We start from the raw sequence: 284,398 nt of genomic DNA on the forward strand, positions 1-284,398 counted from the left end.
CCAGGGAACATACTAACCAATTGTGTGCGAGTTACGCCACCCACGTGACACTACTTAGCCAATCACATCTGCGCATTCAAGGCGATCGCAACGCTGAGTGCAGACACAGACAGACAGAGGAAAGACATGGTGAGAGGTGAATGACAAGCGAGACGATTAACGATACAGTGAGACAAGACGTGAGCGGGAGTCACAAGAGGTAAAACAACTATGGCGCTTTCAAAAAAGAGAAAAGTAGACACCGAAAATAGAACTTTCAAGACTGAATGGACTGACGCATATATGTTCATTCTTCCGGCCGCAAGCAGCAAACCAGTGTGTCTCATATGTTCAGAAACCGTGGCACTGATTAAAAGTGGCAATGTCAAACGCCACTATGAGACAAAGCACAAAGCTTTTGAACAATCATACCCACCCAAGTCTGAACTCAGGTCCCAGAAAATTAGCAGTCTCAGAGCCCAATATGATCAGTCCACAAGGATCTTAACCAGTTCTTTCACCGCCCAACAACGTGCTCATGAATGTTCCCTCAGAGTTGCTTGGATTTTAGGTCAACACAAAAAGCCCTTTGCAGATGCAGGTGTTGTCAAAGAGTGCATGAGTGCAGTAGCAGAAACATTACTTGAGGGTAAACAAAAAGAAGAGCTTCATGACAAAATAAAGCAAATACCTATGTCAGCATCAACAGCCACAAAGAGAAGTGAATTATTAGCTCAGGATGTGCTATCCCAGCTGGAAGAAGCTATTCATAAGACACCATGTGTAGGCTTGGCTGTAGATGAGTCCACTGATGTGTCTGACAATGCTCAGCTGTTAGTTTATGTAAGGTTCTTCAACAATGATAAGAAAGAGTTCTGTGAAGACCTGCTAGGTGTAACTTCCCTTCACAGCACTACAAGAGGAGAGGATATTTACCTGGCCATTAAGGAAATGTTAACAAAGCGAGGAATAGAGCCAAACCAAGTGGTTTCAATAACCACAGATGGAGCCCCTGCTATGATGGGGAGAGAGAAAGGAGCTGTAGCAAGAATGAAAGAGGACAATCCCGAGCTAATCTCTTATCATTGCATTATTCATCAGTCAGTGTTATGCTCCACCCTGTCAGACGAGTATGCTGAGGTGATGAAAACAATGATGAAAATGATTAATTTTCTCAGGGCATCTTCTTCTTGTCAGCATCGCATGCTCAGGGAATTTCTCAGAGAAGTTGATGCACACGCTGATGATCTTCTGCTTCACAACAATGTGAGATGGCTTAGCAAAGGCAGGGCATTGGAGCGATTTTGGTCCATCAGAAGTGAAGTAGCAGCTTTCTTGGAAGAGCTGGAAAGTCAAAAAGCAACAAACTTTTCTCTCTTTTTAAATGATGGGAAAAACATGGATATTGTGGCCTTTTTGGTTGATATCACTTCACACCTGAATGAACTGAATTTGAAGCTGCAGGGCAAGGACAATTCAATTTGTGAACTGATGACAGCTGTCCACTGCTTTCAGAGGAAACTTGAAGTGTTCAAAGAAGACCTGCAAGGAGACTATGCACACTTCCCAACAGTGAAGGAACAGGCTCAGGGACAGAGAGATGTGTCCTCTTTTGTTGACTTTGTTGATAAGCTGATTGAAAACTTCAGCAAACGTTTTGATAGCTTCAGCTTTGGACAGCAGCTCACCATGTTCATAAAGAACCCATTTGCCATCACTGATGTCAGAGGGTTCTCAAAGGAAGTCACACAGCACTTCAAGTGGGCAAATGCTGGGCCTCTTCAAATGCAACTAATTGATCTCCAAGCAGATGTGGCCCTGAAAGAGCAGTTTGGAAGAACTGAACCTGCCATGTTTGGCTCCACATACAGCTGTGAGGCAGCTTTCTCCACAATGAACATAATAAAAACTAAATATCGTTCCAGGATCACCAATGAGCACCTACACATGTGTATGAGAATGGCCCTGACACCATTCCAGCCCAGATTTAAAATCCTAGTAGAGCGAACTAAAGCTCAGTTCTCTCACTGAACAACAGAAAGTTGGGACGTGGAATATAAGGGGGAAAGAAAGAGAAACTGTAAAATTGTTAAAATGTTTTGATGTTATCTGTTGAAAATGTATTGAGACTGTTTAGTCGAGATGTAAAATGTAAAGAAAAAGGGAAACTTTTTTTTTCTGAAATTAATCACTTTGTTTTAAGATGCACAATTTAGCCATTTTATTTATTTTCTCTAATTCATTTTAAACAGCAGCCCTATTTCTAATGTAGGCCTACTGTGTGTTTCAGTGTTAACAATAAATTTTGTTGAAATGTTTTAACTTGTATTTTCATTGATTTGACAATCTATTGTTCATACGTTCAGATATAAATTAAAAAAAAAAAAAAAAAAAAAGGTTGCTTCTCTATCACAATCATAACATAAGTTAGACATTATGATGTCCCGGACCTCTGCTTGAGAAGATTTTCTCCAACTGGACCTCCTCAAATTTTAGTTTAATACCCCTGCTCTAAACGCTATTCCGTTTATTTCAATCATTAATGCTTAAACATGCAAATCATGCTTTAAACTTCTCACTGGTTCTCTAAAAAAGTCTGGGAACTTTTGGGTCATTACAAGCTTAAGTTTTACCATACCTAAATTATTAAACACACAAATAAAGTCATAGAATATTCATAAAACCATTGTTTGATGTTAAAACTCATCTTCCCCCTTTTTGACACACTCCCATGTGTCAATTCACCTGGAGCTAGAAATTAAAAGAAAAGGTTAGTGACATCATATCTCAGAAAGTATCAGAAATTCTCCTCTCGAGTATCGTTGCCCCAGTCTTGTCATCCTGTGTTAGGAAATGAAATCAGTGTAGTTATTATGTTAAATCTGTTAAACTCCTGGCTCCGCCCAGAGCCTGCATCTGCACAATTGCCTAGAAACAAAACCTGTATTAATATGAACTTCACATTTGAAACGTCGTGTTTTTTTTCGCCACTGTTTTTCCCTCACTGACCACAGCAGGGGAACCTATGTCTTGATTCAGCCATGAATCCAGCTCACCTGATTCATCACTGAGCCCAACCGTCACTGGCATCTGATAGTGCTGCACTGCATGTTTTTCCCTTGATGTCACTATTTTCAATGTGTTAAGGAGTGAATAGTGAACTTCTTTTAATGGTGTGTTTAATTAATTTGATTTAATAACTTGTGACCTTTGAGTCCCTTCCTTGCAAGAATTATGGCCAATGACGGAAATGTATGTATTACATTTAAGATTGGAAAACAATGTCAATGCCACAAACGTGAGTTGTCATATACATCTGTGAGTTAATCTGCACAACCGTGTGCACATGTGCTCTGTGCATGTACACACACAAAGAATTGACCTTCGTTCCTTAAATTTGTAGCATTGCCTCTGTGCTGCCTGATGGTGCTCAGTGGCTTTTGCTTCTTGCTTTTAAATCAGATGTCACTCTCAACATAAACACAAGCTACAGCAGCCAAGCAGTCTTAGCTGAGGAAACAAAGATACATTTCCTCATTTAATGTAAAATATTGTGGTGATGTTATGTTATATTAGGCAGGCAGCTGCCCAAATAACACTGTGACAATCAAAAGTACAGGGAGTGCAGAATTATTAGGCAAATGAGTATTTTGTCCACATCATCCTCTTCATGCATGTTGTCTTACTCCAAGCTGTATAGGCTCGAAAGCCTACTACCAATTAAGCATATTAGGTGATGTGCATCTCTGTAATGAGAAGGGGTGTGGTCTAATGACATCAACACCCTATATCAGGTGTGCATAATTATTAGGCAACGTCCTTTCCTTTGGCAAAATGGGTCAAAAGAAGGACTTGACAGGCTGAAAGTGGCATTGGTTTTGGTGCCATAAATAGTCAAAAATAGTGAGATATCTTGCAGAGGGATGCAGCAGTCTCAAAATTGCAAAGCTTCTGAAGCGTGATCATCGAACAATCAAGCGTTTCATTCAAAATAGTCAACAGGGTCGCAAGAAGCGCGTGGAAAAACCAAGGCACAAAATAACTGCCCATGAACTGAGAAAAGTCAAGCGTGCAGCTGCCAAGATGCCACTTGCCACCAGTTTGGCCATATTTCAGAGCTGCAACATCACTGGAGTGCCCAAAAGCACAAGGTGTGCAATACTCAGAGACATGGCCAAGGTAAGAAAGGCTGAAAGACGACCACCACTGAACAAGACACACAAGCTGAAACGTCAAGACTGGGCCAAGAAATATCTCAAGACTGGTTTTTCTAAGGTTTTATGGACTGATGAAATGAGAGTGAGTCTTGATGGGCCAGATGGATGGGCCCGTGGCTGGATTGGTAAAGGGCAGAGAGCTCCAGTCTGACTCAGACACCAGCAAGGTGGAGGTGGAGTACTGGTTTGGGCTGGTATCATCAAAGATGAGCTTGTGGGGCCTTTTCGGGTTGAGGATGGAGTCAAGCTCAACTCCCAGTCCTACTGCCAGTTCCTGGAAGACACCTTCTTCAAGCAGTGGTACAGGAAGAAGTCTGCATCCTTCAAGAAAAACATGATTTTCATGCAGGACAATGCTCCATCACACGCGTCCAAGTACTCCACAGCGTGGCTGGCAAGAAAGGGTATAAAAGAAGAAAAACAAATGACATGGCCACCTTGTTCACCTGATCTGGACCCCATTGAGAACCTGTGGTCCATCATCAAATGTGAGATTTACAAGGAGGGAAAACAGTACACCTCTCTGAACAGTGTCTGGGAGGCTGTGGTTGCTGCTGCACGCAATGTTGATGGTGAACAGATCCAAACACTGACAGAATCCATGGATGGCAGGCTTTTGAGTGTCCTTGCAAAGAAAGGTGGCTATATTGGTCGCTGATTTGTTTTTGTTTTGTTTTTGAATGTCAGAAATGTATATTTGTGAATGTGGAGATGTTATATTGGTTTCACTGGTAAAAATAAATAATTGAAATGGGTATATATTTGTTTTTTGTTAAGTTGCCTAATAATTATGCACAGTAATAGTCACCTGCACACACAGATATCCCCCTAAAATAGCTAAAAGTAAAAACAAACTAAAAACTACTTCCAAAAACATTCAGCTTTGATATTAATGAGTTTTTTGGGTTCATTGAGAACATGGTTGTTGTTCAATAATAACATTATTCCTCAAAAATACAACTTGCCTAATAATTCTGCACTCCCTGTATATCTATTTTGAACGCCTCAGCTGGAAAAAATTCAAAATGGTTTATAAAGTTGGCCACAGGTCTGTATGTAAATGGCAGTTAAAACATTGCTTCATATTTGGATATGTATGATGTTAGTTTCTAAAATACTAAAAAATGTGTTTATTAACAAAGTAAACTAAAAATAGACATTATTAAATTTTATACTTTTAACTACTGAATTGAACATAATATGAAATAATGTGTTTCCACTGTGGGAATGATGGATCCAATGACAAATAACTTTCAGATTAGTAAAGCTATATTTTTAATTTTTCTAGTTTTCCATTTCTATTTAGATGATTTATATTTATATTTAAAATGAACAGGATCATAACAAAATAACACCACTGCAAGTGTAACAAAAATATGTTGAAATCAAATGGTATGTTATTTGAAATCAATATGAAACAATGACACATGCATTTTATCCAATTTTTTTATTTATTTAATTTTTCCCAATTGTCCAAATTAGTCTATGATTTGTCTTATTGTCCAACAAATCATATTTATATACAAATATATGTGACTCTTTAAATGGATCATTCCTCACTTGATGACGAATTATCCATTTAAATATTTGCAGAGTCCTAAACTTGATGCCAGTGAACTTATCAGCGGTTGGTTTTTAAAAAAAAAAGCCCAAAAAATCCCCTATGAGCAAGCACTTGGCGACGGTGGGGAGGAAAAACTCCCTTTTAAAGGGGAGAAACCTCCGACAGAACCAGGCTCAGGAAGGGGTGGCCATCTGTCGCTGCCGAGTGGGCTTAAAATGTTCACTGTCCATCCTCCTTCTGACAGGAGCTTCCTACAGACCAGGTATGAAGGATGCCTGAGTGGACATACAAAACTCACAAGTTCCTGGCTCTCACGGCTCCTATGCAGAGGGTTAGTCGAAGACGGAGGGGCATCGCGAGGGGCGTCGGGGGACGGGGGACTGTGCCTCACTGCCCTCCCCTTCTCCAAGAAACCCGTCTTCAACAGAGTCGAGAGAGCCAGGAACTTGTGAGGTGTGCATGTCCTGATGAGCCTCCACCTTTTATAGGTGGGTGCAGCCTCGACTGTACAGAGACAGACCAGACCAGCTGCACCACACAGACACTTCAAACCTAATCTGAGTACAAAACACACACACACACACACACACACACACACACACACACACACACACACACACACACACACACACACACACACACACACATCTTACCATTAAAAAAAAAATAGGGTTCCTTTACAATGTCAGAAGGAGGAAGGCACTAAGGCACCGCCTTCCGCCCCTCGACGCCCTCGCGGTGCCCCCTCCTTCTGACAGGAACTTCCTACAGACCAGGTATGAAGGATGCCTGAGTGGACATACAAAACTCACAAGTTCCTGGCTCTCACGGCTCCTATGCAGAGGGTTAGTCGAAGACGGAGGGGCATCGCGAGGGGCGTCGGGGGACGGGGGACTGTGCCTCACTGCCCTCCCCTTCTCCAAGAAACCCGTCTTCAACAGAGTCGAGAGAGCCGGGAACTTGTGAGGTGTGCATGTCCTGGCGAGCCTCCACCTTTTATAGGTGGGTGCAGCCTCGACTGTACAGAGACAGACCAGACCAGCTGCACCACACAGACACTTCAAACCTAATATGAGGACAAAAAACACATACATACATACATACATACACACAGACACAGACACAGACACACACACACACACACAGACACAAACATCTTACCATTAAAAAAATAGGGTTCCTTTACAATGTCAGAAGGAGGAAGGCACTAAGGCACCGCCTTCCGCCCCTCGACGCCCTCGCGGTGCCCCCTCCTTCTGACAGGAACTTCCTACAGACCAGGTATGAAGGATGCCTGAGTGGACATACAAAACTCACAAGTTCCTGGCTCTCACGGCTCCTATGCAGAGGGTTAGTCGAAGACGGAGGGGCATCGCGAGGGGCGTCGGGGGACGGGGGACTGTGCCTCACTGCCCTCCCCTTCTCCAAGAAACCCGTCTTCAACAGAGTCGAGAGAGCCGGGAACTTGTGAGGTGTGCATGTCCTGGCGAGCCTCCACCTTTTATAGGTGGGTGCAGCCTCGACTGTACAGAGACAGACCAGACCAGCTGCACCACACAGACACTTCAAACCTAATATGAGGACAAAAAACACATACATACATACATACATACACACAGACACAGACACAGACACACACACAGACACAAACATCTTACCATTAAAAAAATAGGGTTCCTTTACAATGTCAGAAGGAGGAAGGCACTAAGGCACCGCCTTCCGCCCCTCGACGCCCTCGCGGTGCCCCCTCCTTCTGACAGGAACTTCCTACAGACCAGGTATGAAGGATGCCTGAGTGGACATACAAAACTCACAAGTTCCTGGCTCTCACGGCTCCTATGCAGAGGGTTAGTCGAAGACGGAGGGGCATCGCGAGGGGCGTCGGGGGACGGGGGACTGTGCCTCACTGCCCTCCCCTTCTCCAAGAAACCCGTCTTCAACAGAGTCGAGAGAGCCGGGAACTTGTGAGGTGTGCATGTCCTGGTGAGCCTCCACCTTTTATAGGTGGGTGCAGCCTCGACTGTACAGAGACAGACCAGACCAGCTGCACCACACAGACACTTCAAACCTAATCTGAGTACAAAACACACACACACACACACACACACACACACACACACACACACACACACACACCTTACCATTAAAAAAATAGGGTTCCTTTACAATGTCAGAAGGAGGAAGGCACTAAGGCACCGCCTTCCGCCCCTCGACGCCCTCGCGGTGCCCCCTCCTTCTGACAGGAACTTCCTACAGACCAGGTATGAAGGATGCCTGAGTGGACATACAAAACTCACAAGTTCCTGGCTCTCACGGCTCCTATGCAGAGGGTTAGTCGAAGACGGAGGGGCATCGCGAGGGGCGTCGGGGGACGGGGGACTGTGCCTCACTGCCCTCCCCTTCTCCAAGAAACCCGTCTTCAACAGAGTCGAGAGAGCCGGGAACTTGTGAGGTGTGCATGTCCTGGTGAGCCTCCACCTTTTATAGGTGGGTGCAGCCTCGACTGTACAGAGACAGACCAGACCAGCTGCACCACACAGACACTTCAAACCTAATCTGAGTACAAAACACACACACACACACACACACACACACACACACACACACCTTACCATTAAAAAAATAGGGTTCCTTTACAATGTCAGAAGGAGGAAGGCACTAAGGCACCGCCTTCCGCCCCTCGACGCCCTCGCGGTGCCCCCTCCTTCTGACAGGAACTTCCTACAGACCAGGTATGAAGGATGCCTGAGTGGACATACAAAACTCACAAGTTCCTGGCTCTCACGGCTCCTATGCAGAGGGTTAGTCGAAGACGGAGGGGCATCGCGAGGGGCGTCGGGGGACGGGGGACTGTGCCTCACTGCCCTCCCCTTCTCCAAGAAACCCGTCTTCAACAGAGTCGAGAGAGCCGGGAACTTGTGAGGTGTGCATGTCCTGGTGAGCCTCCACCTTTTATAGGTGGGTGCAGCCTCGACTGTACAGAGACAGACCAGACCAGCTGCACCACACAGACACTTCAAACCTAATCTGAGTACAAAACACACACACACACACACACACACACACACACACACACACACACACACACACACACACACACACACACCTTACCATTAAAAAAATAGGGTTCCTTTACAATGTCAGAAGGAGGAAGGCACTAAGGCACCGCCTTCCGCCCCTCGACGCCCTCGCGGTGCCCCCTCCTTCTGACAGGAACTTCCTACAGACCAGGTATGAAGGATGCCTGAGTGGACATACAAAACTCACAAGTTCCTGGCTCTCACGGCTCCTATGCAGAGGGTTAGTCGAAGACGGAGGGGCATCGCGAGGGGCGTCGGGGGACGGGGGACTGTGCCTCACTGCCCTCCCCTTCTCCAAGAAATCCGTCTTCAACAGAGTCGAGAGAGCCGGGAACTTGTGAGGTGTGCATGTCCTGGTGAGCCTCCACCTTTTATAGGTGGGTGCAGCCTCGACTGTACAGAGACAGACCAGACCAGCTGCACCACACAGACACTTCAAACCTAATCTGAGGACAAAAAACACATACATACATACACACAGACACACACACAGACACACACACAGACACACACACACACACACACACACACACACACACACACACACACACACACACACACACACACAGACACAAACATCTTACCATTAAAAAAATAGGGTTCCTTTACAATGTCAGAAGGAGGAAGGCACTAAGGCACCGCCTTCCGCCCCTCGACGCCCTCGCGGTGCCCCCTCCTTCTGACAGGAACTTCCTACAGACCAGGTATGAAGGATGCCTGAGTGGACATACAAAACTCACAAGTTCCTGGCTCTCACGGCTCCTATGCAGAGGGTTAGTCGAAGACGGAGGGGCATCGCGAGGGGCGTCGGGGGACGGGGGACTGTGCCTCACTGCCCTCCCCTTCTCCAAGAAACCCGTCTTCAACAGAGTCGAGAGAGCCGGGAACTTGTGAGGTGTGCATGTCCTGGTGAGCCTCCACCTTTTATAGGTGGGTGCAGCCTCGACTGTACAGAGACAGACCAGACCAGCTGCACCACACAGACACTTCAAACCTAATCTGAGGACAAAAAACACATACATACATACATACATACACACAGACACAGACACACACACACACACAGACACAAACATCTTACCATTAAAAAAATAGGGTTCCTTTACAATGTCAGAAGGAGGAAGGCACTAAGGCACCGCCTTCCGCCCCTCGACGCCCTCGCGGTGCCCCCTCCTTCTGACAGGAACTTCCTACAGACCAGGTATGAAGGATGCCTGAGTGGACATACAAAACTCACAAGTTCCTGGCTCTCACGGCTCCTATGCAGAGGGTTAGTCGAAGACGGAGGGGCATCGCGAGGGGCGTCGGGGGACGGGGGACTGTGCCTCACTGCCCTCCCCTTCTCCAAGAAACCCGTCTTCAACAGAGTCGAGAGAGCCGGGAACTTGTGAGGTGTGCATGTCCTGGTGAGCCTCCACCTTTTATAGGTGGGTGCAGCCTCGACTGTACAGAGACAGACCAGACCAGCTGCACCACACAGACACTTCAAACCTAATATGAGGACAAAAAACACATACATACATACATACACACAGACACAGACACACACACACACACACACAGACACAAACATCTTACCATTAAAAAAAATAGGGTTCCTTTACAATGTCAGAAGGAGGAAGGCACTAAGGCACCGCCTTCCGCCCCTCGACGCCCTCGCGGTGCCCCCTCCTTCTGACAGGAACTTCCTACAGACCAGGTATGAAGGATGCCTGAGTGGACATACAAAACTCACAAGTTCCTGGCTCTCACGGCTCCTATGCAGAGGGTTAGTCGAAGACGGAGGGGCATCGCGAGGGGCGTCGGGGGACGGGGGACTGTGCCTCACTGCCCTCCCCTTCTCCAAGAAACCCGTCTTCAACAGAGTCGAGAGAGCCGGGAACTTGTGAGGTGTGCATGTCCTGGTGAGCCTCCACCTTTTATAGGTGGGTGCAGCCTCGACTGTACAGAGACAGACCAGACCAGCTGCACCACACAGACACTTCAAACCTAATCTGAGTACAAAACACACACACACACACACACACACACCTTACCATTAAAAAAATAGGGTTCCTTTACAATGTCAGAAGGAGGAAGGCACTAAGGCACCGCCTTCCGCCCCTCGACGCCCTCGCGGTGCCCCCTCCTTCTGACAGGAAATTCCTACAGACCAGGTATGAAGGATGCCTGAGTGGACATACAAAACTCACAAGTTCCTGGCTCTCACGGCTCCTATGCAGAGGGTTAGTCGAAGACGGAGGGGCATCGCGAGGGGCGTCGGGGGACGGGGGACTGTGCCTCACTGCCCTCCCCTTCTCCAAGAAATCCGTCTTCAACAGAGTCGAGAGAGCCGGGAACTTGTGAGGTGTGCATGTCCTGGTGAGCCTCCACCTTTTATAGGTGGGTGCAGCCTCGACTGTACAGAGACAGACCAGACCAGCTGCACCACACAGACACTTCAAACCTAATCTGAGGACAAAAAACACATACATACATACATACATACATACATACACACAGACACACACACACACACACACACATACATCTCACCATTAAAAAAAATAGGGTTCCTTTACAATGTCAGAAGGAGGAAGGCACTAAGGCACCGCCTTCCGCCCCTCGACGCCCTCGCGGTGCCCCCTCCTTCTGACAGGAACTTCCTACAGACCAGGTATGAAGGATGCCTGAGTGGACATACAAAACTCACAAGTTCCTGGCTCTCACGGCTCCTATGCAGAGGGTTAGTCGAAGACGGAGGGGCATCGCGAGGGGCGTCGGGGGACGGGGGACTGTGCCTCACTGCCCTCCCCTTCTCCAAGAAACCCGTCTTCAACAGAGTCGAGAGAGCCGGGAACTTGTGAGGTGTGCATGTCCTGGTGAGCCTCCACCTTTTATAGGTGGGTGCAGCCTCGACTGTACAGAGACAGACCAGACCAGCTGCACCACACAGACACTTCAAACCTAATCTGAGTACAAAACACACACACACACACACACACACACACACACACACACACACACACACACACACACACACCTTACCATTAAAAAAATAGGGTTCCTTTACAATGTCAGAAGGAGGAAGGCACTAAGGCACCGCCTTCCGCCCCTCGACGCCCTCGCGGTGCCCCCTCCTTCTGACAGGAACTTCCTACAGACCAGGTATGAAGGATGCCTGAGTGGACATACAAAACTCACAAGTTCCTGGCTCTCACGGCTCCTATGCAGAGGGTTAGTCGAAGACGGAGGGGCATCGCGAGGGGCGTCGGGGGACGGGGGACTGTGCCTCACTGCCCTCCCCTTCTCCAAGAAATCCGTCTTCAACAGAGTCGAGAGAGCCGGGAACTTGTGAGGTGTGCATGTCCTGGTGAGCCTCCACCTTTTATAGGTGGGTGCAGCCTCGACTGTACAGAGACAGACCAGACCAGCTGCACCACACAGACACTTCAAACCTAATCTGAGGACAAAAAACACATACATACATACATACATACATACATACATACATACATACATACATACACACAGACACACACACACACACACACACAGACACAAACATCTTACCATTAAAAAAACTGGGTTCCTTTACAATGTCAGAAGGAGGAAGGCACTAAGGCACCGCCTTCCGCCCCTCGACGCCCTCGCGGTGCCCCCTCCTTCTGACAGGAACTTCCTACAGACCAGGTATGAAGGATGCCTGAGTGGACATACAAAACTCACAAGTTCCTGGCTCTCACGGCTCCTATGCAGAGGGTTAGTCGAAGACGGAGGGGCATCGCGAGGGGCGTCGGGGGACGGGGGACTGTGCCTCACTGCCCTCCCCTTCTCCAAGAAACCCGTCTTCAACAGAGTCGAGAGAGCCGGGAACTTGTGAGGTGTGCATGTCCTGGTGAGCCTCCACCTTTTATAGGTGGGTGCAGCCTCGACTGTACAGAGACAGACCAGACCAGCTGCACCACACAGACACTTCAAACCTAATCTGAGTACAAAAAACACATACATACATACATACATACATACATACATACATACATACATACATACATACATACATACATACATACATACATACAGACACAGACACACACACACACAGACACAAACATACATCTCACCATTAAAAAAAGAATAGGGTTCCTTTACAATGTCAGAAGGAGGAAGGCACTAAGGCACCGCCTTCCGCCCCTCGACGCCCTCGCGGTGCCCCCTCCTTCTGACAGGAACTTCCTACAGACCAGGTATGAAGGATGCCTGAGTGGACATACAAAACTCACAAGTTCCTGGCTCTCACGGCTCCTATGCAGAGGGTTAGTCGAAGACGGAGGGGCATCGCGAGGGGCGTCGGGGGACGGGGGACTGTGCCTCACTGCCCTCCCCTTCTCCAAGAAACCCGTCTTCAACAGAGTCGAGAGAGCCGGGAACTTGTGAGGTGTGCATGTCCTGGTGAGCCTCCACCTTTTATAGGTGGGTGCAGCCTCGACTGTACAGAGACAGACCAGACCAGCTGCACCACACAGACACTTCAAACCTAATCTGAGTACAAAACACACACACACACACACACACACACACACACACACACACACCTTACCATTAAAAAAATAGGGTTCCTTTACAATGTCAGAAGGAGGAAGGCACTAAGGCACCGCCTTCCGCCCCTCGACGCCCTCGCGGTGCCCCCTCCTTCTGACAGGAACTTCCTACAGACCAGGTATGAAGGATGCCTGAGTGGACATACAAAACTCACAAGTTCCTGGCTCTCACGGCTCCTATGCAGAGGGTTAGTCGAAGACGGAGGGGCATCGCGAGGGGCGTCGGGGGACGGGGGACTGTGCCTCACTGCCCTCCCCTTCTCCAAGAAACCCGTCTTCAACAGAGTCGAGAGAGCCGGGAACTTGTGAGGTGTGCATGTCCTGGTGAGCCTCCACCTTTTATAGGTGGGTGCAGCCTCGACTGTACAGAGACAGACCAGACCAGCTGCACCACACAGACACTTCAAACCTAATCTGAGTACAAAACACACACACACACACACACACACACACACACACACACACACACACACACCTTACCATTAAAAAAATAGGGTTCCTTTACAATGTCAGAAGGAGGAAGGCACTAAGGCACCGCCTTCCGCCCCTCGACGCCCTCGCGGTGCCCCCTCCTTCTGACAGGAACTTCCTACAGACCAGGTATGAAGGATGCCTGAGTGGACATACAAAACTCACAAGTTCCTGGCTCTCACGGCTCCTATGCAGAGGGTTAGTCGAAGACGGAGGGGCATCGCGAGGGGCGTCGGGGGACGGGGGACTGTGCCTCACTGCCCTCCCCTTCTCCAAGAAACCCGTCTTCAACAGAGTCGAGAGAGCCGGGAACTTGTGAGGTGTGCATGTCCTGGCGAGCCTCCACCTTTTATAGGTGGGTGCAGCCTCGACTGTACAGAGACAGACCAGACCAGCTGCACCACACAGACACTTCAAACCTAATCTGAGGACAAAAAACACATACATACATACATACATACATACACACACACACACACACACACACACACACACACACACACACACACACACACACACACACACACACACACACACACACACACACACACACAGCGCTGCCTGAGGAAAGCGGGGAGGATCATCAAGGACTCCAGTCACCCCAGCCATAAACTGTTCCGACTACTTCCCACAGGAAGGAGGTTCTGCAGCATCCGGTCCCGTACCAGCAGACTGAGAGACAGATTTTTCCATCAGGCCATCAGACTGCTGAACACTTCATAGACACCTCAGCTTCACAACTGGAACTTCAACATTAATTTCACTCACATGTACTGTACCAATGTACCTGCACATGTGATGTGACAATAAAAGTGATTTGATTTGATTTGACATGTATATTCAAACCTCAAGGACAAAAACCAGAGGACAAAAACTACAAGAACAATATAAATATGGAGAAAACTAACCTTAGAAACATGCAGGGTGACCGGAGACAGCAGCACTGCAGACATGAGGACAGGCAGACAGTTAAGGCTGTGTGAGAGTCAAGTTCACTCCTATATATGACCTCCTATCGCAGAATGCGTTACTGTGACAACGCAGGCTTTGTGCTTTGAAGTGTGGTGATTGGTGACGTCATTGGAACGGCCTGTGATCTTACGTCACACTAGCCCGGATCAATTTGAAAAAGGCGTTTTTGTCTGAAAATGCTCGTGTCCAAACTACCGTTTTCACAGAGTTGTGTGTCCACATTGAAACGGCCGAAAACGCTTACGTTCCAGTACTGCGCATGCGTGAAACGCAAGGTGACTGGACCTGCCTCATTTCTGTCTGCCGTTTATTTACTTTCCGGCTCTTTGAAACGTGCAGGAAAATGAAAAGGAAAAGCGACGAGTTTTTTAAATGGACTAACAATGAGGTGGAGTTGTTGCTGCAAGTAATACAAAAGTACAAAGTTGCAAAAGCGATTGAGAATTAAAGAATTTGAAGAAAAGCTATCTGCTATCTTTGTTTTTTGCAGCAGAGAAAAAATATAGTTTATGTCAATAAAGCCTTTGATCCGGAGAAGAAAAGGATGTCAGGAGGGGACCTGGATCTGTGTGTTTACGCCTGCGTGTTCTGACGCCATGACATCTTGAAGATGCCGTTACCACAGAAACTGATTTTTGGGCATTTTACAAATTTTAGTCCATTAAGCTATTTTTAACCATTTCATTTTAAAGAAAAGTGTCAAATTTGAAGCCTTCAAATCAAAGTAACACCTTTTTTCATATTCATACACCAGTCGTTAATAATTTCTACACCTCTCCCGGAAAATTTAAAACATACAAACAATTTACGGGAAACAATCTTGGAATACACATATTTGATCACGTTAGAACTTGATATTCACACTGGAACTTGTTAAATTATTACAGTAATTTACATTTAAAGAAATTTTCAAACGTACCTGCAGCGAAGTCCAGGTGACAGTCGGGGAGTCCGGGTCCACCCATACGGTAAAAAAATATATTTTAAAATACATTTTGAAATATATTTCAAAATATACAAAAAATGGCCAAAAAATATATGTGCTAAAATACATTTTAAAATATATTTATATATTTAAAATGTAAGCCTCCACGTTGTGAGTACGCCGTCATTCAAGCAAAGGTAAGTCAGCTTGAGTACTGCGAGTAAAATGCGTTTGATTCCCCCCAACATTCAAATTAGTGCTAGTAAAAATTCATTCGTGAGGGGGAAATTACAGTGAGAACATGTAGAGGCTCTGTTAGAGGGATAACATAGTGAGTTCAGTGCATTGATGTGACATTGTCCTGAAGGATTTAGTTATTCTTTATGGTTAAAGAAATTTCCCTAATTAATTCATATTTATTATAAATAATCCTAATTACACATCTTGCACACAAGAATTTCACTCACATGTGCTGTACCAATGTACCTGCACATGTGATGTGACAATAAAAAGTGATTTGATTTGTGATTTGATTTGATTTGCTTCCTTGTTTGTGTCCTGTGTCACTAAAAATACATTCATTACATACTTTAGGTTCATTTTTTGCTGATAGGTTTCTAAAAAGAAACATGCAGATTTAGAATATAACATGCAGCATTCTATAGATGGATACATAAAAACACTTTATTTGTTACATTTATGATAAATGGATTTGAAAGTAAATAAAACACATTTGTGTCGGACTTGGCTTATTAAAGTTCTTGTCTTTAAATGAACTTTGTCTGTGTGTGTTTTAGGTCCTGCACTCTTAAAGACTGAATTGCAGCATTGCAGCCACAGGTCATTGTGAGCATCACAGGGAAGGTTGAAGCCGCCCACTGCAGCTGTATGACTAGAGTCGTGGAGACTTGCAGCCATGTCACTGCTCTTCTGTTTAATGTAGAAGCAACAGTGAGGATCTGTGGCACAAGGACTGTTACAGATGAACCTGCATACTGGGTTTTGCTGGGTAATATGACCAAGATACAGCCAGAGGTTGGCCATAAGATAGACTTCTCCTCTTCAGCTGCCCAAAAAAAGGTTCTTGATCAAAACATAAACAGACCATTCGTTGTGACAGGTAAAAGAAGCCATCCTCAAAAAAGAAAAGTTCCACCTGCTACTGTGGAGGAGTTGGATCAACTGATGGGACAATATTTTTCCAAGCATAGTTCTGTTCTGAATAACCCATAATGTTTTAATTTAGGGGGCCATGTAAATACTTTGCATTTACTGAATATGTACTTACTAAATACCACTGTTCAAAAGTTGAATAAAGAAACAAAGAAATGTTTGCCTATTTTTAATTAAAAGCACTTTGTCGAACATCACATCAGTTACAATGTAGAAAAAATGTTATGTATAGTTTACAAATGACAAAATGTTCACATAAAATCATGACAGCATTTGTATAATATCACCCACTACTAGCATTCTGTAATTTACTGTCTCTTTTGAAAACTTATCACTACATAAACAGCACAAGACTTAAAAGTATTTAACAAGAGCATTTTTCCCTGGTTTTACTACCACACTGGGGCACATGTTCACCAAAACGCAGCAAACCTTTGCCATCTTATCCAGGAAGGTCACCTTTTTACCCACACATGGAAGAAGTAATCTGATTGGCATGGTGGTATGTAGCATGTAGTTTGAAGCAGGGATTTCGTAGTGCCCCATGTGTAGTGTTGGAACCCAGTCAGGATTTGTTTCATTCATTTCATAGGCTGGTTTGTTGCAATAATGCCAAATAATTAGCAACTCTATAAATAGAAGGTAGTTCTGCATGTTTGTTCTAAGTTTGTGCTATTGAAAATAAAATTAACAGGCTATAAATAATAATATGAACTTATTTAGAACTTACCTGAATGAAAATACTGGAGCACACCAACAGATATCTGTGGCTGGTAGAGAACTGAATATCAGCTCGTCTCGCAGCTGCTATCCAGGCTAGACGCCTTCTTTTGGTAACATCCAACACATAAGCTCCCTCATGATGTTTCCAGGTGAGGAAACAATGAAAAGAGAGCCTGTTTTCAAGCTTATTCCTTTGTCGGTAGTGCAATCTAACATTACAACCGACCACACAGCAAGCATTTGTTTGGCCTGCTAATATGGCGCCTTGACCAAAAATCGTGGCTACGCCCCATCCCGTAAGATCACGCTCCAGAGCCCTATTAACGTACGGATCTAGAAAGAAGACGCTGCATTTTTAACTCTGAGGGAGATGGAGAATGAGCCTATTTCCAAAACAGTGGAGTGTGTTCCTTTAAATACTAAATTGTATATATTGTCAAAAACTAAAGTGTACATAGCAGTTGTTGTATCTTGTTTACTGTATCACTGACAGATAATTTCAAAGTCAATGAACGCTACATTATAGTGAGATATTGTGTAATGTGAAATACTGTAAGCAAATGAATAAACAACCTAATTCGTGATAGACCTTTGACTCTGTTTTGTTTGAATCCAACTGTTTTTTGCAGATGTGCATAAAACATGTTACTTTTAGTATTGTTATCATTATCATCATTATTGCACTAAATATATTTTAAATAAAGGATACTTTGATATACATTCTACTGTAAGGTTGGAAATGTATTTTCTTCACCCTAAAATATGTTTTGAAATGTATTTTGGTTTGAAAGAAATACATTTTCAATTTCAAAAATATATTTTTTTGGAGCATCACAAATACAAAATATATTTACCATATATTTGAAATATATTTTGGCCAGGAAAAATGTATTTTTTTACCGTATGGGCACGGCGAGCCATCTTCAAACTTGAAAAACAAAAACAAGTACAAACGATCCACAGATGAAGTACTTGTTGTGCTCTCAAATTAAATCCGCTTTTAGTAAAATGTTTTGCAAAACTTAGCTTTCCACAGGCTGAGGTTGGAGCAGGTCGAAACAAGTCCACGAGCAAGTGTAAACGGACGTTTGGAACCTTGTGCAGCATTTAAATACCCTCGGCGACCATGGTTACGGTTGTCAACGTGTACACGTGCACGTGATAGAACTATCCGATTGTTCAGTCTGACGTCACTAGCCGTGTCTGGGTCTAAACTCCGCTGCAGGTCCATATATCAAACGATCACTATGGCATTACTGAGAGTTGAAAAACTGTCTAAAGTCTTTCATCTTTAATAAAATGATCAGCGTTCTGCTCTACCAGGTGTAACAATTGAGTTTAACATCCAGGCATCCATGAAAACGGAATTTATGACATTTAACGGAGTTAGAAGTTAGCAGGGAGTTAGCTCGCTAGCTTCTATCTAAATACAATATAACATGTCCTGACTGCGGGGTTTTGGAAACAAGTTAAAACGTACAGCTCTGCTATCACTTCCAACATAAATGAAGACAGAAAACTAAACAGCAGTGACGTTTGTCGCGCGGGAGCCTGGGATTGTTTAGCTAAACGGCCTAAACCGTTTCCCATTCATTCTCTATGGTAGTGCTAAACCACTACGGATGTAATATATTTTTGGCCACTACGGTCTTCCGGCGCTGTAACGAGTTTGAGATGCGGCGGCACTTTTAAAAAATCTCCTCTTTTACGTTTCGGGAGAGAAAACAAGTAACTCAACGCTCGCAACACATCCCAACGCTCCTCATTCATTGATCAAAGGTAAGAAACGTCGTTTGAAATAACAGTAAACCAAACAGAATACATTTACAGGTGTATATTACAGGTAATAGGCGTGTTGCGATTGCATTTACGAAGCATCCATCGCTCAGTTAAAGACGGTGGGAGTTTATCTGCTGTTGTAAAGTGGCACGGTAAAAAATGAATGAACGTGATCCTTAAATAAATTACGTGTTTCATTGACGTGTTTTGCCATTAAATAAACTTTGTAGGTTTCCGACTGCTGTGACACTGACATTACTATAATGTGGTACAATTAAATAACCAATAAGTGTCTTGTTATGAGATGACATGCTAAATGACTGAACCTGCTTTAAAAGAAAATGTATTGCTTTCATGTTGTAATGGTCAGTCACCTTATCAATGCGAAAATCTGTTTTGATATCTCTAACATGAGCAATGCCCACTCGTGTATGAATAAACACGATAGCTTAAATACATATATGTTGTTAATCTACCAGCAATTCTTATGTGCCATGACTACTAAGCAGTTACCACAAATTTTGCAGATATGCCAATAATCATTCAACCATGAAAGGTTTTTATTTACAGACAGAACAGTTTGTTATACCTGGAGGAAAAAACACTTTTATCCCAAATGTTGTCAATGTTCTTTCAAATTGAGTCTCGTTATTGTTCTCCTGCATCCTGCTGTGTAAACCCAGCAGCAAGATTATAACCTGAAATGTCTTTGTTTGTGTTTGGAATCAATTTTGTTTAATATAATTGTTTATTTTTTCACTGCTTGTCAAGATGCAGAAGAAAGTTGCGCCATATCCAGGGAAAATCTCTGTGGTTGTTCCGCAAGGGGCCACTTGGATACCTTCTCCAGGACCCGTCAAAAGAAGCTCGACGGATTAAAAATGACCCCAAACTGCAGGACAAGTCTGCACCTGTGAGGGATGATGTTGTACATCAGAATGCTCTGACTGTCATCTATCAGAGAGGAGGGGATGAGTCTGACATGAAGGAAGTGCAGGGAGAGTACATTCTGCAGTTTGGAAAGTATAAAGGGAAATCTTTCCGGTGGCTTCTGGGGAATGATGTCGGGTACACCATGTACCTGATCAAAGATCTCCAGAAGGAAGAGGCTGCAGGGACCTCTGTGGAAGAAGGGCATGGCAAGGAGAGCTTGCATTCATTTGTACAGTATGCCCTCAGCTTTACAGAGATAAAGACTCTTCTGAACTGCAAGACCAGCAGAGTGAGTGTTGCTGCAGAAGCCTCTGAGGATGATCAGCTGGTTGGCTTTGGCTCACGAGCCAAGAGCACCTGGAAGGAGATTCAGGAGTCTCCTTTCTACGAGGCAGAGAGACAAAGATGGGTGGAAGAAAAGAGGAAATAGGGGAGAAACTGTTGATATTGTACATAAGATAGTTTTGTTCTACTTTTGTAATGTTTATTTTGTTTATATAAATAAAAACTGATTGTAAATATAAAAATGTGAATAAATTGTGTTCTGTAAAAATAGCAGCACAGCTCTCTTCTTTATAACCTCTTAGAGTTCACCTGTATGTTTATATACCTGTGTGTGCTCACCATCAGGTAATCAGTTTTAAAAAGCTATGAGTGCAGCCCTGAAAGCTTACATATTATTTCTAAATCACTTCATGTAATGATAACAAGCCATCCTTTCTCTAGTGGGGTCTCACAGCTTTTATCTTTATAATCTTTCTGGTTGATTTGTAATATTAGAAACATGACTGCTGTCTTTTATCTGTGTGACTATACAGCCTGTTTCAGACATGACAACCAGACAGTGTCTGAAGTTATCTTTAATACATGCAACACAGCTGGAGATAGTCCAGACACTTTCTCACTTCTGATGATAATATTTTTGGTTTAGGTATTGTTGCTTTCTGGCTTGAAGCTTATCTACCAAAGCAGTTCAATAAGGAGAGATCATGTGGAAAAACCGAACATGATTTATTGAGATACAGAAATAAATGTAACTGTTAGGCAGTTAGACTCCAATGACCCATCATAGCAGAAGAAATCTCAGCAGTGACAGGATTTTGCATAAGCCACACCCCAGAGTCAAAATGCTGGTAGTGATGAAGATGGAGGCTGGGACAGGGTTCTGAGTGACCACGGTGAGGAGGAGAAAGGAGAGGAGGCGGGCTGCATAGCTGAGGATCTGAAACACAGAATGGTAGAAGCAGAAGAGCAACAGATTTAAAGCATGCAGAGTGGAGGCTGGCAAGAGCATGACTGGAATAAAGTAATGATGTCAGTACTGAGTTTGTGCTGGAAAATGAATAGATATAAACTAACAGCCACCAGGAAGCAGACAGATGACTTATTACAGACATGCCTTGTTTAAATTATGTATAAGCATCATTTTCTATGTCATCAGAATGTATCTGTATTATAGTTTTAGCTTTAGTCTTTTTATTAAAAGTTGGATGTCTGCATAATTGTAGACTATATGTCTGGTATGTATCATCTCAAGACTGTCATGATACAGTCTGAGTTATGACAGTATAGGTACGTAATGCAGAAAAATTGCTCCACAGGCCATAACACTATATAATCTAAATAAAATGATAATGAAATAAAAATTAAAAGCAAAGTGAAAAATAAATGTTATCCACAATAAGTAAATTGAAAATGGTGTTTAACTTTTGATAATGTAACACAACCTTTGTCCCAACCAGGACTCGAACCCGCGCTCAGACAGTTCAGTGTAAAAAAAACCCCATTTTTTTCCAATGCCCGAAAAGCTGCGATTTGATTGGCTGTTTCTCCGTTACACCTATACGCGAGGAGAACAACTGAGATAATCCATCCAAAATACGAGGTTAGTCATTCATATACTGCTGCATGGGCTGGGCTGTAGTTACATCCTAAGGTTTTAAAAACTGAGCTTAAATAAATGATTAGCGGTAATAAAAGCCGAGGGAGGTCAACAGGGATCACTGACAGTCAGTGATCCCTGTTGACCTCCCTTTCTTTTGAGATCAAATAGAAGAAAATACATAACATTAAACATGTTAACAACACAAAAGCCATATTAAACGCAGACTACTTTAGACCCGGAAGTAGGATTCGTGGCGTCATCACTGAACAACCGGATTGGCCTGATATAGGTCTATCATAGTGACGTGGGTTTTAATCAGTAGGGTTATATGTTTCCCAATATGATATTTTTTTTTAAAGAACATAATGTGGATTGTTTTTATTTGTTAGCTGTATGGGCAGCATTTTTGTGTATGTGATCCCTTTCCTTAAATTACATTTGCTATATACACATATTTTGCTCTCTTAGTATTTTTAGAACCTGACTAATACTGAAAACTTTAGGGTGATACTGATAAAAAGGACTTAAAAATTTAGATACTGATACATTGGTCGATACTCTTTTTACAGATAGTATACAGATTACAGAACTTGGAATGTATACAGAAATTCATGTTTTTCGCAATGATCGTTCAAAATTGGTTTACATTTGTAAATAAATACAGCAATATATCTGCAAGATTTGACCAAATTCACCACTCTTTTATACTATGCTAAACAATCAAAGATTAGCTCATGTCTAGTTGAATGATGTTTTAAAAATGTTTTCCTGTAGTGTTAATCACAGTGATGTTATGAAGTAATGTATGAACCTGACGTATGATAATATTTATCTCTACAGAGGAAACATCCATCGAAGATTGAGCAGTACAATATCACTGTGGCATCAACATCTCGTCAGCGAAAGGCCACAGCCACACCAAACAAGCTCTCAGCAAATACACAAGCCAAGTTACCAGACCTGATGTTGAGAGCTGCAAACAAACATGTTCCACAAGCAACTGTTGACATGCTTGTCATCAATTTCATATGTGAGGGTCTACAGCCATTTGCAGTGGTAGAACAGCCATCTTTCAAAGAATTGGTTACCACATTACAACCTCAAGCCAAAGTCCTCTCCAGACCCACTGTCCGTGCCAGAATCTGTGAAGCTGCTGATCACATGAAGATGACTTTGGTTGCAGCATTGGATAAAGTCAAATTTGTTGCTACCACTACTGATTGTTGGTCAGCTCATCAGAAAAGTTACCTTGGAGTCACATGCCATTGGAGGAAGAGTCCCTGGAAAGAAGATCTGTAGCACCAGCATGCAAAAGATTGAGAGGGTCTCACACATTTGACATGCTTGCTGGTGCGCTTGATGATATCCATTGCCAATACAAGATTAGAGGCAAAGTTGTAAGAACCACAACTGATATGTGGAAGGCCTTGACAAAGTTGGATCCACTGTTTGGGGCACAAAATGATGCAGATGAAGCTGAAGATGAAACAGACCCAGAAACTATTGACCTGACTGACCATATTGACTACCATGAGGCAAGTGCAATTCTTGATGAAGACTCTGGTTTGGAGTATCAACTCCCGTCTCATCAGCGATGTGCATGTCACCTGCTAAACCTTGTGGCAACATCTGATGCTGCCCTAGCAGAGAGCATGAATGAAACCTACGAGAGGCTCTCCCGTGCATGCTTTGCAAAATGCCAGGCCATTTGGAACAAAACTGGCCGATCTCATTTGGCTAATGAAGTGGTAGAGGACAAGTGTGAGCTACAGATCATTCGTCCCAATGCAACACAATGGAATTCAACCTACCTTGCCATTGAAAGGATAATACGCATCATTGATGAGAAGGGGGAAAATGCCATCAGGAGCATTTGTGAGGAGTTCAAGGTGAAAATGTGAGTAAAATTGGACACCTACCAATATGGTTGCAAATCTTGTGAATTTTCCTTAATGGATGGTTAAAAACGTGAGCAGACTCTTAATATTAAATCAGAAGATCCCTGTTATAGTCATGGTGGGTTTTGTTGTTGTGTCTTACAGGTTGAGTCCTGCAGAAGTTGCATTCCTTAGGGAGTACTGTACCACCATGAAGCCACTGGTGAAAGCTTCAAACATTCTTCAGTCTGAGTCCACTTCCTTTATGGGATGGCTCCTGCCAGTAATCCAACAACTACTGTTCAAACTTAGCAGGCTGGAGACATCAAGCAAGACATGCGTGCCACTCATCAGAGTCCTGCAAAATGGCCTTCAAAAGCGTTTTGGAGCGATGATGGAGGATCCAGAGTTGGCTGCAGCTGCAGTCCTCTTACCCAAGTTCAAGACTTCCTGGACTGACAGAGCAGATGTAACAGAGGCTGGTAAGGATTCATGTGATCCCATTTTTGTGTATTTTTACATTTGAACACATGCTTAAGTGAGTATTTCACCTAATACATTGTAAGTTATTGATGGTCTGTCCCGAATACTAAACAATCCTTTTTGAGAATTTGCCGTTTTTAAATTTGTGTTCAGGAATAATCACTGAAATTTAAATAACAAAATTGTGTTATCTACTTGCAATTACAGCCTTGACATACATCAAACAACATCTTGAAACGACAGAGCATGAGAGTGAGGATCAGCAAAGAGAGTCATCTGATGAAGATGAATTCTTCTCCAGACCAATCTCCAGAAGGCTGCAAAGTGCAGTTGAGCTTGATGGTTACCTTGCTTGTGCCACAGACACCATGGAGCTGCTGCACTCCTTCTCAGGTATCAAAAACCTCTCTCTTAAACTGAAGACAGCTCTGCCTGCTTCTGCTGCGTGTGAACGACTTTTTAGCTGTGCTGGTCTACTCTTCACAGCCAAACGAAGTCGGATTGCCTCTGTTAATTTAGAAAACCAGCTCTTGCTGAAACTGAACAAAAGGTTCAGAAAGTAAAGTGTGCTTGAATGTCCAGCTTGAATGAAAAAAAAATACACAAAGCTGGAGTTCTTCTGTGTCTTTACGTGGCCAGCTGCCTCTTCTTCTCCCATTCTCTCTCCCTCTCTCTCCTGTTGCTACTTAAATGATGAAACTGATCAATGATCAGCTGATCGCTTTTCTCTCTTGTTTGTTTATCGCGCATTTCGAGCCAGAAAGAGGAAACCAGCGGTGGTCGCTCTAAACAACAGCAGCAGGTTAAAACTTGATCAGCTGCTATTAGAATTTATTTAATATTACTTTCTAGTATCAGCTGATGTTGGCTGGAGCCACAGCTGTAACAGCTGCTGGTCATGATATCGGTTTGGATATATGGTGAGAGGGAAACGTGAAGATGAAACCAGGAGATGTCCTTACTGAATCATCAGAGCTGAACAGGTGATGGAGAAACAGGTTTACCTTTTAGGTGACATGAATAAGTTGAAGGGAAGTTATGAACTGTTTCTGAGAGACAAATAACATCAGGATCCTTTTTTACTGACAGCTGGTAACTGTGCAGGGACGGGTCTAGCAAAGTTTTGCAAGGGGGCAGGTAACCATATACATGCACTGTTTATAAGATTGGGGAAACCTGCAGTCAGCTGAGACTGAAGAAGTCAATTGGATGAGTGACGAAACGTTTTTCCCACAAAACGTAAAGTCCAGATGAACAGAATCAACTTTTGGAGATACTATATAGCTCATGCTAATATCACATCTTCACATTTTTCTTTTTAGAGGTAACAATAACTTTGCATTCTCGCTACTCACCATGCTCTAAAACAGGTATATGTTAGCAATGACATCATTTAACAAATGTTTTTAAAATTCTAGCCGTGCTAATTAGCCTTAGGATTGGTTGAGGTCTGTGCAAGCCTTTGGAACAAAATCAGTCTTTTAAAGCTCACTATTTTCCAGGTGAGCCTATAGCACATTTGTTAAAGTCAGTCTGGATTGTACAGCTTCTAATCAGAAACAATTAAAGTTTGTTTCTTTTTTTCTGCTCATCAATCTTTTTCTGTAAGTAGTTACCGAAATACAGTCAACCTTTCTTCATTTTCCTAAGTGTGTGTGTGTGTATATATATATGTATGTGTATATATATGTATGTGTATATATATGTATGTGTATATATATGTATATATATGTATATATATATATATATATATATATATATATATATATATATATATATATATATATATATATATATATATATAAGAAAAGACAGACGGAGTCAGACTCCTGCAGTATCTGAAGTGCTATATATATATATATATATATATATATATATATATATATATATATATATATATATATATATATATATATATATATATATATATATATATATATATATATATATATATATATATATATATATGAACAAACAAACCACAACGCCCCCCAGTCCCACACAGATCAACACAACCATCAAACATATTAGAGGAATATAACAGTAACAAAAGTAGATTTAAACAGGCAATACCTCTAGACTAGCAAAATAAGAGATAAAGGGTTGCCACTTGTGAAAAAATTTGGCTGTGCAACCTCTCAACGTATATTTAATTTTTTCAAGTTTTAAAAAAAACATGACATCTTCAAGCCACCGGGAAACAGTAGGATACTTAACAGACTTCCAATGCAACAATATTAGACGTCTCGCTAATAGGGATGTGAAGGCTATAATATCCTTTTGTGTGGAATCAAGTGTAAGTGAGCGAACAGGAATCCCAAATACAGCAATCAGAGGACAAGGATGAAGAGTTACCCCAAGAACAGTTGACATAATAGCAAAATACCCTGTCCAGAAACCTTGTAGCTCAGGACACAGAAAAAACATGTGGCTAAGGTACGACCAGTACTTTTAACATTTTATCAATTATTTACCAAATTAAAAAACAACATGTGGTAACTTATTTTTAATTTTGCTGCATACAAGTTGAATGAATGCTTACTGGATCTAGAACACCATTTAGATCATAACAGCTCCTGATCAGGATGAATTTCATTTTCAAATCAAATTTCATGTCGCAGTTTCACACTTTTGTAACATATTATTTCAAAGCTTGCTTGGGCATCTTTCTTTGCCTTTAGACAACAATTCTGATGGCAAAAGAGCCAAACGGGACAGGCAAAAAAAAAAGAAAAAAAGAAAAAAAGAAGTGGCTTTAGATCTGACTCTTACAGACAGGCATGCATGTCTCAGGGTGATTACACACTAACACATTGTGATTAATCACACACATTTGTATACATTTTATTAACAAGATTAAAAAAAAACACTATACAAAATGTGTTTTTGTGACAGGCCGCTAGTAACAAAGTGCTTAAAGATTTCAAATTGGTTCTTTCCCAAGTTTTCTGTTATGTGTACACATATTCCTTGAATTAGGTGCTTTTTAATTCTCCAATAATGGTCAGTGCAAAGTGTTTACACAAACAAACAAACAAACAAACAAACAAGTGTTTACACAAACAAACAAACAAAAAACATTACTCAGAAAATGGTCAGGTACAAGAACTGGATTAAAAAGGATTGGAAAAAACAGATAATGTCCAATGAAATACTTCAGCGTGTGGCTCATGACTTTTGCACAGTACTGTAAATGTTATTAATAATGAAAGATATAAAGATGTAGCTTTCCCATTTTTAAAAAATTCCCATACACATTATTCTTTTCTTCTAGTGAAGGTGCCTCCTCCTTCAGACCTTAGGATAACTAATTTCTCAGACAGTGACATCACGGTGCGCTGGGAAGCTGCAGATGATGATGATGTTTCTTACCTCATTAAGTGGATCTCCCTAAGTGGAGGCGACCTGAGGCAGGTGGGGAAGAACTATTGAGTTGTTGGAGTACATATTATGAAATAAAAAATACAATATCTCAATAAACTGTTGTCCTGTGTCTTAAGGAGTATCAGATATCACTGTCTGCACTCTATGGAGATGGAGCTCAGAGTGAAGCTGTGGCCGTACGCTATAGCACCTGTGAGTCACACATTTTAACTATATCAGCTGCTGGTGGGAGCAGGCTCTCATGGATCTTTCTGGATATTTGCAGCGGGGACATGCTGGGGTCATTTTGGAGCAGGTTAATTTGTGTGCGCCACGTGTCATAATCAGTTTTGTTGTTAGGTCTGGGAACCTTACCGGAGAAGGTACGGAGTCTAACCTGGGACTGGATGTGTTTGACATCTTGCCTTCGTACGATATGCTCTACCACGACCTTCTGAATGTCAGGTGGATTCAAATCACTTACTGAAAGGGACGCACAGGCTTAAGCAGACAAAGAAGGAAATCGGGTAAACCCTCCAGCACTCATTTCTGTGTCCATTCTGGGCTAAAAACAAAAACACCTCATAACTACCTGTGGATGCTGGCTGAGCCTCTGAAGGTTGAGTGATATGTCATTAAGCAGGTAGTCAGAGTTCTCATTGATCAGTTCCTTGAGGGAAGTGTATCCACAGGCCTTACTGATGTCCTACATGGAGCTCAGCGCCGCCTGGCTCACCAGCAGTGTCTCCTCACCAGCTTTCTCCAGCACAGGATACAGCGAGGCCATCAACAAGGCACAGAAATTGCGGCCCACTGGCTGAGCACAGCAGGCGATTCCCCCGAGTTGGATGCACAGCTGACAGATGTTGCTGTTGAGCTAATGGATCATGGATGCAGATGTTGATGATGAAGGAATCACTTGGAGAGAGCTTGTATTTGAGTTGCTGGCATCACTGTTGTATATCGAGGGGAGTCTGGATGGACCGAGCAGCTACGCAAAGAGACAAAACCTGTGTTAAAGCACTGCTTTCTAACCACTTTTACACATGCACTGCAGCTCTGAAGTTTTCAAGATATTGTCCATGCACGTGAGAACGCAAATGTCTGACACAGTTAGATCAAACATTAAACAGCCTTTAGCCTTCCTGCTCCTGAGTGAAAGCCTGTATTATATCTGACTGTGCTCATGTGGGGATAAGACAGATTAGCCTTTTCTCAAAGTGAAGAGTGGGGGCCAATTTAGGATCTTCACTCAAATTTAAAATACAAGGGAAACTGATGTATTTCCTTAAATAAACAAAAACCACACAAGCGCTTATAAAATGCTCATCCTACCCAGTCATATGCAAAGTGTTAGAATCAACGTGTGATCCACCTGCCACTAAGAGATATTATTTCTCTTTGGTAGATGGAAAAAATGGAATCAAACTCACTGTCAGTAGCTACAACAGCACATTTGTTATAATATGATGAATCAAGCATTTAGATATTAAATAGTATTGAGGGAGACAGGATCAAATACAGTGGGGCAAAAAAGTATTTAGTCAGCCACCAATTGTGCAAGTTCTCCCACTTAAAAATATGAGAGAGGCCTGTCATTTTCATCATAGGTATACCTCTAACTTGTCCGAGTTTTAAAGAACTGATTTGCAAATTATGGTGGAAAAGAAGTATTTGGTCACCTCATTTTTTGCCCCACTGCGTAATATACAAAGATATTTGTGGCAACTCGATGTGCTTTGTCCACTTTTATTATCGGATTGCTCTGTTAACCAAAGGGAATACCTCAGTTTATTGTATGTTTGACTATAATTTACAAAAAGACTAAAGCATCATTTCTTATCTTTTCTACAATAACTATCAAATGAACAAATGGAGAGTGCTCGCTCAAGTCATGGATCAAGTGACTTAAAGGGCCGTTTTCAAAGAAAACTAAAAGTGTATAAGCAACCAAGGAAGTGAGTCCTACCTGGCCACTGGACAACATTCAGTGACAGTGCACTTGCTGGCATCTCCGGTGGGCAGAGCCCTGATTCAGTAGGGTGAATAAGGGATCTTGTCTCCTCCGTACTTAATGAGAGTGGTGTATCTGTCAGTCATGTCTGGCACATAAAACACCAGGTAGGTCCCATCATGGCTGTCACAGATATCTGCTTCTTGGGCTTCCCCTCTGGGTCCTTCAGGAGAAAACAAAAACTGTTACCTAAATATCAATGCTTTGAATACATTATTGTGTGGTCCACGTTCATGCACTCACAGTGATCTGCACTGCCAGCAGTCCCTCACCTGCATCTTTGGCATCAATGGTGACCTTCACTGGCAGAGAGGTGGGCGCTCCAGTGGTGTTAAGGCCGGATCCACTTGCACGCACCTTGCTGGTATCATGGGTGGGCAGCACCTTCACCTTGTAAGGGCGGACCAAAGGGGAGAGAAGACAACTGGCTGTGGAATACAGTCTCACAAATGAAAGGAGCCTTATTTACAGAACCGAGTAAACCACGCAAAGAGTTTTCCATTTTCAAAGCTGGCCAGAGTGGAACACTGTAACATGTAACACCTAGAAGGTTCAGATGGCTGCAGTACTTTGCTAATTTGGATCAAAAGTTTGGGGGGGAAATGTAATTAAATCAAGTGATTGTAATGCTGTTACTTCCGTTGTGTAGTTAACCATCTATCATTTTAGATGTTTCATTAGCAGCCTGATGAAATTAGCTGTGTAGTTAGCCGACTTCTGCCATCCAAACAGATGAGGTGAATTATGCAGATCACTAGCACAGTACACAGATTACCACTTCTTATTCCAGCCAGACTTCAGGTACTTCATTCGAATCATGCAGTAACAACAAAGGTTTATTACTACTGGCTTTTTAAATTGTGCTTCTTCTGTTCTAGAAAAACAGAAACATGTGATCACAGGGTTTTGTTTTTTTCAATGACATTTGTGTTGGTTGTGTCGGTTGCAGGCAAACATTGATCATAATGGTTAGATATTAGGAAATAGCTTAAAATGTGTGCATATTTAACTTGTTGCACTGCCGTAGTGTTACCTGCGTGGGATCTCCTCATGAGCATATGACTGTACCCTGGATGATGATATGTGAGGAGCTTGAACTTGATTCGCTAACAGAAACTAATTTGGCTAGCTTAGCGCACATGTCTTGTGGCAAGATATATGCACTTAAATGTTTTAAGTCATTGGCTGTTCTGCCAAATTGCCACCAACCTGCAACTTTGTGAGCTGACTGTTTCGCGATTTTTGTGTTTTAGACAACAAAAATAAAAGAAAAAGATGTACAGATCCAGGCTTTTCCTTTACTGTGGTAGTCGCATAGAATGACGTCACTGACACTGGTTTAATATGAAAACAAACTTTGCAAAAAAAAGAAAGAAGAAGAAGTGAGTCGGCGTGTCATCTTTATCGAGCACCATACATGTTTTGCCTCACATTAAAATTATTAGTTTTCCTTTTCAAAAATAATTTATATTCAGAGAAGTCAAATATAGCAAATTTGCACGGCTTCCACGGCCGGCAGGTGGCGCAGAACACTTGCCGGCCCCTGGCAACTTGAAGCACAGACAGGCCCTGGTTCGAGCCTCGGCTCGAACACACTCACTGAGTTCAGGTCCTATCTGTGTCTTCAGTCTGCTAGGGGGATTCCTGGTCTGCGCAGGGAATCCCAATCCTTTTCTTTTCTTTTTTGGGGTGTTGGGGCCTGTATTTACAAAGCTGGGACTATCTCCGTTGTCATGGCTACCAAGAACAACGCCAGCTTGGGGGAGAGCGGAGAGCCGATAAGCAAACACTCATTCATCCTTTCTCCTCTTTCGTTTCACAGCTGCTGCGGTGGGAAACGCTGGGACTTGTGTGGCTATGCAGTTTTTGCATTGTTGGGAACTTTTAAGGACCAGCCTTGAATTTTACAGATTTGATAAGTGAAGCCTGGATATATAGTGAAGAGAGCTGGGATAATCTGGACAGAATCTGCAGGCTGCATCTCCAAATCACAAGTGGCTTTAGATCTGACTCTTACAGACAGGCATGCATGTCTCAGGGTGATTACACACTAACACATTGTGATTAATCACACACATTTGTATACATTTTATTAACAAGATAATAAAAAAAACACTATACAAAATGTGTTTTTGTGACAGGCCGCTAGTAACAAAGTGCTCTCAAGGTTAAATACACATACCGGTAGACATTGAGGGCTAGCAGGAGGGACCATGCGCTTACCTGCTGCTCTCTGGCAGGTAGCTCCATGCCCTCCTGGGTTTTAAATGCACCTTAGAACACACATGCATCAACACTACAATGAGCGGGTGGAGGGAGGTTTGGAGTCTTCTCTCACCCCCATTCTCTGCGACCTGCTGGAGCGGGGGGGGGGGGGGGGGGGGGGGGGCTAGGAGGAGGAGTTGGCCGTCCGACTGCGGTCTGGGGTGTGGGGCCTCCCTGCTGCTGCGGAGTCGGGGCGGTCTGCCTCCCCCCACCGCAGGGAAAAGGGTAATACCACCTGGGTCTGGGTGCAGTTCCCCCTCCAGGGGCAAGGGTACCTAGACCCGGTTTGTAGGGTACGCTTGGGGAGTGTGATCGTGTGTACAGCGTCTCTTTATGTCTGTCTCCACGTTGGTTGAGTGTGGAGTAAGTGCATATGAGAGCATGAGGGTGGGAATGGATGTTTGTATATGTGTGTGCCTGTATTTCTGTGTCTATATGTCAGGTTGGGTGTCAGGCGCCACCTCTCTGGGGACATCTCAGGCCCTCCAAGGTTTGGAGGCCTATCTCCCCCTACCACCACTTCCCCTGCCAGTGGCGGACTCCCTCAGACATCGGTGCGTTGGTGGTTCTTTGTGTCCGGGGATGGGCGTCCAGGTACACACCGGCTCACTCCTTGGCGGCCGCTTATCGGGGCCTGGAGCCTGGGGCTCGCTCGGGCCACTTCGGAGGTGGGGTGCCCCCGGCCTCTCGGCCTGGGGCTCGGTCACTCAGGCACGGCTGGCTGCCGGCGGAGCTCACGGGCGCGTCACTGCAACTCCCCCTGGCTTCTGCTCCGCGGCTGCTGAGTGAGCCCTCATCTGGGACTCTCCTCAGCTCTTTCTGGGACAGTGGCGCGGCTGCCCCTCTGTTGGTCTTCCTTGGTCTCTTGTGTTCTGGGGGCCTCTGGATGTCTGGAGTTTTGATCTCCTCCATACCTGCTTCATGCCCTGGAGGACGGGGCTGTGGCCCCCCCACACCCTCTAGCAGATCATTACATGAAGGAACCTTTTTAAAAAAAACAAGCGCATCCATGCTCACAGGTGTACACATGGGTGATCACACCCACAAACTACACCCTTTTTGGCTCCTACCTCAAAGCACACTGTGTTCTGTTGATCTTATGTGCTGCACAATAATGTTTAATATTTAGTATTTACTGTCATATTCCCATATATCATTGTGATGCTGTTTATTCTATTACTCTTGTTCTCTTCTGCTTGTTTTCTTTTTTTCTTTCTCAGCAGGTGATCCAGGTGATCGATATATGCATTTTTTATTTCTTTTTTTTTTCTGCTCATTCTGTTGGTTTTTGTTTTTTGCCCTTCTCCCCCGTCCCTCTTCTCAGCTGTTTCTCTTTCCCTCTTTCTTTCTCCCCTTCTTTCCCCCAAAATAAAATAAACAATAAAAGGTGAATCAAATGGACCATTACGGCAAGGCTGGGATGGTCAATTTGGTAAAGTAAATCCGTTGGGCATCTTTCTTTGCCTTTAGACAACAATTCTGATGGCAAAAGAGCCAAACGGGACAGGCAAAAAAAAAAGAAAAAAAGAAAAAAAGAAGTGGCTTTAGATCTGACTCTTACAGACAGGCATGCATGTCTCAGGGTGATTACACACTAACACATTGTGATTAATCACACACATTTGTATACATTTTATTAACAAGATTAAAAAAAAACACTATACATGTGGTGGGGCGTGGTCTGCGGGGCCGTGCGGACGCACCTGCACGGCATCCGCAATCACGCCCGCCGTGTTAAAACACGGGGACTCAGGGGTTGGTGGTGGTGTGGTGTGACGTGAATCAAATAAAGTTGGCTCTGAACGTGGCTCCGTGGTCCCGCCGTGCCTTATTCATGCCACATTGGTGCCGAAACCCAGGAGGCGGCATGGCGGGTACCTACCAGAGCCAGGAAAGGAAAGAGCTGGCCGAGAGGGTGGCCGAAATAGCGGCCACCCAGCGGAAGCAGGCGGCGGAGGTGCGTCGCCAACAGGAAGAGCTGCGGAAGGAGAGCGAACGCCACCTGGGGAAGATGGCAGAGCTGGCAGCGCTGCTCTGGGCCTGGGCGCCACCCCCACAAGTGTGTCCCGAGGACAGTGAAGCGGTGGAGGAGCCGTGTGGGTCACCTCGGCAGCCGGAGGTGGTGGACGAGCCACGCGGGGGTCCGAGCCTGCCGGAGGAGGAGGAGCAGCCGGGTGAAGGGCTGCTCCTGCCGGGAGCGGTGGAGGAGCCGCTCCAATCGGAGGCCGAGGACGAGGCGGGCGAGGGTCTACACCTGCCGGAGGCAGAGGAGTCGCTCCACCCAGAGGTGGGCGAGGGGCTGTGCCTGCTGGGGGCGGAGGCGCAGTGCGGGGAGCCGCTCCAAACGGGAGTGGCGGAGGCGGTGGCGGAGCAGCTGTGCGGGGAGACGGAGGTCCCTGCTCCAGGGCAGCCTGTGCAGCCGGAGTTGGAGGCAGAGGAGCGGGACAGCCCCGCTAGGCCGGGGATCGGCGGGCTGGCTAGTCCAGCCTCGCTGCCACCAGTCGATTCTGCGCGCCTGACGTCTGCCCAGCCGCCTGTGTGCAGGAGCTCACGGCCATGCCTGTGGGGCCGTGTCCGCTTGCTACGCGGCCGACCTCCGGACCAGCTTCGCCGTTGCCGCTGGATGCGCGGGCGGCCACCAGAACGGACGCTTCCCCGTCGCTTGGTCAGGGGCTGGGGCGCCGATGTTTAGGGGCCGAGTCTCGCCCCAGTTCGCGGGGGGGGGGGGAGGAGGTTCGGCCAGATTGCTCCCCGGCCTCAATCGGGCGATGGGGGTATGTGGTGGGGCGTGGTCTGCGGGGCCGTGCGGACGCACCTGCACGGCATCCGCAATCACGCCCGCCGTGTTAAAACACGGGGACTCAGGGGTTGGTGGTGGTGTGGTGTGACGTGAATCAAATAAAGTTGGCTCTGAACGTCGCTCCGTGGTCCCGCCGTGCCTTATTCATGCCACAATACAAAATGTGTTTTTGTGACAGGCCGCTAGTAACAAAGTGCTTAAAGATTTCAAATTGGTTCTTTCCCAAGTTTTCTGTTATGTGTACACATATTCCTTGAATTAGGTGCTTTTTAATTCTCCAATAATGGTCAGTGCAAAGTGTTTACACAAACAAACAAACAAACAAAAAACATTACTCAGAAAATGGTCAGGTACAAGAACTGGATTAAAAAGGATTGGAAAAAAACAGATAATGTCCAATGAAATACTTCAGCGTGTGGCTCATGACTTTTGCACAGTACTGTAAATGTTATTAATAATGAAAGATATAAAGATGTAGCTTTCCCATTTTTAAAAAATTCCCATACACATTCTTTTCTTCTAGTGAAGGTGCCTCCTCCTTCAGACCTTAGGATAACTAATTTCTCAGACAGTGACATCACGGTGCGCTGGGAAGCTGCAGATGATGATGATGATGTTTCTTACCTCATTAAGTGGATCTCCCTAAGTGGAGGCGACCTGAGGCAGGTGGGGAAGAACTATTGAGTTGTTGGAGTACATATTATGAAATAAAAAATACAATATCTCAATAAACTGTTGTCCTGTGTCTTAAGGAGTATCAGATATCACTGTCTGCACTCTATGGAGATGGAGCTCAGAGTGAAGCTGTGGCCGTACGCTATAGCACCTGTGAGTCACACATTTTAACTATATCAGCTGCTGGTGGGAGCAGGCTCTCATGGATCTTTCTGGATATTTGCAGCGGGGACATGCTGGGGTCATTTTGGAGCAGGTTAATTTGTGTGCGCCACGTGTCATAATCAGTTTTGTTGTTAGGTCTGGGAACCTTACCGGAGAAGGTACGGAGTCTAACCTGGGACTGGATGTGTTTGACATCTTGCCTTCGTACGATATGCTCTACCACGACCTTCTGAATGTCAGGTGGATTCAAATCACTTACTGAAAGGGACGCACAGGCTTAAGCAGACAAAGAAGGAAATCGGGTAAACCCTCCAGCACTCATTTCTGTGTCCATTCTGGGCTAAAAACAAAAACACCTCATAACTACCTGTGGATGCTGGCTGAGCCTCTGAAGGTTGAGTGATATGTCATTAAGCAGGTAGTCAGAGTTCTCATTGATCAGTTCCTTGAGGGAAGTGTATCCACAGGCCTTACTGATGTCCTACATGGAGCTCAGCGCCGCCTGGCTCACCAGCAGTGTCTCCTCACCAGCTTTCTCCAGCACAGGATACAGCGAGGCCATCAACAAGGCACAGAAATTGCGGCCCACTGGCTGAGCACAGCAGGCGATTCCCCCGAGTTGGATGCACAGCTGACAGATGTTGCTGTTGAGCTAATGGATCATGGATGCAGATGTTGATGATGAAGGAATCACTTGGAGAGAGCTTGTATTTGAGTTGCTGGCATCACTGTTGTATATCGAGGGGAGTCTGGATGGACCGAGCAGCTACGCAAAGAGACAAAACCTGTGTTAAAGCACTGCTTTCTAACCACTTTTACACATGCACTGCAGCTCTGAAGTTTTCAAGATATTGTCCATGCACGTGAGAACGCAAATGTCTGACACAGTTAGATCAAACATTAAACAGCCTTTAGCCTTCCTGCTCCTGAGTGAAAGCCTGTATTATATCTGACTGTGCTCATGTGGGGATAAGACAGATTAGCCTTTTCTCAAAGTGAAGAGTGGGGGCCAATTTAGGATCTTCACTCAAATTTAAAATACAAGGGAAACTGATGTATTTCCTTAAATAAACAAAAACCACACAAGCGCTTATAAAATGCTCATCCTACCCAGTCATATGCAAAGTGTTAGAATCAACGTGTGATCCACCTGCCACTAAGAGATATTATTTCTCTTTGGTAGATGGAAAAAATGGAATCAAACTCACTGTCAGTAGCTACAACAGCACATTTGTTATAATATGATGAATCAAGCATTTAGATATTAAATAGTATTGAGGGAGACAGGATCAAATACAGTGGGGCAAAAAAGTATTTAGTCAGCCACCAATTGTGCAAGTTCTCCCACTTAAAAATATGAGAGAGGCCTGTCATTTTCATCATAGGTATACCTCTAACTTGTCCGAGTTTTAAAGAACTGATTTGCAAATTATGGTGGAAAAGAAGTATTTGGTCACCTCATTTTTTGCCCCACTGCGTAATATACAAAGATATTTGTGGCAACTCGATGTGCTTTGTCCACTTTTATTATCGGATTGCTCTGTTAACCAAAGGGAATACCTCAGTTTATTGTATGTTTGACTATAATTTACAAAAAGACTAAAGCATCATTTCTTATCTTTTCTACAATAACTATCAAATGAACAAATGGAGAGTGCTCGCTCAAGTCATGGATCAAGTGACTTAAAGGGCCCTTTTCAAAGAAAACTAAAAGTGTATAAGCAACCAAGGAAGTGAGTCCTACCTGGCCACTGGACAACATTCAGTGACAGTGCACTTGCTGGCATCTCCGGTGGGCAGAGCCCTGATTCAGTAGGGTGAATAAGGGATCTTGTCTCCTCCGTACTTAATGAGAGTGGTGTATCTGTCAGTCATGTCTGGCACATAAAACACCAGGTAGGTCCCATCATGGCTGTCACAGATATCTGCTTCTTGGGCTTCCCCTCTGGGTCCTTCAGGAGAAAACAAAAACTGTTACCTAAATATCAATGCTTTGAATACATTATTGTGTGGTCCACGTTCATGCACTCACAGTGATCTGCACTGCCAGCAGTCCCTCACCTGCATCTTTGGCATCAATGGTGACCTTCACTGGCAGAGAGGTGGGCGCTCCAGTGGTGTTAAGGCCGGATCCACTTGCACGCACCTTGCTGGTATCATGGGTGGGCAGCACCTTCACCTTGTAAGGGCGGACCAAAGGGGAGAGAAGACAACTGGCTGTGGAATACAGTCTCACAAATGAAAGGAGCCTTATTTACAGAACCGAGTAAACCACGCAAAGAGTTTTCCATTTTCAAAGCTGGCCAGAGTGGAACACTGTAACATGTAACACCTAGAAGGTTCAGATGGCTGCAGTACTTTGCTAATTTGGATCAAAAGTTTGGGGGGGAAATGTAATTAAATCAAGTGATTGTAATGCTGTTACTTCCGTTGTGTAGTTAACCATCTGTCATTTTAGATGTTTCATTAGCAGCCTGATGAAATTAGCTGTGTAGTTAGCCGACTTAGCTTAGCGCACATGTCTTGTGGCAAGATATATGCACTTAAATGTTTTAAGTCATTGGCTGTTCTGCCAAATTGCCACCAACCTGCAACTTTGTGAGCTGACTGTTTCGCGATTTTTGTGTTTTAGACAACAAAAATAAAAGAAAAAGATGTACAGATCCAGGCTTTTCCTTTACTGTGGTAGTCGCATAGAATGACGTCACTGACACTGGTTTAATATGAAAACAAACTTTGCAAAAAAAAGAAAGAAGAAGAAGTGAGTCGGCGTGTCATCTTTATCGAGCACCATACATGTTTTGCCTCACATTAAAATTATTAGTTTTCCTTTTCAAAAATAATTTATATTCAGAGAAGTCAAATATAGCAAATTTGCACGGCTTCCACGGCCGGCAGGTGGCGCAGAACACTTGCCGGCCCCTGGCAACTTGAAGCACAGACAAGCCCTGGTTCGAGCCTCGGCTCGAACACACTCACTGAGTTCAGGTCCTATCTGTGTCTTCAGTCTGCTAGGGGGATTCCTGGTCTGCGCAGGGAATCCCAATCCTTTTTTTTTCTTTTCTTTTTTGGGGTGTTGGGGCCTGTATTTACAAAGCTGGGACTATCTCCGTTGTCATGGCTACCAAGAACAACGCCAGCTTGGGGGAGAGCGGAGAGCCGATAAGCAAACACTCATTCATCCTTTCTCCTCTTTCGTTTCACAGCTGCTGCGGTGGGAAACGCTGGGACTTGTGTGGCTATGCAGTTTTTGCATTGTTGGGAACTTTTAAGGACCAGCCTTGAATTTTACAGATTTGATAAGTGAAGCCTGGATATATAGTGAAGAGAGCTGGGATAATCTGGACAGAATCTGCAGGCTGCATCTCCAAATCACAAGTGGCTTTAGATCTGACTCTTACAGACAGGCATGCATGTCTCAGGGTGATTACACACTAACACATTGTGATTAATCACACACATTTGTATACATTTTATTAACAAGATAATAAAAAAACACTATACAAAATGTGTTTTTGTGACAGGCCGCTAGTAACAAAGTGCTCTCAAGGTTAAATACACATACCGGTAGACATTGAGGGCTAGCAGGAGGGACCATGCGCTTACCTGCTGCTCTCTGGCAGGTAGCTCCATGCCCTCCTGGGTTTTAAATGCACCTTAGAACACACATGCATCAACACTACAATGAGCGGGTGGAGGGAGGTTTGGAGTCTTCCCTCACCCCCATTCTCTGCGACCTGCTCCGCGTCTTTTTGTTCTTCCAAACTGCTCCCGGTACTCCGGCCGGTGCCGTAATTAACCGTTGATCATGCTTGAGAATATTTTAATTGTTATAGGAGGATGAACTCTGATGATGAAAGCCCACGCCTCAGAGAAACCCGGAATGGAGTTTCTTACAGTTTCCAAACCAAAGAAGATAAGATGAAGCATAATCACAAGCAAATCATAATTCACGTCGGCAGTAATGACACCCGGTTACGCCAATCGGAGGTCACTAAAATCAATATTGAATCGGTGTGCAACTTTGCTAAAACAATGTCGGACTCTGTAGTTTTCTCTGGTCCCCTCCCCAATCAGACCAGGAGTGACATGTTTAGCCGCATGTTCTCCTTAAATTGCTGGCTGTCTGAGTGGTGTCCCAGAAACGATGTGGGCTTCATAGATAATTGGCAAACCTTCTGGAGGAAACCTGGTCTTGTTAGGAGAGACGGCATCCATCCCACTTTGGATGGAGCAGCTCTCATTTCTAGAAATATGGACAAATTTATTAAACCCCCCAAAATATGACTATCCAGAGTTGGGACCAGGAAGCAGAGTTGCAGTCTTACACGCCTCTCTGCAGCTTCTCTCCTCCTGCTACCCCCCCAAAAACCCATTTCCATAGAGACTGTGTCAGCTTCCAAAAAGACAAAAAACAAACTAAAAACCAGCAACAAACAACTTAAACATAAACAATTACAAAGAAAGAACAATACAGTATCCACATCTGAACCAAAGAGTAAAACAGTGAAATGTGGATTATTAAATATTAGGTCTCTCTCCTCCAAGTCTCTGTTAGTACATGACTTAATAATTGATCAACAAATTGATTTACTCTGCCTTACAGAAACCTGGTTGCAGCAGGATGATTATGTTAGTTTAAATGAATCAACACCCCCGAGTCATTCTAACTACCAGAAATCTCGAAGCACAGGCCGAGGGGGCGGTGTGGCAGCAATTTTTCACACCAGCCTATTAATTAATGAAAGACCAAGACAGACTTTTAATTCATTTGAAAGCCTGATGCTTAACCTTGTCCACCCCAGCTGTGAAACTCAGAAACCAGTCTTACTTGTTATCATCTATCGTCCACCTGGGCCTTACGCAGAGTTTCTGTCTGATTTCTCAGACTTTATATCTAATTTAGTTCTGAGCTCAGATAAAATAATTATTGTGGGTGATTTTAACATCCATGTAGATGCTAAAAATGACAGCCTCAACATGGCATTTAATCTGTTATTAGACTCAATTGGCTTCTCTCAAAATGTAAAAGAACCCACCCACCACTTTAATCACACTCTAGATCTTGTTTTAACATATGGCATAGAAACTGAACATTTAACAGTGTTTCCTGAAAACCCTCTCCTGTCTGATCATTTCCTGATAACATTTACATTTACAATAATTGATTACACAGCGGTGGAGAGTAGACTTTATCAAAGTAGATGTCTTTCTGAAAGCGCTGTAACTAAGTTTAAGAATATAATCCACCCACTGTTATCATCTTCAATGCCCTGTACCAACACAGAGCAGAGCAGCTATCTGAACGCTACCCCAACAGAGGTCGATTATCTTGTTAATAATTTCACCTCCTCACTACGTACGACTCTGGATACTGTAGCTCCTGTGAAAACTAAGGTCTCTAATCAGAAGTATTTGACTCCGTGGTATAATTCTCAAACACGTAGCCTAAAGCAGATGACTCGTAATCTGGAGAGGAAATGGCGTGTCACAAATTGAGAGGATCATCATTTAGCCTGGAGAAATAGTTTGCTGCTTTATAAGAAAGCCCTCCGCAAAGCCAGAACATCTTACTATTCATCACTGATTGAAGAAAATAAGAACAACCCCAGGTTTCTCTTCAGCACTGTAGCCAGGCTGACAAAAAGTCAGAGCTCTTGTGAGCCAACCATCCCTTTAACGTTAACTAGTAATGACTTCATGAACTTCTTCACAAATAAAATTTTTATCATTAGAGAAAAAATTACCAGTAATCATCCCACAGATGTAATATTATCTACAGCTACTCTTAGTACCATTGATGTTAAGTTAGACTCTTTTTCTCTAATTGATCTTTCTGAGTTAACTTCAATAATTACTTCCTCCAAACCATCAACGTGTCTTTTAGACCCCATTCCTACAAAACTGCTCAAAGAAGTCCTGCCATTAATTAATTCTTCGATCTTAAATATGATCAACCTATCTCTAATGATCGGCTATGTACCACAGGCCTTCAAGCTGGCTGTAGTTAAACCTTTACTCAAAAAGCCATCTCTAGACCCAGCAGTCTTAGCTAATTATAGGCCAATCTCCAACCTTCCTGTCATATCAAAAATCCTTGAAAGAGTAGTTGTCAAACAGCTAACAGATCATCTGCAGAGGAATGGTTTATTTGAAGAGTTTCAGTCAGGTTTCAGAGCTCAGCACAGCACAGAAACAGCTTTAGTGAAGGTTACAAATGATCTTCTTATGGCCTCTGACAGTGGACTCATCTCTGTGCTTGTCCTGCTAGACCTGAGTGCAGCATTCGATACTGTTGACCATAATATCCTATTAGAGCGATTAGAACATGCTGTAGGTATTACAGATACTGCACTGCAGTGGTTTGTATCATATCTATCTAATAGACTCCAATTTGTGCATGTAAATGGAGAGTCCTCTTCACACACTGAGGTTAATGATGGAGTTCCACAGGGTTCAGTGCTAGGACCAATTCTGTTTACATTATACATGCTTCCCTTAGGCAGCATCATTAGAAGACATAGCATACATTTTCACTGCTATGCCGATGACACCCAGCTCTATCTGTCCATGAAGCCAGATAACACACACCAATTAGTTAAACTGCAGGAATGTCTTAAAGACATAAAGACCTGGATGGCCGCTAACTTTCTGCTTCTTAATTCAGATAAAACTGAGGTTATTGTACTCCGCCCTGAAAATCTTAGAAATATGGTATCTAACCAGATTCTTACTCTGGATGGCATTACCTTGGCCTCCAGTAACACTGTGAGGAACCTTGGAGTCATTTTTGACCAGGACATGTCCTTCAAAGCACATATTAAACAAATATGTAAGACTGCTTTCTTCCATTTGCGCAACATCTCTAAAATTAGAAATATCCTGTCTCAGAGTGACGCTGAAAAACTAGTTCATGCATTTATTACTTCCAGGCTGGACTACTGTAATTCATTATTATCAGGATGTCCAAAAAACTCACTGAAAAGCCTTCAGCTAATCCAAAATGCTGCAGCAAGAGTACTGACAGGGACTAGAAAGAGAGAGCATATTTCTCCTGTTTTGGCTTCCCTTCATTGGCTTCCTGTTAAATCCAGAATTGAATTCAAAATCCTGCTCCTCACATACAAGGTCTTAAATAATCAGGTCCCATCTTATCTTAATGACCTTGTAGTACCATATCACCCTATTAGAGCGCTCCGCTCTCGCTCTGCAGGCCTACTTGTTGTTCCTAGAGTATTTAAAAGTAGAATGGGAGGCAGAGCCTTCAGTTTTCAGGCCCCTCTTCTGTGGAACCAGCTTCCAGTTTGGATTCGGGAGACAGACACTATCTCTACTTTCAAGATTAGGCTTAAAACTTTCCTTTTTGCTAAAGCATATAGTTAGGGCTGGACCAGGTGATCCTGAATCCTCCCTTAGTTATGCTGCAATAGACGTAGGCTGCCGGGGGATTCCCATGATGCATTGAGTTTTTCCTTTCCAGTCACCTTTCTCACTCACTATGTATTAACAGACCTCTCTGCATTGAATCATATCTGTTATTAACCTCTGTCTCTCTTCCACAGCATGTCTTTTATCCTGTCTTCCTTCTCTCACCCCAACCGGTCGCAGCAGATGGCCGCCCCTCCCTGAGCCTGGTTCTGCTGGAGGTTTCTTCCTGTTAAAAGGGAGTTTTTCCTTCCCACTGTCGCCAAAGTGCTTGCTCATAGGGGGTCATATGATTGTTGGGTTTTTCTCTGTATCTATGAAGCGCCTTGAGGCGACTTTTGTTGTGATTTGGCGCTATATAAATAAAATTGAATTGAATTGAAGCATACCTGCGCAGCGGTGGGTGATGAGGAGAGGCCGCAGCGTGTCTGTCTTAAAGTGCAAGTTTGTGACAGTTTAAAGCTTAACAAGCTAAGACGCCAAACATCCAGAGCACAAAGACAAGTCAGAGGGCTTTTTCAGACACACACTTCTAAACCGTCGTGCTCAACAGTGTCTCTGCTAAAACTGCGTCTGTGCTCTACCCCTGTAAAGTTGCCTATCGAGTGCTTAATGATAAGGTGCATGGTAGCTGCTTTCCTCTGCAGGTGGATGAAGCCACTGATAGTGACAAAGGAATGACTTCTCTGGTGTATGCCTTATACCAGGGGTGTCAAACTCAAATACACAGTGGGCCAAAATTCAAAACTGGAACAAGGTCGCGGGCTAACATTAATATTTATTGAAAAAAAAAATCTTCCTCCAGATTTAAGAATGAATCTCTTCTTATGGACTCAAACAAGTTTTGCTGAAAAACTGAATATGGAACAAGCAAAGTTTAATACTAAACAATATGTATATTAGTTGTATAATACCAGTAGGCCAGCTCTAATAATAATTTGGTACAATTACATTTGGCCCGCGGGCCAGAGTTTGACACCTATGCCTTATACTGTCATCACTGCCACCCTGCTGCAACTGACTGAAGAATCCTGATGCCAGGCTGAGCATGCATGACGCATGATCCCGCGTGATCCCTTGCATGACCATCTGTGTTAGATTTGTATTGTTGATTGTCATTTATGCTTAGAAATATTTACTTATATATGCTTAGAGTTTTGTAATTAGTTGTAGATTGGTAGAGGTTTTGATCCTTGATAGTCTGCAAACTTTGTGTGTATTAGACAGCACTTTGGGAGCATGAGAGGTCATACCGTGTCTTATTGTTTTATGGTAGGATTAACGTAGTTGCGTCTGTTCTAGTCTAAGTGCTCTTTGTTTAGATGAACTGCAGGACTTCCTCACCGTGTTATCTAGGATGAACCATCTAGGGTGAGGGGGAGGCTACCCTCTTCCTGACCAAGGATGTTTGACCCTTTGATCAGCAGTCCACACACACACACACACACACACACACACACACACACACACACACACGTTTCTTGGGTTAGAGGGACAATTTCTGAAATTTTTGGCAAATCAGACTGGACATAGGGCTATGGGGACACCGGGTTCCAGAGGTGCTAGAGCTACAATATGCATATCAAAAATCATGAAAAAAATCAGCAAACCTATACACAACTTAAAATTTAAACATTTTCTTTGCTCGACTGAGATATAAAAAAAGGCTATTTTTTCAGACATTCTGGTGGTTTGTAGAGACTTTTCTGTAGCTCGGTCTATAAGGACAGTCTGGTGTACAAGGTCAGTGATGTCATCATACATATACACAAAGTATAGTCTGTTCTGAAGGGACACATGGTGTGTAAAGCCAGTCTACTGTACACACACACACTGATTAAATCTGGTTTAAAAGGACACATGGTGTGTAAAGCCAGTTCACTGTACATATACTCACACATGCACTAAGTATAACCTTCTTAGAAAAGAAGGTGTATTATAAGACTGTGACTGATACATCATTATAGTAAAATTGAATAAATTTGCTTACGCTGCTGCCCCTGCGACCCGGCCTCGGATAAGCAGTTGAAGATGGATGGATGGATGAATAAATTAAAAAATAATAAAAAGACTATATTTTGGTTTTCTCTGATGAGCATTACAATCTGACATACAAGCTTACATAAAACACCACAGATCATATCTGTTGTGATCTACTAACAGGTGGTCAAAGTGTCATTAAAACAACTAGAAGCATAACACAACAGTGCTTGCATCAACTAGAACAAACTATGTATTATAGAGTTTTTCATTGTCCTGAAGAAACTGGCACTGAGTGGCTGACCAATAAAACAGCACCTTTTTTGCACACCAGGGGTGAGTCGGGCTGACACCATGACTTATACATAAGACTTATATCAACACACAACACATTTGTTGAATTACTGAATTATATTTAATATAACCAACTCAATAATCAATTCCTTAAAAGGACAGCATTGTAACAATTATTGAAGGAAAATAAAAGTGAATCCTGGCATTAAAAGACTCAGGCTAACCACACATCAAAACAAAACACTGCCTGTGAGCACAGTGAAGTCAACTACATACTTTTTGAATGGAGAACACTAACCTTGAAATCAGGCCCAGAAAGGTAAAGGCTCAGACTGTCAAAAAGTGCATTTAGTGTTTAACATTTTTTTTTTTTTTTTTAAAGGCCAGTCCTCTGTTGCGCACAAAATCTCAAATGTTTTGAATAGATCTCGTCTCCAAGATAGGTTGTTCCTTTTCTTTGCACTTCAGACACTGCTGGTTGGTGACAGTGATACCGTTTTCAATAAAAGGCTTCATATGTTTCATCACCGCTCCCATCTCCTCCTCAGACCATGGTCTCTTCACACACCGCCTTGATGAAACACGTAAACCTGTTCAATAAAACAAAACAAATTTGAAGTTTAAAAAGATCATGTGAGATGCACTTGTACACTGTAAAAAAAATCCGTAAAAATACTGTACAATCTACCGTTTTTCTATGAAGGAATTTTCCGTTTTGATTTTTCACAGGTTTTTTTCCGTATTTCTTTAATTATGCATTGCATTCTGGGAGTAAGAATCGACAAGAAGCGGGAAAATTTACAATCAAGGCAGCCATCTTCATGCGCAGGGATTTGGAGACAATTTTGCATCTTTCTCAGGTAAATATCCAATATGTATTTCACATTTTAAAATGTATATCTTAAAAGACTTAATTTTACGTGTTTTTTGTTGAAAATTGTCCTAATAATGGTCAGTTCGTGTCTGCCACATCGAAGAATTTGCTGAGTAATCTTGAAGTAACAATAATTTATATTTAATTCTATTGGTGTATGGCGCTTGTTTGGCTGTTAGGCAGAGTTTCGCTATATAATCACCAGTTTTTATTTGACAGATATTCGTATAAATAAATGCTTATGGTATGAGTAAGTTTATTCCCTGTATCGTATGGTTTATGCTTTGCTAAATGTAGGCCTTCTAGCTAACTAATGAGTTAATGGGAGTTTGATATGCTTGGTTAGTTGGAGATTACAGTTGGTGCAAACAATATTCCCAAGATGAGGAATAATTTGTTATCCGCTTGGTGATGAATTTAAAGACTCTGCGGGGGAAAAAGCAGAAAATAGACTGTGCTTAAAAGGCCAATCACAATGTTTGCTAGCTCCGTCAACTGACATGTTTCTGGGGAAATGCACCTTGCATTAAGGTGTGTCAGGGGTCTCAAACTCGCAGCTCGCGTCACCTTTACTTACGGCCCATATTGGCGTGACGTTTAAATATTTTTTTTAAAAAAAACATTATTCAAAAAATTATTTAACATGAAGACAATATTAGCAGAGTGTTACAAGCATAGCCCTTTAAGAACATAGCCCGATGGGGGGTGTAGTCCGTGCTTGAATGTGTGGGACTGCCCCTCCCGTTGTGTGTGTGCGCGCGTCAGTGAGCGCGAGGAAGGGAGAAAGAGGAGAGTCGATAAGTACTAGTTGTTACCGACGAGAAACAGAAGATGAAAGCATATAATTACAATAATAACCACTGCAGCCAAAAACGAGCCCAGTTGTAAGTAGGCTGTGAAGACTCGACTGTACACTGTGTTCGCCGCCTCCGAAACAAGAAAGTTCCGTTGTAGCAGCTCTTCAGCGCCTCTCTCTGTCTAGCTAGCAAAGTTGACCCAGACAATAAAGGTAATTACCAGCTACGAGCCCGACACGGAACCGACGTTTTAGCCAGAGGTCTCTTTACCACGGTTCAGAGCCGCGGACCTGGCCGAGGTAACAATAGAGTACAAACATGCTGGGGGATTAGCTGTGTTAGTTCAGTGAGAGATTTATTTGGAAAGAAAACAGTTTTCACTAGCAGTGGGAAAGCTAATATTGTACACTTATTTCTGCATTTTATTTTGTTAAATAGAACAAATGTTTTGTTTTTTGTAACCCATGCTTTTTCTTAATGACACAATTTTAGCTTAACAGATGTTTTTAAGAGAAAAGGGAAAATAGTATATTCCTTAATGTATAAAGAAATTAAAAAATGAAATCTGATACTTGTCCAAAACTGATATAACCACAATAGTCACATGTCATATAACCAGAGTACAGCAATGACTGTGCAGGACTTTTATTGTGAAAAGTAGGAAGAGTAAATATCCATTTTTTAATGCATAGATTTTTTTTTATTTTATTTTTTTACTTACAGATTGCACTGGGTTTTTTTTTTTTTTGTGTGTGTGTCTTTTTTGGTTGGTTGGTTGGTTTTTAGCCCATATGAAGCTTGGTTTTATATTGACTGACTGCATTTATTAATGACACCATTTAATTAACTTTGGTATGCTTTTTAACTTGGTGCTTATCTAGTTAATTTGGTAAAAAATTTAAACTGAGGATATTAATAATTGAATAAAAAGGTAAAGTTCCTTTTAAGTAAAAACATGCTCTTTCAAGATCTTGAATTTTTTTTTTCTCCATAGGACAGCTGTGATCTGTGGAGTGGGTGCCTTAAATGATTTTTGCAACAACAAACATTGGCAGAACTGGAACAAGGCCATGTGAGCTTGTTACCTTTGGAAACTGAAAAGGAAGCTATCATTTTGAGCTCCGGTGTAAGTGAGAGCGGGGAGGAGGGAAACTCGCACTAGCTGCCACTGAAATGTGGCAAGTTAAACACTGAAACAGGCTTGAATTAAATGTATTGGCTTGTAGTTTGACATATTACAATGACTATTTGTTCCATCTCTTAGTGTTTGGATCAGAATGATATCTGATTGGTGCATCCTTATTCAGTTATGTTGACTTGCAATGTTTGTGGATTTAAGTGCATCTCTTTGACTGAATACCTGAAACACTGCAGATCACACAGACACATTAACAATGTATTTTTTTCGTGTGGCCATAAAGATTGTGGCAGAAGATTTTCCTCATACAGCTGCCTTGCTGTTCATATGTCACGGACACACAAAGATACAAGTACCAGACAAACCTGGAACAGAAATGTGTCTGTGCAGCTAAAGTGTTTGTTGAATTTTTGCAACAGAGAATATGCAGATGTTAAAAGGCTTGTGACTCACTTAAGTGGTCACATACAAGAGGGTTTAAGTGTAACTTGCCCTTTTGGTAATTGTGCAAAAACTTTTAATGTAAAGACATCCTTTTCATCTCACATTTCCAGGTGTCATAGAGGGTGGACTGTCACCCAGATAGCACCTGCACATATATGTGAAGTTGGACAGCCCTTACTAGGTGAAGGAGCACATGTAACAGAAAATGTTACTGAAAACACTGATGTGACTGATGCAGCCCAAAGCACTGATGTTGCGAATCATAACATTCAAGATGCCTATACAACAAATCTAGCTTTGTTTTTCTTGAGATTGCAGGCAAAGTGTTTAGTTCCAGCATCTACAATTACAGGGATTGCAAATGAAATGAAAACCCTTCAGGATATTCAGCAGGAGTACACAATGGATGTTTTGTCTCAAGAACTTGAACAGTATGGTGTTCCAGCTGAGACATTAAGATGTCTTAAGCAAACTGTTTACAAGCAGAGTCCTATGTACGAAACCTTGAATGAAAATGGTTCATTATCTACACACCATAGAAGGGTGCAGTATTACAAGGCACACTATAACTATGTTCACCCTGTGGAAGTCAAGCTTGGGTACAATGATAATGGGCAGAAGAGGCATTATCATTACATTCCAGTTCTGGAAAGCCTCACTGCATTGCTGAAAGAGGGAAATGCAGTTCAACAGAGTTTTAATTCTGTTTCTGCTGCTGATGGTGCAATCTGTGATATTACAGATGGGCATGTCATTAAATCTAATGCCATGTTTTCTTCAGATCCAGATTCTTTAAAGGTGATGCTTTTTCAAGATTCCTTTGAGGTGGCCAACCCTCTTGGATCTGCCAAACGAAAGCACAAAATTTTAGCTGTCTACTTAACCTTGGGAAATTTATGTACACACCACAGATCAGCTATTGACCAAATACAGTTGGTACTGCTCTGTTTAGAGGAAGACTGCAAATATTTTGGTGTGGATAAAGTTTTCAGTAAACTTGTGTCAGACTTGTGTGAGCTGGAGTTAAAAGGCATATCTTTTGAGGGCAAGCTGTATACTGGTACTGTTGCATGCATAATGGGAGATAACCTGGGCTCCCACATGATTGGTGGGTTTACAGAAAATTTCAGCTCTTGTGAGTATTTCTGTAGATATTGTCTTGTTACAAAAGATGACTTTAGGTCTAACTCACTCACAGTTGCCATGCATAGAGATCCTGTTGGATATAACGAGTCTCTGGATTTTTTGGAGAGTCACCCTGATGTAACAATGCATCATGGAATTAAAGGCAACAGTGTTTTCAACAGATTATCTAACTTTCATGTTTGTCAGCCTGGACTGCCACCATGTCTGGCACATGACCTTTTTGAAGGTGTTGTTGACTATGACATAGCACTATGTTTGCAGTTCCTAATAAAAACAAAAAAGTGGTTCAGCTATGAGTCACTAAATGACAGACTTGGATCTTTTTCTGGTGAAAGTGGTGACAAACCAAATGCCATTTCCAACAAGGGAATAAAGCTTGGAGGCCATGCAGCCCAGAACAGGTGGCTGTTGAGGTTTTTACCCATTTTGGTGCATGACAGAATTAAAGATGCTGACAATGCTGTATGGCTGCTTATACTTCTTCTGAGGGAGCTGGTTGAATTTGTCTGTGCACCTATGCTATCAGAGTCGCAGATTGCATACATGAAGGTACTCGTCGAAGAGTATGTGGAAATGAGGCAGGAGTTATTCCCACATGTAAATCTCAGACCAAAACACCACTATCTGCTTCACTATGCTGATTTGAGTTTACAGTTTGGTCCACTCATACATACGTGGACTATGCGCTTTGAAAGCAAGCATAGTTATTTCAAAAGGTGCATCAGGTCAAGTAAAAACTTCAAAAATGTGACCAAGTCTCTTGCTGATAGACATCAGTTGTACCAGGCTTATCAGAGTCATGGTGGCCTGTTCAGTCCACAGGTTCAGGTTTTCAACTCAACTACATTTTATCCAGATCTGTATGACGGTGGCATAAGAGCGGCAGTTGCAGACTTTGAAGTTACCTCAAGTAACTCAGTTGTGACAGATAAAGTTAAAGTCAGGGGTACTTCATATGAGAATGGTTTCCTTGTCCTAATGAGATACACCAAGAGACAGCTACAGTTAGGACAAATAGTAAGCATTGTTATTAAAAATGAAACAACTGTCCTTCTTTTGCTGAGGGAGAAAAATGCCAGCTGGGTGCCTGAGCTTGGGGTCTATGAACTTGAGAAAATTTGTTCTGATAAGCTCATTTGCAAAAATATTGACCAGCTTGGTGATTTTTCTCCCCTTTCCTTTTATCAGAAAGGTGCAAGGTCCCTCCTCCCGCTTAAGCATATGCCACTATGGAGCTAGTAAAAGAGTTGGTTAAAAAAGCTATGCCATTGCTCAGCAATGATCTCATGGATTTACTCATGGCTCGACTGGAAGTGATTGGAGTAAACAGTGTAGATGACCTTAACTTTGTCAGGATTGAGGACGTCGATGGAATTCTACCACCCATTCAGTGTCGAAGACTGATTCAGGCCTTCAGTGTCGGTAAGTCTTGGGGTGTGTGTGCAATTCTTTTTCCAAAGGAAATGCTGCTACCAAAGCAAAGTTATGAATAGATTTGTGTATACCTTCCCCAGATTGTTGAGACTAAAATTATGTGTGTGAGTAACTTTAAAAACTGAGCTAATATTAATTTGTGTATTTCATAGAGCAACAAGTTGGATTGGTCTCCATTTCAAGACCTTTGCCACAGAGTGACAAACTTCCCCAAACATCATCTCTAACTCCTGGTCCCATGGATTATTCCTTACCCTGTGAGCCATATGCTGTACCATGGCACAAAATGCCTCCCAACCTCATGCTTGCGTTGAGGGAAAAGAAGAGACCAAAGCCTAAGGAGAGAAGAGAACTTGTTCGTGTTATTATTGATGATGTCCTCTGTAAAGAAAACATACGACCAGGAAGAGCAAAGCTGCGAGAGATTGCAAGGCAGATTGTGCAGGAATATCCCTTCTCTTTTCAAGACAGAGAGCTCAGTGGAACTAAAGTCATTGGAACAGGATATGAGTCTTTGTTTATACAGCTAGAAAACAGAGTTGAAAATGTTAGGAGGCCATTAACGGTCTGCTCAGCAAAGAAAATGGCAGATGATGAAGCCAGAAAGAAGAAGCCTACATGTTCAGATTGGTATGGATGTGTTGAGTGGCAGCCTGCAGTTGAGGACACAGAAGAACTAGAAATTAGGCAAGATGAGTTAAAAAGAGCCTTCAACACTGACCGTCTTCAGGAATCATCTGTTCGAAAACTGATGGCTGAAACATATTGCATCCAACGTGCAACTATAAACAAAGGAACTGCTGTAAACAAAATAGTGGATGAGTGGCCCTTCCTTTTTGAGGCAGTCCACCTTTTTGAGCACACACAGACTCTCCTTGGCTTTGCAGTTCAAACAAGGCTATCAGAAGAACTAACAATCAAAGAAAAGCCCATAAAAGACTTTCTTAACTTAAAAGGCATCGAAATACTGGAAGGTCCATTATCACTGATAGCTGGAATTGCAAAGTACTTCAAGGAAAACCCTCACCATCTTATGTACCAAAATGAGGTGGGTTTAGCCCCCCCCCGGCTTAATGTACTCAAACATAAAATGTGCTTTTGCATGAAATGCCTTAAACTAAATGCAGACCAATCAATTGCATTGCCCAAGTAATGCTCACAATGACATTCCCTATGTTTCTGTGTTTTATTTTACAGCAACAGATTTGCACAGCTGATGGACTGAGCATCCCATGCACCCCCTGCATACTTGCTATGGGTTTGTAGTCTATATTACACACTTTCCAGTTAAAAATCCGGGAATATTACCATCCAATGCATTAGCAGCATTAGATTTGAGAGGGTTGGTTGTCTTCAGACAGTATATAGACAACCAAATTAGTATAATTTTAAATAATTTAGAAGAACTAAAGACGAATATTACCAAATGTGTCAAAATGAACAAACTGGAGTTAAACATTGTCAAAACCATATGCACTGAGTTGGGTAACAGGAATGGTCTATAGATGAGATCTCAATTGAGCAGGTTGTTCAAATATCGTTATTAGGTTTTTTTCATTTTGTGTTGGTTTTTTATCTTCATCTTGGTCTAGTCATATCTATATGGTATACGTTTTCATCTCTGTTGTGATTGATGTCATCTGCTCACCTATTCATACATTTGGTCCTGTGCTGCTGAAAAGCATGTAAACCAAAAAATGTATTACTTTATTATTGTTGCTATTATTTTAATTAACTAAGTTATAGGCATGTCTTGTTATTCATACACATAGCTATTGTAAAAACTATGCCACATTTCCTTTAAGTACTGGTTTTAGTCATGGTCATATGCATATGACATAGCAATTGACATGTGGCTGTTATGAAGACCACTTTTTTTATACAGATTGGGCATGAAATGCTATATTATTAAAGCTAATTTACATTACAGATACCAACTCTAAAAAATAATGGCAATACTATCCGTGAAGTTGGATTTTAAAAAATATGTTTAAAGGTTTTAGAGCAGGTCACCTAAGAGACACTTGTGGAATTTAACCTGGTTGTCATTGTTTTTATGATATTAGTATACGGCTAATGTTGTTTTGATGTATATTTTTAACATGAACTCCCAAGAAGACGCTGTTTTAGGTCGCAACTAATGGCATCCTAATAAGCAAACGTATATGGGCATTTGTGATTGTCTTTAGTAATACTGATGTCTTATGCTTTAAGGTGACCAGCACTTCAAGGTAGCTGTTGACCAAGAAATTGTAAACGACCACATCAACTCCCCTATTGTGGCTCTGGCGTACACTTTTGCTTTGTTTTATGTCTTGAACATAAAATACCCAAAAGAGATGTCACTTACCCTGGAGTTCATTCAAAGGTAAGCACTTTGATTTTTCACTGGTTGAGCAGCATCGTATATGATACAGTCTTGGAGATTCTGAACAAACTGTTAGAAATGTAATCCTTGAGGATAGCACAAGGGTCTGATGTCTTTATAGAACAACATACCTGGCAGGTACACCACAGTTTCATGTGCTCAGGTTCACACAGAGTATATGTGACAGACTAGGGTTGTTGGATATATCGGATGACAATACAAAAACATCTGTTGTTTCCTATTACTCTATCGTTTGTTTTGTGGTGTCATAAAATAAACTGTTTACAGCAATATTTTTTCATCGTTTTGATGGTCACTGTAGCGGAGATATTAATTTCTTAAAGTTTTCTCTTATATTTAATATAACCACACCATGGACGGACAAACGCCTGTTTTTACGTGTTGTCGTTAGCAACAATGACGGTAAAACCACTGTGTGGCTCTGCTGTCCATTTGTTTGTTTTCCACGTAAACCTTCCACAATAAAGCTCAAGATCCTGTTGAGACTTTTCAAAATAAACCGAATCACGTGAAGTGTAAGCAGAGAGTTTACAGATGAGAAGAAAAAAAAAAAAAAAGAGCCGTCAGGTGCTAAAAAATAAACCTTAGACTCAAACTTTGAAAGAAAATGGTGGCCGTTACAACTTGTCTAAAAATGTATAGTTTCATGCAACGGTTAAAACACTCGACTCCAGGTAAAGGACGCCCAGCTGGAAACACTTCACGCAAGTCGAGTTGCCCGAGATTCACAGAATTTACATAAAATATTACATTTTTGTGATTTATATCGTTGACAGGACGATAAATGTCTTATATCGGGATATGAGATTGTTGTCATGTCGCAGAACCCTATGACAGACAAGTCAGGGGCTGCGTCTGTGACCCAGCATTTTGAGTTTATTTTTGTATTTGTGATTTCTTATGTTGCAAAAGTGTCAAGTTCTTTTCAAGTTACGAAAAATTCCCATATGGGTTCTTGCTCCACCTGTTTTATCGAGCATGCATCGGTGGTGACTTGTGTGCACTTCGTACAGCTAAATATCCCAGAATGCATTTGGTCCAAAACCCAAACGCAGCAATGGTGGAGGAGAATGGCTAAAAACTTAATCTTTCTGGGTCACAAAACAAACTTTCAAGTTATTTTCAAGCGAGAATGTAGCTGTGTAAGCTTCAAATATCTGCTCGATTTATCAAGATACCAGATTTCCAAATATTCTCCGATGTTTTCGGAGACATCTGTTTCCCACCAGCTGGGAGGTCGAGGATTACTAGAGCCAGCAAGAACAGCAGACTCCCAGCCACACACACCCCTTCCCCCTCCTCCCCCCGCAGTCTTTAACTACTCAGGTTAAAAATGGTATAGAAGTCTCTTAGATAACTTCGAAATGTTAATGTTTGGTTTATTTCAGTGTTTTATTTGTTCCTGAGTAAATCGGTTTGGCTGAGATTAAAATTAAGCTTCATAACATATTAATCACAGTTAAATTAAGAGGGGACGGCAGTAAAAACTCTGTACCTGTGACATCATCAAGTATGCTGGTGTTCCAAGTTTGAAGCCTGATCTTAAAAGTAGAGATAGTGTCTGTCTCCTGAATCCAAACTGGAAGCTGGTTCCACAGAAGAGGGGCCTGAAAACTGAAGGCTCTCCCTCCCATTCTACTTTTAAATACTCTAGGAACAACAAGTAGGCCTGCAGAGTGAGAGCGGAGCGCTCTAATAGGGTGATATGGTACTACAAGGTCATTAAGATAAGATGGGGCCTGATTATTTAAGACCTTGTATGTGAGGAGCAGGATTTTGGATTCAGTTCTGGATTATTAATATTGTTTCCACTTCCCCTGATCACCTCCTGTGGGTATTTAGTCTGTGTTTTCATTCAGTCTTTGTCAGGTTGTCTGTGTTCCTTCCTCCATTTCGAGTCACAGTTGTCATAGTTTAGTTTCTTCCAGTTTAGGTTTTTGTTTAGTTTCCATGGCATGACCATTTTCACAGTGCGTCTGGGGAGGCTTGTCTTTTGGGAATTGTCTTCTAAGTCTTCAGATTGTATGGCATCCAGGTTTATATGCCCATCAAACTTGACTGCAGAGATCAAGAGTTTCTGCTGAACTGTCTTGACAACATTAAGTTCTGTGGAGGATCAGTTTCTTTCATCTTAATGAAAAGAAGACTGGAGTTAGCTGCTTTGGTAATTTTGACCCCTCAAGCAATTCTTGCAATCAGTAATTTGACTCTTCCTTCTCACGCTGTCACGCATGTATGAAATTTGGGTATGATTTTTGATAGGTTTTAAAATGGATAAACAAATAATCCTGTGGGCGTTTTTTTTTTTTTTTTTTTTTTTTTTTGTATGGCAAACTTAAACTGACACAGAGCACGGCGGTGATTAAAGTTACTATCTTCCCTAAGTATGTAGTTCCTAAGTATGTAGCTTAGCCTATACATTAGCCTGTAGTTTTCATTCATATTTTATGAGTGTGTAATCAAAAACTATTTTCTATTTCCTAAAGAGTGTTCCTGGGAATAAATCCAGAACGAGGGTCAAAGGCTGAGATGAAGGGAATGAAGCAACTACACGTTCCACCGAGACTGCTCAAGTTCCTGTCTGAACTCAACAACTTTGAAAATCCCTGGAAAATTTGAAATGAAACTGGAAATCAAACTGGAACTTTTTGGGCTGCTTTTAGTAGGTTATTCAAATGGACAAAGGTACTGAGAGGATGCACTCACGTACACATGGAACTCGGTCTTCTCTCCTTCATGCTTGCTATCTCCCTAAACTGTACATCATATATTTGAAGTTTCATATTGAATAGCAAGCAAGAATTAAACAGCTTTTTGAAATGGACAAAAAAATGCAATTTTATAAACAATGCTAGATGAAATTCCCATGTTTTGCATTGGTAAAACATAGCATAAGAGATCTGTTTGTAGTAAATGTTCACAATGAAACCACTATAGCATTTGTATTGGTTTAGAGCTACTGGTGGTTATTTCTTGAAATTTGTACCTTGTATTAAAACATTCACATAACATTTCTTTTATTGTTTAAAGTGCATCTTTGTAAAACATTGTTTTGCACATTGTTGATTGTTTCAGATTATTGGTCTTCATTGACTTGTTTAAATAGGTTTAATTACATTTTTACCAATGGCAGGGGCTTGATTTTCTTCTACTGAAGTAATTTGCCATTTACAGCTGTTATTTATGTATCCATGTTATTCAGAAACATCAGACTGAAACTGAATTTGTGATATAAATGTCCATAGCGGTGCTATTTTGAAGCTCTGTTCATTATGTAATATTTATGTATCTTAATGTATTGTCGTTTTAAGCACCCCATGGAAATTATTAAATCCTTGGAATATGATTTTGTTTTTTTTGTTTGTTTGGTTTTGGAGGGGGAGGGGTGTAAGGGTTTTGGAGAACTCTCCATACTTTAAATTTACGGAATTGTCTGTATTAGAAATAACAAAACTGTCCGTGAATGGTACGGAGAATATACTGTGAATTTACGGAATTATCCGTATTAGAAATAACAAAACTGTCCGTGAATGGTACGGAGAATATACTGTGAATTTACGGAATTATCCGTATTAGAAATAACAAAACTGTCCGTGAATGGTACGGAGAATATACTGTGAATTTACGGAATTATCCGTATTAGAAATAACAAAACTGTCCGTGAATGGTACGGAGAATATACTGTGAATTTACGGAATTATCCGTATTAGAAATAACAAAACTGTCCGTGAATGGTACGGAGAATATACTGTGAATTTACGGAATCATCCGTGTTGTGGGTTGAAGGAAATTACTGTAAATAGTCCGTAGAAAAACAGAAAATGTACTGGCAGAAAATTACCAGGACATTTCCCGTATTTTGACGGAGGATTTTCTAACAGTGTAGGTAGAGATGGTGTTCAAAACTGTGAAAACAAGCTGGTACTTGTCTAAACAAATTGTGTGTGATAATAAATAGACTGTAGACCTGATAAAATTTAAAGTTTGATTGTTTTCATTAACATGATAGTTCATCACACTGCTTGGTAAACACAAAATACATTCAGCTTCTTTATATGTTATATAATGTCTAACCACATGATGTTGGTGTTAACTGCACATAGTGCCTAGTGATGGACATGGCATCTGATTTATATCATACCTTTAGTAACTGAGTCAGGGACAGGAGGTGAACCAGAAGTCACACAGGCATCATTCCCCTGGTCATCTAAAAAATATTGCACAGTATAAATGTATGGGCTTAAAGAGGCTTTCTGCCTACCAATCAAACACCATGAGCACAGAGGGGACAATGACAGCCAGTTCTATTATACTAACTATACACATGGCAATGCTGCTGAACTGGATGAAGTCAACAATACCTTGGGTAATAAGTTTACTGGGAAATGATGTAGATTTTGCACAGGCCAAATCTTGCTTGGCCAAAACTGATGAAGCATCAAAATACTAGTCATAAAGCATTAGTGTCACAATTAGGAATGGAACAACTAACAATCGACCATGTAAAAATGTACTGATGGTTAGTAATATTGTTCTATACACAATCCCAGGTTATCGTAATCAGCATAGTAGTGTTAATAGTAAAGTCTGATTTCATTTTTAATGCAATGAAAAACAGAGATGCAAGTGGCATTAATGAAACAAGAGAGCATCGTTATCATACGTGATGTGCGCTGTTAAAATACGTTACTGCATATTTCACTGGATTTGTCTCTGAACAAGACTAACTCACAGATCCCAGCTCATTACATAAGATATGTTGGGCAAACTTTGAGTACAGCATTGAAAATGTACCTTGAGCTGCAGACTCGGAGAAGTGAGGCAAATCAGAAGTAATATTTTATATATATATATATATATATATATATATATATATATATATATATATATATATATATATATATATATATATATATATATATATATATATATATATATATAGCGAGTTCTCACACTTAGAAATCATGGAGGGCTCTGAAATTTTCATCATAGGTACATGTCCACTGTGAGAGACATAATCTAAAAGAAAATTCCGGCAATCACAATGTATGATTTTATAACAAGTTTTTTGTATATTTCTTTGTAAAATAAGTATTTGAACACTTGAGTCAAACTATATTAATATTGCCTTTGTTAACAATTGCAGCGGCCAAACAGTTCCTGTAGTTCTTCACCAGGTTTGCACACATTGCAGAAGGTCTTTTGACCCACTCCTCCACACAGATCTTCTGTAGATCTGTCATGTTTTGGGCCAACACAGACTTTTAACTCCATCCACAGATTTTCTATTGGACTGAGGTCTGGAGACTAGTGAGGCCACTCCAGAACCTTGAAATGCCTCTTACGGAGCCACTCTTTGGTTTTCCTGGCTGAGTGCTTCAGGTCTTTGTCTTGTTGAAAGACCCAGCCAGAACCCATCTTCAATGCTCTGACTGAGGGAAGGACGTTTTGGCCCAAAATCTCACAATCCATGTCCCCGTTTATCTTCTCCTTAATACAGTGCAGTCGTCCTGTCCCCTGTGCAGAAGAACAGCCCAGAGCATGATGTTTCCACCCTCATGCTTCACTGTAGGATGGTATTATTGGGATGAGACTCATCCTTCTTCTTCCTCCAAACCCCAACAATGGAGTTTAGACCAAAAAGTTTTATTTTGGTCTCATCTGACCACAGGACTTTCTCCCATGACTCTGGATCATCCAGATGGTCCCTGGCAAACTTCAGACGGGCCTGGACATGGGTTGGCTTAAGAAGGGGAACCTTCAGTGTGATGAATGATTTTAAACCATGACGTCTCAGTGTATTACTGATAGTAGCCTTGCCAACGGTGGTCCCAGCTCTCTTCAGGTCATTGACCAGCTCGTCCCGTGTAGTTCTGGGCTGATTCTTCACCTTTCTTAGCATCACTGACACCCCACGAGCTGAGATCTTACGTGGGGCTCCAGTCCGAGGAAGACATTAGCCTCTTCCATTCAGGGGCGCCTGCAGGAGTCTTGCAGAGGGTACGCACAGTCACCTGCACGCGCTCCATCGCGCACACGCACATGCGTGCACGCGCACTGTCGCGCACCGAGCTGCTTGGCAGTGGCTCTGGAGCCCTTTCCAGCTTTGTGAAGGTCTAAAGTTTTGTCTCTTGTGTCGTTGGAAAGCTCTTTGGTTTTACTCATGTTGCTGCAACACTTTTGACAGATTGTGGGGTGCACATGTGTCTTTATAAAAGCTAACGGCATCAAACAGGTGCTGCTAAATTAGAATCATGAGCAGAGTGTAGTTGGACTGTTTAAAAGCAGAATAACAGGTATTTGAGGGTCAGAAATCTGCATGATAAGCAAGTGTTCAAATACTTATTTTAAGCAGTAATATACAAAAATATTTTAATAAAATCATACATTATCATTTCCGGAATTTTCTTTTAGATTCTGTCTCTCACAGTGGACATGTACCAACGCTGAAAATTTCAGATCCCTCCATGATTTCTAAGTGGGAGAACTTGCAAAATAGCAAATACTTACTTTCCTCACTGTAAATGGTATTAACTACACAGCAAAGTACAAACAGAACTGCAATAACAACCAGAAGGGATGCTTGCGATCTTTAGCTGGGTATGACAAGTAGAACAAATATTGCAAACATCTGGCAGCTACAGTGGAAATGTATTTAATCCACTACGAGTGGTCTTTTCTAACCAGTGTCCCCTCAACCCATGTGTTTTTCTGAGTATGCCAAACACTAGAGATGAAACAGTGAAAGACTCAGTTTGAGCTCAGATGTCAGGACAGTGTTCTCACATACCTTGAGTTTGTCTGTGTCAGACACACACACATAGTTAAGCATTTTCTGTTTCACCTTCAGTTAAATACAGTTCTAACTCTCACCCTAACTGCAAGGAAACAGAGTGATTAACCCTTACCTAGTTAAGTGAAGCCAAAGTAAGACAATACTAAGAAGCTAAAGTGACTGTGAGTAAAAGGTGCATGTATATGCCTGACACAGAAAAACCCAAGGTTTTCAAGGACACTGTCCATCAGCCTCATAATGACATCTGAGCTCAAACTGATGCTTTCACTGTTTCACCTCCAGTGTGTGGCCACTCAGTAAAACACACTTGTGGAGGGGACACAAAACAGATAAGCTTGCAATCATCACTTGGGAAAGTCATACAAATTCAAGATTTAGTTAAACCAGATTGAATACCACCAAGAGGACATTTAAATATTGTGACTAGGGCTGAAACAACTAATCGATTAATCGACAACTAATCGATTATTGAAATAATCGTTAGTTGCAGCCCTAATTGTGACATCTAGATATGTATGTTTTAAACAACAATTCATAGGGGGAAAATTTTTTTTAAATGACCCACCTTTTTCCGCCAGGGCCATTCTTTCCCACCACAGTCATAAGTAATTTCACTTCCTGCCGCAATTTCCTTCAGTGCAAAAAGGCAGAGATGTGGCTTCCCTTCTGCTTCAATCAACTTCATTCTGCAATTTGGTGTCCTGTGTTCATCGTTTACTAGTCGCCCAAATGACCCATCTTCAAGTGCTCCATCAATACTGCAAATTTGGAAACATACATTAAACAAACATTTATAGTGACATGCCTATGAACTATACTATAATTTTTAAGCACCAACACAAACACAACATCCAATACAAGTTTAGTTGTTAAATGCATAGTTGATAAGTTAAAGAGGGTCCATCAGTCAAGGACGCATTGCTTTCTGACTGAGATAAGTGTTTGCGCTTCTACTTGTGCTTAGAGCTTAAACGTGGTTTTGTTGTACTGTTGCGCTGACCTAGTAGGTGTGGCTGTTACTAGTGATGGGACGTTCTGTATCGAGGCTTCGGAGCGTGTGTCGAGTAATGGAGGGGGCGTTTCCGCGAAGCGCGTATCGAGGCTTGCTTCATTTATGGGAGGAGCTGAAAATGATGACGTCCGAAGCCTCGCTGCCCGGCTGTACCACGTGACTGGTTCATGAAGTGGTTCGAACTTTGCCGCGAGATATGACAGCGATATAAACCCCTCAGACTTCATTCACAATGTGGGTGTTTGATGGAGAGTTGCGGTTAGTGAGAGTTTGGAGACAGTTTGGAGGTTTATGAGAGTGAGGAGAGAAAGTCAGGAGAGAATGGAGCCAGCTAAGAAGAGGAGGATGTCCTCCCGTGTGGGAACATTTTGATCTTATTCCTCCCAACAAGGTATTTCTACAGAAGATGTATTTTCATGATACTGATGGTGCAATACAATTTATGTTGAGCTGTCTTGACTTTTGTACAAGGTGAAGTGTTTGCTATGTGCCAGGGAGCTGGGATATAACAGCAACACCTCATCCATGCTTAGGCACTACAGAGCTTTGCATGAGAATAAGGGGGACACCGATCGTGGAGCAAGACCAGGTGAGCCATCAAATGCAATGATAATATAGGATGCAGTAATGTTACTAAATGATATAACAATATTATACAACTGTTATAAGTTACGTGTGTGATATTTATATTTGTGCTTTATCTTTATTGTCTTTCCTCAGGAGAACAATCTCAAATAGATGAAGACCTGGTCAGCATGGTGATTGAGGACTCCCAGCCATTTAGCATTGTGGAGGACAAAGGATTCAAAAGATTTGTTAAATCATTAAATCCCAGCTATGTTCTCCCCACTAAAAAGGTCATAAAAGCAGTGAAAATTTAGTTTTTACAGAATAAAATGTGAACAGGCAGGACTGAGGCTCAAAGCCTCAGTGTGTAGCTGTCCATACCTCAACGTTACAAAAGCACAACCACTGTCCACACCCCAACCACACCTCACCTCACAGTAAATGATCATTTCCATTTCAAGCATTTCCAAATAATCATTTCCCATACTGCCACTATAAATATACACAGTATACTGCCATCACTACAATATACATGTTTTACACACTCCTTTTGTTGTTGACATTTACAGGCTGTGTGCAAAATGCCACACTCTTCAAATTCATGCCAACTATTATTTTTACGTCCAGTAGGTGTCCTGCTAGAGCAAATGAAGCTTCATGAAGCTTCGCGTTGGGGTGAACCAACTGGATGAAAAGCTTCAGTGCTTCATGGGGCTTCATCTGCCCATCACTAGCTGTTACTCTTCTCTTCTCTTCCTCCTCTTGCCCACTACCTGCTCTGTGCTGCAGTTACAAAATACATTATTCAAATTCCAAAATACTTTTGTGATGTCAGATATAAATCACAAAACTTAAATCTTACATAAAACATTTTGTAATTATAAGGATAATTACAAAATGTATATTAGGTCATACCTAAAACAGTTGTGTTTTGTTTTAACTTTAACATATCATAATTTGATTGGTAGCAACTTTCACAACTACAGTGAGCCAATCACTCATAATTCCTAAACATGTCAATCAGGTAGGAATGAAGTGAGACATTAATAGAAATAAAGAGTTGTGTGTTGACATGTAGCCCTTTCCTTACTTAAATCATTAATATTTTTGAAAAATTAATCTGTGATAAGACAGCTTATCAAGATAGAACCATGTAACTAGAGATGAACCAAACTGTTCACAGTTTTATCTAACTCTGTTTTAATAAAGGCTGGTGACCCCTGCTATAGAGTCTGACAGCTGCAGGGATTATATACAAATATTCAACTATCCCAGAATTAAACCAGGTCTAAATAAAAAGGAGTGAGTATCACTACAAAGGTTAACTCAGTGGTCCTAATGCTACAGTTTGATATCAGTGTTGCCCTATCATATATGTATGTGCTCTTAACCTGAAAGGTATAAATACGGAAGTGTGTGTGCAATAAATGATGGCGCAGAGGAAGGTGTGTCCCTCTGATGTAAAACTCTAAACAACGTGTGTATGGTTTATTCCTCCGTGAGATATGCGAGTAACCCCGGTATTTCTGCCCTAAAAAATGGAACCTCCAACAGGTTATGGGCCCAGAAGGGATGTGGGAAGCCGGTGGAACCGTCTATGCTTCGACGGAGACAAGAGAAACTATGAACTGTGGGAAACAAAGTTCCTGGGATACCTGCGGCTACTTGGGCTAAAGGCTGCCATTCTGAACGAGCCCGGCGAGTCGGAGGAAGAAGACAAGGACTTGGATGAAAAGAATGAAGTAGCTTATGCAGAGCTAATCCAAGTATTGGATGATAGAAGTCTTTCACTCGTGATGAGAGATGCCAAGGATGACGGACGAAAAGCGTTGGAGATTCTGAGAGAGCACTACGCCGGTAAGGGGACACCACGTGTGATTAGCCTGTACACGGAGCTAACGTCGCTACAGAAAACTCCCAGTGAGAGCGTCACAGACTATATGATAAGGGCTGAGACTGCCATTACAGCTCTGAGGAATGCAGAAGAGACATTAAGTGATGGACTGCTTATTGCAATGGTGCTAAAAGGGTTGCCTGAATCTTTCAAGCCGTTTGCCATACATGTAACCCACAGTGACAAAGCAATGACATTTAGTGAATTCAAAGCTAAATTAAGAAGCTACGAGAGCACCGAAAAGGCCACATGTTCTGAAGACAATGTGATGAAGGCAAATAACTGGAAGAAAGAGAGAGACAATGCAGAAATAATATGTTACAGCTGTGGAAAAGAGGGTCATATAGCACGTGAGTGTTACACAAAGACCGAAAGGAAAGAACAAAAAGTGAAGCAGTGGTGCGGTTACTGTAAAAGCTCAACGCATAAGGACAGCGACTGTCGCCGACGAAAGAAGATTACTGCTAAACACGTAACTGATGCAGAAGATCATAGTTTCGCGTTCAAAGCCAAAGACTGTGGAAATCAAGGGCTGAAACAGAGAGGCCTAATGGTTGATACAGGGGCCACTTCTCACATTATTACGGACATTCAGAGATTTAAGAGTTTTGATGAGACATTCACACCTGGAAGACACTTCATGGAATTAGCTGACGGAACGAGGACGAGTGGGGTCGCACTGAAGAGGGGAGATGTGGAGGTCTATCTACAAGACAGCGAGGGACGAAAGGTGAAGGCGACACTGGAGGGAGCACTTTACATTCCCTCTTACCCGCAAGATATCTTCTCGGTTCAGGCGGCAACGGCCAAAGGAGCCTCAGTAACCTTCAAGAAGGGCTGCAACCAGCTTATCCATAAGAACGGGACAAGGTTTAAGATAAGTGAATATGAACGCCTATACTATTTGAACAGTGTTACATCTGATCATTATGTTGACAACGACGAATGCAATGGCTGTCATGATGTAGAAACTTGGCACAAAATCCTCGGCCATTGCAACTATGAAGACTTGGTTAAACTAGAGGACATTACCGAGGGTATGAAAATAAAAGGTAAAGCTAAACATTACCAAGACTGTGAAGTGTGTACAAAAGGCAAATTTATCCAAACCAGGAATAGAGAGCCTGATGAAAGAGCAGAAGAAGCATTAGAGCTAGTGCACACTGACTTAGCTGGACCGATAGAACCAGAAGCTAAAGACGGGTTCAGGTACACGTTAGCATTTACTGATGATTACTCAGGCACAATGTTTGTGTACTTTCTAAAGGCTAAAAGTGACACTGTAAAAGCAACTGAAAAGTTTTTGGCAGACGTCGCCCCCTATGGGCAAGTAAAGAGAATCAGATCAGACAATGGAACTGAATTTACATCTAAAGAGTTTCAGACATTGTTAAATAAAAACACGATAAGGCATGAGACATCAGCGCCGTATTCACCTCATCAGAATGGGACTGCCGAGAGACAATGGCGAACACTTTTTGAAATGGCACGGTGTATGTTGATCGAAAGTAACCTGCCAAAAAGATTATGGACTTATGCTGTTATGACTGCCGCAGTAATTCGTAATAGGTGTTACAACAGACGCACAAAGCAAACCCCTTATTACATGCTGACAGGAAAGAAGCCAGACATGTCGAGGATGGGGATTTTTGGATCAGTTTGCTATGGTTACGGGCACAACAAAAAAAAGTTAGACGCAAGATGTGACGAAGGAGTTTTTGTGGGTTACGATAAAAACAGTCCGTCGTATCTAATCTACTACCCTAAAACAGGACGAGTTCTTAGACATAGGTTGGTCAAGTTCCTCACTAAAAGTGTAGTTGAGCACCAAACCCAGACCACTCAGGTTGATGACAATGGAGATGATGATTTGACTCCAGGGGACATCTTGAAGTACCCCGCTAGAAAGGACAAAACAGGGAATGACCAGAGATCAGATGAAAGTATGATCCTGGAACCTGAAAGTGACATTCAGGACAATGGCATAAATGATGCACAAAACTCAGACAAACAGAGTGATAGAACAGAGTCTGAACGATATCCCAAACGAAACAGGAGAAGGCCAGATTACCTGAAAGACTATGTCCAAACTGCAGAAGACGACCAAACATCACTGACTGTAGATTACTGTTACAGGGTGATGTACGACATACCAAAGACTTTTGAAGAAGCTATGCAGTCATCGAACTCTAAGTGTTGGTCAGATGCTATGGAAGATGAAATAAGATCCTTGAAAGACAATAATACGTTTACTTTAACCACGCTGCCAGAAGGTAAAAATGCAGTGGGGGGGAGATGGGTGTATGTGATAAAAGAGAACCCAAATCAGACTAAAACATTTAAAGCAAGATATGTTGCTAAAGGCTATAGCCAAGTTCAAGGCATTGATTACAAAGAAACCTTTTCGCCGACTGCAGATATGACGTCAGTGCGTACGCTGATGCAATTAGCAGTACAGCACAACTTTAAACTCCATCAAATGGACGTGAAGACTGCTTATTTGCACGCCCCAATCGATTGTGAGGTGTATATGCAGCAACCAGAAGGTTTTGAAGTAAAGTCAGACACAGGTGAAAAACTGGTCTGTAAACTAAACAAATCACTATATGGTTTGAAACAATCTGGCAGGAACTGGAATAAGATGTTACATGACCATTTATGTGAAAAAGGTTACAAACAAAATCCTGTAGACCATTGTGTATATTCCAGACAGACAGCGAGTGAGACAGTGATTCTTATCATCTGGGTTGATGATGTAATCATAGCTGCCAACGGTGAGGACGCTATCAGAAACGTGAAACAAATGTTGGATGAGAAATTTAAAATGAAGGATCTTGGTGAGCTCAAACATTTCTTGGGTATTGACTGTATACAAGAGAACCATGAGATAAGACTAAATCAGACACGGTACATCACAAAAATCCTGGAAAAGTTCAAAATGTCTGACTGTAAGCCACGTTCTACTCCTTGTGAACTCAAAAATGATTTTGGTGCACATGGTGAATCAGTTGATTCAGGAAAATATAGAGAATTAGTGGGCAGTTTGATTTACTTAATGACATGTACAAGACCAGATTTGAGTTGGATAGTGAGCAAACTGTCACAATCCCTGTCTGAGCCAAAAGAGCATCATTGGACAGCAGCAAAACATGTATTACGTTACCTTAAGGGGACACTAAACAAAGAGCTGTGCTATAAAAGGATAGAAGGAAACCTAAATCTTATAGCATACAGCGATGCAGATTGGGCCACAGACTTGAGTGACAGGAGAAGTACAACGGGTTATTGTTTTGTACTATCCAAAAATGGGCCAGTGATCTGCTGGAAAACCAGGAAGCAAGCTACAGTAGCTTTGTCAACGTGCGAGGCAGAGTACATGGCGATGGCCGCCACAGTACAAGAAAGCTTATACCTCTCACAGCTACTTAATGGCATGGACATTAAAAGGCAATATTCACCAGTTACCATTCTTGCAGACAATCAAGGTGCAATTGCATTGTCCAAAAATCCTATAAACCGTCAAAGATGTAAACACATCGATATCAAGTATCACTTTATTAGGTCTGCTATAACTGAGAAGGAAGTACAAGTTAAGTATTGTGCAACAGAAGACATGGTAGCAGACATCATGACTAAGTCTGTAAGTAAAGTGAAAATAGATAAATTTACGCATATTTTGTTTGGAACATAAAACGTTGATATGTGAATATCATGTAAATATGTAATGTATAGTGTTAAGAGCAAGTGGGGGTGTTGCCCTATCATATATGTATGTGCTCTTAACCTGAAAGGTATAAATACGGAAGTGTGTGTGCAATAAATGATGGCGCAGAGGAAGGTGTGTCCCTCTGATGTAAAACTCTAAACAACGTGTGTATGGTTTATTCCTCCGTGAGATATGCGAGTAACCCCGGTATTTCTGCCCTAAAAAATGGAACCTCCAACAATCAGCAAACACCGAGCGCATACATTGATGTGACACCACAGCCATGCTATCATGCAAACACTGATAACAGCATAAATCGAATTAAATCGGGACTTGATGAGACCTTCTGAGTATCACTAGAAATATTATAAAGAGTCGTCTCTGTACCACAGTTTGCTTTCAGTAAACACCGACAGCATTCACTGTTAGCATAGCACATCCATGTTAGCAGTGTATAACTGGATGGATTAGCATATTAGCACAGATATCAATAAAGGACTACCGTATTAAATAGTTTTACTAACCTCAGGCAGACGGACAGGCGCTCTGCAGGTGGGATTGAGCGTCTGTAGTTGGTGTTTAAGCGGGCGATGCTGGGACCGACGAGGGAAAGCAGGTCCTCAAACTGGCCGACGGTGATAGCGCTGGAATCGGCCGTCATCCAGGCGCAGCTCCTGGAGCAAGTGGTGAAACTCACCAAACTGCTCATGCCTCTGGAGGACCTGATGGACCCAGGTACGGCGAGGACGTCTTTTACGCTGCTGCTCTGCTCTCCACAGTACATAGAGAAGGGAGACTCTCTCTTCAAGCGCTAGCTCGATAGCTGCCATCTTGCAAAGATACCAGTCTGGCACAACTCCCTCCCACATTCCTCCCACATTTCCGGTTCACGCGCGTCAAAATATCATATTTTGAGGCGCGATGGATTTTTCTTGGACACGCGTTGAGACGCGAATGTACACGCGTCAAATTAGGGGCGTTTGGGGCGTTTTATTCGCGTCCATCGCGTTCGGTGTGAACACACCGTAAATCATTGATGTAAATATCAATGGTCTAAATGGGTAATGTTAAAATGCGCATGCGCAGCTTCCAATTTCGCGCCATGTGTATAATGTCCCGCGCTCGTGTATAATTTCCCGCGCTTGTGTGTGCGGCATGCAGGGACAACTCGAACCGACAGGGGGCAGTGGCGGACACACAAATATACAACATATGTCAAGTTTTTGGTTTACAAAGACTTTTGAGAAAAACACTTTTTGGGTATTAAAACATGCCCAGAAACCATTTTAAAAGGTCAATTTTATGAGGAGATGGACACATGACAACTCTCACCTAAGAGAGACAGATCCAGCAGGCCCAAAATCAGGACTATGCATGACGAGAAGGAGTGCCTGAGAGGATCGTCCACAGGATGGGAGCTGAGGCCAGGAGAGAGGCTTCAGGAGGATCAGAGATCATCTTCAGCACAGCAGACATCACACAGAGAGCTGTGCTACTGAGCTTCCAGGAGATCAAGAGGAGACTTCCCACAGCAAGATGTTAAATAAAATGAAACATTCAATATTGACGCTGAGAAAGACAATTAAGGTGTACGACGTGCTCTGCCTTAAATCTTCAGCAGCGTTGGGATATGAAAACTCGAGGGATGAGGGGAGCGTGCCAAGCTCCATCGACAGCGCAGAAGGAGTTCGAGGATGACGTCATGATTCTGTGAAAAGCACAGGAACCAGAAGCTATGGTGGTGATAACAGCAGTTTCCTATGAACATCACCTAACGCTGTGCCACTGTACTGTGCATACGATGACACTCTGAAGGCTGCTGGGATCATAACAGCAGTAAGATGACGGAACCCAGCACCCTTTCCACAGAGAGCTTTTTCTGCAGAGCGTGGACAATTAAGGAGTCATAAATATCCCCCTCACAAGACGAAGGTCTGAAGTCAGGTGATGGGGGCTGGTAAGAGGCCATAAAACTAGAGTGCTGAGAAGTCTGCAGCTTGGAAATAGCTGAGACCCATGTTGACGAACAACAAAACCAACTGGTATGTTTGAATGTCTATTCTACATACATTTGGACTCTGGTCCTATGGACAGTGATGGAAACAACTGGAAGAGACATTCATGACGCCCTGCAGAGCTTAAACCACTCTGCAGAGAGACATGTGATGTGCACACCCGGAGGAAGCACCACCAAGCTGAGATGTTTTTGGAAATGTTATCTTCTTATTTTCACTATTAAATTAACAATTTGTTTGTTTGTGGGATGCAGTTTGCCATGAGATGAGATCAATGAGGAATGGGATAACTGCTAATACATTTGTTAAACTGTGTACCTTTTCAGTAATTTAGGGTGATTTGACATATGCTGAGTATAAAAAGGTTTGCATTGAAACTGTCAGACATGAGGTATTCATACCTGGGAACTTTTCAAGCATAAAGGTCAAAAAGGGGGGAAATGTTAGATTTGTATTGTTGATTGTCATTTATGCTTAGAAATATTTACTTATATATGCTTAGTTTTGTAATTAGTTGTAGATTGGTAGAGGTTTTGATCCTTGATAGTCTGCAAACTTTGTGTGTATTAGACAGCACTTTGGGAGCATGAGAGGTCATACCGTGTCTTATTGTTTTATGGTAGGATTAACGTAGTTGCATCTGTTCTAGTCTAAGTGCTCTTTGTTTAGATGAACTGCAGGACTTCCTCACCGTGTTATCTAGGATGAACCATCTAGGGTGAGGGGGAGGCTACCCTCTTCCTGACCAAGGATGTTTGACCCTTTGATCAGCAGTCCACACACACACACACACACACACACACACACACACACACACACACACACACACACACACACACACACACACACACACACACACAGGCAAGGTACTCTTTGTGTGTATGTAGACGTCATATGTTAATGAACTTATGCATATTCATGTAACCTCAATAAAAGAACAGTGGTACGGGAGAACGGACGAGAGCAACTGGGGTCAAGCGAAGGAACGGTGCCTGTCCGGTTCTCTCCCGTGCACGAGAAACATGAAGAAGCTTGCCTACTTGTGTCTTGCTTTGCAGTGTAATTATATTGTCTTCAACGTTCCAGCGGATGGGTTCAAGCTACAAACCTATCAATCTGACTGTTCTTGGTGGAAGTGACTTGACAGAGCTATCGAGATGAAGTTCTCTAACCTGTACAACAACCTGGCCTGTGGCAGTTTGCGTGTCGCCTCCACATTGCCAGAGATCACTAGCATATCCAGACACTTCCTTGGCCAGCATTTAGTGTTGATGTCTTTCCCACTGAATATGCCTGGGTAATTTTGGGCTGGCATGTTCATTAGAGGCAACCAGAACCCATTGCAGCTGGATGCTGCATTTATCTATGAATGGAAAGAAATTGCTCAACAACAGATCTGCAGTCTGTGCTCAGACAGGTGACTGCTTGCACCTGTCTGAGGTAATACTGTCAAGCACCGTCATTATAACAGTCTTGTACTATACATACAGTGTATATATGTGTTTTGTTTCTTTCTTTCTTACTACTATTGTACATCAGTAAAGTGCAGGAGCCCATTTTTCCAACTAGATAAAAGTCTAATACAACCCAAGAAAACAGCTTAGCCATGAATCACACTTTGTAATATCTGTTTGGATATTACAAAGTGATTTTATTAAACAAAATGGCCTATTAAGGTTAAATATGAGCTAAATATGATATTGTAGTCCATTCGTAAGAGTGTTTTGAAGTGCTTATTTTACTAGGTGACCTCTGTGAGGCAAACATACAAAATGCTGTATGCTATCTGTGAGGCTCATATGCAATTTCTTAAATCCAAATCAAATCAAAACAAAGCTTTTTTTTATGCAATGAAAGGTTCATTAAAACAATGTAAATATACATTTCAAAACAATTCATGGCAACAGTTGCCAAGTCATGATGATGTCATGGGCTCCATTCCCCAAATTCCTCAGTTAGGTTTGATTTTGTGATCTGAACACTTCAAGACAAACTGCAGACAAAAAAAACTAAGAAAAGCAGTCACAAAACTCAAGATGAGTGAAGAAGGCCAGCTGCCATACAAGTCGAGCTCAGTGTATAATGAACTCCGTTTGGAGGGACAATTTTGTGATGCAATCATCAAAGTGGAGGATGTTGAATTTCCGGTCCACAGGATCATCCTATGTAACTGTACGCCGTACTTCAGGTGAGTTGCTTACCTGATAATGTGAAGGACAGTTGACTGATTTATACCTGTGAAAAATGTAATTCATGGTCTTAGTTGGTGAAACAGTGCCAACCAAAAGGAACAGGTTGAATCATAAAACTTTTCTGATAGAAAGACTTTGTCACGGTCAACTGACAGATACACCCAAAACATAATGCAAACATTTGCAGATTTCATCATTACCTTCACAGAGCTCCAGATTCCACTTCAGTAAATGTGCCATTTAAAAAGCACTGTGAATCACTTGGTGATTGTGTGAAGTCTAATTGAAGTGTTTTATTAAGTTACATTAATATCTTCCCCACTGTTATTGAGACAGTAAGACACACCAGACTTCCTGATACTAAAAAGGTTGAACTGTGTTATACAGTTATACGCTGAGCAAAAGTTTTGAGTTGCCTCTCATTTTTTTATATTTTGCTTTGAAACAGATGATTTTTTAAAAGTCTACTTGAGCAATAGTGTTTTTTTGAAGACTTATAAAGGTTTCGTTTGGACGATTTTCACACTTTTTAGTCCAGTGCTTGTACCCGATCATTTTCAGAGGAATGGTTTCCTCATCCTCATCAGAAATGGTTTCATGGTTCATGTAAAACCTGTTAAAACCAATAAATAAATGTTAAGAAAAAAGAAAAGAAAAGAAATGGTTGTGGAAGGGAAACCGAGACTGTAATTAAGCAACATGCACTGGAACTTCCATAAGGAAAGGAAACAGACTGAGGTATGCCAAATTACGCAATAACTAGACTAAATATCAGGGTAAACTGGCCCTATGGAGTTGATTTCAATATTTGTCATAGAGGTACAACAGTGAGTGTTTAGAGTTAACTTTAAAGCACGGTGGAGGCTCTGTCATGGTGTGGGACTGCATTGTGTTTGGCAATAGCTTCATAAACATGCTGCCAATGTAATAAAGACATTGAAAACCCAACAATCAAGTGCACTAAACATGTACAAACTCTGTTTTGGAGTTACTTGGAGTACTTGTGCATGACATAGTTTATTATCTTGTTGCCTCCACACCTTTTAATATTCTCTACTCTGTCTCCATCTCTACCCTCAGGGCTCTTTTCACCCACTGCAGCGACCCAGACAAACAGGTCTTCAACATACCTGGCTTGTCTTCTGAGATGATGGCACTCATCATTAACTTTGCATACACCGGCTCAGTTTCCATAACGGGGGAAAATGTAGTGGAACTTCTCATGGCAGCTGATCAATTCAATGCAATGGACATTGTGAAACTCTGCTCTGACTTCCTCGGGGAGCAACTGTGCCCAGAGAACTGCGTTGGCATTTGGCAGTTCACAAAAGTATGCTTATCACCCGAACTACGCACCAAGGCCTACCACTACATCATCAGTAACTTTGAGCAGGTTGTTCTTGAGGAGGAGTTCCTGCAGCTAACTGTGGAGGAACTTGCTGACATCCTTGATAGAGAGGACCTCAATGTGCAGTTGGAGACCACTGTGTATGAAGCGCTTACAAAGTGGATTAGCCATGTACCTGTACAACGGAAACAACACCTCACCGCTCTGTTGTCCAAGGTCTATAAACTTTCATTACTACATTTAGTTTGGACTTAAATCTTCAGCATTTAAGTCATAGATTGAGTCGATCCATCTGGGTATAAGGATGCTTTAATATCTTGAGATGTTGCTCTTTTCAGGTGTAGCCAAACCACATTTAAGAAATTCTCTTCAAGAGCATTAAAACCGTATCAGATCTCTACACACATACTATAGAATAAATTATATTTATTAAGTATAGTTGCTAGGGCTATGACTAAAAACTGTCCCTGTTGACGAAAGGGCTAATGGTGTCTGACTTTGGTCGCTCTCTTGCTAGCAATAAGAAAATTAAACAACATTAGGAGCATTATCCTAAAGAAGCTTGAGTTTACTAAAACTGATGTAGTTGAAATTCATAGTCACATTCTCTTCTGTCATCTCTCTATAGGTCCGACTGGGATTGATGACGTCAGACTACCTAAAGGACAATGTGCTGTCTAGTGAGCTGGTGGAGGCCAATTCTGAGTGCCTGTCCATGATAAGTAATGCCATCTTAGACATACATGATCTAGGAAGCAGACCCTTCATGTCTGCCTTGTATCACCCTCTTGCTCGTCCCCGCCTGCCTCATTCCATCCTGCTGGCCATTGGGGGGTGGAGTGGTGGTGAGCCAACTAACGGCATCGAGGCCTACGATTGCCGGGCTAACCGCTGGGTCAACGTAACGAACAACCTCGAGTGTCCTCGTGCTTATCATGGAGCCGCCTTCCTCAACGGGTACGTCTACTCCGTTGGTGGCTTCGACGGGGTGGAGCATTTCAACAGCGTCCGTAGGTTTGACCTGACCACTCACGCCTGGAATGAGGTGGCGCCCATGCACTCCCGCCGCTGCTATGTGAGCGTGACTGTGTTGAACGGGTTCATCTATGCCCTGGGAGGCCACGACGGGCATGTACGACTCAGCAGTGCAGAGCGCTATCAACCTGAAATCAACCAGTGGAGTCTTATTGCACCGATGCACGAACAGAGGAGCCACGCCAGCTGCACAACACTTAACAACCGGGTGGGTGAAGTAAAACAGTAGCAGAGAAATAGAGTAGGGTCTAAGGCACACAGGCCTAGAGACCTGTCAGAAACCTTTGGTAACAACCAGTTGCTAGGGGAAAATGTGTACTCCTCAGCTGGTTAGGCAGTGGTTGTATGAAAGACTCTACAGATTTCTACAGCAAATAGTTTGAGTATTTGCAGTAAGTCAGAGTACTCCATGCAAACCTCAACAGTCTGCTTACGACCAAAGGAAACACAAGGAGGCTTGTGGTGCAAAACCTTCCTGGTTACAATTTCACAGTAGTGACAGCCATCAACCTCCAGCAACCACTTGCCAACCAGTCAGGGAATACACATTTTTACAGTGAAGCGAGGTGCAAGATAGGTCACAAACTGGTTTCTATGTTCATGTTTTCAAATTTAAAAGTATAGTTTAAAAAGTTGAAAAATATACTAATATATATCTATTTTGTTTCTAACTGATCACAAGTGCATCTTTGCATTTATGTACAGTACTTTAGTTGAGTTGACTTGTCAACTAAAATATAACAGATATTAAAAAAATTGTAAAACACACACATTTGTTAATTGTCATATTTTTCAGTTGGACACTTGGGTACTGAGTATCGGTCTTACTTCACAAATGATGTGGAAACATTTCACTTACAGGTAACATTGTTTCCAACTGAAATCTAAGAAATGTAAAAATTTTTAATGTCCCTTTTTTGTTTTCAGATTTACATTTGTGGTGGACTCAATGGCAACGAGTGTCTGCAGACAGCTGAATATTACAACCCAGAGAGCAACCAGTGGACGATGATCAGTCCCATGAACAGCCGCCGCAGCGGGATAGGTGTCATTGCATATGCGGATCATGTCTTTGCAGTAAGACCACAAAGTAGTGCTGACACTCACGTAACATACAAATCAAATCTGTAATGTGCTTTGATCAGCAAGGTTTAACACAGATTTGGCTGACACAGAATTTGGCTAACTTTGTTTTGTATTTATCAATGATCAGATTCCTATCCTGACCACAGGTTCAGAGAAGGCATTCTTACTCATTCTATGTATTAATTTAACTGATTAGTGATGTCTCTGCCTCTCTTTTTTTTTTTCATGTGCCTCATTCCCAAAATGTTGTGTCTTTGATGATTTCACATTTCACTCAGTACAACAGAAATACTTATTCAAAACCAACATTGTCATCCTCATCGTTCCATAGAGGACATATGTTAGAGACAATTTCAAACTTATCCTGCAATACCTTTAGAAAAATGAGGGAATAAGCCAAGTGATTAGAACTCATCCTCTGGGGACGGTAGGCATTTTAGCTGTAAATTTATCTTGCTATTTGCCTTAAAACCACTTATTTAGTTGTTTTGCAGCTGCACCCTTTGGTAAAAAGCAAAGATTTTAGTCTCACCTTCTGAGACACACTTCTTTATTTAGCTAGCTACCGTTTAGTATTTATTTTCTATTCAGACTAAGTCTCTATTCAAAAAAAGGAAAAGTTATCATCAGCAGAATGCAGTGACCTTACCCTGGTGCTGACCTCAGGGTCTTTGATCAGGCTTATAGGCACCAAGGCCTGTCAGGGCTATTTTAATCTGTTATAGGAAGAAAGGACTGGAACTCAATGTTCCTTTTTGGACTAAAGGCAAAAGAGCTGTGAAGACATTTATACTGAAAACACAAATACTTTTTGTCGAGGGCTATTCATCTTTGTTGATAATAGCGTGGTGTAATAGACAACAGCACTTTAATAGCTGTAGTTGAGGCTTGAGTGAAAAAAGGTCTCATACAGACTTCCACAAGAGCTGGCTTCTACTTTATTTTACTTTCTCCTTTTAATTCAGAAGTCATTTTCACACACCACTGCACCCTGATCTTTTCTAGACATTCCCAACAAATGCGGGCCTGTGAAAATGCAAATACTGGGACGTTAATGGGCCTTTTTTAAACAACTTTTATGTGTAAACTCCATATAACAGCATGAGAATATGTCAGGTAGCTGTTCGCTTTATCCAGGTAAAACCCTAAACCAATCAGAGTATTTCCAGTAGTCAGATCACACCTAAGGTAAACAATTTCCTTGTATCTGCTACATATTAAGGGCAACTTTGGACAATATTGCAACTTAATTCTTCCGTCACTTTCTGGAGTATCTGTGCAAAAGCAGCTAAAGACATATAGCAGGTGCATTTTCTTACAGGGGTACGGTGAAGCTGGTTACACTTACATTCAATCATTTGAGCCACGTATTTACTTTTAGGTTGGTGGCTTCGATGGAAACAACTATCTGCGCACCGCTGAGGCTTACAACCCGCATACCAACACGTGGAACCTCGTGTTCTCTATGCTGACCCCCCGCAGCAACTTTGGCATTGAGGTAATTGATGATCGCCTCTTTGTCGTCGGGGGTTTCAACGGCTTCACCACCACTTCGGACGTCGAGTACTACACCGCTTTAACCAATGAGTGGTATGAGGCGTGCGACATGGATATTTTCCGCACAGACTTGAGCTGCTGTGTGATGTCCGGACTTTCCAACCTGACTGAGTACACCTTTCCTCGTGACTTCCTGCCAGTTGAAAACGTTCTACAATTAGCAATGGAGTCAGCAGAGTCCACGTAAAATCTTTAAAGTGCAGTACTGCCATGTGTCAACATGTGAGTCTCCAACATGAAGGACTGAAATAAATCTTTAGAGCATTAAACTGCTGGTGAACTGGACATTTTATGTATGTATCTCAAAAACTTTCAGTAGGAGAGCCTGCACTGTAGATACTGGGTTTTATTAAGAGAATGCAATTGCAACAATAACAAATTGAAAAGATTTTTTCATTCCCTGTAATGTATGGCTGCTGAGCAGCCATACCAGACATGCACACAGGGTGACCAGATCACAATAAGCCGCATGTCGGACTTTTCAACTCTTGCTAGGTAAACACCATAAGAATAAAGGGAAGTTTTCACTCTCCCTTGTTATTTCAGCTGCGGTTCTGTCTGGTAACAGTCTATAGGTTTGAGTAAGGATGTATCCAATATTTTACAGTTGTACTAGCCAATACCCAATAAAGCAATTCTTACTTTTATACTAAACTAGTCAGTCTCAGCTTAGTCAATTTACTCTTTCACAGTAGAGCCTATTTTCTGAATAGTCTTCTGTCTAAACTCAAGATTAAAAAAAAAAAAAAATCTTAAAATTAACTAAAAGCGAGGCTGTCTCTGCACTGCACAAACCAAACACAAAATGTCGGCATGTTAGCCAATATTATCGTGCACCCTTAATTATAACACTGGGCTAACCTGGCCAAATTACAAACAAAAATCAATCACAACCAACATGGACTGTAGTAGCCGTGGAACGAGAGAGGAAGTCCTTTCCTATAGTCCATCTGACCATATTGGCTTTACTGGCCAATAAAAGCAGTCCACTCAGCCATGCTCTTCTTGTAAGATGATGTGAGATCTCTCTCATGGATTTTGTCCAAGAGAACCTCCGTCTGTATGACGGAAAGCAGAGTGGCTACACACTTTGGGTATGTAAAGTGAAGGGTGTAATAGTAGGCCATAAGGTATAAAGCACCCTCTGTAACCAAGTCTTTTGGAAATGTGGTTATTGGCACATCTCCTACCGCTAGGATGCAGTTGGATGGACTCACAATCAGGACTGGGCAGGAGAGAGGACGTTTCATCAGATAGGTATTAGGGTCTTCTTGGTCCTTTAACACATAACACAGACATACTTTTGTAAGGATGATGCACTTTTGTTTCAAACACATAACTAAAGCTAAATTACAACAAAAGTTGAGGTTCTGAGAAAACACATCTGAAATTGCTACTTTTAATTATTCTCGATGGAATTACTGTTCACATCTGTCTAGCCTTCCTGAAAAACAGAAAACCAAGGCTACATTTAATTAGGTATCATTGAGGTGATAAAAATGTGCTACCACGTAATGCATCCATTTTTGTATTTACTGGTCACAGAGATCTAACCTGTGAGAACCCTCATTCCAAAAATGTGTTTTAGGTGCCTTTTGAAGGCTTAGAACATATAATATGTGAATATAAAATACTTTGGCACTCATCAGAAGCATTTTTTAATACTGTTGTCCCAAAAAGAACAAAAACAAAAAACAACTACTACATTTTACACAACTCACCTCAAGGACATGCACCAGAGCCTCACTCGCATCCCGTGCCCTCTTTGGAGGAGCAGAGGTGGATGGGAACAGTGATGGCAGCACATGTAGGATCTCAAGAGCCTGTTCAGCTATACAGAAAAAAGAATCATCATCTCATTACCACACTTAAACAAAATCCTCAAGATCACAAAAAACAAAACAACAACAACAAATATTTGGCCAGTGACAACCATCGTGGATTGAAAAGGTGAACAACAAGACACTAGCACATGAAAGTTAAAGCTGTAATCCATAGTTTAAGCTTGTCACAGTAACCTAAAAAAAATGCTAAATGGTGTAGATAATTGTTGTATACTGTGTTTACAGTAGGCTAATATGACTTGTGCTTTCTGGTGCCGAAACCAGTTTGAGGAGGGACTAATGGGGTTTGGCTGAGGTCTAGTGGTATCAAACAGACGGACAGCCAGGAGGTCGACTGAGTGATGGGCCCCGAAATAGGAGGTAAGCACCACCTGTTGATTTAAAATAATGTCCAAAGGTGCTAAATTGGAATGTAAGGTAAATTAAATGTTCACTCAGATGAGCTTCTGGTTTGTGTCCGTGGGGATTTTGGGGTGTTTATGTTAAGATGTTATGTGTTTAAATTGATGTTATATTCGTTGACTGTGATGCCAGTCAGGCAAGTTTTAGTTTAGGGTATTTGGTCAGATTGACCAGCAGAACGCGGTTCGGGCATCAGGTAATAACTAGAGGGCTGAGAGCCCACAGTGATGCTTTTAAAACATGTAAACATATTGATTTAGGACCGGAGCGCGGCTCCGAGGAATGCAGTTTTGTTCAGCGTTTGGCACCGACCAATAGCCGCGGACGCGTGGTTATTTTTTAGCCCGGAGTGGCCTTCCGCGGGGATTCGGACTCCCGTTAACAGGCTAGGCAATCTAGCGTTGGTTGCCTTTATACTGCATTGTTTGACCGACAGGGTGCGACCCGACCGTGACCATTCAACATGACTGGCTTGTGAGTATGGGGCGCCGTTTGTAAAGTGAAACATGCTGAAATTAACGGCAACATTTTTCCACATTTAGCTCAAAACAAGTCATTTTTTACAACATTTAGTAAAATATTTGTAACTTTCATATTTAAAACAGAATTTTAAATGTTAAATCTAAATGTCAAATGTTCAATCTAAATATTATATTTAAATCTAAATGTTAAATCTAAATGTTTAGGCTAACATGCAAATTTATTGCATGGATCAGCGGAAATACCAAAATAAAAGCTTTCCGAAAACCTCCGGTGCAAAAGTGTGCGGGTAGTGGTCAGACACGTTCTCACTCCCAAAGCGTAATGATTTTCGCTAGGTGACAAATTGTCAACATTTTGTGCTTTCGGGTACCCAACACGTTCCTAAATTACGGCATCGGAAAAAGGAGAGCACATGAGAACCGTTTGGACTCAATCTACACATGTTTGTTCATTTTCTAAAAATTGCTTTGGAAAACACTATTTTACGTCATTTAACTGCTAGTAAAAGTTAGGAATAAGGTTATAGTTAGGGATAAGGTTAGGTTTAGTGCTGGAACACATGGCTGGAACGTCTATTATGGCGGGACCGTCATTCCACTGGAATTCAGCCATAACCCGGCACGGACCAATGACTGTATAAAAGTCATTTATACATGTATAAATTATTATACATCAACAGGTGGTGCTTACCTCCTATTTCGGGGCCCATCACTCAGTCGACCTCCTGGCTGTCCGTCTGTTTGATACCACTAGACCCACTAACCGCAGACAGAGTGTCAGAGTGGGTAAGAACACCTCTTCCACCCTTGTGGTCAACACCGGTGCCCCTCAGGGGTGTGTTCTGAGCCCTCTGCTATACACTCTCTTCACCCATGACTGTATTTCCTCCTGCGCGTCCAATCTCATTGTTAAGTTCGCCGATGACACCACAGTGCTCGGACTTATATCCAACAACGATGAGACAAACTACAGGACAGAGGTGCAACAACTAGAGTCATGGTGCCACGACAATAACTTGGTCTTAAACACCAAAAAGACCAAGGAGATCATTGTAGATTTCCGGAGGAAGGGTCATAACAACCATCTGCCTCTCTTCATTGGCAGTGAGGCGGTGGAGAGGGTGAGCAGTTTTAAATTCTTGGGGGTAACTGTGACTGAGGACCTGTCCTGGGGCAACCATATCACCTTAGTTGCACGGAAGGCCCAACAGCGCCTCTACTACCTGAGGAGACTGCGGAGCGCACACATTCCCAGATCTCTGATGCTGAACTTCTACAACTGTGCCATCAGCAGCGTTCTGACGTATGGATTTCTAGTGTGGTTCCCCAGCTGCACCAAGGCCGATCAGCAAGCACTCCAGCGGGTGGTGAAAGAAGCTGGCAGAATTATTGGAACAAGTCTGCCAGAGATCAGTAATATCTTCCCCACTCGCTGTCTGAGGAGGGTGCACAGTATCCTGCGGGACCAACATCACCCTGCGCGCCACCTTTTCCATCTGCTGCCCTCAGGGAGAAGGTACAGGTCTATACAGGCCAGAACATCCAGACTGGCCAACAGCCTGTATCCACAGGCTGTGAGGCTCCTGAACTCTCTGCCCCCCTCTCCCGGACAATAACCATATCCAACTTCTTAATAGCAATGAACTGGTCTGCATTGGTGCATCATATCTTTATTCTCTTCCCCCTCCTGCCCCCCCCCCCCCCCCCCCTTTCTTAAATAGATAACTATCATATCTGATATCATATCTCACAGTACAATAATATTGAATGGGTTGCATTGTTGTATTTTGTCATGTTTCTCAGGTCTTTGTCTGAATTTCTACGAACATTATTGCTAAGGATTGTCTTATTGCATTGGAGTCACACTGGGTTAAATATGTACACTTGGGTTTTAAGGGGTATTTATTATTTTCTTCTTTTTTTGGGGGTTGTATGGAAGCCCCAAACGCAATTTCATTGTTCTTGACAATGACAATAAATAAATAAATAAATAAATAAATAAATAAATAAATAAATAAATAAAAATAAATAAATAAATAAGTACATCTGCATCTCCTACCGTTTTTGGGAAAAAAAAAAAAAAAAAGAGTTAGGAGGAGAGTGATGTGATATCCTAAAGGATAACGGGACTTTCAGTGCTTTAAAATAAAATGTTCATTTATTTGATTTTCAGTGTTTAAAGACTCATTTCGAAGTCAGAGATTTTATTGTAATTCTTTTCTTCATTTTTGTTGGAGCCAAGTCCAGGCCAATATTTTACTCAGTTACATCATGCCATATTTAAGTATTTGTCATGATCTTTAAGTTTTTATTATAATCTTGATCATTTTATGTTATAATGTAATATGCTGTGCTCCATAAATTAATCCTGCTTTATTAGTCTGTTGTTGTTGTAAAGTGTTGGTAGATGTCGTAAAGGGGTGTGTATTTGGCCCGCATGCGGAGGGGTGTGGGTTAAAGGTTAGGTAAGCAAGCAGGACGTGGAGCAACAGTTTTCTGACCGTCGCCGTTTTAATGTTATTTTTTGTTGTAACATAAAGGGAATATAAACGGAGCTCCCACCAGAGGCATTTGTTTTGTACCTTTCGATTTGTATGGAAAATAAATGTTTTGCCCCTTTTTTTCCTTCGCCTCGTTTTTTGCTACCGGAAGGCATCCAAGCGACTTAACAAGAGCACGAGTCAGAAACTTTACGTTCTGCAGAAGCGTCAAAGAAGGACCGAAGGTTGCCGCTGTAATAGTCAGAAAACTGCTCCGAAAGTGAGAGGATTACGCACGCGTCACCGGCGCTCAGAGGTAATCGGCCCGCTGCGCGGCAAGGGAAAACTGGAAAACGGGACGTGAAAGAGGATGCGCTTCAGTCTTCCCGTGTTTTCCGGATCCTTTCGGCAGTAAGAAAACCCTGCATCTGAAAAGTAAGAGGCTGTGCCTGCTTTACGGTTTGTGAAAATTCCTGTATGGTTAAGTGGTACATGGCCTGTGTAAAGGATTAATTGCATTGAAAGGTTTATGGCAGCGCAATTAATATGGAGCAGCAGGAAAAAAAGAGTTTCCAAGCCAACCTTTAAAGCACAAGAGGAAAAGCTTCAGCATCTTAAAGTGACAAGGAAAACCAAGTTGGGTTATCTTACTAGAAAGATAAAAGAGATTGAGGAGCTTATGGAAGATGATGGCAATTTTGAGGAAGTGTCTGTTAAATTAGCCACTGACTTCTCAAAAATATATATCGAGTTTTGTGAAAACAACGATGCAGTTAAAAATCACTTGACTGAGTCGGAACTTCTTCATGATCAGACACAGTGGTATGAGCCAAAGGCTAGCTATTTGAAAAGTTTTGTGGAGAAAGTTGAGAGATGGTTAAAAGGAGTGTGTAGTGGCAATTCCTTTACTTTTGTAAGATCAAACGTCCCACAACTTAAAGTCCACAAGCCACTGCTGCACTGAGGTAATATTTCGTACGCAGGCAAAAGAAGTCCATTGTCCAAACCTTTTAGTTGAGAGTTTTGGTTTATTTATCCATTTGGCAAGCAATAACAAGATCCTTCCTACTGCTTCTCCTGCTCTGGTAAAAAAAACCATAGGCCCACCCCAATGCATGCTGGTCCTATACCAGTCTCTTTATTTATAGAAACAAAATGGCCCTACAGCTCTTACTGACTAATTTAACAAAATAACAACAAACAAAACAAATCATTTAAAACAAAATATTAACCGACAAATAAACCCCAAAATATAAGTAAACTAACAACAAACTTTAACTAATTTCAAAAATAAGAACAAAAACAAAAATAAAGAACAAATAGCTCCAACACTCCGGCCCCTAATTGTGCATACAATCACAATTACTTTAAAGTCCCAAAAGGAGGAGCTATTCCCTTAAACAAATCCTTAATTTTCATTGAGGATTTTCTTCACGATGAGGCTTCCAGTAGCAAAATAAGTTTTGTCACTGGCCTTTCCAAAACACTGGTCCTTGTTTGTAGTCTCACAGAACGCACCAAGCCTTTTGCATCCTGGTTTACATTTAAGACTTTCGCCATCATCCATGATCCTCTTGGAGCTGTAGCGTCTGCAATTAAAACAACATCTCCAGGTATAAGACATCTTTTAGTCCTCATCCATTTTTGTCTTTCTTGCATCAAAGGTAGGTACTCAGAAAGCCATCTCTTCCAGAACAACTCTGCCATGTACTGTACCTGTTTCCACCTTTTCCTGACATGCAAATCACTTGGATGAAACAGTCCTGGTGGAAAAACTGGTTTATTTTTCAGCAACAACAAGTGATTGGGTGTCAGTGCTTCAAGATCATTTGAGTCATCTGAAACTTTAGTAATGGGTCTGTCGTTCATTATAGCTTCAACCTCACAGAAGACTGTGTGGAGTCCTTCATCATCCAGAACTTGCTCCTTAAGAACTGAGGCTAAAATATTCTTTATTGAACGAATGAGACGCTCCCACACACCACCTTGGTGAGAGGCTGCTGGAATGTTGAAGTTCCATTTCATGCCATCCTGAACAAAAGCCTTTTGAATTTTGGCATGGTCCAGCTCAGTCAAACTTTCTTTCAACTCTCGATTCGCCCCAACAAAATTTGTAGCATTATCAGATCTGATGGTCGAAACTGGGCCTCGTCTACAGATGAACCTCCTCACAGCATTTATACAAGAGTCTGTATCAAGTGTACATGCAATCTCCAGATGTACTGCACGACTGGTGAAACAAGTAAAAAGAACTCCATACCTTTTAAGGAGACTTCGTCCTCTTTTAACACTTATAGGTCCAAAATAGTCCACTCCAACATTTGTGAATGGGGCTATGTCTGGCAGGACTCTCTCTTCAGGCAGATCCGCCATCTTTTGTTCAACAAACTTTCCTCTGTTGCGTCTACACGTGACACAACGAGAGATGATTTTCCTGGCAGCAGAATTTGCATTTAGTATCCAGTAATTTTGTCTTAGTTTTGACAGCATGTGTGCTCTTCCTGCATGTCCCAACCTTTGATGGATATGGCGTAAAATCAGTGTTGACACATGCATATCTTTTGTCAAAATTACAGGATGCTTTAATTCCATAGGCATGGCTGCTTTATTCAATCGGCCACCCACTCTGAGGATTCCTGCATCCAACACTGGATCAAGTTTATAGAGACAATTTCCCTTAGAGACTCCTTTGAGGCCATTGTGGATTAAAGCCATTTCAGTCGTAAATTTCTGTTGTTGTGCATATTGAAGAATAGCTTGTTCTGCCTTTGCCAAGTCTTCTGGAGTGAGATTTCCTTTCTTCAAAGTGGTCTTAAATCTTTCCATTCTTATCGCCACTTCTTTCTGACCTTCCGGATCATTCTTATTCAAACCTGCAGCAAGCAACTCTTTCCTCTTCTGTGCCAACAACACCAAGACCTCTTTCATCTTTAAAAGCCAGGCTACAGAGATTTTAAGTTTTGCCCAAGACGAGAAGTAGAGGATAAAATAGCTGGTAGGATTTTGTAATTCTCTCACAATGGCATTCATTGTCAGGTCCCTTTTGACCTCTGGGTCATCTGCAGAAATTACACTGTACTCCACATCCAGTTTAGGCCATTCCTTTTCTGACTCATAGAGAAATTCTGGCCCTTTTATCCATCTCCTACATTTGAGGAGATCCCCAGCTCTCATACCTCTGGATGCGTCATCTGCAGGATTCTCCTTAGAAGAAACGTATCTCCACTGATTCACATCTGTTGCTTCCTGAATAACAGCAATTCTGTTTGCAACAAAAGTATTGAATCTTCTGGTTTCATTGGAGATGTATTTCAGTACTGTTGTGCTATCAGTCCAAAAAACTGATTTTTCCAACCTGACTTGCAGCTCCTTTTGCAGAAGCCTATTCACCCGAACTGCAAGAACTGCAGCCGTCAATTCCAACCTGGGAATTGTAGTTTGCTTGAGAGGAGCAACTCTAGCCTTTCCCAGGATAAAAGCAACATGCGTGACGTTATTCTTTTCCAACTTTAAATATGACACCGTTCCATACCCATCTTGACTTGCATCAGAAAAATGATGAAGTTGTGCCCTATCTGGTCTTCCAAAGCAATTTGGTTTAATGCAACGTTCCACTTTAAACTTTGAAATCAGCTGGAGATCCTCCAGCCAATCACGCCACCGCTGGGAAAGAGAGTGGGGAATAACTTCATCCCACTTCAAATTTTGTCGGCAAAGCTCTTGTAGCAACAGTTTAGCTGGCATACTGAAGGGAGACAAGATTCCCAAAGGATCATACAGTGAGCTGACCACAGACAAAATGCCCCTTCTGGTTGTTGGACGGTCCTGCAGGGAGGTTCTGAACTGGAACTTGTCTGTTGCTATGCACCACTGTAAACCCAGTGCTCTCTCAACTGGAAGTTGATCTGTGTCCAAATCCAGATCCTTAATTTCCTTTGCTCTTCTTTCCTCTGGGATTGACATGAGCACTGTGCGACTGTTGCTGATCCATTTTGAAAGCTTAAATCCTCCTTTAGCGCAGATATCTGTCAGCCTCTTCACCATGTGCACTGCCTCCTCTTCTGAAGCAACAGATTTCAAACAATCATCCACATAAAAGTTTCTTTTGACTGTATCAACCACTTCAGCTGGAAACTGTTGTGCATTATCATCTGCAGTTCTCTGTAGAGCATAATTTGCACAACTTGGCGAAGATACAGCTCCAAACAAATGCACTTTCATCCTGCATTCCTGTGCAGACCTTGAAGTGTTGCCATGTTGCCACCACAGGAAACGGAGAAAGTTGACATGTTTTTCTGAGACGTGAACTTGGTGAAACATGGAATCAATGTCCGCCATTAATGCAACAGGCTCTTGTCTAAATCTGATCAGAACCCCAACCAGCGAGTTTGTGAGATCAGGTCCCTGTAGAAGCTGACTGTTCAATGATGCTCCTTTATAAGTTGTTCCACAGTCAAATACAACTCTTAATTTGCCCTTTGTGGGATGATACACTCCATGATGAGGGATGTACCACACCTTTCCATCATCTTTGTGCAACTCATCTACAGGCACAAACTCGGCATATCCTCGTTCAAGCATGTTGTTTACACATTTAGTGTATTCATCCTTATAATGAGTATCCTTTTCAAATCTCCGTCTGAGACTCTGGAGACGCTGCTCCGCGACACAGAGGTTATTTGGCAAACTGGAACCTTCTCTCCTGAAAGGCAAATCAATGTGATAATGATTTCCAATAAGCTTTATTGAACTACTAACAATATCCATGAAACACAGATCCTCTCTAGACATTTCAGTCTGCTCCTCTGATGATCTTTCATTAAAATCATGATTGTACTGTTTAATCAACATGTCTTCAAGACGCTCAACAGAAATCCTATTGGCTGTTACAGCAGTGCAGTTGGTTTTATTTCCACTGTTACTTCCAGTGCGCAGGGGACCATTTATGACCCAGCCAACTTTTGTTTTTACAGCATAAGGTCCACCTCCCACACTGTTTATCACCTTCCATGGCTCCAAAACATTGGAAGCATCAGTGCCTATCAGTAGCTCCACATCTGCATTAACGTTGTACAGTTTAACAGGTTTAAGATGAGGCCACTGATCGATGTCGCTTTGCTGGGGAATATTAACTGTAGAAACTGGCATAGTCTTTTGAGTCAAAACATCTGGCAATGGCATGAAATCATTTGCTTCCAAACCAGACACTTCCAAACCAGACAGAACTTGTGTACTAACAATCCTATCTTGACTCATTGTTCTCAAAAAGATATTGGTCTTTTTACCTTTTACATTCAGCCTTTTTGCCAAAGTTTCTGTACAGAATGTACCTGAACTTCCAGGATCCAAAAACGCATAAGTTTGCACAATTTTATTACTCTTTTGGCTCTTAACTTGAACTGGAACTATAGAAAAAATTGCATCAACTTCATGACCAGCCCCAATATACCCACATGTCTGAGTGGTTGCAGTTGAAAAGTTGACATTAGAGTTTGTCCTCTGTTGAGTTTGTTCCGAAGACGCACCTGGATCCTTTCGCTCTATATGAAGAACCCCTGGGTGCCTTTGGTGACACACGTCGCAATCCAAACGACTCCTACAGTCTTTGCTTGTGTGACCAACTTTTAAACAACCAAAACAAATTCCCCTTTCCTTGATAAAAGTCAACTTATCCTGATGCGTTTTAGCTTTAAACTGCTTACAATTCTCTAGTAAATGGTTGCTGTGTGAACAAAACAAACAACTATGCAGAACGGCGGAAGTTGTTCTGCTTCCAGTTGATTGAGTTTTGATTCCTGGCACTGTACTGACATTAGTGGCAAAACTACTTCCCTTTTTTCTTTGCTTGGTAGAACTTGAAGCTTTAAAGCTGCTTCCAGATTGTGAGTCTTGTATGTTGCCAAACACTGGATCTGATGCTACTTTTACCTGTTTTATTATAAAGGTAACCAGATCAGTGAATACTGCTCTGTAACCATTTTGTTCCTGCAGTTCATAGGCAACAACTCTCCATTTTTCCCTCAATTTGTATGGAAGTTTCATAACAACCATTCTCATATTTGAGGGCAAATCCAACTCCTTCATATAAACAACTTGCTGCATTAGATTCGAACATCCTTGAAGAAAAAGAGAGAATGACTGTAGACCTTTCACATCCTCACTTTTAATAGGTACCCAACTCACAATCCTCTCCATATATGCAGAGGCAATTTTATTTTCGTTCCCAAAATGTTCTTCAAGAAGATCTTTGGCTGTGGAATAGCTCTGCTCAGGTGGTAAGTGCTGACAACTATGCACCAAATCCCTAGGCTGCCCCCTAGTGAACTGCTCTAAAAAATGCAAACAGTCGCTCCAGTTATCAGTTTTAGCTTCCACTCCATTTTCAAAGGCATTCATAAATGATCTGTACTGTAAAGGGTCTCCATCAAACACAGGGATGTTTCTGACGGGGAGGACAGAAGATAAGTTTTGTTTTACAAGCAAAGTAGTGATGTCATTTTGTTTTTGCATAATATTTACAATCTCCTTCGTGCAGTTCCCAGTCAAAGTAGGAGACTGAGGCTGTGTTTGCTGCGTCACTTGAGCTGAATCATCAACCTGATGTTGGGTTTGACTTTGTCTAGGTACGATTACTTGTGATTCAGATGCAGAATTTATACCAGAGTAATCTCTTGATGTTGGAACAAATGTATCGGCACAAGGATTTAAACTAGGCGCTTCTTGTACGTGCCCTCTTTCAAAATAAGAGTTCATTCCATCAGAATGCTCAGAGCTACAAACTGAATTTATTTTTAAGACACGAAGCTTTGCATTAGTGGCTGCCAGCTCTGTTTCCAAGGATAATGTCTCCTTTTCTTTTCTCAGTTTCTCCTTTTCTTTTCTCAGTTTTTCCTCTTGCGCTTCGATAGAATGTTTTTTCTTTAATGCAGCGAGTCGCTCCATGAGCGCTGCCTTGTCAGCCGCAGCTTTAATGCATGCGGAAGATGTTGATGAAATTCGACTTTGCTGTGACAAGGTTTTTGAAGGTGGTTTTACACTTGAGATATTAGAGACACTGTCTTCAGGTTTTATTTCATCCAAACTTTCAACAGTTTTATCATTGCGAACAGTATTGTTTTGTTCAGTATACGGCTCGCCCGCCTCCTGCAACCAAACCTTTACTTTGTCCATAAAAACAGAGAATGCTGTCACCTTCGACTGAAAATGTGCAACTTGCCTTTTCACTTCATCTTCTGGCAGTGGCAAACTTAAAAAGGATTCTTGCAAAGCGTTTGCATCTTGATAGCATTTAATAAACTTCCCAAATTCAGAAGACACTTCCTTAACGTTTTCATGTGAGGTCATTAAAGCGGAAATTTTCCCCATGTACTTAGATGCTTGCTTACACATTGAACTGCGCTTTTCTTGGCATGTCTTTATATACAAATCCAAACCTTTTGGCGTAAATTTAACGCTTCTTTTCTCTGCTTGCATCTCAGTGTCATCCTCTCGTTTACTCTTAATATCCGACATTTTTATTGTCCTCTTGGATTATTTCAAACTTTATAAAGATGCACAGCACACTGAGAGTCCATAGCCTAAAGTACAAACATGACATCCATTTACCTGCCTTTTGCAGCGGACAAACATTTCCACAGAGGGCGTTGGCATGTTTCAATTAGCGATCCAATTATGCACCAATTTAGTACGTCAAAACTCAGTTCATCAGTCTTTGTAGTGAAATTATGTCTTTAAACTCCAATAGTTTCACCGTTTTCCTTTACGGCTTAAACAATATTATCACTCACCAGCTTTGATGAACGAGTGACATGTTGATCCAGGCTTCAACATCAAATCCGTCTGGATTACTCACCAGACGATCCAATACCTTTTATTCGAGTTCGACGGTGATCCTTGAAATCCTTATATCCATTAATGAAGGATTATTCCTTTGTCCACGGGAAGGTTTTTTACTTTGTGTAGTGGCAATTCCTTTACTTTTGTAAGATCAAACGTCCCACAACTTAAAGTCCACAAGCCACTGCTGCACTGAGGTAATATTTCGTACGCAGGCAAAAGAAGTCCATTGTCCAAACCTTTTAGTTGAGAGTTTTGGTTTATTTATCCATTTGGCAAGCAATAACAAGATCCTTCCTACTGCTTCTCCTGCTCTGGTAAAAAACCATAGGCCCACCCCAATGCATGCTGGTCCTATACCAGTCTCTTTATTTATAGAAACAAAATGGCCCTACAGCTCTTACTGACTAATTTAACAAAATAACAACAAACAAAACAAATCATTTAAAACAAAATATTAACCGACAAATAAACCCCAAAATATAAGTAAACTAACAACAAACTTTAACTAATTTCAAAAATAAGAACAAAAACAAAAATAAAGAACAAATAGCTCCAACAGAGTGGAAATGCAAGCAGATGAAGCAAGAATGGTTGATGCTGAAGTTGAGCCTGCAGACAGTGCTTCAGCAATATCGTCCAGACGCAGTAAAGCACATCGAAGCAGTCGAACCTCTTCTGTTGTGTCTTTGACCACATATTCTGCCAGGCTAAAGATTGAGGCAGAGAGGGCTGCTCTGGTAGCGCGTGCTGAGGCATTAAAGAAAAAGATGAAGATTGACAGACAAGAAGCTGTTCTTAAGGCAAAAAGGGAGGAATGGGAGTTGCAAACAGCTATTGCTGCAGCTAACGCAAAGCTTGAGGTGCTGACTGTGAAGGAGCCAGCCCATAACACTTCTGCTGACTTGGTCAACAAAATGGCTACCTGCCAAAGAGCTCCGGGCCAAAGTATTGGGGCCAGTTTTGGTTTGGTTCAGCCAGAACATGGAGATGTCGGTCGAGAATGTGAGTCGGAGGTAATGCAGGGCTCAGAAAGGAGTAGCAGGCTTCCTCATCCATTGAATAAGAAGGATAATAGCCAGTCTATTACTAGTCAAGGCAGGATGGCTGATGTTAAAGACTTGTTGGATGTCATGAAGCGACAAAACGAGATTACAGAGCTCCTAGTAAAACAACAGAAAGCATCCACTCTCCCTCCTTTGGATGTTCCAGTATTCAGTGGGGATCCACTGGAGTTTGGGTTTTTTATGAAAGCGTTCGAGCATGGGATTGAGGAAAGGACGGACAGCAATAGAGATAGGTTGCGCTTCCTGGAGCAGTTCACCCAAGGGAGACCCAGAGAATGCTCTGAAATTCAAGGAGAGGGAAAGCATCTTTGCTACTAATACAGCACCTATGTCAAACAGTGCAGAGCAGACAAAGAGGGAAAGGGAAAATGTAGGCTCTACAGGTGGAAGACGGTGTCTTTTCTGTCATAAGGGAGGGCATAACCTCAGTACCTGCAGACTCCTCAAGCAAAAGCCTCACAGAGAAAGGCTTGATTTCCTCAAATCAAAGAGCTTGTGTTTTGGTTGCCTGTCACAGGGGCATCTGAGCAAAGGCTGCCAGCAAAGACACACGTGTGAGACTTGTTCTCAGAAACATCCCATCATTCTGCATAAGGAGCAGTACTCTTCTCCTGATAGTGACAGTAAAAGTATCAGAGAACCAGCAGCAAGTTTTTCTCCAGCAGCAGGCAGTGAAACATGCGGTTGCACTGGGGCTGGCGAAGCAGTCTGTGCACTCTCAATTGTGCCTGTGAAGGTCAGATGTTCAAAGAGCAACACAACAGTTGAATCATACGCGTTCTTAGACCCAGGAAGCACTGGAACCTTTTGTACAAACGAGCTGATGAGGGATTTACAGGTCACAGGAAAAAAGTCCAACATTCTGCTCCGCACCATGGGAAAGGAAGCGACAATCAGTACTCATGTCGTTAAGGGTCTCGAGGTCAGTGGTTTGGATGAGGACAAATTTTTGAAGATTCCCCAGGTTTTCACACAGGCAGAGATTCCAGTAACAAAGGAGAACATTCCACAACAAAGCGATGTGGACAGATGGCCTTATTTGAAGGAGGTTCAGCTCAAGCAGATTGATGGAAAAATTGGAATGTTAATAGGGACGAATGTACCAAAGGCGCTTGAGCCCTGGAAGGTTATCAACAGTGAGGGCAACGGCCCATATGCTGTAAAAACTGCACTAGGCTGGACGATTAATGGACCTCTGCTAAGAGAAGAGGAGCTGTTGAGTGGTCACCGGTGATGGTGAACAGGATATCGGTGACAAAGCTAGAGGAGCTCTCGCAGCAGCAAATGAAGTATGACTTCCCTGAGCATGAGTTATCTGAAAAAATGGAAATGTCAGCCAGAGACAGACAATTTATGGAGTCTGTGTCACTGTCAGTGAAGCAGGTTCACGGTCACTACACCATTGGCCTTCCTTTAAAGAACAAGGGGGCTGCATTTCCAAACAACCGTGTTGTGGCGGTACAAAGAGCAGAAGGCCTGAAACGGAGGCTGTTAAGAGACAGTGAGTTTCATCAGGAGTACACAAAGTTTATGACAGAGACACTGGAAAGGGGCTATGCCGAAGAAGTTCCTGTGGCAGAAACTTGTAAAAGTGGTAGCAGAATATGGTATCTCCCGCATCATGGGGTCTACCACCCAACCAAGCACAAGTTGAGAGTGGTATTTGACTGTGCATCCACGTATCAAGGCATGTCACTGAACTCACAGCTGTTGCAGGGGCCAGACTTAACCAATTCCCTCATAGGTGTTTTGATGAGGTTCAGGCAGGAACCAGTTGCCTTCATGTCTGATATTGAAGGCATGTTTCATCAAGTCAGGGTTCCCGCTGAAGATGCTGATCTGTTGAGATTCTTGTGGTGGCCACAGGGAGATCTTGGTAAAGGCCTCAAGGAATACAGAATGGTAGTTCACTTGTTCGGTGCAACTTCTTCACCAAGCTGTGCATGCTACGCGCTGAAAAGGTGTGCTGAGGACAATCAGGAGAGGTTCAACCATATTGCAACGAACACTGTTCTAAGGAACTTTTATGTGGATGATTGCCTGAAGTCTGTCAGCACTGAAGAGCAGGCAATCTCATTGATTCGGGACCTCAGGACTTTGTGCGCTGCAGGAGGTTTCAAGCTCACTAAGTGGATTTCCAACAGCAGAGCGGTGCTTGCGTCTATACCTGAGGATGACAGGGCCAAAGAAGTCAAGGAGCTTGATCTTGAAAGGGACTGCCTCCCTATTGAAAGAGCTTTAGGGGTTCAGTGGTGCGTGGGATGATTTCATGCCAGAAGCTCTGTCTCTGCAGTGGCAACAATGGGTCGGCAGTTTGCACCACTTAGCTAGGTTTGAGGTAGACAGGTGTGTGAGACCAGTCAACCTTGGCAAGATCTCTTCAGCTCGACTTCATCACTTTGCCGATGCAAGTGAAAGGGGGTATGGCATAGCCACATACCTGGTTTCAAAAAAACAATCTGAACCAGCCACATAGTGCTTTCATTATTGGTAAAGCCAGGGTTACACCATTGAAGCCAGTTACCATACCACGACTCGAGCTTACTGCTGCAGTGGTGGCAGCAAAGATGGACAGGATGGTAAGAGCCGAACTGGAGTTGGAGTTGGAGGAGTCTGTCTTTTGGACGGACAGCACGTCGGTGATTAAGTACCTCAAGAATTAAACAGCAAGGTTTCGTACGTTTGTTGCCAATCAAGTTGCTGCCATTAAGGATAGATCAGCTGTCTCTCAGTGGAGATATGTGAACACCTCGGCCAATCCTGCAGACTTTGCTTCCAGAGGGCTCGGTGTTGGTGCCTTTCTCAAGGCAAAGACATGGATCATGGGTCCAGATTTCATTTTGAAACCAGAAATGGAGTGGCCAGAAATGCCAGACAGTGTATGCCAGCCAATCTGTAATGACCCAGAAGTCAAAGAAGCATCAGTATATGCTCTCGTGGTTGAAGAAGCTGCAGACGCCACCTCTCAGCTCATTCATCATTACTCAAGCTGGCGTCGGGTTAAAAGAGCCGTTGCATGGGTCCTGAGATTAAAAGGTGTGCTGAAGCATCTTGCTCGAAAGAGGAAAGATTTAAAAGCGAATCTCTATGATGGAAGGTTGGAGCAGGAGAAGCAAATGACACACTTCAAGGCTAACCTTCCCATCTTGCCACTTTCTGTGAGTGACATAGCTGAGGTGGAAGTGGAGATAGTGCGCTTCAGTCAAGGGCAGCGGTTTGGCAAAGAGATTGCCAAGCTGCAACAAGTAAAGACAGTGTCTAAGGATAGCCCTCTTTGTCAGTTGTCGCCAGTTGTACAGGATGGCATTCTGAGAGTGGGTGGCAGATTGAGCAGATCTAGCATGCAAGAGGAGTTAAAACACCCTGCAATCTTGGCTAAGGATCAGCATATAGCCACTCTCATTCTCAGATCTACTCACGAGGATCTTGGGCATTGTGGCAGGAATCATGTCCTATCAAAGGTACGGCAGAAGTACTGGATACTAAGATCTCATGCCGCTGTCCGGAAGATTTTGTCCCGGTGCGTCGCCTGCAGACGGCATCATGGGAAAGCAGCAAGTCAGATCATGGCAGATCTTCCTACTGAAAGGCTCACGCCCGATGAGCCACCATTCACAAGTGTCGGTGTGGACTACTTTGGTCCCTTCGAAATCAAAAGGGGTAGGTCCATGATCAAACGGTATGGCGTAGTTTTTACCTGCTTGACAGTGAGGGCTGTGCATATTCAGCTGGCAAATTCGTTGGACACGGACTCTTGTATTCATGCATTGCGGAGGTTCGTTGCTAGGAGGGGACAGGTTCAGTTGATGCGTTCTGACAATGGAACAAACTTTGTAAGTGCAGAGAGGGAGCTGCGGGAAGCAGTGCGTGCTTTGGATAATGCAAAGATTCAAGAAGCCTTGTTGGTTAAAGGCATCACATGGATATTCAACCCCCCCAGCTGCCTCGCATTTTGGAGGAGTTTGGGAGCGGCAGATACGGTCCATACGCAAAGTGCTCAGCTCCGTTGTGGAGCAGCAGATCCTTGATGAGGAGGGTCTGCACACACTGCTGTGTGAGGTAGGGCGGCTATTGATAATCGCCTCTATCTCAAGAGTCTCTACCGATCCGAACGACCTGGAGGCCTTGACGCCAAACCATTTGCTTTTGATGAAAGCCAAAACTCCGCTACCTCCTGGAGTATTCAGCAGGAGCGACTTGTACTCGAGGCGTAGATGGCGTCAAGTCCAGTACTTGGCGGATTTGTTTTGGACACGGTGGATCAAGGAGTATCTGCCAGACTTGCAAAGGCGACAAAAGTGGGCCCAGCCACAAAGAAATATCAGTCAAGGTGATATTGTCCTCATCGTGGATGATTCCGGTCCAAGAAATTCATGGCTAATGGGTCGAGTGATTCAGACGTTTGAGGATGCCAAAGGTAGGGTTCGTCAAGCCAAGGTGAAAACCAGCAAAAACATTCTCCTACGACCTGTGGCGAAGCTTTGTGTGCTGCTAGAGTGTGATATGTAGCGCCCCTTCTACATATTACTGAAGAGACAGCGGTAAAGGCTGGTCTCCTACGGTGAATCATGTGCTTGAACCTCTGACTCCATTCCCTAATCTCCCCAACATACACACATACACGCATCCGCGAAGACATGTTCCAGCTTAAGAAGAGTTCCTGCTGTGTTGAAATCTCCCAATTCTTTGAATCTTTGGGCTGAAGGAGGGACAATACTCGGTGTATCAATGCTCAATCAACAATCATTTATTTCCATACAATTCAACAGTCAGAGCATTACAACGTCCGGACGGGAGAGATGCTTCCAGAGGGTCAGGCACATGTCTCAAAATGGTGACGGGTTGCTCAGCTTTTTATAGTCTCTAGTGGCCCCCAGCTAGTCGTAAAAGCCAAAACATCACATTCTTTCTCTGTTACAGCGCCTAAGTTATGACCTCGGCAGTTGTTTCTCTGCTTTCTGTAAGGTGGGGGTATGGAATGTGGTCTGTCTATCTCCCCTGTCTTAGACACAGAGTCTCCTGCTTACAATCTTCTCTTCATGATTCAACAATTAAGCATGTCAAGAAAACATTGTAACACATTCCCAGCAGATCAAGGGGTTCTCTGTTAACTCAAAAGTATAACGAGAACTAAACTACATACAGCTCACACACTCTATATTAAAGAGTATAATGTGATCTACAGCAGTATTCTAATTCAACTATTTTGATTACATATATAAGGTAACATATAATAACAGAATAATCTAACAATTCCCCCTTTTGATCTCTGAAAGAGATCACTTATAACATACACTCCAGGGTCACAAGGTCCAGGTCTTCTTGATCCTGAGGCCCTCTGTCCCCTTTAACGGGTGGACCATATGTGGGATGACCTCTGTGTTCACGCAGTTCAGATGCAAGCAAAGTTAGATTTACAACCATAACAGCAGTTACAGATGACACTCCCATCATTCCCAATTTTCCCACAGCTTTATTTTGGTGCTCCAGTTTTCCACCCCCTTTTTAATGCCCCCTTATACCTTTCAAATGTACTTAGACTAGAACCTCTGTCTAAGGAGCTTTTAACCTTTATTTTTTATGGCTGCAGCTACCAGTGTCTTCCAGTTGGGTGATTCTCAGCTTCTTTCTTCGACCTCCGGGGTTAGACCACCCTTTAGTCATTGCACAGTTCTGGGGATTATTCGGCCCTGAGTTCAAACAAAGATCTGTGTGTTTTGGGTTCACCGGCGTGTCCCCCTTTTTGCCAAGAGCCTCTTGAACCTCGTTGGTCTGGTGTTCCTGGTTTTCGCCAACCCCTTCATGGTTATTGCTGTGTTTGTGGGATCCATGTTCTCCAGGAGCCCAAACGCCATGACACTTGACCCCAGTTGCTGTCTCGGCAGTCCCTACATCTGTCCCTGCTGTGAAGGGTCCTCATATCTCCGGGTCCCCGTCTGGTGTCTGTTCCTTTCTCTGCAAGAAAACCAAAACACCTCTCTCCCTAGCCTTGATAATCTAATATTGTTATCCATTGTTCTTCTAATGATTCAAATTTGGTTCAAAATATTATGTTCAGGACTTATTCTAATCATAATCTATGTGTGTGTAAAAGAAATCAAAAATTAATGAATCCTCTCTAAGTCTAACCCATTATATGCTTAAGTTTTACCATACCTAAATTATTAAACACAAAAATAAAGTCATCAGATGTTCATAAAACCATTGTTTGATATTTGGACTCAACCCCCCTTTTTGACACACTCCCATGTGTCAATTCATTGGAGCTAGACAATTAAAAGAGAAGGTTAGTGACATCATATCTCAGAAAGTATCAGAAATTCTTCTCTCGAGTACCGTTGCTCCAGCCTTGTCATCTCAGAGGATCTTCAATCCCGAAAATTTCCCTTCTCCTCATGTAATAAAGTCTGTCATCCTTGCATGCCCTGGTAACTGGTCCATCCAGAGCCATATGATCTCAAATATACATACAACAAGCCAAACCACACCCTGGTCACACCAACCCTTTTCCGCCCCGAAGATGTCCAATGCCATCCTAGTATGGACTGTCAAAAGTGGCTTTAACGCTGACTATCCTGACAATCCATTTTATAACGTTTCCTGGTCAGATTTGCCAATCTCTGCACCAGGGTTTTAAACTTTTCGCCATTTCCATTAGTTGTTATTTTTATTTAGTTTCGACTCCAGATTTTCAATTTTTACCAGTTGTAATTAGTTTTTACCAATTCTTTGCTAGTTTAGTGTAGTTTTTATTTTCTGAAAATCCTTAGTTTCAATTTAGTTTTATTTGTGTTTTGCAAAAATTAAGTGTAACAAAATCCCAGTTCCATCATATCAGTCATGCTCTTCTGGTTGTCCTTGGGTGTTGAGACTAATAACTATTAACTCTTGCCGCACCGTGTGGTCCTAATTTTGGTTGGAGTGAATTGATAACCTTTTGAAGGCGATTGTTTCACACCTTTATTTAGATGTCCCAGTCCTGTTGTCTCGGGATACATCACGCTGCCTTATCTGGGGTTAGCTGTTTTCTGGGGATGCGGGTTGAGTGGGTGAGCTCTTCAAGGAGGGGGAGTGTGCTCCCCCTGATGAGGTCTTCTAGGTAAGCTAGGTTAACCTTCTTGTGTGAGCTTTTCAAGTGCACTTTAAGGTTAGTGGGACTTTTAGTTTTATAAATGTCCCTCATGACCCCCTGATGACCCAGTATTTCATTTTTTGCACACTGTAGTACACATTTTAGTTTTTGCTTGTAGCTCGCATACTCTACTTGCCACTCCTCTAAGTCCTGATGTTTCTTAGAGAGGGCAACAGTACCTTTAAAATTATATCACATGTGTGGGGGTGTGGCCTTGCCAATTGTTTTGCCCACCTTTTCAAAATGGCTGGCGTGCCCACAAGCACATTTCATGGAAAAAGAAAGGTAAGCTTGATATTTACATTTAAAATGTTTTGTTAAACTCAGATTTTTATTTTATTCTTTTTGCAAGTACCCCTCCTCGGTGGCGAGAAACTGTTGGTGTGGTCAAGTGGGTGCTCTAGAAACAAACGCTCAGGACAGAACAGTTATCAGTCATGTACTTCCTACAAATTTTGCATATGTTTTATTCCATATTGATCCTCTGAGTGTAATGGTACATTTTAATTTGAATTTATCCAAACTAAACACAATATTTTCTTTATTTACTTTGCTCTTGTTCTTTTGCAGTACCACATCCTATCAAATGTCCCTGTCAATTATATTCTACATCTAATAACTTACTATTTCAAATGAGAACCTAAATCACGTGGACCAATGTTTGTTAGTGCATATCTCTATTCTGAATGTGGCAAGCCATTCATAGGTATTGTTAAGGTTTTGGCGATTTTCCTCTATAAAATTTAATTGACTTTTTACAGTGGCCTGCTGTGGTTAATAGTAACATATTCCAGTCATGAGTGATATCAATAGTTATCTCCACTGTAGCATTTGGCATTCCCAATAATATAACATGATACCTTAATCAAAACACAGCTAATATAGCACAGTTTTCTTAATGCAAACATCAGTAACTCAAAATCAGCAACCACAGTGTTAAGTCTGCAGTTCATACTTATGTGAAGCTAGAGTCTCCTCCTCCAGTCTCTCTTATCCTCCTGCTCCTGAAAAAACAAAACAAAACAAAGCGAAGCATCCACCCTTCTCTTGTCGGCTGGGTGAATTGTTTATGAATTGTTTATTGGCATTTACTAATCCTAAAGTTGGTGCAGTCATTGTCTCAGTATCAAGTCAGTCAAAACTTTTAGTCGTCAGTCCATCACAGTCCATTCACATGCATACCTCCATACACATTCATACCAGATGTTGCTGATAATGGAGTCTCACGCGCAACATATTCGAGCATCCATCACCAGCAAGATGACGTCATCATTTTAAAGGAAAACAATTCCTTGTTGTTTTTTGGGCCGGATTGACTCGGTGCAATCCTTTTAGACTCAGAACTTCTCAGTGTTCCCTATAAGTGAATTTCTCCCAAGCCAATTACAATCATGGAGAAGCACACTTTGCAACTGTTTACAGTAATAATATTTTATAGCGCTTTAAATTTCAATCTTTCAGGCCTGGTTTAAAGAGCTGATTGTTAAATCATGAACTCACAAAATATCAACATATCACCATATCACCATATCACCACCGGTGGATCACACCTCTCAGATTTTCTTATCTCAGTGCACTGTAACAAAAACGAAAACAGACATAACCAACAAAATACTACTAAAATAACACAAACTAGGGCCCGTTGCAGACATGTCCAAGCATAAAACTATCCCTCTCTCGCTTACGAGAAAGAACACAAGCCAAAGCTCACTGATAACATCAAACTAGCGCTAAACAAAACCAAACAATCAACCAGAAATTCACAGGAACATTTTGCTTCCTGCCGGGACAATATTGTGTGGGAATGAGAACCTCAGGTGCCGTAACACCTTTTGTTCCTCCTTGAATTAAAACTCAATCACAGAAAATGCCGTACTCCGACCTAAAACTTACACTATTAATTCATCATTTTCACTCTGTGCCACTGTTCCTCATCAGGGCTGTGTGAAGCACAGCAAAGAATTCAGTCAAGGCCTTGAGCCATAAACAGACATCACGCACAGACATTGTTTTCATAACCAAACTTTTTTAGACCTTATTCCTAAAATCTACATAAATGCCCTCTGGGTGACATATAACACATTCTAAGTAATCAATGGCTCCTCATAAAAATTATGCATTGGGATGTTTGTGTGCAGCATTTTGCATATCAGCATAAGCAAAGCATTCTTCATTGCATCAGCGTGTGTGTGTGTGTGTGTGTATGTGGATCACTTCTCAGTGAATCAGCATTCCAATGTGTGTGTGTGTGTATATGTGTGTGTGTGTCATTTCTCACTCACTCAACGAGTGCACGTGTTCATGTGTGTATTTCACTTCATTCTGAATCTGTGTGTTTGGAGACGTGTGTGTGTGTGTGTGTGTGTGTGTGTGTGTATGTGTGTGTGTGTGTTTGTTCATCACTTTCCTGTTCTGGTGTTCTGGGTAAACCACTGCCTGAAGCGTGCCCTGGGGTCCTGCCCCCCTCCTTTTCAGTTTGTTTGCGACCATTGCTGCTGCTGCTGCCCAAAGTTCTGTCCGTCCTGGTTCTGACCCCAATTGGGGCAGTCCTTTCTCCAGTGTCGATGTTCACCGCAGGTGAAACCTGCATCTTCTTCTGTGTTTTTTGTCCATTCTGAGGTGCCTTCTGACCTCAGTTACTCCTCCTGTCTCGGTCACGCCCTTTTTGCCGCCCGATCATCCGTGTTGGTCCATCACTGTCCTGCACAGTGTGAATGCAAAGTTATCAAGGTCAGCATTCTTTCGCTCGGCCTTACTTTTCATTCGGGCTTGGCGGGCGTCTCGTCACAGCTGAGCTCTGTCAGCTGACGCAGTCTGGGAATTTTCCCCCGTGTAGTGAAACGGGCCTTAGGTTTAGTGCTCTCCGTCTCGGCTGCATGAGATCACATTCCTGCAGGTCTGTTGACATTCTCAGGTCGTTGTTGTGGGTCCAGCTGTTGCAGCATTTGGTCAGTGTCACGTATGGGGGAGAGCAGGAGTCCAGTCAGCCTCGGCTTTCAGGGCCGGCAAAGCAGCCTGTAATTAAATATATATAGAAAAAACAAAAACAAAACAAAAACAAACAAAAACAAAAACAAACGAACAGGAAAATGATGTTGTGTTGGCTGTGTTATTCAGAGGGGAGACAACGGGGCCAGGCCCTGTGTCAGCCTTCTCTTCCCCTTTTTTTTGTTTTTTGTCTCCCGATATAATCAACTCCTAACCCACCAAGTTGACAGGACAACATGCACCTGTTAAAATTCTTAAGATCATGTTTAAAAGCCCAAAAGGAAATTTTCTTTCATTCAGTAATCACTTGTCTCAATCAATCAGCAGAAAACATGTCACAATTTGAATCTTTTAACCCCTAAATTTGTCATGTCTTCACTGGTTGGTCAGACCAGTGTCTTTTTTTTTTAAGTTAAATTGTTGTCCTGCAACCCAGAGAGTTTATTTGTCAGTAATGTATTTATCCTTTAACACCAGATGTATGTTAAGTTTCGCTGCTGTAGCCTTGCTGGAAAATCTTCACGTGTTCATGAGTGTAAGCTGTTTCTTCATTGCGTGTATGTGCATTTGTATAAAAGCAGGTTAATTTTATCTTTTCTCAAACTAGGCGAGAGAGTTAATCCCATACAGCTTATGACAAAATTTGATCCGAAGTGATTGATGGCCCTAATCACGACCTTTTGACCCCCCGCCCCTCCCCTCCGTGGGAAACCCCCAGCGTGACGAATCGTATCCGGAGAAAGGGGGGTGGGAAACCCCCCGCGTGACGAATCGTATCCTGAGAAAGGGGGGCGGACCCCGGAAGCGCGCCATCTGTTGCTAACCGTAACGAATTGCACCCCGAGAAAGGAGGGGTGAACCCCCGGAAGCGCGCCATCTGTTGCTAACCGTGTCGAATCGCATCCTGAAAAAGGAGGGGTGAACCCCCGGAAGAGCGCCATCTGTTGATGTGAAAAAAAGTTTTTAGTGGGAGGGACTGCAGCGAGGGAGGAGAATAAAAACCAGAGAGAGGAGTCCCGTCACAATTTCTAAGTCTCTCACACACAAGATGGATTCTTTCCTTCTGCAGCCCTCCAGCGGTCCTGTTTACTTGGACGGTGAAGAAATCTGTTCTCCCGCAGAACCCTCCTCGAGCATGGGCGGCAGCAGCAGCGAGTGGGCCTCGTCGATTATCAGCGATACGCCGGTCTCTATCTACAGTACCAGACCCGAAGCAACCGACACTCCGCGGAAAGAAGGAAGAAGTAAGAACGTCTTCATGTTCCGCAGCCAAATTCCAGCACCGAGAAACTTGCGAGGAGAATGGACTCTGCCTGCTGAGGGTTGTGGAAAGTGGGGCTACATATTCAAATATGAGTCGGGGGAGGTCTGGTTTTATCAGTTGAACGAAGGAGAAAGCTTGACGGAATCGAGCACCATTGTGAAGCTGACTCCCAGTGACTGGGCCGTGCTGAAGCTGCTTGTTGCGATGGCTATCGGAGAGGCAAATGAGGATTTTCCCATTCCTGAAGAGGAAGATGTTGCCGCTAAAAGACCCCGGAGAGAGGTAGATTCTCCTCCCCCTCCTCCTCCTTCTCCTTCCGGCTCCAATGATGAAGAAGAGCATGATGCTGCTGTTGATGAAAAAGATCCTCCTTCCCCTCCTTCTGTCTCCTCTGATGAAAAAGCGGATACTGCTGTTGTGAATGATGAGGATAAAGAAAAGACCCCCTCTGTAGAGGATGCTTCCTCCCCTGATGAATCAGCTGATGATGATGATGATGATGATGATGATCATCCTCTCGACACAGAAGAAGAAGAAGAAGATGATGAGCCCCTGGCTGAAAAACTTCTAGAAGAAGATGATGAGCCCCCAGCTCCAGAAACAAAAGAGGAGAAAGCAGCTCCTGAGAATAAAGAAAACATTCCCCCAGCTCCAGAAATAAAAGAGGAGAAAGCAGCCGCTGAGAATAAAGAAAACATTCCCCCGGCTCCAGAAAAAGCTACGGAAGAAGAAGCTATTCCCCCTCCCCCGCCGCGGAACGGAGGCATACGCTTCAACGATGAGCAACTGATCAAGACTAAAACAATCTTGTCAACCGTCTGGTCTTCAGGAACCACAGCCACGGGGAGATGGAGAATGAGAGCGAGTCTGCGTTCGACTGACGAGTCTGATGCCCCTGACATTTTTGTCTTGGAAAAATTCAGCTCCGACTGCGGATTATTTCGCAGCTTGATGGTTATACCAGCCAAAGAGTGGGTCGTAAGAATGCTGCAAGTGAGGAAGGATATTACAATTCTTTTTCAAACTTGCCGCTGCTGGAGGGATGCCGTAGGAGTAAGGAAATGTCTCAACTTCTGAAAATCCCCGCCCCTCCCGGACCACGCCCCCCTTCCTTCTGTTTTAAAAGTCCGATCAAAAAAGCCTTTTTTAGCTCAGAGAGAGAGAGATGGACTCTGCACCCCTGCTTCGCGATGAGGAGACCGGCTCCACCGATTGTTTTTCTGACGAGGGCGAGCTGGTACCCGATACTCCCGGTTACTGGCCTCTGAAGCGCCAGAGGCGGCAGCGGCAGCAGCAGCATACCGACGAGATGGACGGCTGGGCGTCTTCTTTATTCATCGACACTGTGAAAACAGCCGTGTATCATCTGGTCAACTTGGTGATAAACAAGCACCGCACCGACGAATGTAATGGATGTAAGATAGACCATCCCAGCCAGAGACAACACGAGTGCCTGCAAATTCTGGAGGATGATTTTTATTCCGACAATTATTATAACATCAGAAAGAAACTGCTCACTCCTCGCTTTGTGCCTTCAATTCAACGTCTGCTGATTGCTCGCAACATCAAGACTGAGGATGTTAAAGTAGGGATGGTTGCGGAGACCTTGCTTCATGAGCTGAAATCGGTGAGGAAAGTCTTTGACGCCATCACAGACGCTTATGACAATTTGGTGGGGCAAGATGTGGTTAAAATCGGGGAACTCCGTTTGGTTACGGAGTTTTACAAAGGTTGCTGATTCTTATCCTGCATGCTTCCTATAGTTAACCTTGTTTTTTAAACCATGTATTCTGTTTCTTTTTAAAAAAAACTACCTCGTTTTTAATCGTGTATTCTGTTTTTTTAAAATCCTACCTCATTTTTTAATCGTGTATGCTTTAAAAAAAAAAAGTATCCTGTTTGTTTGTAACCTTTTAACATGTTTACCTCATGTTTTTAAAAAAAAAAAGAGTTTTTGTAACCGTTTGACTCTATAACTGTGTTTTATCTCAGGGTTTTGAATAAAAGTGTATTCTGTTTCTTTTTAAAAAAACTACCTCGTTTTTTAATTCTGCTTTATTTTAATCATGTATTCTGTTTCTTTTTAAAAAAAAAAAAAAAAAACTACCTCGTTTTTTAATCGTGTATGCTTTAAAAAAAAAAATATCCTGTTTGTAACCTTTTATCATGTTTACCTCATGTTTTTTTTAAAAAAAAAAAAAAGAGTTTTTTGTAACCGTTTGACTCTATAAGTGTGTTTTATCTCAGGGTTTTGAATAAAAATGTATTCCTGTTTTTTTTCGCATGTTAAACCTTCTGGTTTTGAATAAAAGTGTATTCCTGTTTTTTTGTAACTTACTTGTATTCTATAACTGTGTTTTATCTCAGGGTTTTTGAATAAAAATGTATTCCTGTTTTTTTTTTTTGCATGTTTAAACCCTCTGGTTTTGAATAAAAAATATTTAAAAAGCATTCATCTCTGGTTTTTTGAATATTGTATTCCTGTTTTCTACACATTAAGCCCTCTGGTTTCAAAAAAATAAAAAATAAATAAATAAAAAAAACATTCATCTCTGGTTTTTGAATAAAATAATAAAAGCCGACTCCTGCGACGTTATAACGCAGACGAGCTTTTTATCAGAAGACGAGATGGCCGAGAAAAGTGAGATGAAAAAAGTGTATTATGACCCGCATCACCCAGGTAGTTTCGGAGGAGTAAATAGACTTCGACGCGCTTTAGAAGATGAAACTGGTAAAAAAGTTGATATCCGCAAGGTGCAGAATTTTTTATCCGAGCAGGACGCCTATACTCTGCACAAGCCGGCGCGAGTAAGATTTAAGAGAAATAGAGTGTTTGTGACCAAACCCCTGAAGCAGCTTCAGGCCGACCTGTGCGACATGAGACAGCTGTCTGAATACAACGACGGATTCAATTATTTATTAACCGTCATAGACGTATTTTCAAAAAAGGCTTACGCCCGCCCCCTGAAAAAGAAGACGGGTTCTGAAGTGACTGAAGCTTTCGAATCTGTGTTGAGAGAGAGCGAAATACCGGAAAATTTACAGACCGATGCGGGAAAAGAGTTTTTCAACAAGAGTTTTCAAGCTCTGATGAAAAATCACAGCATCTCCCATTTTGCTACCGCCAGCGACCTAAAGGCCTCGGTGGTGGAGAGATTTAACCGCACTCTGAAAACGAGGATGTGGAGATATTTCACCGCGCACAATACCAGACGCTATCTGGAGGTGTTGCCCGACCTGTTAGAAGGATATAACCGCAGTTATCACAGCAGCATTAAAATGGCACCTGCCGAGGTGCGCCCCGAGAACGCGGATCAGGTGTTTCGCAACTTGTATGGAAACACAGCCGCCCGTCCTAAAATAAAGTTGAAATTTAAGAAGGCGGATCTGGTGAGGATATCCAAATTGAGAGGAGTATTTGATAAAAAATACGAACAGAGTTTCACGGACGAAATCTTTACTGTGATCAGGGTCCTTCACCGATCGCCACCGGTGTATAAATTACAAGATTATGACGGGGACCCCATTGATGGGTCGTTTTATGAGCCCGAGCTGCAGAAAGTGAAACTGACCGAGGACAAAGCGTTTCATGTGGAGAAGATTTTAAAGCGGCGCACAGTCAGAGGGGAAAAACAGGTTTTTGTCAAGTGGAAAAACTGGCCGGATAAATTCAACAGCTGGGTGAAAGCCTCGGAAGTGGTAGGAGTATAAAAAAAGAGACCCCTCGCATCATTCGGCTCATTTTTTAAAATTCATCATGCAGTCCGAAGGGTTTTACGTGACCCTGCCTTCCAACGCCAGCAAGGGCTTATTTAAAGATAACGCCAGCGGCTGCTACACGGTGGATCTGGCCAAACCCCTCGAGCTGACCGGAGAATGGAGCGTGGGCTTATGCGAATTCATTTATCCGCGCACATGGTACAATCTACCGCCGGACGCCTCCTACTTGGAGCTGATGCGGACGACGGAGGAAGATCAGCCCCTGGTGATTTTAAAATTCGGCAGGGGAGGTCATTACGGACGCGTTAAAGATCTATTGGATCACCTGGTGCCAGCGATCCAAAAGTACGACCCGTCCTTCGAGGCTTCATTCAACAACGTCACCAAACGTCTGGATATCAAAGGAGTCGGGAGCCATAAAATAAAGGTCTTCCCTCCTCTGGCTTACATGCTGGGATTGAAAACGAACGAGTGGTGGACTCTGTCAAAGCGCTCTACTCCGTATCCGTGCGATATGAACGCGGGCGTATATAACCTGTTTCTCTACACCGACATCGTTCAGTACCAGCCGGTCGGTGACAGTTACTCACCGTTGCTCAGCGTCCTTAACGTGAAAGGCGATTACGGAGACGTGATCAGCATCAGACATAATACGGTCCATTACTTACGCGTTTCTAAAAAATACATTAAAACCATACGCGTAGAAATTAAAACGGACCGCGACAGATTCGTGGATTTTGTTTACGGGAAAACGATAGTCAAGCTGCACTTTAAACCGGCTTGACAATGGCTGCGCGTCTTCCGCAGGACCCCCACCGTTTTGTGAGGTATTATGAGGGGCAGGTGGGAGGTTCCCTTCCGGGTTTTTACGGAGCGCCCGTGATGTACGGCAGAGGGATAGGATCCATCTTCTCCAGACTGTTTCGTTTCGTGTCTCCTCTCTTCAAATCCGGGTTCGCCGTAGCTAAACCTCACCTGAAAACGGCCGCAACCAATATCGCTACAGACGCTGTGAAAAGAGTGATGGGTAAGCTGACAGAGCCTCGCCAGGAGGGGGCGGGGGGTATGATGGTCCTCTCCCGCAGGAAGAGGAAACGCCCTCCGGGCGAGCGGATTAAAAATAAAAGCGTCGGAGTAAAAAGTAAATCAGTTAAGGCTGGCAGCGGGAAGAGAAGGAAGCCCCAGAGGAGCTCTGACATATTTTAGAAGAAAATAAATAAATAAATAAAAAATGTCTCTCTTACACAAGAAATCTGCCGAATGCACCCTTGCCGAACTGGATCTATTTTCGGCTCCCATGACCCAGCTATCCATAGAGGATAAAAAATATCAAGAATGTCAGCCCCTCTCTGCTTTGAACGACAACTCACCCATTGAATTTTTCATCCCCGGAGACGGGGAAAAGTATCTCGATCTGAACGACACCATGCTCCATCTGAGAGTGAAAATTACGGAAAGGGACGGGAGCAACATCCCACCCGACGCGGGGGTAGCCCTCATCAATTATCCTCTCAACACAATTTTCAGTCAGTGCGACGTTATTCTGGGGGATCGATTGATTTCGCAGTCCAGCGCCACCCATCCTTACAGGGCCATGATCGAGACGCTGCTCAACTTTTCAGAAGACACTCTAAAGAGTCAATTCAGCGCCGGTCTGTTTTACAAAGACACTGCCGGAGACATGGATTCTATAGTTATAAGCAACGGGCCGAACAGAGGGATAAAACAGAGAGCCGTTTTCACGGCCGAGTCGCGAGAAGTGGACCTGCTGGGTCCCCTCCACGCAGATATTTTCTTCTGCGAGAGGCTCCTGCTGAACTCTGTGGATTTGAGAATTAAATTGATACGCAACAGCGATGCCTTCAGTCTGATGGGAACTCGGGATTCGCAGTTTGCTCTGAAAATAACTTCGGCCTCTCTGTTTGTTAAAAAGGTCACTGTCTCGCCGGCCGTCAGGCTGGGGCACGCCGCGGCCCTGATGAAAGGAAACGCCCTCTATCCTCTTTCGCGCGTTTCTGTGAAAACCTACTCCATCCCTGAAAATTCCAGGATCTGCAACCAAGAGAATCTCTTTCTGGGAGCCATGCCAAAATACGTGGTCCTGGGCATGGTTCATCACGACGCCTTCACCGGGAGGAGGGATCTGTCGCCTTTCAACTTTAGACACAACGATGTAGAGTATCTGGCGTTGTGTCAGGACGGCAGGCAGGTGCCCGCCAAAGCTTTCCAGCCACAGTTTGACCGCGGAAATTCGGTCAGGGAGTTTTATCACATGTTTTCCGCCACGGGGAGACACCTCAAAGATTTACCTCTGAGCATCGATCGCCGGGAATTTAACGAAGGGTACGCCCTTTTTGCCTTTAATCTGGAACCCAGCGAGGATGCTGACGCCCTGTCTCCCGTCTCCAACGGGAATTTGAGGCTGGAGATGAGATTCAGAGTTCCTCTACCTCAAACCACAACTCTCATAGTGTACGCCTGCTACGATTCAATTCTGGAGATTGACTCTAAAAGACAGGTGCTGGTGGATTATTACTAAAATATACACACATGGATAACCTTCAGCTGGAGCACATTCTACATCGCGCCTTGGGAGACGTTTTCTGCGGTGTTTGGGCCTCGGACCAGCTGGCCTTTTTGAGGCGCGACTTTAAACCCCCCGCCTACTTTATAGTAAACACTCACCCCTCGCACTTGAGGGGAGAACACTGGCTGGCTCTGACTCTGGAAAAGGACGGCTCCTCCACTTTTTTTGACTCTTACGGATTCCCTCCCGACTTTGCTCACTATCCCTCGGTCATCTCAGAGTTTCTGGAAGACCGCTCTGACAAAATACTCTATCACGATCGTCAACTTCAGCACCCTATGTCTGTCGTTTGCGGGCAACATTGCATTTTTTATCTATGTCACAAGGCTCAGGGGTTATCCGTCGGTAAAATACTTTCTCTGTACTATAACGATGTGTTTAAAAATGATGATATGGTGTCTGACTTTCTGAAAGGACGCTGCCCCGCTCGCTCTCGCAGAGGTCATCACGTGGCGTGCTCCTTACAAAAGTTTAAAGATGTGTGTATCGAATAAAGAAACGTAAACAAAAAAAAGTTTGTTGCAGCGTTTTTTTTTTTATTTCATTTGTAAACAAAAAAAAACAATTGATTTTTACATAGAGGTCCAGGTCGGGGAAAGCGTTATTTTGACCCGAGAAGGTTTTCTCCCCCTTCGCGCAGGTGTCTGTCCTCCCTCCTCCTCCTCCACAGATTTAAGACGCGCATACTGGTCGCGAGCTCTACGGTTATGTATTGAGGATGAGGGTATGTTTGTTTCGACCAAAGTAGTTAAAAACGCGTTCCATCCTTTCGGTCGCGTTTGGTTTTTACTTTTAAAAGAGAGGGAGAGGTTTTTAAATAGATCGATCATGTGCGAACCCCGCACCGCATCCCCCTTGTAAACAAATTCACCCCTCTTTGTCCATCCTCCTCCACCCTCAGGTAATTTCTGCATAATGTAGCGGGCGTTTTTGCGATCTCGAGGGGGTAAGGATTTTAATACTTCTTCCATCATTTCATCATCCTCCTCTCTGGACCGCTGCACTTGTTGCTGCACCTGCTGATGCACCTGCTGGTGTTGCACCTGCTGCTGTTGCACCTGCTGCTGTTGCACCTGCTGCTGTTGCACCTGCTGCTGTTGCACCTGCTGCTGCGCCTCCTCTGGCGGGAGGTGGAAAGTCACCCTACTCTCCTCGTCCCGGTCCTGTTTAGAGAGTGTGAGATATCTCCGCAGCAGAGACTCGTATCTTTTGATTTTTTCATACGAATTTAGCCGCGGATCCTCCAGTATGGCTTTCATCTTTTCGTCCAAATCGTCTTTGGCAGTTTCTCTGACGGTAGGCCGGGTCAGTTTTTTCAACTCGTGAGAGGGAACGAGAATCATTTTTTTAAACATCTCAGCGTTTTTGAAATATTCCTCCCAGCAGGTTCCCCAGAATAGGTACGGCTGCGGACAGCAGAGGGAAAAGAAACCCGCCCGTTTGTTTCTTTAAAACTTGACGCTTACGGTTTAAACTCGTTTTCTTGTCGGCCAGCAGCCTGATGATCTTTTTCTGGCGTTTCAGTTTTTGGTATTGAGGAGCGGAAAGAGGTATGTTTCCCTTTAAAAGATTTAAAGCTATCTCGCACAGCGCTTGGAGGAAATCCGGGGAGCTGTGAGCGAGAATGTCTTTGCGTTTCTGCGGCGACGCGTGGTACAGAGCTTGCAGTAAGACTGCGTTTCTTTTTATACGCTGAGACATGGCTACTTGGGTTTAGGCAGGTAAATGACGGGGTACTGCCCCGGAAGCAGACCGGCGCGCACTCTGTAGCGTTCTGGGCACGAAGGAGTGAGATCGAGGATTAAATACCCGTGGGGCTCCTCGGTGGCGTCTTTGAAACTGTCTGAGAAAAATGTTTTTTGCGAAGGGAAAATCTGACGGGCCAAAATCTCAATCTGCAGCTTGTCTCTGGGGTTTTTAAACAACACCATATAATTGGAGTTTAAGCTGATGGTGCGGCTGTATTTACCCTGATGAAAAACGTTCTGGGTCAGCATCATAACCGAGACGTTTTTATGGTGGCGGTATTGAGTGAAAATTTTAACCACTTCCTGGTGATCCGAGGCCTGAAAGATGACGTCATCCAGCACCACCAGAACGTCTCGGAAATCTTCAAAAGAATCAGGCAGCCCTTCGATAAATTTAATGTTTTTATTGGTCTTTGAAAGCTCCTCATACATGGGTTGAAAAGAAGTATAAATCCACACAATATTCGCGGGCACAGTATCCATGACGCGTTCACAGTTTTCCAAAACACACTTTACAAAATGAGTTTTCCCACACCCGCTAGGACCCACAACTAGACAGGAAAAAGGCACTTTCAGTCTGTGATCAAAATCAGTTTCCTCCATTCTTTTTTAGAAGAAAACAAAAACACTAGTACCCGAAAGGCAGAGTTGTACCGTCTGGAAAGAGACGTCTCTTGTCGTAAACCACGCGAAACTTTTTCTGAAATGTTCTGTTTTTGAGCACAAAGCCTCTCTTATCCCTCTGAATTCCGTTCTGAGGGGTCTGGAGCTCCGCCTCTTTCATACCAGAAAGGTAACTTTCCACCAACCCGCTCATACTGTCGAAATTGACGCGTTCGCAACATTCTCTCGTCTGCGTTATTCCTTTCATTTTTACCACCATTTTCTTTTTGTTTCTGGTCCGGTAGGCGTAACTCTTTGGACCCGCGGAGACAAATTCCTGGATGGTGTCCCCGTCTAATTCGTCCGTGAGATCCCCTAGATAGTTACCCAGCTCTAAAGGTTCCTCCCCCTCTTTCACTACGTAGATCAGAGAGTCGGTGTCGGTGTACAGAACGCTGCGCTGCAATTTTTCTAAATACTCGTAGAGTTTTAGGCGGGCGTAGGCTGTAGTGAAAGCGGCGATAAAAACGTTATTGGTAGCGCCGGGAGGTATCACGCACTGCTCGTTATAGCTCCACTGAATTAAAGCCACTTCCTGTTTTTTGGTCTTTAAAAAAGAGACGTGTTTAAAGACGTACTGTCCTGAAAAGACGTAGTTAAAAAACTGACTCGGCTTTCTGACCAGAGCGGTCTGAGTCATGTTGGCTCTCTGAGCAAACTTTCCCCAGAAACTGTTGAGACACAATTTCGAAACTTGTCTTTTGGCCGGATTCACCTCTATTTTTGACGGGTCTAAACGTATGCCCTGATGCCTGTGGTACTCTTCCACGTATTTGTTCCTCTCATCCTCGTCGCGAGCTTCCGGAGGATAACCGGAGGCTTCCTGTTTGCCTTTGAGAAAAGTGTTAATATAGCCGGCGAAAATATCGCTGCTGCTACTATCAAAGTGCCAGACCTCTGTGATTTTAACCACTCTGTAACCTATTTCTAAGGCTTTGTTAAACTCGACGGTGACCCAGACCCCGGTGAGAGCTCTAGCCTCGTCGTCGTGAAGGCACGGACCGCTTTGTTGATTGGTCTCGGCGCAGGTGCGACAGAGGGAGAATATTAATTTACCTCCGGGGGTTTTGTACGGTAGAACGGGGAAATAGAGCCCGCGCGGCGGGTAAACGGTGGCTCTGATCAGCCCGAAATAACTGCGAGGGTCTGCAAAATTCTCTCTGATGATTTGGGGGTGATGCAGAGGGTAAGTGCGCTTGGCGTTGACGTAAGGGTACAGGGATGTGACGTCTACGTAATACACATTTTCTCCTGGCGAGGCGCTGTAACGCAGTCTCAAGGCCGAAGTGCGGCCTCCGTAAAGCCCCGAGCGAGGAGACAGAGGTTCCGGGACTTCGTAGTTCCGCATAAAATTTATAACCTCCTCGTTCGATTTTTTCATCTCGTTCCATTCGTGCTCCCACAGAGTGACCGTGCGGACTCTGTAAACGTTTCTCAGCTCCCGGAGCCTCGCTTCGGCAGAGGCGTGCAGGTCCCCGTAAGGAGCGCGGGTCAAAGGGCAGATTTCCTCAGGCCTGTAGCATTTTGGACAGCCGTGATAAAAGCATCCCAGAAATTCCCACACCCACTTTTCCCCGTTAATCAGCGCGTATCCGTCGACAAAGTACGGGCCTATTTTTTTCTCTCCGCCGGTTGTGAGAGCGTGTTGAACGGGAATTTTCTGAGAGTGAGCTACCCACTCCAGCCACTGAATGGACGCGTGCGAATAGGCTTTGAACCTGCGCCCGTAGTTGTCGGGCGAGGGGATAGCCAGACTGTTTTCGGGTAGGAAATTGGTGAGAAACACTTTCATGCAGGCTGAAGCTATAGTGACGCAGCTGAAAGGGTCTACTTTAGTTTCGCCTATAAACCCGTCTCTGAACTTTACGCACGCCTCTCTCAGAATATTAACGTCGTTTCGGCAGTAATACAGGGATTCTTTTTCAAAGTTAAACACTCCCCGGGAGGCCTCGCAGTGCCATCGCAAAAACTCTGCCCTTTCGGCTGGTGACATGCGCTCCACCCCGTAATCTGAAGGAGGAGGGTACGGACCCGAGTATTTTAAGCGGTCCCGCGAGCTGAATTTGTGAGGAAAAAATCCCTTGGATTTGTCCTCGAAGCCTAAAGCTTTGGGCATAGCGCTGAGACGCATGGTGAGAAAAGAAAGCGAGTCTATGAATTTGAGAAGGAAATCGGATTCTGTGAAACATATAATTTTACTGCCTTGCATGATGAGAGAGGGCGTCATCCCACCCCCCACCAGGTGACTTAGAATTAAATAGCTGTCAAACCCTTTCGCGTTGTGCGCAACGAACGTGGTCTCTCTATATTTTTTCCTTCTGTATCTTTGGAGAAACTTTTCAACACAGTCTACACCGTAAGCGTGCCACTCTTCTCCTTCTAGAGATTTTGTGCACACTAGGTAAGGGACGTGCGCCCCCTCCCTGTCTGGGAAGGTTTCAAAGTCATAAAAGATTATGGAAGCGTTATCAGAGTTTTCATGTTTCAAAGGTTGGATGTAACACAGGTGTTGATCGTCGTCGGGAGGAAGCTCCGCGCGACAGATTTTACATCTGGCGGCTGTGCACCTGTGCATTCCGCGACGGGAGAGGTGCTTGCAGTCCGGACATTTATACAATTGTTGACAAACGCTGAGGTCTGAACCGGAGTGAATTCTAGGTTGTTTGTGCTTTAAATAACACGCGCGTGTGCGACATGATCTGTTACAATCCGTACAGATTACAGAGTCCAGAAAGTGAGAGGGGCATGCGGGGTCAAAACAGAGGTTGCAGCGGTTTTGGCAAAAGTGTTCTTCTCTTTTATAATACCCGCGGTGACATTCGTCGCAAATGTACTGAATTCCTAAAAATGTTTTTAGATTTTTTATCCCGTAATAGTGGTGGTGGAATAAGAATAAGTACAGCGGGTGAGGCGTGTTCGGGTAGTCTGTTTCGATTAATGAAAGAGTTCTGTCCTCGGGCGGGCGGTAAAACACGACGATTTTACGTTTTAGTATTTGTTCGAATTTACCTATGTCTGTGAGAGTTACCTGAGTGCGATCGCTCAACCCCGCTAAACGCTGCAGCTCTCTGCCGCGTTCCAGGGCCTGTTTATCTGTGAAATGAGGTTGAGTGAGGTGAATCAGGTTGATGGCAAAACACAGATTATCGTTTTTGTTTTTTACCACGTACAGACAGCGTCGCTTTTTGACTAGAATTTCATCGTCTAACATTTTGTGAATCTTTTTACGCGGGTCATTACTGCCACCGCCTCTAGGATTTCTAATTACTTGCACAACAATTTCTAGGGGAGAGCCTGCGACGATCGCTCCGTTTGATTGTATCAGCCTGGCTAGCAGGTCCTCAAAAACCGGTACAATGTTTTCAGCGCTTTCGTCATCGACGTTAAAAACAGAGTGATTTCGCGCGTGCTCGCTGATGATCTCCAGTTGAACCCGGTCGTTACGACTAACTTCCGGTCTGACCCTATCCGCTAGATCTACAAAATTATCCCTGACGTTGAGGTAAAATTGAGCGAGGTCGCTCGCTTCATCCGGAGAGGGAATGTTAAATACTCGCCTTATTTCGAAATTATTAAAATGTTCGCGGCGAGTCACCGCATCGTTCTGTACCCGAGATCCTCCTCCTCCTTGTTGATGCTCCGCAGGCCGGTCCTCCTCCTCCTCCTCCCTGGGCTGCTGTTGATGATGCTGCTCCACCTGCTGCTGCACCTGCCCCTGCTGCCGGTCGTAGAGCTGAAGAGCATTTTCTATCGGCTGCAGAGGGTCAAAGTTCAGTAGACCGGCAAGCCGTTCGTTTTCAATGTTTTGAAGGAGGACCTGCAATGCGTTTTCTAAAGGTTGTAGAGGGTCGTTTGGTGGTGGTGGGGCTATATTGTTTTCTAACGGTGGGGCTAAATGTTCATGGTTTCTGTTTAATTCTGCCACGGCTTCCAACAAAGCCTCAGGAATGCTGTGTTCTTCCGACATGATTTTCTTTATTTCTTAATTCACAGACTTTTACATGCTTTTACTTTACAGGTCCTTGTGTCTGTATATCGATGCAAATGTGCGAACTGTTGCGACGTACATGAAAGCGAGTTTTTCAAGGATTCTCTTCTTATGAAGCATCCGTCGAGCTGTAAGAAAAGACGGACAGAATGTATTTTTTAAACCTTACATTTTTTATAGAGCAGAGAAGTTTAATAGGTTCGATTCATCCCCCCGTCAATTACCTCTCAGTCTTCCGAGAGGAGCTCTCACTCTCCTGATAGGAGCCGATCTGGACGGTTCCTCCTCAGCCTGATTTTCTTCCGTCTGATTTTCTGTATCGGTCTCTGTCGGGGAAAATAAAACAGAAGAGATTTAAGAAAACAAACCTCCTCTTTCCTATTTTTCGAGAATGAAAAAACTTTTTATTTACCTCGCTCCTCCGCGCGATTGTCTGTAGCGGAGGGGGGTTGAATAGGTAAATCCGCAATCTCGGCTGCCGAGAAATAAAACAGAAAAGAGAAAGATTTAATAAAAAAAAAAAAAAAAAAAAAAAAACTTTTTAGCTCGCTTTATACCACTCCAAGTCGGGAGGGGCGGTATAGCACACTCGGATTACTCCGTCACATCCTGATATTTATCGAAATGACGGATATTGCATCATATTGTTTACCTTTTGGTTTAAAAGGTATTTTCCTGCAGTTCTCCCGGTATGCGTTGACGAAAATAACGTCGTCGTCTTCTTCTTCTTCTTCTTCTTCTTTTCGCTGCGGCGGGGTCTGTATATTCTCGGTTACCTCTGTCGAGAAATAAAGCAAAACTTTTTTAAAAATCTGCTCCGGGTCGGGAGGGGCGGTATAGCACACTCGGATTACTCCGTCACATCCTGTTATTCAACAAAATGGCTGATAATGCATCATATTGTTTACCTTCGATTTTAAAACTTTTTTCTCCGCGGTTCTCCCGGTATGCGGAGACGAAAATAGTGCCGTCTTCTCTTCCACGCGGCGGCGGCGGAGGTTCTGCGGGGGATATGGCTTCTAATTCGCCGCGGAAAACGGCCGGATTTCTGCTGTTACTCACTGCATTATCGATTGTTTCTGTAAGTATCAGAGCATGGTTAAATCAAGTCTATCTAAACTTATTTAAAAAATGGTATATACTTATTTAAACGTACCGTAGTCCACTTGCGTGAAATCATTGATGTAGAAATCTAAAAGAAAGTAATCAAATTATTGACATCTCTGTTGATATATAATTTAAAGTCGTAAAGAAAAAAAACTTACCGGGGTGAGGTATGAACAGATCCGGCGAGATGGCCCTCTGATCGGCGTCGTTGTTTGAACGGAATGCTGACATAATATTCACGGATTCTTCCTCGCGATTGGTAGAACTGTCACAGATAGCGACTCCCCTTCCGCTTCTTCTCTCATTTTATCCTAGTCTAGCGAAGCATCTGTTTTTCGCATCTTTCTCTTGACAATACCGGTAGTTAGAGTGGGCTGTTTTTTTTCGATTGGCTTCTTGCGAACGCCGTCTGTTTTCCCCCATTCCGCAACGGTAAAATATGGCTTTGAGACGGGTATTTGTTTTACCAAATGGACAATTGCTGTCTGACCTTGTTCTTGCTGTTGACAAAACTCGGCTCATGGTTGACTCTTTCCCACAGAGGGGAATAAACTTATTCGAATATTAGCTTTTTTTCCTCGCTAAGACTAGTTTTATGGGGAGATGTAAGAAACAGGGTTACAAGCAATGATAATATCGGATGTTGACTCCTCAGCGTCATCATTTTCTATCTATTGAGAAAACTTATTGTAAAAAGTAATGAAGAAAAAAACTCCTCCTTGCCCCGCGGGGTGGGTGTGTGTGTGTGTGTGTGTGTGTGTGTGTGTGTGTGTGTGTGTGTGTGTGTGTGTGTGCCTTCTGTTTTCTGCAACGGTAAAATACGACTTTGAGACGGATATTTGTTTTACCAAATGGACAATTGCTGTTGACAAAACTCGGCTCATGGTTGACTCTTTCCCACAGAGGGGGGTGCTTTAATAAACTTATTCGAATATGAGCTTTTTTTTCCACTAAGACTAGTTTTATGGGGAGATGTAAGAAACCGGGTTACAAGCAATGATAATATCGGATGTTGACTCCTCAGCGGATCAACATTTTCTATATATTGAGAAAACTTATTGTTAAAGTATTGAAGAAAAAACTCTCTACTTTGGTCTGACAAGGAGCAGGTTGCGTAAAACCTACCTCATATAGATGTTTTAATAATAATAATAATATTTTTTTGGAGGGCGTGTTATAGGATATAAGCATTGAGAAAAAAAAAACCTGATATCTGCCGTCTCACTCCTCCTTGGCCTGCGGGGTGTGTGTGTGTGTGTGTGTGTGTGTGTGTGTGTGTGTGTGTGTGTGTGTGTGTGTGTGTGTGTGTGTGGGCCTTCTTGCGAACGCCGTCTGTTTTCTGCAACGGTAAAATACGGCTTTGAGACGGATATTTGTTTTGCCAAATGGACAATTGCTGTTGACAAAACTCTCATGGTTGACTCTTTCCCACAGAGGTGTGTGTGTGTGTGTGTGTGTGTGTGTGTGTGTGTGTGTGTGTGTGTGTGTGAAACAAGATCGCCTGTCGCTGGTTTGTTTTTTCAGTCTCTTGTAAAAAAAGGACTCTCAAAAGGAAAAGTAGTATTCACTAAGCGATATTTATTCAATTTTTTTACACATAGGCAGCCTGTAGGTTACAAGCGGATAGAAAGTTCTTCTTTTCATCACAAGCTATGGTGTATCTTAAAGGTTTTTTTTTTTTACAGCGTCTGTATTATAGGAAAATAAAATACTATTGAAATCTCTACAGGAAGTCACTCTTTATTTCCATTACAAACGCCGGTGCAGCTTAAGAAAGTAAAATTACATCCGCTCTGTCTCTCTATACATCACAGAATCATCTGCTGCATCACCGCTGTGCTTAGGGAACATGATGCAACAGGTCTGAAAATGACTAGACACTTCCGGAGTATTTCCGGTAGGGTCATAAGGTCCGGATCGATGCCTTCCATAGTAAATATGCTGTATTTGAATATATCATATTCAAAACCTTCTTCTTTGGGAGAGCAGATCTCATCGGGCACAGGACCGCTGCGGGGCTGCAGAAGGAAATCCATCTTGTGTCTGTGCCTTAGAAATTGTGATGGACTCCTCTCTCTGCTTTTTTATTCCCCTCCAACAGATGGCGCGCTTCTGGAGGTTTCCCCCTCTCTAAAAACTTTTTTTCCCAACAACAGATGACGCGCTTCCGGAGGTTTTCCCCCTCCCTCTAAAAACTTTTTTTTCCCCCAACAACAGATGACGCGCTTCCGGGGGTTCACCCCTCCTTTCTCGGGGTGCAATTCGTTACGGTTAGCAACAGATGGCGCGCTTCCGGGGTCCGCCCCCCTTTCTCAGGATACGATTCGTCACGCGGGGGGTTTCCCACCCCCCTTTCTCCGGATACGATTCGTCACGCTGGGGGTTTCCCACGGAGGGGAGGGGCGGGGGGTCAAAAGGTCGTGATTAGGGCCATCAATCACTTCGGATCAAATTTTGTCATAAGCTGTATGGGATTAACTCTCTTAGGCGTTACCTTAAAAGGAGCCTTTCTCTCAGATTTCTCTGCTTGTGTGTTTTTGTTTCACCTTTTTGTTGTGATGCTCCGGACGCCTTCCCAACCTCCACAAGTCCGTTGGCCCCAATTTTATGTGTTAAAACTTCTCTTAATTTCTCCTCTAATTCTCTCCTCGCTGCTGTCTGTTTCACAGCTGCTGATTCGTGCTGGGTGTGGTTCCCATTACCTATAATTTTGCTTCGGCCGCTGTGCTTGTGGGGGCAGTTGGTCCAGGTCCGCAGCTTCCTGTATTAACACACTAAGAGATTTATTTTAATTTCATTTTCATCACTTTTAAACCGATAAGCAGGCAACCCGCCTACCTTGACAGCGTAAACTGTACGCCAGTCTCCCAACACATTCCTCTCTCTACTCCTCCATAATTCTCCACTGCACACCTCTTACTATCTCTCCTTTTTATTTTTATTACACCACAGAGTAATACACCCAATTATGCCCGTCTATCTCTATGTGGCTCCAAATTCCCTCTTTATTTTAATTTCACACTCGTCAGGGGACAGGCACACAACAATTTCAACCACTGAAACGAGGAATTCAACCTTTTCATATTTCTTTACTAATCTAGACTCAACCTTTGTTCGCAAAATGTGTCTTGTTCTAGTCCGGAATAAATGTGAACCCGCGATTACGCTGCGGTCCCAGTGTTATTCCGTAGCTATGCGGGGGCCCTCACCTCCCCAAGTCACCACCTCGGCACCCGGACGCCGCCGGTCCTGGCCGCGCGTCCACGAACAGGAGGGTCGCCACTCCTAGGGCAAAATTATTTCCACAGGTACACTAGGCATCAACCTTTGATCCTAAAATGTGTCTTTGCTCTAATGTCCTCCTAATCAAACACATCAACCGTCACTGTCACTGTGTTCAGACTTCACACACACAAAAAGCACACTCAGAGCGCGCCTCACCCACGGCCAGAGCGCGCCTTACACACACAGCGCGTTACACCATCAGTGTGACACACAGAGAGCGCCTCTCATCAGCAGAAATTTGCACAGAAACCTCTGAGCTCAACTATTAGATCTTCTTAAAGCACACTGCACCATAGACCAAAATACCCCTTTCTCTGCGCTTATGACCGCCACAACGGGGCAAAGTCGCATCATAAAAGTGATGCTTGCATCCCCGAAGTTATACCTGACATCATAAACCAGGTGTTACTCTATGTACTTAAAATTTTACTTTGTATTATGACCGCAGCCCTTAAAACTCGACTGACGCCACAAACCACCGTCAAACCTCTATCCAATGTACTAAAACTAGCACCAACCACTACTGCACTTCATGGCCGCACCACCGGAACACGGCCGTATCATAAACCAAACCTACGGACGTGTTTCGCTCTCGCGTTGCCAGCGTTCAACTGCACCGTGAAGCCAGCATCTGCTTTTCCTTAAATCAACTTCTATTTCATAGCCGGCAAAAGCCAGGACGTCACTGACACCATAAACAAAATAAACAAACCTCGACTTCAATGTACTGGACTAATGGCCGCGTCTTCAGAAGAAATTCTAACGTATTATTGCTACAGAAGCCAGTATTAGACAAAATTAAATGTGGAAGGTAAAGTGGCTGCAACTAGTCCATCGTAGTATGTTATTAGTATCTCGGTAGAAGCAGTTTATTTAACACACTGGAATTCAGCCTCAACTTATGTTGTTAGTATCTTGCGCCAAAAACCAGACACCGACAAATTTACTGTGAAAATACATGTGACTCAGCGAACAGATTAATTTGGAAAGCCCAATATGCACATTTGGTATTTATAATACAACAGGCTGTGCTTACCTTTCTGTTTTAGGCCGGCCTTCTGTTCACTTTGCCCCACGATCTCACCAAAGGCCAAATCTACACCTCCTCAGCACACCAAAGATCCGGGTCACACGGCACCAAGTTGTTGAAATCTCCCAATTCTTTGAATCTTTGGGCTGAAGGAGGGACAATACTCGGTGTATCAATGCTCAATCAACAATCATTTATTTCCATACAATTCAACAGTCAGAGCATTACAACGTCCGGACGGGAGAGATGCTACCAGAGGGTCAGGCACATGTCTCAAAATGGTGACGGGTTGCTCAGCTTTTTATAGTCTCTAGTGGCCCCCAGCTAGTCGTAAAAGCCAAAACATCACATTCTTTCTCTGTTACAGCGCCTAAGTTATGACCTCGGCAGTTGTTTCTCTGCTTTCTGTAAGGTGGGGGTGTGGAATGTGGTCTGTCTATCTCCCCTGTCTTAGACACAGAGTCTCCTGCTTACAATCGTCTCTTCATGATTCAACAATTAAGCATGTCAAGAAAACATTGTAACACATTCCCAGCAGATCAAGGGGTTCTCTGTTAACTCAAAAGTATAACGAGAACTAAACTACATACAGCTCACACACTCTATATTAAAGGGTATAATGTGATCTACAGCAGTATTCTAATTCAACTATTTTGATTACATATATAAGGTAACATATAATAACAGAATAATCTAACAGCTGTAACAAGACAAAATGACGTTTCTGTTGAAATAAGGACTTTAATGTGCCATATGAGCAGTTAAAGTACTTTGTATATTTGCCTGTTCGTTATCTGGAAGGTTTGATTTGTTGTTCTGAACAATATATAAATGTATGTATAAGAGTAATTGTTTTGTGGCTCACAAGAACAATTAGGGGCCAGGATGTTGGAGCCAAGTCCAGGCCAATATTTTACTCAGTTACATCATGCCATATTTAAGTATTTGTCATGATCTTTAAGTTTTTATTATAATCTTGATCATTTTATGTTATAATGTAATATGCTGTGCTCCATAAATTAATCCTGCTTTATTAGTCTGTTGTTGTTGTAAAGTGTTGGTAGATGTCGTAAAGGGGTGTGTATTTGGCCCGCATGCGGAGGGGTGTGGGTTAAGCACAAGGGATATTGTGTAATTGTAATTGTGTAATTTTTTTTTTTTTTGTCTTTGAACCCTTTTATAGCCGACAGGTATTGAAGACACGTTTTCTAAGAGGATGAAAGATGGCATTGTGATGGTGACAGAAGAAGACATCATCGATGTGTTGGTTGTCCTTGAGGCAGCAGTAATCCTGTCTAATCTGAGGGATGTCTCAAGTGCCATTTCCATGCTATTGGGCCTTCTTTTTGCCCTCAACATAGACTATCCAACGGAACTTAAGGACATCTTTGAAGTCATTCAGAACGTCCTAATGAACATTGGTGGAAGGCAGTGCATCTCACTAGTGCATAGTCTAAGAAACAGACTCTTGCTCACAGCATACAATTGCCTTAGTGTTCTTAAACAATTGCTCATTTGTTCATTGTTTAAGAAACTTATGTGAACAACAATATAATGGTGGACTCTGCAGATACTTATCTCATGCAAGTCAGTAGTTTTTCCTTTGTTTTGCAATTGAGCAGACTCAAACTAATGTTTCTGAAATATTCATATTATCAAATGTTTCAGGAGCATGCACTCATTTTCAGAGATATTGGTTCTGTGGAATTTGTTGCAATTGTAAACGAAGACAAATACAAGAGTTTGATGTCTTAGTTGTTATAAACTGATCTTTACAGTCACTTATCAAAGGTTTTGTACTATTTTAATATTTCAAGTTTTATGCTAACAGGTGTGACTGAGCACAATGAAGTTTAAAAATTTTGCAAATGTAAAGAATAACTTTTCTAAAATAGCAAGTGTCCCGTTGATACATTACATTAATGCAGACTTTATGTTGTTGCTTCACAAGAATCACTACTGCTCCTAGAGTATTGGTCAGAATTTAATCTTCACCCAAACTGGGCTCAAGACCAAGTTCAAATTTATTGTTTCACAGCGAGCAACTTTTGAGTTTTGATGGATTGTGAGCCTGATGAGCTACGTCACTGATTTTTCTGTTTCTCAGATGACTAAGATGGCACAATAAATGGTGAATGTTGGGTGCTCATGAGTAATTGTCTTGTCATGTTCTTAAAACAAACTTTCTGCCTGAAATGATCAGAGACACTTTAATGGAATCTGTGGGTTTTTATTTTTTTTCTGTAAACAACAGAAAATTAATTTAAAGGAATGTAGATATTTAAAGCTGAGATCTAAGATAAACCTAACAGGTAGTTTTGCTGAAATGGATGTTAGAAAGCTAAAAAAAAAACCCAAAAAAAACTTAAGATGTTCAATACACATTTTTCTTTACATCCAGTCAATCAACTCTGATAATTAAAATGAAAATGATTTACAAGTTTACTCAGCTACCTTAAGGAGTTCAGTTAATTAATAAACTTAAATCAACTTAGCTAACAGATTATGTTAGTTAAGCTAAAATAGATTCCTAAGTTAAAAGAAGTACTAAAGTATTTGAATTAACTAAAAAACCCAAGTCAACTGAACTTTGACAAGAGTTTAAACAATAGATTATTTTAATTTATCTGAAAGGGTTTTCCCAAGTAAAAATTACAATTAAAGGAGTTGAACTGACTAACAAATCTCAGTCAACTAAACTAAGACGAAAGTTTAGACAACGTGATTTTTCATTAAGATAACAATTGGTTGTGTTACAAGAACAAACTCTATAATTATTTCTTGACTTAAAATTTTAAGGCAGCCCTTGATATTTTTAAGTTGAAACAACAAGTTATATTTTACAGTGCACTTTTGTCAGGCAGTTAGCAAGCTGCTCTTTGGTAGATGTCCATATGATGTGCTGAATAGTCCCTGTGTGCATAAGTTCTTTGTTGCTACTGATGTTGAGCCACAGCCTCTTCTCAGTTACAGATTTTGTGGACTTGACAGCATCAAGAAGGGAATGGTTGTCTGTTACACAGACGATAGGGAAGATGTTGTGTGTACCATCACCAGTGGTGAGCTCAGAATAGAGTGCAGCCAGAAAAACGGCTGTTAGTTCCCAGTTACCCCTGTACAGGTGGTCTGGACCGGCTCTCCATCCTTCGGGTCAGAGTCCCTTAATCTCTACGGGTACCCTACCTGACAGGTGAAGTTGAGACTAGTTTAAGCTGGCGGCGAGGAGACTTGCCCAGCCTCTAACTGCCTTCGTCTATGGGCTCAAAATGTGGTCATAAATATTTTGTACTTGTAAATCAGTATTTGTATGTGTAAAAAGAATTTGTGTGTGCGTACAAAAGATTAGTGTGTGGACTTAGCCAAAACAAACGTGTGAATCTCTGCAAGTTACAAGTACGAATTTTGACCCTATTTTTCTTCCTTTCATCTGATTGGTCAATGTCATGTGAATCACAAATGTAACAATCCAATCAGAGAACAGATGGGTTTGGCTGTCGGAAGGGAGCTTTTTTGAACTGCAGGTCCTTGAAGGTCCCTCTGACTCTATGATCTCATTGGCAACCTTAATGAAACATATTTGTCAGCCACACTTATTAACCTCTTAAGCCCCAACGCCCCCTGATACGGGGGCAAAAGGCAGGAGATCAGGTAGGCTTGGGGCTTAAGAGGTTACCGGCAGCTCTCTAATGATCTATGGCACTTGCTGAGTAAAATTTAGTGACCTGGACAGTAGGTCCCAAGGATGTGTTATAACGATTTACTAGAATATCCTATTTATCACACTATAAACTCTAACTATTCTGTTGCTAAGTGACTACAACCGTTGTTGAGGTGGGTCTTCTTTTAGGAGGGAAGGAGGATCATCGTGCGCAGTGATAGAATCCAGTTCCCCGCTGTGTTGGCAGAAGTCCAAAGGAAAGATAAAGTGTAGCCCAGTACAAAGCTCCAGGACTTCACCTTCTTGACTCCGATCCTAACTCAGCATACAATGAGTAGGCAGTTCAAAATTCATAATCCAATCAGTCGATCCACGGTGAAGGGTTATGACTTCTCCTCTGTCGTCCCTCGCTCTAAGTCTTTTCACTGCAGATCTTCAGTCTTCTCGCATCCTACTCACTGGCTCAGGACTAGAGTAAAAAAGCCCCTCTCTGCTTCTGCCTCTCATTTTTATACACCTCTACGGACCTATCTAGACATGTCTAGACATCTACCGGTGGAAACAACATCTACGGACATGTCATGTTCCTCTTTAGGCCCACCCTTTTACAGTGGGGCAAAAAAGTATTTAGTCAGCCACCGATTGTGCAAGTTCCCCCACTTAAAATGATGACAGAGGTCAGTAATTTGCACCAGAGGTACACTTCAACTGTGAGAGACAGAATGTGAAAAGAAAATCCATGAATTCACATGGTAGGATTTGTAAAGAATTTATCCGTAAATCAGAATCAGAATCAGAAAGGGTTTATTGCCAAATGTTGAGCAGGTTTACAACATTAGGAAATTGCTGCGGTGCTTCAGTGCAAACATACTGTCATAAAAATATAAAATAAGAATAAGAATTAAAAGTGCTAAGTAGATAGATATATACATGATATATACATGAGTGCAGGTGGTGATCAGTGCTAAACATGGAATGATGCAGTGAACACAGCGTAGGGTCATGTGTTAGTGGTGGGAACAGTCATACGGTTATTGTTCATGTGTCCGACAGCAGAGGGGAAGAAACTGTTCTTATGGCGAGAGGTTCTGGTGCGAATGGACCGGAGCCTCCTGCCTGAGGGGAGCAGGTCAAACAGACTGTGTCCAGGGTGAGAAGGGTCAGCTGAGATCCGAGCTGCACGCCCCAAATCAGGGTGGCAAATAAGTATTTGGTCACCTCAAACATGGAAAATCTCTGGCTCTCACAGACCTGTAACGTCTTCTGTAAGACGCTTTTCTGTCCCCCACTCGTTACCTGTATGAATGGCACCTGTTTGAACTCATCATCTGTATAAAAGACACCTGTCCACAGCCTCAAACAGTCAGACTCCAAACTCCGCCATGGCCAAGACCAAAGAGCTCTCGAAGGACACCAGGAAAAGTATTGTAGACCTGCACCAGACTGGGAAGAGTGAATCTACAATAGGCAAGCAGCTTGGTGTGAAAAAATCAACTGTGGGAGCAATCACCAGAAAATGGAAGACATACAAGACCACTGATAATCTCCCTCGATCTGGGGCTCCACGCAAGATCTCATCCCGTGGGGTCAAAATGATCATGAGAACGGTGAGCAAAGATCCCAGAACCACACGGGGGGACCTGGTGAATGACCTGCAGAGAGCTGGGACCAAAGTAACAAAGGTCACCATCAGTAACACACTACAACGGCAGGGAATCAAATCCCGCAGTGCCAGACGTGTTCCGCTGCTGAAGCCAGTGCATGTCCAGGCCCGTCTGAAGTTTGCCAGAGAGCACATGGATGATACAGCAGAGGATTGGGAGAATGTCATGTGGTCAGATGAAACCAAAGTAGAACTTTTTGGTATAAACTCAACTCGTCGTGTTTGGAGGACGAAGAATACTGAGTTGCATCCCAAGAACACCATACCTACTGTGAAGCATGGGGGTGGAAACATCATGCTATGGGGCTGTTTTTCTGCCAAGGGGACAGGACGACTGATCCGTGTTAAGGACAGAATGAATGGGGCCATGTATCGTGAGATTTTGAGCCAAAACCTCCTTCCATCAGTGAGAACTTTGAAGATGAAACGAGGCTGGGTCTTCCAACATGACAATGATCCAAAACACACCGCCCGGGCAACAAAGGAGTGGCTCCGTAAGAAGCATTTGAAAGTCCTGGAGTGGCCTAGCCAGTCTCCAGACCTCAACCCCATAGAAAATCTGTGGCGGGAGTTGAAAGTCCGTGTTGCTCGGCGACAGCCCCAAAACATCACTGCTCTCGAGAAGATCTGCATGGAGGAATGGGCCAAAATACCAGCTACTGTGTGTGCAAACCTGGTAAAGACCTATAGTAAACGTTTGACCTCTGTTATTGCCAACAAAGGTTATGTTACAAAGTATTGAGTTGTATTTTTGTTATTGACCAAATACTTATTTTCCACCCTGATTTACGAATAAATTCTTTACAAATCCTACCATGTGGATTCATGGATTTTTTTTTCACATTCTGTCTCTCACAGTTGAAGTGTACCTCTGGTGCAAATTACTGACCTCTGTCATCATTTTAGGTGGGGGAACTTGCACAATCGGTGGCTGACTAAATACTTTTTTACCCCACTGTATCTTTAACGCACTGGCATGACTTGCAGTTTTAGTGCATTTCCTTTCTTCCACTCCACCCAACAATGCTGCAGCTCAACTTCCCTAAAAACTCTTAAGTTTCATACAAACAAAAATCACTTCTCCTTTTTCTCATGTCTTAAGGACCGTTTAATTCATGCACACCCATTATGATTTATTATTAATCTTTTATCAATGCAATGCATACATAACTCTTTTTATTTGATTCTGTGCTTTAACAGACACAACAATTCCTTATTTCCATCCCCCCCCTCATTCCATTTGTGACGAACATGCTGGAGATTCTCACACTGTTCTGACATAGCACTGTCGATCCCACCTGCAAGGGCCAAAGTCTCTCCTGCTAGTGTACTCTGTACCACTCTCCTGATCCGTTTCGACTGACAACATATGGGCAAAAACTTTCCACCTTCTCCCATCAACATGATAAAATATCCACCTTGTGTGCCTCCATCTGAGAGGTTTTCCATCAAGAAATGACTAAACACCACTAATTTGACGGATTTGCTTTCACCCAAGAACTGAAACCTGGGATCAATAGGAATAGGCTGTAGGTTCTTTATGTACGTATCTTGTTGTACTTGTATTTCATTCTGAAGAGAATAAACCTCCATCCCGATGTAGTTAAAGGGTTAGGGTTAGGGGTTAGATGTGTCAATTATCCAATGACACATCTGCTTACCTGTATCTTTGGCTCGTTTCTCCTCCTCTTCTTTTCTCATTTTTAAAAATTGAGCACCTAATGGCTTTGAACTTTTCTTGTCCATCTTCCATTGGTTTTAATTTTGCACTCCAGTATGAAAACCCATCCCCCAACTCAGGGATCACCACAACATAACCTAATAGACCTACACCTTAGTTCACAGATTAACTTTGCCTAAGGTGTATTTCTGGGATTTCACACAACCCAGGATTCAAATTATGAATACATAATTTACAACATTATGAATGAAATGTGCTCTATTTGGAAGCAGCCGCCCCCCTCCCCTTTCGACGGCTTGTGTGTGAGACTTTAAATCATCAGACTGTAAATTATAAATTTTCAATTGTTATTGCTCCCTTTACCCCGAGTCCTAAAGCGTATATTTATTTTCTTACTGTTCTTATATTTATTGTTGTTTACTTGCACTGCTGTAACTGGAGCCTCGTCGTCTCGTCTCGTCGTACTGGACTGTATGTAGCGGAGATGACAATAAAGTTTACTTTGACTTCAGCAGCAAGTAGGCGCACTGAGGGCTCTCGCGCTCACTTTTTGCATATAGAATTTTGAAAAAACATTGGTGCAAATTATAAGTCTGTATTATAATGTCTGGTGTTTTCGTGTTTGTTGTTTTGTTTTTATTTTGCAAGTTGGTTATTAGATGCTGCTCCAGCCAGCCAGAGAATCCCCCGCCGCCCCGCCCTCTCCTCTCTGCGCCGCAAGCAGCAGGCGCACCTCGCAAACAGAGGGCGCCCTTGCTCTCAGCAAATGGGCCATAGAAAACCGATCGGTGCCTGTACCATTCCCAATATGCGCTGGCTGACGTCGGGGCAGCATGACTACGAGCAATTATTATTTTTTTGCCGATGTCCGTGATGCCGCCCCCCACCACGATGCCGCCCCGGGCAACTGCCCGTATCGCCCATATCAAAAACTGCTACTGTACATGACATGCAAGTACCCCGTCACCTTACAAAGATCATCTAGCCAGTAGAAGACAGCTGGATCGACTTTTGACACTGTGCCCCCCAGCTTCTGCACGGTGTATTTCACCTTGGTGTACCAGAATAATGAAGCATCTGCCAGGCCATAAACACATTTATTCAACTTCCATATAGTTCCTTTGCTCTGTGCTTCTTCAGGTGGTCGGATGTACATGTCTCAGGTTAAATCTTTACGTTGTAGAAAAGCTGCTTTAATGTCCATAGAGTTCGGTTTCCATTGATTTTGACATATGACTGCTATGACCATCTTCAGGGACTCGGAAGAACATGTTGGTGAGTCTTTGGAAAGTTCTTGAGTGTTTATTTCTTCAAAGCCTCTTGCAACCAGTCTAGCTTGGGTACAATGCCCCCTGGTGTTTCCTTGAGTGTGCACACACACCTTGTTGATAGAAATTTCTGACTTTTATCTTTCTCCACTTCAAACACATTTTTTCTTTTCCAGTTGTCAGTTGTCAGTTCAGTTTGTTTGGCTTGCGAGAAGATATCTTCCTTTACCACTAATATTTCATCTCTGTTTTTGTCTGTGCATGACTTGGCATCTTCAGACCGTGTCACTTGAAGGTTGTTTACTTGCTCCACATCAATGGAACCCATGGATCCAGCAATTTCCTCTGACCTACTGTATTCCACGTTGTACCACTTTCTGTTTTTCCCAGTGGCTTTTCCTGCTCGACTAATTATTTCCAGTCACTTTCAGTTCAAGCTGCTTAGCATGATCTCACATTTGCCAATTTCTCTATCTCTTTCCCCTCTGTTGTGTGTGTTTGTCCCACATATTGCATACTCTGCTTTTGTCCTCAAATCAGGTAGGAAGTGTCTGTGTGGTTGAGCTGGTCTGGTCTGTCTAGACTTCCACTAGATAGATCAGGCTGCACCCACCTGTGAAACAGGTGGAGGGTCACCAGGACATGCAGAACTTTTGCCTTCTTAGTAGAAAGGGCCACTGCCAGAGGCGGAGGGCAGTGAGGCATCCAACCCCCATCTCATCAATAGGGGGGCATGATCTGAAATAACAATAGATTGATAATTGCAAGTTTCAATAAGTGGAAGAGGACATTTATCAGTGACAAATGAATTTATCCAATAGAACATTTTGTGGACAGGAATATAGTCGGAGCATGCCCTGGATGAGTATCCTTATTAGAGCTTCTTTCTAGGTTAGAGAGCACACAGCTTGTACCTCCAGCTAAAATGAGATTGTGTGTTGTCATATCCAGAATTCACGAGAATTAATAGACAATTAAGGTTTCATCATCCCATTTGGGGGCGTAAATGTTGGCTTAAATCAGTTCATAAAGTTGGCCAACCACAGTAATGACCCATAGGGACCCATAGGATCAGATAAAATGGTTGATACGGGAAATGGGACGTTTTTACCCATAAGGATGGCCACCCCTCTGTCTTAGTGTTAAAGTTGGAATGGACTATTTGGCCAACCGAACCAGTCTTCAATCTATATCGGTCTGCTATACAAAGGTGAGTCCCCTGTGGAAAAGACATATCAGATTTTTTCAGTTGTGTAAGCACCTTTTTGTGCTTAACAGGGTGATTCATAGACTTAATGATCCAACTTACAAAGTTGGCTGCATAACCCGTAAGCTTCGCCTGTATATTGACAGCAGCCATAGAGTTATCTAATCAAAGAGCAACAGTATGAATGTGTGTGTGTGTGATAGCCACTAATGTCTAATCACATTTATGTGAATTAACTTATATTTAAGCTATTTTATTTTAAATGTAAGTGATATTTTCTTTTGAAAATCCTCTAAATTAACTAGTTTTAACTATAGACCTGGTAACTAGTCTGGGATATTTGTAGCTGATGCTCCATTTTTGTACCAGTAGGTGGCAGTGTGAGACCATGGTTTGGCCTGTTGTTAGTAGTCAGAAGCATGCTCAGCACTGTTTTCTCATAATGTTGTACTCCCTGCCTTATCATTTCTTTCCTGCTTGCAGGCTAGTATTGTACCAGAAATAGAAAATAAAAGCAGTCACACCCGATATATTGCATAGATTTAATTGTAATACTTATTACTTGTTATTCTGTTTTCTTTTTATTCTGTTTCTTCGTTACTCTGTTTCTTTCGCTGCACGTAATTTTCGTTCCACCTCATGTAAACATGTGATGCGAATGACAATAAAGAATCCATGAATTCTTTTGGACCTAATACTGATCTTTGAGGTATGTCACAAGCAAGATCCATCAATTTAGATTCCTACTCATTTATTTGTACATATTGTTGCTTATTCACTACATAGCTTTTTATCAGTCCAAAACCACTCCCCTAAACCCATACTTTCCATTTTTTTTATTAGAATTTCATGATTGACAGTATCGAATAGGGCTGCCACAAACGTTTATTTTGATAGTCGACTAGTCACCCGATTATTTTTGCGATTAGTCCACTAATCAGATCATGCAACACAGAGCTTACTGCACCAGCATGCATCTGCTCTAATATAACTATCATTAGCTTACAGCTTTAAGTGTATGTGCTAACTAAAAAATAAAGACAAGATGATAGTTTATTAAATTTTAATTAAATTTGCAGATTGTTTCGGTGAAGTTTAATAAACTCAGCCGTCTGCTCCTTGCTATCTAAAATATAACAGGGCACCGGAGTATATTCTCGAGCATCTCACACTTCTGATGATCAGTTGTCTGCTTGACGTTTATTCAGCTGTGTAAAAACCAATGACTGTATAAACTATAACTTTAATCTCAGCCAAACCGATTTACTCAGGAACAAATAAAATACTGAAAAAACCCAAACAATAACATTTTTAAGTTATCTAAGTGACTTATATATCATGTTTAACCTGAGTAGCGAAAGACGGCGGTGGGTTTGAAAACGATTTGCCAGGAGTCCGGTGTTCTCACGGCTCTAGTGAGCCTTGAACCCCAGCTAGCTATCGAGCTAGTGGGTAACAGACGTCTCCGAAAATGTCGGGGCGCTTTTGAAAATATGTGGTGTCTTGATAAACTGAGCAGATATTTGAAGTTTACACAGCTACATTCTCTCCTGAAATATGTTAAACATTTATTTTGTGACCCAGAAAGAATAATAAGAGTAATATTAAAACTAACTAGCTGCTGCCATTTTTGGAAACTGAGCAGGGCCGCGCTATGAATTCTGGGACACTGCTTCTTCTTCTTCGGGGTTTAACGGCAGCTGGCATCGTTGTACATGCAGTGCTGCCATCTTCTGTTTCAGTCCGTTATTACACTCTCAAATCCTACTACTTATTCCTGCGTCTTTTGGGATCTTACAAAGCTTCAAACGACGCGTCGACTATTAAATTAGTCTTCGACGATTTTGATAGTTGACGTAATCGTGACTAGTCGACTAATCGTGGCAGCCCTGGTATCGAACAGTTTTTTTAATTTAAAAAAAAACTCCAAGTGTGTACTTCTTATTATGTAGGCCAGGGGTGTCCAAACTTTTTGCAAAGAGGGCCAAATTTTATAAAGTGAAGACGCCTGGGGGCCAATGGTTCCTTTTGACTTTTTTTTTCATAACAAAGTTACATGAAAATATAATGAAGAACAATTTTAATAGTCACAATTACCTGTTATTTTTAAAATAGAAATGTACCTAAATAAAAAGACACTCAGGCAAGCATTTACAACTCTAAAGACACAATTCTGCCTTTCATTTATATCTGGAGAGTCAGACAACATTGAACAAACTGTATAGAATACCCTAAATTTCCATGAGTTTGCAATATCTTTGCCTAATGAACATTTAAACAGGCGTTATAAGTAATGAAAAGTGTTCTGTTATCAATAAAGTTTTTTTTAAAGTGAATTTCGCCCTTTGACTTTTACAAGACCTTTCAGGAAGCCAAAGTTTTTCACATACTGGAAGATTGCACAACTGGAAGTTCACTTGCTGCAAGAAATAAACACATTTGTAAATTTACACAATATGTACACAACACACTCAACTATGAATTAAGAGCATAACATCAACAGTTAAAACCAAATCTAAGATAAGATAAGATAAGATAAGATAAGATAAGATAAGATAGAACTTTATTAATCCCTCGGGTGGGTTCCTCTGGGAAATTCGACTTCCAAAAAAAAAAAAAAAAAAAAAGCACAGCAACGACCGAAGTTACAGTTACAGAATTGTTATATATATATATACACACACACACACACACATACACACACACACACACACACACACACACACACACACACACACACACACACACACACACACACACATATAAATACAGAGACAATATAAATAAAATATACAAAGGGGATAAATAGAATAAATAGGAATAAAAAATAAAAATACAAGTGAATTGCACATTTCAAGTATTGAGTCTATTGCACTGTTGACTATTTACAAAAAGTATTGCACAAGGTATTGTACAGTGAGGTGAAGAGGCACTACAGCTTAGTTGTTCCCCCCTCCTTTGTCCACCTGTTTCCCCTCCCTCTCCCCTCCAGAGAGGAGTTAAACAGTCTGATGGTGTGTGGGACAAAGGAGTTTTTAAGTCTGTTAGTTCTTGTCTTGGGGAGAAGCAACCTGTCACTGAACAGACTCTTCTGATTGTTTAGGGCCGTGTGCAGAGGATGCCCAGCATTGTTCATAATGTCCAGCAGTTTCTTTAATGTCCTTTTCTCTGCCACTGTCACCAGAGTGTCCAGCTTCATGCCGACCACAGAGCTAGCCTTCCTGATCAGTTTCTCCAGCCTGGATGAGTCTTAAGAGTTTAACAAAATACGTTTCCTTTTGTGTATTGCATTAGCATGCTTTATGCTTTTTACTGTTGAGAAACACATGAGTAATGCAGGGATGTCACTCCTGGAGGCCTGCTCTTCATTTGATTCAACTGTGCTAAACCAGAAAGAACTAAAACATGCATAGCAGCTCTCCAGTACAGAATTTGGGCATCCCTGGACTAATGAGAGGGGTGATACTGAGATCTAGATTTTAGTAAAGCAATTAGGTGTGCTTTGAGGGCAGTGGTTGAGATGCATAAAATATCACGCAAGTGGGAGTCACTCATCCTTGATCTCAATCGGTTCTTGTTTAAGTTCATGACAGAGAATGTTTGCTCACACAAATATGTGGAACCAAATTGACCCTGTGTACGAGAAAATGCTAAATTCCTGGTTTGAGACCGGATGTGGGGTTGTACATTTCCGGTAGCTTGACTTTGCGGTCAATCGCTACTGCAAAGATATACTCCAAAATCATGTCCAAAACTCAAAAACGGAAAGATCGCGTTAAGTTACAAAGAGCAGAAGGTGGGAACACTCACCGCTGTTGTGTCATAAAAAATCTAATGATCAATTTTTACGTTTAAAGAGTTTAGATCGATCAGTTGTTTACATCACTCAACACAAGCAGAACTGCATTACTGCATGCAGAAGACACATCGTCCACATTCAGAAGCACATCTCTGTATAGTGACTGGTCTCGTGATTTAAACAGGCAGATGTTCAGCATTCAAACTACAGGTGAAGAATAGTCAAACCAGATGTTTCCCCCATTATGTCGAGATCAGCTAGTCAAGTACACACCTACACAGTAGGGCTGCACGATTAATCATTAGAAAATCACAATCTCGATTCATATTTATGTGCGATCTCATTTCCAAATGACAACAATTTAAAAAAAAAAAAAAAAAAGAAAAAAAAAAGACGACGATTGTACCGCATTTTGATCCGGGACGTAATCTGCATGAAAACAAGCGCTCACTCTTTCTGCTCAACAAATGACAAGGGCGGAGCCTTATACCACGTGATACAGAAGCTGTGCCGTGGGATGCTAAAATTAGCAGGGGAAAAACAACGGAGAGCACGTCAGGGATGACGAGAAAGTGACAGGAGAAAATCCGCCCCGGTCAACCACCCAAACATCAATAACGGGAACCTTATACAGCGCTTCCCTATACACGCTGAACTTCCGCAGGCACAAAGAAATTACGGAGGCTATCACTTATCACCTGACCAAAGATATGGCTCCCATCAACACTGCAAAACGAGGGATTTAGGAAAATGATCAACACCCTAGACAAACGCTGTCCCGCAACTATTTTTCTATTGTTGCACTACCTGCTCTATACACGCAGTGTCGAGCAATGGTGGAGACGGAATTTCAAGCAGTACAACATTTTGCGGCAACAACAAAACGTGAGACATTTGTTGTTTTTATGTTTATTTATTGTTTTTATGTTCAGTCTCAACTGTTACGAAGTTGATGTGCAGTTAATAAGTGCAATAAATATTTATACTGGAAAAGAGAATCGTGATCTCAATTCTAAGCCAAAAAATCGTGATTCTCATTTTATGCAAAATCGTGCAGCCCTACTGCAGACGATCTCCTCCGTGACGTCTCTCCTGTACAGTGCAGAATCGCTGCATCGATTGCTAGCAGGGTGACTCTGAAGTGCACTACTGGATGTCCACGAAACGTTTTGCAGCGTCAAAAAATAAAATTGGCTACTTGATTTCACCTATCGCTGGTTAGTTTTAGAACATAACACCCGCTGTAAACGAGGGACAGCTGAGAAATATAACATTTGAATCTCTTTTGCCCTGAGGTGCAGGGAAAAATATTAACAAGTCGATGAACATCATTTACAGATATATTGGGTAAATGCCCAAGACATCTATAGAAATGTAAATCGCTGCTTGATTCATTCATTTGCTTAACTTGTTTTGGACCGTAAACCAGGCGCGAATAGGACACCGGAAACAAAGCTCCCCAAAGGCGTTTCCGCACCGGAAGTAGCATATGCTAACGTGCACACAGTCAATTAACGGAATGATGCACTATGATTTTCAAATATAAACAGAGTAGTGACACTTTCCAGGCAGCATAAGTTAACGTAATCAGTAATTTAGACAAAGTACCTCACAAACTGTAGGCGGCTCTCTAAAGGAAAACACTAAACAGGAGATTTTTTAGAAGTTTAAACAGCTTGAGTAACATCTGAATAATGACCAGCGCCCGTAGGACCGTCTTTAGGGAGCTTTTTCTGGATGGACAGTTTTGTGACTCTGTGATCCGAGCTGGAGATGTTGAGTTTAAAATTCACAGGATCATCCTCTGTAACTGCAGTGCATACTTCAGGTGAGCAGGCCTGTGTTGTTTGGCTGTGGTTTGGTTCTGCATTTATCCTACTTCAAAGTTTTCATGTAACACAGTGCAGCAGGTATTGGGAGGTTTCAATGTTACACTGTACTTTTTGATCACTAGAAATGTTCTGGAGCAATTTTTAGGGGGGAAAAAATCAGTCCTGTATTTTTATTTAGTTATTTATTTTGGGAGGTTTGTTGGGATACATATATAGTGTAGGTTTGTGTTTGACTCCACAATGAGCCGTTAAGAGGTAGTTTGAAAGATTACAGACGCTATAAACTGGCTTTCTGATTATATTTCATCAGCACGACAACAGCAGCAGCAGTTCTAATAAATTTGTGCACAAACTGGCCTGCACCAAAAGGACCACATCAGTGGTGATATTAGCTGTGCCTTCACCAGTTTAGCTGAAATTGTATGTCTAAATAGGCAGGTAATCAATTTAGGGCCAGACTGAGAGGTGGCCAATGATATGCCATTTCTGTTGCAGTGGGACATGTCCGCTCTTTCCAATTCTGTCTAGTCAGTAAATTTGATAATGTGAAATTCAGTTATTATATTTGCAGCTATTTAATGCCTGCTGTCCCCTGTCGCTCTAACCCTGTTACTGTATAGGAATATTTGCTACAATGCCTAGACAACTCTATATCTTTCTGTCTGTCTAAACATAGCAGCAATGCTGAATGTTTTTCTGCACATGTCTGAATAGATGACCTTAAATAGGAGATTGCCCATTTGAAATCAAGTCATTTTAGATTTTTGTTACTTTAATTTCATATCTCTTTGATCACAGCTTGCTCAAGTAAGCATGCAGCTGAAAAATTATACAAATGCTATTTAACTATGAGCTGCACGACATCAGGTACTTTTTAAGTTCCATGACAGAGAGACAATGTGAAAATGCTGATCTGAATCTGCACAGGGATCTCTTCTGCTACAAACCACTACCATCAAACAAGGTCTACAACTTCCCCACTGTGTCTCCAAAAGCAATGAGCCTCATTTTGGAATATGCCTATACCCAATCTGTTGTGGTGACGGAGGACAATGTACTGGAGCTGTTGGCGGAAGCAGACCACTTTATCGTGACTGGCATCATTCAAGCCTGCTGCGACTTCCTGGAGAGGAAGCTTTGTGTAAATAACTGCGTCAGTATCTACAATCTGGCACACTTACACAACTGTCCTGACCTCAGGGGAAAGGCCTTTCTCTACATCCTCCATCACTTTGAAGAGGTTGGTGCACTCTCCTTGGAGTTCCTTCAGCTCTCTGTGCAGCAACTATCAGATCTTATCGAGAATGATGAGCTCAATGTGAAGCAGGAGAGCACTGTGTTTGAGGCCATTCTCAGATGGATCAACTATTCCCCTGTGGAACGTGGGTGTGACATGCCCGCACTGCTCAAGCAGGTAACTGAAAATGGGATATCAATTTAATTGCTCCTCTAAGTGCATTTATTTTGTTTATTACTCAGTGAGGGGCTGTTGAATGAATGGTACAGTTTGAAAGTATAGAAAGCAACTTCCGCTGTAGCAATTTGAATTGGGAATAAAAAATAAAACATAAGCTTGATGCCTGATGCAAAAAAAAAAGAAGTTTGATTGTACACTATTGTGTTTACAGAGTTGGGTGTCCAGGCCGCCCACCTGCTCGCCCATCAGCCTTTTATGGCTGACGTGTAAAAAGCTAAAATTGCAATGGCAGAATTACTCAAACTTAAGGCTTGGTAATAGAGTTAATGTAGGGGAATCATTCTTCTTCATTCTTAATCACATTGGGGGGTGGGGTGGGGGGGGGGGTGTTTCTAATTCACTTGGGAGTGTGCATCAGAAGGTGCTCATCATTTAGTCCTTAATAAATTGTAAAAGTATTATTTACACTTGCGTCCAGATAAAACTGGCCGTTGATTTGTAGTTTCAGAAGTGCATTATTGATAATGTGTCTGAACTGCACTTTAGCTTTTCTGACAGAAAAGTTGACTATGCCCATCGTGTTCTGCCAGAACTTACTGACTGGACCTTAGGCATTTACAACAGGACAAACCCTCATTGTGGGACCTGTTTCTACAGCAGGAGGTTACTCAGTGCTCAGATAATGGCATTGAAACTTGACTGTGGCACCACTGCTTGTTTGGAGGTAATGCCATGACCTGCCTTTGTTGTTTGGCAGGTGATGCTGTGGCTCTTTACAGGTAATGTTAGGGTCTTTAAGGGCAATGCCACAGCTGATTGGAGGCAATGCCAGGAGCTACCATAGCTATCTGGGTGATTCCATGACATTTTGATTATAGGGATAGTGCTATACTTCACTAATGGGTGGTGGCATGGTGGCTACATCCAACTCTTATATACAGTCTAATGTTGTATTTCTTGCCTTTTTCCCTTATGATTCTTGTTTTCATCCAGGTCCGCCTACTATTAATACCCACTGAGTACTTGGTTGGCACTGTGAGCAGAAATGATGTGGTGAGTAGTAGTCCGGCATGCATGGATATGGTAACCACTGCCATGAAGATGCTAAATGAGTCCATTGTGGAGAGACCTATACCCCAAACACGCCTGCCGTCTGAAGTCTTATTGGCCGTTGGTGGTCCTTTACCAAGTGACAAGATTGAGATGTACAATGTTCGAGCTGACTACTGGGTGCCGCTGAGCTTGACACCGTATCTGGGATTCTACGGTTATGCTTACCTCAATGGATGTGTCTATTGCATCGGAGGTTTTGATTTCACAAGCTATTCAAGTCATGTGAGAAGGTTCAGCCTCACCAGCCAAACCTGGACAGAGGTGGGGCCGATGCATGAAGAGCGGGGCTTTCTCAGTGTGGCCACACTGAATGGCTGCATATATGCTATGGGCGGGTGCCAAAACCAAAAGACACTGAAAAATGCAGAACGATATGATCCTGACACCAACCAGTGGACTATGATTGCATCGATGCACAAGCGCAGGGCAGAAGCTGGTGCTGCAACACTACACGGCAAGGTAAGTGGAATTGAGGTAGTGGAAGATCTCTGCCATGTTGGTTTTGTGGAGAAAGTGGTGGACAAAGTTAACTGGTAATGCTAACAACCTTGGTTAACAAGCTGCGTCAATAAAATGTACAGTCAAATAATTCCATTAGAAATGCACCAAAAGATGCCAATGCCTTAATCTGTCAGTAATAATAGATTAATAATAATGGATTGGATTTATATAGCGCTTTTCAAGGCACCCAAAGCACTTTACAATTCCACTATTCATTCACTCTCACATTCACACACTGGTGGAGGCAGCTACAGTTGTAGCCACAGCTGCCCTGGGGCAGACTGACAGAAGCGAGGCTGCCATATCGCGCCATCGGCCCCTCTGGCCATCACCAGTAGGCGGTAGGGTAAAATGTCTTGCCCAAGGACACAACGATCAGGACAGAGAGCCCAGGGATCAAACCAGCGACCTTCCGGTTACAGATACGCTTCCCAACCCCCCTGAGCCAAGGTCGCCCCACAAACGGGGTGACCTTGGCTCAGGGGGGTTGGGAAGTACACTTCCCAAAGCAGTCACAAACCCAAATTTTAGCCAGGACGCTATCCATATGGATTAGGGTTTTTTTGGTCTTTTGTGTCTGGCTGTAAAAATGATTTTTAAGGCTATGTAGTTGGATTTACAACATATGGGGATTTATTATCTTTTGGAGCCAGCCAACCAACGTATTTATGCACTGGAACATGAGCCCACAGTAAAATATTACTTTTCTGTGAGCTTCTGTGCAAAAAACATTTTTTTAATAGTCTTATAAAGCTGGCCAATGGGAGTAATTTTTAAAAAGTGAATATTTTTTTTTAGATTTATGTCATGAGTATTGAGAAAGACATTCTTTCCTTGGTTGGTACTTTTTTTCTTGCAAACTTATAACAATCCTGCAAAGGATTGTTTTGGGGGTTTTTTTGGTTCGGTTGGGATCTTTTTGTTAATTTAATCTCAGTAAATATATGTTTTTTTTTAAAGAATATTATGGCTTGGCAATTTCTTTATTCCTGTTTTATTTGTTTTGCTTAACATGGCACTGATTTGCAAATGTACTTTTCAGCTTGAGGGCTTAATCATCACTGGACCTTTCTGTGGAAAATATGAATAGTTTATGAATTGTATCAGTTTTATAATATTTTATTTTTAAGCTAAATATTTCTATTACCATTAATCCAACAGCTCAGGGAGAAGGTTATGGTTACTTCACCCTTACATCGTGAAAAATAGCAATTTTATAATTTCTGCATCCATATTTTTTAAGTCTGCAAAATACAGAAAATAAATGCAGCAAACCTCTGCTAAAACTAAATGTTTTAGGATAACACCATCATTTTTAGATTTTTACTACTATTATGCAAAGTAGCTACACAGAAATCTGATGAAAACATTTTTAGTTTTTCACAAGCGCATGGCACAACATCGAAGAGCCACCTCCACGGGACAAGACTCAGCAGTCCATCTGCATCTAAAGGACAAAGGTCACTCTTTCGAGGATGCCAATGTTCACATTATGGACAGGGAGGACAGATTGTTTGAAAGAGGAGTGAAAGAAGCCATTTATGACCACTGTGAGCGACCATCTTTGAACAGAGGCGGTGGCTTACGACACCAGCTGTCTGCCATCTATAATCCAGTTTTGAGTTCCCTTCCCAGACGTCTTAACGCCCACTCACATCCTGGGCCATCTGATCTCAGGAATTCGCTTGATAAGGTGGGGCCAGGTTTCACAATGAGCTCACCTGAAACCCTGGCTGATTGTGACCCACACCCTCTTTCACACCTTGGCTCATGTAATTAGGTAGAGGATCATCAGGGGGTCCTTTGTCCCTCTTGGGGGGAAACTCCCACAGGGCTTAAATCTGGGACTCTCCACCATTTGACTCTTAGATCTGAAGAAGCTTCTCGGATGAGAGGTGAAAAGTCTTCAAGCAACTTAAAGAAGTCCAGATGCTTTTCTTTCCAAGCTCCTTAGAATACGATGACCTGGATGACTGAGAACCTTCACAGACATTTTTAGTGTTTGTAAGTTTTTTCTGGAAGCTGAAACATTTAATTCTAGTAAGGCAAGGCAAGGCAAATTTATTTGTATAGCACAATTCAACAACAAGGTGATTCAAAGTGCTTTACAGAGACATTAGAAACAAAAACAGATAAAAGGCATGATTTAAAATTGATTAAAACAAGCAAGCAAACAAACTAACTAGTAATTTTGACTTAAACTTGATTTTAATTTCTAGGTGTACATTTGTGGTGGTTTTACTGAAGATGAAGTTCTGTCATGTGCTGAGTCCTACAACCCTGACACCAACCAGTGGACACTGATCACACCCATGGAAACCGGGAGGACTGGGGGAGCCGTGGTCGCCTACAATAACGAAATCTTTGTAGTAAGAAGAGCTTAAAACATACTCTTATTACGGACAGAAATTCAAACATGGAATGTTTACTGTACCTGTATTTGGGAGTCTGTATTATTTTCCAAGTACCATGTACTGGGTTATTGGAATGTGATTTCTATAATTACCCTAGAATCAGATATTTTGGAATCTGGAGACCTATTTACTTTTTTACAACAGAACATTTTTACGTTACAGACTGTAACAAGTCCTTTGTCTGCACAGGTTGGTGGCTTTAACGGTATCACTCGGTTGCGTAGTGTCAACGCATATGACCCAAGAACAAGACGCTGGCGCAACGTTGCTCCCATGTTACACCCTCGTAAAAACTTCGGCATTGCAGTGCTGGAGGACCAGCTGTATGTGGTTGGAGGTTTCGACAATGGCGGCTTATTCTGCAATCTGGAGTGCTATGATGAAAAGACCAACAGGTGGTACATTGTCAGCGACAAAGGGATGACCCAAGGTGCTGTCAGTTGTTGCGTTCTGAAGCGACACCCCGATCTGACTGCTTATCTTCCATAATTATTTCACATAAAGAAATAAAGAAATACATTTTTCATCAATAAAAAACTGGCTGTTTCTCTGCTTAAGATCCTGAGGTCTGACATCCCAGTGAAAAAGTCTCTTTTAGCTGAACAGAGAACTTGAACTTTCTTTTCAACATGATGGGCATTGCAGCTTCCACATTTTATGGCCACAAGGGAGGTTAACAGCTATGATATTAAGATCCCATTGGTAAAAGTCAAATCGTTTCTTCACTAATAGGTGATCCATTCAAGCCGCCATCTTCATCTCTACCACCAGCGTTTAGCCAGCTCAACCATCTTCAATGTAGTTTTCTTGCCTACTTTAATGTCCAATTAAAGTAGATGAAATCCAATTAGAGTCACAAATTAGAGTTACTAAGGCTGACTGTAATCGGATCCACAGTTTATGAAGTGAATGCATCGTGTCACATCAGTAAGACTTGAAACTAGCAATGGGACATAAATTCTTCATAAACTGTTGAATTAGGTTATATATCACTTTACAGAAAGAACTTTTTTCCATGTAAATTTTACACAGATGTCATTTTGAATCTCTGCTGGCCTTAAGATATGAGGAAAGTTAAAGTTACTCCAGCTGTGGCGTCAACTTTCAGACGTCAGGCGTCAATTACCTTTTATCTTTTTTTAAGACACTGTTTGAGAGAAATATTCATCATGTGTTTATTTCGATAGCAGAAACTTTTTTTTTTTTTTTGTAATTACTGGTTGATTCTAAACAACAGGGCAGCTTCCGTATACTCTGTATAATGTGTTTAAATATGATTGAGCTTCTTTTAGTAGTAGAAAGGGATGTCATTCATGCAGAAGTCAGGTTGCAGGCTCTCAAAGGTGCAGTCAGATGTGTCCATGGCACAGCGACCGCAGTGGCAACTCAAAGCCACAGGGTAGGTGACGATCGGGTCTACACCAGGTGGGCAGGCGGGAAGCTCAAATGTTTTATAGTACAGGTCCCGATATGTGCACACATGCTGGTACACATTGCTGAATGGTATCTTGATGACAGGGTCCTAAAGGGAGGGGAAATGAAAACAGTGTCCTTACAAAAATGTTGTTATAACACTACAGAAGCAACTGTTTTTAAACAAGAAATTCACCTAAAATGTTAAATGAAGTTTCAAAGTCCTGGTTTTAGGCATAAAGTCTTACTGTTAAACTGTTGTGCATCACAGTGAGGGAAAGTTGATGCTTTCAATGAACCATGTGCCAACACAGTGCAGGGGAGCTACCTAAACGCTACTCCCACAGAGGTTGATTATCTTGTTAATAGTGTTACATCTTCAGTGCGTTCAAGTCTGCATACTGTGCTCCTCAAATTTAGAGCTAATGGACTCCCTGGTATAACTCACAAATGTACACCATAAAGTCATCAAATATACTTTTGGTTCTGAGGGATTTTTAAAAGTAGAAAGGGAGGCAGAGCCTTCAGCTTTCAGGGCCCTCTTCTGTGCAACCAGAGTCAGACACACTCTACTGTTAAGGCTTAAACCTTTTGGGGTTTTTTTTCATAAAGCATATAGTTGGGCTGGATCAGGTGACTGAATCCTCCCTTAGTTACACTACAATAGGTCTAGCCTGCCGGAGGCTTCCCATGATGTGGTTTTATTGGATTTATTTTCTTATGCTCCACTCTGCTTTTAATCATTATTTATTATTAATCTTTGGCTCTTTTCCACAGTGTGTCTTTTTTCCCGTCTTCCTCCCCTCACCCCAAACCAGTCACAGCAGATCGCTGTCCCTCCCTGAGCCTGGAACTCCTGGAGTGTTATTCCTGTTAAAAGGGAGTTCTTCCTCCCCACTGTCACTAAGTGCTTGCTCTAAGGAAAGGGGGGGGGGTCATCTAATTGGTGGGATTTTGTCTGTATTATTATTGGGTTTTTGCCTTATGATATAAAGCACCTTGGGGTGACTGTTGTTGTGATTTGTTGCTATATAAATTAAATAGAATTGAAATTTAATATATTCCTTTACTTTTGCTGAGAAACCAGAAAGTTTTTAGTATCTGTGACACAGATACAGGTGAAATACACTGACTTTCTTCCCAGTTTAGTCACTTACATGTTTATAATAAAGGTCTGGAGTCACATGACAAATATACTAGACACACAGCTTGACTTTACTGCAAACAGCAGCTGGCAGCATGTTTGTGACTTTATGAGTCATGAGTTTTTCTTTTTGAAATGACGTCATTTTGCTGAGCGCGGAAATCTAAATGCGGCGATGGTTTCCACTATCAGCAAAGAATGGATGAATGAATGAATGAAAGACTGGAAATAAAAACAAACTGACTGACTGGTAAAAGCTGACAAGACTTGACCACGACTCAAGGTTAACCTCCACCTAGATAGGCCAAAAGGGTGGATGAATTTATGTGTGTTTCTTTTTACAGGAGCAGAAGGATGACAGCAACATCTGAGGTTGCATGACGATTTAACTTTTAAATGCCACTTTCTGTGTTTGTGAATCTAACAGGTGTATTGTTCAGGGGTTTGTGTTGCTCACAGAGATTACTGTGAGAAAGGGTGTATACACCTGTGCAGCGTTAACATTTGCATTTTCTTCTCTACAGCATTACAGTTCTTAATGTGCTTTGAATATGTGATTTATAACTGGACAAATAGTTAATGTTTTCTAATAATGTTTTCCTACTACAGGATTTCTGGGCTTATGTGTGAAGAAACTGTGTTTATAGGTTATGAGTTGGTGATGCTATTAAACTGTGTTCTTGGGAAAATGTTGAATACTACAGGGGAGTGAATATGGGGGGAGACACATCCGGTCTTGAAAACAGTGTGATTCTTTTTACAGGAAATCTTTTTATAGCACCTCTGGAATGTGGAGGGCTGACGCCTAACCCGAGATGGTCAATGTGTTGCTAATGTTTGTTTTGCTTTTGTTAAGAGTGCATGTGGAGGATTCGGTACAAAACAGACAAGGGACATGAGAAAACAAATAAGAGATGCAGTTTTTATGGAACAGTTTAATAGGGGGCTCATAGTGATAAAACAAGTGGAGTGACATTGCTTAAGGAAGTCACTGATTAAATTGTGGATAAAATAAATTGTGGCACTAATAGTGATTTAATGATTTGAGAAATCCTGAACATGATACTTGTCTGTTATGCTGAATACTTTATCGCTTTCATGATTTATAGTTGGTTGTAAATAAGATGTTTGATTTAACAGATTTGTTTTCCAGGATACAGGTTCCAGGTGGAGCTGGGAGTTAATTCAATTCAATTCAATTCAATTTTATTTATATAGCGCCAAATCACAACAAAAGTCGCCTCAAGGCGCTTCATAGATACAGAGGAAAAACCCAACAATCATATGACCCCCTATGAGCAAGCACTTTGGCGACAGTGGGAAGGAAAAACTCCCTTTTAACAGGAAGAAACCTCCGGCAGAACCAGGCTCAGGGAGGGGCGGCCATCTGCTGCGACCGGTTGGGGTGAGAGAAGCAGATGAAGTTAAATGAGCTTAACATGTAACTGCTGACTAATGTTTTTACACAGGGTTACAGGTTGGCGGGAGATTGTTTTAGAGAGAATGTGTAACATTCTTGTACAGGTCTCAGTAGGGAGTTGACACATGGCGGAAGCCAGGTGCAAGAGGAGGGTCATTTTAATTTGTAGGTGTCGTGAGGTGCCATGACGAGAAGTGAGTGAGGAAGGGCGCCTACAGGATGGAAGCGGAGGCCAGGATAGAGGCTTGAGGAGGATCAGTGATCATCTTGAGGAACGGCAGAAATAGTACAGGCAGCTGTGCTACTGAGCTTGCAGGAGATTGAGAGGAGTCTTCCCACAGCAACGTTTTAAATAAAATGAGAGATTCATCGTGGACATTGAGGAAGACAACTAAGGTGTACGACGTGCTCTGCCTTAAATCTTCAGCAGCGTTGGAACATGAGAACCTGAGGGATGAAGGGAGCGTGCCAAGCTCCAAAAGTGACGGCTCGTACCACAACAGCAGTCCAGTTGAAGGGGACAGGCGGGACCTAGTTCCATTGGTCTCAATGTGCAGTAGCAGATGAGAGTTTGGTGGAGACAAGCTCATCTCCAAATAACACGGGTGGCAAAACAGAGGCAGAATAAACCCTCTGACCCGTGCAACGACTAACCAGTAGTCTACCTGGGAAGTTGAAGAAAGAAGAGAAGGATCGCAGAGCATCATTTCACTCAAAGAGGAGGTGGCTGCGTGGCCCGAGGAGTGAGACAATAAGAGGAGTGTTGGCCTTTTCGAGGCCAAAGAGGAGGAGTATAGAGATGAAATATTATTTTACATTCATAATCTATGTTACTATTCATAATCCTTATTATTACTGTTGCATCATTTATGATTTATCATTATTGTCATTTCATTGACACATTTATTGAAACTGATGATGTTATATTAAAGTCTGTATTTCAGGTGTTAGCATAAGCACATAATAATCTTTCATTGCAGGTGCAACTGTAATCATGTTATACACATATTGCATAATTAAAGGGTTGAAGCTTGGTCAAGTTAATTAATGGTTTGAAGCTACGGGCAGCGCGATGTCTGGCCGATCAATGGAGCAAAGTTCAGCTATTGAAAGGTTGCCTACATGTTTACAGTATAATTTACTACATATTGCCTGTGTGCATTCAGCAGCCTGCTGCATTGGAGTTTGCCTGGTAACAGATGACTCAAACGGAGTCAGGAAGTATACTTCTAAAATGTCTTTGTTTGTTGAGTGAGGTCATGTACTGAGGTTAAAATACAGACATAAGTCTGCCTGCACACAGACTTGTGTTGCTTGTAAACGGTATGCTCATGCTCTGTTCTGAAGTGCAGAGAGTAGAATAACAGGAAGCATCTGGAGGAACAGAGGAAGTAGCGGTTCCTTTTTTAGAATATGTCCTCACTGGAGTTACTGGTCATCATAAGTATAAATATCACACCCACCTATTGTCAGGCGGGAGATTGAGCCTGATGTTTTGCAGAGCCCATCTTCACCACATATGTATTTTAATAAAATCATTTGTGTTGACCCACTATGGACTTTCTGTCCTATGTCTCTTCCTCAAAAATTCGAACCGCGACAGTGGCAAATGTCAAACTCCTACAGTCTCCTCAGTTCTCCTCAAATGTTCTTGTCACATGCACAGTGAAGTTGCAGCTTGTTGGAAACACAGTGCCATTCATCCAATCAGGCAGGGTGATGGGTTTGCTCTTCTTCTCTGATGCTGTTCGTCCACACTGCTGCTGCTTGCTGGGACTCTTTGCTCAGGACTTTGCTGCTGTCTCTTTATCTGCCATGTTATTGCTCTTTGGAGCTGCATTCCTTGTCTTCAGGGAGGAGTGAGAGCTCGCTTGTGAGTTTGAGAAACACATGGCACCGTAAATAAGTCAGCCAGAAACTTGGCCTGCATGTTTCCTTTCTTAAAAGCAGAAAATGAAATTGTAGTTGTTCTTGGCTGATCAACACAAAACCTTTTTCCTATGATTATTTTTCATCTACAATGTAAATTTTGTCTCTTTTTCACTCTTTTTTTTCTTTACAATAGCTGGTGACCTGCAGAATCACCGCTCTCACAATTGGAGGCAATTACTTTTACACAGCGCACAAAAACACTGTGACGTCAGACACATTCACACTCACTTTTTTCATGTGCATAAATAAATCATATGGCTGGTGATATGTGCCATGGTGATCCATGAGTATGATCACAAGTTTATTTATTTTTCAACCCAACAAAACAAATAACAAAAACATGATGCTGATGCTATGAACACTCTACACACATGAGTCAAGATGCAGAAAAACTGCTCACGGAAACGCTGCACACTCCAGTTATCACAGTTATCACAGTTCTGTTTCCCTCTCTTTGAGGAGTTCTCAGCCAGCTCTCGATCTGATAATGTGTAGCTTGCTCATCAGCTCAGAAGAGACCGCAACGCAACCTCACACAGTGGTTGCGTGCTTTGCCCACAGTGGCATAGACTTGCACTTTCATATTCAATTCAGCTTCTCCATCATCCATTACAACGCAGTTTTCACACAGTGACTGCGTGCTTTGCCGCACACAGTGGCAAAGACTTACAACGCAATGATCATGCACTTTATCGCACACAGTGATAAAGAATTTCAACGCAAACTCACACAGTGGTTGCGTGCTTTGCTGCACACAGTGGCAAAGACTTAAACTTACTTGGTGTTGCTTAGCATGTAATATCAGCCTCGAATCCCGCCGATCGTCATTCATCGAGGAGAGAAAACAGACAGCTAATCCACCTGCCCGATGACAAATTCTCACGTCTCGGGACTTTACTACAGGAACTTCCTGGCTGACCTCAGTCTTTCAGCGTGTCTCTTCTCCCCTCGGTGAATGTCGACTCCAGGGCTCCGGCTCTCGAAGGACCAATTAATGATAGGTTTGTAGCTTGAACCTATTCGCTGGAACGTTGAAGACAATATAATTACACAGCAAAAGCATTGAACACCAAGTAGGCAAAGTTCTTCGTGTTACTCATGCATGAGGGAGACGTGTCGTTCAAGTCGGGGGTCAAGTGTCGTTCCACCACTTGACCCCTGTCAGACTCTCAGCCATGCCTGCCCACCTGCCTGCCCGGCTGGGTGACGAGAATCTCCCATCAGCCCTTTACAGCTGCGGGGCCAAAAAGAGAAGCAGAGAACTGTGTATTTGTACATTTTTTGATTTGTCTTTATGTTCAGCAGAGCTTCTACCACCCAGGCCAACCTGACCTGCCCCAATGCACCGCACGCATTTTAGTTGAATTATTCTAATTCCTGAAGCCACATCAGTCCAGCTGATCCCAGAGAAACACTAAAACGTCCAGTAGATAGTCCGTACCGGTGCGAGGTCTTATAAAAACTGAAACTAAATGTTTGTCAAACAGTCTAAGAGCCAGAGAGTGAACTAATACACAAAACAACCAACCCTCAAACATGAGAGTGCTTCTGCTACATAACTGTGTTTGTGTTATTTTTGTACCTTGACCCAGTCCTCCATGTCGCCATCATCGATGACCTCCAAGATTTCCTGCTCCTCGATGGTCAGCTCGTCTGGCTGAGAAGCCTGCAGACAGACAAACACGTTAATTCAAATTAAAGCTGCGATGTAACAGTTTAACCATCTTCATTTCACCCGTGATGTATATTTTTCAAATACCGCCACACTGGTGAACGGACAAAAATGCTCACTGTGGCTTCAACAACATCAGCCAGAACACTGAAGAAAACACTGAGACCATGCCTGCATTTATACCACACTTTACTCAGGACTCGGGTAATATAAAACAACTAATACTCCAAAGCAGCCCAAAACTCAGACTTACACTAGAATTTCTGTACAAATTCAGAGAGCAGGTGTTTTAAACCTGGACACAGAATCATTAGTGCCACAAAGTTTGGGAAAGTAAATCTAAATGGGGGTTGAACACGACTGGAACTGATTAAAAACAGCCAAAACAAAAAGTGTCTTTACTTCAAAGTCAGAATTATAATTGGTGACATGTTAAAACAGAATCTAACATAAACATTCTTGTTTGGAAATAGCTCTAAGATGTTAGGAGAATGTGGCAAATGAGATCACAGGATGGCAAAAATGTACTGTAAAATGATATGTTCTTGTTTCACTTGAACAATACCACCTATGTTTGCACTTATGTAAGAACAAGTATCACTGCTATGGAGTTTTCATGTTTTGCATGCAGACTCAGGGCTGCTAGTCTCCTCTTGGCATTTTCTTATTTAAACATTGGTGACTTAGAACCTCAAAGTTTAGCAGCACAACACTCTTTTTCCTTTTTCCATCAAACATTTCTTTCAGCCATCTGTTTTTATCAGTTTATATGTGGCTGTAATTAATCTACGGCAGACCCGACCATGTTTCCATGCTTTTCAGCATGCACTTTATTCACGCTTGTCGTTCACACACTGGCTGCAGCTTTCCAGCTTGCAGCCACAAACTCCAACATGAACAAACAGTCAGGACTGAATTCAGACTTTAAGCCAGCGAGGTGTGATTGTCGTCCACATGCGTCCGCCTACCTTGCAGCCGCACCGCAGACCACACCCCACCACAGTGGCTAATATTTATTCAATAACCACAAAGTACAAAAGATAAGATTAGATATTTTATTTTTCAAAGATACATGATTATACATAGAATAAAGAAAGGTTCTATAAAAATTACACATGGTGTAGAAAAACATTATAACATACAAATGAATGTTTTATGAAAATCTGACATGTTTATTCAAAGCATAAGAATAAAAGTTTTATACAGGGAGTGCAGAATTATTAGGCAAGTTGTATTTTTGAGGAATAATTTTATTATTGAACAACAACCATGTTCTCAATGAACCCAAAAAACTCATTAATATCAAAGCTGAATGTTTTTGGAAGTTTTAGTTTGTTTTTAGTTTTAGCTATTTTAGGGGGATATCTGTGTGTGCAGGTGACTATTACTGTGCATAATTATTAGGCAACTTAACAAAAAACAAATATATACCCATTTCAATTATTTATTTTTACCAGTGACACCAATATAACATCTCCACATTCACAAATATACATTTCTGACATTCAAAAACAAAACAAAAACAAATCAGCGACCAATATAGCCACCTTTCTTTGCAAGGACACTCAAAAGCCTGCCATCCATGGATTCTGTCAGTGTTTTGATCTGTTCACCATCAACATTGCGTGCAGCAGCAACCACAGCCTCCCAGACACTGTTCAGAGAGGTGTACTGTTTTCCCTCCTTGTAAATCTCACATTTGATGATGGACCACAGGTTCTCAATGGGGTTCAGATCAGGTGAACAAGGAGGCCATGTCATTAGTTTTTCTTCTTTTATACCCTTTCAAATTCAAATTTTATTTGTCACGTACACAGTCATACACAGTACGATATGTAGTGAAATGCTTGGACAACTGCTCGTGACCTAAAGAAAACAAAAAAGGAAAAGGCTATGAATAAGACAGGAAATAAATATGAAAAATTAAAAAGGGTAAATTTAACTAGGAAGGAATAAAATATAAATTAAGGTTAAAAATGAAATAACTGTACAACACAAATTAGAATGAAGGGTAAATTTAACTGGGAAAGAATAAGATAAAAAAAAAAATATATATATATATATATATATATATATATATATATATATATATATATATATATATATATATATATATATATATATATATATATATATCTTGCCAGCCACGCTGTGGAGTACTTGGACGCGTGTGATGGAGCATTGTCCTGCATGAAAATCATGTTTTTCTTGAAGGATGCAGACTTCTTCCTGTACCACTGCTTGAAGAAGGTGTCTTCCAGAAACTGGCAGTAGGACTGGGAGTTGAGCTTGACTCCATCCTCAACCCGAAAAAGCCCCACAAGCTCATCTTTGATGATACCAGCCCAAACCAGTACTCCACCTCCACCTTGCTGGTGTCTGAGTCAGACTGGAGCTCTCTGCCCTTTACCAATCCAGCCACGGGCCCATCCATCTGGCCCATCAAGACTCACTCTCATTTCATCAGTCCATAAAACCTTAGAAAAACCAGTCTTGAGATATTTCTTGGCCCAGTCTTGACGTTTCAGCTTGTGTGTCTTGTTCAGTGGTGGTCGTCTTTCAGCCTTTCTTACCTTGGCCATGTCTCTGAGTATTGCACACCTTGTGCTTTTGGGCACTCCAGTGATGTTGCAGCTCTGAAATATGGCCAAACTGGTGGCAAGTGGCATCTTGGCAGCTGCACGCTTGACTTTTCTCAGTTCATGGGCAGTTATTTTGCGCCTTGGTTTTTCCACACGCTTCTTGCGACCCTGTTGACTATTTTGAATGAAACGCTTGATTGTTCGATGATCACGCTTCAGAAGCTTTGCAATTTTGAGACTGCTGCATCCCTCTGCAAGATATCTCACTATTTTCGACTTTTCTGCGCCTGTCAAGTCCTTCTTTTGACCCATTTTGCCAAAGGAAAGGACGTTGCCTAATAATTATGCACACCTGATATAGGGTGTTGATGTCATTAGACCACACCCCTTCTCATTACAGAGATGCACATCACCTAATATGCTTAATTGGTAGTAGGCTTTCGAGCCTATACAGCTTGGAGTAAGACAACATGCATGAAGAGGATGATGTGGACAAAATACTCATTTGCCTAATAATTCTGCACTCCCTGTAAAAATCATGTTCTTTGATGATCATGTCAATAAAATCATGTTTCACATTTTAAAACATACGGTACTTAGAAAAGTGTTCACAAAAACGGTTTTAGAGAACTCACACACATTTTTACTTTTTCCACAGTGCCTGTATGCCTCTTCCAAAACTTTGGGCTTTTCACCCTCACACACAATAATAATATTAAAATAATATTTGTACATAAAAATAAAAATGTTCAAATCTAAATTCTGATTCTAATGAATGAGAATACTTTATCAAATCCTAAGGAAATTATAAGGTTACAGTTGCTCCAAGACAATGAGAACAGTAACAGACTGCATATGTTGTTTTTTAATTTAGTACAAAGTTTACAAAATATAAGAAATAGATGTAATATGTACAAATAGCTCAATTATAAATATCCAGTTTTATGATTATAAGTTTCTGCTGCGCTATATACATATGGACAGTATTTTTTTTTTTAAATATCCATGGAGGAGAGAAAAAGAGAACTTATCTCAGACTGAGCTTCTAGTAGGAGATCAGTATGAGAACAGAAAACAAAAAAACCATGTGGTGGGTATGGTGTAAGAGTTTCCCGGTGTAGACAGCAGCATCCAGTCCTGCAGCATCTCTGCGCTGGAGGCAAGTATCTGAGGTGTTTGGAGGGAGGAGGGGGATGAGGGTATGTCTGTGTCTGTATACGTGTGTGTGTGCGCATGTGTATCCTGTGTTCAGCTGAGAGAGTGTCCCTTCACCCGGTTGGGCAGAAGTAAACAGTCCTACAGCCAACCTTTTAGGCTCTCTGCGCCTTGAAGGGTGTAGCGCAGAGAGCCATAACACAGTCTCGTTATAAGGGAGAAGAATTTGTTGTTTTCAGCCACCCTCGGCCTTGAGGTCCTTCTAGCAGTAACTTGGGTAGTTAGATGAGAGAAATGGTGGTTGTTTGGGTTTAGTGCGATCGAGCTGCATCCAATTTTACAGCAGATCTAAATGTCCGTCAATGATCTGTGTTCAATAAGAACAGTCTGGGTACTCAGAGCCCATCTTTAGGTTTTATAGAACATGACTGAGAGACTCTCTGAGGGTTAAAGTTAGACAAAACTAGACAAGGACATAAGAAACCAAGCAGGAAAGATAAGATGAGGGAGAGGGAGAGAGATGCAACCGCCTCCGTTAGAGCCAAAGAGAAGAAGTCAGTGAACGTGTGAGTTCTGGGTGGTTATAGCTTTTTGGGAAGAAACTATTTTTGAGTCTGTCAGTCTTTGTGCCGATGCACCTGTAGCACTTTCTTGAGGGAAGCAGGTTGAACAGGTCAAAACCAGGGTGGGAGCTGTCCTTGATGTTTGTTGCTCTGTTGAGGCAGCAGAAAGAATAGATGTCCATCAGGGAGGGGAAAGGGCCACAGGTCATCATATGTGTTGCCTTGACTACTCCTCTATCCACCTTAGTGCAACTGTCATAACATGCTGTGATGCAGTATGTCAGCTGGCTCTCAATAGACGAGCAGTAGAAGGTCAGCAGCAGGTTGGAGTCCAGTTTGTGCTTCCTGAGGACCCCTACAATCAATTCTTTGGTCTTTGTCACATTGAGCTGCAAAGGATTCTGCTTGCACCATGTGACAAAGGACTTACTCACAGCCTCACTCTCATCACCCATGTATCCAACCACCACAGAGTCATCAGAAAACTTCTGAAGATGGCAGGTCTCTGTGCAGTGGATGAAGTCTGTGGTGTAGAGGGTAGAGAGCTGGTCCAGATGGGCGTAGACATGATTGAGCAGGTACATGATGGCGTCCTCAGCTCCGAGGCGGGGCTGGTGGGGGAACTGAAGGGGATCCTGTTGTGGCATGACAATAAGCTGGAGCTGGATGAATTTTTCCAGTGTCTTCATGACGTGTAAGTCACAGGCCTGTAATTCTGGGGGCCACTGGGACATGGCGTACCAGTCGGGGGACGAAGGAGGAACTGTATGCATCCTTAACATTAGCATACAGTAGGTCTACAATTCTCTCCCTGTGTGAAAGTTAGCAGTGTAGTCAAAGCTGACATGGTTGAAGTCACCCATACATAGCAATGAAGGCACTCGGGTGCTGAGTCTATAACCAGGCTATGGCAGAGTGGATAGAATAGAATAATCCTTTAATTGTCCCACAAGGGGAAATTTGGTGGATAATGTCACAAGCAGCCTCGCCTGTCTAAAGTGTTATGTCCCATGCAGTCCTTGCTATAACTTGTGTCCGTCGTTGGAGCTAACTCTGATAGCTTAGTCAGCTAGCCGCTAACTGGCTTTCTGGGCAGAGATACAATGGCTTGTTCGAGCTGCACTAACCCACCTCTCTTGGATGGACATGGGATGGGTCACAAGTGAGCCCTCAAATATATCTCTGGGTAACATTACTACATTTACTATAATAGCCACACAGGTTTACAGTTGGTTTTGAGCTCGGTCTGCTTTATTTTTTGATCACAGTATGTGAATATACGGTTGTAGTGAGGAAGATATTTTTAATGAGATATTTTTAAGAGTTTGCAGCTCTGTGTGCCACTCTCTCTCTGCTTATACAAGTGCATATATGAGCTCACCCAGCAGTATCTTGCCTTCTCACATCTCTATGCCAGTAATTATTCGAGTAGAATATTTATCTATATAATATTTATTTGATTACACTTTAAATCCAGGTCAGAGAGAGGGTATTGTTTTCTTTTACACATGCACATTTAATAAATTAAAGCGGTACTATCTAAAACAAATCTTTATTACAAATCACTCCGGTTGATAAAAATGTGAATTCTGGCGCCTGGCAGTACCTTGAAGCAGCAGGTACGCCACGTGTTGGAACTGGGGTGAAGTGCACCAAAACTTCAGATTTTGTCACAGTCACATGACCCGTGTGTTTTGAAAGCAATTGTTTTCTATAAGCTTCTGTCTCTTCTGCAGAACATAAAGTTTCTGACTCGTGATTTCCAAAAGGCAGCTTAAATGTAATCCAATAATGAAAACAAGGCAGACATTAAACACTGAAGAAAGGAATTTATTGTACACAAAACTGTCAGTTTGAAAATAAAACATTTTCAGTTCAAGTCCGGGTTATCTATTCCTGTCAATAAAACACATTAAACAGCTATAAAAAGAAAACTGTTGCTTTTCAAACTCCTTTTCTGATTAACTTTAACCCTGAGCACATCAGCAGAATTACCTACACTTTATAACAGCAAAACAATAACAGGATGAACTGTGCAAAAAAATCTTAATATGCAAACTGAAGGAAAAAAAAAAACTAATATTGAAAAGCATTTAAATGTGACTTAGAATATTCAGATAAAAAAACTGACATTTCTATTTGGCTCTAACAGTGTGTGAGATCTAGCTTTGTTGATACTGACATGCCAGTAACAGTAACTGCTAGGGATGGGTATCGTTTAGGTTTTATCCGATACCGGTGCCAAATCGGTACTTTTGAAACGGTGCCGGTGCTCAAACCGGTGCTCAAACCGGTGCTTAAAGAATGGAGAACACAAAATTGGTCCAAAAACCTCTCATGTTCAGCTGTTTTTTGTAAAAAGATAACAATGTTAGCCTTTTCTGCAGCTATGGGGCATATATGGTATCACTCTTGGCTGGAAGCAGTGCTTAAACAATGGAAAAAACACAAACTTTGTCCAAAAACCTCTCATGTTTAACTGTTTTCCACTTTTTCTTTGGTCATTTTAGCCTTTTTAGCCAGGGTGAAGGGAGCATCTGCCATCAAACAAGAAGACAGCCGCATGTAGCTATGATGATGTTTGCTAGTTTATGGAACGCCAGGACTGCCATAATGAATTAATTAAATACACCATTAAATAATTAATTAAATGTGTCAATAATTAATTAAAATTGGAATTAATTAATTAAATAAATAGTTATGACACATGTAATTAATTAATTATTGACACATTTAATTAATTATTGACACATTTAATTAATTATTGAATGATATATTTATTTATTTCATTTTGGCAGTCCTGGCGCCTGGCTCTCATCATGAAATAATTTTATCTGTCAGCCTCACCCATCAAACTCAGGGGGCTTTGGCCTGGTGGCCATTGTTTCTAGCACACAACCGGCATGTGGAAGCTAACAGAACTGAGCTTTGAAAAACCCTGTTTGTGTGTCACCAAATACCGTTTTAATATTTTTTTTAGCCGAGAATGTAGTGGTTTAATCTTCATGTGTCTGGTCGGTTTGTCAAGATACAGCCTCTTTGCAAAAGTGCTTCGATGATGTCGGAGATGTCTGCCCAGTCTCACGGCAAAGCGTGGGATAGACCCGCTCGCCTCGCAAGCAATCCCACCGACAAAGCGCAGGCCCCGGTACACAGCTGTAGTAACCCCCGCTGACTTCTTTTACTGAGGTTATATTTATCGATGTTTTATTTCCTGATGTTCTTATGTGTCCTACGTGTTTCAGTCGCCAATTCTGAATTATAACTAACATTAAAAACATGTTTAAGGAGGAGAGAGAGCAAATAAATCTGTTTAACATCTGATCTTTGGGTTTTTGTTCCGTAATCAGTGTGACCTGCGTATAAACGCATAAAAGAGATAACGTTGGTGTTTCCGTCATGTAGTAACTGCTGCCTTTAACTGTACAAAGGTTGTTCGACACTATGAAACACATACAGACTTCATGATGTTCGGCTAATATTTTTATTGTGAATATTAATCATGAGGGTAAACGGCCCTGTACACCACGCAGCGAGGTCAGCATATCCACGATATCCTCAGCTCCATGAGTTAACACAGAGTTTCCCAGCTGACTATCTAACTGCCAACTATTCCAGAGACGTGAAAATATACAGCATAAAGAAAAGTGTAAGAGACTCAGCAGCAGATTAGAATAACAGTTATACATTTAATAAATCACCAAATGAATCCAAGAAACGAGCAAACCTGTTCCGACAATTTGAGTTTGTATTCCCTCAGCTGCAGACTCGCTGCTGTTTAAATGTTTGAAAAGGAAGATTAGATATAAACAAACCTCAAAGATAGACTCAGTCTGCTTTCACATTTGATATGAGGCCAGCACGTATAGTGGCTGTGTCCTGTTTTAAGATCATACATGTAAAATTGTCGTCTGACCTCCGTCGATCCAGCCGCTCAGAGTCCGTGGTTACCATGGTTACTGCATAAGCAGCTATAATGTTAACAGCTGGCACTGAGGAAACCTACCGGCAGCATGGGTGTTTATGTTTTTCATTGCAAAAGAACCGTCTGAATGGTTAACTGAAGTTAACTTGGATAAATTATAGTTAAGGAGTATCACAGATAACCCCTATGTGAGCTGTGTGACTGGTCACCACTACACTGAAATCAGCAGGCTATTACTGAAATACACGTGCTATATCATAAACTATGATATAAATAGGGAGGTCCTATTGACATGTTTAGTTTTAAAGGACACCTTCCTGCCTTTAGTCTCATTCATGAGCAGTATTAGTTTTCTTCTAACATCCAGAAGTCTGCACGATGTGTTTCATAGTTTGTAACAAGCCTTTGACAGGTAAACATAACATGACCGAAAAAGCAAAAAAAAAAGAAAAAAAAAAGAGAGAGAGTGTTGACATAAGAAGAGAAAATGCTCTCAATTATGGAGACAGGCAATTGGTTCATTTATGTTTGATGTGTGTTTATTCCTCCCTAAATATCGTCGGTGAAGTTTGCCATGCACGTCAGATTTTCCTGCGCATTTTTATACCTCTGCCAACAGAGGGAGAGAAAAAATCACATTCTAACAGACAGCTGGTGCTTAGAATACAGTTGAATAACTATTAAAAAACAGATGATATTTAGATGATAGTTCAGTCTAACACATGTGCCAGTGAACCATTAAACGTCTGTGAAACTATGTAGTTATGAGAAACTTTAACCTCAGCCAAACCGATTTGCTCAGTTGTAAATAAAACAGCGAAGTAAACGTGACCCGACAGACAGAACCTGAGTGAATGAAGTCCAGCGTTTAACCACTGAGAGCTAAAACTCAGCTGAGGTTTCAAAGCTGTGTGCCGGTGATTGGACATCAGCCGCTGATGAAGCTGTTCGCCTATAAAGTGCTCTGTAAGGAAACAAGCTCCAGCAGCTCTGCGCTCGGGGAAAACACTATATTTACTTATCTTGTGCAGAAAAATGCGCTGACATTGCGTTATATCGAGCACCGGCTGCCCAGTTAAACTGTGACTATCACCAGGTAACGTAGGCGTGTTTCTTGAATTAGCAGCAGGTGTTAAACAGCTGACAGATGAGGAGGAGGATGCATGCAGGTAAACTGAGGGTCTGTTGAGCTGATCGCTGGTTTCGTGAGAAAAATGTCAGCTCGTTCTTTATGTTACAGAAGCACAGAGACACAAGACCAGGCGGAAAGAGACGATCGTTCGGTGAAAATGAGAATCTGCGAATGCAACATGTGGAACACGGAGAGTGGAATATGTAAACAAACCGGTTAACGTAACCCCCTGGGTGCACTCTGCATGCTAATTGTTAGCAGAGCTAGTGAAATCTCTGAAAACATCTGAGCACTTTTGCAAACATGTTCTATGTTGACAACCTGACCAGACATACGGCGCGACATTCGCGGCTAAAACACTGTTAAAAGTGTAGCTGGTGACAGAAAAACGGGGCATTTTAAAACTACACCACCACCATTGCTGCCTGTGATTTGATCTGCATTCTGGGATACCTGGCTGCCCCAAGTCTACACAAGCAATCGATTATCTAGGATCGACCTGTTTTGACTTACTTTGCACGGCAACCAATCAAATGTTAGAGAAGCTGCATGGGCAGCGTTAACCCCGCCCCCTGAGTTTGATGGGTGAGGCTGACAGATAAAATTATTTCATGATGAGAGCCAAGCGCCAGGACTGCCAAAATGAAATAAATAAATATATCATTAAATAATTAATTAAATGTGTCAATAATTAATTAAATGTGTCAATAATTAATTAAAATGTGAAATACATAAATAATTAATTAAATGTGTCAATAATTAATTAATTAAATGTGTCAATAATTAATTAAAATGTGAAATACATAAATAATTAATTAAATGTGTCAATAATTAATTAAAATGTGAAATACATAAATAATTAATTAAATGTGTCAATAATTAATTAATTACATGTGTCATAACTATTTATTTAATTAATTAATTCCAATTTTAATTAATTATTGACACATTTAATTAATTATTTAATGGTGTATTTAATTATTTCATTATGGCAGTCCTGGCGTTCCATACTAGTTCACCTTACATGCATTAATGTAATAACGTGGTTAGCCTACTCAACGAAAATTACACACGGACAACATTAAGCTACTCACGCAGAGAAGAACGGCTGCTGCTGCATCATCATCCGTCATCATTTCTGCTACACTGGCAGGGCTAGGGGCCAAGACTCCATTCTTCGGGTTTTTGGGGGATATTGCTCCGGGTCCGATAACAGGCAACCCACCCGCAGTAGATGTGCACGGTGTGAGGTCTCGCAGCAAGCTATCAAATACGGCGCATTTCTCGGCTTTTTAAAAAAAACGCTATGCGTCGCCAGGTGTTACCTCCTTTGCACAGTATCACAGTATCAGCTTAAAGCACTTGTTGCAGGCTGCTGAGTTTGCATATTTTGCTGTGAAGTACAGCCAGAGTTTTGACCGCTTCGTCTTGGGCATTTTTAATCTGTAGCTCTGCTCTAAAAGAACGTACGTACCTGGCCCCGCCTACCATTCTCGGAAACGTAAAATGATTGGCTCGAATCGAAAAAAAAAAGCACCGAAATAAAGCACCGACATGTGCGCTGCTTTTCGGTCTGGTTACTACCGTTTATGTCAGACCACCGGACACCGGTACCCATCCCTAGTAACTGCACTTGTGTAGTAGGACTCCTAATGTTTTTGGTTTTGTTTATACTACAAATCAATTGATAGATAACTTAGGGCTGCCATAAAGTGGACCTTACTTTCTCTCACTTCTGGACAATTCAGTGGGCTAAAATTTACAAAGTAAACATAAATTTGATGAGACTTGAAAATATGAATTGTTTACTGGTGGAATGGAACATGAAGTCTGTAGCTCATTTTCCAACAATCTTTTATATAACCAAAGATTTCTGCAGTCAGTCTCTTCCTGCTGGCCTGATGCAGGTTGAAGAAACATCGTCATAGGCTTCACATTTCAACCTGAAAGCTGTGTCCTTGTTTTTTTATATTCTATGATTTATGGTGAACAAATATTTAAAACGTCATATTGATCGTATAAAATTGAGGCAGATATATAAATCCCTAACATTTTTCAAAAACATTCTAGTTTACAATGCTGTCTTTGCACTATTTTGCATTAAATTTGGGATTTAAATAATCTGATCATCACATTATGTTTTCAATATTACAAACTTTACCCTTACTAACAAGAAAATGCGGTGCGGACGCGTTACTATTTTTCAACACTCAGACAGTTGAAGCTGTCCTCAGGGCGAAACAATCGCAAAAGTGCTGCTGATTTGCTGAGGAAAAATAGCCACAATAAACCAATCACATGACCAATTTAAGATGCTATAGCAACAACCCAAGACAACCCTGAGTCTTCACTTTTGTGTTAAAAGTGTGTTGATAGGCCATGTAAAACTAGAGTCATGATAAATAAATATATATTTAATGTTTTTTCCTGAATACTATCGTTGTTTATGTTTACTGAGGGAAGAAACAGTAAAAACTTCACCTCTGCTTGTCAGCAAAAATTTAAAAAACAAAAAACAAAACCATCCTTTCCTATTGGTGTTCTGTAAATAGTTTGAAATAGTTATCAGGTCTTTAAGTTTGATGTCATTAACCGTTTCTGGGTCCCACAGTCAAACGATCACTGTGGCATCATTGAGAGTTACAAACTGTCTAAATTTATGAAATTTAACAGAGTTAGAAGTTAGCAGGACGTTAGCTCGCTAGCTTCCACTTAAACATAATACACCATGTTCTGACTGAGAGATTTCGAAAAAATGAAAACAAACAGCTCTGCTATCACAGAGCGTTCTCACTCCCGAGGCGTAACATGTCGACGTTTTGTCACGTCCCGCGGCGTTCCTGAGGAACGCGAAAGGAGACCTTCGGCGTTCTTATGGTACGCGGCGGGTTATGGCTGGAATCCAGTGCAATGACGCTCCCGCGGTAGTAGACGTTCCAGCCCTGTATTCCAGCCCTAAACCTAACCTTATCCCTAGCCCTGACCATAACCTTATTCCTGACCTTAACCAGGACTTTAATGATGTTAAATAGCGTGTTTCTAAGCGATTTGAAGAAAAAGAGCGAACATGTGTAGGTTCAGTCCAGACGGTTCTCATATTTCCTCTTTTTCCGAGGTCGTCATTTAGGAACGTGGTGGGTAGCCGAAAACGTAATATGGTGACGATTTGTCACCTAGCGTAAAATGTTACGCTTTGGGAGTGAGAACGGGTTGGCTATCATAACCTTAAGACCATACTCTATAACTAACATCACTGATTCTTGGTCTCAGTAACCAGCTGCTTTGCCTTTTTTCCTTTCATCAGACCATGCAGAGATACAGCTGCCCGCCTTTTCCACAGCGTTAACTGTGTTGTAGAATTTTGCTATTTTATGTCCCAGAGCTTCAAGACCATCAACTACATCCTGCAGGGCAAAGAGGAGAGAGACTCAGATGGAACAAGAGAAGTAGAACTTATTAATTTATCATTTAAATACATTGAATAAATTACCTTTTCAAGCTTGGGTTCAGGTTTTACTTCACTTTTAGAGTCTACAAGAACAACCAGAGTATCAATTGCCTCCTTAAGACTCTTTCTAAACCAAAGGTGGTTCATGAGCGCCTTGGAGAGAAAAAATAAATCTATGAGGTGAGAATGTGATGATTACAGGATAAATTAGGTCGAAGAATCTTGTTGCTATGATGCAGCAAAGACGGGCATCAGTCCGTATCAATTTATTTTATTTAATATATAATGGCACCTTTGTGTGTGTACCATGCATACATACCGAGGCCACTGCCGGTGGAATCATTTCAGCACCAGACCCTCCAATCACCAGCGTCTTCGACGGAGACTTCAGCACAGAAGGGGCCATATTGGAGGGAGGCCGCTCCCCTGAGAAATACAACAAAGACCTTGAATAGCAGGACAAAACTACAGTCCAAAATGTCTCCATGAATCTCGGAATGATGAAATCAAGCTAAAGCCATTCTGTTATACCTGTGTGCAAAAAATGCACTGCACCCGAAATATTTCATAGTTCAGCAAAACTGATCAATCTAATAAACATGAACCTACACCATCCTCCCTATTCTGATATGTTAAAAAGTACTTAGCAGCAATTTTAAAGAACCAAACTAATAGGGTTACCAATTCCCAACAAAAAAAATAAATAAAAATAATAAAAGGGAATCACCCTCCACCTCATGATGCTTAATAGTTACTATATACAATAATGGATTTCTATACATTTTTGCATCAGATGAAAACTTTGGTTGTAAGATTCAGATAATTTTTTTTAAACTAGACATTAGAATAAGAAAGAAAAGTATGTCTTTGTGCCCCCTCTCCCTGTTCATGCCCTACCTGGCCCTGTGGCAAAACTTTGCTCATCCAGACTGCTGATCGGTACTGCACGCTACATCCACTCTATCACGTGACGCATACTGCTCCGATGTGCTACAAGGTTATAAGCTGGGTTACGCTATGTCGCAATTTTTGTGAGGTGCTTTTGTGATATTCAATGGATTGGATTACATTTTTTATTTCTCTCCGATATCCGATTCAGTAATTTAGGTCAGTATCGGACCGATACGTAATATCAGATCGGCCCATCTCTAAGGTTAACCCACTTCAATGGAGACAAAACCCAACAATAAGATGAGCCCCTATTTGGTGACAGTGGGAAGGAAAAACTCCCTTTTAACAGCAAGAAACCTCCAACAGCAACAGGCTCACAGAGGGGCAGTCATCTGCTGTGACCAGCTGAGGACAGATTTAGAGAGTTTATGTAATTTGTGTTTATAGAAGTTCACTCAGAGCTCAACTGTGCCTGTTCTTAAACATTCAAAACATTTCAGCAGGCTATGACATTAAATGAAAAATGCCATTTTAATTCAAATTTACCTGATGTGCTTTGGTTTGGCAGTTTTGTTGACCATTTTCATGATCAACAAAACATGATGCGCCACAATGAATTATGAAATGACATTTTCTCCGCAAATTTCCTCAGTGGTGCTTTTTTTGGTACTATTAGATTAAAAATTCATGGTGTGCAGTTTCCCCAGGTGTTGTTGTATTTTCTTTCAAATTTCTTATGTTGCGACACGCTAATATGTACAAACATGCATATTTATCAAGTATATGTTATATTAACCACGCTTAACACATTAGTTTAGAAGATGAATTAAAATTGCAAATTAGTACTATCAGAACTCAGAGGTCCAGAATATTTGTTATTAAATATTAAATTTAGAAGGAATCCTGCTGATCCCTTACCATGAAAGATGTTATCAGCTCTACCACAGAAGTCATTTAGGTGGTTGTTGAGGATGATTCCAGTGCTTGAAGAGAGGACATTGGACCCAAATCTGTAAAGAGTAAACATTAAATGAACTAGGTCTAAACCCTGTGACACTGTTGTGGAAAAGTCAGCTGGTTTCTAACAGTGAAACAGAATGATGCAGGTACGGACTCATCATTGATGCTGCTGGTGACAGACACAGCAGATCCATCTTCAGCCAGCACAGATACATGTGTGGTGCCGATGCTGTCCAGATATGAGTTTTTGCTGTAATACTGGGGATCGTGAGTCTTGTTGCTGCTGATCAAGCTCCGTATGTGGTTGGCAAAGCTATCCACTGTCAAATTCTTTGCCATCTGTGTGAAATACAGAGCATCGGAATTACACAAAATTAACAATAATCATAATATGAATAATAATACATACTAAAATACTTTGAGACAAATATAAAAGTAATTTAGGTTTATCTGCTTTAAAAACATTTATTTATACTTATAGGTTTTAAAAGTTACATCACTGCTCAGAATTGTGCTGAAATAAAAATGCAGAGTTACTGGGAAAGGCTGAGACACAAAGCATTTTTTCAGAGTACTCTATGCAGTAAAATAATAAGTACATCCTCAGTGCTTCTATAAGAGCTTATAGAAGAGGGTAAGTACCGGTAGTGATATGCAAATGCCCTTGATAAACTGATCATTAACACAAAGTCACAATCTCACCGCAGCAAATTAACCCAAAGTCCGACTGTGCAATGCTCAGAGATATTACAAAAAACAAAACAAAAACAAAAAAACAACACTTCAGACCACAACTCATTATCAGTGTGCATAAACCGACTGTGGTGGGATGTGGTTTGTGGATGAGCTGCAGGCGGGGGTGGAGCAGTGGGTTCAGGCAGAGCAGAGGCTGATGTGGTATTGCTCCTTTTACCCATTTAGTCACTTAAATATAATCATACTATATGCAATAAAGCAGGTGCAAATCTGTAGGATTTTGAGATACTTACTTTATCTGAGCTGAAGTTTGGATCTCTGATATGTTTCTTTAATCCATTGGCAAATTTTAAAGCTTCAATATAACGGTGATAAAACAAAATCTTTTCATCAGTCGTGTTAGGTTCTGAATTCATTTTGTATCCTGAAAATATAAATAATTGTTTGTTTTTTATTTAAAACATCCATTTCTTAGTGTATCACATTTGTAAAGATTGTTTCATATAAGAAAATGATCCTTATTAAACACTCTACATGCTAGAAGCAACAATCAGGAACCTTTCATGATGTTGAGGATGAGGCTGAGTATGGCTCCCCCTGCAGGGGGCGGAGGGAAGTACATCCGGTACTCTTCCAAAGAAATATTCCACGCATCAGTCACATTAGCTTGATACAATGCCAAGTCCTCCAGTGTGAGTTTTCCTCCTGAGCAAAACCAGTGAAACAAATGATTTTGTTGAGCAAAAATGAACACAATGCATTTCATAATCAAGACTTTGAATGGATCCAGACAGATCACAGTGTGGCCTTTGAGAGATGACAGATTTTTATAGAGCCAATTAATTTTCTAATTTGTAATTAGAACATTGTGCCTGGCAGACATAGAAAACGGTCAGAAAGAGAGCAGGATGAAACCCGTCTGATAATACCTGCATCCTGAATGTCACTGATTAAATTCTTTGCTATTGTTCCGTTGTAAAACACATCTGGTCCCTCGTTTGCGATCGTCTCCAAAGTGTCAGCCAGTTTCTCAAATTTCACAGTATCACCGGTCTTAAGCAGGTTCCCATTTTTATCTAAATATAACTCCCTAAAAGACAAAGACAGTGAAATAAAGCTGAACCATTCATTGTTTGCTCTTTGTATTTTTGAAATCACATTGTGGGTGTTTTTCATTCCGTATTGACGTATTATTAATGCGTGGGATGTGTTGACCTTGGTAGTAAGGAATAGGGAATCCTTCTCTGGCTAATTTGATGGTCGGCTGAAAGAGGTCGGCCCACGGCAACTTCCCATAAAGCCGGTGTGCCGCTTCATAACCTCGAATTTCCCCAGGAACCCCAATCCATCTGCTATCTGGTTAGATAGATAATGGATAGTCAGTGCTGGAAAGTCCCACATACATTTGCTCGTGTTTTAAGTAAACTGTAAGGTCCTGACCTTTAAATCTGAGATGATGTCTGTTATAATTTGGTGTAAATAACTAACATATAAACTAATTAACATACATATAAATAACATTTTGCATCTTACAGTTATTTTAAGTTTATTTCACTATATTTACACTATTTCTGGATCAAAGAAGCATTTAGCATATCTTATATTTACTTTTCTTACTGTTTATGCAGCCTGTGTGCAGGAGTGTAGCACAGAACTCTGGGCCCCATAAATAAATGGTGTCTGTAGCCCCCTTTTTTTTCTTGATTCATCTTTCTCACACATATTCTAATGTCTAATTTCTTTATTTTTTAATGTCTGCCACAAGTGAACTGCTCCAACTACTCCCAGTTCTTATTGCTGTCCATCCCATACTCAAATGCTGTCAAAAGACACTTCTTAACAGAGACTATGCTGATTCTACATATGGATCCACAGCTTCCCTTCAAAGTCAACACACTATAGACAATCAGGGAGTAATGCATGAAGGTCATTTGTACTCTGCTGACAGCAACATAAGGGACAGGGACATGTGCATCCACAGCAGCCTGTGTCTCTGGCCCCACTTTAGCATCTCACAACATTTCCAGCTTCACCTCCACAGACAGATAATCTGCCACAGAATGAGTGGAGATTAGCCAAATTAGAAACAATGACTGATAAAGATGGACTTGTGAGGAGAGTTAAGATTGGTCTTGGGGAGGAATTTACATTAATTGAAGACCAGAAAATGGGAAAGATGGGACAGCATTCTGGCAAGAAAGCTTTAATGTTAGCTTATCACCAGCTGTTGTACTTTAGCTGGTTTGTTGACTGCCTGGAGTTGGAAGCGCTGATTGTCCAGTCTGTTTACAGTAATTAAATAATAATGCTTATGCACTCCTTAGTGTGTTAGAGTCCTGACTTTTGTTCAGTAGATGAGGTTTGAGGTGAGGAGGAGGATGACATTTTAACGAGATACCTGTCATGCTGTCTCTTTCCTTCGCTTCTTTGATGACAAGAACCCTCTCAGGTGATAAAACAAAGGTATGATCCTTCATATCTTGAGTTTGTCTTGCAGACTAAAGTGCTGAATTAAAAAAAAAAAAACCTCTACAGATAACTGACTACAGCTTTAACATTTTTGTGTTACATCTTGTGCATGATTTGGAGAAAGACCTGTTAAGACCTGTTTGGAGAAAGATCTAACTACTCCAATCTCTCTGGCTTTTTCTGAAACTAATTAGCATGTGTTTCATTGTGTTTATGTTCGATTACTCTGACAGATGTCATATAGGAAACTGACTCGCTGTCTTTAATAAATGCCAACGGCCAAACCCTCTGTAGTGGTTTGCTCTCTTTTTTATCATTTCTGTTTTGCTTTCTTGAGGAAAGAGGAATGACTCAGTGTGCATTAGCAGCCACCTGTACAGAATAAATTAACTGTGGCATAAAGGTGAGTCCAAGAGCAGATTAGACTAAAACATTATAAATATTAGCATTATGGCAGAAAAACAGCCCACCTTGTAGCCACTCCGTGGTCTGCTCTGTGGTTTTACGACACAACTTAAGCAGGTCAGAGTTCACATTTCTGGGGACAGTCTCTCTGGAGTTGATGATTTTCACTTTACCTTTGAAAAGATGACATATTATTATGTTATTCCCCAGCAGGGCTGAGCTAAGAGGAGCAAGGGTGTTTTGTTACCAGAGCTGTCCATCACAGTAAATATGACCCCGCCTCCGATCCCTGCGCACTGTGGGTTGATGATGGAGGTGCACAGCAGCGCAGCAATGGCAGCATCTACTGCAGAGCCGCCTTTCTGAAGAATGTCCCTGAAACAGTTCATTGTTATCACTTTAGTGTTATTGTTATCATGTGTGCACAATTAAATTTTAATCTTTATTAAAATTATAATGTCCCACAATTAAATTGCCATGACTGAATAACACGACGATGTGTTGTCTTCGTTGATGCATGTGCTAGGGACGCACAGTTCACTGAATTTTAATCTCAATCACGTCCCACAATCAAATTAACCTAATTAACCAACCTATTGCACGCAATGGCAGCGTCATCTTACCCTCCGACCATACATACATTACACAAAACATCAAATGGGAAAGACAGGTCAGAGAGGTATAACAATGGAAAATGCACCACATGAGGAAAGATAAGGAGAAAAAAAATAACTCCCCCCAGACTGAGCTCCAACAGGGAGATCAGTTTGAGAACAGAAAAAAACCACCTCTGCACAAAGATCATGAAACAACCCTTAATACGCCAAAGAAACACATGACAAGCAACAGGAGTGGGTAAAGGGTGAGAGACAGCCGAATTAGACAGTACATCCGAGCCTGCAGCCTGCAGCCTGTGCGCTGGTCTCCTTGATCCCCGTCAGCATCGGAAGGGAATAAGCATCGAAGGCGTTTGGAAAGGGAGGGGAGATGAGTGTGTGCATATCAGTGTATATGTATGTGTGTGCGTGTCCAGAGTTCAGCTGAGACAGTGTCCTTCGCCCTGCCAAGCTAAGTAAACAGTCTTCCAGCCAACCCAGGTGGCCTTGCATGGAATGGGAAAGAACAGACTCAACAGTCGTTATCAGGGTGTTGTTCAGCTCCAGCCTTGAGACCACTGCAGCTGGGGCCAAAGGGGTATCCGCGTGAAGTGATGGTGGTTTTTACTTTAGTGCGAACAGCTCACATGAATTTCAAAGCAGTTCTACAGTCCAACACTGGTCTCTCAATCTCCCGTTGGAGAGCCGCGAGCTTCACCATACTTGCGTTCTGTGATGTTGCCATTTCTTGTGATCAAGGAGCCGATTCTGAGAACTCACGGCAGTGAGCCTCCCCGAGATGTCATCCAATTTGCGCCCAGAGATGTTATTCCGAGCTAGCCCTTCCGAGATGTATCCAGTCTGCAGTCAGAGATCTTATTCTGAGTATTCACAGCAGCCGTCAGCCTCTCCAAGATCTTATCCGTGCTGACTCAATGAGCCCATTTTGAGAAACTCACGCCTCTCCCATCGTTCCAATCCCAGCGGGCAGCCTTGTGGGGGTTTGAACAGCCCGTTCCGCTTTCTTAATCCTTCGATAAGTCAGGGCCAAGCCAGCTCCGATCAGCCAGAACCCTGTTACCATGGTTCCGAATAGGTAGATATCTTCAGCACTCAGGCTCACCCGAGCCCAAACATCTTGTTGAGAAAGGGGTGTCAATTGCATTTAGGGACCAGTTGATCAAATCCATAATTCCTCTTTTAGGTTTTAGAGAACAGACTGTGAGAGAGTGTTCCAGGGAAAAGTAATACACGAGACTAGACAAGGACATAAGAGGCTAAGCAGGGAAGCTAAGGGAGAGGAGGAGAGGAGAAAAGTGCGACCGCCTTCGTCAAGAGCAGAAAAAAAAGAAAGTGATGCAAGAATACTACACTGGCCAGCATATGACACAAAATTCACCCCCGCAAAAACTGATAGTAGGTTTAAATATTGGTGAAACTTTGGTATTACCGCATACTGAAAAATATCATCTCAATAAGGTGTCGATACCTTTCAACAAATGTCAGACAGTTACAACCTTCTTTAGATATCTCCAATTAAGACATAATTTTAATACAGATATTGTGTCCAAGGAGAAATAGCCATTAGTGCAAATATTTATAAATGCATGTAAAGGGAAACTGACAAAACAAATCTCTATGACCTACTCAATACTACAGACAGAAAGGAAACTGTCTACCACCTACATTAAACTCAGATGGGAGAAAGAGGCTGGAATAAATCCATCTGAAGAAGATTGGTCTAAAATATGTAAAACCACAGCCACTACTTCAAGCTCCGATCCATGGAGAGAGTTCACCTGGAAACAAAACTCTGAGGTTTTTTTAATCACCCCTAAGCTTAAAGAACTCCATAAACTTCAGTAGGCCACTTCCATATTTTTGGAGAATGTCCTAAAATCGCCCCCTACTGGACAGAAGTGGTCTAAAGAACCAAGCAGATAACTGGGTTACATCTTGAGAGGAGTTTCAGTGTCTTTTACTTAGCCAACATCCCAATTGGACTGAAGAAACAAGACAGATACCTGCTACAGGTATTTCAGGTGGTCAGCCAAAAAGCTATAACACACAAGTGGTTGAAAAAGGAACCTCCAACTGTTTCGGACTGGACAGAAATACTACAAGAAATTCACGTTATGGAGCGACTAACCTTCTCCTTGAGACTGTCCTCAGAAAAATGTGAGCAATACTTGAAGAAATGGAAACATTTTCTTTCTGAGAAATTACTCTCTAGTCTTGTGGTATTCCTTTATATTATCTCTGGTAATAATATGTATCCAGGTTGTACATAATTTTCAACTTGTAACCTTGTGTATGTCAAACTTATACCTAAATGGCCTAATCTCCCTGATTTATTTATTTTTGTTTGGTTGGTCCTCCTTTTGTTGTTTATGTTCAAATGTTATTGTCTATAAAAATGGAAGAAAAAAAACACTCGATAAACAAAACGTTGTTTTTTTTAAAATAACGTGATCATTTCCAGACAAACAGGTGGGTCTTAAATTGTATAAATCCTAAATCCACTTTTTCGGGTGTCTGTGAGGAGCCTAGCATCAGGACTGTGGACAAGCTGGAGACAGGGCAGAGAGGACTGACTGAGACCAGTGTAAAGTCAGTTGCAATCGTCCAAGTAGGAGGAAATAAGAGCATGAATTCCAATTTAACCATCTATCACAGAAAGAAGAGTCCTCATTTCAGTATTTAACCACCAAGTTAAATATGTCAAATATCACACACAAGATTTTTTCCATAGGGTTTGATGCTGGACAGATGAAGCTGACCACAAAGCTCTCTGATGGAACTAAGCATTTTGAGCGCTCAGTTTCAGTAGAAACGCAATTTAAACAGCAGTTTAAAAGTGAAAGGATTTAATCCTGTGTTAGGTTTTGGTAATTGCACTGAACCTGCACTGAATTTAGGTGAATAAGGAGGACCAACTTTATTTTGATCCAAAGACTTATACATTAGTGAGAAAGTTAAAATTTGTATGCAGAAAATGCAGAAAAGACAGTAGCATTGTGTTTGCAGATAAAAAAAAGTGGAAGTAAATTATTACATACTGTTTCAAACAAAAAAACTGAGAAAAATATTAAAAGTTGTAGCAAAAAAAGCTTAAATAAGACTGAAGATTACAAGGTTTAAATTAACTGAATTGAACGCTACACGAGAAAAAGCTGAGTAATTAAAAAAAGAAATGACAGAATCAGAAAAATGGTGAATGTAAGCTGATATTCTTTAGGGGACTGGGAAGACTTGATACTAGAATTGTGACCTAAACAAGTTGATACCAAGGGTTATGCTAGTTAGCTGATATGCATTTACATGTAAATGTTTTCGTAATATAGTAAATGGCTTTTCTACTAGCAAAGGGCTTTATACAACTTGTTCATTCACCCAGGTTTTCAGTGCTACCTAACTACCATCCAAACCATTCACACTCCGATGGATGCATGGGAGAGCAACCTGGGGTTAGTATCTCGCCCAAGGATATTTGGCATGCAGACTGGGATCGAACCAACAACCGGTTAAGAGGTGACCCGCTCTACTACCTAAGCTACAGCCACCCCATATGCCACTAATCATTCGAATAAGATACACTCCAGATACATTCCAGTGTTTAACTGACTGAATAGTATGCATTGTTCTTCACAATCTGCAGCAAAAAAATCTTTAAAAATTTCTTTTCATGTTGGCTTGAAATAAAATATCACTGTTGGTACTGCAGCTTACTGCAACACAAGTATGCGTTTAAATTAGGAGAGGCAAAGTGTGATATCCACATGTTGGACCAGCATGTCTACACGCTTTACCCTGATATTGTACTGATATTATTCCCTATATGCCTCTATGTTGTCAGTACAGACGATGTCAGTAACAATACTGATTTTTCAGTTGGGAACAAAACAGGTCTTAGATCCGGGTCTTTGAAGTTAATGATGGGATCTGATCACACACACACACACACACACACACACACACGTAAACAACAGTGGGTACAAAGAAAACCGTCTGGAAAGGTTGAAAAATTAAACAGTCAAACTGTTACCTTGATGCTTTTTTAAAATTTTTGCTTAGCATATTTTAAGGTATATTTTGTTGTGTAACTGTAAACATTTTATAAATATTATACATGCGTAATTCTCAAAGATGTTTTTAGCGCTAAAGTTTGCATTTGGTGCGTAATATTATGTGTAATGTGAAAAACAAAAATGTGTCAGAAGTTTAAAATGTTACTCACCGTCCAATCCGTGAACATTTCTCGGAGTCTGCGGCCACAGCAGCTTTTGAAAAAGGGCAATCAGCACTGGGTTCCTTGACACACTCACTTTTACCCTTCAAATAAAGGATAAAAGCTGGTAGACCAACTACTAGAGCACCTACAATTAGACAAACTGCACCTACAACTAATAGGGGGTGAACTTTGGGCGGGCAAGTACAAGTCGTTTTTGCGCTCTCAACATCCTCGTCCTTAACGTCCTCGTTGGGGGGACACATAGGAGTCGTATTTGCCCCCCCAACGTCCTCGTCCTCAGTGTCCTCGTTGAGGGGGGAAATGGGAGACATATTTCCTCCCTCAACGTGCTCGGTTGATTCAGGCATCGCTGCTTTCTTCTCTGCATAAACGTCGGTAATTCACTTCCTCTGACAGTTAACCGCCTGATTTCCCAGAACCACGTATTGCGCACATATATCCGCTGTGTGGGTACTGACAGGCACAACGTAGCAGAGAAGTGTGTTTGTGGTAAGCAGAGGTAGCTGCTACGACGTTTGATTGATTGATTGATTGATTGATTGATTGATTGATTGAATCTTTATTTTGAACATGTTGAAAAAGTACAAACACATAGAATTAAAAAGAGACAAACAAACAAAGCAAAACAAAAGGAAAACGAGCAACCACATCTACAAATAACTGTCATGTTCAAAAAGGAGCAGGAAGAAGCATAAGCTTATTTAATCCCACCCCTTATCTAGTAATCAATAGACTACAGAAATACCTCCTTGCAATTATATTATATGTTATGTGTGTTTGTGTTTTGTTTATATATATATATATATATATATATATATATATATATATATATATATATATATATATACATATATATATATATATATATATATAAAAACACCCAGCACGCCCCTGCGGGCGGTTTATCCTTCAAGCTCGGGTCCTCTACCAGAGGCCTGGGAGCTTGAGGGTCCTGCGCAGTATCTTAGCTGTTCCCAGGACTGCGCTCTTCTGGACAGAGATTTCCGATGTTGTTCCCGGGATCTGCTGGAGCCACTCGCCTAGCTTGGGAGTCACCGCACCTAGTGCTCCGATTACCACGGGGACCACCGTTACCTTCACCCTCCACATCCTCTCGAGCTCTTCTCTGAGCCCTTGGTATTTCTCCAGCTTCTCGTGTTCCTTCTTCCTGATATTGCTGTCATTCGGAACCGCTACATCGATCACTACGGCCGCCTTCTTCTGTTTGTCTACCACCACTATGTCCGGTTGGTTAGCCACCACCATTTTGTCCGTCTGTATCTGGAAGTCCCACAGGATCTTAGCTCGGTCATTCTCCACCACCCTTGGGGGCATCTCCCATTTTGACCTCGGGACTTCCAGGTTATACTCGGCACAGATGTTCCTGTACACTACGCCGGCCACTTGGTTATGGCGTTCCATGTATGCCTTGCCTGCTAGCATCTTGCACCCTGCTGTTATGTGCTGGATTGTCTCTGGGGCATCTTTACACAGCCTGCACCTGGGGTCTTGCCTGGTGTGATAGACCCCAGCCTCTATGGATCTTGTGCTCAGAGCTTGTTCTTGTGCTGCCATGATTAGTGCCTCTGTGCTGTCTTTCAGTCCAGCTTTGTCCAGCCACTGGTAGGATTTCTGGATATCAGCCACCTCCTCTATCTGCCGGTGGTACATACCGTGCAGGGGCCTGTCCTTCCATGATGGTTCCTCGTCTCCCTCCTCTTTCTTGGGTTTCTGCTGCCTGAGGTATTCACTGAGCACTCGGTCAGTTGGGGCCATCTTCCCAATGTATTCTTGGATGTTCCTTGTCTCATCCTGGACTGTGGTGCTGACACTCACCAGTCCCCGGCCCCCTTCCTTCCGCTTATCGTACAGCCTCAGGGTGCTGGACTTGGGGTGAAACCCTCCATGCATGATAAGGAGCTTTCTTGTCTTTATGTCAGTGGCTTCTATCTCCTCCTTTGGCCAGCCTATTACCCCAGCAGGGTATCTGATCACGGGCAGGGCGTATGTGTTGATGGCCCGGATCTTGTTCTTACCATTCAGCTGACTCCTCAGGACTTGCCTGACCCTCTGCAGGTACTTGGTGGTTGCAGCTTTTCTAGCGGCCTCTTCATGGTTCCCATTCGCCTGCGGGATCCCCAAGTACTTGTAACTGTCCTCTATGTCTGCAATGTTGCCTTCTGGTAGTTCAATCCCCTCAGTTCTGACTACCTTCCCTCTCTTTGTTACCATCCGACTACACTTCTCCAGTCCGAACGACATTCCAATGTCATTGCTGTATAGCCTGGTAGTGTGGATCAGTGAATCGATGTCTCGTTCACTCTTGGCATACAGCTTGATGTCATCCATGTACAGGAGGTGGCTGACAACTGCTCCGTTCCGTAGTCGGTATCCGTAGCCAGTCTTGTTAATGATCTCACTGAGGGGGTTCAGGCCTATGCAGAACAGCAGTGGGGACAGAGCATCTTCTTGGTAGATCCCGCACTTGATGGTAACTTGTGCTATGGGCTTGGAGTTGGCCTCTAGTGTTGTACGCCACATCCCCATTGAGTTCCTGATGAAGGCTCTTAGGGTCCCATTGATCTTGTACAATTCTAGGCATTCCAGTATCCAGCTGTGGGGCATTGAGTCATAGGCCTTCTTGTAATCAATCCAGGCAGTGCACAGGTTGGTCAGTCTGGTCTTGCAGTCTCGGCTGATTGTTCTGTCTACCAGTAGCTGGTGTTTTGCACCTCTGGTATTCTTGCCAATTCCTTTCTGTGTCCCGCTCATGTATTGACCCATGTGCCTGTTCATCTTAGCCGATATGATACCTGACAGGAGCTTCCATGTAGTACTGAGGCAGGTTATTGGTCGGTAGTTGGAGGGGACCGGTCCCTTCTTGGGGTCCTTGGGGATCAGGACCGTCCGGCCTTCAGTTAGCCATTCCGGGTGTCTCTCGTTAACTAGCAGCTGGTTCATTTGTGCTGCCAGACGCTCGTGGAGTGCAGTCAGCTTCTTCAGCCAGTAGGCGTGAACCATGTCGGGCCCTGGTGCTGTCCAACTCTTCATACTGGAGACCCTTTCTTGGATATCTGCCACTGTGATGGTTACTGGACCCTGTTCAGGGAGGTCGCTGTGGTCTGCCCTCAGATCCTCTAGCCACTGAGCATTGCCGTTATGGGTTGCATCCTTCTCCCATATGCTCTTCCAGTATTGTTCTGTCTCCAGCCTTGGTGGTGCTGTTCTCTTATTGTTCCCTTGCCACTGAGAGTACACCTTTGCTGGTTCTGTGGAGAACAGCTGGTTTATTCTCCTGCCTTCTATCTCTCTGGTGTACCTCCTCAAGCGGCTGGCCAAGGCTGTGAGTCTTTGCTTGGCAGTTTCCAAGGCCTCAGGTATGGACAGCTTGCTGTATTTCTTAGGCACCTTATTTGTCGCACCTTTCTGCAACTCCGTTAGTTGGCTAACCTCCCTCCGTGCTACTTTGATCTTGCCCTCTAGCCTCCTTCTCCATGGAGGGTACTGCCCCTTGTGGCTGTTCAACTTGTAGCCAAGCATCTCACTGATCACTGCTGCCGTATTGTAGATCAGCTTGTTAGTGTCGGTAACCGTGGTTGTAGGTATTGTCCGTAGTGCTGCATTAACATCATCTAGCAGACCTTCTGAGGGTACTTCACGTAATCTTGGTAACCGGCTACGGGGGATCCAGGTTTCAAGCTTGGCCATGATCCTATTTTTCAGGTCAGTTCCTCTCGCACTCAACGATCCTTCTCCTATCACACTTGGGGCTATGTACCCAATCTCGGGTGGGGGTGATGATATCTCCCCCCTGACCTGGCGTCCTGACTCCTCCTTGCCGTAGCATTTGTGTTGTACCTCGTCAATCTCTAGCTGTGAGAGCAGTCCCTTCTTTCGAATGTTGGAACACTGAGCTACTAGTTGTTTCGCCGTCATTGTGGATGTTGGGTATCGAAGAATCCATAGGTCCCTCATCCTATTCATGTAGCCCCTTCCGCCGGGGTTACTTGCGTAGTAGCATTCCAACAACGCCCTGTTTTCGTCCCTTGCCCACCGATGCCTTTTTTTTTTTTTTTTATGTATATATATATATATGTCATATATATATATATATATATATATATATATATATATATATATATATATGTCATATATATATATATATATATATATATATATATATATATATATATATATATATATATATATATGTCATATATATATATATATATATATATATTCATGAGAGCAATTACCGGAGGCACCGGTAGAGTGCGGTGTTACAGGGAGATACCGGATGTGAGCACACAAATTTCAAGAGAAGGAGGAGGCGCTAACGTAGGAGTTTGTTTTACATGAAAACAAAAGTGATTGTAGAATATGTGGTAAGAAACGGTATGTAACAGTAATTCAATAATCCGTACTAAAGTGTATTCGTATACAGGTACAGATGTGAAAACTGTTTGAGAGCGAGACTTCGCTTTTGTTTTGAAAGCACGCGCCTTTCGGTGCTAGCTACTTGCGTGCTCGTTGATGATGTGTTTAGCCTTTTTTGTTTTATTGTAAACTTTATCGCCTAAAGGCGCCCGCGTGTGTTATTTCGGTGTACACAGGTGACGTGAGGTGTGTGTTTACCCGGGCACGATGACTACCCAGAGAGTGCTTCCTCAGAGCAAAGAGACTCTACTGCAAAACTACAACAAGAGGCTCAAAGATGACATCCGCTCCATTATGGACAACTTTACAGAAATAGTCAAGACAGCAAAGGTAACAGACATACTGTCACCTCCCTCTTTGTGTATTTTCGTGTTTTTACTACAATCAGAGCTGGTCACAACTCATTTCGTGCCTTGTTACTCGCATTTGAACATCATAATGTGGCAAAGGCGACCTGCTGAAGTTCAAAGCGAGCACCAACGAGCGCCAGTTCTCTGTGTGAAGGTGCAGTGTTAATGCCTGAAGAATGGCCAGAATATTTTAGGCTAATAGGAAGGCACTGGTAATTAAAATAACCAGTCCCTACAGTCGAGGTATGCAGAAGAGCTACAGCAGCAGAAAGTCGCACTGGACGGAACTGCTGTCAGCTAAGAGCAAGAAACTGAGGCTACAGTTTGTACATATTCACCAAAACTGGACAACAGACGATTGTACAAACATTGCCTGGTCGGACTCTCGATTTCTGCCATGACATTTGGATGGTACGGTCAGAAGTTGGTGTAAACAACATGAAAGCATGGATCCATCCTGGTGCTGGTGGTGTAATGGTGTGGAGAATATTTTTTCTTTCCACACTTTACGTCCCTTAGTACCAGCTTAGTGTTGTTTAAATGTCACTTATTGGTTTCAAATTGGTTTACATTGATTAAGTGGACCAAATACAACACACCATTATGACGAGTATAATATTCTACCACTTATCTCTTTGTCCAGATTGAGGATGAGACACAGGTATCCCGACCTACTCAGGCAGAGCAGGACCATTATGAGATGCATGTCAGAGCAGCCAACATTGTAAGTACTGCAGAAAACGCCTGACAACACACTCGTATGCAACATATTCAGGGCTTTATTGTTATTTATTTCTGTTACCTGTGGGGAAGAAAAAATCCAAAGCTGGTTACATCTGTTTCCAAGAAAGACTCCTTTGAATGAAAGGTTAACATATTATCCATGTAATTTATCATATTACTGTAAACATGTTGATGTGTGCACTAGCACTAGTCGAAGAGTCACATCTGGGGCTGCACTTTACTGTTGCAGTATCCTTTGTATTGAAATGTTGTAGTTTGTATGTAACTGACAGACGCATTACAGCCCTGTGAATGAATCGGTTTCTACACTTAGCGAAAAATCTTTTCTGTGCAGAAATTGACATTTTAACAAGTCATCACTATGATCATTTTCAAACCTGCTTCCCCTCTTCTATGTTTCTGTGCCAGGTACGTGCCGGCGAGTCCCTCATGAAGCTGGTCTCTGACCTGAAGCAGTTCCTAATTCTGAACGACTTCCCCTCCGTGAACGACGCCATCAGCCTGCAGAACCAGCAGCTCCGCTCGCTACAGGAAGAGTGCGACAAGAAGCTCATGTCACTCCGTGACGAGATTGCCATCGACCTGTATGAGCTAGAGGAAGAATATTACTCCTCCAGGTATAAATAGGCTCATACTTGCCCCCATCCCTCATCCCATTGCACCTCTGTCGTCCCATTCCCAGCACCGCTGTTTCACATTTCACCATTTACACTGAGCCCTGGGAAGGGCTTGTGACAGTGTCTAAACTGAGCCTTTCATCAAAATTGTTATAGGTCTTTGTAATGAACCTCATCTCACCACAAGCGCCTTTACATTGTTACTATTTAGTGCGTGCCTTGACCTTTTTAAAAGAAATCATTATAAGAGATGATTAGAGGGAGGTCTTCAGTCTTAAAGTGGCATGCCCTTAAATATCAGCACTTTGGAACCAAAAACAGTAGATTTACTGATTTTACTTCTAATGGTTAGTGCTAGATCAAATCAACTAGAAGAGACACTATAGTCTGCTGTGATTAGTTGTTTCATGGATAGGTGACTGATGAAGCTCTTGGAAAAGATCTTGTTCATATTTTCATTGTCCCTTGTGATTAGTAGGCAGTCTGATTTAAAAACTACCCAATCACAGCAGAGCAACTAGTCACTGCCTAGGAACTAGTCTGCAGCGTCTGATGGCCTAGAGCAGGGGTGGGGGAACTCCACGCCTCAAGGGCTGGTGTCCTGCAGGTTTTAGATGTGCCCTTGATCCAAACAGAGCTGATATAGCCCTTGAGGCCTGGAGTTCCCCTCGCCTGGCCTAGAGAGATGTTTACCCAACATTATCTGGTAGACAGGAGAGATTCAGCATTTATAAATCTTAGTATTGAGAACTCCTTGTTCATTTATAGTAATAGAAAAAAATGAAAAGAATGAACAAAGTTTATTAAAAATCTATCATTTAAAGCACTTGATTTGCTGTTGTATCCATCGATGAATTGTTGAAATTTGCTGGGTGCTACAAAGAACACGTATATACATCTAAAGTCCTAAAGCTATATGGATTTATAGATATTTTTTTTCTGTGTGTAAAAGTATCATTTTAATCAATTTAAGATTATTTATATGTAGTATTTAAGTCAAATAAAGTTGTGATGGCCTTTTGTGTTATATTTTAAGGATGGTCTGTGCAGTTAAACACACACGTTTGCTGGTATTTATTTAGAGTTTCCACAATAATGTTTTTCATTCCGTCCCTAAAATCTAAAAGGTGTAACCTTAACATCAGTGTCAGCCACAGTCGCACGGTGCAGTTGTACATGTTTACCAGGTTTTGCCCGCTGTTCCTAGAGACCCAGGATGATTAAGAAATAAAGTAGAGACAAAATGTTGAAGTAGTTTGTCTTGTTTTCTGTGATCAAGTGTTAAGAGGTGTCTCTGAGCTCTGTTTGCATCATGCCAAATTGGGGTCTGCCATGCTCGGTGCACTTGCTCTGCTTTTCTGATCCATCAGCACTTGTTCTCACCCTTCTGCTGAGCTTAATCAACAGTCATCCCTCTAAATAGTAACACATGAATAAATTGCTGTTTTATGTTTAAGTTGTTTCTGGTGCTTCTGCATAACCTCTGTGCTTCTATCAAATGTGCTTTCACGTGCTCCTCTCTGAGTTGGTTGTGCTTGTTTCTGACCTGCTGCTCTCGTCTGCTCCTCTCTTTCTGTGCTGCACTGATTCTTTGCCTCCTGCTGGTTTCTGCTCTGCACAGCTACAGTCAGTGGGACAGCACTGACCTGCCTCTGTGCGAGGCCTACCGCCGTCGAGACAGTTGGGCCTCCGCGAACAGCAGCAACAGTTCTACGCACGGGGAGCGCGAGGACGTGGACGGGCCTCCATCTCAGGAGACGAACCCCCAGCACCACCTTAACGGACACGGGACCGCCTCCGTAGAGAAACCGTGAGGAGGAAAGGGGGACACCTGTCGGTTTGCTTTTGCCCAGTTTGGATCAGTTATAGCTTGTGAACCGTTGTTTGACTTGCTACTTTTTTGTATCGAGGACTTTAAAACTGGACTTAAACTTTGCAATGAATGGTTTCTTTTGGATTAACACATCACAAAAATAAGAGACTGTTGTATTAAACCACCTAAAATGCTTGTGTTGAGTGGTAGGCTCTTAAGTGCAACTGCTGCTTTCCAAGATCTGCATCAAGCCTAGTTACAAACTAGAAGATATATTTGATAAAGAACTCCACTGTAAAAAGTCTAGACTTGAATCACGTTCAGTAAAAGAAGTAAAAGAAAATGAAGACAACTTTAAACTCACCTTTGAAACTCAAGTACTTTTTTATATTCCTGTGTTAGACTTTGCATTAAATGTATTTTATTTTTTTTAAGAATGGCATTGGTTTACTTTTGTCTGTTTAATTTAACTGCACATCAGATTAAATCAAATATTACAATATTTTTGGTTCTTTTTTTTAATTTATTTTTCTGAAATCTTTAAACACAAATCTACAGCTAAACATGTAACAGTGGACACTTAAAAAGGGAAAAGTCACCGATTTAAAAAAATAAAAATAAATCCTGACCAGTTTAAGACCAGAATCTGCATCCTTAACATATTCCTGTCTTTTAAACTTAAGACAATCCTGAGCAAAAGAAATCATCTGAGACATTAACAACTGTACTGTATACAGACAAACAGCAGGAGCTATATACAATAATTACACGGTGTGGCCCTGATGTTAGAGCTATGCCATCAAAAGCCGTTTGGGATCCTCAAATGATTTATGGTCCAATCTTGAGTTTAAAATGGTTTTATATATATATATATCCACATCAATATCGTCGATTCATCTTCTTGAACTTCTCATAGTGGTAGTCATCTGTAGCCTTCTCATTGTTTGGACGTTTGCGGTAGTTTGGTGGTGACGGAGCTGTGGATGAACAAATAAGTTAGAAATCAGATTAAAGGTTTCAAAAAGATTTTCAATAAATCCCCACACAGACACACAAGCAAATGGGGGATACCATTGAAAGTAAATTAAATGCAATGATTGTAATACAGTTTGTATCTAGCTTGGATAAAAAGAAGAAAATCCTGAAACTGAGAAATATTTTTGGAAATGCACAAGTGACAGTGACTTAAAACAAGAGTTTCACATTCTGAAAGGTCTGGCCCACAGGACAGTTTTCCACTTCAACTTAGACTTTATTCAATTTTGAGTTGGCAATGTTTTTGAAGTGTTTGAGTCTATGCAGTCATTCCTACTACAGATTCATGCCTGTTTTTAATTTACTGCTTCATGAGGGTCTCAAGGTCACAGCCATCTCCCTTCGTGTGCAGAGATTTCTCTTGATTCTGTGAAATTATTGTCATTATGAGTAGAGATGGCACGATACCACTTTTTAATGTCCGATTCGATATCATAAATTTGGATGTCTGCCGATACCGATATGAATGCGATATAGCATATTTTGTAATCAATAAAACTGTTTTTTATAAATATCTTGCTGTATTTTGTATAAGTTCATACTCAAGTTTGAAAAAAAGACACTGAAGCTATTCTGTTATACCTGTATGCAAAAAATACACTCCACCCAAAACATTTTATAGTTCAGCAACACTGATCAATCTAATAAATTTAAACCAACACCATCCTCCCTATTCTGGTATTTTAAATAGTACTTACCTACCTAATTACTAGGGTTGCCAACTCCCAGCAAAAATATTAGGGAACCACCCCCCTTCCCTTAATCGATGTAATCAACTTTAATTTAATGCAAGTGTAAAACAAATGCACAATAATCAATTATTTTTCTACAATATTTAAATAGATTCAACATCTTTCTTCAACAGAATTGCAGACTGCACAGATGGTACCTTCCCAAAGGAAAAAGTACTATAGCTTACTAGGGTGTATATTAGACCTAATAGTTACTATATACAATAATGGATTTCTATACATTTAATCAGGTGACCACTTTTGTTGTAAGATTCAGGTAATTACTTATTCAAAGTTTTTAAATGACATAACAAAGAAAAATATTTATTTGCGCCCCCCCTTTCCTTGTTAATGCCCAACATGGCCCCCGACAGGTCTCGCAGACAATAGCCGCTCTATCACGTGACATATACTGCTCCGACGCACCGAGCTGGGTTACGCCAAGTAGCGCGTTTTGTGAGGTGATTTTATGATACTTCGGATCGGATTACATTTTTTATTTCTGTCCGATATCTGATCCAGTAATTTAGGTCAGTATCGGACCAATACGTAATATCGGATCGGTCCATCTCTAATTATGAGATGATAAAATCTCCAAATTGCTAAGATAATTTTCAGAAAACTTGACCTCTGACCTTGATCTCAAAGTCACAAAGCCGAGTGTCCATACTGCCTGCTCGCCGGGGTGATTCCACCCACCCATTTTCTTTTGTTTATCCAACTGTTATAGAACTATTTCTGTGTACTGAGCAGTGAGCGTATCTGTAGTCTCTTACCCTCTGGACCTGGTTTCTCTGTGTCGCCCACACGCAGCGGTCTTGCTTTGGGTTCTTCTTTGTGTCTGTGGTGTCTCTGCGGTGCATTTGCATCCTCATGATAGACTGAAAGAAAAAGTCAGCTTGATCAGTATAATCCGCTTTAATTTAGGTGTGGAATATCTCGCTCTCTTCAGATTACTTACATCGATTGTGTTGGACGTAGTTAACAGCGATGTTCGTGGGTACAAATGATGTGCCGTGGTCTTTTTTCTTGTTTCTTTGTTCTGCCAAAAGCTTTGCTTTTGCCTCCTCTGTCTGGATAATGTTCTTTATCTTTGCACTAGAAAAGAAATTACATACACAAGTTGCATTAGTAAAGCTACAAGTAAAAAGCAGCATTCGTTCATGCCATATCTCATGCAAAAATGCAGTTTTAGTCAAAAGACTCCTCTTGCTGAGTCTAAAATAAGTGTAGATGATTACTAGAATATTCTCGGTACATACTCAATGCCGAGATCAACTTCAGGGATGCCACTCAGCATCTGATTAGACAACATCTCCTCTGTCTTCTTGGCAGAATTGACTCGGATGTTCTCGGGCAGCTCGTACAGGTGGTCCTCTGGATTCTTCACTTTAACTTTATGCTCCTCAGCCTCCACCAGGCCCTTCTTCTTTTTTAGTTCCGTCTCAATATATTTCATCCTGTGAGGATAAATTTATGATAAAACCATGTTGTAAACAAGTGTGAGGGTATCTTGAATTGTGTCCTAAATGTTGGGGATTTGAAATGTCTCTTCTAAGTAATTTGTGCTATATCTAACTAAAGTGGAGGGAAAAGAATCAGACATTGGGACAACAAAAAAGAAAAAAAAGCACACATACATATCTGCATCCTCGTCTCTTCTGTTTGTCTCGGCTGAAAAAGACGTCCCCAGGTTGAGGTCTGTCTCATCTTCTGTCCTGAATACATAACATGAAATGATGACATATCAATGCACAGCTTAGAGCAATTATGCTAAAAATAGTTAAAAACTCACTTACATGTCTCTATTCCGGTCTTTCACTTTCTTCATGTCAACAATTCCCCCAGTCTTCAGTTTAAATGGGTCATTCTGTGCGGAATAATCAAATAATGTTAATAAACGTAAGTTCAAAAAACAAAACACCTTGGTTAATGAAGCTATATTACAATTTAAAATATATATATATATTTTACAAAACTGACTACCTACCTCAATTTCAGCCTCTGGTGGAAGTTTTTCTCCAACCAACAAGGCGGTCACACTAAATAAAAGAAATATTTAAAAAAAACTGTGATTGTAACTGCTCAAACCACAGACTGTAAAACTTCATGTAAAGTAACAGGATGAAACGTGTTCGTGGTTTGATTTATTTACGTTACCTGATTCCGGTCTGTCGTTTGCGCAAACTCTGTAGCTCTTTAGCCTCTTCCAACTTATGTCTAAACATCCATGAAACACAAACGATTGCAAACACATTACCTGGGCAGCTTGTATGAAATGCGACCACAAACTATCTGCGTTTAGCGATTAGCATTAGCATGCATAGCATTACTCTAAAGGGCTTTTTTTTATTCCTGTGGTTAAACGGATGGCTCTACCTGACTTCTTCGGTGGTCTCATCCTCTTCCACATCGGACGAGTCCCTTCTCCTTCTAAAGTTTTTGCCACACGGCATATTTTTAGATACAACACAAAATTATTTCAGAGTTTTCTAGAAGCTGGACTTGAGTGTAGCTGCTGCTGGAATAAGAGGGGGGACGAACAAATGTACAATAATAGTGCGTCACGTCCCCTTATTTACCGCGCCACTTCCGTCGTGTTTAGCTAACCATAACAAACATGGCGACTTACAGGCAGGTCGGCAGATTGTTGGGTATTTCAGCAAGACTTTCTCGTCTGTAAGTTGTTTTGTATTTATCTATATCTGCATTGTTTTCTGTTTTTGCTTTATTTCATGTGTGCATGAATGTGTCGGCATGTTAAGCATCAGGGTCAGGCAGGCTAACGGTAGCACGCTGGCTAAACGGCGGAGTGACGCAGTCAGCTACAGAGCAGGGAGGTGTGGGGATGTTTTACTGCTTTAAACGTCTCCACCGTACAGCCGCTTATTAACACTTTAAAGTCGTCAGTATCAACCACAACAAACCTTTGCAAACTTAAAAAAAAGGGTTTTTTTTTGTTTGTGTTGCACAAGTGCTAAAACTTTAGCCCGATTCTAATCTGCTTTTTCTGGATTATCCCGAGTTGTACACAGGGACACCGTTACTCTCGACAGTTCATATCCATAAGTTATTGCAGTTATTATAGTTAACAAAAATATTACAGGTTTTAGTATCGCTTAACTTGGTTTAAAAAAAATTAAACTGCCTTATCAGGCTTTCGTAGATATATTTATTTACACCTAAGAAGTTTATAACTGCACTGATTTTACTAAATCTTGCCTCTGACATATGCCCTTAATTCAATAAGTGATTTAAAAAAAAAAACCAAAAACCAATCTGCACTCACTCTGTAAACTAACTCAAACTAAACTGGATTAAAACATCAAAACAAAATATAAATAACAATTAATTACAAAAGGCAAAACTAAAATAACTTTCTGCTGGTGTTTCTACGGTCTTATACACTCAGACACGTCATTACAAACGTCTTGCTAGTACTGGGTTGGACCCCCTTTGCCTTAAGAACTGCCTCAATTCTTCATGACATGACCAAAATGGTTGAGGAGTTAAGGCAATGTGAAGTTCACTTGGTAAAATTTAGGCCCTTGTTTGTTTTTTACCTTGTGAATTTCCTGTACTACCATGATAAATTAAGTATCCCATGAAGCCTGTTTTCTCCTTCTTCTGGAACCATTTGAATTATGTCTTTAACAAAAACGGAAACAGTTACTGTCATTTAAAGAGCACTTGTAAATAAAGGGTTAAAGAAGCAAGCCATTATAACCACTTTCACAAAGGGATGTACATGGTGAGCAGCATGTCATTCCACGTATTCCCAATTTATCCTCAGATGGAAATAAGGGGCTCAAAGTATACTAAGAAAAAAATCTGCATGATTGCTACACTACCTGAAGCCTAAACCATTGATACAAGGAAGGATGGAGCCATGACAAATCTGACCGTACTATCCAAACATCGCTGCAGAAATTGAAATTCATCCCGAATAGGGATGGGTATCGTTTAGGTTTTATCCGATACCGGTGCCAAATCGGTACTTTTGAAACGGTGCCGGTGCTTAAACGGTGCTCGAACCGGTGCTTAAAGAACAGAGAACACAAAATTGGTCCAAAAACCTCTCGTGTTCAGCTGTTTGTTTGTTTTTTTTTTTTGTAAAAAGATAACAATGTGTGCCTTTTCTGCAGCTATGTGGCATATATGGCATCACTCTTGGCTGGAAGCAGTGCTTAAACAATGGAAAAAACACAAACTTTGTCCAAAACCTCTCATGTTTAGCTGTTTCCCACTTTTTCTTTGGTCATTTTAGCCTTTTTGGCCAGGGTGAAGGGAGCATCTGCCATCAAACAAGAGGACAGCCGCATGTAGCTATGATGATGTTTGCTAGTTCACCTTACATGCATTAATGTAATAACGTGGTTAGCCTACTCAACGTAAATTACACACGAACAACATGAAGCTACTCATGCAGAGAAGAACGGCTGCTGCTGCATCATCATCCTCATCATTTCTGCTACACTGGCAGAGCTAGGGGCCAGGACTCTATTCTTCGGGTTTTTGGGGGATGTTGCTCCGGGTCCGATAACTGGCAACCCACCCGACGTGCACGGTGTGAGGTCTCGCAGCAAGCTATCAAATACGGCGCATTTCTGGGTTTAAAAAAAAAAACCGCTATGCGTCGCCAGCTGTTTAATCGGATTCTTGGTGTTACCTCCTTTGACAGTATCACAGTATCAGCTTAAAGCACTTGTTGCAGGCTGCTGAGTTTGCATATTTTGCTATGAAGTACAGCCAGACTTTTGACCGCTTCGCCTTGGACATTTTTAATCTGTGGTTCTGCTCTAACAGAACGTACGTACCTGGCCCCGCCTACTATCCTCGGAAACGTAAAATGATTGGCTAAAAGTGTATCACAGCTCAGGAAAAAAAAGCACCGAAATAAAGCACCGAAATGTGCGCTGCTTTTCGGTCTGGTTACTACCGTTTATGTCAGAACCGGTGCCATCATGGCACCGGACACCGGTACCCATCCCTAATCCCGAATGTACAGATCAACTGTAATCTTTTTCTTTTTTTTTGTTTATATGTATAAAAGAAAAATTCTTAATAAAAAAAATATTATTTAAAAAAAGAAATTAAAATTCATGAGACCAGGCAACGATTTTGCAGTGCTCCATTTTCCAATTTTTGGTTAATCCTGTTTATTGTTCTTAGCAGACAGGAGTGCCACACAGTGTGCTCTTCTGCTGCTGTAGCCCATCTGTTTCAAGCTTCAATGTGTCTTGCATTTGGATAAGGTCTTCTGTTGTAATAAGTTGTTATTTGCATTTGAATTTGTATCAGGTTCATTCTCATTTGACCTCTGACCTTAACAATGTGCTTTAGCCCAGAGAACCATTGTTCACCAGATATTTTCTCTTTATGACAATTCTCTTTAAACACTGAAGATGGTTGTTTGGGAAAATCCCAGCAGATCAGCAGGTTCAGGCAAATCTAACACCAAATAAAAGTAACAGACAGATTTCTGCTGTTGTCCACTTTCCTTGCATATCATATACAGTGCCATTTTTGCCTGCAATTGTATAGTGTATGTCTGTGTTTTCTATTTTGTAATTCAAATGTCTTATAAAAATAAATAAATTTTTAGTTATCAGTGAAATGATACAGACAGTTCTTTCTCCTTGGCTAAAGTAAGACAAATACTGATTGCACAGTGTATCGTTTTAAGCTCTGCATGACCCCTTTGGTTGTTTTACGTGTTGCCTTATGCAACAGTTTGTAATACAGTTTTGTACAAACACTGTGCACCAAATCATTTTAGTGGATTAGTCTCACCACACCTTCATGTTTTGAAATCATTATTTCACCGCTCCAGAGAGGAAGGCATTAGATGAAGTGAGCTGGCACGGGTGCTTGACATTTTGATTTCTAACACCATTCATTTATCAGTGTGAGCTGGGCTGTATTAAATGTCTTCATCTGCTGCATTTTTCAGTCTTGCTGTCAGTGGGTTTCAGAGCACTGGATTACACTTGCCTTCACATACCACGGGAGTTTCAAACAGATGGCCCTCAAACCCCATCTGGATTGTTCCTGGTTTGTATTCAGAATAATCACATGTGTAACATTGAATGTGTTAATACTGGAGTGATTGTCTTGAACCCAATAGATGCAGCTGCTGTTTGAGCAGGTGCCTGTAGGACACGTGACATTAGCCTTGCAGTTCAATAAAGTAAAGAGTTGCTGCACAAAATAAGGACACCGTCTAATGAAAAAAGGTGATTTATGTTGCATTCTTCTTCTTTGTTTTTTCTCTTCCCAGGAAGGACCATGTTTGTGCAGACGCAGGATACACCAAATCCAAACAGCATGAAGTTCCTGCCTGGCCGGACAGTTCTTGAAACAGGAACTATGAATTTTGCGGGCCCTCGTGAGGCACACTGCTCACCTCTAGCCAGGTATGTGAGATTACTGGTCTGAGAGAAATGCCTGATGTCAAACAGTCATCTTAGCATAACAGATGTAGGTAGATGAGTTTTAATACATGCGGTCAGTGCGGTGGACAGTGCACACGACAGGTGAAATAACTGACTGGGTGGAGTGGATGGAGATGAGTGTCAGGGGTGATTTGTGACAGAGGAAAAGCAGCAAGAGTGAATGAGACATTTTACAAGATAGTAGTGAGACCTGCTATGATGTATAATTTGGAGACAGTGACCCTGACAAAAAACAAACAAACAAAAAAAAAAATAGAGATGACAGAGTTGAAGATGCTAAATATTTTATTTAGAGTGATCAGGATGGACAGGATCAGAATGAGCATGTCAGAGGGACAGCTCAGGTTGAGCAGTTTAAACACAAAGTTGGAGAGCCAGGCAAGGCTGAGATGGTCTGTGCAGAGAAGGGTTAGGGAAGTGAGATGTGCAGAGAAGTGATAGTGGATATGCTGCACAAAGGGTGTTGAATATACAGCTTCCAGGCAGGAGGAAAATAGGTGGACCTCCAGAGAAGGTTGGTGGATGTCATGTAGGAGGACATTAGTGTGACAGTGGAGAACGATGGAGATGGAGGCAGATGATCCACTGTGGAGCAGCCAGAAGAAGAATGGATTAATAGTTTGACTTCTGCTAGTCACATGACAAGATTGATTTACCAGTACATGCCTTGTTGGTAGGGCAGTAACCAAGGCAACATTTATTATTACCAAATATAAAAAAGGTATAACCTCTGATACGCACAGAAACAGTAGACCTCTCTTCTCACAGCCCAGCACGCTGCTGATTCACGTCCTCAGTGTAACACTTTTACCTCTACTTGATCTTTATGACACTGCGGTGCAACAATTTTGAACAGAAATATTATTTTCTAATTCTATTCCCATTAAAATATTATGTTAATAAATGTGACTGATACCTGCACACAATTTGCACGTCTATATGTGTGTATTTATTTGTTACAATCATTGCACAACCTTCTGTATTAAGTGTAAGATGAATCTTTAAGTGTGGCGTAATAAAACCTCAGTGATTGTCTTCAGGCAGCTTTTTAGGATCGATGGAGTCAAGAGTGTGTTCCTGGGCCCTGACTTTATTACCATCACAAAGGTAAAGCCATGCCCAGTTTGTAAGAATTGGCACTGGCACAGCTTGGCATACCACAACTAAGAATAGGTTGGTTTCTCATCCTTCTTCGTTTAGGCTGACCCAAATTTGGAATGGAAGGTAATTAAGCCTGATGTGTTTGCTACCATTATGGACTTTTTTACCTCCGGGCTTCCTGTTGTAAACGAGGACAGCCAGCCAAGCCCAGATACAGGTATGGTTTTCAAACAGCTGTGGTCTACCCATTATTAAAACATCAACTTAGACAGAAATAACAAGCTGCTTTGAATGCTGAGGAACAACAATCTCTGCCTCTCCTTTCAGCACCGTCAGACGACGACGACGAGGTAGTTGCTATGATTAAAGAACTACTAGAGACTCGAATAAGGTAACTACTCATGAAGGTGCACTATGACCTCAGGGCCTGTTGCTTCCTATGCTTTTTGGGTTTTTTGCCTAATACAAGTCAATGTTCTCACTCTGTCAGGCCAACTGTGCAAGAGGACGGGGGAGATGTTCTATACCGCGGATTTGAAGATGGCATTGTTAAACTGAAGCTGCAGGGCTCTTGCACCAGTTGCCCCAGTTCAATTGTGACTTTGAAGAGTGGCATCCAAAACATGCTACAGTTTTATGTACCTGAGGTTGAATCGGTGGAACAGGTTTGTTGTCTTTCTCTCATTTGATTTTAGGACACTGTTAATTTTTAAGATGTTAATCCTGACATCTTGATTTATATTTCATGTTCAGCACTTGAGCTGTAAAGAGCTTTTATGCGTGTCTTCCAGGTGAAGGAGGAGGAGGAGGCTGCTCAAGTCTGAACCACTGAAATCATACACATTCCTGTCTCTACCAGCTACCGACTTTAATGCAAGCAATAGTTGCAATAAAATGTGTTTGATAGCACAGCTGTGTGAAAGAAACGGTCACCATTATCAATTCAGATGTAATCTCGTATGTGTTGTTTCCCAGCTGTTTGGTTTTTTTTGTACAGTGACAGTATTTAACAAGAATAGCCCAGTCACAGGAACAGCTGACTGGAATAATTTATTACTCCACATCTGTCAAGCAAGAAAAGCAGCCTTTTAGTTTTAAAATCAGTATATTATATGTGTATAAATAAAGTTTGTTATAATATTTTGTGACCATTTGTCTGCTTTGTTGTACATAAGTGTTCCAACTAGTGGCCTAGTTGAAGATGCTCAGATTCCCATTGACAATGACCAATATGGACAGGACTACAAATGAGTACGTCAGGGGGACAGCTCGAGTTGAGCAGTTGAAACACAAGAGGACGGATGGTTGATATACTGGACAAAGGTTGTTGAAGATGTAGCTGCCAGGCAAGAGGAGGACATGCAGAGGGTTGGTGCGGCATAAAAGGATACTACCAATAAGGTCAGATGATCCAGGGTGGTGACACATGAACAGAGCGACCAAAAGAAGGTAAAATAGAAAGTGGGTATTTTCCACAAAAATTATATAGACCATTTAAACTATGTAAGACCAAAAAACCATAAAAGGCAATTTTGCATATAAAAATTTTAAAAAGCATTGGTGGATTTCTACTGAGGGACGTTGTACCTCAGTAATTCTAAAATCGCCAGAGCATACACAGGCTTTTGGGCCTTTTTAGCAATATTTTCCTTCCACGGCCAGTAGAAAGCACAGGCCTTCCATTGTGGGCCGATGTTGACTCTAGCAGCAGCAGGATCTGCAGGATGTTCCGGCTGCGAATCGCATCCTGATGCCACGTCAGAAATGCGTACGTCTGTAGGCGCAACCTGAATCGACAGATCTCCCGACCAATCAGAAGGCGCCATGGAAGAACGCGGTTGGCTATGATTCATAGGAACCATCGGGGGCGGAGCTTATTGACAGGCGTTCCCAGCTACCGACTTCAGAGTAGCTGTAACTGGCAGCAGAACTGTAGCCATGTGTGGTGAGTAGTGCATTTATTCTATATTTATACTAATAGGCGCTGAATGTGTGTGGTTCACGTTTCACCAGAATAGCTAGCTGAATAGTTATTCAGCTATTGCCATGTTAGTTTGAGGATAAATGCTGGAAATGAGCTAGGGGAGGCTAAAGTGAGTTTTGTATGGCCAACATGATGTTGCTAGCCAGCTAAATATAAACCGGTCTGTGTTTTTCCGTTTTACTCTGAAAGCTGCTTGATGTGGGATAACACGATCGAGCAGCAGAGTCGATATTTGAGTGCGACATTAAAATGGTAACCTGCTTTACGACGTTATTACCAGCCGAGTAAGTTTCCAGTAGCTAAATCTCTGTCTGTTACTGTGGATCTAGATGACTGTGACAGAGACCTTGGAAAACGAGTTAGGCTCGTTGTTATTATAAAAAATGAAAGTGTAACTAGATGATCTGTGTTCTTTGGGATAATACCATACCATACCATACCACCTTTATTTATAAAGCACTTTAACATATAAACCAGTGTCCACAAAATGCTGTACACATACAAATAGGATAAACAAAACATAAAATCAAATATGTTTTTTTAAGTCAAATTGAGTCAACCCCTTAAAAGAGTGCCAAAGGCTTTAGCAAATATTGTACTATATAATACTGGTGTATCGCTGTGAATTAACATCAGTCTTTCACTGTCTATATGACGCCAGTGGTCATAATCAGTTTGATGCTTTCTAATCCTGTCCTGTCTCCGCCGTCTCCATCTATCTCAGTCCTATGACTGATACCTGACATCTGTTTTCTCTCACTGTTATCACAATCAGAGCACTTCCATAACCAAGCCACCTTGCTATCAATATCTCTTGTCACAGTAAGGTGCCACTTTGCTTAGGTTAACCATTAAGCACTGATTATTTGCAGAAGGGTCCCTTTTGTCTCTCTTTACCCCTCAGTGTCCACCCCCATCACTTGCTTTTCTGAATGAATGCTCTGTTGAGCCAGGATGTCCACTGGTTAGTGTTTAGCCCTGTAACAGGGCTGCACTTTATGCCCACTCCTTTTGCCATTCATGGTGTCACTCCTTTCCTTTGTGTATTTGTTATTAGACTGGATGACAGATGTTTTAGGGAGGAAATTCTCATTATTTATGGAGGTTGCCAATAAAATGCTGAAATCTTGATTTACACTGGCCTGTTTCTGTATCGTAATGGTCTCTCACTTGGGTTAGTAATCACACACAAATAAATCTCAAGTCTTAGTGACAAGGTAAATATCTTAAAATGATTTACAGATGGGAAACAGAAACATCTCGCGTCTGATTTTTGTCATTCCTTTGACAATTCCCCTACCTCTGCTTTACGTAGGCAAGAGGTTATCTTAGGGAAACGGCAGGTCTATATATGTATACTTAATTGTCTTTAAACAGGTCTATCTTCCAAGAGATAACTATATCAGGTTTTCCAGTGCCTGTATGACTTGTTTCTCGTGTGTTACATTAGTTTGTCTGGCACTGAACTGTGAATAGCAGCAGATCGACAACTCCCAGTAATTCTTGGCCTGCTACACCAGGAAGGAGTCCAATTACGTTCTCTGTGGTTTCACCAGCCACCTTTACGTAATCATTGTCATCATAAATAGTTTCGTTTTAAGATTTAAAATTGTTTTAAAAACAATTTCTAACTCAAAATGAATCCAAAGCTTGTTTAAAATAAAAACCAGCTGATGGGATAAATCCATGCAGCATACAGATTGTGAGATGTCCTTTGGCATCGGAAAAAACCTTTTAAATACTGTAATAGTGACTTCAGCCAACCTTCACCATAGGGCTGCTCGATTATGGCAAAAATGATAATCACGATTATTTTCACTGAAATTGAGATCACGATTATTTGACGATATTTATTTAACCCTTTAAGACCTACTATAGAACCAAGTCCACCAGAGCTTTTTTTTTTTTTTTTTTTTTTTTTTTACATGCTGTAGTGCCATTTGTGGGAGCATTTCAAGTTGCTATACATCAATACAACTGTTATAGCCCATATTTTAATAATATGTATGCATTAAGTCCATAGTAATTACATAAATTGCAAAAAAGTGCAATAAACTACAAAAAAAATTGAAAATCGCTTTTGTTTTGTTTACATATATTTCTACTTGGAGAAATTTAAGAGGTTTATCCCTCAAAACTTTAAATACAATAAAGTTGCAAAAAATAGTTTCCCACCACAGGAAATTTATTTTGAGTGTCTTCATAGTTTTATTTTGGAGATACAGCAATTTTTATATACTGCAGGAAAAACAAAAAACAATCCTATGATGCAAATTTGCAAAGAAAACAGCATGTGCATCATTTCACTGTGGGAAGTGTTACGAACAGCTGATAGGAACGGCAAAGCGTGTTTCTGGAATATTATGTTTTTGTTCCTGCAAGCGCTTTTTATGCAATTTTTGCAAAGCTATATGTGGAACGAAACCGTGACCGAGGACAAGCTGATGGCATAAGATGTAAGTACAACTCCTCCGGTTTCATATGCAAAACAAATTATTGCGCTAGCTTACACGGTTCAGGTTCTACAGGGATTTAAAAATAGTTACGCAAAACGGAGCATGCTGCTCTGACCGGATTTAAAGGGTTAACAATGACTTAAAAAAAATAATATAAAATGGTGTGCAACACCACTGAAGTTTTTTTTTTAAACTCTCTTTTCAACCAACGGCAGTCACTCTCCAAATAACTTCTGCTTAGCTTTCCGAGCTTCCCTCGGGTCCTCTTAATCAGCGGTCTCCAACCTTTTTTGCGCCACGGGCCGGTTTATGCCCGACAATATTTTCACGGACCGGCCTTTAAGGTGTCGCGGATAAATTAGGGAGGGGCTAATAATCGGCTCAGTCATTTTTAATGATCGTTGAAAGCCCAGATCGTAATCGTGATTAAAATTCGATTAATTGAGCAGCCCTACTTTACCAAACCCACATGAATTAAACATCACTCCCAAATGTTACAGGGGTATTAGTCTGACAGGCATTTCAAGTGATCTGCCCTTCCAACTGCAAATAAAAAAATAAAAAAATCTCCTTTTGGTAGCACAAATTCTTTATAAAGAAAAGCTTTCTAAAACATTATTCCCTCCTTCCCCAAGGAATCTTTGCCTATCTCAACTACCACGTGCCAAGGACTCGCCGTGAAATCCTTGAGATCCTCCTTAAAGGTCTACGTCGTCTGGAGTACAGAGGCTATGATTCAGCTGGTAAGAAAAAGAGAGACTCATCACCAACAAGTTCTGCCTTTTTTTAAATTGTGTTTTGTTTTGTTTTTCTTGTGTTCAGACCTCCTCAGAGGTTACTCAAGAAATTCCAAAATGTTGTAATAGTTTGTTGGTCTCCAATGTAACATTAATGCAGCAACTGTCCTGAAAGTCACACTTGATTTTTTGTTTTTCAGTAATACATGCCAACACTAATGACTTGTGCCTGATTTATGCTTGCGTGTGGTTACGTGTTGATTAATGTGTGGTTGTGTCCCGGTGTTTTATATACGGTGCCAACAGATGCTGGGATTTTTGTTTTTCTCCTGGTTCCTCGCTCTTTGTTCTGCTCAGTTTTATGTTACATTATTATTATTATTTTGTTTTTTTGTTTTGTTTTTTTGTTTTCTGTGGAGGCAGTTATATTTATCCCTCTGGTTTTCCACTTCTTTGTACTTTCCCTCACATCCATTTTGGTAGTTTCAGCAATCTTCTTCAAGGAATCTGCTGTCTGACCTTGTATTTACACTATGATTATTTTTCCTTATACTGAGTAAATAATAGTTTTTTTTTTCTTTCAGTTCTTCTCAGACATTGGACCAAAAAGAAGACTTTACTTACATAATAGTAATACCACCGTTATACCTAATACCTACGGCCTTGCCATCTTTATGATTCAGCTATTTCTAACTTTTTTAAAAATTTCATTAGGTGTTGGAATTGATGGGGGCAACAGCAAAGATTGGGAGGTCAACGCCAGATCTATCCAGCTGATCAAGCAGCGTGGAAAAGTGAAGGCCCTGGATGAGGAGATCCACAGTAAGCTGAGATTGTTGCTCGTTTAGAGAGAACTAATAGTTGACCGAATCCTCAATTTTCCTTCCTGCACGCTGTGGTGCAATTCGCATATTTAATGTCGTCTGTCTTGGGGGTGTGTTTGTTTGATTTATAGAACAGCAGGATATTGACCTGGATGTGGAGTTTGATGTCCACAGTGGCATTGCCCACACTCGCTGGGCCACTCACGGTGAGCCCAGCCCAGTCAACAGTCATCCACATAGATCTGACAAAAACAATGGTGAGTGATGTTTCAAGTTGGTACAGAAACAGCTAAATGTTTGATTCTGTGTTAAGTTTCTGACAGTCCTCTTTGGTTTGCAGAATTCATAGTCATTCACAATGGCATTATCACCAACTACAAAGACCTGAAGAAATTCCTGGTGAGCAGATGTTTTTCATTAATATTTCTTGATGTGTTTTCATTGTTCCGATTTGTAAAGCGAAATCATTTTCTCGTTTCTGTAGGAGAGCAAAGGTTATGAGTTCGAGTCAGAGACTGACACAGAGAGCATCGCCAAGTTGGTGAAGTACATGTATGACAACCGGGAGAGCGACGACATCAGTTTCGCCACGCTGGTTGAACGTGTGACTCAGCAGCTGGTAAGGACTTGCTAATGTACACCAAAGATGCAAAAGCAATCAGACAGTAAAAAGATCTGACTTCCTGTTTGACCTGCTGCCTTGCAGGAAGGAGCTTTTGCACTGGTCTTCAAGAGTGTCCACTATCCCGGCGAGGTGGTTGGTACAAGGTAAACTCACACACTGATGGCTGATCTTAAATCTCCTAAAGTGACGTCTAAGACGGGTCAAAATGTATACAATACATTTTGAAGTCTGACAGTATAAGAAACCTTTCTGCGATGCATTTAGACCATATACTGGTAAAATATCAGGATGTGGTTTAAAATGAATATTTTCTTGTGGTTTATACAGGAGGGGAGGTCCTCTGCTGATTGGAGTGCGCAGTGATCACAAGCTGTCCAGCGATCATATTCCTGTGCTCTACCGCTCATGTAGTTATAGTTTCTCTTTCTAGTCAAATGTATCCAAATGTGGCTGGATGAAATTGCCTGAGGCCTGTTTTCTTTTACATCCCAGCTACTAAAGACAAGAAGAGCTGCAGCACCCTACCCAGGACAGACCAGGACACCTGCCTGTTTCCAGTAGATGAAAAAGCGGTGGAGTACTATTTTGCATCTGATGCGAGGTAAGCAGATACTGTTAGAGTGCACAACGATGTTCTTTATATGCCTGCTTTATGCGTGTATCAAAAATCAAACGTTTGATGTGGTTTCTGATCTGTCACGACAGCGCGGTGATCGAGCACACAAACCGGGTGATCTTCCTCGAGGACGACGACGTAGCCGCCGTGATGGATGGCCGGCTGTCGATTCACAGGATAAAGCGCACAGCTGGAGACTACCCAGCCCGTGCCATCCAGACCCTGCAGATGGAACTACAGCAGATCATGATGGGTGAGTGGAGGGACGAATTCTCTTCACAACATGCATTCCTTTCCCACACTAATGGTCAATAAATCATTTATAGTGTGCCATTAATTTAGTCTCAAATCCTGTTATTATCCTGCAAGTCATAATCGATGACCAGCTGCTTACATAGTTTGGCTTGCTTTTAACGGTTTGCCCTGAGGTTGTTCTTGTTATCATCCAAGTCGTTACACTCTTGCTAGATTAGCAGCGCCACCAGAGAAACCACTGTTGGTAAAACAAACCACTTTGCTTTAAGATGTTATTACTCCCATCTTCCCTTCTTGACCCGAGTTGAAATATTATGCTAGGTTTGTAGTAAGACAGCTGTTTCCTTCTTTTTCAACATTTTACTCCAGCCCCAGGATTTGAACTCAAACAAATCCTGGGGCTGGATTTGTTAAAGCTAAATTTAAATTTTAGCTTTAATGTGAAGCCATTAATATCCTATGTATAGAACAATGTGCAATTTGTGGCTTTTTAAAAAAAAGTACAGTTCCCCTTACTAATGCTTAGACAAATGCACCCAATAAAAAGCATTTCTCAGTGTTTAATTGTTGTTAAAGAAAAACAATTATTTTCCCAAGTCACCAAAGTTAAAGCGTTCACTTATGGGAATTAGGACACATTTTTATTATTGCATTATTTTCCCTTTTTTCGTGTACAAAATCATAATAAAAACCCCACAATCATGTAAGTTTATTCTTGGGACAGTTTTTCATGCAAAACAGACCTTTACGCATATCGACTCCAGGTCTGTAAGAATCTGACAAATCTATAATCAGTCAGGATTAAATTGCTTCCCAGGGCTGTTAGGTAATCCTTACTGACTTTATATTTGTCAGACCCTGATTAGGACTTGGAGTCGATGTGCATAAGGTCTGTTTTGCATGCAAAATTGCACCAAGAATCAACTTGTTACATGCACTTAATCAGTTATTGGACTTTTGGAATTGAAGTATTTCATCTATCCTGCTGCTGTGTCCTTAAATGAGGAACATGAGTCTAAGAAGTTTGCTCAGTATGAACACAGCTAAAAAAAAAGGAGATTAAATCTCATGGTTACTGTCTATATTTTCTTTTTTCTTCATTTTCACTGACTTTTCCTCAGCAGTCCAGCAGAGGGCAGAGGTGAGCCGGTGTTGGCTGCACTCGACATTCCTTTGTGGTCCTGTCATTACTCAGCCTCTCTCCTCTCATTTCCTAGTTTTTTCTTCTTCTGCTGAATAACCTAATTCGAATGACCCAAATTGCTCTCAAAGTACGTTTTATTTCATTTGAGGCATGACTCATGCTATGGCTCCAAATATCTTAATAGAGAAAGAAAGTTTACCCAATAAGTACTCTCATTTCCAGGAAGGCCTGATTGTCAATAAAACACAGTGAGGACGTTTGTTTTTGCTCCTTCAGGAGGCTGTGGTTTGCATTCTCGGACACTTAATACATGTAAACAAAACCTCTCTCGTTCGGTTGAGTTCATGTGGGTTTTATGGGGCTTATAAAAAGTCTATCACTGAGTGCTTAACTGGTATTTACCTTTTCTTCTTTTCTTTTTTTTTGACTAATTCTGGAAATGTTCCCGTGATATCTGATCCTCATTTTACAGGCAACTACAGCTCCTTCATGCAGAAGGAGATCTTTGAGCAGCCAGAGTCTGTTGTTAACACCATGAGAGGGAGAGTCAACTTTGACAACAACACAGGTTGGAGCACTGCCTTATTATTATATTTACCAAGACAAGAAATGACAATTCCTCAAAAATGTCAATCTTTGGCTTTCACTGTAGTCTTTAGCGTCAAGTAATTTAGTTTTGCATGTGCAACTACCTTTAGTTCATTATAATAAGGATCAAGGACGCCCTATAAAAGTTTTACAGCTATAAGTACATTTTTTAAGTGTAAAATGTCCCATCTCTCCTGTGGGGTGTTTGTGGTCTTTGAGCAGTTTGTTGTGCTTTTCAGTGACACTGGGTGGACTTAAGGATCACATCAAAGAGATTCAGAGGTGTCGCCGACTTATCCTCATTGCTTGTGGCACCAGCTATCATGCAGGAGTAGCAGTGAGTAGTCTTTTGTTTAACCACCTTTTGTTCTTTGGTGCAAAGTCCCGTCAGAAAAATAATCAAACTGAATCCAAGAGGAAAATATGACAGGAAATATGACACCTGTGTTGTGGTATGAGCTTCGTGTCCTGCCACACTCTATGCTCTGTGCACAGCTGGCACGTTTTCACAAATCGATGCTGTTGTTTTTTTTCCCAGACCCGCCAGGTGCTGGAGGAGCTGACCGAGCTGCCTGTCATGGTGGAGCTGGCCAGCGACTTCCTGGACAGGAACACGCCTGTTTTCCGAGACGATGTCTGCTTCTTTATCAGCCAGTCAGGTGTGGAGACCAGTGCCATCTGGACTTGATCTGTGGCACATTCCCCATTTGTATTCCACTTTCTATTTGGGGGCTCTTCTTAATTTATCTTTCTATGTGCTCAACTTTTTCAAAATGCTGAGTCAAAGTTTTTGAAACCTGTGGATTATTTTTTTCTGTAAAGCTGTCTTAAATCAGACTAGTTTATGGTGCAAAAGTCAGTAAATCAGTTTTATTGTGTGAATTGTTACGTTCCATAAACGGGTTGTGTTTTCCATTTCTGCCGACCCCGCAGGGGAGACCGCTGACAGCCTCATGGCCCTGCGCTACTGTAAGGAGAGGGGGGCTCTGACTGTGGGCGTCACTAACACAGTGGGCAGCTCCATCTCGAGGGAGACTGACTGTGGCGTCCACATCAACGCCGGGCCAGAGATCGGAGTAGCGAGCACCAAGGTATACCATGGCAACCGTGGCTCTAATTAACTCTGCGGTTTTTATGAGTGCAGCTTTTATGCGCCGTGGAAGTGGAAAACCACAACATGCATTTATTGTGTCACTGGAGATTGAAAGGATACTTCTTACATTAACCTCTTGAGGTTAGGTTATATTATGCTACACAGCATTACCAAAATTACTGTTATTATTATCTTGCTATCTTTGAAATGGCTACTTTAAACACAGGGACCAGGTCTGTGACTACCCGCTGTCAGTTGCCTCCTTCATAGCAACTTATATAAAGAGTGATAAAATGGTGATAAGACAGAGTCAGTCTGTAATCATTTTGAGGGGTGAATGGGGCCAAGTTGCCAATTACATGCAATCTGTGTGTGATAAATCAACCAAAATAGAAAATCTGTTGCCTTTTACATACAAATAAATTCACATTAACTGCATGCATTTAGCCAGAACCTCATAGATTTTGAAGAGAAAGTCAGAAGTTGCTCCACAAATATCGGCATAGTTGCTGTTGGATGACGATTTCACTGCATAATGAGACAGGGGCTCAGGAATCTTATATAGCGATATAACCAGTTGAGTGGACTCCGCCTTTCAAATGTTCACCAATGTGTCTGACGGTGATTGCAGTCAGTTGGAGCTGGAGACAGGTTGCCAAACAACTTGCAACCAGTTGCAGGCTCCAAATTTTTATTTATTTATTTTTTTTAAATCAGTTCACTGGGCAGCAACCAAGTTTCCAGCCATAGAGTTTTCCTACTCATTCTATTTAAACTCCAGTGAGACTGAGTCATTAGTGATGAAGATGAATGTACTGCTGGGTGTGTTTTCACCTTGTTGTGGCAGGCTTGGATGTGGATGATTGAAAACAGCACATTCCCTTGGAGTTGAAGTGAATGCTTATTGCTCCATTTAAAAAAGCAATCTACTAATTTTTCTGCTTTTGTCTATGACAATATTTTCAGAGGCAACACACCAAATGAATTTGTTACGTTCAAGTTAGAAATATAGCGCATGATTTCTTTGATTTGTTGTAACTGAGCCTTTGATGCTTAGCTAAAGTACTGTACACCAGTTAATTGCAACATCTCATAAATGAACTCGACGCTCGCTGACTCTGAATGAAACCCAGATGAAAACTCCATTGCAATTCTGGTCCCGCCTTTTGGAAGTTGACGTGGTCCTCCACCGTTATCCCAGAGGGAGTTAAAGAAGCCTGATTTTCTCATCTCAGCTCATGTAAACCTTGGACACTTGGTTTCATGCCCCTCCCACCCCCTCACCGAAAGCATTTGCCAGCTGGGATTTGAGCAGAGGAGTTGAAGCCCCTGCTCTTTCTAGGGAGCATAGAGAGAGAGAGTTAGGAAAAGTGGAGCAGGTCCTTCCCTGCCCCAGCTCTTGGCTCGGTGACTCTTGTGTTGCTCCAAAGTCCCAGAGCACGCCTCAGAGACGCCATCATTTACTGCTCGGCTGGCAGGGCCACACACCCACACCCACCTCAACCGAATGTTGCACATTAACAACCAAGCTTATCAAAACACTGACTTGGTTTGCAACTAATCACATGCTGAATCATCCCAAATTCATATATTTGGTCTCAATTTTCTGCTTTTTCATGCTCGTAGGATTTTTTTTAAACTTTAAATGAGGGAATTTCCAATTCCTTTGTTCATATTCAAGATTCATGGCATAAATTAGCACTAAAAGACAAAACACTTTGATGCTATCATGAGGCAGATCCTTCTGGCAGGTCAGCCGACAGTAAATGAGAGAAGACTGCTTTTGAATTACATAACTCTTTCCACTGGGAATTTACAGGATTACAAAGTTTGTTTTCTAGATCACAGCTGTTGTGTTTTCTTTATGTTTCAGCTGTGTATGCATGCATGCTCACATTTGCAGGGTCAAAGTTGGCACATTGTGCATCAGGAAAGCACTGACAAGTTTGAAAGTATGAATATGGAAGAGATCAACGGTTGAATATGTGGGTTAAATATGTTGCCACAGCTCTGAAGGACTACGATTTGTGTGTTGTTGTGAAGAAAAAAGAAACTGTGTGTAAAGGTTTTACAGCTATTTTCTTGGCCCTGCACATTGGCATTTCTGAGTCCAGAGAGTCTTGTGAATTGACTTGGCTTCTCTCAGACTCTGATTGAATCTCCTAAATGAGCATGGAAGACCTCCAAACGTGCTTGGAGATGAAGGAAGGAGAGGGTGCGGGCGGCGATGACGGCAGGCACAGTCTCAGATGTGTTGAGGTTATAAGAAGCGACATTTCCAGAAGGATCAGACATCATCTGTGGTATATGTGGCTACAAAGGTTTTTAGGATGAGCAGCACTAACTTAACTGCGTGTGTTTTTTTTTGTTTTTTTTATAATGCTGCTTGATGTGTATGAAAACCCACCTCTCCATATTTCATCTGGTGCAGATTATAAACTGGAGACCAAATTTGCAATCAAAACAAAGCGAAAAAGAAGGACATGGCTTCATAATCTGTACCGAAAGGCTCAAGTCGTGATCTGGTCGCTGCTTCGTTGGTTCGATATTGAGCTGCAAAATAGGAAATCTACCATTCCCTCTAGAAATGAGGTCACAAGCAAGCAAGCTTTGACTGTGCAGTGGTGGCGGTCCACTTTGTGACCTTCATACAAATAGTTAGGGAGCAGTTGTTTTCTTTATTAGTCAGAGTAGAGACAGACAAAGAAACCGCATCTTAGCAATTGTGTTACAGTTAATAAATATTCTACTTTCTCTGTTGTGTTTTTCGTCTTCAGGCCTACACCAGTCAGTTTGTGGCCTTGATCATGTTTGCCCTCCTGATGTGCGATGACAGGATTTCAGTGCAGCCCAGGCGCCGTGAGATAATCCAGGGCCTAAGAGTGCTTCCAGGTAAGTCACACCACATGTGTTGTAATTCAGCCAGAGAAGTCTTGATCATATGTGAAGTTTAAACTAGAGATGGCACGATACCACTTTTTTATGTCCGATACCGATACCGATATCATAAATTTGGATATCTGCCGATACCGATATGAATCCGATATAGTGTTTTTTTAATCAACAAAACTGTTTTTTAAAATATCTTGCTGCATTTTGCAAGTCTGCAAGTTCATACTCAAGTTTAAAACAACAACTACACTAAAGCTATTCTGTTATACCTGTATACAAAAAAAATATTTCATAGTTCAGCAATACTGATCAATCTAATAAACTTAGACCTACACCATCCTCCCTATTCTGGTATTTTAAAGAGTACTTAGCGTAAATATTAAGCAACCTAACTAATAGGGTTCCAACTCCCAGCAACAACAAAAATAAATAAATAAAAAATAGGGAACCACCCCTCACGCTCCACCTCATGATGCTTAATCAACGTAATCAACCTTAATTTGATGCAGTGTGAAAAAAAATGCACAGAAATCAATTATTTTTCAAGAAATATTAAATAGATTCAACATCTTTCTTCAACAAAATTGCAGACTGCACAGATGGTACCTTCCCAAAGGAAAATGTACTATAGCTTACTAGGGTATATATTAGACTTAATAGTCACTATATACAGTAATTGACTTCTATTCATTTTACATCAAATTAAAACTTTGGGTGTCAGATAATTATTTATTAAAAGCTAGACATTTTAAATGAGAATAAGAAAGAAAAGTATGTCTTTGTGCCCCCTTTTCCCAGTTAATGCCCTATCGGCCCCCCTGGCTAAACTTTGCTAGATCCGCCCCTGCACAGTTACCAGCCGTCAGCTACGTAGAAAAAGATCCTGGTGTACAAAGTAATATTAAATAAATTGTAACAACAGCTTATCAAGCTTAAACGTGCTGCTGTTGTTCAGCCGCTGGTTTCCTCTTTCTGGCGCAAAATGGGCCAAAAGCAAACTAGAGACACGGACTGCGACAGAAAAGCCGATCAGCTGATCATTTAAGCAGTTTCACGATTGAAGTAGCAGCCGGAGAGCGAGAGGCAGTCGCTCGTTAAGCTTAACGTGGGAATGCTTTACAAACATTCAGAGATGGACTTACACACTTGCTTTACTTCTCTCGGGGATAACTTTGTCGGAGATGAAATGCCAGGTTGCTAGCGAAGCTCCAAATGCTATCCAGACCACCGACAGGTCCCGCATGCCACAGCTGCTCTATCACGTGATGCATACTGCTCCGACGTTCTGAGGCGAGTTACGGCGTGTTGCAAGTTTTGTGAGGTGCTTTCGTGATATTTAATGGATCGGATTACATTTTTTATTTTTCTCCGATATCCGATCCAGTAATTTAGGTCAGTATCGGACCGATACCGATACGTAATATCGGATCGGTCCATCTCTAGTTTAAACACAAAAAGACTGGAAAAACTAGCTCTCAGACCCAAGATCAAGCACATCCACAGCCTGTTTTAGTTTTGTTTTTGTTGGTGTTTTTTTTTTTTTTTTAAATCCTCTTAGAGGACAAACTTAAACGGCAACAAAAGGATCAGAAGACGAGAGAGAGCGGGAAGGGGGGCAGACGGATGAATAGCTTTAGATTTTGGCGTTGGGCTCTTGCATGACTCTGTGAATCTAAAGCACATGATAGCATGTCCCCAATAGTAACCTAATAAGGAATGTCTGGCTTGTCTGCCACTCCCTGCCCAACATTAGAAGCTGAGTCTAGGTTCATGTTGCTGCAATATTTTTTTCATATTTTGTCTCTGCCAGTCAGCCTCTTGAAACAAGAAAAAAAATGTGTGTGTGTGTGTGTGTGTTAGATCTGATTAAGGAGGTCCTCAGTTTGGATGATGAAATCCAGAAGCTGGCAACAGAGCTGTACCAGCAGAAGAGTGTGCTCATCATGGGCAGAGGCTACCATTACGCTACCTGCTTGGAGGGAGCACTGGTGAGCACATGCGAGTTTATCATCTGACAGCTTGATTGTTAATTTCAGCGTAGGCTTGTATTTATCTAAAGTCTGGATGTTTTTTTTCATTCCCCTGCAGAAAATCAAGGAAATCACGTACATGCATTCAGAGGGTATCCTGGCAGGAGAGCTGAAACACGGCCCGCTGGCCCTGGTGGATAAACTCATGCCGGTGATCATGATCATAATGAGAGACCACACTTATGTCAAGTGTCAGAATGCCCTGCAGCAAGTTGTTGCTCGCCAGGTAAGAATCGCACATGGCGCATGTTTTGTGATCAGCCTTATTGTAATGTCGGTGTGTTGGTTTATTTTATAATCCAGTCACAAGTGATCAGCCCAGATTGTTTAGTTGCCTGAAATGCTCAAACAAACTCTGACAAATAAAAACTAAATGTGACACTTTACAGTGTTTATTATATCGTGGAAAATGACTAAGTGAGTTTATTTGAATCCATTTAAGTTTTTTCCTTTCTGAAAACTGTTTGCATCATAACTCATTAAGTTCAAACCCCGAAAGTATGTTGACCACTGCGTCACCTCTGGCCCTTCAACTCAGTCGGTGAAAGGGGAGAGGTTGATTCAGCGCATCTCCATCATTGTGCAGTAAACACACTATATTCATCTCTTTGTTTCATTTACAGGGTCGTCCTATTGTGATCTGCGACAAGGACGATCACGAAACCATCAAAAACTCCAGCCGCACCATCAAAGTGCCTCACTGTTTGGACTGCCTGCAGGGCATCCTGAGCGTCATCCCTCTGCAGCTGCTGTCCTTCCACCTGGCTGTCCTCAGAGGCTACGATGTAAGTGCTTTCCCTTCAGGATCAGCAACAACTCTCAATCCAGCATGCTTCTTAATTCAAACATTTCTTGGAGATACCATTTTCCCAAGTGATTTCCACTCTTACAGTCATCATCAGTATACCTGTGTTTACAGGTGTAGTAAGAGTATGATTGTGTAAAATACGTCGATGATTCATTTCAGGACATAAAAGAAGACAGTTGTGCAAAAGATTCTGGAGCACAATATAAATGAGATATTCTGTTATTATTAGCCTGTCACTGATCATCTAGCGCTGTCGCTCAGGACTGCTTTGTAAGCAGAAACACTGCCAGAATAAACGTGCAGTGTTTATATCTGTAAATCAGCATGTCCCCAACTCGCTTGAAAATGTAACCTACTTTGTGAACGATGTAAACTGGCAAACTTGGTGGTGAAGGTGATGACGATGTGGTTAGCTGCCACACTGAAAGAATTATAGTGAAATGTAAATAACCTCCATCTGTGCGCGAATTCCGACCTGCGATTGTTTCATTTATTGGCAAAGCCCACAAGCTGTTACTGATGTTTGTGCTGGTGCTGCAGAACTGACTTAGATGTGTTGTCCCCTTGATTTCCTGTTTTTGAGGAATTTTAAAGGTCAAAGTGAGCAGCTTAACTCAAAGTCAGCATCTAGTCAGTTTTTCAGAGCATTTCAGAGAAACGTCCTGGCCGTGCAGCTCTGTAGAACAAACAGCTCCACCACACGCATGCCCTGTGTTTTATGTAATTTTGTCCGAGGGGAGGAGAAGCGCTCTGGACAGGACATGTGTGATAATTACAAGAGCAGTTCTTCCAAACCGCCATATCTCTGGCTCGCAGATTAAAGTATGTTTTTGTTAAGATTTGTATAAATCATACTCGGGTGTTTTGACAGCAGCATTTAGTCAACAGCAGCAACAGTGTCCTTTTCATCTGCAAGGCTATTGATTGTCTGCTCCTCTGTTTAAACGCAGGTGGACTGTCCAAGAAACCTGGCCAAGTCCGTGACAGTAGAGTGAGCCGCACCATTCATCACTAACAACAAAAGCTTGGCATAGACACACATTCAAGCACAGACCCCAAAGAAAGCGTCTGTGTGAAGTAAACCATCAGAAGATGACGTCCTGTCCTGTGTCTTGTGTGTCGTGGCTCTTTTTTTTTTCTTCTTTTTTTTATGCAGTCTTTCAGTAATCGCTCTTGTATCTCACTGTTGTGTATTATCACAGTGTTGCATTGTTTCTTTTATCAGAAAGCTTTGACAACATTTGTTTTTTCTTTGTTGTTGCCGGTGGCAAGGAATGGGTTGGGAATGACATATAACGTGCATATCACTTTTTCGGGGGTGAACCTGTATCAACCGTCGCTGGCCATTTATGGGCATGCCTTCCATGTTTATCTGTTGCTGATTGGGCTCTCTGGAAGCTGATGTTAAAGCTGACAGTAGTTTACGCTTTAAAGACCTCACTGGCTCATTTTCTCTTTTAGTGCAATGATTTGTAGTTTAGTTGGGATTTTTTTTCCTTGGCAGCTAATCATTCAAAGTGTCTTTACTCCACTGTTGAAGTAAACCACAGTCTTGAATCATTCCAAGCCACAGGTCATCGCTTCTTCATAATTGCAGTGTGGTTTTGATACACTTTCCCCTCTTGGATTTTCTTCTGAGGACACGCAGCAAAGAGCAGCATCAAATGTCCGATCAGAAAAAGTTTGTGAATACTATCATAAATCTTCTAATGTTGCTGTGTGTAAGCCCAGGAATTCGGTTTTTTAAACTCTGGTTTTGGTCCACTCAGTTAATGAGAGGAACCACCTACACCAGAGTCTGAGACGTCGCTCGTTCACTCTTTCCTATTTTTCTCGACACGATCCTGTTACTGTAAACGCTCTCTGGGTGCAGTTTAGCGTTTCATTCTCGTGTGGGACTTTTCGCATAAAGGTTTCTTTTTATCAATAAAATGAAGTAATGCAATTGAGATAAAGTTGCAAACCTGAAGTAGAGGCAGTCGCCAGCCCACACCTTGCCACCGTCATTTTGCAATCTTGGGACCATTTGTAGCTTTTCTTCTTTCTTTTTTTTTTCGTCCTCTTGTTACATTTGTTTGTTAATTGGTTTTTTGGAAGGAATTTTATATTATTGAAGTTACTCTTTCATTTAAAATGTTAATGTTACTGTCATCTGAAATGTCAAACCAAAAATCTGTCTCTGGTGGCTTTGGCAATCATAAACCAAATCTCTTTTTTTCGGTTTCACTGTTGCTTTTGTAGCCAAACATGAACTGATTTTGCAGATCGTATGCTATGAAGTTATTCTGAGGCCCTGAGGGCACGTATACACACAGTCGCTTGGCAGCATGTCATACTGTAGACGTTGACTTTGGTCAGAAGCCAAATGCCAAGCTGTGTGTCTGTGATCCCAGGTGTCTTTTAAATTCAGAAGCCAAGAAAAAAAGTGACATTGCATGCACACACACACACACAGTTATGCAGTAGAGAAAGAATAGGAGCAGCTTTTTTTAAGCCTGCATTCTTTAAGTTTAAAGATATTTATCTTGCATTTACAATCAAGCCTTAACTTGGACTTCATTTTCCCCCCTTGAGCCTTTTCTGAGCCAGTGAAATGTTGTTACAGGTACTTTTGTAACCCACACTCGAAACACTTTTTGATTTACTGACTGGATGTATTGATCAAGGATGCTGCAGTGGATCCTAGCACCATCTGTTGGGTTACAGAGGGAGTGGGAGTACTATTTATTAGTGGAACTGATGCAATAAAGTGTCACGTACGTATCTTTTAAAAGTGTCTGGGAGTTATTGGATTGAGGATGTGTGCGCTTGTGGATTTACATGACCTAAAATACTGACAGTGATAACAAAAGGTGTCTGTACGATTTTTATTCCAATAAATACGCTGTAGAAATTCAGGCACATTTGGACTTGTCATTAAAATAACGTGTTTAGTTCAGGTGATAGATTGCACAAAGAGTTGAGGTACTGGAGGTATTTAGGGGTAGCTCAAAGTAACGATACGCCGCCGCTGGTGCCAAACTCCAGGAAGACGGACACTATCGGTCTGATGCTCTCACGTAGAGCTGTCACAGTGGAGACGCAGCGTCTGAGGTTGCTCCACAGACAAGGCAGGAGTGAAACTGCCACTTGAACGAGAGCAAAGGACATCAAACACAGAGATAGTGAGAAGCGGCAGAGCGCGGGCAGCACAAGCAGCACTGCCTTGATTGGCTTTAAGGGCTCTGCAGATCTCCTTCCTCCACAGCCACTCGGAGGGCAGCTGTAATTTCTCAAGGTGTGCGATGGAGGCCAGGTGGAGCAGCAGCTTGAGCATGCATGTTGGTCCAAGTCTTCACGTGCCAGGAGCACACCTGCTAGCTTCTGCCTGATGAACGTGTTCAGTTTCAGCAAGACTGAGAGGTAAAGAGTCAAGCTCCTGGTGAAAGCAAGTGCAGCTCTCAGAAGGATTTCATTGCAGAAACTAACCACAACGGCGGCCTCACACGCAGCTGTGGAGTAATTATGGAAAGTAACCACGGCTTTCAGCAGTAACAGCCTCCATTGTCCGAGCATGGGGAGCGTCCTGGGCAGTTTCTCATCTATAAAGAGCATCGTGTGAAGCAGGTAACATCCTCTGTGTAGGAGCCAGACTTTGCTAGTTCTTATAAATCAAAGCGTCACTGCAGCTTTTATCAGTGGGGCTGAATAAGTGTTAGCAGCTGTTGTGACTTTAATTGCAGACAGCTTGGTGTCGTAAGGAGAACGGATTTTCTCTGCTGCAGGCCTCTTGTTAGAGGGGCAGGAATTAGGTGTTATCACAGGAAATGCGCATCTCTAACCATGAACATTAACCATGATTCCTCTATGCCTAAACGTCCTGAAAAACCAAAAGCAGAAACCTGAGTTTCTGTAACTGTAGTCGTTTATACGATCTTGTCAAGACTTGATATTGTGTTTATCTTTTCTTAAAAGTTTAGCATCTTCTGCATAATAAGGGCAGGGGAGCAATCAGCAGGTTCACCCGGTATCTAGATGTTTCCTGACGGCGCCAAGTCAAAGTGCAATAAACAGCTGTGTCCTCTTTATCTTCTTTTAGGTTAGGTCTCCTTGTTTATCAGCAGTTGGATCTTTTTAAGTTGCTATTTAAAATCCAACTACTGTGGACTACCAGAAACATCATGTTTGATCACCAAATGAACAAACCTAATGATGTAATTGTTCAAATCTGCTTCATTAGGGTTAGTCAGTTTGAGCCAGCAGCAGTGAACATTAAACCTGAAGCGTCAGTTAAAATGCTGGTAATTTTATTTTGAAAATCTAATGAATATTCAGTTACATTTACATGTTTACTGTCTGGCAATTCATGGCTGCTTTTGATAACCATCAAACATTTTCTACCAAATGATTTACAAGAACCCATTTTACATTCTGCTGTTTGTATTCTAATGAGATGCTTGTATTTGAAGACATTAGACTGATTTTTATTTTATTTTTTTCCAGATTGTAGTCCTTGTAAACTTTAGACGTGGCTGTGCAGAAAGGTCTCAGTAGATCAATTGTTTCTGAGTTATTCAGTCGAGCCCATCTGACACCAACAACCCTTCCACATACAAAATCACTGAAACCACCTCTCTTCTTCATTCTGGTGCTCTGTTTGGGCTACACCAGGTCGTCTTAACCATGTCTAAATGCCTAAATGCACAGAGTTGCTGCTATGTGAACGCCTGATTAGATATTTGTGTTAACGAGCAGTTGAACAGGTGTACCTAACAAAGTGGCCAATGAGTTTATGTGATTTACTTTAGAAACAGAGGTTAGCAACAGCAACAAAGTTTAAAATTTGCCCGAAATTCTACTATAAAATCTGCCCTTTGATTTGATTCTGTCCTCTTTGTTATTCCCAGATCATCATGATGTCATCACCCTCGACAGGCTTTTTCATTTCTGCAGCCCATGCATATTTCCTGAGGATTAGATTGTTTCAAATATTTTCCAAGATGGCTCCCCTATTCGTGTTGTAACATAATGCAATATATTAACATCTTGAATGAGTTTGCTGCACATGAAGTATTCTCTTCTCTGTTTTTCTGTCACAAGGAATGAGTAAGGGCCTGCAGACATTCACGCAGTGGTAATGTCAGTAGGTAAATGAGAACAGAACAGCTGTACATTTAGTTTGGGAGGTACAGAATATTGTTTAAAGGAGCCCTGTGGATAAAAAGTGACTTGAGGGAATATCCAGCTAAATGCATTAAAGGCTTTACAGACTCTTGATGAAAGCATACACAGTAAACATGTGGATCAGTTGCTGCTTTTGCTGCCCGGAAGTAAAACAGAATGTTTTTCAAATTAGCATCTGAAGAAAAGAATAAGAAGACGGAGTCAGATTTTATGTAGCTAAACTGCTTCCTTGCTTTTTAAATGAATCACACACCAGTCTGTGTTTACTGTACAGTACTGACGGGATTGCTAACCGTGACGTGATGAGAGTAAAAGCTTCATATCAACATCCACGAAATGGCTTCCATCGTATTTTATTCTCAGAGGAATTAAAGACTTTCTGCAAAAAAAGTAAAACAAGATTGTTTACTGACTCATCAATGTACAGCACACATATAACTGAGCACGCTTATTTGCATTAATAATGTACAACTTTTTTTGAAGCCGTAGGTGGACGAGTAAGACGATGTGCAAAGCTTTTCCCTGATTCCCAGAGTTACCCTCATCTTAACAGACAGATCCTATGCAGCGCTTACCTACAGCTGTAATTACAGTCATCTTGGTCAGGTCAGTTCCAGCCATACATCTGGTAAAGCCAAATTTACTGTTTACACCAATGAGCACAGAAAACGGGCCAGACATGGCTCACATTAGGTTGGATGAAAATAGTTTGCGAGTCAGGAGTTGAACACTGGAAGTTCAGATACATTGCATTGCTGTTTCAGTACACTTACTGTCCATGCCGTCATCACCGATGATTGTCTTTCTTTCCCCAAAATGAAGAGTGTGGTCTACACAAGTACAAAGTAAAAAATGAAAGTATTTACAAATGTATAAAAACAAGTACAAATGTTAAAAAACTACAAACGATGATTCGAGCACTTTTGCATGCAAACATTCAAGGATTTAAAAAAAGGATTGTTTTCAGATGCCTCTGCATCATCCTTACTCTGCTGTATGTGGAACATTTGCAGGATGAGTGTTTTTCTTTTCTCTTATATAAAACAGGAACTTTACAGTGGCATTTATTTTAGTGACATGGCCATTCAGAAGACAACTGTACTCCTTCTCTAGGGCCTGTGTATAAAGCTGTTAGTACAAGCTGTTGATCCTCTGCTCGGTCAGAATTCATACAGTCTTCAGTCAAATGTTTTTGAGCCGGCCTGCGTGATCTCATTTATAGGGAATGTCTATGTAATTCAAGCATCCAAGCAATTGCACTGTTGGGCTAGATGTGTACAAAAGTAGACAAATAGCTGAAAACAAGTTCTCGCTCCTCCTCGTCACAAGTCTGAAAGGCTACAGCCTGCTGAGGTTGGCACCTTGTTGCACCTCACTCGTAGTTACAATCAAAGATGGCTATGTGCTGGTGGAACTCTGGATTATGTTTTTCAGTCTTGTGTGACCACCTCCTGTCTCCCACCAGACTTCTACAGGCCAGGGCGAGGCGGAGGGCGGGCAGGTGGAGGGGCTCGTCCAGGAGGGGGTCCCTGGGGAAGAGGTGGCAGCAAGCCGGTTGGGCTAGCGCAGGGCGGAGGCGTGGGTGAGAGCGCCGGTGGGGCGGGTATGTGCAAGGTGGTTGGAGGAAGAGCCCGGTTGGGAGGTGGTGTGTAAGGGGGAGGGGTGGAAATGGGTGGAGGGGTTGGAGGCAGCGAGGAGAAGGGTGGCGCGCTGGGAGTCGGTGGTAGGGTGCCCTGCGGTGGAGGTGGATTCCTGCCAGGCGGGTTGTAGATGGGAGATGGGTGATTGTTGAAGTGTGGGTAGCTAGGGGGGGATTTTACACGGGTGAAGTTCATGCATCTGCCCTATAAAATTAAACAGAGTTCAGATTTTGTTAGCAAAGTGGCAAACGTTAAATTTTTTTCCATTAATTGTTCAATCCAAGGCAAAAATTCACAATGAAAATTCAGACATTGAGTCTAAATGACAGAAAGGAAAAGGTCTGGCTCACATCACAGCCTGTATATAGAAGATGGATTTAGCCTATGGGTTTGAAAAGTGAGGCTCATAAAACATTTGCCTAAACCTGCTTTCTTTTGATGATCCAACAAGGTGTGACCTCTAAGGTTGCATAAAAAAAAATCTCACTGTGGTGACCCTACTGCTTACTTAGCGTATATTCACTATAAAAACTTTATTAATGATTTTATTGTCTCAGCAGCTAGCTTGAAGTCTAATACGACATTTCAGAACAATAAGATGATATTTGCATTTTCTAAGAGCCAAAGCAAAATTTCATACATTCATAAACTACTGCCATAAAGTGCAAGTACTATATTTTAACATACTATTTGAATAATATCAACTTTGTGCAATAAATCGTGGCTAAAAAGCAGATCAGATCTGCATGAACATATTTTGCAATCTGTCAGTCTACTGTTTATCTCGGCTTTCAATATGCAGAGTGAAAAATATCTACATCTATTTACTCTGGATGAGGCTGTAAAACTTTCTGAAAGTAGTCAGATATGAGTCGGTCTGTTGTTGAAGCTCACTTTTGACCAGTGACACTGATACTGAGTTGTTGAGGATATCCTTACCTTGTCTGTTGGTAAATGCTACTGTTAGCCTCTGTTAGCTACTGTTAGCCTCTGTTAGCTGGCATTAGTGAAACTATCTTTGAAGTAGATCTAACATTGTGTGACTCTGGCACGTAGCAAATAAACTCTCATATGATGTGAGAATCAAACTTCTTGTCACAGAGAAAGTAAGATTCATGTTTGCTTCAAGGACACTCATAGGCTTGTTGGTGGTAACCACATTTATAACCAGCTGCTGTTTTTGTTTAGCTAGCTCAGTATCTGGACACAGGAGAGTCACATTTCAAATCTGCTGAAAATAAGTAATTGTGACAATATCTGGAATAAATAAGGATGTTTATGCACATTTTTATGTGTTAGAGCCACATCTTCAGTTCAGGAGATTACCCTGGAAGAGTTAGAGGAAGAGTTTTCTCTTTTCTTTTGCATTCTGGCTTGTTTGTTGAGGAGTACCCCTTCTTAGATGATAAAACATAGGTAAGAATTCACATTTCGGGTGCAACATATTTTGGGAAAATAGTCTTATATCCATCTCAGCCATTGCATTCAAGAAAGTGGGGCAACACAGTAGCTTCCACAAAGTGGTGCCAGCTCCTATATTTTTAATTAATTAATTCTAAGTTTGAGAACGTTAGTACTAACTAAAAACATAGGATCTATGACATTTTTTAAATTTATCTGCTGCTCTTTTTTTCATTTGATCAAACAATAACTTCAGAATTTGAAGGGTGAAGAACCAATGTCTCCACTTTTCTGAACTTTCTTTGACAAAACACACACTTTCCTGCTTTGACAACTGAATGAACTCACTCTCACAAAAGCCTTTTCCTGTTGTCAGTACACAGCTACATAATGTGTATTTTAATGTCAGCAGACCTTAAAAAATGTGCTGTAATTCTCAGTCCCAGCTTAAATTTTGAGAAGCTATGCACCTATTTCATTGGACAACTTGACCTGCCATCATTTACGCCCATTCAAAATGAAGTGAGGTCATTAAAGGGAGATATACATCATCATTATACTCCAGAAACAAGTTACACCCCTGGAGCAGCTGCACTCAGTCGACCCAGGAGTTGCAATAGGCTGATAAGGAATGTGTCTCTTATTTAACACTGAGGAGAAATGACTGTTGGGGGAAAAGAAATAGGCCAAATGCTGCATGTTGTACAGTTCATCTTATACTGAATATCATAGATCCTTATGTCTCTTGGGCTCCTGGACTGTATCATACTTGTATCTACATTCACAGTCAGTCACTGTGTGATGGTTCAGTAGCCCAGTAACCTGCTGTGTTACGTCCTCTGATTTTATTTTTAATTGCTGAAAAGACCCCAGTCTTTAAGGCTCACAAAAGCGACACGTAACAGGGTTTTTCTCCAGCAACAACTGGATCGGCTGGCTTCCTCCTCCCCGCTGCTGCACTCATTTATAAAAAGGCTTTTAAAATAGACTCCTAATTGCAATCAGAACAAGCTTTCTGCTCAGAAAGTGTTCACTGCTCAGAAAGTACAAACAAGTATTTTTCTTTTCCAGTAAGCTAATGAAAAGCTTTTATAGTGAGGAAGACACACTTCGACACTTTGTTTCTCAGTGAGCTGAGTGCTGGTTAAAACGTCCATAAACTGCATAATGCAAAAAGTACTGTCAAGAGAATGAGCTGCCTAGTTAGTTCTAAATATCCTGTATAATATTTTAGAATAAGCTTGAAAGCTTATTATAAAATGCCTCTCGGGCACAAAAGAGCATCGCAGACAGGCTGAGGCTGAAGTAAAACAGGGTGAAATCGGCTGCTCAGGCTCGTTGCATCCACAATTACAAGTTAAAACTCTATCATGCAAAGAAAAAAGAACACTTATTTCTTGTTTGTTTGTTTTTAATCAGGAAACGCCTTGATTATTTTATCAGAACAGTGCCAAACTGCATTTTGCATGTATTACAACACCATGACTGTAGAAAACAAGCCTGATTGCTAAAGTGGCTCACCTACATACCAGACCTTTTACCCTCTAAAAACATCTGGCTCACTTCAAGACAAAAAATACAGCAAAGGAGGCTAAGAAATAGTTTAAAGTATGAATCCTGATAAGTTTGCCTTGAGATGTAATTTCCCATCCTCCTCAGCATGAAATGAGGGTCTTGCTGGACTGTCAGTGTATCTCTTTAAGGAAATGCTGCATAACTGCACTGATGAAGATGAAGAAACCTGACCGTATAATAACACATCAGTCTGAAAATTCCAGAGGCTTATTCATGCCAAACAATTATATTTCTATTGTAACTGCATAAAGTATCAACATTAGGATTTTTGCATCAAAGTAAAAAATTACATTATAGCTGCCAAAAAATGAACTATGGACTATACTGGTGAGCTTTGCTGAACTTGTTAGTAACTGGTTGGTCTGCTGTTTGCCTTTAGAACTGCTTTAATTCTACATGGCATAGATTCAGCAAGGTGCTGGAAGCACTCCTCAGAGATTTTAGTCCACATTACCATGACAATATCACACAGTTGCTGCAGATTAATGTGAATCTCCTGTTTCACCACATTCCAAAGATGCTCTATTTGATTGAGATCTGCTAATTGTTAAGGCCACTGGAGTTTCATGAACTCATTATGTTTAAGAAGTCATTTTGAGATCATTTGAGGTTTGTGATGTGTCGTGTTATCCTGCTGTCAGATGATGGGTACGCTCTGGTCCGAAAATGCTCCAAGAAAATATCCCTGGTACTATTACATCACCAGAGTTCCACCAGAATCATTCATACAGGACTGGATGGATCGAGGCTTTCATGATGTTTATGCAGAATTCAGTACATGCGATTTAAATGTCCCTGCAAAAACTGAGACAACATGTGAATTGTGGCCTTAGATTCTTATTCTCAGCTTACAGGGATGGCACCGGCTGCTGCTGCTGTGGTCTTCAGCTGCTATAAATTAAATCTGTTTTAAGATATGTGTGCTGTGCTTCCAGAGATGCTCTTCTGCATACCTTTGTTATAACAAATGGTTAGCTGAGTTATTGTTGCCTTCCTATCAGTCTGGGAGTTCTCCTCTGACATCAACAAGGCGTTTTCATTTTCCGCAGAGAACTGCTGCTCACTGGGTATTTTATTCTTTTTCGGGCAATTCTGATGGTTTTGAGTAGATCACCATGTCTGCATGCCTAAATCAGTTGCTGCATGACTGACTGATTAGATATGTGAATTAATAAACAGCTGAGCAGCTGTACTTAACAAAATGGCTGTTGAGTTTATAATATGCATATGCATAACATTACAAAAACATGGGTTTAAAAGCATGCATAACTGGTATTAACTGTAGTAACTGGGAGTAACTGGTATTCTCACTAGAAGTTTAAAATAAAAGAAAGGTGGGCTACTAATATTGCTTCCTACTCTCATCTTCAAAATTCTCCTTTATGTTTCAACACGGCTGTGTGTCACCTTATACAGCTCTGTGCAAACAATAGGAGCAGCTCCTCCCTGGAATGGCATTTAAAGGCCTGTCTTCTAGCAGCAAATCCTGTCTGGGTTGTTATTGAGTCAAATCTGAAACTAGCTCAGTGTACTTTAAATTTACTCAAAACACTTAGGAGTTACAGTAGTTACAGAGAAAATTCTAGAAAATGTAAAAAATGATTGTTTAAATGTGCCAGAAATGTCTTTTCACCCTGTGAGGGTAATGGTTTTAGATCAACACTCTGACCCAGAGAAATGTGAATCATTACATAAATGCTTGCGGTGACATTTTTAGACACATAATTCCCGTTTTTCACCGCATACAGACTCTACTGTCTCTGACTTCATGTTAGCTTCCAGCTGCAGCGGTCACTGCACTGTCACCCCCACTGCAGCTGGTCTTTGAGGAATTTCATTTTGTTTTTTCATAATGACTTCACTAGACGCTTTTACATTGCTGCGTACTGTAGCAGTCTAAATCCAATCCCACTGCAACTTTTCCCATGAGTCTCGCTGTGCACACTTCATTGCTTACAGCTGGTCCATTTTCTCAACATTTTCACATACAATTGTTTCAATTGCTAATTTTCATTTGCCAGAAGTTAATGCACAGCCAAGCCTGACGTCAGCCCGTGAAATGCAGAACGATTTACAATGCACGCTCAGTGCATGCCAGTGCAGGGTTGGTGTTGCTCTTACCTTGTCACCTGGATGAGGTCTCATTACAGACACACGGTCGTAGCCTTTTCTTAAAAGCACCCACAATGCATCCAGTTTGCTCTGTGGAAACAGAGAAGAGACCAAAATGTTTAAGAGAATGTAAAATCCTACAAAACATTGGTTTCTGCTTCCAACCCTTGTTTTTTTTTTTTTTTGTCTTCTTTTTCACACAAGTGACTTCAGCTGCAGTTTAATGTATCGTTTAATTCATCCATTTATCTCAAAGCGACACAGTGAAATGGTTTCAGTCCACTGTAAGTTGGCTCTTCATACTTTTCAGACACAGCAAATACTTTGAGGATAAGAGCAGAAAAAATGCAGCTGTTTTTGCTCACAAAAACTCCTGGCTGTGGAGCCTTTCTCTCTGGAGGTCAGTCCAACAGAAGTCTGGTTTCTATTAGCAATCCCCTGCTGACTGGGAAGACTTCAGAAAGACTCCTTTAACCCCACGCTGGTCCTGGAGGAATGGAGCCGTGTGCCAATTGTCACCTAAGCTTTAATACCCGAACACATCTCGGGCTATTTTCACCAAAACACCATACTCGTACTAACATATCCTCAGCCAGATTAGCATGAAGTAATCTGTGACAGATGCTGTGTTATATGTAGTATGCGCCCCAGCAGAGCTGTTAAAAACCATGATTCCCACACTTCAAATTAGAGATGGCACGATACCACTTTTTTATGTCCGATACCGATACCGATATCATAAATTTGGATATCTGCCGATACCGATATGAATCCGATATAGTGTTTTTTAATCAACAAAACTGTTTTTTAAAATATCTTGCTGCATTTTGCAAGTCTGCAAGTTCATACTCAAGTTTAAAACAACAACTACACTAAAGCTATTCTGTTATACCTGTATACAAAAAAAATATTTCATAGTTCAGCAATACTGATCAATCTAATAAACTTAAACCTACACCATCCTCCCTATTCTGGTATTTTAAAGAGTACTTAGCGTAAATATTAAGCAACCTAACTAATAGGGTTCCAACTCCCAGCAACAACAAAAAGAAATAAATAAAAAATAAGGAACCACCCCTCACGCGCCACCTCATGATGCTTAATCGACGTAATCAACCTTAATTTGATGCAGTGTGAAAAAAAAAATGCACAGAAATCAATTATTTTTCAAGAAATATTAAATAGATTCAACATCTTTCTTCAACAAAATTGCAGACTGCACAGATGGTACCTTCCCAAAGTAAAAAGTACTATAGCTTACTAGGGTATATATTAGACTTAATAGTCACTATATACAGTAATTGACTTCTATTCATTTTACATCAAATTAAAACTTTGGCTGTCAGATAATTATTTATTAAAAGCTAGACATTTTAAATGAGAATAAGAAAGAAAAGTATGTCTTTGTGCCCCCTTTTCCCTGTTCATGCCCTATCGGCCCCCCTGGCTAAACTTTGCTAGATCCGCCCCTGCACAGTTACCAGCGTCAGCTACGTAGAAAAGATCCTGGTGTAGAAAGAAATATTAAATAAATTCTAACAACAGCTTATCAAGCTTAAACGTTCTGCTGTTGTTCAGCCGCTGGTTTCCTCTTTCTGGTGCAAAGTGGGCCAAAAACAAACAAGAGAGACGGACTCGCGACAGAAAAGCCGATCAGCTGATCATTTAAGCAGTTTCATGATTGAAGTAGCAGCCGGAGAGCGAGAGGCAGTCGCTTGTTAAGCTTAACGTGGGAATGCTTTACAAACATTCAGAGATGGACTTACACACTTGCTTTACTTCTCTCGGGGATAACTTTGTCGGAGATGAAATGCCAGGTTGCTAGCGAAGCTCCACATGCTATCCAGACCACCAACAGGTCCTGCATGCCACAGCTGCTCTATCACGTGATGCACACTGCTTCGACTGCTAACGTTCTGAGGTGAGTTACGGCGTGTTGCAAGTTTTGCGAGGTGCTTTCGTGATATTTAATGGATCGGATTACACTTTTTATTTTTCTCCGATATCCGATCCAGTAATTTAGGTCAGTATCGGACCGATACCGATACGTAATATCGGATCGGTCCATCTCTACTTCAAATACTTTTTAAACTAATAACTCTCAAATTCTCCAGTATTTACTCATTTTTATGTGGCTCAGTTAAAACTCATATCCTGTTTGCTTTAAGTTGTTTAGGTAACACTTGTGAGGAATGATTCAGGACAACAGTGATAAGCTGTTCCTCAGTACTTCCATGATCACGTCTGACTCAGGACATTATTGTAAAACTCCGTTCCAAAAATGTTCGGGTGCTGAAAACGTATTAGATGTTTAAAGTGAGACATTTTACTATTTTTTTTTTTTTTTTTTTTAATATTAGCTCGTTTTGAATTTGATGGCAGAAACACATCTTTTAAAAAAAAAAAAGTGAAAGCGGAAAACTGTTCTGTGGTCAAATTATTTTTGGAAAACATGCACTCCGTGTCCTTCGAACTAAAGAGGAGAGGGGTCCAGTTTGTTATCAGCGTTGAGTTCAAAAGCCTGCATCTCTGATGATATAGAGTTGCACTGGTGCCTGTGGTATTAGGAACATACATTTGGAAAGGCACCAACAATGCAGAAAGGCCTGTACATGTTTTACATACACTCCCATCCAGATAAAGTGTTTTTCAGAGAAGATCTTCCATATATCACTATAATCCCAAACTCCATACGTCTATTAGAAAAGCGTGGCATCATAGATGAAGAGTCTGGGTTCTGAATTAGTCCGCCTGCAGACCAGATCTTTCCACCAATTTAAAAACATTTGGAGCATCATGAAACGAAAAATTCAACTATGTTCTGTCGTGAATAAAATACTGTTAGATGAGATTTTGTTTCATATTTACATTTTACACAGCATCAAAGCTTTAATTTACAAATGTAGTCTTAGATATTGATTACTGAAAACCATCTGGGGCAATGGTTTTCAGTAATCAGTAAGCAATGGTGAAATAATCTTCACCATTGCCTACTGTTTGTGTTCCCTTAGTGAAGCATCATACTGAGTTTCTCAGTAGTTCCTAATGAGTAATCATATATATATATATACCCCCCCCCCCCCCCCCCCCCTACCTTAATGGGTGAGTACCAGTTGCGTGGCGCCGGCGGTTTCTGCATGCCATTGTTAAGAACCCGAGGGGGTGGTGACACATACTCCTGGTCAGGCATCTTCACTTTGGCATTTTTGGCCTTCTCCAGCTTTGCTCCTTCTTCAGTGGAGCCTTTCTCACCCCAGCGAACCTCCATCCTTTTGATCCCCCCTACGCCTCTTCCTCCATAGTAGGAGGCATCAACAGTCGGCCATTTCTTCTTGGGGGCTTCAAAGTCCTCATCATCCTGTGGGAGAGCAACAGGAAATGTTTTTTTTAAATGTATTTGTTGTTTAACCATTTCACCAATGTTTATCACCCCTTAGCTTGAACTAAGAGGCAGTAAACATTCAGTACTGTGCAAAAGGTCCTGGCCCGCCCCTTATTTCTTCACACATTTCTAGGAAAAAGCGAAATAGGAGGAGCAATTTATTTAAACATCTGCTAACTCACATGCATGGAAATCCAGTATATAAGGCAAAAAAAGAGTTTTGACAGTTCTAACAAGCTTAAAAGTCAATATTTGGTATGATCGCCTTTATTCTTCAACACAGCCTGAAGTGTCTTAAATAAGCTTTCCTGCCTTTTGTTCCATTCTCTGTCAAGAAGATCCCACTCTGCTTCAATAATGTGGAACCGATGACTGATCGTGTTCCATTGTGTGTTTTTTCTATCCAGGTACACTTTTACTGCATTGGCAGTGTGTTTGGGGTCATTGTCATGATGAAAAATGAAGCTGCTGCCAATTTGATGCTTTCTAGATGATATGGCACAGTGGATCAAAATCTGATGGTTGTTTTTTTTTTTGTGTTTGTATTTCCATCAGTTTTGACAAGCTGCCCAGCGCCACTGGCTGAAATGCATCACCAAACCATGACAGAGCTTCCACGTGTTTTACAGATGCTGTAGGCACTCACTCACTTCATAAGCACTGACGATAATTTGAACAAATTTGGATTCCTCACTCTCGACTGCCACCCTTTCACTGAGATGAATTCTGATGGCGCTTCAGTGAACAGTAGACGGATCGACTGATGTGCCAGATGCATCTCTCGGATCCTGTGTCAGGTCTTTTTCCCTATTTCTTGAGGACATTTCCAGATACTGCCCATCTGCTGCAGATGTCCCTTTCGTGTCCAGTTTCCTCAAATTTTTCAAGGACACACTGCACAACATGCAGAGATATACCAAGTGTAACTCTTTTTGAATCCTCTTGTTCATGAAAAATACTATTTTATGCCTGTAACACTGTATTATCTTTGGCATGTTTTATGAAACAGGAATATTTCTGTGTTTTTGCCACAGGCTGTTGTAACAAAGTGCTGAAAGATACAGTTTAAAAAATGGTTCCCTGCCAATTTCCAAAGAAAGCCTGGAGAACTATTGCTCAAGAAAACTATGACAAAATAGCCCCTCTTGGAAGCAAAATATAAAGAAAGAGGAGTGGCACAAGACTTTTGCACACAACTGCTCTCTTATTTGTTAACAGGCAAACTGGAATGAATGCCCCTCTCTCTCTGTCCTTCCTATCCCTGAGCTGTCATTATGTCCCCATTGCTCTAGTTTGTCTGATCAAAGGAAATGAAAAAGCCCACTAGCCAAACTTGTGATGTTTCAGCTCTTTAATACACCCTGTCTGTCTCGTATCCTACCAGGATGTCGCACAGAGGAGACCGTAATAAAAGCAGTCTTTGAGGCCGTGGATGTCACTGGCATTTAAATTCAGCAGTTAAACCTAATTTTCTGTTTAATTTTGTGCAAACAGATGCAGCCTGATACGTCCCACAGCTGCAGCAGCGTGTTTGAGGACCGTTAAACTGTATTGAATCGAGTCATTTGGACTTGCGGTTTGATCTTAAAACTAAATTGAAATTATGTTTTTGAGTTATTGAGTTATTATTATTGAGTTTTTAAACTTCTTACTGCAGGTCCAAATGGTTATAATTTTTTAAAGGCATAAATTAAAGTCTTGGACACAACAGCAGTGCTCTTACAAACAGCAGAAATGGTGTGTGTGCGTGTGTGTGGTGGGGTGCTGTAAAAGTCACGATGCCGTTGTTCTGAGAGGGCGTTAACTCTCGTCAAATGAATCAGAAAACGAGTGTTGAAAGTTTAAAGCTGGAAAGTCAGTGACGCCGTGTGGTCATTGAGGTTTACGCTGTCACTCTAACAATTACATAAGCTAAACGCTGGCAGCTGTCGAAGTCTTAAATCACAAGCACTCTTTTTCAGTCTTGACAAAACAGATAGGAGGCGGAGATTGTGAAGCTCCTACCGAACTATCCTCCACAGCTGGCGGTGGTGGTGGTTCGTGGATGATCTGTGGGCGAAATAAAAGAGGGGAAGAAAAAGCAGAGTGAATGGGAAGAAAAAGATGGAGAGCATTGTTTAACATCAGGAGATGACAGAAGTCGCAGAGACATGTTTGAAAATGCTTTTTGCGTGTCAGAACAATGCGCGCTTTATGCACAGTGACGTGGCTACACAACAGCAAATGACTGAGAAATGTTTTCCCTCTTAGTCTCTACGACTTACAAGAGCAAGGCGCTGACCTAGAAATCTGCTATCCAGATTTTTTTGCCTTGAGGTTGCTGGTTAAAGCAAGAGAAGAGTAACAACCTCATAAATGCCACATTATGCCTTTTTAGTTTTATGGATAACTTTTATAGTATTTATACGTTAGTTAGTATCACATAAATAGGGAAAGAAAAACAATTTATCCATCTACTTCGATGTTATGCAACTCAAAACTTGGATGAATGCACAACAATGTACACCGCTGCTATCCCCATATAAACTTTTTCCTCACTGCATGAGCCGTCAGGGTTTTTTCACAGGTGTAATAAAGACAGATTCATCTCCACTAAATGCATTTGGCAAATTAAGTCACTCTGATTCTTATTTGTGATTTTTTTCCTGCACTCTTTTCCAAATCCTGGAACAAAAAGAAGAAGAAAAAAAAGACTCCCCTTGGTAACCTAGTGTCGTTTTTTCCCAAACACACTTGCTGCACGAACTTCAACTTGCAAGCGAATTGACATGGACAGAAAAAGAGTGAAGGGAGAGAAAGCTGTGTTGTAAAAGCTGACATCTCTCTCTGGCAGGGCTCAGCTTTCCTGTTTCCAGCTCCAGTGGAAACACTGCAGTGCATTTTGAAGAGACACCATGCCCGTGACGATTTTGAAAGGAGATGTACGGATTTGTACAGAGGGCATGTGGTAGCAAGTGAGTTTGCTGAAATACCTTGATGCTAAATAATCCCACAAACATGTTTTCACCGAGTCCTGAGCAGATGGCTTTTGCATAAGTACATAAAAAAAAAGAAAAGAAAAAGAAACTCTTTACTTGGAATCAGTTATCCCGCTACTTAAAAACTTCATAGTGACAAAGATATCAACCAAAACATTCAGGCTATAGACGCTTTTGTTTCCACACCACTGGCAACAAATCAAGTAAAGCCATAAATGGTAGAAAAATCTGCTACAAGTTAGATCTCTTTAAGTGAATATACTGACTTGGAGGTTACCTGCAGTAACCTCTGGAAACGCAAATAATTTTAGGAGAGGTATAATTGCTTAAACGCATGTTCACCTGATGGCCGAGACTATTTACTGGTTGTGGACTAACTTCAGCAACAAAGATCCCTCAGGAACAGAGTGTTTTTTAAAGTCCAGTAAAAATTAACTCTTTACAGCCTAAATCATAAAAAATTAAATTTTTTGGGAAAATTGAGTGTTTTTTGAACCTTTGGATTAATTAAAAAGAAATGAATCAAATATTAGTTTTAATTTGTATCACTTTTTTTCTTTTTTTTCTTTTTTGCAAGATGCAAGGATCCAAAGGAGGAATACTGATACACAGACTCCAGGCTTCACTATATTGTCTGTGGTATCAATTAGGACGTAAATGGCTCGGCTACAGCCCCCATACTCTTTGTAGCCATGTAAAATGTAAGGAGCAGGCTGAGAGCAATCTGTAAAGCAGCACGAGTTCATGTCTTTGTTGCAGGGAACTGACCACAGTGCAGCACAGAGGCCAGAACCACCAGAGGAGAGCCAAGACCAGGAGCAGCATCAGGATGAGCAGAGCTACGGCCAGGATGGTCCCATCAGACTGTAAAAGAGACAGACACGTCAGCATAGGCTGTCTGAACACAAAGAGCGCTGGATGTAAACCACTTTTGTGTTCCGTCTGTAGCTCCACACTCTGTGCTGCTCCAAGCCCCCGCTAAAGGCCAAATGCCCCTATATCTTATTGTACTCACACAGCTCACGGTGGTAATTGTGACCGAGCTAGAGATGAAACTGAGACCCTCGTTCATGCTGACATAAAGATTTGCTGCCCTGGCAAAGAAAAAGAAAAATATCTCAGCCCCGTTTTAACCTTGAAAAGCAGAGCAGAGGGTTTCATTTGAAACCTCACATTTATTTAAGTAAATTATACGACTTACATCCCCTCCTCTTCAAGCACTGGGGCAGGGCAGAGTAGATATGTATCTTCCACAACCAATGGCTTCACCACTAGAGAAGCGGAGGGGGAAAGGGTCATGAAAAACAGCAAAAGCATGAGCCAAACTTTCCTGACTGGAATTGTGAGCAGTGTTCAAGGACACATGCAGCTCCTGAAACATGTTTTCACCTTCAAATCACCGTTTCTTATGACATCTCTTTGCCAGATTGCAGTAAAATGAATTTATTGACTGATTAGACAAGACTTAAATTTAATTCAACAAATATTTGACAACAAGAGCCGAAACTATGCATTTGTTAACAGAAGTCGAATGATGTCACATCTTTCACTGTAAGTTGATTGACAAACAATCAGAGAGGACTGCATCTGCAAAACAGGCACTTTGTTGTTTTCCCATCTGAAGGCATCTGCACCCTGCTCACGAATGCCAATACAAACAATTTCACCACACTTTTTGTTTTTCTGGCAAAATGTAGGTCTTCTCCTCATCCAGCTGGCTGTCCAGGAAAGCGGATCCAACAAACATCATCGCGCAAGCCTGTCTGCTTATCCTGGCAAGGCGAGCGCATACCCCAGAACTGAGGAAATCAACACAAGCGGCTGCTCTTCTCTAAAAAAACACAATGGAGGAGGGAGAGGAAGAGAGGCGAGAGAGGGAGGCAGCAAGGCCAAAACAGCTCCACGCCGCCACGAACTGGGACAGATGTCAGAGTTCAACTCTGCACCCACCTTGCACTCAGAGTGGCCTTACAGCGTGAAAGCAAAGTGCAAACTTTGTCCAGCTCAGAGCTGATGAAACACGATTTGCTGCACTTACATTTTTCCACAATTTAAATCCGTGGTGGATAAAAGGATTCTGGCAGGCATTCGAAGTCAGTGTCATAAAGGTTTATAAGACTGTTTACTCCCCAAGCTCAGAGAGAGGTCATGTTTAACTGGGAGGTGAAGACAGATGACTGAAGTTCATCTTCAACCACTTAATTATTTGGAGTTATTGCTTAAGATTATGGCTGATTTTTGAGAGGTTAGTCATCCTCTGTACCATACTATAAACTCGGTGACACTGGTTAAATACAGCTGAGTTCTGAAGACTCTTACAGTTGCAAAAGCAAAAAAGCGCAGATGGTTACTTGTGCTTTTTTCCCAGCCTGCACTGTGAGAGTTCTCAGGAAAGCGTTGTGTAAAGCACAACCATTTGTGTCTAATTGGTTTAGTCAGACTGCCTGTGTCTGTGATTGTAACCGTAGATGAAGATCATACATCACAGGGTTCTGTTCAGCTTGGGGGGGAAATCCCCTTCTTGCCAGGAATAAGATGCTCATACTTCTAAACCAGGAGGTGGCTAGATTGGCTTAGCTTAAAGATAGTAAACCAGAGGAAGCAAGTAAACTGACACTGCTCACAGGTAACAAAAATCTTCCTACCTCTTATTAACAAAAGCCACGGTCCTGATAATATTAGTGGCCGCCTATTTAAATCTTGTGCTAGAGAACTCAGTCTTTTATTTCAGGTTATTTTTAATAAATCCTTGCAAATGCAACATGTGCCCTCTCTTTGGAAAGAAGCTGTCGTTGTTCCTGTCCTTAAAGCTGGTCGCCTGAAAGTTCTGACCGACTTCAGGCCTTCACCTCAGTCGTGATGAAAGTCTTTAAAAAACTTATCAGGATGCACCATTGACTCTACTTAATCTGATTTCTAAACATGTAGAGAGTAAAGGGACTTTTGTATGACTTCTGTTTACTGATTTCTCCTCTGCTTTTAATAAACTACACCCCAATGTTTTAATCTAAAGACTTTAAGAACAGTTTGAAGTTGGGGAAAACCTGGTGGATTAGATTTTAGACTATTTAGCTGACAGGTCACAAAGAGTGAGTATAAATGGGTTCTGTCTGACCCACTGTTCTCCTCTACAGGTTCTCCCCAAGAGCGTTTGTTATCATGCTTATTATTCATTCTCTATACAAACATGTGTCAGAGCAGATATGAAAACAGGGCCATCATTAAATACGCAGATGTTATTGCCAGCTTACTTAAAGAGGGTGAAACTACACACAGTCTAGTTATTGATGACTTTGTTCAGTGGCGTGAGGAGTCTTAACTTCAACTGAACATATCTGAAACAGAAGATATGGTTCTTGATTTTAGGAAGCAACAAAATGGGCATGGAGTCACTTTAATTAAAGGGTCACCAGCGCATTTAGTGCCTTAGGAAATTTGCTCATTTCCACATTGCCCGAACAATTGTTCTTTTATTGAGTTTGTTGTATCTTTTTGTTTGGTGGCATGGTTCGGTTAGACCTCTGTCACAGAGAAAAGCTCACTGAATCAGATAGTGAGACACTCCAGTCGTCTTATATGTGAGTCATGGCCCTGTCTGGCTTCCCTGTACTCTAAACAGCTACAGAGGAATGGCTTTATAAATCTTTAATAATGGCTCCCATCATTTATGGGGTGAATTTCAGCTTCTCTCCTCTGGATGGAGGTTTCTAGTCCCAAAGTGTGGGTCAAAGATAAAACAGCTGTCCCTGCTGCTGTCACTGAACTCAATAAAAACTGTTTTATTGAATTAATCTTGATCTTATTTATATTGGGGTTTTTTTTATCACTTGTCAAATTATCAAATATGTGTTTGTCGGGTTTAATGTGTGTTTTGTGAGGGGATGCCAAATGCAATAATTTTTTCTGTACAGCAAATTTACCTACGGGTATAAATAAAGTAACCTTGAACCTTAATGTCTTATATTATATCAACGGTGTGACATAAACCACATTTATTCAGTGTCATGCTATGGCTCAAACTGTCAGCTTTAAAAGTGCTGTTGAGTGGATTTGGTCACATGTTGACAGGTCCAGGTTAGCCGTAGCTTCAAGTTTATCAAACAGACACAGGACTTGTGTGGATCGTTTCATCTAACCGTGTTAATTTCTTCTTGTCTCTTCTTTCACCCTTCCCACAGTTGTCCAGTACAACATCTGTCACAAAAACAATGAATAGCTCAGGACAGGAACTGCCAAATCCCTGCACGCCTGGCTATACTTGCTGCTACTTTTTCCTGGGGATAAAATCCCAAACATGGATTCATCTGCTTCACACATGTAGTTGCATGTTGTTGCTTTCCTTTTATACACTTTTCCAGACTTGCAAAGTAAGCAGAGGGCTGAGAGCAGGAATCAGAAGGAGCAATTATTTCTCAAGAAATGATACATTTGTCTCTCTGAAAGCTAACTGTGACAATATTATTTTTCATTTAAAGCTTACTGCTGATGTAAAGTAAACAAAGTCCAGAAGTCTGTGTGCAAAGGTTCTAGAGGAGTGAATGAATGTGGAGGAGGAACCTCCACGTAATGGGATTGACATGAGGAGATAATTTTGCTCAAATTGCTTCCATGTCATCAGTTTTACAGGACGTTAGATAATATCATGCAAAAACAATTAGAATTCAAATCCAAGCTCCAGAAAATCATCTCATTGAATTTGTAGATTTAAACAGTAAAAACAATGAAAGTAGAAACGGTCACAGTGGTCTTACTTCCGCGGAGCACACATTTCATTCTATGTAAATGCTGGTTATTGTCATGCTTTGTAATTAGACCGTCACCTCATGCAGCTGCAGCGGCATGTGAAGTAGGAAGCGTTACTGTAAGCCACTTTAAAGATATTTCCTTTGTGTGTGGTACAGGTTCTCCTTAATCTCCTGTTTTAATTTTTACCTTGATTCCAGACTGTAAAATTACACCATGTGTTTAAAAAAATGCATAAATAAAACCTGGCTGCTCATTTGATCATTGAGGACTCCAGCGGTGTGGCTCACGTAGTGTTTGTCTTTTGGGAAAATCAGGCCGGTGTAATTTAGGTGACTTTCACAACGTCTCACACACTCATCTGTGTTTTCCAGCCGTCTTTGTCATAGTTTAACAGCATAATCAGATATGATGTTATATGGTAATAAAATAGCTCATGCAGTGAATAAGGGGTAACACCCTGATAAGCAATGCTTCACTTACTCTTAGTTAGGGTGTCGTTGATTCGAAAGCTGCACAGCACTTTGTCAACATTTCGGGCGTGAAGGAATCCACTTCCTCTCACCACCACTTGGAAGGACTCTGACAAGGCGAAGAGAAACACATTATGTCACCTCATCTATAAAATATTATTGAAAATAAATGAAGTTATTTCATCTTCTTTGGTCCAAAGTAATCCCAAGCAGCAGTTTACATACACTTGTGTTGAGCATGAATGTCGTGGAAATTTGGAGCTTTTAATAATTTCTTTCAACAGTTCTTTTTCCAGGGGAAATTAGTTTAAAACAAGAACTGGGTGTGCAAGTTGGATTTTCTCTAATCCACACAGGGTCAAGTGTGGATTCCCCTCAGATGAGAGGAAAATGGCGTTCAGGAAGATCCAAGAATTCAATGAACTGGAAACTACACGACAAAAACCTTTTTCACTATCCCAGTAAAGGGAGTTTCACATCGCCAATAGATTTAGAGGGTGCTGACCAAGAAATGTTTGGAGTTGTAAACGTGAGACTTTCAAGACAACTAAACCAGCTGTCAAGCATGGTAGTGGTAGCATCATGCTCTGGGGCTGTTTGCTGCCAGTGGTACTGATGAACAAAATAGATGGTAAAATGAAGGAGGATTACCTCCAAAATTCTTTGACACATTTTTTCCCCCAATAGGACAATGATCCCAAACAAATATCCCTAACATTAAGCTTCTTGAATGTCCTTCCCCAAGTTCTGATGTCAACCCGATTGAAAAATTATGAACCAGGTCTGTGCCGGGAAACCAACAGATTTAAATGAAATCTACCAAGTCTGCCAAGAAGAGTGGTAAAATATCCAGCCAGAATTATTCCAGAAACTCATTGATGGCTATCAAAAGTGTCTTGCCAGATACACTTTGGGACATTTAATCAAATATTAGTGTTGGCGTATGTAAATGAGGCTTTATGCATATTTGTGACCCTGAAAAAAATCAAACACCCAATTCTTGTTTTGTTTTGAAATTCATTAAAGACGTAAGCCGTACAATTATTACACTCTGGAAAAAGAAGACTTCATTAAAAGCTCTCAACTGATAGATTTCGATTCATGATATCCATGCCCATGATGACTGCTTGAAAGCTTCTGATACAACTATACCATCCTAGAAGGTAAATGCACTCTAGGAAACGACTTTTCGGCATACTCAAATTCATTCACCATCTTAAGAAAATCCTAATATTATAATGAGTGGCCTGAGGAAGGTGAACTAGAATAAAGTTTTACCTCCTGCACAGATACTGGATGGTTCTGCTGCCAGGATCTCGATACAGGACTTCTTGAGGATCTGAGGGACACATTGAGATAAGCACTGTGGTTTTCCTGCTGTCCATCTTTCTCTCGTGGTCATCTATTTCTTTCCATTTTGAATGGCCACTTTGAGCCAAGTCCACTTTTATGTCCTTATTAAATAAACTTTTGCTCCCATTTACATCCTGCAGATGTACAGTATTATCAGTGTTGGGGAGTAACGGAATACATGTACTGCCGTTACGCAATTAAAATACAAAATATGAGTAACTGTATTCCGTTACAGTTACCGTTTAAAAAGGTGGTATTTAGAATACAGTTACTTTGTTGAAATAAATGGATTACACAGTGGTATTTTCCTGTTTCATATCGCGGGTCAGGACCAATGTTCCCTCTAAGCTGCACACGTGCGCAATTGCGCACTGCTGACACGGTCTCTGCGCACAGAAAATCTGCGTTGCGCACAAAAAATCTAACCTGAATTGAAATTAAAATGAATACTTTAACAATTCTGTTTTGCAGTGTTAGTCAGTAAGTGACTGGCTGCTCCCATATGGGATTAGAACGATGCCACCTTATCCCATAGTCCAGCCAATAATGCGATTCACATTCGCACATACGCAGCTAATCAACGTCGTTGACAGGCTAACATACTACACAGGTCAATGACTAGATTTCTTTTTTACATTTTCATTGTAAATGGGCTAGAGCAGTTAATTAAAAGTAGTCTAACATAAATGTAAACTCTGGCGTGACCACAGTGGACACGTCTAATGTTGCTCACAGTGGTCCAAGGGATCGCTCAGGGAGTTTGTGTGTTCGCTCAGACACGTGAAAAATTAGAGGGAACATTGGTCAGGACTGTTTGGGTTTTGTTTGACAGCTATGTTCCAGGCGCAGCATTATGGTTGCCATGGTTAAAGGGTGACGCGCGCTCTCTCTGCGACTATGTGTTTCCTGGGTGAGAGAGCCCCTTTTTGTTGTTGTTGTTGTTGTTGTGCTAAGCTAATAGGCAGAATGCTACAGTCATAGCCCTAAAGAATGTAGCCTCATGGGCAGTGTAGTCCGTGCTGCAGGGAGAATGGACTGCCATTCCTGTTATATGTCTGTGAGCGCAAGGAGGGAGAAAAAGGAGAGTGGAAAAGTACGAGTTGTCATAGAGCAGAAACAGGAGCTGGAAGCATGTAAATATAATAATAACCACTGCAGCCAAATAGAGTGCCTGACGAGCCCAGTTGTAAGTAAGCTATTAAGACTCGACTGTACACCATGTTGGTGTTTTCCTCCAAAACAATAAGTTCCGTTGGAGCAGCCTTTCAACGCCTCTCTGTCTCAAACTTGACCCAGACAACAAAGTAAAGCTAGGTTTCAGCTATGAGCCCGACACGGAGCCCGACACGGAACCCGACGTATTAGCCAGAGGTCCCTTTACTACGGTTCGGAGCCGTGGACCTCCAGCAATAGTAATAAATCACACAGCAATAGTACATTCATGTAGTTGTAAAAAGCATGATACTATATTAAGTAATGCAAAGTATTCAGAATACGTTACTGTCATTGAGTAACATAACGGAATACGTTACAAAATACATTTTGGGGCATGTATTCTGTAATCTGTAGTGGAATACATTTTAAAAGTAACCTTCCCAACACTGAGTATTATATATATATATATTTGTTGGTCTCCAGGAACATACTCTCTTTAACCCTGAACATCAAGAGGACGATTCATGATCAACTGCCCCTTTCACATGAGTGAGAAGTAGCTGCTTTCAACTTGCCATTAATCTGCTCCAGATGTAATTCAGCTGTTTGGCCCTTATTTCTGCTCAACAAATCCCATATCCCAGTGACATCAGCACATTCACAGCAAACTAATTCAAATTTTTCATCCTAGCATTCAAATGGAAAACACTGAGGTCAATCTTAAGAGATACAGGACATACTTTGTGTTTATCAGTCACACTAATCAAAAGAAGGAAAGTCACAGCAGGTTTTCCTGGAATTCTGTCTCTGTCCAGAAGGACTCGTTTCCTGATATTTGATCAACATGTTTATGGATTAAAGGGGAGGTCAAGGGAGAGATTATATAAAGCCTATTAAAGCAAGAAGATCTCCGTTGACTTTTCCTGTGTCTGAAAGTCCTGATCATAACACGTCACACGGATGCCGAGCGTCTGTCTGATGTAAACATGTAGAACTGAAATGCTTACTGAATCGATGACTCCTTGCAGAGCCTCAAATCCATCATTTACAGGGAAGACGTGGTCTTTACTATCAGCAATGTTTGCCAGCTAGAGAGAAAACAAATTACTGTAATCAAAAGAGACAAGTGGCACACTTATTCATCCAAGATTTCCATTCAGACATTGTCCAGTGGCATAACAAAATTACACAACTTCCTTAAAATAAAACAGCTTCAACGACAAACAAAGGAGGCGGGGGGAAAGTCCCCTTCACTTGGCATGTTGCAGTGATTAGGAAACCAAGCCTTTGGATAAAGCTGCATAAGTTAAAACATATTTCATGTCTTTGCTGGAGTACTTAACTCACTTGAATATGTTTGCTTCAGCTGTCCATGAACAGAGACAGTGACACGGGGTTTAAATTACTTACAGTTATGACTTTATGTGATGTCAAGCACTTAACTCTTTAAAAACGCTAGTTTCAGGATTTTCAAAATAAGGTTTGGATTTCCAGAGCTTAAATTTTTACAGCAGTGCTATCCATTTCTCTCTCAAGTTCAGGTGCCATAAGCCAGTAAGGTTCAGACTAAAACTTAAAAGCATACACACACCTGTGTCTCATTGAAGTCCTTCACCCCCACGCAGTAAACCGAGGCACCCAGACTTCGGGAGCGGTTGGCCTGTCAAGTACACACACAGATTTACAGCAAAAACAGGAAGACCTGGCTTCAATTACACCTCTGCATTTCACAACACCATCCACAACAAACCCAAAAAAGGCTTGTTTTTATCTGGCACTTGGAAAAACTCTTTAAAAGAAGCCAGGCACCATCATAGTTCCACTTAATAATATTAATCACGCATGATGTAACATTCGAAACGTCCCTCAGATGCCACAAAACCAGACAGAACACATAAGTCAAATTTCCAGTTAATATGTTTTTGGTGTTGACATCGAGAAACAACCTAAGACCTCCCACAGCTTCCAGGTGGAACATTTCCAGGAACACCATCCCCAATGTCAACATGTGTCTGAAGCAACTAAAAGCTGATTAAAGCCTGTGGCTTTCACACGCCTTCGCCTGCAAAGTCTGAATGATCAGAGGAGCAGCTGAATTATTAGAGGCCAGAGCAGATGCGAATGCGAGCTCTGATGTATGAATCCGGGGAAGGCTCTGGCCCCGCTGTCTGACTAAAAGATGAGGATCAAAGTGGTGATGTACAGAATGGCAGTGTTTGATCTGGTCCCACATATGTTTAATCGTTTACATATTTCACCTGGTTGTGAAACACGTGTGACCTATTTTTTTCCTCTCACCTCCCTCTCAGCGTAGAAGAAAAGATCTTCGTGTAACTCTCCGTCCGTCAGAGCTATGATAACACTGGCAGTGCGATAACCTGTGAGCAAAAAGAATACAATCACCCCTGCTGCAGTTTTACTGGCCTAGCAAATGAAATACTCTAGCTACATACTTCAGATATACAAAGTCAGATATACAAACTAACATGATATTTGGCATCCTCCATATATAATTCCCTATATGCCTGTATGTTGTATCGTTAACATGACCCCACTCTACATCCCCACAAAGTTTGATCAGAATTCATCCAAAAATTTCCAAGCTATCGTGTTTACAGGCATAATGACACAAACGCATGCACGCGCTACCAAAACGTCGCCCACCTTGACTGAGCTAACAGAACACTGTTTGTAGTTACATGATCTAAACCTTAATTGTTGTAATTGCATATCTCATTCAGTCTAAATCAAATCACATGCATCTAAAGGCCTCCTAAAGGTGACCTCAAGTCAACGAGCAAATGTAAACCATAACTAAAGCCACGACTGTTGGCTCTTTCCGACGTGTGCATAAATTTTCAAAGGCTTACACTGAAGGTTACCTCTTCCCCTGAGCTCTCAGCAATAATTGTGTTCTTCTTTGTCAAGTTGTTTATTGTGACTAGTTTATAGGCCTGGACCAGTAACAGCATCATTAAAGCACACACACACACACACACACACACACACACAAGGACAAAAACGGCAATTTCATGTGGGAGCATCACATAACAGTGTTTTTTTGCTCAGACTCTAATTATCTTGTGACCCCTTTGACCTCCTGTCCCTAAAGTCGGCAACATCCATTTGAGTTCAGTAAAGCACAGAAACAGACAAAACTTTCATCCATTCACAGGTTTTGGTAAAAATTACACTTGAAAAATCTGCAGCGCACTATAAGGAGGAATAAAACACACCTTCTATGTTTCCGTGGTATATCTGCTCACTGGCCTGCGAACAATAAAAGAAAAGATCAATTAAACACGCGTAAGCCCAGTAGAATGCAAGGAATGAGGGAACTCCTTGCGTCTCTAACATTTCAGTCATCTAGTGCTCTGAACTGCGCGGTGACTGTGCTGCAGCTGAAGCAGGAGGTGCCAGCTTGAAGGTCCACTCACCCTCATGATGCCCAGATGCATGAAAGTGTCTCCTCCTGGTCGAACCAACTCAAGCTCCTCCAGTCCTTTGCGAATGCGTTCCCTGAGCGGACACGCAGAAGACAAGGGAATATCTAATCTAACTGAAATATTTATTTTGTCAGATTCATTTCTGAACATGGTTTTGCATAAAAACCAGATACTTTAGGGCGTGGCGACAGGATAATAGCTTCCATAAGGGCAGCATTTTGAGAAAATGCAAGCAATGTGTAACAGATGAATAAACTGGAATGGTATTGGTGTGTGTTGGCCTGAGACACTTTTGCACAGACAGACAGGAAATGAGCCTTTTGTAGAGTAAGATCTACAGGAAGCACTGAAACATTAAAAGATTGGATACATAAACTGTCCGCATCGTGTCAAACACCACATGATTAAGTATTTATGCAGACTCTGCAGAGCAAAGGTAAGTATCTGTCTGGAATCTCTTCTTGGTCATAAAAATCATAAGCGCATAACTGTATGTGACCTCAGTCCAGATCTGGTATTACGCTCATTCCTTTCAGCTGGATGGCAGAAAATTAAAGGATTAGGACCAGTTTTTGTTTTTTGTTTTTGTGGAGGAGGAGCTGCACCCACCTGTCTTCTGTGAGCCTCATTAAGATCTGTCCCTCAGTGGAGAACACAATGAAGGACATCCGCAACTGTGGGCTGGAGAAAAGACAGGAGAAAACATTCATCTGTCATCATTTCTTGTTACAAACTTTCCCACAGATTCTTGTTACAACACTTTTATTTCTTTACCTTATGAACTTCTGAGCTAAATTTTCAACAAAGTGATAGATTTCAGTCCAGTGATGCTGCACGCTCCCAGATCTGACAAGAAAAAGATCAAATTAATATGATGATGTGTTATTTAAAATCGCAGCTGTGCATCTAAACTACATGACCTCTCCTCTGGCAGTAGCCCAAGGCAATAATTTAAAACAAAAAAAAAAAACCCTAGCACTTTCAGACAGGTGCAAGACCAAGTCTTAAAAAGACCCCAAAGCACCTGAAATTATACCACCATGTCTTTTGAGTCTTTTGTATGTTGTTTTGTCTCCATAAAAAATTAACTTTATGTCTGTTTTAATCTTTGTATGTCACTGTGAATTATGGTTCGTGGTCTCTCTTCTGTTGTTTGTGTCTCTTTCGGGTAACTGCGGTCATGTTTTTGAAGCTGTGCATCTGTTTGTATTTGTGTCTCTTTCTGTAGCCACCGCCCCTGACATTGGGGGCCCTTGTGTCTGTGCCCATGGGGGAAGGAGTGCTTACAAAGAAAACAGCTGACTTGAAAGAGCCTGCAGAATAAATGCTTTGGAGAGCCTGGTGAACTTACTCTACGAAGTAGTAATGATCTTCAAATTTCTAAAATCCTCTTTGTGCACCTGTAGTTACTTTAGTCTTACAGTCATCAAAATACACTCACAATAAGGCTTCGTTAACCCTGCTGCATAATAACAGCTGATCAGTGTTTCTGTTTAATCATCTTGAACTTTGTTCTCTCTTTACTGTCACAGTTTTTACTTAACGTTTTTCTTGATTGCATAGCAAATGCCACAGCAAAGTTAGCCAAATCCCACTCTGTTTTTTGTCAGGAAATAAAAATCAGGAGATCAGGGAGGGATTAAATGATTTAGCAGAGAAGCTGTTTTGTATAGTTATCTCATTATTCAATTATCTGTATCAATATCAGTACACAGCTACAGTTTTTTTGGCTGATAACGCCGACATTTTGTGAGCCTAGATGTCTTTTGAATGTGTCACTGCTGATTTTTATCACGGCTTTCAGTGAAATTGTGTTTTCATAACACACGTATTTTTCCATTGTCACCATGACACAAGTCCCAGCACAAACATCTGAGCCAACAGGCTGAAACACTGGAACATCTGGACCAAGTGGAGAAAGGCAGCGCAGACATCGGGAAAAGAGAGAAGAGGAGAAGAGAGATCAGGCAGATACTGTGAGAAGACAGTGAGGGCAGGTGGAGGACATCGCAGCTAAGAGGCAAAGTGAAGTCCCACCTGGAGAGGAGACAGAAATTTAAAGGAACAGCTAATGCCCGACAACAAATACTGCCAGGGTGCACCTGTAAACCTGTGTCTTTGAAACATGGCTAATGCAAACAGTTGCTCACTCCTGCATAAGTGCCTGATTTTTCCTCTAAGAAATAGCAGCATGTGCCTGGACTTGGCACTGAGAAGTACTGTAGGACAACTGGAAAATCTCTCTCTGCCTCTGCATGTAGAGACTCTCTAAACAATGGAGCTACAGAAAAATCCACCAATTAAAAACTCCAAATAAAAAAAGAGTGGTTTAATGAGTTGGATCTTTTTTTTTTCTTGGCCTAGTTGGCCAAGAAGTTTGGCATGTGGTGATATTATAATAAAAACAAGTCGTTTGAAACCAGGATTTAAAAATACAAATGTCAGAAGGTAAGTACTCTGCTATAGTCCAAAGGCAACTCCCTGAGCAATTTAAGCATCGGTTCTAGAGAGGCTATGTGCTGATTTACCTTAAATATTATTAGTTATTACCCTAAAAGGATTAGTTGGGAAAATTCTAAATTTGCAGAGCATCAAAATTCAGGTTTAACTTATCAATGTATCATGTGCTGCCTGCAGAAACCTGCAAAATGAAAAGAGTCCACGACATGCCCCCTCCAAAAGACTGTCAACTGTAATTGTGATAGATTATTGTGGGAGGTTCGTGCCACTTTGCAGATTTGTACAGCTGTCTTTGCTGCACTGCTGAATGAAAAACAAAGATAACTCAAACTGAGCTTAGATAAACAGGGAAATGGATTCTAAATCATGACCTGTGTCCAAATAACTTTATCACAATGACTCCCTAAGATACACAGAATTTGAAAATCTGAGAATATGAAGAAACATAATTATCAAGACAAGCTTTTCACTGGCTAATGAGGTACGTATGTACACCAAACACAGCACTGTGACTGCAGCTGACAGTTAAATGGAGCAACAATCACAATAATGAAAACATTGCATCATTAACCCATTTTCCTGCATTGCATGACGCCAGACTCATAATGATACCAAATGGGATGATGACATCATAAAAACACTTGGCAAAACCATGATTTTATTGCTGCAGGGGACACAAAAAGCACAATTCTTTTATGCATAAAGTAAATATGCATTTTAAACTTCGTGCATAAGTATGATTTCATAACAATGCATAAAATGTTTAGCTAGAGAACTGTCTTAAGTTTTCAGGGTAGGAAGAAACTTTAGTGGAGGTAGAAACAAAGACAGACACCAAATTGTTTCGTCAACAAACGCTTCTTCCTAGATTTTTAAAAAAAATCATGAACTCAGTTATCGATAGAAAATCAGGTAATGTCTGTCAGTTCACTCACTTATCCAAAACAAAGTAGAGATCAAAGCCTCCAAAGCACGAGGATGACTGAGGTTGCCTCCTGTCCTGATTCGGTCCAGCATTACCAGCAGTAAGAACGACCAGCGCAGTCCCAAACACCACTGGCAACCAGGAGCTTCTCTTCCAGCACAAAGGCATTATTCCAGAAAAAAACCCAAAAGTCTCATAAACATCAGATGATGAAGGAAACCAGCATCGGTTATTTTCAAAGTTTTAATCCTCCTGCAGAAACTTCTTTCAGTTCTGCACGGATCCTTGAAGTGTAAAAAGCAATGATCCAATAGAGAGCAGCGAGCTTAACTCAGAGGGTGAAGAGGAGGAGAGAGACAAAGCACGAGTGCTATGGAGCTCACTGTTGTTGGGACCCTCTCATCAGTGGTTCCAACACAGTATTATGTAGAGATGAGAAGAGCCCCATGCACCCTCCCACTGATATTTGCTGTTTTTGTAAAGGGCAAGGCCATCCAGCAGAAAGATCCACAAACCCTAGAAGTCTAACTCTTTTCATCTCTCTCTCTCTCTCTCTCTTCCTTTCTAGAATATGATGCGAAGAACACAATGCAGAGCAAATACTGGAGTCTGCTGCCCTATCACACCATCTAGTGGTGATCAGTGACTGCCTTTATATAATTCACCCTTTATAAAGAGACCACAAATATTGTGGAATCAGTTCATGGTGTCTGATTCCTTGTGTGCTGGAACGTATTACACACGAAAACCAGGAGCTGCAGAAACCCAATAATGCTGAAGACACATGCAAAGAATTTATCTTGGTTTCATGATGCAAAGAGAAAGTTACTGTCACATGTGATCATGTGAACAACAAGAAAGAAAGATAACATTAAGGAGAAGAAGTAAAACTAGCAACACATTTAGGTGACATCTGCATAACTGTGAAGACCGTGTAGACCAATTTCTGATTTCCATAAACAAAGTTCATTCATCAAACTTGAAGAGATAGTTACCGTGACAGTAGATTAGATGTTGCTAATGGCTTATGCATGAAGACACGAAGACTGTTGCCGTTGTTGCTGAATGCTGACCCCTTGTGGGCTCCAAAACATCAGTGAGCTGCACAGATGTTACCTACACACTACTAACTTTTACTTACCCCAACTGAATCACAACCTTTTGGATGTCTGTGTCACATTGGAAGCCATTACAAATACACCAAAGGACCAACATTGATGGTAACAGTTAGCTTTAACTTCACTTGAGATTCTTGAGTTTAGACATTTGAAATCCATAATTCCACTCAAGTGATCTAAAGAATATGAGCTTTCAGTATTCATCCAGAATTTTTTTTGTTACTTTAAATTTTCTTTTGTCATTAATCAGCTTTTTCTTATGTACCTTTAAAGATGTTCAGCTATTTCCAACTTTAAAACTTCTTCTTTTCAGCTTTCAACAGTTCTGCACTTTGGCTTTCAGGACAATGATTTGGTGTATTTCAGCTCATTTAACATTTTTTTTCATCTGATTAGAAATATTGACAAACTATATCCAATGCAGCCTAGATATAAACCTTTGCTTCACAGACCGTGAATTACATATTTTTCCCCCTGAATCTCAATTGTTTTGTTTGTGTTGTATTTTGCTATACTACCATATTCAGTTGCAGACTACATCTCATTGTTCCACTGCAACAGGTATGACTTACTTTTATCTCTAAATTCAACCGGCTTACAGCCACTTATCATTAGAGAATACTGACATTTGAGTTGAAGCTGTCTTTACGTCACATTTATATGGCAAAACCACCAGTTGTTTACTTCCAAAGGTCATTGTACATGCAGTTGTTAAAAGGAAAGCGCCCTGCATTAGAAACACAATATTCACTCTTCAAAACTCTTCAGATCTGACAAATCAGACTTCCACAATGGTGAGTTTTATTTTTGCCAGTTCAGAAGAAACTCAGTTAACGGCTGATTTTGACAGGCTAAAGTAATGACAACATTATTATCAAGTGTGATGTTTACTGGTAATTAAATATACATAAGTACTTTGATGGTGCCTAATCAAACTGCAATTTTCCCCCCAAAGAAATACTTGGCTCTGGCTCTGCTGCTGTGCGCTCTGCTGTCACTGACAAATAGTCAGTGCTTTGTTAAGCCTCAGACATATGGTGAGAAAAAAGGAATAATACATACTGAAAGACATAAAGTATATTCTTTGTGCACACACATAAACATTGAAAAATGTTCATGATCTTTTTTTCACTCATAGGTATGACCCATTGTAAGGATGATATGGATGAGACATGGCATGCAGTGGGATCTAAATGGAGAAACAGTAAATGCTGGGACTGTACTTGCCAAGGATGCTGTGCTGCGTAAGTACATTTATTACTGTTATTTAAGTGGAGGAAAACATTAGTCATCTCGACTTTACATAATACACTGTTAACTGTGTTAACTTTACTTTATTGTCACAGGTATGCCACCCCACGACAGTTCCCCGACGACTGTGTGTCAGTGTTTGACTCAAAGAGATGTGAATATGTAGTGCACAAGAGAGATAACCCAACAGAACTATGCCCAATTTTTGCTGCAACGGGAAAGTGATTCAATCAATATTTAGACTCTTGAATAAAAATCCATAAATATGTCTTTGGTGAGTACCACTGAATGCAAAAACAACTAAATGAAATTATTAAAAGAAAAATGTTGGTGGTGATTCTTTTTATTTAGTCATGACTGCTATCGCCTGTCTGAGTTTGTCTTATACCCACTTCTTCAACAACTCTCTGACACTTTTTTTGACTCAGCTATCCCAACTTCCATTTCCACCCCAGCTCCAAAGTCCAAGACAGAGATCTCTCACTCTGTCACCAAATACACCATCCCTTCAGCTATGAGATGAGATGTCTCATGAAGCTCTGATTTATTTGTTCTTGGTGTTTATCTTCAGTCCCAGTTAGTTTATTCAAACACATATTAAGCTACACTGTCAGCTTGCTATAATGCGGAAAATGGGATTAAGACATTTTCACCCAATCTGAGTACTCAGTGTCATGGTTCTGGGTCTCTGACCCTGTGTGGAGAGGTTGTTGGACTTCGAGGCTTTATTTATTTGTATTATCTCTTTGTTTTGTGGTTTGGTTGGGGTTTTACATTTAGTGTATTTAGTTCTCTTCCTTTAGTTTATTCCTCCCTCAGTGTTTATCCTTTCTTGTCTAGGCTAATGTATTGTAATTGTGTTCATGCAGATGTCTGTGCGTCTCTTCAATTATCACTTTTCTTGCCTCCTCCGTGTTGCGTGGTGAAGTCTCTGTCTAAGTGTTCAGTGTTTTCATGTTTTAATTACTTCCTGTCTTATTTTGATAGTCCCTCACTGGAAACAAAACATACCTGTAATAGTAAAGCACAGTGACAACTCATCATGTGATATCAGAACTGAATATCTATTTACCTTGAAGAAAGAACTAAATCATTTTCCAAAAAATGCTGCCTGACCTTTGAAATTAAACACAAGGGAGGGGTGGTCTATCCTACTGCCCGTAACTTCCAGTAAGCTTGTACGCTTGCATGCAAACTGTGTTTGTTTAAACTTGGCATATCAAGTTATTTCTCAGATTTAAAAGAAATAAAGAAGATCTGAATATTTGTTGATTTGACTGTTTAACTAATTCTTAAAATGAGTACAAACTAATAGAAAAACGACTTTCTCGAGCACCAATTTTGGTTGTTTGCTTTTTGAGACATTTTGACCTCTTCCACATGTATGTAGCGAATCTTCCCATCTACATCTACATCCAAAGGTGTCTAAAAGGAACAGTCAATTGTTGCTCAGACTGTTGCTTTTCAGCTCTATCAAATCTGACTTCCAGGATGGTGAGTTTCATTTTTGTTATAGTTAACAGTTGTTTTGTACATTTCTGACAGGCTAAAATTATATAAATTATGGCAATAAGCAGCAATTTTATAAAACTTAATGTTTACTGGTAATTAAATGTACAGAAGTAATTACTTAGATGGTGCCTAATCAAACTGCAATGTTTGCTTTCCTCTGAAGAAATATTTGGCTCTGCTGCTGTGCGCTCTGCTGTCACTGACAAATAGTGAATGCATCAACAAAAAAATTAGAACCTGGTAAGAAAAAAACAGAAATAACAGACAGAGATAAACATACACTCACATTTTTTTAGTTCAATAGGAACTGTGCCAGAATAATATCTATCTATCTATCAACCCATTGTAAGGATGACAATAACAATTGGCATGCAGTGGGATCTAGATGGAGAGCTAATTGTTGGGACTGTACTTGCATGTTGCCGTGCCTGAGTGTTCACATTAAATTACTGGTATTTAAATAGATGGAAAAATCAATTATATTTGACTTTACATGATGCACTGTTAACTGTGTGTCTTTTGCGTTATCACAGGTGTGCCACCCCACAACGGTTCCCTGATGACTGTGTGTCAGTGTTTGACCCAGAGGCATGTGAATATGTAGTGCATAAGAAAGACGAACCAACAATACGGTGTCCAGTTTTTAGTGCAGTATTGAAGTGATTTGTTTTTTATGGCGTTCTGGAAGTCTGAAGATGGGTGTTTCATATAAATGATGCCTTTCATATCACTTTCGTGCCATTTTTCAAAATGCCTGTTAGTCGTTTTAGATTCTTGAACAAGAATTCATATGAAACCAACTCTCAGTCACTTTTTCAGCTCAGGCATCTCAACATTCAGTTCCACAGGCAGAGATTCTTGAGGTTAGACATTTGAAATCCATAATTCCACTCAAGTGATCTAAAGAATATGAGCTTTCAGTATTCATCCAGAATTTTTTTTGTTACTTTAAATTTTCTTTTGTCATTAATCAGCTTTTTCTTATGTACCTTTAAAGATGTTCAGCTATTTCCAACTTTAAAACTTCTTCTTTTCAGCTTTCAACAGTTCTGCACTTTGGCTTTCAGGACAATGATTTGGTGTATTTCAGCTCATTTAACATTTTTTTTCATCTGATTAGAAATATTGACAAACTATATCCAATGCAGCCTAGATATAAACCTTTGCTTCACAGACCGTGAATTACATATTTTTCCCCCTGAATCTCAATTGTTTTGTTTGTGTTGTATTTTGCTATACTACCATATTCAGTTGCAGACTACATCTCATTGTTCCACTGCAACAGGTATGACTTACTTTTATCTCTAAATTCAACCGGCTTACAGCCACTTATCATTAGAGAATACTGACATTTGAGTTGAAGCTGTCTTTACGTCACATTTATATGGCAAAACCACCAGTTGTTTACTTCCAAAGGTCATTGTACATGCAGTTGTTAAAAGGAAAGCGCCCTGCATTAGAAACACAATATTCACTCTTCAAAACTCTTCAGATCTGACAAATCAGACTTCCACAATGGTGAGTTTTATTTTTGCCAGTTCAGAAGAAACTCAGTTAACGGCTGATTTTGACAGGCTAAAGTAATGACAACATTATTATCAAGTGTGATGTTTACTGGTAATTAAATATACATAAGTACTTTGATGGTGCCTAATCAAACTGCAATTTTCCCCCCAAAGAAATACTTGGCTCTGGCTCTGCTGCTGTGCGCTCTGCTGTCACTGACAAATAGTCAGTGCTTTGTTAAGCCTCAGACATATGGTGAGAAAAAAGGAATAATACATACTGAAAGACATAAAGTATATTCTTTGTGCACACACATAAACATTGAAAAATGTTCATGATCTTTTTTTCACTCATAGGTATGACCCATTGTAAGGATGATATGGATGAGACATGGCATGCAGTGGGATCTAAATGGAGAAACAGTAAATGCTGGGACTGTACTTGCCAAGGATGCTGTGCTGCGTAAGTACATTTATTACTGTTATTTAAGTGGAGGAAAACATTAGTCATCTCGACTTTACATAATACACTGTTAACTGTGTTAACTTTACTTTATTGTCACAGGTATGCCACCCCACGACAGTTCCCCGACGACTGTGTGTCAGTGTTTGACTCAAAGAGATGTGAATATGTAGTGCACAAGAGAGATAACCCAACAGAACTATGCCCAATTTTTGCTGCAACGGGAAAGTGATTCAATCAATATTTAGAGTCTTGAATAAAAATCCATAAATATGTCTTTGGTGAGTACCACTGAATGCAAAAACAACTAAATGAAATTATTAAAAGAAAAATGTTGGTGGTGATTCTTTTTATTTAGTCATGACTGCTATCGCCTGTCTGAGTTTGTCTTATACCCACTTCTTCAACAACTCTCTGACACTTTTTTTGACTCAGCTATCCCAACTTCCATTTCCACCCCAGCTCCAAAGTCCAAGACAGAGATCTCTCACTCTGTCACCAAATACACCATCCCTTCAGCTATGAGATGAGATGTCTCATGAAGCTCTGATTTATTTGTTCTTGGTGTTTATCTTCAGTCCCAGTTAGTTTATTCAAACACATATTAAGCTACACTGTCAGCTTGCTATAATGCGGAAAATGGGATTAAGACATTTTCACCCAATCTGAGTACTCAGTGTCATGGTTCTGGGTCTCTGACCCTGTGTGGAGAGGTTGTTGGACTTCGAGGCTTTATTTATTTGTATTATCTCTTTGTTTTGTGGTTTGGTTGGGGTTTTACATTTAGTGTATTTAGTTCTCTTCCTTTAGTTTATTCCTCCCTCAGTGTTTATCCTTTCTTGTCTAGGCTAATGTATTGTAATTGTGTTCATGCAGATGTCTGTGCGTCTCTTCAATTATCACTTTTCTTGCCTCCTCCGTGTTGCGTGGTGAAGTCTCTGTCTAAGTGTTCAGTGTTTTCATGTTTTAATTACTTCCTGTCTTATTTTGATAGTCCCTCACTGGAAACAAAACATACCTGTAATAGTAAAGCACAGTGACAACTCATCATGTGATATCAGAACTGAATATCTATTTACCTTGAAGAAAGAACTAAATCATTTTCCAAAAAATGCTGCCTGACCTTTGAAGTTAAACACAAGGGAGGGGTGGTCTATCCTACTGCCCGTAACTTCCAGTAAGCTTGTACGCTTGCATGCAAACTGTGTTTGTTTAAACTTGGCATATCAAGTTATTTCTCAGATTTAAAAGAAATAAAGAAGATCTGAATATTTGTTGATTTGACTGTTTAACTAATTCTTAAAATGAGTACAAACTAATAGAAAAACGACTTTCTCGAGCACCAATTTTGGTTGTTTGCTTTTTGAGACATTTTGACCTCTTCCACATGTATGTAGAGAATCTTCCCATCTACATCTACATCCAAAGGTGTCTAAAAGGAACAGTCAATTGTTGCTCAGACTGTTGCTTTTCAGCTCTATCAAATCTGACTTCCAGGATGGTGAGTTTCATTTTTGTTATAGTTAACAGTTGTTTTGTACATTTCTGACAGGCTAAAATTATATAAATTATGGCAATAAGCAGCAATTTTATAAAACTTAATGTTTACTGGTAATTAAATGTACAGAAGTAATTACTTAGATGGTGCCTAATCAAACTGCAATGTTTGCTTTCCTCTGAAGAAATATTTGGCTCTGCCGCTGTGCGCTCTGCTGTCACTGACAAATAGTGAGTGCATCAACAAAAAAATTAGAACCTGGTAAGAAAAAAACAGAAATAACAGACAGAGATAAACATACACTCACATTTTTTTAGTTCAATAGGAACTGTGCCAGAATAATATCTATCTATCTATCAACCCATTGTAAGGATGACAATAACAATTGGCATGCAGTGGGATCTAGATGGAGAGCTAATTGTTGGGACTGTACTTGCATGTTGCCGTGCCTGAGTGTTCACATTAAATTACTGGTATTTAAATAGATGGAAAAATCAATTATATTTGACTTTACATGATGCACTGTTAACTGTGTGTCTTTTGCGTTATCACAGGTGTGCCACCCCACAACGGTTCCCTGATGACTGTGTGTCAGTGTTTGACCCAGAGGCATGTGAATATGTAGTGCATAAGAAAGACGAACCAACAATACGGTGTCCAGTTTTTAGTGCAGTATTGAAGTGATTTGTTTTTTATGGCGTTCTGGAAGTCTGAAGATGGGTGTTTCATATAAATGATGCCTTTCATATCACTTTCGTGCCATTTTTCAAAATGCCTGTTAGTCGTTTTAGATTCTTGAACAAGAATTCATATGAAACCAACTCTCAGTCACTTTTTCAGCTCAGGCATCTCAACCTTCAGTTCCACAGGCAGAGATCTGGCAATCTGTCACTCACCAAATAACAGACGTGGGAATTATTAAAGGAAAAACACATCATTATTATACTTTGGGAGACTTTTCAAGTACCTTTGCTTTACTTGAGTATTTATTAGTTAATATTTCTGAGTATTAATAGTATTATTATTTATTCTGAAAACTTTTCACTTATATTCCCTACATTTTTACACAAATATCTCTACTTTCTATTGCTGTATATGTATCTGTATATGATGTGAAGTTATGGGTTTTTTTCTGGTTTAAAGATTTTTTTAAAAGTATAAACAGCACACCTGGCAATATGTTGTTTAATTCAGCTCTGCAAATTCATAAAGAGGAGTAAACCTCAGCAGTGTAGATCAGTGTAGATTTTCACAAAGAAAATCTACTAGAGTTCATGGAAATTATTGTGAGTTGTGATTCTTTTCCCCACGCATGATCACTAAAACCCCCATCTGCCGAATCCCACTTTAACCCCTGACTATACTCACTTTTCTGTTTACGTGTGGAGGCAAAGTCACCTTCTAAAATTTAGGCAACTTAAAATAGAGGGTTTTTTTTAAGTTTTTAGTTTTCTTTGTTTGTGTTCAAGGTGATTTAATGCATTAGAATTAGAAATTCAATTGAACTAGAGTTCTAATACAATTCTAATATTGTGTTATATTGAATAGCATGAAGTCCTTTGCACAGATGGAAATGCCCAACAAAGAGCTGCTTTTAATGTATTATTTTGAGATTTCAGAGCCTGTACTTTTTCAGTTTTACTTGAGTAAGAAGTTGAATCAGTATTTGAGCTTTTTGAGCATTTTTTAATTATGTAGCTGTACTTCTACTTAAAAAAGAATGTCTGTACCTTTGCCAACTCTAACCCAGCAGGGATCAGATAATAGTAGACTAAGCTGCTTCACACTTGGTGGGTGTTTTACGGATGCAAAAGAAATTCCAGCATCGAGGGGATGAAGTTGCTTGGAGCAGTAGTTCTCGTAACTTGTGCGCGTGTGTGGTGAAGTTTTAATATTAAAACATTATTAGAAGAATAGTTAAATTACAACAGAAACTATGTAAAGCTGGTTGTGATGGTCAGAGAGCAAGTAGATGGACATAGTGGTGTCAGCCATTGGTTTTGGACACTGCACACTGATATTATATGAAATACTTTTGAGCTTTTTATATTTTAAACGCGATCTCACCTGGACAGGAGGATAGATTAAGTAATCAAATTACAATTATGAACGTTATAGTTGCAACACAAATAAATATTGCTGTGGCAGTTTTTATAAAGGCATGTCACTGCAGCACACTTTCAGCTCCAAATACAACCAAGCTATGACAGGTTATTGTTAGAAAAGAACAGAAAATTAAACGACATGTGACTTCAGTCTTGTAAAATGTTACACATGATTTTAATTGAAAGCTGTCATCCCTAGTCAGCCTGCTACCAAAACATATTTTCCTCATTGATTTCCTTCCTTTCTGATTTGTTGGTTTTCCCAAATCTTAATCTGAACCCAAAATTATTTTTTTTAAAAATCACCAGGAGCCTCTTGTTTTTGGCAGTTATCCAACCCTTGAGAATACCTTTATTAGTGATATGATCTATGCCTTTATTGTATAATCTATGCCTCAAACCGTCCTTTCTGTAACTTAGACTGAATACAAGTCATAAAACAGACTTGTTACTCAAAATTAGTGACTGAGACCATATCGAGAACATTTATAATGAGGTAAAAAGCAAGGGTCGTTTTCTGTAAACTTTTGTAGGCTTATTAGTATTTTTGCAACTTATTGCTCCATTTTGGCTTTTAAAAAGAATGTAGGTTTAATGCACATTCACACTGGCTTCACGGTGGCCATATAGGGGACACTAAAAATATTGGAGTGGCACACCAAAAACAGAATTTTCATTTTTATTATGCTGTTCTCAAAAATAGGTTCCTTGAAAAATATGACAAAAAAGAGAGACAGAAAAGAATTATATCCATATATTCACTTCCACTTATCCTTTTTCAGGGTCGCACTATCCCAGCTGTTTTAGGGCAAAAGGCAGGGTACACCTTAGCCAGGTCACTAGTCTGTCGCAGGGACACAGACAACCATTCGCACTCACATTCACACCTATGGACAATTTAGAGTTTCCAATTAACCACTAACTGCAGGTCTTTGGACTATGGGAAGTCCACACAGAAAGACCCCTGATGGTGGAACTGAACTCAGGACCTTCTTGCTTCAACAAGGCTAACCACCTTGCCACCGTGTTGCCCTGTCTAGTTAATTTCCTTTTATTAAAGTTAATATCTCTGAAAACAGGTACATATGAAAACCAAATAATAATAATAATAATAATCTGTTTTAAGCAGGAACAAATAAGTTAATGTTTCAGCTCATTGCAGGGTGTTTTCCTCTCTTTTGTGCTCACTTTTATTAGAATTATTAATTAATTATTACCAACATAGGACAGCCTTGCAAGGCTGTGTCTGGTGGCGGATGTGTCTGGAGCAGATGTGTAAAGTCCAAAGTGGCCCCAGTGTTATAGGAGCATTAAAGCATTATAAGACAACAACCGCCTGCATGGCTGCAATTTGAAACCTGACGTGTGTACACGTAAAAAGAAGAACTCACTTTTGTAGGGAATTGTGAGGTCATGGAGCATGTCAGTTGTTTAACACACAATAGGAACATTTATAGATTTTTTCCTTCCCCTGAAACCGGTTCATTTCTCTTGTATTTAATTAATTGTAGTTTTTACACTGAAACAGTGGCTTTATTATTGGTTTAATGAAAAGCTGAAACGGAACAGGATCCGGTGTTACTGTCACTGTCATCATTCACCGATTTGGAGTTCTGAAAGTGAAAGTCGGTTACTAATTGTATTTTTCTTGTTATTTACAGTTTTTTAAAAAAGAATTTAGCAAGGGATAGGGGGTGTGCAGACGGGTGGCAGGGAAATTCCTTAGAGCAAATCGCATCATTACATTACCTCTTTCAATGATGAGGATGTACACATCCTGGACAGGGGGGATCGCCGGTTTGAGCGGAGTCAAGGAGGCTGTTTACGTGAAAAGGGAAAGACCATCTCTGAATCGAGGAGGGGGCCTACGGGTACATCTTTCACCATCTTGCAATGCTGTGATTGCAGCCATTCCCCAACTCTCTGAGAATAGTACTCATGGCCATTGATCAGTGGTTGTTGATCAATGGTCATGAGAATTTGCATAATCATGATGAAGGAACTGACCTCCCAGCACATTGTTCATTCAGTGGTGCTGATTTCAGTCAATATGCAAATGTACGATAAGATTGGAGAAACCTGCAGTCAGCTGAGACTGAAGAAGTCATTTGGATGAGTGACGAAACGTTTCTCCCACTCAATACGCTATGTCCAGATGAACAGAATCAACCTTTGAAGAATGAAAGTCATGAAATATATATATATATATATATATATATATATATATATATATATATATATATATATATATATATATATATTAGGGGTGCAACGATATTCGTATCGATATTGAACCGTTCGATACAGTGCTTTCGGTTCGGTACGCATATGTATCGAACAATACAACATTTGTAATTGATTTTATAAACTTTCCTTCTGACGATGCTGTCTGTGTTGAGCGCTCAGTGAATCTGTGTTCGACTACTCCGCCTAGGCTGCACTGTCGAGCGCAGATCCACTGAGCGCTCAACACAGACAGCATAGTCAGAAGGAAGAGCGCAGGGCAAGCTAGCAAGACAGAAGTTAAGCTCTCCTTGCAAGATGGACCTCCCCCACCCTCATTCAGATCTGGCGTTTGGAATTATTTTGGTTTTCATGTGACGTATGACCCTGAAGGTAAGCAAGTCATGGACTAAAGTAAAACAGTATGTTGGATGTGCCGCGCAATGCTTAATTACATGGGTGGGAACTAGTGTGTTAGCGCAGTTAGCTCGTTAACGTGTTGGCCGTCTAGCCCCATGCACGGGCGATCGGCGGTAGCTAGTTAACGGAGATTTGCCGTGTTGTGGCGTTAAGGTCATTTCAACGAGATTAACCTGAAAGCACTAGTGGGAACACAACGAATATGACTGCACATTTACGCCGACATCATCCTAGTGCAAAGACAAAAACAACAAGCATGCTACTAACTTTAGCCGAGTCATTTAGACAGCTGTTAGCACGTGATTCTCCTTATGCTGCTGAGAATATAGCCCAGAAGAAGCGGATAGTATAGCTTTTATTTTGGAAAGAGACATTTCTCTGTAATAAACTCTCTTTTCCAAAGATGAGTGATTCCTCAATCAGATACAGCGCTCGCAAAATCGCTAGCCCGACGTCCTGGGGCTAGCGATTTTTTTCAGATGGGCTACCCTGCCCGTCGGCTATTGTAGGAAGGAAAAATATATGTCAATGCTTTTGCATTCTTTCAGAAATGTAGCTGGGTAATTATGTCATTGGCATCGGTGAGCCACTGTCAATATGTGACATATTGAAATCGCGTTTGAATTTGCGCTTGTTTTTTTGCTTTCACTTTGCAATCATGCGAACGGTGTATAGAGAGCGACAGCACTGATTGGTGAGTGATGATAATTTGTGCACCAATTCCTCTGACATCGTCTTATTAATCGTTAGCTTACTATGCAAACATGACAAGTGAAATCTTCCGCAGCTTAAACATGTAAGAGGTTGATCGCGCAGAGCATCGCTGAGCATTGTGTGAGTCCGTGTGTAAAAGCAGCAGGATATATATTTTAGTTCTGCTGAGCCAAATAAGACAGGTCAGGGTGAAGAAGTGACAGCCAAAGAAAAGCTTACCGCAAAACGGAGAAGTTATAACAAATCAGACTATAAGGCAAAAAGAAAGTGCAGCTTTATGGTTTCATGGACAAAAGAATTTCTGTGGCTGCAATATGACGAGCTAAATAACCAGGGCTGCACATAAGTGGTCCGCAGGTGCGCATTCGCTGTCAAAATAAAAAACGCGCACAAGGGTTAGGGTTAAATTTAAAAACTGTACTTTTGAGTTAAAATATATATTTATAATTTTAATAAATGACAAATTAAAAAGGCATGAACATTTTTTTTGTATCGAAAAAATATCGAACCGTGACACCAAAGTATCGAACCGAACCGTGAATTTTGTGTATCGTTGCACCCCTAATATATATATATATATATATATATATAAACACCCAGCACGCCCATGCAGGCGGTTTATCCTTCAAGCTCGGGTCCTCTACCAGAGGCCTGGGAGCTTGAGGGTCCTGCGCAGTATCTTAGCTGTTCCCAGGACTGCGCTCTTCTGGACAGAGATCTCCGATGTTGTTCCCGGGATCTGCTGGAGCCACTCGCCTAGCTTGGGAGTCACCGCACCTAGTGCTCCGATTACCACGGGGACCACCGTTACCTTCACCCTCCACATCCTCTCAAGCTCTTCTCTGAGCCCTTGGTATTTCTCCAGCTTCTCGTGTTCCTTCTTCCTGATATTGCTGTCATTCGGAACGGCTACATCGATCACTACGGCCGTCTTCTTCTGTTTGTCTACCACCACTATGTCCGGTTGGTTAGCCACCACCATTTTGTCCGTCTGTATCTGGAAGTCCCACAGAATCTTAGCTCGTCATTCTCCACCACCCTTGGGGGCATCTCCCATTTTGACCTCGGGACTTCCAGGTTGTACTCGGCACAGATGTTCCTGTACACTATGCCGGCCACTTGGTTATGGCGTTCCATGTATGCCTTGCCTGCTAGCATCTTGCACCCTGCTGTTATGTGCTGGATTGTCTCTGGGGCATCTTTACACAGCCTGCACCTGGGGTCTTGCCTGGTGTGATAGACCCCAGCCTCTATGGATCTTGTGCTCAGAGCTTGTTCTTGTGCTACCATGATTAGTGCCTCTGTGCTGTCTTTCAGTCCAGCTTTGTCCAGACACTGGTAGGATTTCTGGATATCAGCCACCTCCTCTATCTGCCGGTGGTACATACCGTGCAGGGGCCTGTCCTTCCATGATGGTTCCTCGTCTCCCTCCTCTTTCTTGGGTTTCTGCTGCCTGAGGTATTCACTGAGCACTCGGTCAGTTGGGGCCATCTTCTCAATGTATTCTTGGATGTTCCTTGTCTCATCCTGGACTGTGGTGCTGACACTCACCAGTCCCTGGCCCCCTTCCTTCCGCTTAGCGTACAGCCTCAGGGTGCTGGACTTGGGGTGAAACCCTCCATGCATGGTAAGGAGCTTTCTTGTCTTTATGTCAGTGGCTTCTATCTCCTCCTTTGGCCAGCCTATTACCCCAGCAGGGTACCTGATCACGGGCAGGGCGTACGTGTTGATGGCCCGGATCTTGTTCTTACCATTCAGCTGACTCCTCAGGACTTGCCTGACCCTCTGCAGGTACTTGGTGGTTGCAGCTTTTCTAGCGGCCTCTTCATGGTTCCCATTCGCCTGCGGAATCCCCAAGTACTTGTAACTGTCCTCTATGTCTGCAATGTTGCCTTCTGGTAGTTCAATCCCCTCAGTTCTGACTACCTTCCCTCTCTTTGTTACCATCCGACTACACTTCTCCAGTCCGAACGACATTCCAATGTCATTGCTGTATAGCCTGGTAGTGTGGATCAGTGAATCGATGTCTCGTTCACTCTTGGCATACAGCTTGATGTCATCCATGTACAGGAGGTGGCTGACAACTGCTCCGTTCCGTAGTCGGTATCCGTAGCCAGTCTTGTTAATGATCTCACTGAGGGGGTTCAGGCCTAGGGCTGAACGATTATGGAAAATAATCTAATTGCGATTTTTTGCCCCAATATTGCGATTGCGATGCGATATGCGATTATTTTTTAAGGTCTTTGTCTTCTGTATTATTAAACAAAGACAAGCAATACATCATATAGTATGGCCAATACTATATTACATTAATTTTAAACTGTTCTTTCCTGGAAGACAGACCTCTGTTATGATGACATGAGGTGATGCATGAATTGATGACTGACATTTTTATTTAACTTCTTCAATCACAACAGTATATTTGAACATACACAATAGTTTATTTTTAGCTTACAAACATCTGAGCATAAAGTGCTGACAAGGAACCCTGGTGTAAACATTAAAATGAAAGTCAGTACAATGTGCAGATTGCAGAAATATACATAAACAAAATCAGTGGCTTTACCACACTCAGTTTTTCGACATCTGTGAACTACTAGACAGTCATTCAATTAAAAAATAATATTAAATAAATAAAACTAATAAATAAAAAATACACACATCTTACTGATCTCTGCAGTCAGTAACATTACACATAAAGTGCAAACATAATAGCAATTGTATAAACACACACACAAACACGCCTTTAAAATTTAAAGGCGTGAAATTGGACGGTCTAGCCTTCTGATTAGCGTCACCGCTGTCTCGGTGGAGTTTAATAAACTCGGCCGTCTGCTTCTTGCTATCTAAAATATAACCAGACACTGGTGTAAATTCTCGACTGTCTCATACTTCTGTTTAATAAGTTTTCTGTTTGACGTTTAGTCAGCTGTGTGAAAACCAAGGAGGAACCCACCCGGGGGATTAATAAAGTTTTATTTTATCTAATCTAATAACTTTAATCTCAGCCAAACCGATTTACTCACGAACAAACAAAACACTGAAAAAAGCCCAACAATAACATTTTTAGGTTGTCTAAGTGACTTATATATTACGTTTAACCCGAGCAGCGAAACTCCGCGGTGATCTGAAAATGATGTGCCGGGAGTTGTGCCGCTCTCGGCCGCATCAGTAACCCTCGAGCTCCCGGCTAGCTGTCGAGCTGGTGGGTAGCAGACGCCTCTGAAAACGTCGAAGCACTTTTGCAAATATGGGATATCTTGATAAACCGAGCAGATATTTGATGTTTACACAACTACTTTCTCGCCTGAAAATATGTTAAAAGTTTATTTTGTGACCCAGAAAGATTAGTATGAGTAATTTTAAAACTTAGTAGCGGCCGCCATTGTTGGAAACTGGAGTTTGGCTGGGCCGCGCTATGAATTCTGGGATATGGTAGTAATTTGGACAGCCTTCGGCGCATCGCTGTGACGTAATCGGTCTACAAATGCGGCCTCAGGAGGATGCAGCCCATGAATTTGGACATGTCCAGAGTATAATCGCAGCCTTTGCGGTTAGAAAATTGCACTTGATCATGTCGCGATATTATCGCAAATGCGATATATCGTTCAGCCCTATTCAGGCCTATGCAGAGCAGCAGTGGGGACAGAGCATCTCCTTGGTAGATCCCGCACTTGATGGTGACTTGTGCTATGGGCTTGGAGTTGGCCTCTAGTGTTGTACGCCACATCCCCATTGAGTTCCTGATGAAGGCTCTTAGGGTCCCATTGATCTTGTACAATTCTAGGCATTCCAGTATCCAGCTGTGGGGCATTGAGTCATAGGCCTTCTTGTAATCAATCCAGGCAGTGCACAGGTTGGTCAGTCTGGTCTTGCAGTCTCGGCTGATTGCTCTGTCTACCAGTAGCTGGTGTTTTGCGCCTCTGGTATTCTTGCCAATTCCTTTCTGTGTCCCGCTCATGTATTGACCCATGTGCCTGTTCATCTTAGCCGATATGATGCCTGACAGGAGCTTCCATGTAGTACTGAGGCAGGTTATTGGTCGGTAGTTGGACCAATAACTGTGCGTAACTGTAACTTGTTAAAAATGAATCCTACCATTTCCAAGATATATATATATATATATATATATATATATATATATATATATATATATATATGAAATGGTAGGATTCATTTTTAACAAGTTACAGTTACGCACATTTCATGTCATTAAATCGTGTATTTTATTTCTGGGGGACCGATAATAATCCAAACTTTTATCAATCCAGTCCATATTTTGCGTCATTCTCTGTCTGACGCGCCACGATCAGGGTTGCCAGTTTGGTAGAAACAGCAGGCCTGACTGAGCCGCTTGAATTTAGGGCCTAGAAAGGGAGGGCGCGGAGCCTAACAAGGCAACGAAGCGAACAAAAGGAAGTGGCTTTTACGAGCTAAATGTTTATGTTTAATATAACCTTTTTCATTGCCCGGTAAATACGCCGTTCTTATATTTGCTTTGCTCGAAGCAGGAGCTGAAGCCGTCGCGGACAACATGGAGTGATCAAAGTAAGAGGTAATGAGCGGTACACCATTTGCTTAGCTTGTAGCTCGCTATGATTATGCTAGCATGCTAGGTCATTACGCAGCTTTCAGTCGCGGGTGAATTTGCGAATGTATTTGTGATAAATATTGAACCTATTACACTTAACCCACGTATTAAGTGGAATGTTTTGGTTATTTGCCACACGCGACTCAATATGTGGTTTATAATGGCAAAATAATATCCAGTACATGGTAGAAGCTAATAGGTGGTGCTTAAAGAGTATAAACGTGTTAAGCGTCAGTCTGACTCTGTACCAGGACTGAAACTGTTTCGCTATCGCTCGTAGTGCTGTTGTTGTTAGTGCTTTTATTGTTGCTTTGTGGCTTTTTAGGCTGTTGTTGTTGGGTTTTTTTTAATCAATAACTTATAAATAAGTTATATTTGGAAAATAGCGTAAAGCCCTGGAGCTCAACGCATTGTCAGTATGCATAAAAAAACTAGAAATTGTGTAAGTGCAGACCCTTGAATGTGCTCGCTTCCACAGAGCTGACTGTAGTTCAGTTATTCCGTTGTCTTTCTGATATGTCAACACTTAAAGGGCTTTAAAGGCTTTGTCTGGAGCTATTGCCCTACCACAAACTTTATGGATTTATGATGTAAGAGTTTCAATATTAAAATTGATACAAATCTTCTCTCACACACACACACACACACACACACACACAGTTTTCCTCCCACATATGTGTGCGTGGGCGTGTGTGTGATTTCTATGTTTCACAACTAATATTTCTGTAAAATTAGCAATACCACTTTAAGATAAAGTCATTTTTTGGCAGACAAATTTGATAATATTCTTCGATTATTTTGCATAAAATACAAAAACAATTCTTCCCTTCTTTCCCAAGTTTGTCCTGAATCAGCACCAGTTGTTAAGGTCTTCCCGGGGCCCTTTGGGGCCCAGGAAGAGGATGCATCGTGGTGGAGATAAAGACTTCCAGACCTCAGCTCGAAAGATGGGCACATCCTTGTTGTTCCAGCTCTCAGCCCATGAAAGAGAGTTAGATTTAGTATTTCTGGACCACAGCTATGCCAAACCATGGAATGCCCACCCAGATGCCAGCAGTGCTCGACCCACGAGGACGCTGTTTGTTACCCCACGTCGCCAGCCTGAACCCGTTTTGTGAGTTAAAAATGCTCCTATTAGGCTGCTTCTCTTTAGCCATGGTAAAATTAGTAATCTGATGCACATTTTTAATCACTTGTAGTGATGCGGTATTTTTTTTCTTTGTCTGCAGAGATTCAGATTCTTTAATAGATGTGGAAACTGTAACGCCAACACCTGTTCTTCTATATGATAACCACAAAGCCCTTAGTGTGATGAAGGAGTGCGAGCGGCATGTCCTGTTTGCTCGTACAGTTGCTGAGAGTCCGCCGCCCCCTGATGACTGGGAGGAACATGTAAACAAGTAAGCAACCACCTCAATGCTCCACCTTTTATCATGTAACGTTATCCACTTGCAGTAAATCTCTTTGAAATAATTCTGCTTCAGGACTGGATGGACAGTGGCCCAGAACAAATTGTTCAACAAGGTCATTAAAGCTCTGCAAGCGGAAAGACTAGCCCGTCTGGCCAATGAAAATGTAAGTCTTTTTTGTTGTTTGTTTGTTTTGGGTACTAAAGGGTACTAAGAATTATTCACAACTTCTTTGTTTGACTGTGGGAAAAGATTTAACAGTTGAAATGATATATATAATAATGGCACTTTGTGCCAATATGTTGTTGCCTAATATCTAAATATGGATATACACAGCTGATGCAATAATAGAATATGTTCCTGCATCAATAAATTAAGAACATTTTTAAATGCAGTCTGTTCTGTTTGTGAAGCCCATAAACAAACACACTTGTATATGAATGTCTGATTTAATTATCTGTTCAGTTTTACATATGTGGCTGCAGCTAAGTTATGAGGATAAGTTACTGCTGTTTGAGATTTGCAAAAGATGCATTCAAGCCCAATGGGGGTTGGATGCTAAGATCTGTAATACATTGTAGTTCATCACAAAAAGTTTGTAGTGAAGCACCCCCTGTTTGACTTACTAAATAGCAGGACAGACTTGCTGCAGTTATTCTCCCCAAGCTTCGTTAACATAATCCTCCCTTTCATTCTTATTTTTTGGCGGGGTTCATTTTAGTTTTTCTTTCAGGGCTTCAGGTGTCTAAAAGTGTTGTGCAGCCTCGCTCTGGCCCTCGGGTCATGTTTTGCCCGTGTGTGATTTAGGTTTTGAGTCCCTAGTTCTGCCCAGAGAAATTCATGCCCTATTGCTCCTTTGGTTAATAAATTTAATAAACAAAAATGAAGAAAGCTACCGGGTGATGCACTGATGGATAATCTGTTCACACAGAAGCAACTGAAAGCATGAGAGGAGAAATTTACAAAAGTTTTTTACCATATGACAACTAATTTTAGGGCTTACCATCTGAACTCGCCAGCTGAGTGATAGTGGGGATCCCTGGTTCTGTAGGTTATATTTCAGACGTAAAAATGACTGAATTGTTCTGTGATCTTGTTTCTCACAGACTTCCAATGAGCCAATTTTGCGAAGGATAGCTGTGGACAAGTGTGCGAGGAAGGTGCGGCATGCGCTGGCCAGTGTGAACTGGGACACCAAACTGACACAGTGGTTACACACCACTCTAATTGAGTCTTTAAGCCTAGCCATGCTTGCTGCATACCTGGATGTGCTGCAGACTCTCAAAAGCAAGGTACGTAATTGAATAAAGAGTATGAACTGATGTACATTTTTCTGTTAGGCCTGTGCCAGAGGGATAGGCTACAAAGTTCAACCCAGCCAGGGTTTCTTTGCCTTAGCTAGCTCAGTGGGTATCAGCCAGGTTTCTTGCTTCAGGATCTGCACATGCTCACATAAAAGGGGTGTTTCACGCATCATGTTACTCTTCTTTCGCACAAAATTTCTATGATTCCAGCCTGCTTCTGAGATGTTCTCAAATGATAATGATGGTGAAATGGTGATTTAACAATCTATAAAGAACATTAGAAAGTTCAGTGCTACACTATTGCAAATAAGACAAAAGATTAATGCTGCAGAAAATTTTTAATTTGGTGATTTAGTGCTCAAAGCAGTACAATAAAGATTTTAATTCAAGGTAATTGTTTTAGCTCTCAGTGCTGCTGTGTTTTTTAGTTTTTCCCTACGGTGACGGCTGCACATTAGAGCGCTGACACTTTAAACAGGATCCATTTAAACGTTAAGTATTACCGTCCCACAGACTAATAAAGGAAGTTTGGAAATTGCTTTCGTTTGCAGGCAGATTGAAGTGAAATAAATTTTATTGAATGAAGAGCTATTGCTGGTGTTAATTCTTATAGCTGCAGTTCCAGCAGTATAAAAGATAATCTGCAGTGATTTATTTTTAGTTTTTTATTTATTTATTCATTTATTTTCATTTTTCAACCCAAACTTGGCGTATAACCTGCTCCATTTTATGTGTTCAGCATAAGTGAGGGCCTCATTCATGACACAGAAAACTGACTTTAAGCTCAACACAGGTCGCCATTAATTAATGAGACTGTTGATTCATTGTTACGTTCCTCTGTCTGCTTAGTTGCCCTCGCTGATCGACAGAATGTTGCTGTCATCGGCAAAGACCGGCGCTCCAAGCGCAGAGGCGCTGTCACTGCTACTGAAACGGCCATGGGACCCAGCTGTTGGAGTTCTGTCTCAAAACAAGCCGGTAAAATTAAATCAGTCGCTTTCAGTTTTCAACAGAAAACGTTTTCATTTAACTTTTTGCACATGTGACCCCTGAATCCTTTTTTTTTTTTTTTTTTCTCCTTGCAGAGCAAGCTTCCAGGATCCCCGCTCATCCTTATTGCACCATCAAGCCCAACCAATCCCGCCCTCTCCACTTCACGGAGAATGAGATTCTGGCAGTCACAGCTCTCCTTTTTTGGAAAGGTCAGATGTCCCATCAGATCAAATCTTTGTGTTTACAGAAATATTTTTCTTCCCTGTTTTGTCACAGAAAACTGCCTAAAACAGCTGTTTTTGTGTTAGGTCATCCCAATACACACTCATGTGAACAGCGGGGCCAATATTGGCATCACCCAGTGCCTAGAGCACATGTTGGGTACTGTCAGGGCCAAGGTCATGGAGGTAGGATGTTGGTTTTTATTTGATGCATTAGTGACTATAGCTGCGATGTGATTGTGATCTTTATTTTGTTAAATTCATGTAGATGAATGTGGCAGATTTTTAATTATGCACATTTCTAATTGTATTTATTAGGTAATGACTCAGATCACTGTCCAAACTAGAGATGCTATATAATGGTTATTTATTTTTTTTGTTTGTGCGTCTGTACCTGCACTGATTGCATGTTTTTATAAATGTAACCACCAGGTTCACAGTCACTTTCCTCACAAACCCATTATCCTGGTCGGCTGGAACGCTGGGGCTCTTATGGCTTGCCATGTAAGACTTTTTACCATGTATTTATCATAGTGATTTAATGTGATGGCACTAATAAAAGTGCACTATTGTCAAAGGTGTGCAATAGAATACATTTTAATAATAAACTTTGACTCCAGGTGTCCCTGATGGAGTATTTGACGGCTGTGGTCTGTCTTGGCTTCCCCCTGCTAACAGTCAATGGGCCACGTGGGGTATGACCTAAAGCATTATCTAGCTTCAGCACTGGTTTTTATCTTTGATGTTTTACTCAACTGTTAGAAAAAAATACTGTCTTCTTCTTCTTCTTCTTTCTTTTTTTTTTTTTTTTTTTTAAAATATAACTGAAAAACAAAACTTTGCTTGTGCCAGTTTTTCACATATTGCTGGTTTACAGGATGTGGATGACCCGCTCCTGGACATGAAGACACCAGTGTTGTTTGTGGTCGGCCAGAACGCGCTCCAGTGTAGCACAGAAGGAATGGAGGAGTTCAGAGAGAAGCTCAGGGCAGACAACAGCATGGTGGTGGTTGGAGGCGCGGATGACAATCTGAGGTCAGTCACAGCCTTAAAGATCTGAAAAACATAATATTTTAGCAGGGACCAGAGATGATGTTCAACGAGTCAAATGCAAGTAGATTCCTCATTATGTCAGTGAAGCTTGGAAGATATTCGCTTCACAGCAAGTAAATGCCTGTATCGAACTTATCACTGGGATGAGAAAGATTTACTCAAAAGCTTAATGTACAGTTTTGTGCACAAGTCCTTCTTTTCTATATATTTAGCTTTTAAAGTGCTCATGAGCAATCGTTCTCCAGGCTTTCTGAAGGTCTCACATAGTTTTTTCAGAACAAATTGACTGAAATTTTCAGACCGATGCTTGTACCTGACCACTTTCAAAACAAATCTATGAATGGTTCAAAGATAAGAAGGCACTTAACTCAAGAGATGGCACATAAATGAGATAAGTTTGCTGGGCAATAATACAGTTTTTTTGGGGGGGTTATATGGCATTTCTTTGCTCAAGTGTAACTACTTTGTTTGCAGCGTATATGACACTGAACTTCTTGATGAAATGTTCTGAGACCACATATATGTGATGCAAAAACGCATTTTAATAGTTTGAACAATTGATTGGCTACATGGTCAAGTATGACACTTAATATTTTTCCACTTCTGACTCTAAACCACTCCACAGAATCAATTCAGCAAAGATGAAATCAGAAGGACTGACGCAGACCATGGTGGACCGCTGCATTCAGGTGGGCCCTCATAGCTAGAAAGCATTTTTCATCTGCTGCAGTTTATATTTTGAATATTTATATTTTGTTCTTCTCTCACTGGTCTTTAGGATGAGATCGCTGACTTCCTTTCAGGTGTGCTTACACGGGCGGAGGGCCACGGTCATGGCTCAGGTGAGCTGAGAGACATGGACACAGAAAAGAAGAAAAGGCCTCGACGGGAGCTTCCCTTTGACATGGAGAGAGGACGACCATCCTCCCCTGCACTGAGAGTTCCTATCTCGCCGTCAGGATCTGAGGTAAGAAGTCTTCTGTATTTTTATGAAATAAAAAATGTTTTATGAAATGATGGTAAATTATACAATGGTGTGTATCATAACTGTTATCATTCAACAGTAGCTGTTGAGTTTTAATAATAAGACCTTGTATGGTGGAATTGCAGTCATAGCATCGTGTCTTATGATTGTAAGAAGCTACACTGTCTGCATATGAGTCACCAGGTGCTCATGTTCGCTCGATCCTCAGGATCTGTCTAGTGTCTGCAGCAGTCCCACATCCAGTCCCAAACCCAAGACATCTGGTCTTTCTCCGGCACAGAAGTCCAGCCTTATCACTGCTACACAGTTGCTCAAGACACACATGCAGCGCTCCGGCACAGTGCTCACTCACAAGCAGGCTCAAGGTCAGTGCACCAACTCACTCAACTCTGAATTCATTGAAAAGGGCTCTGTAAATACGCTTGTGCACTGTGATCCTTGGTACCTGTGTGTACACAGTTGTCCCGTTCACCCCACTTGTTTATTTGAACTTGTTAAAACGAGCCATTGATCTTAACTCCGGTGGAATTTTTGCAGAGGTGTTACAAGGTAACCAGACAGGGTAGAATGCAAGATGTGAAAATGATGGTAGAAAACAAAGATTTTGAAGAGATTATCAAGTCACGACATCTGATGGGGGAAGATGGAACGTGACTGAAATACTTTCCTCTCATCCTCTTGTCTCTTCTCTTCCTACAACTTTCCTTTCCGGCTCTTTTTTCCAATTCATTCCAGCTCAGTTTGCTGCTTTTATGAAACAAAACATGCTTGTGAGGAAAAATCTTCCTCCTGGCACTCCTCCTTGTATTTTTGGTAAGTGTCTATCCCTCTTCTTTCCTTTTTTTCTTTCCTCTTTCCCTTTCACTCTCCTTCCTTTGTTTCCGCTGCTTTAATTGTAGACTAATGTGACTACTTTACTGCATTAAAACTTTATAAAGCTTTTGAGAGCAAATATTAACTTCAAAGCTTGGGGTTAGTTAAGGATAAAATACCACAGGTTCGTGTCACTTCAGTACTTCACTGATAGTTGTGTGTTCGTCTGTGTGTTTGTCTGTGCCGTGCAGTGCCGGTGACCTCTGATCAGATGGAGGGCCTGGACAGAGATGAACTGCGGTCCCATGGCAAGAGGAGGCAGACACCTAGTCCCACTCCAAGCAAAGCCTCCAAGAGAGCAAAGATCAAGGTTACTATTGTTTCCCAAAGCGATTCAGCAGGGGGCAGCCTCAGTCCTGCTGCACATGAAGGTACAAAACCTGGGATCCTTTAACAGTGGTTTGATTTAGGAGTATTGGTAATCAGAAATTGTGTAAATTGGTGCTGATACTCATGAAATTTTGATATTCTTGATATTAAAGATGATGATAAACTAAACTGGTTCACACACAACAAGCTGACACTTGCTCGGCGTTGTATCTAGACTAAACAACCACAAGGGTCGACTTCTGAATGTCACCCGTAGCCCAGCCCTGCTCTCCACACAACACTTTTAGCATATGCAGTCATGAAAAAACTCACTGTCGGGGGAAAAAAATCCACAGTCCAATAGACCAACTTTGGATAATTGCAGTTTAAACCAGATGAAACCAGCAAGTAGGAAGGCCTAAATGTAGCAACCAGATGGACTACTCCACTGGCAGCATCTAAGTAAACAAACAGCTGGCAATAGCGTTCACTGTTAAATGACCACAGCTGCATATAAAACCTCTGGTCTAAGTGAGGGAGGTCAAGCTCACTTTCTATCAAGTTACTTTGATCTGAAGTGGGCTTGACCAGTAAATCATCTTACTGTCAGTTTAAAGAAGATTAGCTACATATTTAATTTCTGAGCTGTCTTAACCCTCTGGGGTCGACGGACGCACCGGCGCGTCAAAATCACATGACCAATTTAAGACAACACGGCTACAAGATGCAGCGACCCAGAGTCTCCAATTCAATTTGGACTTCAAACTATATACCAGTTTTTAAATTGTGTCGATGGGCCACGTAACACCAGAGTTATGATTAAAAAATACACGCGATGTTTCTTTCTGAACAAAACAGCGGTGTGCACGGCAGAAAGAAACGGTAAAAATGGTGTTTTCTAAGGACAGTGCTAGCAAACACTCTCCGCTTGCGAGTGAAAAAATAAAAAACACCCGTTCCCTATTGGTGTTAAAGTGTACCATGTGAGCCAATCAAAAAATGATATGGCAGCATGTGGCACTTGGTTGTTTAGGGAGAAGGGGAAGTTTTAGGAGTGACGCCCGCGAGAGAAATCGGGCGACTGAAAGAAAGAGAGAGGGCGAGTTTTCACATGTGAGACATTAGTGACATTTAGCGTGTTTGGAGGCTATAGTTACTGTATTGTGTACTTTTTGTTTTGTGTGTCAGGTATACTAGCGAATGTCACATTTCCTCCAAAAAAGCCACCAAGGGCAGATTCCAGTGTAAACGCTGTGTCCACATAGAAAACTGGACCGATACACCTCCTGTTGTCAGACCTGCAGGGTTTAGGCCAGGGTTGTGGCCAGATTTAGGTAAATGGTACCATACCTTTCTTGTTTGCCAAACGTGCACAATTTTTAGAAATGTATAATTTCTATTTGGATTTCAAGTTATGAAAATGATTCGTTAAACACGTTAAATATTTAAAATGAAACATTTTTGTCTGAGTTTAGATCAATTGTGCTAATATAGTATGTCAAAATGAAAAAACAACTCCAATGCCAGATATTCGAGGTTGTGCTGAAAATAATGATACCAAACAAGGCAAGATAAACAGTTTTTTAAATGTGAAATGTAGAGGTGAAATCAAAAGTAATCAAAAACGGCCAATTATACCCTGGACCGCAGAGGGTTAATATAAGATTTTTTAAAAACGTATAGCTTCAACAGTGTATCTAAGTTTTTCTGTGCAATAAATATGTAAAATTACAGAAAAGGTTCTGATAGTTTATAGCCCAAAGCAGTCTGTAGTTATAAAACATCATTTTTGTTAAAAATAAATTTAAGTGAAGTTTCTATAGATGGTAAAAAACTGTTATTTTTCTCTAAAATAATTATTTATCTGCTGCTTAAATCAGTGCAACATGGACATTCCCAAAATGGCCAAAAAATGCCAACTGCTTTGAATTGCACTAGATGGATTAATTATTTACTTGGTTGAATTGTCAGTGAGGCAAACCACTTAGTTTGTGAAATAAAATTCCAATAAACAGCCTTAAAAAAAACAAAAAAACACACAGACACACACAAAAAGAAGGCAGTGACTGATTCAGCCAATCAGCAATACATTCCTGCAGTCACCCACTATAAGGTGTTGGGTAATTTGCCTCTCATGTCATACATAGCTTCATACAAACTTGAATCTTTAAACACTGAGAGAACTTGTCTGGGCTTTTTTGTTTGTTTTTGTCAGAATAAAAAGATATAGTTCATTCTTTCATGCGTTGATTAAAATCACTTGTGGACAGACAGATGCTTTGAGCAGGTTGAGTTCATTCAACTGTGCAGATGAAAAATGTGTTTTTTGTTGATTATGCATTATTAAATTTAAACTAGGGCTTTGCTAAGCCTTTTATTTTGAAAAAACAAACATTCTGCCTGTCATTAATGACCAGGTGGTTGTTTTGAGATTCACCCTTTTTCTAGAAATGATCATAATTTATTTGTTGTTTTTTGTTTTTGTGTTCCTTTTTTGTTTTTACCAAAGCGAGATAACTGACTGTCCTTCATATTTTCTTTTTTTTTTTTTTCTTGCAGTGGGTGTCTCAGGAAAGCCCTTAACTGTGACAATGGGACAGACTGTAGCTGGTGCCAAGGAGCTGTCTGGACTTCTTACAGGCCAACGGTAAGCAAGCCAGCGCCATAACACACACACACACACACACACACTGACACATTGAGGTTGGAGCACTTGAAACCCTAACTATCCCTACACCCACATCCACTCCCATTTGGTGGGGTGTCTGGTGCAGAGGGATTGGTTAGAGGTGTACTTGGAGTTTGGGAGCTGAGTGATGGCCAAAGCAGCACTTGCTGGGGTAGCTCCTGAGTAGACTGGTGGTTATGTGTGTCACTGCAGGTCTGGTAGTCTCTCAGAGGTGTCTGGTGCCCTGTCCCCAGGCTCCAGCTCATTCAGCAGCGTGCAGCCTTGCATGGTGTCGGGGCCTTCCACACCAGCCCAGGCGCAAGCTCCAGCCACTGCCCAAGGTATCTTCGTCTTGTCCTGCCTTGCACGCTTGTTTGCACTCTTAATTGTGCAGCTGATCTCAACATAGTGACATCAAAACACAAGTGCAGTTCTGCTTGGTTTTATTGTGTGGGATCCAGTTTGATCGCTGAGCTGAGAATTTGGACAACATGTTTTAGCAAACATCATCATTGATCACCTCTTGCACCATCGCTGTCAGTCACTGACCCAAACCTTGCCCTGGCTATTGTGTGTGTGTGTGTGTGTGTGTGTGTGTGTGTGTGTGTGCGCTGTTAGTTTAGGCCTTGGAATGTTTTGTTTTTTTCCCTTAATAATTTCTGTGATGTTTCGTTGGGATTGATTTAACCCAATCAATGATTGATCTGTGTGTGTGCAGCACCTTCCGCCAGCAGTCTTCTACAAGGCCTAAGTTTCAGTCTTCAGGAGATCGTCACCAAAGCTCCTAACGTTCCCTCAACAGCAGCCAACACAGGTGGCACCCAGGTAACACTTGGAGTGGTTGTATTCGATTCCTAAACCAGATTTTGAACCATCCATTTGCGATAAATTATGTAGACTATTTATAACACTCAAAGAGGGTTTTATTTTTATTTTTTTAAAGTGTGTAGTTATGTGTTAATCTATTTTTTGAATATGCCACATTTGTAATTGGTTACCCAAATGATTAAAAGAACTGAAAACACACAGATCTAGTGGAACTTCCATGGTTTAGGTACATAAAAGAGAAACTGGAGCATATGTTTTATTGCCAAGGAAAAACTTTTTTTTTTTTTGTTAATAGACGTCGTCATCGCGTCTAATCGGCTTCAATACTACCAAACTGCTTTTTTTTCTTGCTTTTTTTCCTTTTAAGTGACCTAATGGAATAAAAGATGATAAAATCATCTTTCCTGTCCACTCATCTTCCCTCATGCTGTTTGTGCCATTCCACAGGGTCCGGTCCTGAGCTCCGCCGGTACCAGCAGCAGTGCTCTGCTCCGGGCAGTGCCTGTGGTCACCACAGGAGGAGTGGCTAAAACCACCGCCATCCATCAGCTGCTCACTAATGGTGGGCTGGCCAAACTTGCTAGCAGCTTGCCTGGCTTGGCGCACATCACCAACCAGACCACCGGTATGTCTCGAGCTGCCAAGACACGACGGCCACGTTGAATGCCCAGAGTTTGTTCATCCTTTGTTTTGGAAACAGTAGTGCAGGAGGTCTGTAGGCCGGACATAGAGGAATGTAGAGGACATCTCTGATACTTGCAGAGATGGTTTGCCTGGAATGAGCCTAACTGTTGTAAGGTTTGCAGAGGAATGTGCAGCTTACACGTACAGCAGCCAATGGCAGATTAGTGGCGTACATGTTTTCATGTTCACGGAATGGAAAGTCACAATTTAGAGTTTCCATCTGATGTCGGACACACAAAGGCATGAAACAGTTTGATCCTGAATAATTGTGAATTAAGTTAAGATCAATGTTAAGAGGGTTGACCAAATTTTAATAAGACTCCTGTTTTTCAGTCAAAACTGCTTTCTGCGTCAGCTTTGTTTGTTCAAGCGATCATTTCATGTTTGTTTCTTTTTGTTTGCCTATTTTGTAAACCCATTAAATCACCTGCTTTCAATTATTCATTTATATTAACGCTGACCTCCTAGAGAGTTGTGTTGAGAAGCAATAACGTTGGCACATGGCATTACCCAAGCTGTTCCTGTTGTAATAAAGACTGGAATCAAACTTGTGTTTTCATTGTCGTCTTGTTGTCATTTTATTTTGAGTGTAAATCAGTTGGCTTTCTCACCCCTTTCACTTACCTGAACCTCCAAATTTGCTTTTACCTTTCATGGTCATCTAATATCATGAACGTGCTTTAAAAAACAACAACAACAGCTATCCTTTAGATGACTTGCATCACAGCATGTTTGCAGCAAATTATTATTTAGTCTAATCTGGTGTATTTGGACGTAAATCATTTATAGCTTGTTATTTCTGTGTATGTTGGTGTTTGTTGTCAGGAGGGCAGAAAGCCCCCACTTCTATAACGGTGACCCTTCGAGGAGCACATCCGAGTAGAGTGGGATCTGTCAGCCAAGCTGGTGGTGAAGCTGTGACTTCAGCTCGTACCCATGAGCCCAAGGTGCGCCTCAGTTCAGCACCTAAACAGACACACTTAACTTGGAGCTTTTTTTTTCTCCCCCTTATTCTTGGTTACATGTTTTTCTGACTAACACAAAGTTTGACAGATTTCTGTTATCACTGCAAATGTTCATGCAGCCCATTAAAATTTTCAGTTTGATAGCTTGTAATGGTTCTCACTGACATGGCACCCCAGTGCCTACTTTTAAAATGATTTTGTTGTCACTAGTCTATAATTTGTTGTGGAGGCAGTCTAGAAAATAATTACCGGCTTTACTGTATAGCCTTTGACCCAGTTGTTCACAGTATCTTGTAGCCTTGTGTATTTTAGGTCACATACAGCCACTGGGGCATAAACTGAGGACTGAAGGTGCATTAACAGAAAAACACTGAAGTGTTTGTTAGAAATGACACACTGAGGTGAAAGTGTCAGTTACAGCTTTTCTTTTTCATGAAGAGATGACAGCGTTTGAGGAAACGGGCAAAAGTTAAAAAAAGCAAGTGAATTTCTTTCACTTTCTTAATATTTTGCCTTCACATAGCCAGACTTTCTTTTTACTCATTTTGAGTCCAGTCCTTATACCTGACCATTTTCTGAGAAAGTTGTTCGTTTGTTAAGCCACTTAACACTGACATACGAAGCATGCAGGCAAAAAAGGCACCTACATGAAGGGCTCAACCAACATTGTGTGTACGCATGAGAGACAACTTAGCAAAGATCTATTCCTAAATCATATCTTTAGGCAATCTGTTACTAGCAGTTTGTCGTTAAAACACATTTGTTCCCATTTCTTTGTTTGAATCAATGAAAAATGTCAAAAATAATATAGTTTAACAGGCACACTATTTTGCACCACCAGGGTAATTATGTACATGTATATATCACTCATCATGATGTGCAGCCTATGGACGTCATGTTCTTTAGATATAGGAAAAAATTCAGCAAAGAACTGACACAGGATCTGAGAGATACATCTGGCCCTTGAGCTCATCCATCTGCTGTTCACTAAAGTCTCGTCAGAAATGGTCTCAGTGGCTGTCAAGAAGCCATTCTTAAGGAAAGGAAAGGTTGAGATATGGCAAAGTGCACAAGAACTGGTCTCATGGAGTAATGAACACAAATGTTTGTTTGTTTTTATTTCTGGTTTAGATTGTCATGGGAATTTTTCAGCATGACAATGATCTCATACACACTTCTAATAAAGTAAAAGAAAAACAATTGATCACTATTAATCATGGATTGGCTTCCCCAGAGCCCACACTTAAACATTATTGAAGCGGTGTGGGATCAGTTTGACAGAGACCAAAACAAAAGGCAGCTTTGAATGTGCTTACAGAAAGCTGGATAACTATTCCTGAAGACTAGTTAAAGAAATAAGAGGGATGCTTTCCTAAGGAAGTTCAGACTGCTCAAGAATAAAGGTGGCCACACCAAATATTGACTTTGAAGCTTGTTAAAACAGTGCAAAAATCTTTTCTTTTTTTTTTGCCTTATTTCCATATATGTTTGCATGTTTTAGTAAATCACCATATCCATTAAATCCCCATTTTCCATAGCAAAACATAAAGCACTGAGAGGTGGCTCGAGACCTTTGCACAGCACTGTAGAAATAAACACAAAATCCTCCCATGCCTTGTCTTTTTCAGATAAGTATTAGAGTGTGGATCACAGTGTGCTCCACTTCTGAAACTGGATGCAGCTGAAAATATCTCAATATTATATCTGAGGATTCCGAGCAGACTTTAAAGTAAATGTCAAACATGTTATTGCCCCGAAGAATTTAATATAAACCAAGAATGGACTGAGAGTTAATTAATTGCACTGTGCCCTTTTGCAGCACTGAAATCTCGGCTCACTGTGGGCAAATCCCTGATGCAAGATGGTGATGTGCAAAAGTACCTTAGGAGCCACAGCCTGCTGATGAGACTGCTCCCTCCCCATAGTGACGAACACACCGCCGCACAGTGTGCAGAAGACCACGCCTCACAGAGGGCTCCCCTGTGGAGATGGTGGGAAAAGGCCAGGCAGTTGCTTTCAGTTGTGGACAAGTCCGAGTCTGTGCTGGATAGAACAGGCACTGCTAACTTCAGGGGATGTCGTCGTGCTACAGCCTGCACTCCTTTATTACACCTTTGACTTTAAACTGACAGCATGATCACATGTTCTTGGGAGAAAATTATATGCTGAAGGTAAACTGTAAACTACCTGGAGTGTGGTGGTGCAGCCCAGGTAAAGCCTACAAAAGGACAGCTGTGCATCTCAACAAAGATAATGTTTGAAGTCCTTAGCGTACTCAGAATATATTGAGTTCTATCATTGCTGTATCCATATATGACCATATAGATCCAATAACAGTAATCCATATAATAAGTGTCTGTCATAATTGTTTCTTTTTATGTAGCAATTTTAATAATAATATAATTTGATGTAATGTGCTTCTGAAAGGGAGACGCGTATTGCGATGCTTAGTTTGAGGTATTTGCACTTGTAAAACTCCAAGCTTTTGTTGCACTCGTTTCCACCTGAACCTGTTTTTCTATAGCCTCAAACACTGGACCAGGGTACTGCTTCCCATCTGCACCGTCTCATGACTTCACTGCACGCAGAGCTTATGTTTGAAATAAACATATTTACCTGAATGCAATGCTTTTGCTTTACTTAGCTAATGTAAACATTTAGTCTTGTGTGCTAAACACACAAGACTAAAGAGCGAGCTGAGAAACTCCGCTCTTGTTCAAAATGTTATGGAGGAGCTCGCTCCAATGCGTGATAGTCGCACTGCTGTTTTTACAGCCGCAGCATAAATACAGCCCACTTATTGTAGACGACATCCTGTCAGCAGTCAGATAAGATATAGATAGGAGTGTCTCTCTTCCTCTGTATGTAAACCTTTGTATACATTAGATAGCATGAAGGATCCCATTTAGACAACAGCAGCTGCTGGTATTTCCTCACATCATTGCCACCAGCCCCTCTTGAAGCAATCCATCTGAGATTTAGTCATCCAATCACGTCTGCAGGCCAGCTTTACTGTCCTGCAGACATTGAAGGTGAAGTACAGTGAGAATAGAAGTGTTTTACTTACACTTTACACTTCATGTTAGTAAAGCAGGCAAAACAATGAAGCAGGATGTGTGTATATTCACAGGTACAAATATGTAACATATTTTTTGTACAAGGCCCGAACAGCGCAGGGGGAAATCAGCAGTATTGGAAAGATGGAATGTGAATGAAAAGCGGTAACAGAATGAATTTAATGGTTAATATGTGTAAGCTTTAGGTCCCTCATGCTACAAGCATAAATAACATAAAAGAATGAACAAACTATTAATATCCAACACGAACTCAAGAAATGCTCCACACAAACTGGATAGGTGGAAAAGTGGTTCATCGGAGGACTTCAGTTGGAATCTGTTGGGGGTTTTTTTTTATCACTGCTTGAAGCACAAATGAGATATGATCTCATGAGGAAGAAACTGATCCAACTTACACAGATAGAATAAAGCAAGCTGTGACACATGGCATCTTACCATGCACTGTCTCAGGGCTCCCTTTTTTCTAGGATTAAGAAAGCTTATACATTTTTCATTTTAGTAGCTTGTAATTAAATAATAATAATAATTATAACAAACTGCATGTGGAAGCTTCTTTCTGCCACTGAAATAAATAAATTACCATTTAAAATTTTGGGCTATTATTCTACAATAAACAACATAATAATACATTGCAATAATACACATTTTTGTATTTTTTTTCTATGGCAAAAAAACCCCAAACAAGTTTCCATAAACCAAACCCTGTACAGGTATGAAGTCACAAGGAATAAACAGACTTATAGAGTGGATGAAATTTCCATTGGTAGGATAAAATAAATGGGCTGGTTCTTATATAGTGCTTTTCTACTCTATCCGAGCACTCAAAGCACTACAGAAAACATGCCTTCCTCACCTATTCATACACTTCTGTCCATGCTTTTTGTCTGACATTCACACTCCAATGGATGCATCAACTTGAGCTTCAGTATCTTCCCCAGGGATGTTTTGGCATGTAGACAGGAGCAGCCAGGGCTCGAACAACCAGCGGGTTAGTAGATCACCTGCTCCACATTTTGACTTACAGCCACCCTAGAGCACCTGTCAGGTACAGCCTACCCTTCAGGGTTCAGGGCCACACGTTTTACTAAGATTAACAAACCTTCTGCTGGAAATAAGAATAATAATAACTTGAAATTTCAAGTTATTTTCTCAGACGTTTGATAACATCGAAATTTTGACTTATGATTGTCTTTTTTCCCCCTCACTAGCGGAAACAAGCGTCCCACATCTCAGACTATCCTCCGTGGTTTTCTCTTCTTTGTTGTTGTTTTTATTTTTACTTTTTTTATTTTAACTCTTTGTGAATCTGTCTAAATGTGTTCCGTACATTACCGACAGGTGGCGCACTAACCGCTTCTGTTTCGCTCGTGACTCCTTTACTTCAGAAGGGTCTGTTTGTTTGTTTGCGCGTGCATGTCATAATGCGAGTGGGCGGCCGTTCGGTAGTGTGCGCGTGTGAATAATTGCGCTCGTGGAAGTAAAGGGAGAGGGGGAAACAACGTGGAGTGTAAAAACAAAGAAAAAATCACGAATTTACGCGCAGAGTGCGGCTGAACTTTTATAAACCGGGGGGTGTTTACAAAGCGGTGGTTCCGGGGAGATCATTCGGGTCTCTGACCGTGTGTATAGCAGAGCAGAGGGGAAACTACCGTCACTATAATAATTATCCACAAAGAGACATTCCCGGTCGGCCGGTTTCTCGTCACTCACACGCTGTTCACGCGCAGACAAGGTAACAATAAAAATTCACACGTGCATCTGTGGTACTTGGGGATTTTCTCCGCCCCTGCTGGGCTGCCATATCATCAAAGTTTCTCGGGCAGTCCTCCGCACTATCCCTAAGCTCCGGCTGGATGAGAGAAATCACTGCCCCCAGAGCCAAGAAAACACCGGAGAGAGGCTGGATTTAAAACCCGCCCTCCAGAGGGATCTCGTCCCCCCCGACCAAAAAAGAAAAAAGAAAAGAAAAGAGAAAAACCTCCCATTTTCTCTCACTCTATTTCTCTTTCCCACTTCTGTCTCTCTTTCCCTCTGTCCCTCTCTTCTCCTCTACCTTTATCCCTCGCCTTTCGCCGTTTCCCCTCCACAAACATGGATCTCTCGGCGAGGTGTTTGGTTCTTCTATCATGTCTTGGCGTGATATTGGCGATCGATTTGGACGCGATTGATCCAGGCTACTATGTGGAGCCCACTGCCACATCAGAGACGATCGACTACAAGGATCCCTGCAAAGCTGGTGAGATTTGATTTGTCATCGTTTTTTCTTTTTCTTGTACTGTGTATGATTTTCTTTTTTTAAAAAAAAAACATATTTATGTGGAGGTAAAAAAAAAAATGCCACGACTCAACGTGGAGCTCGCACAGAGCGGCCAGAGCAACGCTTTTGGAGAGATGACAGTAGTGGATGTAGTTTTTAAAAGGCTTGAGGGAACATTGTGTGCAATTGTTTTGTAGTAAGTGACATAGTTTCTGCAGTTTGAGCCATCCGAGGCGTACACAGTATAACCCAGCTCAAAGAGCGGCTCCACGGATCGTAGGGATGAAAACGCATCGATTGAAGGCTTTCTGTGTGCATTTCGCGACACATGAAAAGTTTTCTGGGGGGGTTTAGTTTTCGGTTGAAAAAGTTGGAGCCTGCTGTTTGCACTCGTGCTTAAAAATGTGATCAAATCCCTCCTGCAGGCTGTCTCCTCTGTTATATACTTAAAAATAAAATAAAAGTCTGCGCTGTTGGGGAAACAAAGGATTTTTACACTTTGATTTGCAGACTTCTTCTCCCTTTGCTGGCCGCTTTTGTCAGTGCACAGATCTCCTCTCGGTTTTTTTTTTTTTTCTTTCCCTACCGGTTGTTTGCACGGCCACTTAAAACAAAGTGGAGGAGGGGAGAAAGTAGAGTACAGTCGAGTTTAGATATTTATGCACATATTTTTCTGCTGGCGGTTGTCTTTATTTGTTGCAGTACAGGGAAGAAGTAAGCCTCCACTCCTCCACAGTAAGAGCTAAAAAAAAAAACCCAAATCATAAATTTACAGTACTGTACAGTAACTGCATTAAGTGTGAGTATTTAAACTGTAAAGAAGACACAGGCTCCAAAGGGGAAGCTGAATAATTCAACAGACTATCTCAGATCTGGGAACACTGACACAAAAGTTAAAAAAGCTTTGGATTGCTGGAGCAAATTCAGGACGACTGTGATTTCAAGTTGGCCTTATTTCCTTGCAAATATTTCATGAAATGACCTGAGTGGCATAACTTTCCACAGCAGCCATTTTGACATGTCCTTGCAGGGTTAACATAGGTGTAATTAATATAAGCCCATGTAGACCAGTTCCATTCAGATGGGGCAAAAAACCCCTGGCTTTGGCTCACACGGGCGAACTGGGATCGCTGTGACACACTAAATTTGAGCTTAATTATTACTTACTTTTTTTTTTTTTTATCAATTAGACCTGTGTTTACTTTGGGTTACGTGTCAAAATGGCTGCTGTGAAAAAGTGCCTGTTTTGGACCCATGTCCTCAGTGAATTTGAACAATGTGACTGTGAGACTTGGCACAGATGGAAAAGCCTACAGGAAGATCAGTTACCAAGTGAAACGCAGGCGCAGCAGAAATCAGGAGGTACTAGCCGTGGTGCCACTAATCAGAGGTGCAGTGGCTGTCCTCCTGAAATGACCCCACGGACACACACACACACACACACACACACACACACACACACACACACACACACACACACACATGTAAACACACAGTGCTCTGCTTGCACAGTTTGGCTCTGAAAAAACAAAAGGACGGGTGCATCAGAGTTGGCACGGAGATCAGTTTGTGTGACAGCTCTCTAAGGGTATTCCACAATGGTAATTTCTAACTCTCAATTGCTCTCTGACAACAACAACAACGATAAAAATCACAAGATTAAGCTTAGCTAAGGAGATAAAGAGAAGCCTGATTAATGTTAGGACCCTATTCTTTGGTCAGACCAAGATCTGTTAGTCCAGCTCAGAGTGGGTACATCCAATATGGACTGCCGTACAGTGGGGAAGGTGGCACTAAAATGACTAAAAAGCCGCCTCGTGAGGATGCTCCCATTCTCCAGAAGCCTGGGAACGGACCAATATTCCAGTAAATGATGATCCAAAACCCTCTGCCAAAATTAAAGTCTCTAGAGAAGAAAAAGAAGAAAGGGGGAAAAAACAGTAAAAACGATGGCCTGTCCAAGTATGTCACTTGACTTGAATCCAGTGCAGCACCTTTTCGGGGGAATTTTAAAGAGAAGCAACAAAAACACCTCAATCAAAGCGGAGCTGGAAATATATCTAAAGAAAGGCAGAATGAGACCTGTTTTTAAAATAGTACATTTAAGTATTTATCTATTTCTTAATTTATCATGAAGCAAATACTTTACTGGTCATGTTCCACAGCGGTGTACATACTTCTGGTTCATCCTTTATATATGTGCTTCTTCTGCCTGTGGTGAGACCTGCATAATTTCCCTCTATATTTGCCAAAGATTATCCGAGGTGTCATTGTAGTCTTTTCTTTTTTTCTTTCTTTCTTTGTACTGTGAGCTCACTGTCTTGCCAAATCCCTTTGGGGAAGTTTGAACAGATTGCCTTTTCCATCTGGTAAAAGTATTCAGGTTACAGATACAGAGAGTTGGCTTCAGTCACAATGACCTCTAAAGTCCTGGAAGTGCTTACTGATTTTTAGCATTTGACTGTCTCTGATGTGTCAGACAGTTATACAGCAGAGTCCAGTCCTCCTACTTTTAGTTACCCAACTACCCAAAGAAGAGGAGTAAGGATAATCTAAAGACTGCGCTTTGAGAGTGTTGTTGTTGTTGTACATAAACATGACAAAAACAGGCGAGTGAAGTCCAAATGATGAAGATGTTCCTTCCTGTTTTCGCTGTCCTCTTATCTGAGTCATTCAAGTGCTCGTACCGGACCTCTAGTATGGATTAACTGGTAAATGTTGATTCTTGTTGCTGAGCGGTAAACTGACAAAACAATGACAATGTCAGTTCTAGGAAGAAGCAGTTTTTTGTTTTGTTTTTTAGTTAAATATTGATACAGAAAAGAAAGGTCTCATTGCTTAATAATCCTCAGTCCTGACTGATGTTTATCTGGGTCAGGATGTTATCGTTATTTGTTCTGTGGTTTGTCCAAGGTGTCGTGAGCACGGTTTTGTTTACGGTCCTCTCTGAAGACATCCACTTTGGAGATGGTCACAAGCATGAACTCCCACTCTTTCGAACCCTCCCAGTCTCCAGCTCTTTCAACACCCACCTGCTTTTCTTCTTCCTACTAAGCAGCAAAATGTCCAAGATCTCCTCCTCACTCCTCCTCACTCAGTTTAATACATCAGAGACGGAGACATTCATTCTAGCAAAAAACCCCAAACAAATAAAACCAGACTTGTCTTTAGGCACCAGCAATGATTTTGTGGATTATTGATTTTTCTCTTATTTTTCCTGAGCCCATCACTATGAGTCAATCTGATCTCTTTCTGTGGCTGGAGGTCAGCATTTTCATGTTATGCTGCTTCCACCCAGGAAAACGCTTACTGTGAGGAGTGTGTGTGCTCGTCCTCTGTAGGGCTGTCCTTGCTTCCACACAGTGAAAGGATTTTCACAAATTACTGCCGGATACATGAAATTGAATGACTCCCATTCAGATTTTTGTAAGCGGGGGTTGGAAATCACATCTCAATATGATGCCATCTCAGTACTTTGACTCCTGATGATAGTGTCGCGCTACAGCTGCTTGATGCGTTCTTCTACGATGGCTCACAACATCAAAGAAGAGGAAATGCGCTCAAAAGCCAGAGGCAGGGATTTACCTGCTCACTGCACTGTGGTGTCTGGGCGTTATCATTCAATTTTATAATTAGTCAATTCAATTATCTCTGCTTTCCCATGCTGCCTGCCATTTTTGCCCCCCCCGGGAGTTTCCTCTTTAAAGCAAGTTTTCTTCCTTTCACTTGGCCCTCCCACTTTACACGCAAGTACCACCATGAGAAGTCATAAAGTAGTGACTGTGGTTAGCCTGGTCAAGTCTGGGAAATGAATTTAATGGGTTTTAATTAAAAAGTTATTTGGCACCAGTGTATCATTGCAGGAGGACTCTCTAGCTGTTGTGCTCTGCTTATTTGCAGTGCTAGTTAGCTGAGACTATTTAACTATCTTCCCTGAATAAGTCAACATTTTATTTTATTTTTTAAGTTTTACACTAACAAAGGTTTAAATGATTCATCTTTAGTCCAGGCAAAAAAAAAAAAGTATACCGATTTAATCTAGCAGTGCAATAACACTGAAATCAGGCCTTCTATTTAGGAGTTAACCAGTGGAAAATTCCTTAGTTTGCAGAACTCCTAACTTGGCAGCATCCCAGGAAAACATTTAAGACTCTAACAACCCACTGAGATTAGCGCCACTCGTTTTCAAAATGAAAAATGGATGAGAATCAGTCATGCTTTTGTTGTCTTCTCTGCTTAAATGATAATCGGAAAAGTAGTCACTGTCTGAATGCATGCATTCATTCATGAAGCAGACATCTTAATCTATTAAATACTCTGTGACAGCGTAGTCTGAGTGGGCTGACCGTCGTGCACATTAAAACTGCAGCAGGGAGAAATGTACAATGCAATTTTGAAAACAGACAACAGTTCTCCTGCAGCTCTCTCCGCTATGCTCAGAGCGTTGGCACATGCTCACGCGTCATATGGCACGGGTCTAAAATGAAAGCCGCTTTCACACGTGCACTGCAGACATTTATTTTTTCTAACGAGATTCGATTGTTCGACTCCTTTGCTTTGGACATTAATTGGACTTTAGGTGTTAAACGACCTGTGATTGGCAAAAGTCTGCTGCCCCAGCTGGGTTTTTTTACAACTTGAAGGAAGTGCAGGAGTCCAGTTTCCCTCTCAGACCACCAGTTATTATGGATAATTTCCCCAAAGATCTGAAAATAGGTTACCTCAGAAGGCTTCTTTGCTGCTGTGGCCTCATCTGCAGACAGGTCAACCTCTGCACCTCTTCTCATCCACTCACCTATGCAAGTAGTTTTCTTCCATTTCACTCAGACTGGCCAAAACAAGACAGACGGGGTCATTCACCATTTGCCAAGAGAAAGCACGGCAACAAGATTTAGGGCAGGCCGGTCTTACCGTGCCACACTATCCCAGGTGAGGTTAGTGCGACCCATTCATGAAGGGGCCTGGTACGTTCACCCCGGTCTGCTTTCTGCTCATGAAGCATTTGTCGCTATCAACAGAGAGTTGTGTCACCCCTCACCTTTTGGTATCCGACTGTGATTCATTTGAAATGACTTAAGCTGTATGTTTGTGATGCTTTTGCATTTTTGTAAAGATTAACAATCCTGTAGATGTAAAATCAGCTACATGCTGGCATCCCATGTGTAAGGACATTGTGTCTTTTAAAAAATCCAAGTGGCTGGAAAACAGCAGTTCAAAACAGATGCCGCTCATTATCCAGCTCTATCTCCGGCTCCTGCTTTGGGGTGATGGGGCTGCCTTGTTGAACTTCAAGATGAGGCCCTCAAGCAACACTTAAGCAGATGCTTTTCTTTTATCATGGAATGCAGGCCGTATAGCCGAGCCCACACTGAGTGTTTGTTTTTACATTAAAGAGCCCCTGCCACTTCTCTCTCCGCAGGGTTCAAGTGATTAGGGAGCCAATCTATAGGCGTGATCTCAGGGCTTTAGTTTGAACAATATGTTTGTCGTCAGAGCTAAGTAATAACTAATCTTGCATTACAGAAAAGCCAAGGGTGAGTGCAGAGCCTGAATGCTTTGCCAATGCTCACTCAAGTGGCTCAAATGATGCCTAATTGGTCTGGAATGATGAGCAACCTAACAGTTTTTCCTTCATTGTTTAGTTTTCCCGGAACGATTCATCTGTGCTGTGTTGAATTGTTATTGTTTTTGTTTTCTCTCTTTCCCCCACCTGTAATGAATACTAAAGGTGTTTTCTTTAACTGCAGATGGTTATTGTTTATTGGAAAGCTATGAGTTAAGGATTACTCCCAGATTAAGTTCACCCACAAGCTCATTTAAACTTTTGTTTGCACATCTGTTCTGAGAAAAACTCACACGAAACGATGTGTTATGCAAAGAGTGGTCTAAACTGAAATATTAAGCCTGGATGGTGAAAATACGTTTTGTCAAAGGTGAGAATCCTTACGGTCTGGCACTGAATTATTCATCTGTGTAAGGAGCTCAAGTAGTGTGTAGTGCTGGCATTGGGGGGGAGAGAAATGGTTGGAGAGCTGGTGAATCATTAGAGGTAGTTTGACTGGTAGCGGGGTATATCAGTAATCAGTGGCGAGGATGAGCTGGGAAATCCAATCTGCTAATGGGCTTGATGGAGTGTGAAATGTTAAAGGGGCGGCAGTCTCTCGCTGTGTGCCCTTTGCAACTGAAGCCCCTCTGTCAATACGATAGACGCTGCAGGGCGATGACAGCAGCTCGGGCTTGATTGCAGCTGTGGGCGACGAGACGTCAGGCTTTTATTGGAAAATAATTGCCTGAATCTCGAGCAGTAGTTTGTTACTTTTGTCAGAAGCTTTCTTCTAATTACACATTTGTTACATTTTTTTGTTTTAAGCGAGCGCAGTGCAAATATGCAGTTTCTTTCTTTCTCCTGCCCTGTGCTCAAATTGCAGTGTTAGAAAATGTCAAGGTAAGCATAAATAACAGCTGGTGTTTTCACAAAGGACAGCTAACTGGCATCACACTCTTCATTCCTTAGTTTGTTTCCTTATTCTTGTTGCACAGACTTTTTTTACCTGACTATTTTTTTGTGTGTATTTCAGTTTCAAACAGCTGCTAAAGAAACAAAAGCTCCTCTTGAGAGGGTTGGGGGGCTTCTACCTGGGAAAACTTAGTGATACACTCATCAGATGGTAATTGCCTTACCTCAATATACCACTGACCTCTATTGGAATTCAAATTGCAGCATTTGTCAGCAAACACAGTGGTGAAAGGCGGTGCCGGGTATTGTGATGCATTCCGTGCTTGCATATTAGCCAAGTTTTTTCCCATCTGTAATCACTGGGTCACATACTGGGGGGATGCTGTAAACCGTGTTCTCCCGAGTGGAACTGGCCTTCTAAATATAGGCTGATTTCAGTGTCTGTTTAGGCTTAGTATTGATGTTTGTGCAGGTTTCAGTGGCAGATGTCGTGGTCTGGTATTCACGGAAGGAGATTTATGGGAATAGTCCAGGAGTATTTGACACCATAGAGGTCGAGGCTAGGGCATTACACGAATCAATGGGATTAATTTGATTGAGGTCTCATGTGTAATCTGACTGGATATGCTGATTGATGGGCAGTCCAAGATGAGAAGGATTAGGATGGTTTAGATTAACTTAAAAAAAAAAAAAAAACAGTGATGGGGGAGGTTGGACTTAATCAGATGTCAATTTATTTTTTTCAGTCCATTGATTTAAAGATCGGTCCTGTATTTATGTGTGTTTAAGTTGCATTCTTATGCAAAAGGTGCATGGATTATTGCACAAAAAGAGAAGAGAAAGCACACTGCCTTCACCCAGCTATTCTGCATGGATATTAATATTATTATTCTAGTTGCAGCTGTTGTCAATTAGGTAATGAAAAATGTTTGGAAAGAGATGCAGCACTGTACTCCATGGTGATCACTTGCCATCTGCCGCACTCATTTGGCTGTAACCTGCCATCTCACTGTGTTTGTACTTTGCATCATGTCAGCGCTCTGTTTCCATGCAAGTTTATCACCTTTCTCCATAGCCTGTCCTCATTCCCAGCCCAGAGTTGTACACAAAAGAATCCTAAAACCCTGTGTCTGTGGATAATTAAAGCCAGGAGACAAGGGGATTAATTCACAATCCCTGAGAGTCTTTCCATAAACCTGCAACAGCGTCTCCAGGACGACTGCTGCGCCTGGGGGAAATGAGTTCATAATGCCACCGGGCTGTGCATTTGCTCACTTCATTCTCCACTGTTGTCTGAGAACAATGACACTGCGGATTAACCGGCCTGTCTCCAGAACAGTTGTGGATGATTGGGACTCGGAGAGCGCAGGGGGTGGGAGAAAGCCCGCACCCCGTTTTAATTTTTTGTTTGTTTTTTTAAATCGCTGCTTTTCACGTTAGATACCGAAACGTTACACGTGAAAGGACGTGTTGTCCAGTTTTTCTGCTTCAGTAGTGTTTTATACATTGTCTGTGTTGTCTTATGTAACTTGGAATTTTGTTGTTTAAGTATTGTCTGTTCTTTTCAGCACTCGGTTAGTTCAGGGAATCGAATAATCCGAAGATAAAAGTGGGAAAAAAAGTCCTTTTGTTCCACTGCTCAACATCTGGTTGCTGTCCCTTAACAGTAGTGTTTTTGGCAGTGGCTGTCAGCGTGAGTGCTGATTGTGAGAGGTCTGTTTTGTCTCAGATTTGGACAGTTTCTTTTTTTTGTTGTGGTTTTTTTTTTTTTTTTTTTTGACTTGCAGAAATTAGAGGACCTCTGGAATTTTTTTTTTTGCGTGTCCTGCCATGCCAGCTGTCACAAACGCCTTTTCCTATTGTGCCATTAGCCTCTAATTAAGTCATTCAGCTGTGCATCCTTGTAGGACCTTCAGGGTAAGAAAGAAAAAAACAAAAAACAAAACAGCCTGCATCTACCAGAGCCAGCTCCAGATTGTTTCAATAATACTCCTTTGAATGCCAGAGCCAAGTAGGGGTTTTCTTTTGTGTCTCTATTGTGCTTTCCATCCCTTTCTCTCTTGTCTCAGACCTCAGTAAAACTTTTATACACATACTGGGAAAAACTGTCATATCTGGCCAAATGTACGTGTTGCATTTAAAGAAACCAAAAATATCCTGAGCTCAGAATGAAACAAAATTAATTTCTTGTGTGTTCTGCGGTAAGGACACCTTGCATTGGGGTGTCAGATTTAAGATCACAGACTAAAACTTCTGACAAACACGCCCGCTATAAATCACTCCCATGTACTCTGCATTTTAAAGGTCCTCTGGGCTTCTTGCCCCCTGAGGGTTTGGTCTCTACCTCCATCACACTAACCCACCAAACAAGCATGCAGAAGGCTGTCATTTTCTTTCTGCTCCACAGCTGCCTTCCCTGTTCTTGTGCCGCCTTCCTCTCTTCCTTCTCAAGTTGTCATGTCCTGGTTAGCGATGGATTACAGTGCAGCCTCTTTGCCTTCTCTAGAAATGGCCCCACTCCACTCCCCATCCCCTCCCAAGTCCTGCATGCAGGCCTGGCTATAAATTCCGGAAACGTGCTGGTGTTAAAAGCCCGTAAAACCAAGCACCCAGTTTCTGCAGAGTGGACTTCTAGCAACGGGAGATTTTTAGTTTAAAAAAAAAAAAAATCTAATAAAGGACATTCTTCATTAAGTGGGACTGTTTAGTTATTTCTCTCTCTCCTTGGCCCCATTAAAGAGCTATTACGTGTTCAAGGTGCCCCATATTACTCGGTCAAGGCAGTGTCGGTGTCTCATTGTAGCATATTTGATAGCTTCCATTAACTATCCAAGTGTGCCACGGCACAGTACGTTATGTTACCTTCCGGACTCGATTCGTTTTCATAAATCATGTCAGTAGGTTATCAAGTTCATGCTCTATGCATTACACAAGTCAGTGTGTTGTTTTTGTTTTCTGTCCTGTAACTGGGTTAATACAAGGCAGCCTTCCTGTTATCTGAACTGACACACTTCTGTTTCACAACTTTACTTGGGTTCCACAATAAAGAGAGTAAACAGAGCCAGAGTCCAGAAAGGAGTGAAGTGTGTGTGTGTGTGTGTGTGTGTGTGTGTGTGTGTGTGTGTGTGTGTGTGTGTGTGTGTGTGTGTGTGTGTGTGTGTGTGTGTGTGTGGCTGGACTTCCCAGTCTGAGCAGCAGGAAAAGCTTGAGGCTACAGGACTGTGCAAACGGATGCTTCATATTGTGCGATCGCCTTACACATAGTCTGACATGTGCTGTCTCTGTGTGTCTCTTTCAGCTGCCTTTCTGGGAGACATTGCTCTGGATGAGGAAGACCTGCGATTCTTTAAAGTGGACAGAATAATAGATCTGGCAGCGAGAACCGTCCAGGTTGTTAATCGCACAAATACAGGTAACAACAACAGACAGAAAGACCTCTGAGGTTACAGTATGATGTAAAATGTAGTTATTGTAGCACCAAGGCAAAGCAGATTATATTGTTAGTCTAAATTTGCAACAAAAGAGCTGAAATGAACAAGGTTCCCACATTGTTGGGTGATTATTGCAGACAAAGACGTTGTGCTCCCAACACTACAGCCGTAAAACCGCTCCAACCTCTCGAACTGAGAGTCGGCTCCAGCAGCACCTGCCGGAAGGCAGCTTTGTGTTTTTAATGAGCCCTCTTCAAAATGTTTATGCCTACAACTGTGATGATATCATTACGTTGCTACACCTGTAGCATCATGTTTAAGAATGATTGCTGGGCTTTGTCAGTTTTATGTTCTCCAGTGAAAAGTGCTATTTAATCAACCGCTGTGAGTCAGCCGGGACCAGTGGACTTCGCAATCCTGTAAATTCTGAGCGAACATGAACCAACAAGAATATCCACATCTGTCTGTGCTTGAGCAGTGCTGTTTGTTCGAGTTAATAAGCGCGCCAAGAAAAGCAAACTTTTTTTTGCGGGGGGGGGGGTTTATGAATACATTTCCAGCAGCTTAAAGTATTCACCGTGTTGGTTTGATTTTTAGTATTTAGTAGTTTTAGTATAAATTTTGACCCAAGGTGGGGAATTAAGATGAGACTCGTGAATCAGAAGCAGGTTGCAAGTTCATCCTCACCTTTTGAATAATTATCTGTGTGCTTGAGCAGTTTAGTTACAGCAAATTCGAGTGTTAAGCAGTGGAAAGGTATAGCTCAAAATAGGAAAACACAGCCGGTATAACTGTGCATTGCACAAGGTGGCTGTTTTCCACCCTGATCAACATTCATTCATAGAAACGCTTGGCGCCTCGGGCTGCACGCATATCAATACCTGCTCACCCTGCACAGGTGTGGATCCTAATTGGCAGTGAAGATAACTTTGATATGTCATTTTTCTCAATTATCATGTCACTTTAGAGGTCAAGTTAAAAGTCTTGGGTACTTTATCTTCAGATTAAAGCCTTGACCTAAAAAAAACACCACCCAGAACATTCCCCGTCTAAATACGGACGAACATGGAAGATTTAATCGTTTTATTTTAATTAACACATCACGCACAAGTTTTTGCCTCCCCAGGACTTCTTATCAGTTAGCTGAGCAGATTTGGCTGTTATCAGCCTTTTCCACAACACATGCACAAGTGTACGTGCTAATTGATCTCGCCAGGCTGCTAAGATTTAGTCCTGCGGACTGAAATTCAACAGAACACATTGTTCCAGCAAATTTAAAAAGCGTGCTGCAATCTACGGCATGCGTGTTAATCAAATATACTAAGAGAAGATGAGCCGAGCCGCACCGTTTCAAGTATAGCTATGAAACAACAACCAGCGCTTGTTTTTGCAGCTTCAGGCCTTCATCGGGGTCACCCAGGTGACGTTTCCCAATAAAGTTTGTAATAATTGTACACCTT

General features: G+C 41.6%; 19 protein-coding genes and 5 long non-coding RNA genes across 34 annotated transcripts in view; 14 read left to right on the forward strand and 10 right to left on the reverse strand.

The window, feature by feature from the left end:
• Window positions 1–1,377: 1,377 nt before the first annotated feature.
• On the forward strand, window positions 1,378–2,010 carry LOC146656910 (general transcription factor II-I repeat domain-containing protein 2A-like). The gene has a single exon (XM_085425932.1). The coding sequence runs from the start codon at window positions 1,378–1,380 to the stop codon at window positions 2,008–2,010; it is 633 nt and encodes a 210-aa protein (XP_085282058.1).
• Window positions 2,011–13,446: 11,436 nt separating this feature from the next.
• On the reverse strand, window positions 13,447–15,824 carry LOC146656911 (uncharacterized). Its single transcript, XR_014914224.1, has 3 exons — window positions 15,783–15,824; window positions 14,800–14,834; window positions 13,447–14,563 (listed from the first exon to the last, which is right to left on the reverse strand). It is a non-coding gene; the product is annotated as an uncharacterized LOC146656911 (long non-coding RNA).
• Window positions 15,825–23,060: 7,236 nt separating this feature from the next.
• LOC146656912 (uncharacterized) lies at window positions 23,061–25,204 on the forward strand. Its single transcript, XM_085425933.1, has 4 exons — window positions 23,061–24,178; window positions 24,324–24,640; window positions 24,849–25,034; window positions 25,128–25,204. The coding sequence occupies exons 1-4, from the start codon at window positions 23,541–23,543 to the stop codon at window positions 25,202–25,204; spliced, it is 1,218 nt and encodes a 405-aa protein (XP_085282059.1). The 5' UTR covers window positions 23,061–23,540.
• Window positions 25,205–27,344: 2,140 nt separating this feature from the next.
• Window positions 27,345–30,430, reverse strand: LOC146656913 (uncharacterized). The gene is made up of 3 exons (XR_014914191.1): window positions 30,291–30,430; window positions 29,974–30,181; window positions 27,345–28,995 (listed from the first exon to the last, which is right to left on the reverse strand). It is a non-coding gene; the product is annotated as an uncharacterized LOC146656913 (long non-coding RNA).
• A 5,271-nt stretch (window positions 30,431–35,701) lies between these two features.
• On the reverse strand, window positions 35,702–38,805 carry LOC146656914 (uncharacterized). The gene is made up of 3 exons (XR_014913980.1): window positions 37,985–38,805; window positions 37,668–37,875; window positions 35,702–36,689 (listed from the first exon to the last, which is right to left on the reverse strand). It is a non-coding gene; the product is annotated as an uncharacterized LOC146656914 (long non-coding RNA).
• A 7,415-nt stretch (window positions 38,806–46,220) lies between these two features.
• On the forward strand, window positions 46,221–57,436 carry LOC146656915 (uncharacterized). Its single transcript, XM_085425934.1, has 4 exons — window positions 46,221–51,443; window positions 51,608–52,555; window positions 53,670–53,823; window positions 56,331–57,436. The coding sequence occupies exons 1-4, from the start codon at window positions 51,251–51,253 to the stop codon at window positions 56,461–56,463; spliced, it is 1,428 nt and encodes a 475-aa protein (XP_085282060.1). The 5' UTR covers window positions 46,221–51,250; the 3' UTR covers window positions 56,464–57,436.
• Window positions 57,437–71,800: 14,364 nt separating this feature from the next.
• LOC146656916 (kelch-like protein 10) lies at window positions 71,801–77,244 on the forward strand. The gene is made up of 5 exons (XM_085426872.1): window positions 71,801–72,022; window positions 73,107–73,590; window positions 74,003–74,617; window positions 75,337–75,486; window positions 76,877–77,244. Exons 1-5 carry the CDS (start codon window positions 71,871–71,873, stop codon window positions 77,237–77,239), a joined length of 1,764 nt encoding a protein of 587 aa, XP_085282998.1. The 5' UTR covers window positions 71,801–71,870; the 3' UTR covers window positions 77,240–77,244.
• A 4,980-nt stretch (window positions 77,245–82,224) lies between these two features.
• Window positions 82,225–142,172, forward strand: LOC146656917 (kelch-like protein 10). Of its 3 annotated transcripts, none has more exons than XM_085424697.1 (5): window positions 82,225–82,695; window positions 136,711–137,197; window positions 138,194–138,772; window positions 141,034–141,183; window positions 141,418–142,172. In XM_085424697.1, the coding sequence occupies exons 2-5, from the start codon at window positions 136,781–136,783 to the stop codon at window positions 141,715–141,717; spliced, it is 1,446 nt and encodes a 481-aa protein (XP_085280823.1). In that variant the 5' UTR covers window positions 82,225–82,695; window positions 136,711–136,780; the 3' UTR covers window positions 141,718–142,172. The 3 variants fall into 3 exon arrangements, with proteins under 3 accessions (XP_085280823.1, XP_085280822.1, XP_085280821.1); XM_085424696.1 differs by lacking the exon at window positions 82,225–82,695 and adding an exon at window positions 134,349–134,836; XM_085424695.1 differs by lacking the exon at window positions 82,225–82,695 and adding an exon at window positions 135,249–135,779.
• Window positions 88,362–91,053, reverse strand: LOC146656918 (uncharacterized). The gene is made up of 2 exons (XM_085425935.1): window positions 88,780–91,053; window positions 88,362–88,376 (listed from the first exon to the last, which is right to left on the reverse strand). The coding sequence occupies exons 1-2, from the start codon at window positions 89,770–89,772 to the stop codon at window positions 88,362–88,364; spliced, it is 1,008 nt and encodes a 335-aa protein (XP_085282061.1). The 5' UTR covers window positions 89,773–91,053.
• On the forward strand, window positions 107,419–108,806 carry LOC146656919 (uncharacterized protein F54H12.2-like). Its single transcript, XM_085426762.1, has one exon. The coding sequence runs from the start codon at window positions 107,499–107,501 to the stop codon at window positions 108,804–108,806; it is 1,308 nt and encodes a 435-aa protein (XP_085282888.1). The 5' UTR covers window positions 107,419–107,498.
• LOC146656920 (uncharacterized) lies at window positions 115,229–116,591 on the reverse strand. Its single transcript, XM_085426763.1, has 7 exons — window positions 116,519–116,591; window positions 116,410–116,445; window positions 116,162–116,332; window positions 115,906–116,031; window positions 115,666–115,728; window positions 115,478–115,579; window positions 115,229–115,381 (listed from the first exon to the last, which is right to left on the reverse strand). Exons 1-7 carry the CDS (start codon window positions 116,589–116,591, stop codon window positions 115,278–115,280), a joined length of 675 nt encoding a protein of 224 aa, XP_085282889.1. The 3' UTR covers window positions 115,229–115,277.
• LOC146656921 (gonadotropin subunit beta-2-like) lies at window positions 142,147–159,627 on the reverse strand. Its single transcript, XM_085424699.1, has 3 exons — window positions 159,261–159,627; window positions 148,720–148,803; window positions 142,147–142,750 (listed from the first exon to the last, which is right to left on the reverse strand). The coding sequence occupies exons 1-3, from the start codon at window positions 159,300–159,302 to the stop codon at window positions 142,517–142,519; spliced, it is 360 nt and encodes a 119-aa protein (XP_085280825.1). The 5' UTR covers window positions 159,303–159,627; the 3' UTR covers window positions 142,147–142,516.
• Window positions 159,628–161,432: 1,805 nt separating this feature from the next.
• LOC146656922 (glutathione hydrolase 5 proenzyme-like) lies at window positions 161,433–163,804 on the reverse strand. Its single transcript, XM_085426764.1, has 5 exons — window positions 163,620–163,804; window positions 163,424–163,515; window positions 161,934–162,040; window positions 161,657–161,767; window positions 161,433–161,570 (listed from the first exon to the last, which is right to left on the reverse strand). The coding sequence occupies exons 1-5, from the start codon at window positions 163,802–163,804 to the stop codon at window positions 161,433–161,435; spliced, it is 633 nt and encodes a 210-aa protein (XP_085282890.1).
• A 650-nt stretch (window positions 163,805–164,454) lies between these two features.
• Window positions 164,455–167,203, reverse strand: LOC146656923 (uncharacterized). The gene is made up of 4 exons (XR_014914192.1): window positions 167,101–167,203; window positions 165,091–165,517; window positions 164,720–164,866; window positions 164,455–164,585 (listed from the first exon to the last, which is right to left on the reverse strand). It is a non-coding gene; the product is annotated as an uncharacterized LOC146656923 (long non-coding RNA).
• An 8,952-nt stretch (window positions 167,204–176,155) lies between these two features.
• Window positions 176,156–180,346, forward strand: LOC146656924 (mediator of RNA polymerase II transcription subunit 22). Of its 2 annotated transcripts, none has more exons than XM_085424705.1 (5): window positions 176,156–176,278; window positions 176,497–176,650; window positions 177,314–177,394; window positions 177,823–178,031; window positions 179,653–180,346. In XM_085424705.1, exons 2-5 carry the CDS (start codon window positions 176,528–176,530, stop codon window positions 179,843–179,845), a joined length of 606 nt encoding a protein of 201 aa, XP_085280831.1. In that variant the 5' UTR covers window positions 176,156–176,278; window positions 176,497–176,527; the 3' UTR covers window positions 179,846–180,346. The 2 variants fall into 2 exon arrangements, with proteins under 2 accessions (XP_085280831.1, XP_085280832.1); XM_085424706.1 differs by having other exon boundaries at window positions 176,201–176,268.
• On the reverse strand, window positions 180,347–184,154 carry LOC146656925 (splicing factor C9orf78 homolog). Its single transcript, XM_085424702.1, has 9 exons — window positions 183,990–184,154; window positions 183,771–183,830; window positions 183,601–183,652; window positions 183,410–183,480; window positions 183,251–183,328; window positions 182,873–183,070; window positions 182,572–182,708; window positions 182,387–182,491; window positions 180,347–180,821 (listed from the first exon to the last, which is right to left on the reverse strand). Exons 1-9 carry the CDS (start codon window positions 184,064–184,066, stop codon window positions 180,724–180,726), a joined length of 876 nt encoding a protein of 291 aa, XP_085280828.1. The 5' UTR covers window positions 184,067–184,154; the 3' UTR covers window positions 180,347–180,723.
• A 20-nt stretch (window positions 184,155–184,174) lies between these two features.
• On the forward strand, window positions 184,175–190,306 carry LOC146656926 (NFU1 iron-sulfur cluster scaffold homolog, mitochondrial-like). Its single transcript, XM_085424704.1, has 8 exons — window positions 184,175–184,289; window positions 187,564–187,664; window positions 187,891–188,026; window positions 189,106–189,172; window positions 189,266–189,383; window positions 189,494–189,557; window positions 189,657–189,831; window positions 189,958–190,306. The coding sequence occupies exons 1-8, from the start codon at window positions 184,231–184,233 to the stop codon at window positions 189,988–189,990; spliced, it is 753 nt and encodes a 250-aa protein (XP_085280830.1). The 5' UTR covers window positions 184,175–184,230; the 3' UTR covers window positions 189,991–190,306.
• Window positions 190,307–190,973: 667 nt separating this feature from the next.
• On the forward strand, window positions 190,974–208,115 carry LOC146656927 (glutamine--fructose-6-phosphate aminotransferase [isomerizing] 1). Its single transcript, XM_085424700.1, has 19 exons — window positions 190,974–191,111; window positions 194,242–194,349; window positions 195,058–195,165; window positions 195,299–195,424; window positions 195,508–195,566; window positions 195,652–195,786; window positions 195,874–195,935; window positions 196,120–196,199; window positions 196,285–196,393; window positions 196,498–196,661; window positions 198,280–198,375; window positions 198,635–198,732; window positions 198,934–199,054; window positions 199,329–199,486; window positions 202,266–202,380; window positions 204,241–204,368; window positions 204,469–204,636; window positions 205,034–205,195; window positions 206,169–208,115. The coding sequence occupies exons 1-19, from the start codon at window positions 191,105–191,107 to the stop codon at window positions 206,211–206,213; spliced, it is 2,049 nt and encodes a 682-aa protein (XP_085280826.1). The 5' UTR covers window positions 190,974–191,104; the 3' UTR covers window positions 206,214–208,115.
• A 2,289-nt stretch (window positions 208,116–210,404) lies between these two features.
• Window positions 210,405–238,358, reverse strand: LOC146656928 (anthrax toxin receptor 1-like). Its single transcript, XM_085424701.1, has 17 exons — window positions 238,035–238,358; window positions 235,414–235,485; window positions 235,249–235,320; window positions 234,631–234,712; window positions 234,430–234,463; window positions 233,492–233,571; window positions 232,785–232,853; window positions 232,201–232,281; window positions 229,964–230,024; window positions 228,696–228,794; window positions 224,671–224,740; window positions 224,485–224,563; window positions 224,238–224,333; window positions 222,496–222,540; window positions 220,204–220,467; window positions 217,119–217,199; window positions 210,405–212,225 (listed from the first exon to the last, which is right to left on the reverse strand). Exons 1-17 carry the CDS (start codon window positions 238,190–238,192, stop codon window positions 211,851–211,853), a joined length of 1,818 nt encoding a protein of 605 aa, XP_085280827.1. The 5' UTR covers window positions 238,193–238,358; the 3' UTR covers window positions 210,405–211,850.
• On the forward strand, window positions 222,664–225,701 carry LOC146656929 (uncharacterized). Its single transcript, XR_014913981.1, has 3 exons — window positions 222,664–223,445; window positions 224,047–224,170; window positions 225,167–225,701. It is a non-coding gene; the product is annotated as an uncharacterized LOC146656929 (long non-coding RNA).
• Window positions 238,359–239,852: 1,494 nt separating the features above from the next.
• LOC146656930 (beta-microseminoprotein-like) lies at window positions 239,853–241,622 on the forward strand. Its single transcript, XM_085424708.1, has 4 exons — window positions 239,853–239,936; window positions 240,098–240,179; window positions 240,281–240,386; window positions 240,489–241,622. Exons 1-4 carry the CDS (start codon window positions 239,934–239,936, stop codon window positions 240,616–240,618), a joined length of 321 nt encoding a protein of 106 aa, XP_085280834.1. The 5' UTR covers window positions 239,853–239,933; the 3' UTR covers window positions 240,619–241,622.
• A 1,717-nt stretch (window positions 241,623–243,339) lies between these two features.
• LOC146656931 (beta-microseminoprotein-like) lies at window positions 243,340–245,091 on the forward strand. The gene is made up of 4 exons (XM_085426875.1): window positions 243,340–243,423; window positions 243,585–243,666; window positions 243,768–243,873; window positions 243,976–245,091. Exons 1-4 carry the CDS (start codon window positions 243,421–243,423, stop codon window positions 244,103–244,105), a joined length of 321 nt encoding a protein of 106 aa, XP_085283001.1. The 5' UTR covers window positions 243,340–243,420; the 3' UTR covers window positions 244,106–245,091.
• Window positions 245,092–255,143: 10,052 nt separating this feature from the next.
• LOC146656932 (KAT8 regulatory NSL complex subunit 3-like) lies at window positions 255,144–270,187 on the forward strand. 7 transcript variants are annotated; one of them, XM_085424711.1, is made up of 21 exons: window positions 255,144–255,388; window positions 256,264–256,538; window positions 256,654–256,824; window positions 256,909–256,999; window positions 257,940–258,125; window positions 258,987–259,115; window positions 259,223–259,339; window positions 259,439–259,537; window positions 259,784–259,855; window positions 259,972–260,046; window positions 260,229–260,386; window positions 261,030–261,093; window positions 261,183–261,371; window positions 261,598–261,754; window positions 262,454–262,633; window positions 265,131–265,218; window positions 265,453–265,580; window positions 265,958–266,064; window positions 266,515–266,692; window positions 267,577–267,698; window positions 269,536–270,187. In XM_085424711.1, exons 2-21 carry the CDS (start codon window positions 256,327–256,329, stop codon window positions 269,539–269,541), a joined length of 2,529 nt encoding a protein of 842 aa, XP_085280837.1. In that variant the 5' UTR covers window positions 255,144–255,388; window positions 256,264–256,326; the 3' UTR covers window positions 269,542–270,187. The 7 variants fall into 7 exon arrangements, with proteins under 7 accessions (XP_085280837.1, XP_085280835.1, XP_085280836.1 ...); XM_085424709.1 differs by lacking the exon at window positions 269,536–270,187 and adding an exon at window positions 269,345–269,416; XM_085424710.1 differs by lacking the exon at window positions 269,536–270,187 and adding an exon at window positions 269,345–269,416 and having other exon boundaries at window positions 255,144–255,381.
• A 2,430-nt stretch (window positions 270,188–272,617) lies between these two features.
• Window positions 272,618–284,398, forward strand: part of LOC146656933 (bone morphogenetic protein 1-like) — a 29,918-nt gene continuing 18,137 nt past the window's right edge. Inside the window, exons 1-2 of one of the 2 annotated variants that reach the window (XM_085424718.1) lie at window positions 272,618–273,029; window positions 282,806–282,919. In XM_085424718.1, coding sequence (XP_085280844.1) covers window positions 272,885–273,029; window positions 282,806–282,919 — 259 coding nt within the window. In that variant the 5' untranslated portion in view covers window positions 272,618–272,884. The remainder of the gene's footprint in view (window positions 273,030–282,805; window positions 282,920–284,398) is intronic. The other variant, XM_085424719.1, reaches the window with a different exon arrangement.

The sequence above is a fragment of the Rhamphochromis longiceps genome, linkage group LG12 (assembly GCF_057381845.1).
Source record: "Rhamphochromis longiceps isolate RC_006_pf linkage group LG12, R_longiceps_female_GT1.1, whole genome shotgun sequence".
NCBI lineage: Eukaryota > Metazoa > Chordata > Actinopteri > Cichliformes > Cichlidae > Rhamphochromis > Rhamphochromis longiceps.

What these genes read in the sequence shown, in the direction of transcription:
- LOC146656910 (XM_085425932.1), top strand. Translation starts at nt 1,378, where the DNA reads ATGGATATTGTGGCCTTTTTGGTTGATATCACTTCACACCTGAATGAA.
- LOC146656912 (XM_085425933.1), top strand. Translation starts at nt 23,541, where the DNA reads ATGCCATTGGAGGAAGAGTCCCTGGAAAGAAGATCTGTAGCACCAGCA. An exon ending in AGCAGATGTAACAGAGGCTG is followed by an intron (nt 24,641 to 24,848) that starts GTAAGGATTCAT and finishes TTGCAATTACAG; the next exon opens with CCTTGACATACATCAAACAA. An exon ending in GCTGCTGCACTCCTTCTCAG is followed by an intron (nt 25,035 to 25,127) that starts GTATCAAAAACC and finishes TACTCTTCACAG; the next exon opens with CCAAACGAAGTCGGATTGCC.
- LOC146656915 (XM_085425934.1), top strand. Translation starts at nt 51,251, where the DNA reads ATGGAGCTAGTAAAAGAGTTGGTTAAAAAAGCTATGCCATTGCTCAGC. An exon ending in GATTCAGGCCTTCAGTGTCG is followed by an intron (nt 51,444 to 51,607) that starts GTAAGTCTTGGG and finishes TGTATTTCATAG; the next exon opens with AGCAACAAGTTGGATTGGTC. An exon ending in CAAACATAAAATGTGCTTTT is followed by an intron (nt 52,556 to 53,669) that starts GCATGAAATGCC and finishes TTATGCTTTAAG; the next exon opens with GTGACCAGCACTTCAAGGTA.
- LOC146656916 (XM_085426872.1), top strand. Translation starts at nt 71,871, where the DNA reads ATGAGTGAAGAAGGCCAGCTGCCATACAAGTCGAGCTCAGTGTATAAT. An exon ending in GCACAACACTTAACAACCGG is followed by an intron (nt 74,618 to 75,336) that starts GTGGGTGAAGTA and finishes TTTTGTTTTCAG; the next exon opens with ATTTACATTTGTGGTGGACT. An exon ending in ATGCGGATCATGTCTTTGCA is followed by an intron (nt 75,487 to 76,876) that starts GTAAGACCACAA and finishes ATTTACTTTTAG; the next exon opens with GTTGGTGGCTTCGATGGAAA.
- LOC146656918 (XM_085425935.1), bottom strand. Translation starts at nt 89,772, where the DNA reads ATGTCGGATATTAAGAGTAAACGAGAGGATGACACTGAGATGCAAGCA.
- LOC146656919 (XM_085426762.1), top strand. Translation starts at nt 107,499, where the DNA reads ATGTCTCTCTTACACAAGAAATCTGCCGAATGCACCCTTGCCGAACTG.
- LOC146656920 (XM_085426763.1), bottom strand. Translation starts at nt 116,591, where the DNA reads ATGTCAGCATTCCGTTCAAACAACGACGCCGATCAGAGGGCCATCTCG. An exon ending in TTTCACGCAAGTGGACTACG is followed by an intron (nt 116,333 to 116,409) that starts GTACGTTTAAAT and finishes TGATACTTACAG; the next exon opens with AAACAATCGATAATGCAGTG. An exon ending in AATACCTTTTAAACCAAAAG is followed by an intron (nt 115,729 to 115,905) that starts GTAAACAATATG and finishes ATTTCTCGGCAG; the next exon opens with CCGAGATTGCGGATTTACCT.
- LOC146656917 (XM_085424695.1), top strand. Translation starts at nt 135,646, where the DNA reads ATGACCAGCGCCCGTAGGACCGTCTTTAGGGAGCTTTTTCTGGATGGA. An exon ending in AACTGCAGTGCATACTTCAG is followed by an intron (nt 135,780 to 136,710) that starts GTGAGCAGGCCT and finishes GAATCTGCACAG; the next exon opens with GGATCTCTTCTGCTACAAAC. An exon ending in ACAATAACGAAATCTTTGTA is followed by an intron (nt 141,184 to 141,417) that starts GTAAGAAGAGCT and finishes TTGTCTGCACAG; the next exon opens with GTTGGTGGCTTTAACGGTAT.
- LOC146656921 (XM_085424699.1), bottom strand. Translation starts at nt 159,302, where the DNA reads ATGATGACGGATGATGATGCAGCAGCAGCCGTTCTTCTCTGC. An exon ending in CAGCAGCCGTTCTTCTCTGC is followed by an intron (nt 148,804 to 159,260) that starts GTGAGTAGCTTA and finishes GTCTGTCTGCAG; the next exon opens with GCTTCTCAGCCAGACGAGCT. An exon ending in ACATGGAGGACTGGGTCAAG is followed by an intron (nt 142,751 to 148,719) that starts GTACAAAAATAA and finishes CCCTCCCTTTAG; the next exon opens with GACCCTGTCATCAAGATACC.
- LOC146656922 (XM_085426764.1), bottom strand. Translation starts at nt 163,804, where the DNA reads ATGGCAAAGAATTTGACAGTGGATAGCTTTGCCAACCACATACGGAGC. An exon ending in ACCAGCAGCATCAATGATGA is followed by an intron (nt 163,516 to 163,619) that starts GTCCGTACCTGC and finishes TACTCTTTACAG; the next exon opens with ATTTGGGTCCAATGTCCTCT. An exon ending in TTCCACCGGCAGTGGCCTCG is followed by an intron (nt 161,768 to 161,933) that starts GTATGTATGCAT and finishes TTTCTCTCCAAG; the next exon opens with GCGCTCATGAACCACCTTTG.
- LOC146656924 (XM_085424705.1), top strand. Translation starts at nt 176,528, where the DNA reads ATGACTACCCAGAGAGTGCTTCCTCAGAGCAAAGAGACTCTACTGCAA. An exon ending in AAATAGTCAAGACAGCAAAG is followed by an intron (nt 176,651 to 177,313) that starts GTAACAGACATA and finishes CTCTTTGTCCAG; the next exon opens with ATTGAGGATGAGACACAGGT. An exon ending in ATGTCAGAGCAGCCAACATT is followed by an intron (nt 177,395 to 177,822) that starts GTAAGTACTGCA and finishes TTTCTGTGCCAG; the next exon opens with GTACGTGCCGGCGAGTCCCT.
- LOC146656925 (XM_085424702.1), bottom strand. Translation starts at nt 184,066, where the DNA reads ATGCCGTGTGGCAAAAACTTTAGAAGGAGAAGGGACTCGTCCGATGTG. An exon ending in AAAGACCGGAATAGAGACAT is followed by an intron (nt 183,329 to 183,409) that starts GTAAGTGAGTTT and finishes TTATGTATTCAG; the next exon opens with GACAGAAGATGAGACAGACC. An exon ending in AGAGACGAGGATGCAGATAT is followed by an intron (nt 183,071 to 183,250) that starts GTATGTGTGCTT and finishes TTATCCTCACAG; the next exon opens with GATGAAATATATTGAGACGG.
- LOC146656926 (XM_085424704.1), top strand. Translation starts at nt 184,231, where the DNA reads ATGGCGACTTACAGGCAGGTCGGCAGATTGTTGGGTATTTCAGCAAGA. An exon ending in CCAGCCAAGCCCAGATACAG is followed by an intron (nt 189,384 to 189,493) that starts GTATGGTTTTCA and finishes CTCTCCTTTCAG; the next exon opens with CACCGTCAGACGACGACGAC. An exon ending in AGGTTGAATCGGTGGAACAG is followed by an intron (nt 189,832 to 189,957) that starts GTTTGTTGTCTT and finishes CGTGTCTTCCAG; the next exon opens with GTGAAGGAGGAGGAGGAGGC.
- LOC146656927 (XM_085424700.1), top strand. An exon ending in TCGGAGTAGCGAGCACCAAG is followed by an intron (nt 199,487 to 202,265) that starts GTATACCATGGC and finishes TTTCGTCTTCAG; the next exon opens with GCCTACACCAGTCAGTTTGT. An exon ending in CTGTCCTCAGAGGCTACGAT is followed by an intron (nt 205,196 to 206,168) that starts GTAAGTGCTTTC and finishes GTTTAAACGCAG; the next exon opens with GTGGACTGTCCAAGAAACCT.
- LOC146656928 (XM_085424701.1), bottom strand. Translation starts at nt 238,192, where the DNA reads ATGCCTTTGTGCTGGAAGAGAAGCTCCTGGTTGCCAGTGGTGTTTGGG. An exon ending in ATGAGGCTCACAGAAGACAG is followed by an intron (nt 234,713 to 235,248) that starts GTGGGTGCAGCT and finishes GTGTCCGCTCAG; the next exon opens with GGAACGCATTCGCAAAGGAC. An exon ending in TGCAAGGAGTCATCGATTCA is followed by an intron (nt 230,025 to 232,200) that starts GTAAGCATTTCA and finishes TGTGTCCCTCAG; the next exon opens with ATCCTCAAGAAGTCCTGTAT.
- LOC146656930 (XM_085424708.1), top strand. An exon ending in TGTTAAGCCTCAGACATATG is followed by an intron (nt 240,180 to 240,280) that starts GTGAGAAAAAAG and finishes TTTCACTCATAG; the next exon opens with GTATGACCCATTGTAAGGAT. An exon ending in TGCCAAGGATGCTGTGCTGC is followed by an intron (nt 240,387 to 240,488) that starts GTAAGTACATTT and finishes TTATTGTCACAG; the next exon opens with GTATGCCACCCCACGACAGT.
- LOC146656931 (XM_085426875.1), top strand. An exon ending in TGTTAAGCCTCAGACATATG is followed by an intron (nt 243,667 to 243,767) that starts GTGAGAAAAAAG and finishes TTTCACTCATAG; the next exon opens with GTATGACCCATTGTAAGGAT. An exon ending in TGCCAAGGATGCTGTGCTGC is followed by an intron (nt 243,874 to 243,975) that starts GTAAGTACATTT and finishes TTATTGTCACAG; the next exon opens with GTATGCCACCCCACGACAGT.
- LOC146656932 (XM_085424709.1), top strand. Translation starts at nt 256,327, where the DNA reads ATGCATCGTGGTGGAGATAAAGACTTCCAGACCTCAGCTCGAAAGATG. An exon ending in TCAGGGCCAAGGTCATGGAG is followed by an intron (nt 259,538 to 259,783) that starts GTAGGATGTTGG and finishes TGTAACCACCAG; the next exon opens with GTTCACAGTCACTTTCCTCA. An exon ending in CCAACACAGGTGGCACCCAG is followed by an intron (nt 266,065 to 266,514) that starts GTAACACTTGGA and finishes GCCATTCCACAG; the next exon opens with GGTCCGGTCCTGAGCTCCGC.